At 38.7% G+C, this 288,358-nt stretch overlaps 6 protein-coding genes across 20 annotated transcripts; 3 read left to right on the forward strand and 3 right to left on the reverse strand.

The window, feature by feature from the left end:
• Window positions 1-2,496: 2,496 nt before the first annotated feature.
• MAP3K7CL (MAP3K7 C-terminal like) lies at window positions 2,497-36,896 on the reverse strand. 5 transcript variants are annotated; one of them, XM_052674090.1, is made up of 8 exons: window positions 36,606-36,896; window positions 31,725-31,838; window positions 29,269-29,413; window positions 29,032-29,092; window positions 28,679-28,787; window positions 20,905-20,966; window positions 11,630-11,745; window positions 2,497-3,277 (listed from the first exon to the last, which is right to left on the reverse strand). In XM_052674090.1, exons 2-8 carry the CDS (start codon window positions 31,735-31,737, stop codon window positions 3,097-3,099), a joined length of 687 nt encoding a protein of 228 aa, XP_052530050.1. In that variant the 5' UTR covers window positions 31,738-31,838; window positions 36,606-36,896; the 3' UTR covers window positions 2,497-3,096. The 5 variants fall into 5 exon arrangements, with proteins under 5 accessions (XP_052530050.1, XP_052530049.1, XP_052530052.1 ...); XM_052674089.1 differs by having other exon boundaries at window positions 31,725-31,887; window positions 36,606-36,895; XM_052674092.1 differs by lacking the exon at window positions 36,606-36,896 and adding an exon at window positions 31,553-31,632 and having other exon boundaries at window positions 31,725-32,203.
• A 15,286-nt stretch (window positions 36,897-52,182) lies between these two features.
• Window positions 52,183-63,286, forward strand: CCT8 (chaperonin containing TCP1 subunit 8). 2 transcript variants are annotated; one of them, XM_052674082.1, is made up of 16 exons: window positions 52,183-52,319; window positions 54,269-54,359; window positions 54,937-55,016; window positions 55,864-56,013; window positions 56,275-56,455; window positions 57,073-57,134; window positions 57,893-58,030; window positions 58,403-58,581; window positions 59,438-59,504; window positions 59,588-59,675; window positions 59,800-59,915; window positions 60,974-61,045; window positions 61,213-61,377; window positions 61,759-61,878; window positions 62,316-62,413; window positions 63,057-63,286. In XM_052674082.1, exons 1-15 carry the CDS (start codon window positions 52,260-52,262, stop codon window positions 62,406-62,408), a joined length of 1,662 nt encoding a protein of 553 aa, XP_052530042.1. In that variant the 5' UTR covers window positions 52,183-52,259; the 3' UTR covers window positions 62,409-62,413; window positions 63,057-63,286. The 2 variants fall into 2 exon arrangements, with proteins under 2 accessions (XP_052530042.1, XP_052530043.1); XM_052674083.1 differs by lacking the exon at window positions 62,316-62,413.
• A 1,261-nt stretch (window positions 63,287-64,547) lies between these two features.
• Window positions 64,548-83,959, reverse strand: USP16 (ubiquitin specific peptidase 16). Of its 5 annotated transcripts, none has more exons than XM_052674070.1 (18): window positions 83,848-83,959; window positions 81,356-81,454; window positions 80,127-80,302; window positions 79,342-79,445; window positions 76,896-76,999; window positions 74,998-75,173; window positions 73,959-74,051; window positions 73,260-73,390; window positions 72,812-72,899; window positions 71,855-71,933; window positions 71,125-71,216; window positions 70,266-70,322; window positions 68,950-69,120; window positions 67,437-68,106; window positions 66,738-66,829; window positions 65,422-65,508; window positions 64,999-65,155; window positions 64,548-64,890 (listed from the first exon to the last, which is right to left on the reverse strand). In XM_052674070.1, the coding sequence occupies exons 2-18, from the start codon at window positions 81,414-81,416 to the stop codon at window positions 64,766-64,768; spliced, it is 2,463 nt and encodes an 820-aa protein (XP_052530030.1). In that variant the 5' UTR covers window positions 81,417-81,454; window positions 83,848-83,959; the 3' UTR covers window positions 64,548-64,765. The 5 variants fall into 5 exon arrangements, with proteins under 5 accessions (XP_052530030.1, XP_052530026.1, XP_052530027.1 ...); XM_052674066.1 differs by having other exon boundaries at window positions 74,998-75,176; XM_052674067.1 differs by lacking the exon at window positions 83,848-83,959 and adding an exon at window positions 83,607-83,735 and having other exon boundaries at window positions 74,998-75,176.
• Window positions 83,813-87,369, forward strand: RWDD2B (RWD domain containing 2B). Of its 5 annotated transcripts, XM_052674088.1 has the most exons (6): window positions 83,813-83,931; window positions 84,349-84,567; window positions 84,706-84,773; window positions 85,521-85,597; window positions 85,682-85,886; window positions 86,609-87,369. In XM_052674088.1, exons 2-6 carry the CDS (start codon window positions 84,361-84,363, stop codon window positions 86,844-86,846), a joined length of 795 nt encoding a protein of 264 aa, XP_052530048.1. In that variant the 5' UTR covers window positions 83,813-83,931; window positions 84,349-84,360; the 3' UTR covers window positions 86,847-87,369. The 5 variants fall into 5 exon arrangements, with proteins under 5 accessions (XP_052530048.1, XP_052530044.1, XP_052530045.1 ...); XM_052674084.1 differs by having other exon boundaries at window positions 85,521-85,886; XM_052674085.1 differs by lacking the exon at window positions 83,813-83,931 and adding an exon at window positions 83,958-84,035 and having other exon boundaries at window positions 85,521-85,886.
• A 460-nt stretch (window positions 87,370-87,829) lies between these two features.
• LTN1 (listerin E3 ubiquitin protein ligase 1) lies at window positions 87,830-116,569 on the forward strand. Its single transcript, XM_052673951.1, has 30 exons — window positions 87,830-87,956; window positions 89,858-90,061; window positions 90,396-90,494; window positions 91,261-91,491; window positions 92,250-92,302; window positions 92,634-92,814; window positions 93,216-93,389; window positions 94,306-94,496; window positions 95,921-96,065; window positions 96,361-97,149; window positions 97,574-97,615; window positions 98,824-99,016; window positions 100,581-100,820; window positions 101,159-101,312; window positions 101,561-101,711; window positions 102,407-102,608; window positions 103,509-103,668; window positions 103,878-103,982; window positions 104,256-104,398; window positions 105,448-105,583; window positions 106,478-106,622; window positions 107,222-107,435; window positions 107,730-107,967; window positions 108,844-108,918; window positions 109,834-110,020; window positions 110,450-110,621; window positions 111,862-112,082; window positions 112,580-112,774; window positions 113,590-113,757; window positions 114,511-116,569. The coding sequence occupies exons 1-30, from the start codon at window positions 87,915-87,917 to the stop codon at window positions 114,571-114,573; spliced, it is 5,313 nt and encodes a 1,770-aa protein (XP_052529911.1). The 5' UTR covers window positions 87,830-87,914; the 3' UTR covers window positions 114,574-116,569.
• A 1,437-nt stretch (window positions 116,570-118,006) lies between these two features.
• On the reverse strand, window positions 118,007-121,633 carry N6AMT1 (N-6 adenine-specific DNA methyltransferase 1). 2 transcript variants are annotated; one of them, XM_052673952.1, is made up of 6 exons: window positions 121,459-121,630; window positions 121,239-121,325; window positions 120,558-120,648; window positions 119,740-119,823; window positions 119,421-119,562; window positions 118,007-118,510 (listed from the first exon to the last, which is right to left on the reverse strand). In XM_052673952.1, the coding sequence occupies exons 1-6, from the start codon at window positions 121,599-121,601 to the stop codon at window positions 118,401-118,403; spliced, it is 657 nt and encodes a 218-aa protein (XP_052529912.1). In that variant the 5' UTR covers window positions 121,602-121,630; the 3' UTR covers window positions 118,007-118,400. The 2 variants fall into 2 exon arrangements, with proteins under 2 accessions (XP_052529912.1, XP_052529913.1); XM_052673953.1 differs by lacking the exon at window positions 119,740-119,823 and having other exon boundaries at window positions 121,459-121,633.
• Window positions 121,634-288,358: the final 166,725 nt, after the last annotated feature.

The following is a 288,358-nucleotide window of genomic DNA, read 5'->3' on the forward strand; positions in this document are numbered from 1 at the left end:
TCTCCAGGGGCTGGGCATTCACCACATCTCAGCTCACCGTGTTCACCACTGCATTATCCATGGGTCTCCCACATTACTTTTTCTACACTGAAAGATGCATTAATTTTCTTAGTATGTGCTCCCATCCCTTTTCTCATATAGAACTGAGGCACACAGACTAGAACACAAAATGGCCATTAATACAGCCTGTTTGGAGATACACAGAGTATCGCAGACTGGGGCATTTAGCTTCAGAGAACACTTCAAGAGTTGAAAGTCCAACTTTCGTGAGTATTAATGCTCACTGAGTTGGGAAATTGGAGCCACAGTGCGTTCTGCCAACCTTCCTCATAGTCATGCTGGCCAGAATCAGCACTCCTCCTGCTATGCTTAAGCCTGAAGCAAAATTTCTCTCCCCGAGACCTTCTTCTTTAGTCAGTGCCTATTTTGCATTCTCCTCCACGAGAAGAGTAGCAAGGCTTCTCCCACCAGCAGCCCCCCTGGCCCTTCCGGTGCTGTCATCCTGAGCATCAAGCAAGTGCAGAATGTTAGGTGGGGGAAAATGAGCTCTGTGTCATGGTCACAAGGGCCTCGGTGGCAACAAAGCTTTTTAGACAAGGGAGATGACACATTTCCGAAGATGATTAATCCACAGAAGCCACCAGAATAGAGATAACCTCGGAAAGAGGAACATTAAAATAGAGAAAAAAACATGCTGCCAAACCCAAACCTGCTGCAGGTTCTTATCTTCCAGACTTTTCACATGTGAAAGTACCCTGGGATCTGGCTGCTATGAGTCATATCCTTGCTAACTGGAATACTTAAATTAAGCTTGTTCAGCACTTTTTACGATGGAAGGAAGTTAGTAAAAATAGGAAATGGACAGCATAGGTCTTGTTCCTTTAAACCCATTTACTTCTTTCTTAAGTGGTCTGAAGCAAACCTTTGTCATTGTTTGTCATTGTAGTTGCATGTTTATTTTTGCTAATATTTGCCAAATAATAACAAGGAATACACTTTCCCTGTGTAACAGACTCTATCTGCACAGTTTTATATGTTTAGAAACTCCTGCTGAGCCCTTTTCATGTCTTTCCTTGCCCCTTTCCTTTGAAAATTCCACTCGTCTACTCTCTTTGAATCACATTGTGCGACCTGCTGTAGGGAACCTGCTTTAGCAGGGAATGGGACTCGATAGTCTCCAGACATCCCTTCCAACCCCTATGATTCTGTGATATTGTGATCCCAGATTCCACAGCATCCAGTGCTCAGAACGGAATCCTGAAGCCTGCACAAGGTATGTTAGCCATCAGAATGGCTTTTCCAGCATTCCCAAGTTTGACATCCCAAGTGCTTTTTATTCATTACCGTATTTTTTTTTCTCTCCAGTGTTCACAACGCAGAGTGCAAACTGGGTCCTCAAGTAACAGTGGGCTCAGAAAGAGGAACAGAATCATAGAATCTCTTGGGTTGGAAGGGACCCATAAGGACCATCGAGTCCATCTCCTGACTGTACACAAGGCCACCCAAAATTCAAACTCTGTGTCTGAGTCCTTCTATGAAAACCTATGTATGTCCAAACGTGTCTTGAACTCCAGCAGGCTTGTGGCCTTGACCACTGCACAGTGTTTTACTGCTCATAAAGCAGTCCGACAGCAAACAGGCACATGTGATTGCTTATCACCCTTTACGTCTCCACTGGGGTGGGGTGATAGAACAAGTGCTGTGCACATACACTGCCCTGGCATCCCAGATGGAGAAGTGGGCACAAGGCTGCACCCCGTGATCTCATGCTCTCCTGTTGCAATGTGAGGCACTGGCAGCAAAGCAGGGCCTGCCTCCACTCTTTGCCATGGGGAACGCTGAGGTGAAGAGGCAGCTCATGCTCCAGCCTCTGCTGTCAGAGTCACTGGGGTGCCAAAGGACTTCCCTAGGAAACGTTCAGATGAACCTAAAACCTAAGAACTTACTGATAATAGTCACACTTAAAGGCAAAAATCTGAAGTTTTCAATTACTAAGACATTTTAGAACTGATGACAAATCAAGTTTGTATTGAATTCCAACCTCATGAAGATGTAACAAGACGAATTAACAATTCCAGCTAAAAATACAGGGAGGTTTAATAATGTTCAGAACATTAAATGGTTTTTCCATATTTGGTTTTAATGAAAAAAATACTGTATGAATAGAAATGGAAGTATAACAAAGAATTTCAATTGAATTAGGAAAATACAGGGATAAATAGAGCAAGTAAAACAAGCATTTTAATTCCAGGTTATTTGTGTATCATGGAACTCTTGCCTGTACTTATAGCTACTTACGTTTCCAAACAGACCAGAAGATGAGAACAAAATACCCTCACGATACGCTTACTGACATGTTCTCAGTTACAACTATGATGGTAGCATTCATATATTAACTTTTCATTTCTCAGATGGCAAAGAGCACAATAAAAAAGACTCTCAGGTCATTTACGTTTGGGGAAGGAAAGCCTGATCTCATCTGTTCCTCTGTTACTGTTGTCACTACTCTCACTTCATAATTAGTAACTGGGTTAATTCAATTTTAATGTACAACTTATCTGATTTTATACAACAGTGTGAAGCTGACATGGGGTAATAAAGTCTAGTTTTTACCCATGAGGAGATCCGTTTTAAGATAACTTCCAAACACTTTAGGCATGAGGAATATAATTTTAAAAATCTTCACCAAACTAAAATTAACATACGTGTATTCCATATATTAACATTGTCCCTGCTGTATGCCTTAGTATGGTCCAAATTCCCAACACAGAGACTATTTATATCATTTTCTAGTGTGTCCATATCTTCTTAAATTGGAAGAAATATGTTTAGAAAAGAAACCTGATCTACTAGAACATATAATGGGGATAGATTAACTTCAATTATGTTACTTGAAATAAAATATCCATTATATAATGGATGAAATATCCATTATATTAAGCTACTGGCTGGCAAGCATTAAATCAAATATAGACTTCTACATATTCTGTATCTGTAGTGAAGTATTATAACATATTAAACAGACCTTTATTTTAAAATCTCTTTCCAACACAGGATCAATCCTGTATTAACTGCCTGACATAAGCTAGTTGCGAGTTATGAGGATCCCTGCCTTTTTTGGTACTGTATTCTGAGCTTTTCCAGTTGTTCTACACACTGTGTCTGGGCCAGCTTCAGTGTTCGGTTCTCCTCTGTCAGTTCTGCATACTCCTTGGCCAGCTGAGCAGCATCCATGCTTTCTTTTTCCACTTGTTCCAGTCTGGCAATCAGCTCTTTTCTGGCAATAACATTAAAAAGAAATTCACAAAGATTAAAAATGGCAGCAAGCAAAACACGTATTGTCATGGGTTAGGAGAAAGCTGGAGTACACCTTGTTGATGTGAAATACACAGCTAGAATACATATCTGCTACAGATGCTCTTTTGCCTTTAAAAGATGAATTCTGTGATAGGTTTGTTTTCCTGAGGTCAAACCTGCAAAATGCTGAGGACCTTTAAGTAAATATCTCTACCTTCAGTAAGAGTTCACTGTGCAGCCGTATGGGGAGGACCAACATCCTAGAGACTGAATGCTAATATGCTGCCTGTGTAAGAAGAGCAGCAATTTATTTTTCTCTCCCATACCAAATATATTTGAAAGCCATCAAGGTTTTCTAATGTTGTTGTTGTCCAGTTGCTTATCCAGTTGGTATATTCTGTGAAGCACGCCTGGTTTTGTTTTCTATGCTACCAAGAAAAAGGATTCTAGAGCACACTAGGCACACATCTGAACTAAACAAATTGCTTCTTTTCAGTTTTTATACTCAGACCTTACTTCTGCTGCTGAAGCATGGTCACCAACTGCAAACCTGACCCCTCCTGGCCTTTTTGAGTGCAGACACCCAAGAATTCAAGCTGTTGCTCCATCCCAGTTGGAGTCACCTTGTGCCCTGTGTTCCCAGATTTGGCCAGAAGTCACAGGCTACTGTAGACCATCAGCTGAAATTCCCTCCAGAGGAGTTAAGATAGCGGAGGCCTTAAAACAAAACACGCTGAGCGCATATGGGATATCTAATCGCACTCCACTTAGTTACCCAGCAGACTAGTCTGACCTCTGTTTTATTTCCCTTTGAGTCAAATCATTTTTCATCTCTGCTACAAGAAGTCTCTTTTAAAGGGTTCTTGGCTCTTTTGATCACTCTATCTCAGTGATTAGTTAATCTTTTAACTCTTTGGAGCCCTCTGACTTTCTCAGTCACGTCAAAACAATGGTTGTAGGTCATCTGCTGGAAGACGTAATGCCTTCAAAGCAGATTGCTTTTTCTGCAGTCTTTGAAGGAGTCCCCCGGCAAGCTGAACCAGTGCTTTCATGCAGGAAATTCTTACAGATTAGTGATTCCGCTTCCATAGGTCAGAGCATTCACAAAAAGATAACATTTCAGTATTTGCTGATTGCTTGCATTACTTACACCTGCAAAACCACAGTTTCTAGCAGTGAGATTTTAAGCACCTGGGTTTTCAAACAATTGTCCTATCTGGCCTTCTTTTAAGATTAATTTAATCTTTCTTTACTGCAGCTTTGAGAGATAGCATTGTTTAGCCAAGGATTTGCTGGCTGTTTACAGCCGCAGTTACTGCAGTTCAACGAGTTGTAAGAGAGCCGTGGCAGACCCATTTCTCAAAAAAATGATTCCCATACAAAAAAGAAATAGGGAAGAGATAGCAGGCTTTACAGCACTTTAAATCACCCCCAAGATGCAGTATGTGGAAGCCCTCCTGTAGCTATGTTTCAGCTTTGTTTTAGACCACTGGTGTGATGCACAGGTGCTGCAGTGGCACAGGCTGCCCAGGGAGGTGGTGCAGTCACCGTCCCTGAGGTGTTCAGGAGCCGTGTGGATGTGGCACTGAGGGACGTGGGCAGTGGGCGTGGGGGGGTGGGCTGGTGGTTGGACTGGGGGATCTGAGAGGTCTTTTCCAATCTTTAGTAGAATTCTGTTAACATTTGGCATAATGGAGTTGTAAAAATTTTAAAACCAGCAAAGCCATTAACAGATTAATTTGTCATTGTTTAGGCTGTGCTACATCTACTGCTCTTCGATATAGGCTACATGAACTGATCATGCCAGACAGTTTGATATTCCAGTTCCTGTTAATGGGGCCACTGAACACGCAAAAAAATGCAGGTAAGATTTAGAGAGTAAGAAATGTATTGAATGCAGTGAAATTTTACTAGCTTAATCACTTCAGCCCCTTCAGCTTCCACTGGAAGATTTTTGTCTCTTAGAGCCAAAAGAGAGCTTTAGCAATACTTTCTTGCAATTATTCTACTGGCGCAGTGCTGGGCGGAAGGATTACATGACTCTTTTTCACACTACAGACTGCTGGATGAGGAGTCTTCTAAACCAATTAATTTGGAATAATTATTTTCTCACTCTTTATGAGGTTCTTAAATGCAGGGGCAGTGAACACACTTGTAAGTAATCAGCATAGTAAGAGCAGATAAACCTTTTCCATGGGAAATTTTAGCACTTGTGAAAGAAAGGTACTGCCTACCCTATTTGGACTTGAGCCAGAGGCGGCACAGGCAGACAGCGTACAAACTCAGACAGCTCTATTAATGAATGCCAGTCCTGATTTGATAAGGCTGCTTGCAAGCATGGTTTTCATGCTGCTATCTAATGAAACTCAAGTAGCATAGATTTTTTAATTATTATTATTATTTTTTTTTTTTTCAGAGACTTAGCTTTGCTGTTGAAGAAAGCAAAAATGAGTTAAGATCAAAGTAAACTCATTTCTGCAGTCCAGACTCTAGGACCTCCCTTCCTTGCCCTGAGGTAGTAAAATTGCCCTCTTCTGAGTCAGCAGAACCTACTTATTCCCTTCCCATCAGGATCAACACCTGTTTACAGGGTAGGGTGATGTTTCAGGCAAATACTACCAGCCTGCCACAGAGATCTAAAATTAGAATACCAGGGAATTGCTAAATGTTATGAATGGTGTGGTTTACGAAGCTTACAAAGGATGAGGACAGTAACTAACATTTGCTTCTGATCTAATCCAGAATTTGAACTTAGCCCTCAGAGGTTAAAGAACACCATACTAAGCTCTTGCACCATCTAGCCTTTGTTATGGATGACTAATAAATAGATTTATCATTGTGTAACCAGTCTTTGCTGTTAATGGTTACCCCATGTTTAAATATTAACAGCACTTATAAGGTATTTTCTAAAATGGTGTTGAGGTACTTAAATTTTTGAGACAATCTGTAACATGCACTTTAAGTGCTCTTTTCTGGGGAGGGGTTAAGGTGAGAAAGAAAGACCAGTGTGATTTGCATCATAAACCAATAAACCATAATCAATAACAGAAAAGAAAACGAAAGGAGAAAGAAAAGAAGAAAAGAAAATCAGCAGGATCTTAGGGAAAGTGTTACTTTAGTCCTGATATTAATGACTTTGCCCATGAAAAGATCAGAATTACTTTATAGTAATATTCACAATGAATAAATACCAAAAAAAAGGGACAGATGAAGCAGATATACTTGTCTCCAGATAAATCTATTGGCAGACAGATAAACCAGACTCAAAGAAAACTGCTTCCACAGTGCAAAGACACAGGCTTGTCTCCCTGCAGTTCTGAACAAGGTATTCAGGATCACGCATGTGGTACAATGCACGTCTTCCTAGCTGACGTGTTCTGGTGGCCATAAGGTCATTTACTTTTCCCATATTTGACACAGCTTTCACGTCAGGAGGAATCACGACACCCCCGTATGATAACTGCTGACTGGGAAGACTAACCTTGCATGTTTAAAGTCCAGTAACTAATTTTTAAACTGTGAGACAGCCTGTTTTAATGTTAATAAACAGGCTGTAATAAAGCTATTTCTCCAATACCAGCAGATAAAAGATACGTATTTCTTACTACAACAGGGGAAGTTGTGGTTTCTCTTTGTACTTGAAAAGCTTTAATTTCTACTGATTTGGCAAGTTAACAAGATGTGTGTAAAAAATCAAGTCTGGAATGAAAAAAAATAGTAAGATAAAAGGTTGTTTTTATGCCATAACATCAGTCTTTTTCTGCAATATCTGGAAGTCTGAAGAGGACTTTTCTTAACAGCACAGGGAAAGTCACACCAAAAAGTGTGCCTGGAGGAGGCACTTGAATTTGAGACCTTAGAAATACTCCAAGGTCACAGTAACACATTAAAGCACATAGAAGGCTCGCACAAAATTCAGTGGACATCTCCACTGCGTGTCTAATGTAACGTGCAAAGGAAGGAAAAACCATCATAACCATGGCAAAGAAGAAGAGTGAACCTAAACCAGGTGGTGGTCGAGTGATATTTTCTGGACAGTTATATTAGAATTGTCTGGGAGAGGAAAAAGAGAAAAGCAGCCAGAGCTAAGAATATAAGGTATAGCTAGCAACCATGGCAACTCTAATATTTAACTACATAATCCAGGGTCATTATCTAGTAATAGCAATATAACAAGTGCTCAAAATAACCAGCTATCCCATCCCTTTCACCCAAACTTAGATACCCAAAAACATCTGTTATGGAAATACATGTGTGTTTCTGGAACATAAATTAAATAACATTCTGTGACCTAAATGTGGTGTGTTCTCACTTCCCCACCCTTTTCTTTCTTTTTGATCATGTCTCCCATTCCAGACTGATTTTGTCCCTCCTACTTCGTATTGTTGGCATAAAAGGGAAGAGTCTGAGTCAAGACTGCAAACAGAGCTATGATGAATTATGTTAGCAAAGCAAATCTATTTAATATTCCCTTCAATTATTTCAATTTCTTGCTTCCTTTTGTCTTTTTCCTTACCTCAGTCTACCTTCTCATTGCTTTGCCCTCTGATTTTTCCATTTTTGAACCTGAAACCTCCCTTTCACATTTCCCATTTTCTTATGAAATAATTGTCATCTTCTCTCTCACTACCAGTCTAGTAGATTCCCTTTCCATCTGTACTGCACACAAAATAGAAGGGGCAAATAAGCTCTGTTCTAGCTCTGAAGAAAAGCAACCCCAGTCATTTCACACTACTGCCTTTCAGTACTCCAGCCACACATAACCCACACACTCCAGGGAGAGACAAGCTAAACTAAGAATTGAAAACCATTGAAAAGTTTCAAAAAGAGTAACCATTGTAATTTTATTCATCTTTTTATTTCTTAAAGATGCTTCTTTTATAAGTATAGCTATGCGTTATTTCTCTATGTGAAAGGTTACTCTGAACTTTGGAGGCTGAAAAAAAACCCCCACCAAACCAGCACACCTCCAATAACTGTTAATTTCAGGTTGACTTTCTTTCTCCTAGCCACCAAATTAAAAAGAAAAAATCTTATTTTCTGCTTTGAGCCTGACAACCACCATCAATAGTCTGCATGCACAGTGTTACTAGTAGTAGGCACCATAGGTGCCGACACTGCCAGGTGGGACTCAACATTTGAGTTCTGCAGGTGAATTGACTTGTGAAGAAGAAATTCAGAAGACTAACAGGGCCGTCAGCCAATAGCACTTCTCATTGTCTTTAGTAAAAACGGAAGCTGAAAAACACTGCACAAATTATTTGTTCCCATTACAAGGGATTCTTTGTCCATTTTATCACGTGGATATTTAAAAGAAATAGGCAGGTGTATTAAGCAATTGTGATTCTCCACTTCCATACATTCAAATTCAAATTTAGAAAATTAAGACACCTGTAACATTTCCTCATCTGCTCATGGTTCAGAAAGCTACAGCATCTCCACATTTTCCATTTGATTATAACTGCTCTTTAGTCTAAAATCTCTGCATTACCTTGGACTTCCTTTAGAAAAGACAAAGCATCTTTCTCTTCTGAGAAAGGAATACTGAATATGCATGTCACCCCAGCCGTCATGATCCACTCTTCATGTTGTCACTTCAGCATATGATAAATTTCCTATAACTTTCAAACTGTTACTACTGAGAATAATTTGGGATACAAATCACTGATTGCTAGACCAAAAATTTCATTTATGTCTTGCTTATCTCTACACCCCTACTCCTTTCAACATAGTTTTATCTAAAAAACAAGGTAAATGTGTTCAGGTCCTGCATCCTTACATGTGTGTAGAGGTGTGTATCTCCTAGTAAGATTTTAATCCACCTTCCAACTTCAACCAGACTTTACGGAATAACAATGTCTCCGTTTCTCAAAGGTTTAAAAAACAAACACAGTGCTACAGAAAAGAAAGACACCCCAAAGAGGAAAGACAGTACCATGAACCCTCCTCCAAAGCACTGAAAGATTGAGATTTATATGGAGGAAGGGACTTCAAAAATAGTTCCCTGGAGGAAAAGTTTCAGTTGGTATTTGCAGGTTTTTAAGCCTCAAAATCAAATACCTACAGTGCACCTATCGGTAGGAAATAAGAATCTTTGATCTAATGCTTGTTGGTCCATTTCTTTTGATTAAAAGATTTGAAAGGTGGGGAAAGATGCTGCACTGACATCTTTCACTTCTAGGGACTTCACAGCTACCGAGCATGTGAGCATCTGGGCCACAAATGTGCAATTAGGAGGGTCGTAAGAAGGATAGTAATAGAATTCTATTTGCTGCCTTATTCAGCTGCTCTTCTATTATTGTATTTTCTGGAGCATGAAATCTTCTGTCCACCAAGCAAGTTCAGCAGAGGTAGAAATATGGAAACTTCCTCGCATGCACTGTTTGCATCCTCTAGCGAAATGAAGGAAAATGGCAGCTTGAAGCCCTTTAAGTCATCCAGAATTACAACTGCTGAGAAACTTTCTTCTGGTCTCAGAGGCTGATGAGGATAGTTTTTGAGCTCAAGTAAACAATTCCATGCATGCATCTGCCATTTTCAAGGAGAAAATGTTTATAATGTAGCTAATACCACAGACTGCAAAAATGCACTCAAACAGCATTCTTTTTTTTTCATTCTTGCAAATGCAGAACATACATATTAGTGTAGTTTTCAAGAGTCTCAAGATAACTTTGCAAATGTGTAGAGCTGAATCAGGAATGAGTCAATAACAATAATGAATTTGTATTGGTGGGCTGCAAAATACAATTAATCTAAGGCTGTCATTTGAATTTGTGTCTGAAGCTAAGCACCAACATTCAATATTTTATATTCAGTTGGCATTTGCAGAAAGGATAAGTACATATGGTTCCCTCTGAACCATTAGATGATCAAATTTGACAAATCATTGTAAAATTATTTGAACTGTGTATCTTCTCTCTACACAATTTTTAAAACGTCAGTTACTTTCCACTGGCCAAGTTTAATTAATGATGAATCAAGTGCAGTCACTGAGAGAATGTAGTGTTAAGACTCTTCAGGTTATCGTTTCCTTTTTTTTTAACCTCTGTGCCAATATGGTAGCAATTGAGTGCCATGCAGATCCCACAGCGGAAGAGGATTTGGTACTGGGAAACCTCAACTGTTTCTGATACGTTTGGCGACAACTAAACATATTTTGTCTACAGCCATCGACTCTGATAAAGACAAGCGTCACTTTCTTACTCTACAAAGTTTGGTTTCACAGTGATCTCTCACTATATTACTTACAGTGATCTTATAAGACCACAGAATTTCACCAGTTTCCACCCCTTCAGCTTGCTGCAGACTCCCACAGATGCAAATGTGGCTGAACTGTGTGGTCATCTCGTGCTACTATTGCCATGACACATCTAGAATGGTTCCTCCTCTAATCAAAACCCTCTCTGCTAGAGCTTTTCCGAGCCCCATTGCTATGCTATGAATGTTTCTCTTCCAAACATGTTAAGAGCTATAGTCTTTTTTTTACTACTTTTACTTACAACTTTAACTACAGCAATCAGAAGAACTTCATGCAACATTTGGACGTATGGTTGTGTGGTTTTATTTTCCCAATAAATCTCAGCTATCCACACTGAGGTAACTATCCTTGAGGACGGCAGCACTCCTTGAAGTCACCCTCAATGTGAATGTCAAAATAAAAAAGCACTTGAAGTAGAAAGTCTTCTTTGCAGTAACTGTTATTGCTTGGGGCTCACTGTCACTCACCCTTTTTCCTCCCTCACAGAATTCCTTTTTGCCAGGTTTCTTGTAGAAAGAGTCCCAGAAAACCCACTCTGTCATTTAATAGTCATGTGAAGATGACAGGGCTATGAATAGAGGACACAGACAAAAATTTTAAAAATAATTTAGAAGTCTCCCTCCAGCTTAAGCACTCTGGATGTGAGCACCTGAAATATGAATCTACATAGAGATGACACCCAGAAAAAAATTTACTAACATTGTCAAATAACTGACATCAAACTGATCCATTATGCTTTTCATTAAGACATACAAAGTTACATTGGGAAAAAACCAATCCTAAAACTAATAAGGTAACTGCTCCAGATGATCTAGATTGCTATGTGACAAGGATAAAGTGTCCCGATGCTGTGAGTGAGGGTTTTAAGGGACTCTGAACAACTGAGGGCCCAAAGCTTTGACAGCTCTGTGCTCTTAGTGGTCTCAGTTAATCCTAACCAAGGGCCTGTTGTGCTGTACTGTGACTGTCACGCGGAGGAATAAGGTCACACAGTGTCATCTAAGACCCTTACATTTAGAATGGAGCTTTACAAGGAGAATATACAGCAGTAAATACTGTGGGAAAGTTACTCACTTTCTTTCTTCCAGCAGAGCAATTTCTTTTTTCACCTCATGATACTCTTCTGCTATTTTGCAGTGTTGTTTGTACACCTGCATCGATTCCTTAGAGTCATGACAAGGAGGCAGAGGCTTTATGAACAGAAGAAGAAAAAAATACTGCTTTTGAATGCAATATTAGGAATAAACACATATTTTGAAAGATGCACTTGTCAGTTCATCTCCGTGAGAATACTTAGAGAAAAAGTCAAACACTTTGAGAAAAGCTGCTGTATTGAAAATACAGCAGGGAAAGAACGCTTTCCTGCACATGAATATGCACAACCCTTCAATCTTTGTAAGGATTTTCGGAGCTTTTCACAACAACTTTGCAAAGTATCATGAAAGACTGTTTAAAGAAAGATTTCTCCCTTACCTATTCCTTTTTCAGCTATAGAAAAGTAAGAATGATAAAGCTGACACATCAGTCATATCTACAAAATATGTGAGCATCTTTACACTGCAGAAACTACAGCAGTGAAGAGGAGGGTAATTTGAGTGTAAACCAGCCCTTATTCTCTAATTCTCAAAAGGAGAATAAAAGGTATGGAAAGTTATTGACTAAACACACTTTTTCATAGAAGCACTGCTTCTTCCAGCTTATTATTAAAATGGACAAGACTGTGAATTGAGACTAGGGCTGACTCTGCTGGATTCACAAGGAGCTACACTTCTGACTCTGGTAAAGCCAAGATTTCATACTGTGTGTGACCAAGCAATGCCTCAATCTCTAAGTAGTTTGCTCAAGACTGTCTCCAGTTTCTCTGCACTGCTAGTTCCTGTAGAAGAGGATATACTTAGTTAGCAGAAATGTTATGGGAGCATTGGCAAAGTGTGTCCAATTTCCACCAGAGGAGTGTGTGAGATTCAGAGTAGAAAGATGACAGTCATTAAAAAATCTGATAAAAAACAGTGAAGTGAAAGCATTGTATCCCCTAACCTGTATACCTTATTATTATTAATAATTATACATTATTACAGAAAGATTTGTTGCTGTTGTTGTTCCAGTGCATACTAAGTACAGCAGATTAAATCACCCTGTCCTAAGTCTCTTCATAAGAATTTCAACTACAAACTTGAAAATATAGTGTGGTTAAGTGTCAGTGTATTTCGTTCCTTAAAAGAGTACAACTTAATTTGGGCCTCAAGCTTGGCTGGCACATCGTGACCACAGCACTTTCAGGAAGTGTATTATTTTTAAGTTATTAGCCATGAATCAATTGACTGTACATGAAGTCCAAATAGCATGCTTGAGCCACCTGTTTGAAGCAAAAGGAAGCACTTAAAATAGTTCCTTTACTGTCCAGTTAAAGAAATCCAATTGCCTCTCACAATATAAGCAGACTTTTATTTCTTGTCGTTCTATTTTGACTCTTATTTGTAGCGTAATATTCCTTCAAGTGCATTCTTAGAAAAAGAAAAACACAAGTCTTCAGACATTTCCTATCCATGGTCTTGCAATCTTGTGTTCTTGCTAAACTGGAAATACGTATTTTATCAAACACATTCAGAAACAAACGTGAAAAGTGTTTTTATCCAAGAGGCAGAGTGTGTTGGCTTGAGATGCGCACCAGTGCAAAAATGTAACTAATGAATGGACCTCTGAAAGTATTTGCAGATGGTATGCAGTTCCGCATTGAAAATTTAAAACAGATAGTCATTTTCCATCTTCTAAATGTAAGAAATGCCACAGCAGAATAGTTTTCATGGCACAGTTCTGAGCTCGGAGAATTTGGGACCCCAGAGAAAGGGCTGTTCATTACTGGGTGAATGTGGTCCTAGGAATGGGCTTTTAATTGCATTTCAATGTGGCTGAGCAACAGCACCATTCATATAGTCACCCAAATAATAACCACAAATTTAACAGGACAGAATATAGAAGTCTCGGCGCTCTAATCCAAGAATGCAAGGGTGAGCCAAAGTAGCATCTGTGGTATCTACCAGAGATCAGCAAACAACAAATGCATCATAACAAAACGATCTTTAACAATACCCAGTGAGGGAAAGTCCCCGGAGTGATACTTCAAAGAAGAAGAAACCTGCTTTTGCTTTCAACATAGTTTCCGCAAAACTAGCTGGTTTAAATCAGTTTAAAAATTAAAGCAGCATTCAGTTTCTGTATTCCAGCTTCCCACTCAAAAGATATATTTAGAGAGTTAAAATTATCTAGTCATGCTGAGCCTTAATATCTAATTCCCACTTAGAACCAGTTGCTGGCTTTCGAACTCCTACCATTGTTTCCTCTTCAGCGTCATTTTTTTCTTACATTGATATTTTATCACCAGACAATAAAAGATACGGTTTACTGATATTCTGTTCATACAATTCTGTTTCAACTTTGATGGATGTTCTTACACAATAAATCAATAACTTTATTTCTAATTGTGAAAAGATACCTATTTGGTACATAAAAATCAGGACAGTGCATTTTACTTTAAAATGTAGATTTGATAATGTTTTCGTATGACTGGATATTTTGGTTTGCTCTTTGGTAAAACTGACATTTCTAAGAATGGTTTTGGAGATAATACCTACAGTTCCTATGAGTAATTTCTGGGCTGTGGTACATAATACACAGGCTTATGCATCATTATTTAACAAGCAGCTGTACTGTAATCACAAGAGACGTGAAGGAGCAACACTCTGCTGCTCTTTGCTGCTCACCATAAAAGACCAAGCAACACATAAGCACAGGGAAATTATTTTAGCCATGTCAAACAGCCTACTTTTTGCCATAAAGAAGGGTGCAGAGAATTGATACATCTGTTCCCAATAAAATCAGCATTTTCAGAAGATGGAAGGGCAAACTCCTGAAAAAAAACACCTCAGAAAGATGGGAAGGTTACTTGTTCCAAAGGCGTGCCTCTGAATTGGCACACATTTACAGTGTCAACAAATTTCCTTAGAAAAGAAACAAATAACAGTAATGTAGCAGTTACTGAACTTGTCCATAATAATCTAAATAAGACTGAGAGAAATGTGCTAAAATCTGAATCCAGCCCCATGTTATCAGAAACAAATTCTGCAGTCCACAGGCTTATCATGTTGTTAGAGCAGCTGAAGTCCTCTGCCTCAGCTAAGGGTCTGCCCCAGAGCCTCACCAAGACCAGAAATTATGCTGTTACTTCCAGTCCCATTTTGCCAAAGACAAATTTCCATTTTTTTTTTTTTTATTATGCCAGCATTGGCTTTCATTCAAATGGTGCTCCTTTATCCTGCCTATTCTAGCCCTGTGATATGCTTACAGAGAGTTCTCATGCACTTTCCATCCCTACATCCAAGCTGCACTCCTCTAATCCCTCACAGACAAAGCTTTTTCCTCTAGCTTGTCCTAAGCAGCCTCTGCTCCCTGTTCTACTTCCATTGCCTTTTTGAATATCTGTGACCAGGCCACATGAAGCCTTACAGTGCTTACCCGGAGGGCAGTCCTCTGGCACAGAACTGGCATCCCCATTCTAATCCATGAAGTCTGTATGCTATTTTTTGGTAAGAGCACTCTAGCTTCCATAGGTGACAAACGACAGAAGTCCCAAAAAAGTTCAGTTTACAGTATGGTGGTTTTTTTTTCATTCGGATACTTCAGGAAGTGTCTTGCCAGTCCATAATTAATATATATAAAAGCATACCTGCTACGTAAGCAAAAAAAGCTCCGGCCAAAGAAAGTTATATTTAATGGCAACAGTTGCTACTTTTAATCCTGCTTATTTCAGGCTTCAGTGTCATCCACCCTCATTTTCCTGTGTTGGCAAAATATGTGCACACAGCATCTCTGATTTGGTTCTCAAAGCTATTACAGAAACTATAGTTTTCAGTGGTACCGTTGGTCTATCCTGCCATCCCTAATTTTCAGCAAGGTCTGATTTTCCTTGCACTTTATGGAATGACTCACCTTGACAAACTTTCTCAAGAACCCAGCAAACAGACACTAAGAGATCCTGCTATAGGCTATTCTGTTACTGCACATAGGTACGTACATCTGTACAGGACATCTGCAATGTCGATTTAGGTTTTCATTTCAAATGCAGATATGAAAGACGTTGAAAGACGATACGTAAGGATAGTTCATGAAAAGACAGCTAAGACACTGAGCTTTCTGCCTAAGACAGGCTGTTCTAATTACCTTTGCTGAACAATTTTCAATTTTGTTTTGTGCATTTTTCCTTGATTTGTTCACTTTGCAAACTACATTTTCCCTTGCCACATGAATTCCCAATCCACAGAAGTTCACAGCCAAATCTGTAAGCTCTGTGTAGTCAATAGTGTCACTGCGGTATTCAAAAACTTTAAAAATCAATTTTTTATGTATTAATTTTTGTTTGTAGTGTTGTAGTTATTCTAGGTACTTCAAAAAGAAATCAAGACTTGTTTCTGGGAAGTTTAAAGAAAAAGATTGTGTCATGCATTTTTGCCAGCTGAGCATGCAGACTCAACTAGGAGGTAATCTCCAGCCCAGATCTGGAGTGGCATCCTGTATTTTTTGTAGGTCTGGTAAACTAAATCCAGCTAAACCATTCTGGAAGAACAGAAAGCCCAGTGACAATATTTTGCATGTGGCCTATTTTCATTACATGGCCTTGTGCTTTCATGTGATAGCTGGACATTGCAGCTCGTTTTTGGTAGCAACTGCAAATCTTCAAGCAATTTCAGGCAGCTAGTCTAGGATATATCTAGTCTAGTCTACTTTTACTATGGAAATAAGCAGCTATCTTTCTTTCAAACAATTCAGGTCAGCTGGATGGAAGCAACTGAGAGTTTTGCTTTCATTGCCTGAGAGATTTTCTATACTTTCACAATCATAGTGTGATGCTTTGGCTTTGTCAACACCCATGTCACACAAAATCTAAACGTGCAGTTATTACAGCAGTGTTATGGGAGACTTAATCAGCTCATTGGCAATCAAATCTAATTATAGAGTACCAAGTACTGTAAAAAGTCTCTTGAAATTTAGTGCTTTTAGTACAGAGCAAACTTTTTAGAACTTCTGTGTGCTTTTTAACTTTCTAAAATATTTTTTGTTGTTGTTTGTGTACCAGTAGTCTTGGCAGTGAGCAGAAGCAATGGTTCCACTATTTAAGTTCTGGACAGAATAAACAAGGTTTCTGATAAATGCTTGTGTCACAGTCAAACTGTCCTTACTGCAATGTTTTCCTCACTTCTTTTGTATAGACATTTCCTACTTAAGCCTGAAAAACAACTCCTTGACTTAACAAGCTGATATTATGAACAGTTGGATTCTTTTCTCTGCCAGAGGAAATTTTATGGTCATCCAACTCTACTGATTTCAGGAGATTTATCATTCATACAAAATATGATACAAACACTTGTCTCAGGCTCGCGATTTCATGAAGGATAAGGAGTTACAGAGCACTCCATATATCTGTACGAGATTTGTGTTCTTTCCTAATTAGAATCAAACACCCAGATGGAATAAATTGTTTCTGGGAGATGAACCACAGGAAATGCTGGAGCAGGACAGACAGCCTAGCAATTTAAGTCTTTAATACCAGATACATTCATCTACATTCTGTGTGACCTGTGCAATAAGGCCTTACATGCTGATGTAGATGTCTAAATATAGACAAAATCAGTAGTGAAATGTTTGTCAGAGAGGCCATCAGCACTGTGCAGCTAATCAAGGTCTGGTTTAGCTCTGACACAAGGCAAAACTCTTCCCAACAACAAACTAACAAATGCAGCAAGACTGGCCTCTCTTCACCTCTGACTTTAACTGCTTGTACAATGGAGGGAAGAACACACACCTGAAGCCCAAATAAGCTAGTGCTTTATCCTCAAAGTGTTGCTTTTCAGTGGGAAGATAATGCATTCCAATACTGCGAACAAAGGAAAGTCAAATTAAAAACTTACTAACATGAATTTGGTTTCATTTAAGCATATAAGGAACTTCTTTACATATTTTCTTTTAATAACGAAGCTTCAAAAAAGATGAAGCCTTTCTTGTCCATTAATTGCTGTGTTCTCATATATAGAGCTATTGCATCTGATTGCCATACACGATACTTCTTTTTTTTAAAGGCCAAGAAACAAGAACAAAACTTTTGAATTAGAGAACTGGTATCATTTTCTTACGTATTACTTCTTGAAACATTTTCCTCTCACGAGTGGAAAAAGTAACATTCAGAAAGGTAATTGGAGAAGACAGTATTTTTGTCTGAACATATCTAGTTGATCTGAACACTGGACTGATCATTTCTATTCTTCAGAAAGCAGCTCTGACTTTCAACTAGTTTCCCCTCGAGTAAGAATTCTTACAGAGCATTAAGTATTTGCAGTTGGTCTCCTAGAAATACCCTTCCTCCAGCCAATCCTACCTCCACCTCTGCATAGCTGGCAGCAGTGCTTGGACAGCAGGCACGATCACCCTGCCAGGGATGGCCACACTGATCTCTGCCCTGCCATCGGACACCAGTGCCCAAGCAGGAGGCATGGCAGGACTGTGGGAGGAAAAGTGGGAACACTAGGTAATTCTGCTCAAACAGCCAAGATGACTGCCAGGGACAAAGATAGAAGGGCAAGGGCTTGAAGCCCAAAAGAGAGGTGCAAATTGCTTGGTACTCAGGCTGTGGTCTGACGCCTGCATGCATAAAATACTAAGGCACTGATTTTCCAAGTGGCTCCGTGAACTTACATATCTTTCAAGCTGCTTTCAAAATCTAACCTGAAGATCGGTTAATTTGGGCTCTTCTTTTTAAAGGTTTCAAGGTCTCACCAGTTTTCAAAAATACAGTCTTTTTTTTTTCTTTTTTTAAGTTCCTGGTACTGTACAGACACATACCCTGCATATATCGTTTTTTCTTTAAATAAAATAGTAATGCTTTTAACTGTATTTACAGCACAGTGAAGAAAATCTCACGGCTGTATATGTGATGTTTTTATTATAAAAATATGTACCAAAATTCTTACAAACCCAAGTATTTCAGGCAGCTATGCCATGGTTGATTAAAGGGCTTCTGAGATGTGTGCTGCTTTATACTAGCTAACTCTGGGATACAGAAAAGCATGGATGGGGTGTAAGGGACACTGCTGTTCACTACTATTCAGTACTTCTGCAGGTCCTGGTGCATGTCCATGTTGTTGAAGTTTGCTTCAGCAGTATGAGAGCTACCTGTTCCAATGCTGCCAAGGCTCCATTAACAGAAATTGCAAACATATGCCATACAGGACTGACATACCTTATGCAAACTGAATCACACTAACTGAAAAATGCGAGTAATAAGAAATTGTAACTAGGTACATTCTGACTTTCTTACACTTACTGTTATTTTGGAATTTTAAAGCAATTTAAACCTAATTATATTAAATGTTTATAATTTTGTGATCCACATTGATGAAAGCAAAAAAATTAAAGTAGTTGTTGCTAAAGCTATTACCTCTACATAGCTCAGAACCCTATGCTAACTAACTGCCACCAGTTGAGCATTAAGACATTTAAACATAATATGCACATAAGCTTGGAAAACTAATGGGTGAAGCAGCACCATTAACATTATAATTTTGAGTGCTTGAATCAGATATTATTCATAAGATCCTTCGAATTACCTCAGATTTATCCCTAAAATAGTTAATGAAGGATAATAAGAAGAATACAATCTGAATCAAAGCCTTTGATTGTTCTTTGAACTTGATGTCATCTTGAAATCATGAGGGCAAGGGAAGTTTCTTTTGAAAATATTTTACTTAGCAGACCATTATTTATCCAACACACTTAAGTCTTCCACTCTATTTCAGCCTATCATAAAATTACACATTTAGAGCACATTACTTGCTCCAGAAATGGGCTATAAAAGTCCTAATAAAAAATAATAACTTGGCCTGTAAAATACCTACATCTAACACCAGTAATTTTCTTTTTAGGTACCAACAGTAGTAATGACAATCATACTTTGCTCTTTTAGAGCAGCCTTTGCTTACTCATTTCAGTGCTCTTTGACAAGGAAGGTAGTAATTATTAACCTCATTTCGCAGACCAACAGAGGGATGAGGCAATTTATCCATGAACACACAGTGTGTCGCTGACTGAAAAAAAAATGCAGGTATTGACTTTCTGTTCAATGTGTCTGTCACAAAACAATACAGATTTTCTGAAATGGAGTTCTTCTGAGGGAAGAAAAACTATCAGTTGTCTCTGCTGCTCTTTTCAGCTCAGGCCGTAAGGTGCTATTCATTCCTTTAATCTTTCCTTGTTATGCCCAAGCAGCCTGTCTCTGTTCTCAGGATTAGAGGGACAGAGCAAGAAGAGTCTCTGTCATCCTCCATTCCTTCCTCAGTCATCCTTTTGATGAGAACAGCAGGAGAGAAAATTAAGTCCTTTAAGTCAGCAGCCCTCCAGTGTTGTCTCACTCGTTGATGGGGACAGGAAGGATGACATCATTGAACAACACGCTCTGCTAATGCCTTTCTCAATTTACACTCAGGAAACAACTGCCTTCATATTGAAATATCAGAGGAAGTCTAAATGCTCCTGGGAAACAGATGATCTAAAGTAGCTTACAGAGGCCAACAAACACTCCAGAACTGCCAGAGAGGAAAAGGAAATAATCCCTGGACACAGAGCTGGCTCTGTGCCTGGCAGACTATGGAGTTGCCATCAATTGCTACCTGATTGCCCAGCAGTCAGGGCTCCACTGACATCACAAATCAGAGCAGGCACAAAGGAGTTCACCTTTTCTGTCTTGTACTGCTTGCAGACATCTTCTAGGGCAACTGTGTGGCTTGCTGGCCATGCACTATGAATTCAGTAGTTTTGATGACTGGCCTTTATTATCCAAGAATTGAGATGGGATGGCACTGCAGAATGAACCTTTGTGTTCTCTAGGGATGCTTAAGAGAAGGCTGATCACAGTCTTAGCACACTTTGCATGCATGGCTCATTTCCTTTCCCATCAAATCACAAAAACTCCCTTCATTACTGTGCAGTAGTGCATGCTGTGTTTTGCACAGGAATTGTAAAAAACAAACAAAAAACCAACCAACCAACCAAACAAACAAAAAGCCCATAAAAGCATGTGAGATTATTAAAGTAATTATTTCCCTGCAATTGGATTAAAGATGCTGAAACACTTTTCTCAGATCTTAAAAAGACAATGCTTTCCTCTATGGAAACATACAGTCTTATTAAATGTTCATAGATTAGAGAAGTACCACTGAAAACTTTCATCTTAGTGTAACATCCAGAGGCTTTTAACAAAACAAATCTAGTCAAGTAGAACTGCAGTCAAAAAAGAAAAGGTTTACCTGCAGCTGCTGATCTAGTTCTGGAAATGCCAAAGGGAAGGAGTTTTCAGGAGCATCATCATCTAGAAGGTATAGATGACATTAAAAGCCAGTATGTACCAAGAAGGCAATTTCAAATAATCTGTTCAAAGTAGTTCTAAATTGCATATATTCACAAACATCTTCATGTATATGCTTATTTTTCTACACTTGAGATACCTTAATGAACTCTTTGACAATATCAATGAGTGGGAAATAAGGAAATATTTAGGTTCTAGAAAAGCAGAAATGTATTTTGTATTGCCGTGATTAAGAAACAAAACAAAGCCAGTTACAGAAGAAGAGTTGTGGCAATTTAAAAACAATACAGTGAAACAATCCTACTCCCTGAGATATCCATTACAGTGCAAAACAAGGAACCTTCCACAAACAGCACCCTTACAATGAAAAAGTTGATCACTGGAATGAAAGGGAAAGATAACTTCCCCATCACAGTACAATGTCTTACCAGGGCTAAAACAACAACAATAGAAACCTTTTCTCCCACCATCCAAAGACAACTGCATGAACAAGAAAATTTGACTGGCACACCGGCAACTAGAAGACAGTCACCAACATAGATATGATTAAAGCGAGGACGCACAGCAAGCTTCTCCATACTGTAAGGAAATGCCTTTACTTTAACCTGCGGATTGTAGTCCTTCCCTCCTAGAGTCAGTTCATTCATGACAATGAGCCAAACTTTGTTTTTATTTATTTCTTTATTTTTAGTACAGGCTTCATGCAAAGGTGGGACAGAGTGTGCCAGTTGCGTCAGTGTTGTGGTGTGGACACCTGCCCACTAGTAGCTGGACTGAGATCAGAAATATGAATCATACTACGCAGTGTCACAGCTAGACACCGCAATATTTCTTTCTCAGTGACTTTCACACTATCAGTTTTGCATTGGGTTGTGATGACGGTTTGTGTATCTTACTACAGGTTATGGGAGGTGAAGGGAAGGTTACTATTAGCCAGCTTACAGAGGCGGTTATTTGTAATGTGTCAAAATAAAACAAGGATGGCTCTCACTGGAGAAAATTGCTACCATAGGTCAGATCCTGTAGACTGCTTTTTGCTGACAAAACTGTATGCCACAAATCCCCAAAAGGATTTAAAAAACTAGGTGTCAAAGCAGGTTTAAATTGTTTTTCCAATACAGTTATCTCTTTATCCAGCCATCAGTGGTCATGTACTGGCTAACAGTCAGAATCTTACTTTTAACTAGCTCGGCCTGAGATGGACACCACTAGGAACGAATGCCCAGAGGAGGGCAGGGAGGAAAAATACAGTGATACGAAAGGGCAAAGCAAATATTTATGAACCTCTGCAAGAAACAAAGCAAAGAAGTATGTTTTTATGGGCTATGTGTCTTCCTCATAAAGTCACACCCACACACACAACTTCCATTTGTGCACCATGTCCCATACATGCCTACTGTAGGAAATATTTAAATGGTTTTAATTTCAGAGTTGTATCCTGATGATATGCAAGTGTTTACCTTTAATTTTCTGTGGCTTTCTTGCACGATATTTAAAAATAGACCAATAATCTAAAAGAAGAAAGATGAATCATATGACAGAGCTAAAAGGAAGGACAGAATAGGACTCAGTCAGACGAGGGGTACAGCTGCTCTACAGATATTTGGCCAAATAGCTGTTGAATATTCTGACAGAGATACTGGACCAGAGGAATGGTCCTATTTGTTTTTTCAGCAGTACAACTTCAGTACAGTAGCAGTAAGGAGGGAACTCAAACAATTTTATCTTAAGGAAAATCAAAGAAAAAGTTATCCCAAAGAAGAGACATCAGCCAAAAAATACTTTTTCACTGAATCAGATATTAATAAGGAAAAATAATGTTGCAGAACATTAGAAAATGTTTTGGATTCCCCTCAGGAAAACAAACAAACAAACAGTAAATAAGGTTTTAAAATGTTTTAGAAAGGATGGAATAAGGAGAGAATTTACTGTAGAGGAAATCCTTTCAATAAGCAGATGTTCAGTACTTATTTTCTGAACTCAAGTGACTGAGTCAATGGTACTAAAAATGGAACATATTGGTATCCTAACCATTAAGGCATACCATAGTACATTTTATAATGGGCCTGCCCTAGCATCTATTGAACAGCTGCTAGGGTTTTTTTTAGTTATGCTAGTTTAAGACTTGTTTAAATCATCCTCTCAATGATGCTCACCACATCAGATAAGCTGGGGACTTTGGTGGCTTGAAATTTTTCTGAGTTCCTAATTCTCTTGGGCTCCTATCAAAATTTTCAGCTTAAGTGTTTAGCCCACAAAACCAAAGAGGTATCTGCACAGCTAACTGCAAGCTTGTTTTCCACAAAACCAACAACAAAAATATTTCTCCATAGCTTCCAGTGAAATTAATTACTTCTTCAGGTTGGTCTGTATTGCACCGTTGTCAAAGTAACAGCCACAACAACAAAAATTACTTGGTAAAAATAAAACACATTTAGATTTCACAAAAGAGGAAAGCAAGTGACAACAATTATTCACTTCCTAATATTCTTTTAAGGATACAGGCAGAAAATCAAGAGGCAAGAAACTCTTGCAGTTTCTTCTAAAAGAATTACTACTGCCTTAGTGCACAGAGGAACAGACTAAATCACATTCTTTTTGCTTTCCATTCAGTTGAGCTCAGACAAAGCATCTTTATGTTTCAAAACCAACTCTGATCATTCCTATAGTAAAGCCAGCAACATAACAAATGAAGAAGCTCCCTAAGCTGCCCAGCCAACACACCTTCATGCTGAGATGGCATGATGGGCAGTGGTGTGCATGGGCAGCAAGGATAAGCCATTCAACCTCTGTTGTCCGGGTGAGCTCTTGTCTCTCTGCTGATCACACCTACTCACACAGATGTAATCATGGATTTATTATAAGGAATGGTACAGAGATTCACTCAAGCAATCTGATTTAGAAAGCTGAACTACATTAAGACTGACTTTCTTTGTACAAAAGGCTTATTACTTATTAGTGATGTTATGCATTTGGTCCCCCAACATACACTAACGTGCATTTAAGAACAAATCATGCTTTCTGGGAAGCTCACCATGTTTTGGCCTTCTGGAAATATCAATAGCACAGATTTCCATGATGTAGACAATTAAGTAAAATCCCTCACATTCTACTGTCTGACAAAATGCTTGGCATAGTAGTAAAAGTAACACTCCTGTCTTCCTATATACCTGCTCCACTGGGATGTGAGCAACAGCAGATGATTAAGTACTTGAAGAACAACATCTGATTTGTTTGCAGCATGAACTCACAAATTACAGTATCTCTTGGATCTTCACAAAGATAGCCAGAAATAGAACATAAAAATTTAAATGTGTTAAAAGCACATTAAGGTTGCTAAATCAAGCACTCAAAATTTAGGAAATGCCAATCACAACTCTGCTTCCTCGAGTAACTGAGTTATGATCCAGTCTTTAATTATACAATCAGATGCTAATTTTCTCTCCTACACGCGTGGGCAAGTGTATTCAAATCTCTTCCTCCTAAATTAAAGAATTAAATTGGTAACATAAGCAGGCTGTTATCCTGTAAGCAGATCAGCCCTTGCACAGGAAAAGTGCTCAAACCCGACTGCAACTGACAGTTGGACACCACTGGAAAACTGTGTTACAGGGGGTCCGGCCTTGGCCCTAAGAGGGCAGTGAGGCCCAGTAGCTACAGTGCTGGCTACTGACAGATGAGCACAGACTGATGGAGTTCATCCTGGAAGGCTGTGTGGCTAAGTGACTGGGACTTGGCACCACTGTGTGAAACTCCCTGGGTTCTATTCACGGTCCTGCCCGAAGCGACCTTACGCAACCCCTCAGTTACCTCACGCATAAAATAGTGAGGAATGGTCACTGCCCGACCCAGGAATAGGCTATGAAGGCTTGCTCAATAATAAGAGTTGCAGAGCTCCCCAAAATAGCACAGCCCATAACACAAGAGGTAAGAGCAAAACCCTCCTACTCAGTATACCTTCAACCTAAGCCCGACATGTCCTGGGAGGAATGTACAGCCTCTGTCCCTTTGAGGGTATCTCACGTAGGTTCCTAACTTCCCCAAAATACAACAAGTACTTCCTATCCTAATAAGGTCTTGCACGCAGGATTTATTAAACATTTGGGGCTGCAAAGACATGCACGAGCCCAAACTAAAAAATGAATGGACTGCAGTGTTATGTTGTCCCACTCTTAGAATTTCTTATTTTATGTCACAGAAATGCCCAAAAGACCTCAAAAATGGGCTGATCATGCCAGCCTCTGAACAGACAGCCACACTGGCAGTATGTTTCCCCCCTCAGGAGCATGTTTGTAGATAAGAAACAGAGTGAGATGAGGTGAGTGGTATCTGATGGTTCTCGTCATTTCCAAAGACCCAGCCACTTACTTGTAGGCTGAGTGCAGTTTTGTAAAACCAGCTCTATAAATTTCACCCATATATTTTAGCAATCTCCATTAGTTTTCAATCCATATATTATCAGTTGGAAAGTCTTTGTTGCCATTACAAATGAAAATGGAGATGGAGTAGGGCTTTGAAGCTTGCTATTGACGCAGCCATTACAAAACAGTCTTACCAGATCAAATATAAAAGCAAAAAATTATTTATGGTCACTAGGAAAACAAAGGCTTAAATAGGAATAAAGTCATTTGCTATGCTAGCAAAAATGCCATGTCATTTCACTGTCTGTCAGTTTTATTAAAAGAGGTATATTTTACCTTATCTGTGTTTTTTTGTTATCTGTGATTTTTCCCAGAGAGTGCTATCAGAGGTAGAGCAGTAATTTATCACCACATTGCTACCAGAATTCTTTTGTTAGATTCAAGCTATTATTCTGGAAGGGAAATTCAAGAGATATTTACCTGTACAGTTTTTTTTTAAGAACTACTACACAATACATATCTAGTACTCTACATTTAATAATTAGATATGATGTTTTAATGATATGGTCAGTAAATAAGATTTAATGACATAAATTAGGATATACTGAATTTAATTGGTTTAAATAAATCAGTGTTGATAAATTAAAATGAACTTTCTATTTGGGACCACTTATTTAAATTTTTGAACATCATATTCAGTTTAACTTGTATTGATATAAGATAGACTGATATTATATGTCTCAAATACATCAATTTAAAACAGTACCTTAAGTCAAACTGGTGCAATATGATGTGCAGACATACTCTGGGAAACCTATGTTTGATGCCAGCTTAGTGAACTTGAATAAAAGAGCCAAACATAGATATCTATATATACAGGAATAAGAGATACACAATAAAACTGTCATCTTATATAGCACTCAAATCAGCTGCTGTTCTTGGGACTTTTAAGGAACTGGTTTGCCAACATTCACATTAAAATGCTGTACAAAGCACAAAGCAAAGCATTGACTGACAATTAATGTAACACAATTAAGTTATTTCTTGTACACTCGGGATGGGTGAGCTCCCGTCTTGTAGGTCAGTTAACACAAAGTAATCTCTTCTCATGAGTTGAGAGCAGTTTCTCCTTTCACTGCTTCTCACACCCAGTGCTTGGTTACAATCCTAGCCAGTGAGATAATCACCACCCAGAAGAAACATTCCATTTCCCCTTTTTATATCTAGTTATGCTGCAAGTTCCTCCAAGTAAGCTGTGGTACAACCCCTGGAAGGATAATGCTGCATTACTTGGTGAAACCTATCACTGTGCCTTTCAAATGAGATAAAATTCAAGGAAAAGTTTAAGTCAGAGAGATTCTGTCACCACTTAGCCCTGGTGAAGGACTTCCTGTATGTACCCAACTCATCTTAAAAAATGTGCTATGTAGCTCTTTACGCTATCTTGATCTGACTATGGTTTATTGTAAATTTGGAAACCTTACAAAAGTTTCTTTGCTTTGCCTTCTCTGAATATATTACAAGTAATAATATTAAATAATATTAAATGTAACAATGTTTATAATGTAAAAGGTAATAATATTTACATGTTACTACTAGAAGAAAGAGTAGAAATCTTGTGCTGCAGTAAAACAGGGCGTGAGTTTAGACCTCTTACTAGCCCCTAAGGGCTAGTCGTGCAGTGAAATATATGACAGTCACTTTTACTGGTTGCTATTTAATTTTATCACTACTCAAAGATTGTGGATTGCATATTGCTGGAATTTTGTCTTTATGTAATAAATGACTCAAAACTATGGAAAGGTTTAACAGAATGTAACAGAAAAAGATTACCTTTCTGTAACTGAGATTCTTTCTGTAAATGTTAAGAGAGGCTGAAATTATTAGCAGGATAGAGAAGTAAAAAATAAATATGATGCAACATTAAGGAAGCTAGGCTTCCTGCCTTTCATGTCCCTCTTCTTCCAAGCTATTCACAACCTTGTTATTTCCTATTGCCGTCTCCTGTCACAAACCACTCTACCCTCTTTGATTTTCCCATGGTCTCAGCTTTCCCTGACTTGTTTTCAGTGTCTCCCATAAGCATTCTCTTTCTGTAATTCAAAAGATCACTCCTCTTTCTTTTCAGTCTAAGACCTAGATTTGCCACAATTCTTGTAAGAAACGTACCGTGCCATTATAGCTTCAGAAGTGACAAGGATTGATTATTACTTTCTGTAATAAAAATGTAATTAGCATGTTATTGTAATTTACAAAAAGAGGGCACAGAGACAGCCACATGTATTTCCTAATATTACTTCTCCCAATCTTTGTGGATTACCCATCTTTATAAGCTGCAAGTTATGCACAATAATATAAATGTTTGTTTTGAAATCTCCTTGCATAAGGGATGATACTTTCTTCCAAACTAATAGCTGTAAAATGGTATTATGCAATAATTACCTAGGGCATATAAAGTACATTCTGCAATATTTCTTAAAATGAGAAAATGATATCCAAGTCAAGGCTATTCTCAGAAAGCTCAGGAAGAGACTTCACATATTATCCTGCCCCACAGAGCACTCATCAGCAGTGGGTTGAAGTTATCTTTATCAGAGATCCTCAGATTTCACATCATCAACACATCTCAGACAGTGACTCACCTTTATCAACAGCTCAGTCAACTTTATTTAAGATACTTCCTAGCTTCCATTTTACCTTGTCAAACCCTGATTTTTTATTGCACATCAATGGCTCTCCAGACCTTAATAATATTTAAGATACAAACTAAGAATATTCATTTGTTCCAAAGTCTGAAGGGGCCATGTGCATACAGAGCATATTTGAGCAAATTAAAGCTCAGTCAGCACTAGCTGACAGGATAAACATCAATGAAATTTCTGCTGCTTTCTCAGAGAACATGCCATGTGGGGCATCCGTTTCCTGAAACCTTTCACCAAGCTGGGCACGTGTGGCACTTTCCAACCTTCCTGTTGAAGGGAAAGTCTCTTCCTGTTCTAGCCTCACTGACAGTACAAAATGTCCCTTTTATTCTGTTATTTTAAAATTGCCTGAAAATCAAGTATACTGTAAATACAAATGATTTTGATAGTTAATTAAAACCTGAAGTCTATCTTCCTGAAACCATTGAAAAAAAGTAATCTAAACTGTCAGTCATTTTAGTCTAATGAAATTGCTAATGGAAACATTAGAAGCTACTGGTCAAGAAAATTGATCATACAATACTGCTATCACTTAGGAAGAAAATTTACCTATAACTCTGGACTTCATTTGATATTGTAGACACTAGTAAAAAGCATGTAAAAAATTAAAGCAGTCACTTCCTTGTGGCTTAATCTGTAAATTAAATTGTACCTGGGGATTCATCCAGGCTGAAGGCAATTCGTACTGGCTTATCAGCAGGTACCCTGGCGGTGGTGATCATGTGGGCACTTGAGCCAATGCTTTTACTTGTCTGTTCCAGCTGAAATAATATAAACAAAACATTTATTACAGAGCACGTGATACCATCCAGCAAATGAGTTTTTTAATGCTTCTCATGCATTCATAGCTACCTTTCTCATTCTAACCAAGCAATGTTTAGAATCAAAGCCAAGGGAATGCCATTTCACTTATCCGTTTAAAAAGGATTCAAGTGCAGACTGCCTTTCTTTTGCTATTTGCAGATTAGAAAGTACAATGGCAAAGGAAGCTTCCCCTCTCCTCACCTGCTTGCTCCCCGCCATTGCCCCTTCAGCAAGCCTTGACTCGTGGCAATGCTGCCTGGTTCTGAAGGTGAAGAAGGAAGAAGGGGTGGGGAGTTGAGAGTAACATGACCCCAAGCCTGCCATGTGATTGGAAACGTGCACACCACTCCAGATGGTGTCAATGAGGAGGCACCCAACCTCCCACCTTCCACCCATACTCCCCCACTCAATGGACAGAAAGTTAGTGGCTTGCCAAACCTTGGTGGTGGTTCTTCAGCGGTCCTCTGTGCAGATGTAGGGGTCTTTCTGCATGGGTTTGCCTCCCGGATCAGGACCTTAGGCAGCCCTTGGTATTTCTTCTGAGACCAGCAGCTCCAAAAAGCAGTTTTAATGAGATGAGACCCTGTCCATCAAGAAAACTGCTAATTCACTTCAAGCAGAGCAATAAAGAATCAATGAGTAACAAAGAAGTTTGTTACTACTGATCTGTACTAGTATAATTAAAGTATCTTCATTCAAAAGTTGTACTCACAGATCTAGTGCATGCATTAACCATTTGAATGAATGGTATGATTGAACTCTACTAAGTAGATGAACGCAAACTTGACCTTGTTGTATCCCTAGCTCAAAGCTGCTGAAATTCACAGATATTAACTTTCTAATTAGCTCCATGTGTGAAGAATGTGAAGTCAATGGGACTTCATGCATGCAAGAGATCTGCCCCGAAAAAATTATTTTAGGACTGTAGACTATGCTATCCAGAGTGCATTGTATTCATACCAACAACGTGGACAAATAATGAGAGTAGCTTTTAAATCACTGTAAAAACTCCAGGGTCAATGGGAAACCAATTTTTTCAGGAAAAAGCAACAACAACAACAATAATAATAATAACTGCTAAATGTTGTATCAAATATCACTAAGAACATAGCATTTACCTAGTGAAAAAAAAAACCAAGCCAGTTTCCTAAGCCAATAATCTTGCAGTTTTTCAGTGAAGTAGCAATTGTATTGCACTGAAATCCCAACAACCCATTCAGATTTACACTTACTTATTTGGCACTCAGAAAGTCAATAGAACAGAATAATATTACAGGATTACAGTCTTCCTTGGTGATGCATGAGTGAATCAAATTCTTCCCTGGCATCATTGCATTGCAACCAGTGGAAGAATATTAAATTTGCATTTGGCCCATTAATTTCAGCCTTTATCTGCATTAATATTTAGCTAACAGATACAGTTGCTCTGTGGCAACGTTACACAGTCATTCATTAGAATTAACCCTAATCAAAGAAATTGTAATTTAAAAGTCTTACTTTTTCTGAAAATAACAAATATTCTAATATCATTAAATAAATCTCATTTGGAGGTAAGAACTTCTTTTTCTGTAGACACATGAAAAGTATCAAGGATTATTCCTTATTCTCTCTTGCTATTCATCAAGGCACAAAAATTCAAACTGATATCTATTGGGCAGAGAAGAACAAAGGTCAAATAACTGCCACAGTGTATGATTTTAGTCTCAGAGAAAGATCTCTAGAGTCAATTGAAATATTCTATTATGAAGAGCACTAACATTTACTTTCTCAACATTATTGATCATTTTTTCTTCCTCCGGAAACACTTTATAAGAAATATTTGAGACATTTCATTTTCTTAAAAGACAACTGCTAATGCAAAATTGCTTGATTTTATTTCCCTTCTCTCCTCCCCACTACAAGGTAGAGAGGAAAAACAAAGAGATTTTAAATGATAAGCACATCCTTGAAACAAGGCTACTCATCATTCTGTATCATTCTCCTGACATCTACTATCACAAGTGGTCTTCCACTTCACAATTCATATCATAGCCTAAGAAACTAAAATGATGCAATCTGCTGAAGGATTTAAATTTCTATAGCAATACTGTTTGGAATAATTACCAATTATTAATACCAACCAATTACATGGTCTGTGGTCTTTAGTATCTTTACACTAGATCTCTTAACTCTAGCTGTTTGAGGGCAAGAATCAATACCCTTTCAGTAAGTGATGGCGATTTCTGTCATAACACAAAAGAAAGTTTTCATTTTATTCTAATTCACACACACAAATAACAACAGCAACAACAAAACAGAAAAGAAATCACATCTTTGTACAGAGCAATTACTCTGCTATCCGGTTTCTTATATTACATTTATACCTTCAATCAGTTTTGTGCAGCATCCTCAAGCTCTTCATCACAACAAGCAATGAGAGTACAGAGAGAGGTGGAAGCGTTCTGTGTGCAAACAAGTTTTGATGCAGGAAACACACAGCCTGAAAGCCCCCATCCCACCCACCTTCTCCACACATGATGAACGGTATCGCTGTAGACAGGGATGAATGTGAGTGGGCAACCTGGAATGTAATGTCCTTTAATGAGCAGCCCCCTAGCTCATGACAATTGCCTATAGCGCTGGCTGCCGACGGTTCATAAAAAATCTGTAGCAGAACCCGGATAATCTAAGTGTTGTTACAGCGCTATCAGTTTAGTTCAGTTTTTCACACCTGTTGCCTTACCTCACTTAGTGGAGTGTCTGCACTTGTGTAATCCAGGGCCAGCCACTGCCTTGGCTTGTCGTTGCCTTTATGGAGTAAAGCTTCAATAAAAGAAAAGGCTGCACCTGCTGCATAGCAACAAACTGACAAGGTCTGAGAAGCTGAGACAGCTGTCAGGGCAACATGCTGCTACCTGCACTTCCCATGGGCTTTGCGGTCCCAGAAGATCACCCTTTTCTGCTTTTCTTCACAATTCTGCTTTTCCTTCCTCTCCTTTCCAGTGGCGAGGGATTATGATGCTGTCATGCTTCAGGGAGGAAAAAATCCTTCTGTCACAGGCATTATTAAACAGCAAGCTGTGGCGAGACCAAGATTTTTAATTCATTAGTCCTGGCAAACCTAAAATACAAACAGACTTGCTTCATAGGACAGGAATGTTTTCAGCATGACCCAATCAGTGTCTGTGTCTATTCCAGCAAACTGGCAAAGATAGCATGACTCCAGTCAGCAAAAATGTCTGTGGCTCCAATCAGCTTGGGGTGACATTGCCAACTTGGACCGGCTACAAGCGGACTATCAAATGATAGCAGCAACGATCAGAGCTAACAACAAGGGATGGGCTCGGTGTTTTGGGCTCGGTTCGCGCTGGCTGCGGTGAAGCGAGGCTCGGCTAATAGCAGGCGACAGCACTGCAGCTCCGCAGAGGCAGCGGCACATTTCAGAATGCGTGCGCCGTGAAAGCAGATGTATTTATAGATGAACTGATAATGACGGCGATAACTGAAGCTGACTAAATCAGAGACTTGACTGAACTCAGAGGATTTCCTAGTGTGATTTCTGGTAGCATTTCTCAGCTTTGAAACTGCAGGCAAGTAATTCAGAGAGAAATCTTGAACTATGACAAAAGAGAAAAACTCCTTCTGTTTAAATTTTTACCAGGCACGTGTACTGCCCACATAACGTTATTGGATTGATTGCTACCACTGTAATTAAAGAAATGGAAAACAATTACAAAATGAGTACACAACAATATTAAAAAAGGGGTTCTTTTTTTCTAAAAAAAAAACAAGTTATGTTTTGAAAGTGTATTTACTTCTAAACTCCAGATGGAAAAGCTTTATCTAACCCAAGTGGAGGAACTGCTAGATTCTTCTGTTGGCTCAGCTGAGATATACAGAGGTTGCAGGACAAGTTGAAGTGGTAGTAAAGGCTCTCTGAAGTCAAATCTTCATCCTCAACCTCCCACCTCTCCTCAGTTTCTGGCTTCAGCCCAGGATTGCTGTAATCATTGCAGATCTCAGGAACTCAGCAGCTGCCCTCACAAGACCTTTTTCATACTCTGAAATGACCAAACTACAGAGATATTCTATCCACATCGCCCTTCCGCCAGCAATGATCCAGAAGGGTATCAGAGAGCCATACCATTAGTTAGGTGTTTGGTGAGGCAATCTTCTGAACTGAACTGTGATTTTAGAGCAAGCATTAGGCCCAAATAGTCAGTCAAAAGCAGAAATACATCTCTGACTATGCTCACCCTTTTCTCTTGATGTATTTCTGAAAACAAAAACAAAACAAACAAAAAAAAAATGACGGTGCTTTCCTCTATGTCTCCTTTGGAAGAGGAAGGAAAGAGATTTGTCTCCAATCATAATCACTGCTTCTAACAACTTTCTACGGATCAATGGCATCAGCAGCTAATACTGATCTCCAGCTCTAGGACCAGCTATTGGGAAAGTATTTGGAAATACAGAAAACCCTTGCTTCACTGATGTTACTAAAAATACTTTTTTTTTTTTTCCTGTTTCTACAGAGACAAGATTTAACTGAAATCAGTCTGGGGCTCCTCAGTACAAGAGGCCCTGGAGCGTGTCCAGAGAAGGGCAACAGAGCTGTGAGGGATCTGGAGCACAAATCTGATGGGGAGCTGCTGAGGGAGCTGGGGTTGTTCAGTCTGGAGAAGAGGAGGCTTAGGGGAGACCTCATAGCTCTCTACAGCCACTTGAAAGGAGACTGTGGTGAGGTGGGGGTCGTCCTTTTCTCCTAGGTGACAGCAATAGGATGAGAGGGAATGGCCCCAAATTGCTCCAGGAGAGGTTCAGGTTGGGTATTAGAAAGACTTTCTTTTCAGCAAGAGCAGTGAGGCAGTGGCACAGGGAGGTGGTGCAGTCACCGTCCCTGAGGTGTTCAGGAGCCGTGTGGATGTGGCACTGAGGGATGTGGGCATGGTGAGGGTGGGCTGGTGGCTGGACTGGGGAATCTTAGAGGTCTTTTCCAACCTTAATGATTGGAAACATAGGAATGGTCCTATGTAATCTCTTCTGCCTTTATGTGGACAGATGACATTTAGATGGTACAGGTGGCTTCATTACATGTCATTACGATAAAGCCTAAAAAAGGCTCTCCACATAAAATTATGACATGCAAGATCTTCAGTAGTCATAACAGCAAGGGTCTTGGTCAGAAAATATGGCTGAATAGTTCAGGAGTGGCTTTTCCAGAAAGCTCTGACACTCCACATTTCCAGACTGACACTTCAGTTGTACTCTGTTTAAACAGCATATGTGTTTGAAAACTGAGTTCATAATCATGTTTGGAATCCACTGTATACATATTTTTAAATGTCAGTGTTTCTAGTTAAACCTTGTGTTGTTATCCATGGTTTACAATGGAAGACAGAAACACCTGTGCTGCACTGAACGTGCACACATTTGGGTTCTTCTCCAGAAGACTATTAATCATGAGCTAAGATATCAAAATTGTACAAACAGCCAAGATTTACATCATTTAAATATCAGTTCTATGCTTTACACAATGCTTGGTCATCTGGAATTACTAGTTAATGTAAGGCAGCATATTTTAAGAATCCCACAACATTGTGGCATTCTACATATAGGACATTAAATCTGAAATATCAAGTTGAGTGATTTGACTGTAATCATTTTGTCACATATTTACTACTGAGGTAATACAAGAAATAACAATATATACTTAAATAGCATATTTTTATAAGTTTGTTTTTTTTTTTTTAAATTACTTCACAGCAATAAACTGGAGAAGAAATCCATTTTAAACAATGGGTAAATTGAAGTTCAGGGTGCTTCAATACTGTGATTTGCTGAAACTAGTAGTTGAAGGCATTGTAAATCTGGGAAGGAGATACATCCCACTTCTCCTGTTCTGTAGTCTGATTGAAATCTATGTATCTAAGAAAACTATTCACCCCTTTATTGCAACACAAAGAATACTTCTTCATAACAGTTTGCATATACTCCTCATTGTCATATTTGTGAAAATTACAGGATGCCTATAACTCCATTATTTATTTTATTATATTTCATTTCATTCCATTTCATTTCATTTCATTTTGTGCAGGGCTGTGTCCTGTTTCATTTCCACAATACTCTTAGACATCAGATGCCTGGTACCCAAACATGTTAATGCTTTATCACACTGCAAAGCTGGTGATAAGCAAGAAGAAGATATCATCAAAAACATCTTAAAGAGGCATACACTAAATTAGGAACACTGAAAGTCATTGATGCTCAGTAGCAGAGACATGCAAATCTGTAACAAGTTTAGAATGAAGTATAAGTTATTCTACGGATGTAAAAAAAAAAAAAAAAAAAAAAAAAAAAAGCCAATATCTGCTATCTAATAAAACACCTGTTGCCTTCTCTTTTTTAGCTTTGCTACTCTCAATTCATCTCGGCTTCCCAGTATAAGTAGTATTTTAGTAGCATATGATCTCATTCGTGCTAAAATGGTGTTTCACAGATTGTCAGTCACTATTTAAAAATACACTTTAAATATTCCATGATATGGAAGATGTCCCAAGGAGAAATGAAGAAAAAAAAAATATATATATCCTTTGCTTAAAATTGCTCGTACAGCAAAATCTTCATTTTACAAATTCCTCTGAGCATGAAAAGAATCAGTTTTGAATATTTCTGATTTTGCAGCGCATTATTGCTGTAGCAAAAAAAATTCTTATAAGGAACCTCTGCAGGAGCCGTTTGGTCCTCTTTACTTAGATTGAGGCTGACCAGGTCAAAGCTGCTCCTTGCCAAGGAGAATTGTCTTTAAAAACATAAAAACTAGTGGGTAACACTTTTAGTTCCACATTATGTGTAGAATTAAGGAAAACAACAAAAACAACAAAACCCAAAACACCTTGATTGCAAAGCTCAGCATTTGCCAGACATTAAAAGCTTGATTGTACATTCCATTTTGCCTGTCGTGGTAATTGAAAAAATGCCTTCACATCACCCAGAACAACACCATTTCTTTATTGACTCAATCTCTTCTACAAGGATAACCGTTTCAAATCAGAATGAAATGAGTAGAGAAATAAGTAGAGAAGTGGTTTTTTGTTTTTTATTTTTGTTAAAGAGGAACTTTAAAAATTGGCTTAGTCAAGGTAATACAGAATGACAGGAGCTGACTCAACATTTTTTTCACCTGCCTTGTGATCATCTGGAAATAACTGCAACTTGAATCATTTGAAAGTCTGACTATTGAAAAGCTCCAGCAATCTGTAGACAAAAACTGTGGGAAGCTAATGATGCTGACAGGAAGAAAACATAAACCTCTGAGACAGGAAGCTGCCAAAGGTCCTCGAATATTTATTGGATGAAGAGTAAGATGAAAGCTGAAGTTAGAAATATTACTGGAAAAGGATCGCTGTTGTCAGAAATTAACAGGTGCAAACATACACTCACATCAGCACAGAGATGCAAATAACCTTTAGAAATTAAATACAGGAAGAATACAGCAGGTCATCTGAATAGGGAATGATGAAGAGGGATATGGATAGACAGTATGCAGCAAAGCACTGGGAGATTAATAGACAAATATTCAAAGCTGGCACTGGCTAGAAAGAAACATTAGCACTCTCCTGAAAGTACTAAAACACAAATACATCAAGTTTATTTACTGATTGTGTCACTAAACCATAATAAACTGTCTTAGGACAAAAAAAAAGCTCTCTTACAGTCATGTAAAAGTTGTCACTCCACTTCAATTGGACCTTTCTTGTCCTAAGGAAATGCTTAATTCATTTTGCTAAAGAACTTACCTGGAGGAAATGCTGCAGAACATTACAGACTTATCCGATGATAGCTGAGGTCATCATGCTCCCCTGGGTACAGCCACAAGACTTTCAAACCAATACACTTTTTTATCAAACTTTGTTGCTGTCAGGTAGAAATCAGCCTCCAAAAGAACCTGTGACAGAATCCCGAGCAGCAGCCGATACTCTGTGCCAGTGGTCTTAGCAGTTTAACTAAAATATAGAGGGCTTTTAGCAGTATTTGCAGTAATGACTCTCAAACATACTGAACAGCTTTGAAAACCGTTATTTCTAGATAACAGAGAATAAGTACTGATTTTGGTAGTCTCTTATTTACACTTACGTCAGATTATGAATAGAATGTACATACCTGCTCTTCAATGCTGCCCCTTAGAGGACACAGTCAAGAAATTCATCCATCTCCCGTCGAAGAGCCTTCGGAGACAGTACAAAGAGAATGCATCAGGACAATATAATGTTGTGCCATTTGAAACCTATTAACAATTTTCATTCTGACTGTTCACCATTACGGTATATTAACATGTTAAATTCCTTAATCACTTCTAGGAAATGCCTCTGCTTCAGTGATATTTGTCAAACAAAGCAAAAGATTTCCCATACCGCTTTTGTGTAAGTCCTCTATTGACATCCCAGTTTTAACTTTGTGATTTTCGTCACATAGTCATCCACACTAATCTGAGAATAAAAAGAAATCTACAGACTAAACATGTACTCTTCTTTTTGTTTTAATTCTTTTTCCTTTTTATGTACTCCTTTTTGTTTAGTTCTGTTGTCAGTACCAGCTGATTGTCTTAACTCCGTGGACTGTACCCAGGCTGCCATAGCTCCTGCTTGAGATCTCTTGATCCTGATACTCTTGTGAGAGCAACAAGAATGCCACCTTATCAGGGAGGCAGCACAGAATACTGCTCTCTAGATAATCTGAATTAAGGGATCCTCATAAAAATGTTGAATAATCTCATCTTTCAAGATGCAGAAACTCTATGTTTGAAGTCTGATGATGCTTTGAATTCCAACAGATGTGTGCAGTTAGGTTGTAACATCTGGTAGCCATCTATTTCCGATGAAACGTTGAAATGTTGTGATATTTAAGACTGAAGTCTCAAGTATTCTCCAACGGCATCAAAAGAAAAGCTGAAAGGTAGGTGGGGTAGCACATATTTGGGGACAAATTGCACATTCCAGGTAACAGTTCAGATCATCACCCTGTTTGCCATTTGACTACTGTCTTTAAACACAGATTAAAACTAAAGAAGTTGCTATTCGAATAACTAAAATGAAAATTACTCCTGTCTATTCACACAATTCCTATACTTCTATAGTCATAATAAAATGTCACCCATTTAAAATTAACAAAACCAGCTATCAGTACAGCCCACGCTTCTTGAAATGTTAATTCCAATACCACTAGCACTAAACAGTTTGTATTACCAATGATTTTCTATGAGTCTGTGCAATGTCATGCTAAGGATTCACTCTAATGAATTTAAGGGAGAAATACCAGAAGTATGTATCTGGAATTCTTTAGCACAGACACCTAGACATAAAGCATAAGGATTTATTTTCATTAGTTTTAAAGTAAAAATACCATGGATTACACCCTTAGAAATAGATACTCAGTGTTTTTTTATTTTAGTTTGGTCTGTGATCCCAGTATGTAAAATCAGTTATTAGCTCTCAGCTTCATAATCTCACATGAGTCTCATCAGAACACCACCTTTTGTTTTGTAGTTCTTCCATACCTGCCAGTGGTAACAGAAAGTCAAGACGAACTACCACAGAGGATGGAGGCATAATGAAGTACCTCAGTAGGTGTTGGAGTTCAAGCTTTCAAACTGAAGGCTTGAAAGGCGGACATCAGACCACCTAAGAGAGCAAAAGCTGTTACACTTATTTCTTCAAAACCATCATAAATAGAATCGTATGTTGCTGAATGATTGCTTTGGGTTTTTCATCTTCTCTACAGATTTCTCTCTGAATCCTATTCCACGGTGTTTTTCTGAGTTCATGCACAAAGCAAGTCTAATTGTCAAATGTCTTCTTTTATTTCTAAAGCACGTGAAGTTCAAACGAAGCAAAAAATTTAGCAGTATGGTTCAGAGTTCTATAGACTCTGCCCCCCAACATTTCCTTCTGTGAAAGTGCTGCCTTCGGGGCCAACCTATCCAAAACCTCTGTAAGTGATCAAGCAAGCAATTATTCTGTCAGAGTTTCTGGAAATGTGAGGAACATAGATGACTTCCATGTATATCTGTGGCATGTTGATGTTCAAAGTGGTGGCATGGCTTGTTGCCACACAGTGTTCTACTTCAGGCACTGGTTTAATGTCTTCTGCTTTTGTTGCCAGCTGGCTGAGAAGAGGGACTTCTGCTAATGGACCAGAATAACCAGTGTGAAGTTATATTTTTGGACCATTTTTTACCCAAGGGAATGACTACCAGAAAATTTGCTGTGAATCTCACGTGAGGCATTTCTGGGATTCACAGTATAAAAAGGTTATTGAAGGAATCCAAAGGAAGGCAACAAAGCTGGTAATAGCACTGGAAGGGATGGTCTGTGAGGAGAGGATGCTTGTACTGTCAAGTCTTGTCTGGAAGAGGTCAAGCAGGTCTCATTGCTCCTCACATCTTCCTGAGCAGAGGAAATGGAGAGGAAGGCATTGATCTCTTCTCACTGGAAATCAATGACTGGATGCATGGCAAAGCTGTGCTGGGGAGGCTCAGGCTGATATTTGGAAAAACTTTTTTGCTGTGAGTGTGGTCACACACTGAAATAGGCTTCCTAGAGGGGTAGTTGAAGCCCCATGGCCGTCAGTGTTCAAGAGGTATTTGGATAAAATCTCCAGTAAAATGCTGTAACTTTTGGTTACCCCTAAACCAGTCAGGCAGTTGGCCTAGATGGTCTTTTAAATGTCCCTTCCAAGGGAACTATTCTTTTCTGTTCTATTCTGTTCCATTCTGTTCTTTCACTGCATGCATATTACAACACTGGTACATTCACAACTATCTGTTTTGAAGTTGTTATTAAAAAATGTTTGCTGCTTATTTTTTACATTTAAACCATGTCTTGCTGCTTAAATGATACTTAGTGTATGGGAACTGCTGAATCATGACCCGAATCTCTGATTGACCACCTGAGGCAAGCAATGAGTGAAACATGGGAGCACAGGTGAAGGCAATTCACCTGTGCTACCAGAAGTGGTGGAGCCTGGCTGCACCTCTCCTAGACTCATTTAAGAGCTGGCTAGCAGTGGGGAAGGATCTCTTCTGCAGATCCCTCATCTGGAGTTTTGCAGTAAATCTGGGATGTGGGTAAGTGTTCTATTTATTCTCTTTTTGTTATTGTAATCTGCTTCACCAAACTCTCTTGTTAATTTCATAATCCTAATGTCTTTATATTAATTGAGTATACGTTTAGGCAATTGTCCATTTACAATATTTATATAACTATATAAATATTACTTTTTCCCTACTGTGTAACTTAAATGCCAATAGTGTATTTTTCATCTTAACAGATTTTAAGTAGTAGGTGATCTGACTACTGTTCAGAGATAGGATCACAGTTTAGGGAGTTAACTAATATATTGGAATCAGATCTTATGATATGGTCCCAGACTTTGGCATGGATATATCTAGGGCCTTTGTCGTGATACTAAAGCATGATTTCCTTCTTTATACAGTGTGGTATTATATCTCCTACTTTGCAGAAGTGTATAGCATTTAGTTATTAACATTTCTTTAAATACTTAAGGAATTGTGTGAGGAAGACTATGCATCACTTGGCAAGATGTGATATTTAGTTACACTTAAGAAAGCTTATGCAGGAAAGAAAGGGCTGCAAAGGTGTCCTTTGAACTCTTCTGATTCACAACCAAGTACAGAGTCAGGCCAATTGCCTGGCTGCTGGCAGATACATGGGGCTGAAAGAGAAGCCAGGAAATAATGGGATACACAGAAGTTCCCTAGGTCATGCTGGTGGGTCACAATCTGTGCTGGTAGCAGGATAAAGAGAGCTCTGCAGTCCCTGGGCCTGATGCCTCATCTCTGGAACTGTTCAAGTCTAGGTAGGATGGGGTTTTGAGTAACCTAACCTAGTGGAAGAGACCTCTGCACATGTCAGGGGTGTTGGAACTGTATGAACTTTAAGGTCTCTTCCAAGTCAAACCATTCTATGATTTAGAAGCAGCTGGGCCAGGAGACTCTCACTGACCTAAGTTCGGGAGACTTCATGGGTTTCTCAACAGGTATATTCTGAAGATATACAATTACAAAACCTAAGATTAATCCCCAAATACAAACAGAGGTAATACAAGAAAGAAAATCTTCAGTTACTTGGACAAGGTCTTTAAGATTATTTGGGTAGAGAAATGAGGTATTAAAAAACTGAAAAAAGAAAAAAACTCCACTTTTTTTTTTTTTTCCTAAACATTTATTACTGCTTTAGACTAACCCTTAGAAAATTCTAGATTGGTCCTCTGAGTCAAGGCAGGACACAGTGCAGAAAGGTCTTAGACCTCAATGGCCCAAGTGCCAACCAGCCTAAGGTCTTGAGCTCACAATCCCACTACTTAGCTATATTTGCTTTAATTAGCATCAGCAGAGTGAAATAAATGCAGATCAGATGTGATAGTAGCTTGTTTCTAGGAGTCTGCAAACAGTTGTGATTTCTTTTACTCTTCATGACTTCAACTGAGTGCTATTTCTGCAGAAGTCTTTAGCTATCCAATCCTCAGCCCACCATCCTGTTCCAGTATTTCCTATCTTTTGAAAGTACAGCCTAAAATGACTTTCCCCCACTCCTCAGTTTGATGTTCTCCAAGTTTCCACATCCCATACATGCTGATAAATTCTTCCCACCTCCAGCAAGAGCAGCCAAACAAAATAGCAGCTGGTTTGTATTTCCCAGATACTGTGCAATGCCCTGGAAAAAAAAACTCTCAAATCACCATTTCAAGAACTAAAGAGAGATGACTCCCCAGGCCTTAACTGATGCCTGGATTTGGCTTTCTCATGGAGAACAAAACATAATATCTAGATCTGTTGTTTTTACCCAAAGAATCTTTCTTATGCTATCAAAACCAGAAAGAGCTCAATGATTTTTGCTTTCCCTCATAAAGCAGATGTCCTTGGACTGTGTTTTGGTGTGTAGTGTGTCTACGACTCATCACGATTTTATACCTGAATAGTACCTGCAACATAAAATAGTTCAAACAGCATCACTTCCATTCTGATACTATCAGCCTTTCCAATCTTGTTTGATTAGAAAAACTTCTGATCTCTTGCTACGTATACAGAGAGAATCAAACATTATGGATCTTTAGCTCTTATGTTATTTTAAAATAAGTCAACATTTTCAAAGAATTCCACCCCATGCAAAGCTGATTCCTCTCTAAAATCCCTAGAAGTGGGGACTTCAGGAGTGACTAGCTAATTGGATTAGCTATAGCAGAAAGCTTGTATATTGAGTTAAAAATACACTGATGGTAAACAAGTCTCTTTCCTGTCTTGGTTGTACCAGCAAGTGAGATAAGCCTGGGATGCATGTAGCATTTAACTCAGGAGCTGTGCACCAATGACCTAAGAAGTACTCATAGCTGATTAGAGCACTCCTCGTTTTGTGACAGGTGAGATAATCCCAGTCTGGAAAAAGATTGTGCAATTTACTGCTGCTGTTACCAAGAGAATAATGCTCATCTTGAATGCTCAGTCCTATGTGGTTCACACTTCTGTGTGTCCTGCATAAGTGTGATTCTCTGCAAACTAGGTGTGATCCTCAGGTTTTCATCAACGTGATGCTCACATTTGATCACTGGACAAACATCAGCACTGACTGACAAACAATCAGATATTTTACCCACCATCCCACCAAACACTTTTATGTCCCTTATTTTTCCAATTTGTCAGGTTCCCACTGTGGAATAAGTAAATAGAATCTAAGTCTTTTAGCATTCTGCCCTTTTTATGAACTTCGCAAGATCTTGTTAAATTTTACCATCCCATAATCTGACAAACATATGCTGACAGATAAGTTGGGGATTTCCAAGTGTACAGTAATAGATTTGGGCTGTCAAAAGGGCAGCCAACTGCCAATAGCCAACCCTGTGACCTTTGGATGGTCCTCTAGCATGGTGATGTCTGCACAGAATATAAATGAATAGCTAAAAAAAGATCAAGGCCAAGTCAAAGTCATGATTAGACACTGAGTCCCAAATACCTCCCAATTATAACAGAGTATTTTAGTTCAATATAGATTAATGTATACGTATATATGTTCATAATTATGTATGTACATATACACATGTATATTCCAGAATCAGTAGTATTCTGGTTTTTAAAAAATGTAGCAACATAAACTTAACGAAATATATTGGAGCGAGAGAGCAGTTCAAGAAATAAGAGAAGATAGCGTAAGGCAACATTGCCACAGAGAGACTGTTGAGTGGTTCCCTTCTTCCCTACTTACGAGCAGAAATAAACACCGAGTAAATATAACACACACACACACAAAAAAAAAGCCTAGACTAAAGTGAAATGGACAGCTGAAGTGCTGAAAAATAATAAGATTAAAACCAGAAGCTGCTTAAGTAACTGGAGTTAAATTAACCAGGAGCACCATGCTATGGTCCAACAACTGAGAGCCCATAGAGCTTCTTAGGGATCTCAAAAGAGTTCCAGAGACCCCCCATGGAGCTGCATAGTGTCCCCATAGAGCTGCCTAGTGACACCGTAACAGTTCCATTATGACACCTTAGAGCTCCATAGTGTTGCCCTAGACCTCTACAGAAAACCCATAGAGCTACATGGTGACGCCAAAACAGTTCCATTATGACCCCATGGAAGTCCAAAGTAATCCCAGAGCTGTTCCATTGTGTCCCCATGGAGTTCCCTTGTGACCCCATAGGGCTTCCTAGGGACCTCAGAACAGCTCCATAGACACCCCATGGAGATTCATAGTGACCCCATAGAGCTGCACATTGACCCCATAATAGTTCCCATGTGACCCCCAAGAGCTTCTTAAGGAACTGAGAAAAGTTCCATAGGGACCCCATGGAGTTCCATAGAGACCCGAAAACAGTTTGATTATGACCCCATGTAGCTCCATAGTAATCCCTGAGCTGTTCCCTTGTGACCCCATAGAGCTTCTTAGGGACATCAGAACAGTTCCACAGACACCCCACGGAGTTCCATAAAGACCCCATAGAGCTGCCTAGTGAACCAAAAACAGTTCCACTATGACCCCGTGGAGCCCCAACGTAATGCCTGTGCTGTTTCATTATGTCCCAATCACAGTTCACTTGTGACCTCACAGAGCTCCATAGGGACCTGCTTACAGTTCCATAGACACCCCATGGAGTTCCACAGAAACCCCATAGAGCTGCCTAGTGACCCGAAAACAGTTCCATTATGACCCCATGGAGCTCCATAGTGATCCCATAGATGTTCCATTGTTAACCCAGAACAGTTCCCTTACGACCATAAGAGTTCCATAGTGGCTCCATTGAGCTGCACAGTGACCCCATAACAGTTCCCTTGTGACCCCATAGAGCTCCGTAGGTTCCACATAATAGATGTACTATGACCGCACAGAGTACCATAGTGACCCCATAAAAGTTCGATTTTTACCCCTTAACAGCTTATTTATGACCATATGGAGCTCCATAGTGACCCCATAAGAGCTCCATTGTGACACCCTACAGCTGCACAGTGACCCCAAAACAGTTCCATCCTGAACCCACTGAGCTTCTTAGTCAATTATAATTCTTTGGAGACTCCATGGAGGTCCAAAGACCCCCTATAACAGGAACATTGGGACCACATAGCAGCTCCATGGTAACCCTGTCAAGCTCCATAGTGGCCCCATAATATTTCCATCCTGACCCCCTAGAGCTCGACAGTGACCCCACATCGGATCCCCTATGAGCCCATAGAGCTTCATTTGACCCCTTACCAGTTCCCCTATGAGCCCTTAGAGCTTCTTAGGGAACTCAAAAGAGTTTCAGAGACCCCCCGTGGAGCTGCATAGTGTCACCATAGAGGTGCCTAGTGACCGATCAGAGTTGCCTTGTGATCCCCTAGAGCTTCTTAGGGACCTGAGAAGAGTTCCATAGACACCCCATGGAGTTCCATAGAGACCCCTTTGAGCTGCCTAGTGACCCAAAAACAGTTCCATTATGATCCCATGGAGCTCTATAGAAATCCCTGAGCTGTTCCATTGTGACCCCATAACACTTCCCTTGTGACCCCATACAGCTTCTTAGGGACATCAGAACAGTTCCATAGGCACCCCATGGAGTTCCATAGAGACCCCATAGAGCTGCTTAATGACCCCATAATAGTTCCCTTGTGACCCCATGGAGCTCTGTAGGTTCTACATAACAGATCTATTATGACCTCCAAGAGCTCCTGGTGACCACCAAACAGTTCCATTATGACCCCATGGAGCTCCGTAGTGATCCCATAGAATTTCCATTGTTACCCCATCACAATTCCCTTATGGCCACAAGGGTTGCATAGTGACACCATTGAGCTGCACAGTGACCCCGTAACAGTTCCCTTGTGACCCCACTGAGCTCCATAGGTTCCACATAATAGATGTATTATGACCCCGCAGAGTACCACAGTGACCCCATGAAGCTCCATAGTGACCCCATAAAAGTTCGATTTTTACCCCTTAACAGCTCCATTATGACCATATGGAGCTCCATAGTGACCCCATAAGAGCTCCATTGTGACACCCTACAGCTGCACAGTGACCCCAAAACAGTTCCATCCTGACCCCACTGTGCTTCTTAGTCACCTAATAATAATTCTTTGGAGACTGCATGGAGGTCCAAAGATCCCCTATAACAGGAACATTGGGACCACTTAGCAGCTCCATGGTGACCCCGTCGAGCTCCATAGTGGCCCCATAACATTTCCATCCTGACCCCGTAGAGCTCGACAGTGACCCCACATCTGATCCGCTATGAGCCCATAGAGCTCCATTGTGACCTCTTACCAGTTCTCTTAAGAGCCCATAGAGCTTCTTAGGGAACTCAAAAGAGTTTCAGAGACCCCCCGTGGAGCTGCATAGTGTCGCCATAGAGGTGCCTAGTGACCGATCAGAGTTGCCTTGTGACCCCATAGAGCTTCTTAGGGACCTGAGAAGAGTTCCATAGGCACCCCATGGAGTTCCATAGAGACCCCATAGAGCTGCCTAGTGACCTGAAAACAGTTCCCTTGTGACCCCATAGAGCTTCTTAGGGACCTGAGAAGAGTTCCATAGACACCCCATGGAGTTCCATAGAGACCCCATAGAGCGGACTAGTGACCCCAAAAGCAGTTCCATTATGACCTCATGGAGCTCCATAGAAATCCGTGAGCTATTCCACAGTGAGCCAGTCAGAGTTCCCTTGTGACCCCATAGAGCTTCTTAGGGACATCAGAACAGTTCCATAGACACCCATGGAGTTCCATAGAGACCCCATAGAGCTCCATGGTGACCTCAAACACTTCCATTATGACCCCATGGAGCCCCAAAGTAATTCCTGTGCTGTTCCATTATGTCCCAATCACAGTTCCCTTGTGACCCCACAGAGCTCCATAGGGACCTGCTTACAGTTCTGTAGACCCCCCACGGAGATCCATAGTGAGCCCATAGAGCTGTCTACTGACCCCATAATAGTTCCCTTGTGATCCCATAGAGCTCCGTAGGTTCCACGTAGCAGATCGATTATGACCTCCAAGAGCTGCACACTTACCCCCAATCATTTCCACTATGACCCCATGGAGCTCCTTAGTGATCACATAAAAGTTCCATTGTTGCCCCTTAAAAGCTTCTTTATGACCATATAGAGCTCCATAGTGACCCAACAGAGCTCCATGGTGACCCCATTAATGTTCAATTCTTACCTCAGAATAGCTTCATTTTGACCATAAGAGCTCCATAGTGACGCCATAGAGCTCCATCGTGGCCCCATAACAGTTCCATTCTGACCCCATGGAACTTTATATTGACCCCCTTGGAGCTCCATAGTGACCATATGGAGCTCCATAGTGACCCCATAAGAGCTCCATTGTGACACCCTACAGCTGCACAGTGACCCCAAAACAGTTCCATCCTGACCCCACTGACCTTCTTAGTCACCTAATTATAATTCTTTGGAGACTGCATGGAGGCCCAAAGATCCCCTATAACAGGAACACTGGGACCACATAGCAGCTCCATGGTGACCCCGTCCAGCTCCATAGTGGCTGATAACGTTTCCATTCTGACCCCCTGGAGCTCGATAGTGACCCCACATCTGATTCGCTATGAGCCCATAGAGCTTCATGTGACTCCTTACCAGTTCCCTTATTAGCCCATAGAGCTTCTTTGGGACCTGAGACCAGTTCCATAGACACCCCATGGAGTTCTATAGAGACCCCATAGAGCGGACTAGTGACCCAAAAGCAGTTCCATTATGACCCCATGGAGCTCCATAGAAATCCCTGAGCTCTTCCATTGTGACCCCATAACACTTCCCTTGTGATCCCATACAGCTTCTTTGGGACATCAGAACAGTTCCATAGACATCCCATGGAGATCCATCGTGACCCCATAGAGTTGCCTAATGACCCCATAATAGCTCCCTTGTGACCACATAGAGCTCCATATGTTCCACATAGTGGATCGATTATGACTTCCAAGAGCTCCTGGTCACCACCAAACAGTTCCATTATGACCCCATGGAGTTCCGTAGAATCCCATAGAAGTTCCATTGTTACCCCAACACAGTTCCCTTATGACCATAAGAGTTCCATAGTGACGCCATAGAGCTGCATAGTGACCCCATAACAGTTCCCTTATGACCCCATAGAGCTTCTTAGGGACCTGAGAAGAGTTCCATAGAGACCCCTTAGAGCTCCATGGTGACCCCGAACAGTTCCATTATGACCACATGGTTAGCCCCAAAGCAATCCCTGTGCTGTTCCATTGTGACCCCATAACACTTCCCTTGTGACCCCACAGAGCTCCATAGAGACCTGCTTACCGTTTCGTAGACACCCCATGGAAATATTGAAAGACAACCATCTGCAGCAGGAACCCCTTCTGTCTGCTATCTGGAGTTTTGGGCTGAGTCCTGGGGCTGCCCTTCTGGTGCTCCACCAGGAGCTTGGAACGCTGCCAGGCCACCTGCAGAAGAAGAAATGGACTCACAGCATTCTACCAGTTAGCAGTTAACAAAACGTTCACCTTATAACTTTTGAGGAGAACACTAGCACCACCACTATCTTCACAGCTCTCAGCTTTACAGAGAAACTCTGGGCACTGATTGGAAGTGATTGGTTTGAGAGCACCTGGTGGGGTCACAGTGGGAACTGTGCTTTAATTGATGAAGAACTGTTTCAGGTGGGAAGCACTGGGAAGGAAAAGGCCTTTCAGAGTTTGTGGGACAGAAACAAATAAGGCTTCATTTCTCACTTTAATGTGCATGGATTCACTCCGATACAAAGTGACTGCATAAGATCTCCCTCACTTCCTGCATTTCGGGCAGATGAAGGGGCACTGCTGCTCATAGGAAGGTACATCATTTGCTCCACCAAATCTCACAGCATTCTGGTGGGAGCAACGGAGGGTCCAATAAAGTATGCCTTGGTAATAGAGAGGGTGGGGATGGCACTAAATGTTTGTATCCTGATTTCTTTCTCTGTCTTTGCAGATACTTTAGAGGTAGCACTGCTGAGTAATAGAAGTGTGAATAAAATATATTTGGGTTACAGCCAATGAGTCTGGATCTGTGGAACGGAAAGATAAATAAATGAGGATGTGATGAGTCTATTTCTTTCAATGCATTTGCAACATATCTTAGTCAGCCTAAGCTCTAGGTTTGAACTCATGACAGATACTTTAATACCCATTTCAGCAATTAAAAGCCTTAGTTCCCGTGCATTGCTGTCTTTCAGTCCCAAACTGCTCACAAGTAACTCTTCTCATATATATTTTCAGTTATTCTAGTACAACCTTTGCTTCAAGAGAGATTACCTGCAGCAGCTGAAGCACTGCAAGCACACAGCTATCCTGGCAAGAAGAGATGTGGCTGCTCCTCTCCTGCAGAAAGAGCTGAATGAGAGCCCTCTGAGGAGCAGCTCAGGTGCCCAGCCTGTGCAAGGAGTGGTTGCTGGGCTGGAAAGGAGCCTGCAGCCAGCAGATCCTGCAGCAGGCATGCAGAGAGTGGCACTTCTGCTCCTCCACCTTGCAGTGCTCTGCTCTTCATGGCATACACTTTTACACCTGGCCCAGTACAGCAGGAGCTTCCCCAGCACCCATAGGCACCAGAGTGGCTGGTTCCCTGGTCTGCCCCACCGTGCCCCATTTTGCCATGGCCATGCTGACACTGCCTAACAGGGTGGCCCTGGGCAGCCCTGCAGTGCCCAATATACTCCTGCAGCTCTGGTAGGGTAGATGGACCACAGCATGGGACCCACAGCAGACAGTGGGGACAGCAGCACCTAGTTACAAGTTCATGAGCTGATAGTTCATAGACAGATATTTCTGGAAATAAAATGTTTGAATAATAAACTTTTTCATTTGCTATGACTTTTTTTTAGGTTTTCTTTTTTTTAATATTTGTTCAGTGAAATCTTAGATTGAATTTGTATTTCACCTCTCAAAAGGCAGCTCTAGCATCAATGTACAGGTTTTCCATGACAATCAAGCTCTGGATTCTTAGCTGTTGAGGGTAACAGACTGGTTGGTGTTTTCATGCTGCATGCACTGAGAATGCTCATCCTAATGATGTCTTCTGAGAGAAAATTAGGAGAGACTAATTAAATAACAGCATTTTAATTATTGAAGACTCAGAGAATGTCACCTTCTTAGTAGGATGACTGCTCACAAAGTATCTCTCTACATTCTCAGGCAGTAATAACCCAACTTAATTTCTGAGCTAATGCTTCCCAAGTTTGTAAGAAACCATGTGCCTTGGAGAAGTCGTTCCTTAAAATTCAGACAGTGGTGTTATGGAAAGAAGTTATGAAAAGATAACTATATATAAACATATATCTATTATATATATAAAGATAACTTATTTCTTGTTTTAGAAAGGTTATAATGGATGTCACTTTGAGAAGTATTTTAAATAGTAAAATCCCTTTTCTTTAACACCATAAACACTATTACTTTGAATCTTCTATTGCCTATCTTGGCTTAAAGCAAGCAAGGATAATAACAGCAATGTATATAAATGAGTTCAGAAATATTTTTAGTACAAATCAGTAGTGTTTGGGGATGGACATTTTAAGTCCAGCTTGGCACTCCACCTTGAATGATGTAGTGCTGGAAAGTGATCAGACCCTGCAGGAGAACAGCCACAGGGCTCCTGGCTGAAATCTGCAAAATATTCAGGAAGCATTTCAACATTTAACTATTATGTTTCCTACCTGGGAAAAAAAATGTACTCGTATAAGTCCTGCGATAATGAGGCAGGTCCAGATGATAGCTTAGAACATGTAAAAATTTAAGAGTTGATGAATCAATTGAGACTTGTCTGAAGGTCATGCTGGATGTTACAGAGAACTGAAAATCATTCTGTGAGTTACTGATTAGCAGTCTAACCACCTGATCTCTTCTCAGTCTGTGCAATAAAATGGATATCTCTAAGTAGAAGCATTCAACTGTTAAGACCCCTGATTTCATGCTCATGACTATGAAAAGTCATCTGCATTGACTTAGAAGTGTCTCCTCCAAGGCTATGAAAAGATAACATACGTTGCTTTATAAAATGCAAACTCATCTGTAGTACAAGACCGGAATTTCCTTATTCCTAAGCTGCCCTGTGATGCAAATACATTGGAAGGGAAAAGAGAGAGTTAAGTGGGGTTGCACCCATTATGCCAGGTACGAGGACTTCCTTTCGCAGCACCCACACACCTTGACTGCAATAGACAGGGTGGGATTGGTTCCCTCTACTGGCTTGAAGTTGCACCAGAGGAGTTACAGGTCAGATACTAGGAACAATTTCTTCTGACTAAGAGCAGTGCAGCAGTGGCACAGGCTGCCCGTGGAGGTGGTGCAGTCACCGTCCCTGAGGTGTTCAGGAGCCGTGTGGATGTGGCACTGAGGGACGTGGGCAGTGGGCGTGGGGGGGTGGGCTGGTGGTTGGACTGGGGGATCTGAGAGATCTTTGCCAACCTTCATGATTTTATGATTCTATGATAAATCCCATAATGACTTCTAGCAAAAGTTCACACACACTTCTGAAGCTGATTCATGGAGTGCTTTATTTTTCCTTTCCATTCTCACTCCTTATTGCAATGTCATGATAAGTCAAAACTGATGACATTTTAAGAATTATAGGGTGGTAAAACTAAACCAAGTATGTCCTCTTGAGGATGTTTAAACATGACATCTTAAGTGATTTCATTAACCTGTATATGGTCTACTTACGGTGCAGAGGTGAAGGAACTCAGTCCCTGGCTGGGTTACAGGCTTAATGACTGTGTGCCCTAAATTCAGCAGTATTATTTCCCTTCTTTGACAAGGTGTGTTTTCCACTTTTTCTACTATCTCCTGGAGAAACTGCAATCGCAGCTTGCACGGAAGTACTATTCTTTAGGTAAAGAACTGGCTAGGTGGATGGGTCCAAAGAGTTGTTGTGAAGTTAAATCCATTAGGCAGTGGTCACAGGTGGTGTTCTCCAGGGCTCAGTATTATGGCCAGTTTCCTTTAACATCTTTATCAGTGATATTGGTGAGGGGATGAAGTACACCCTCTGTAAGTTTGGGTAGGAGTGTTGATCTGCTTCCTAGGCTCTGCAGAGGAATCTGGATGGGCTGGATTGATGGGCTATGTCCAATTATATAGTTAAATGCCAAGTGTGGCACCTGTGTCATAAAACTCCATGCAATGGGGTTGACAGCAGAAAAGGACCTGGGAATGCTCATCAGCAGCCAGCTGAACATGAGTCAGCAGCGTGCCCAGGTGGCCAACAAGGCCAATGGCATTCTAGCTTGCATCACAAATAGCGTGGGCAGCAGGACTAAGGAAGCACTGAGCAATGGCGAGACGGCACCTCGAGTGCTGTGCTCAGCTGTGGGCTGTTCTCTACAAAAAGGGTGTCGAGTTGTTTGGCTGTGGTGTGCAGAGAAAATAAGATGGCGCAGAAAACCAGAGTTAACAGGAACAGCTGAGGGAACTGGAGCTGTTTTGTCTGGAGAGGAAAAGGCTGAGGGGAGACTTCATAGCTCTCCACAGCCACCTGAAAAGAGGTTGCAGCAAGGAGGACGGTGTTGTTGACAACGGAGGAAATGGCCTCAAGTTGCACAAGGGAAGGTTTAGATTGGATATGAGGAAAAAGTTCTTCATGGGAACGACGTGAGAACAGGCCGCCCAAGGAAGCAGTAGAGACCCCATCCCTGCAGGTGCGGGCGTAGCGCTTAGAGACACGGTGTAACAGCGGCCTCGGCCGTTACGTAGCCGGTCTGACTCGATGACCTTAAAGCTCTTTCCCATGCCGAGGCCGCAGCCAGAGCGCCGCCCCTCGCCGCGCTGAGGAGAAGCGGAAGCGCGCGCTCGAGCTCCCCGGCAGCGACTGGCTGTGCCTGCGGCCCCGCCTCGCTCATCGCGCATGCGCGCTGCCAATCCCAGCATCCTGAGGCGCGGCGCGAGCGGAGCGGAGCCATGGCGCTGCACGTTCCTAAGGCCCCGGGCTTTGCCCAGATGCTCAAAGAGGGAGCGAAGGTGAGAGCGGTGCCGGGCAGCGCGCGCGCTTCCCGGATTCCTTCCTCCGTCCCCCCCGTCCCGCTGCGCTGTGTGCGGGCTGCGGGGCGTTTCAGCGCGGCGGGCGGGGAAGGTTCTGGAAGGGCCGGCGGCTCCACGCGGCCCGGCGCGGCCTGGGTTCCCGGCTGCTCCGCTCGGACAGTGGGCACCGGGAAGGCGGCCTGGCCCTGTGTGGCTGCGTGCTGGGACGGCCTTCTGGAAGGCTGTGCAGTCGGAGATAGAGCCAGTGCTACCGAAAGATGGGATAGAAAGCAAGCAGCTTTTTTTTCTTGTAGATGAAAGAAAGGAGGGGAGCTTTGCTCGCTGCTATTGAATAGAACGGATAGTGAAGCTAAGCAGCTCAGCCCTATTTTTCTTTTTTTTTTTTTTTCTCCTTTTTTTTTTCTCGGAGGTTTCTTTGAGGGCAAGGAATGGCTTCTTTCAGGTGTGGGGGGGAGCAGAGTGCTATAGATGCTGGTGCTCTAAAAGAAAAAAAGACCAGCCATAGGGAGAGCTGTGTTCTACCGAATGAAGAGGATGCGTTCTGAGGTGCTTGTTTTGCATTTAAAGAGCGATTCTTAGGGAGCTGCATGCTTATAGTGGCCTTCCGGTACCTGAAGGGAGCCTACAGGAAAGCTGGGGAGGGCTTTTTATAAGGGCATGTAGCAACAGGAGGAGTGGAAATGGTTTTAAACTGGAAGAGGGTAGATTTAGACTAGATGTTAGGAAGAAATTCTTTACTGTGATGGTGGTGAGACACTGGAACGGACATTGGTTGCCCAGAGATGTTGTGGATGCTCCCTCCATGGAGGCATGCAAGGCCAGGCTGGATGAGGCTTTGAGCAGCTTGGTCCAGATGGAGATATCCTGCCTATAGGAGGGGGTTGGAACTGGGCGATCTTAAAGGTCCCTTCCAACCAAACTATTCTATGGCTTCTCCTCCTGAGGAGCATAAACTATGGCTTAGCTGGTTCACAAGTAAGGCCCTTTCAGGAGATTCCTTTTTCCAAACTGGAGCCAGGCTGATCAGCTTCTCAAACACCAATATTTTCTGAATCATAAAATCATTTAAACTGGAAGAAGATTGAAGATCATGTAGACCAACCGTCAGCCTGACCCAAGTCTCATGACTAAACCATGTCACTTGGTGCATGAGCATACACGCTCCAGTGTGTTAAATTAAGTCACCGAATTAAATAAATGTGCAGACTGTCTACTCTTAAGTTTTTAAGCCATTCATTTGAATGTAAAACTGAGTTAAATGATTTTGTGATGTAGAGATGTGCGTAAAGAAGCAAAACCCTTTGTTGCATGCCCCTGGTTCTCCATTCTTTATCCAAGCGGCTCTTTTGTTATTTTCTGTGTCCATTTAGTATGCCATTAATATTTTATTTAGTACCCTTTTGACATATAAAGAGGGGCTATAAGAAAAGAAGAGACAGGGGAAATGGTTTTGAACTAAAAGAGGAGAGATTGAGATTGGATGTAACGAAGAAGCTTTTTTTACTATAAGGGTGGTGAAGCACTGCAACAGGTTGCCCAGAAAGGTGGTGGATGCTCCATCCCTGGAGACGTTCAAAGTCAGGCTGGATGGGGCTCTGAGCACTTGATGTACCTGTGTGTGTCCCTGCTTATTGCAGGGGATTTGGATCAGGTGGCCTTTAAAGTTCCCTTCCAACTCAAATGATTCTATGATTTTTTTTTTTTTTTTTTTAGAGGAGTTTAGATATAAAACTATTAAAAAATCACGTCACTGAGTTGAGTAGGAGAACATGCAATCTCTTGTCTCATTGTCTTTGGGTAAATTTTATGTTTTGTTTAAACTTCTTGTGAAGTATCAACTCTATCAGAAAGTTTTGTGAACTTGCTGGATTATTACTGCTTCTTTGAGAAGTGAGTAGTTCTGAGCAGTTTATTTCATTTGTTTTTAGCATTACTCAGGACTAGAGGAAGCTGTCTACAGGAACATCCAGGCATGCAAAGAACTTGCTCAAACCACCCGTACAGCTTATGGACCCAATGGTAAGTAAATCCAGAAGCTGCAGTAGTTATTTTGAGCAAAATTATGTGTCTGAAGGCTAATCTTGCCTTGACGAAGATCCAGTTAATCGTTTCTTGGGGAAAACTCGTTGGACTTGCTGTAGAACTCCAGATACAGTTGTTGTGTCTGGTTAGTTCTTAAGTTATGCAGTATGTACCTGCCTTATGGCTGAGCTTTTTGTGCCTGTTATGCTGCAGTTATTTTGTCCTCTTTGCTGTCTGATTGCCAAATGGAAGTCTTAGGGAACTTAGAGGAGAGGTGGTAACATGGTAGTCATGATTAATGTAACCTTACAATTTTTTGACAGATACGCCACAACAGCAGTGTTCTCCAGTGTTAAATTATGCACCAGTATTTCTGAAAAGAAAACTGCTTGTTCAGAAATGAGATCTGATAATGTAATGCATTCCCAAGTGTTATTTGACAAAAGTGCATAAGAATCTGAAGTTATAAATGTTTTAATGCATCAGATGAACTGGAAAGATATGGAAACTATATTTCTGTACAATGCAATAATTGCCTAATGAATACTTTTTGTTTTGTTTTTTTCCCCCCTAGGAATGAACAAAATGGTAATCAACCATCTGGAGAAGCTTTTTGTTACAAATGATGCTGCTACTATCTTGAGAGAGTTGGAGGTGAGTTCTCTTAGAGTGAGTCAGTTGGAAGAGACCTTCAGAGATGGGAATCCAACTGCTTGACCGCTTCAGGACCAAGTAAAAATGTGATCATGTTGTTGGGGATGTTATCCAAGTGCATCAAAGCCATGGGGCATTGACCACCTGTGCAGGAAGTCTATTGCACTGTGTGACCCTCGTGGTAAATTTCCTCCTGATGTTCAGTCTGAACCTCTTCAGTACAGCTTTGTGTCAGTGGTTGCAACCCAGTGATCCTGTTAGCATGGGTCACTGGTTCTGAGCTCTGATAGGAACTTTATGTCACCCTCCCAGATTATGTATGCCATTTTGTGTCCATTTGTCATTGGATTTGAGTAAAGTAAGTAGGCTATATCCAGCATGAGATAAACTCTTCCGTAAAGCAGCATCAAGCAGTTGCAGAAGATGCTTATAAATGACTACTTCTTTTCCTCCCAAACCACTGTAGATTGAGAGAAGAGTATGTTTAGACAATACGATGTTTGGAAAACTCTGAGTGGAAACAGCCACTGTGTTAATCTGGTAGTGTTGGTGGTTGCCATCTTCTGTTTGCTTGGAACATGGTAATTGGATGTACGAAGCTGGAGATACAACAGCACCCACTTCTAAGTAAAGTAAAAGAAAAAATTATAGAAAGGCTGATGTACAACTTTTTTCTTTTGCTGTCAGATTCGTGATAGAAATGATACTTACACTGAGTTTTTCTCTTAGATAGGAATTCTAGAATAATTAACAAGAAGCTTTGTCAACTTTGTCAACTGTAGAGTAGTTTCTTTGAACCAGTATAGTTACTGGTGTTAGTGACAGTGATGTGCACCTTCTTTTAAAGGTCCAGCATCCTGCTGCAAAAATGCTTGTGATGGCTTCCCACATGCAAGAACAAGAAGTTGGAGATGGAACTAACTTTGTCCTTGTTTTTGCTGGAGTCCTTCTGGAGTTAGCAGAAGACCTTCTGAGGATGGGATTATCAGTCTCAGAGGCAAGTTGCATTGTTAATACAGTTCATGTATCCTGAGATATTCAGATTGCAGCTGCTCAGTGTTCTCGAGTCATAGTGCTGTGAATAGCATGCTTCATCTGAATCGAGTTTTAGTTAGAAGTGTATTGATTGCTGCTGGTGATTCCTTGTTTCCCTGGCAAGCTTTTTAATCTGTACGTTATGGTGGACTTTTGGAAGGAAACATAGGCAGTATGAATGCATAATGAGGTAAAGCAGTAAATATTTGCTGTTGTTGCACAGGTGATTGAAGGATATGAAAAAGCGTGCAAGAAAGCTCTAGAAATTCTTCCAGATCTGGTGTGCTGTTCTGCAAAGAACCTTAGAGATGTTGATGAGGTGGCATCTTTGTTGCATACTTCAGTAATGAGCAAACAGTATGGCAATGAAAGTTTTCTGTCGAAGCTTATTGCTCAGGCCTGTGGTAAGTGCATCTGAAGAATGGAGTGCGTTTCCTTGTGGTTCTTCATGGCCTGTTTGGCTTACTAGGTTAAGTTAATGAAATGCAGTAGCCTCTGAAATGAGTATGTTTCTCATGTTGAACTCTTCCTTGACCTGGTGGCTCAGAAAAGCCCTGTACTTTCTACTAAACTTAGAAATTGCTCACTACTTCTGCCTTTCTATCCATCTTGTGTAGTCTTTCTTGACATTGAGGGAATACGCTACTCTTCAGATAAGCTGTTTCTACTCTCAGCCTCAGAACAATGAAAGGAAGACTGTAGTTGTATTAAGCTGCTGGTTTCTCCTTTTAGACTTCAAAGTAAAACATGTAGTTGAAGTGCTTTCTGAAAATACCCTGGGTCAGGCTTCACTCAAACATAAGTTTCTAAATGGATATTGGACCTCATTCAGAATGTTCAGTTAAAGTAACGTTGCTTTCTGATTACTGCTGCATTTTAAAAAGAGTTTAAAAAGCAGGAAATATAACTGCCTTAAATTAATTAGGCAGTTCAAACCATAGAATTCTAGTATTTTGGGGAAAGCTCTACGTATCGTAATCTTATTCATTAAGCAACACGTTTTTTTTCCTCCTTTAAACAGTTTCTATTCTGCCTGATTCTGGTCATTTCAATGTTGATAATATCAGAGTGTGCAAGATTGTGGTAAGTTGAATATAGATACACTGTAAGCTAAGAAATTTAAGGAAAGGACATAATTTTTAGACCTTTCAGTTTTTGAAAAGTGCCTCTACTGCTCTAATCTCTGTTGTGCTGGGGCATGTGTGAGAAGTTTTGGAAATTGGTCTCCACATTCCTTATTTACTGCCCAGTAGCTAATTCCAGAAATAGAAATAGTAAAATTCGCATTAAATCAGGTATGTTAATTATCTAGAGGGACTGCTGCTTTGGAGTAGAAGTGTAGAATCAAGAAGGTTGGAAAAGGCCTCTAAGATCCTCCAGTCCAGCCACCAGCCCACCCCCCCCACGCCCACTGCCCACGTCCCTCAGTGCCACATCCACACGGCTCCTGAACACCTCAGGGACGGTGACTGCACCACCTCCCTGGGCAGCCTGTGCCACTGCAGCACTGCTCTTGCTGAACAGTAATTGTTCCCAATACCCAACCTGAACCTTCACTGAATTCATGTGGATAGGCTGAGGTGCAGACTGGCAGAAACGTAGTGGTATAATCTTAAGGTTTATTTCTAAGTGGGGCTTTAGGCCTCAGTAGATCATGTAGAATTGGAGCAAAGATTTTCCCCTTTTTATTTTTTTCTTAAGTCTTCTGTTTGTGTGACAGTGGGGATTGGTAGGTTCAAGTAAATGGGGGACTGCTTTTGGAAAGTGTAGTGCAACTTTCTGACAGTAAATGAAATGATGAGTGATGTGACTTTCCTTCCGTTCCATCCCTTTTCTACCAGGGTGCCGGTGTCTCTGCTTCATCAGTGCTACATGGCATGGTTTTTAAAAAGGAAACTGAAGGAGATGTTACTTCTGTCAAAGATGCAAAAATAGCTGTGTATTCCTGCCCTTTTGATGGTATGATAACTGAAACTAAGGTATGTAGAAGCTCAAAATAAATTCTGTATCTACATATACTTATTAGTGGCTCTTAGCCTCTTATTTTTAGACTTATCTATAAATATTTTTGACACTTGGTGATTAAGATATATTTGTTAAGACTGAGTTCATTAGTCTAAAAAAGTTCATAGAAAACTTCTGAACCTAATTTTGTTACGTAGGGTTTTTGGTGCTGTGGGTGGATCTCGTGGTTTTTTTATTATTATTATTTTAATACATTTTGCCTGGGAAGTGTCAGTGTGATTCAATAGACAGATTTGAGGTTTATGGATTGGTTGGGAGACAGTGATTTACCTGAAACTTAGGGTTTTTATTTGACACTGAACTGATGTGTGTATGTGTTTTACTAGGGCACCGTACTCATAAAGAATGCTGAAGAGCTGATGAATTTCAGCAAGGGAGAAGAAAACCTAATGGATTTGCAAGTCAAAGCTATTGCTGATAGCGGCGCAAATGTAGTTGTAACAGGTGGCAAAGTGGCAGACATGGCACTTCATTATGCCAACAAATACAATCTTATGGTAGTCAGGTAAGTGCTAGAAGACATAAATCTGGCAGAGCAAATGTCTTATGAAATGCACTTGGCATATTGTCTCTTGCCTCTCAGATAACTTACAGTGCAGAGTACTGCAGGCAGTTTTTCTAGTAGGTAAAAACCTGAGATGCAGACAGGTGGTTTCCTAGCTTATGTTTCTTGACAGTATTTCACCTCTGTGTAGTAACTAACTGGGTACTAATTAGTGTAGGTATGGTACTGTTACTCTGTCTTAAGGTCTTTTACAAATCAACTGATTTTTTTTTTATTTATTTAGAAAACAGATGTGTCCACAAATGTGTATGAGGGTTCTTGAGGTTCATGAGGGTTCTTCCTGGTCAGTCGTCATGTGAAACCTTAGCAATGGCAAGATGCATCTCTGTGCATCGCTGTTACGTTGGTGAATGGAAAAACTAATTCTTAATACTTCTCAGCTGCTTCTTTGGGTCTTAGATCTGCTTAAAATACATCCTGCAAAACGTAAAGACAAATCTCTTGATAGCACCTGTTATGTCTTACCTAGATAAGTTGCTGAAAACTAACTTCATTGATGGTGTCTCAACATTCTGAACTGCTGGAAGTAGAGCATGATACTGCCATTTCTTGCATGACAGGGGATGTGTTGGAAAAATCAACTGCAGTAGGAGATTAGTAATTTCCATGTATTTGGATTATTTGTTTTCAAACTGTTAAAAGAGCTATTATATAGAATCTCTTTTACTTGATGGAGTAAATTTTGATGGATATCACAGTTGACAAAATGCTGTCAAGTTAAGGGGAGAATTCTTGCTCGTCTGCTTTAGCGTTTGTTCTGGAAGACTGTAAACAAGACTGCTTTTGTTTTTGAAAGGTTGAACTCAAAATGGGATCTGAGAAGACTGTGCAAAACTGTTGGTGCAACAGCCCTACCCAGACTGGTATGGAATTTTCAAAAATGAGGAGCAGATAGGAGAGCGTTGTTGAAAATGTTCATCTCCTGACCTTTGTTTCTTCTTTCCAGACTCCCCCTACTCTAGAAGAAATGGGTCACTGCAATAGTGTGTATTTATCAGAGGTTGGAGATACCCAAGTTGTTGTGTTTAAGCACGGTATGTATCTTCTATAGAAATTCTAATGCTGCTCTTCTACAAGGATGGTAGATGGTTCTACAAGAAAACTCGTGTGTTCTCATCTAAAAACTTAGTTCAGGAATGAGCATCTCTCTCTTAACAGAAAAGGAGGATGGTGCTATTTCTACTATACTCATTCGTGGATCTACAGACAATCTGATGGATGATATCGAGAGAGCAGTGGATGATGGCGTGAATACTTTCAAAGTGCTCACAAGGGTAAATATCCAGAATGTTTCTGTTATCAAAACTGAGCAGTGGATCATTTGAGGCATGGTACCTGTTTGCTTTGGGCTTGTTTCTCATGAAAGCATCAACTGCTCCTTTCACTGTCAATTCAGGAGCGTTTTTTAGATTGAAAACGCTGTGTAGAGAAGACTGCTGCCAGCGTTCTCATGAATATGATGTATTTAAAAGCACTGTTTGTACTGAATTCTCTTTTTCAGTCCTTGAAGATGCTCTTTGACCTCTTTATGTGTGCCCCTTGTAATGTTCCTTCAAAACCAGAGAGGACAAAAGCCAGGTGGCCTTTCTTGTTTCTGAAAAGTGGGAGGAACTGTCTGGTTGCAAAGTAATTTTCTCATTCATGGGTCACAAGATACGTTTTCCCCACATATCACAGATACATTTTATAACTGAATTCTTCAGTGCTTTTTTTGTGATCAGCTTTTGTGGAGTAAATTTCCTTTTGAAGGAGAAAGGAAATGTTCGAAAACTTACTTGGAAGATGGCATGCAGAAAGACTAAAAGTCTGGACACTTAAAGTCCTGCATTCACACATATGGACACTGAGTATGGGAACACCCATAAACTGTAGATTTATGGCTGTCTGTAGTTATGGCTTACGTTGATAACTTTTCTGTTTAGAAGTTCTTGAGTGAACACTGGTTTTCCAGAGGGTTTATTAAATTCTTGACTTTTTCTTTCAAACAAAAAACAAAACTGTTGTGATACCTCTTGACATATTGAACCTAGTTTTAGAGGATTTGTTTTATGCTTATTGTTTCCCAAATACTTAATAGAAAAGGTGGGGGAAAAAAACAAAACAAAACAGAGGAATTCAACCCTCAGCTTATGAATAGTTGAAATAACTTCAAATAAATAAGTTGAAATATGAAGAGAACAAAAAAAACTTCATTATTATTTTTCTTGAAGGATATTTGGAAGGAATGGTTAAATTCTGGTAAATGTCTCTTGATAAAGTGTTCTAAAAAACAAAATAATAAAAGCTAAGAAATGGATGTGATGCTTTCTGTTTTGGTATGGTCTGTTCACAGGACAAACGTCTTGTTCCTGGAGGTGGTGCAACAGAGATTGAATTGGCCAAGCAAATCACATCTTATGGAGAGGTACAACTGTTCTTTTGTTAAATTTTTTTTCTTATATATATATACACGCTATTAAACCAAAAAATACATATATACATGTACCTACATGTAAATCAGTAGAAAAATGTGAAGGAGGTACCTCCCTTATATTACTGTTGCTTAAAATGCCTGTGTGGTGTTCACTTTAGACTTGTCCTGGGCTTGACCAATACGCCATCAAGAAGTTTGCTGAAGCATTTGAAGCCATTCCTCGAGCATTGGCAGAAAATTCTGGAGTAAAGGCAAATGAAGTCATATCCAAACTTTATGCCGTGCATCAGGAAGGCAACAAAAACGTTGGATTTGATATTGAGGTAAGTAGTTTCTCACATTACTTACTGCTGAGCAATACAAGGTTGTGTTTAAAAGTACTTCCTTCAGTAGTACTGAATAGTTAAAGATGAATTGAAATCTTTCAAACTTGGTGTTGCACGTTCTACAGCTAATGGCTTTTTTTAATTCATCAAGCTATTAAACTGGATGTAGCATAGTAACCACCTGTAGGAGGTAAAATGAGATGCTGAACTAACTTGATAGATACAATAAATGTTTAGTGATTACTTTGTCTTCCTGTAATGGATTAGAAATGAAGATTTTCTGAAGAGAGAAGATAAGAAAATTGTAACCTTGCAAACTTAATGACTTACTAAGTAGAAGCCTGTATAAACTTAAAAGATTTTCCTCCTATTTGAAAGGCTGAAGCTGCTGCTGTGAAGGATATGTTAGAAGCTGGCATACTAGACACATACTTGGGAAAATCCTGGGGTATCAAGCTGGCCACAAACGCAGCAGTAACTGTCCTACGAGTGGATCAGGTAAGCTTAACAATACTTTGGGTGCTAAACTGAAACCTCTGCTATAACTCAGTGTTCAGAACACTAATACAATGTGTGAGAGTGTTCTGGGATCACAAGGCATATAAATCTGACATTGGAAAACTTGGTTTATTTAAACTTTCAAAAACTGAGGAATTGGTTTCTTCAGGAGCTCGTATTTTGGAATACGAGTGGAGATGTTTCAGCTACCAAATGTTGCTGTTTCATGTTCCTTTAACATTCAGTTGATGCTCATGCCTACAAGGGAATCTTCTATAGGAAGAAGGATTATCACGAGAAACCTTTTCCCATATACGATTCTTACATTAAAATCTCACTTCAGGAAAATGTTTATAAGCTTAATGGAAAAAAAAAAAAAAGTTTATTTCTTGTGTGGAATTCTAGCAAAAATGTATTTGCATGTAAAATTTCTGTAGATTATTATGGCAAAAACAGCAGGCGGTCCGAAAGTCCCTAAGCAACAAGGACATTGGGATAAGGATGACTGGACAGATGAGCCTGACAAGTAGTATCAGTAAGCTCTGTCAGAGAAGCATCAGAGTGTTAAAGCATGTGTGAACATACTGACAATCACATGATAAATCTGCTTGTTTCTTGAGGGCATGTAACACTGCTGTCTTATGTGTGCTGATTTCTTATTTCCATCTCATTTGTGCCACAGTGAATGGTGAAATCTTACTCTTTCTAACTAAACTTTCATTGCAGAGATGATGAGTATGGTTCTAGTTTTATCTGCCACTGGAACAAGTGCAGAAAATAAGCCTGTAACAAAGCATTGCTAGCAGGACTTGTGCTTTAAAGAGTGTATCTAGGCTGGAGTTCAATAGCTCTGATAGTTTTGCTTTGTGTTGAGGGCAAGCTGTAAAGCAGTCACTGCTTAGTTTATGTAAGCACTCACATTTTACACATTTTATTAGACTAACTTATTTTGCATGCAAAAGTAAGGTAAAAGCACTTTGTATGTGAGGGCTTAGCTTCTGCCATTTTCAAGAAAAAATGTGTTTCAGTAAGATGGATAATAGTGACTGGGAGTTCAAGTTCAGAGCAGGGAAACTGCATAACTTAAGAAATGTTTTCAGTCAGCATCATAAGGCTATAAATATTAAAGGTGGGAGAAAAGTGAGTCTAACTTTTTTTTCTACTTTCTCATCATCAAGATCATAATGGCGAAACCAGCTGGTGGTCCTAAACCTCCATCAGGAAAAAAAGACTGGGATGAAGACCAAAATGATTGAACAATTGTACCACTTAATTACACCATTATGTGAGTTTTGTAATATTCCAGTTGGGACCTGTCATGATGTTTTGGTCTCTTGCCTTTAAGTTATGAACTGTATTCAGTAGAGTGCAGAACTTTGAACACTTCAATAAACTTACTACTACTAAACTGTTTGGTTTGATTTTTATTTGCAATTATCATAACACAGTTCTTCCCTGCTTGGGCCAGGCTGTGTCAGGCAGGGGGCAGCCCTAGCCTTGCCTCCCCCAGGAGCTCAGCCACCTCCTTGCCTCTGCCTGGGCAGCTTAGCTTGGTACAGGAGCTGAGTGAGACTGGCCATATTCCTGCTGTAAGGAATACAACTGAAAGCACAGTCCATAACCTTTGCACCTCATTGCAGTCCTTGCCCTTCTGTGTAAAAAGTTCTCTGAGTTTTGAAATAATACGGTGGTTGTGCTGTGGTCTATGCTTTGTGTTGATACACGCATCTCTCTCATCCTCACGCATTCAGAGGCTCTACATGCTCAAATCTCAGTCACACAGTGGTGAAACGGATCTCCTACTAGCTTTACAAATGAAGAGAAGGTTAGCTGTTGAGAGGTATCAAGCACACACACGCAGAGCACTGGAAATTTTTCACACAGACATAAAATTTGAAGTCCTGTGCTAAGTTTCCTTGGAGAAAGTAAAAAAAACCTGTGTGCCTTAAAGTCCCTTGAAATTCAAACCACTTCAATTTTTTTTTTTTTTTTTTAAATTACTCTTGTCTGTACTTCTTTACAGCCAGAAGGGAGTGGACAGCTAAATCAAGTCTGGAACTACTGCATGCCTAAATAAGGTTGCCATGCAGCAGCTATACCAGAGCTAGCCTTACAGTTGGTAGCTGGCATGGCTGAAAAACTCAGCAAGTTTTTGGAAGGATTGGCATACTGATTTCATCAGCTGCACAAGTGCTACTGCTGATGACTTCAAGGGTAACGAACACATGAGAGCACTCATTTTCTTAGGAAGGGTGTTGTGAAAAATGCACTGAATGTAAGCAGCTGCTGGTCTAGCACAAGGAGCCAGGACTTCATGTGAACCAGTATGAAGCCAAGCCTGGGGAGAAGGACAAGCTTTCTTAACCCTCCAGAACAAAAATACTTAACACTAAGAGCTGCGATCACAGCCTTGTCAATATGCTGCAGTAAGGTGCTTGTATCAAGGACTTCCTAGAGACTTTGCAAATTGAGGGCTCTACTGGAAATAAACCAGCAACACAAAGACAGCCAGTACAGAATCTGTTGGCTCTAACACACCTAGAAAGTTCTGGAATACATACTGAAGTAACAGGTAACTGTAGTCAATGTTATAGCTGGTCTCTGGCGAAATGAAAGAGCAGCAGCTGCTTGTTTGTACCAATGTAAGAACACTCAATAGAAACGTCAGGTTCTAATTTTGAAGAAAAAGAAAAAAAGTTCTTTATTTATAAGTAGTGAAAACACTGGAAAAAGTATAAGTTAACCATGTGCCAGCGTGTCTAAGAAGCACTAAGTATACTCTTGCAGTTGCATACAGTACCTCTACCATGTTAATAGGATTTGCTTGTTCCTGCCTTCTTTTAGGGTGCTGAAGGTGGTTACGGCCCAAGAAGACATCTTGGAGGAGTTACAGCAGTCGCTCGTAGAACAGAAGATAGGCTTGTGAGCTCAGCACTTTTGATGTAGACACAGCTTGTACGTGGGTATCACTGATGTGGAACCACTGTCCTTTTATTGGTTCAGTTTCTAAAGCTACAAAAGTAAGAATTTCAGAGCAGAAGTAGAGCAGGGATTGGAGCACTCAGTCCCGTTACTGTTCGGCAGTAAAACGTAATTTGTAAAATACAGTTAATTATTTACCTTGAGGAGGTTGTCCTTGAAGGACAAGATCACAAAGATGGTTGTTCATATTTCTCATTTTAGCATAAGCAGTGTAGTGCCCAGACCTCATTGTTCCACTGTGTTCAACAACTCCATAGAGAGAGTATAATACTTTGGTATTCCCTTCAGCCACATTCTAAAATAGTGGAAATTGAAGCATGTCAGTGTGGTACTGGCTTTTGAACTACGTTAGAATATAATCTCTTCACTTTGATTTGTTTGCCAATGAAAAGGAAGGTGGTCATCTGTGGTAGTACACTCAAATTAAGATAGCTTTGAAGTGCCACTTGCACTTATCACAAAACATAACCTGATAAGCATTCAACACAGATTTTGCTAAGCAGCAGAACTGTGAAAGCACATTAAAACGTGGGAGAATGCAAATATTATTTCACTACTTACTTTACATTTAACTGTACAGAAAGGAGCCAAGTCTATCACTTCTGGAAACTTGATATGCCTGTTAACCTTCCGTAGGTTAAATCCAGCCTTAAACAGACAAAAAGTAGAAGGAAAATCCATATTTTAAGTGTAGCATATTAAAACTATACTAAATTAATTACTAAATACTTCAGGTTAATTTCTTAGCAATACAAATTAAATGTTACAAATTTAGACAAGATCGTAAGGAAGGAAAATTGTCTCTATTTTTCTCCCGTGCCCAGAGTGTTCTGGCATTACCTCCTTGCCCCTACAGGCTGCACAAGTTAAGATGGCTCTTCAGCTCACTCTTATGGTAACTTAATGGTGGCAGGAGAGAATGAATCAACTCAATGTACACTTCTCTATGAAGACATCTCTTTCTTCTAGATACTGCAGTATACTTGAAGACCTAATTTTAGATTGTCAAAACTGATGGGAATTCTACTCCCACCTTATTCAAATAATCTTCCAGCATCAAACTGGAAAAGCAAGGGAAAAAGTGATAAATGTTATTTCCTTAGTTGTATAATCAGCCTTAATAATATCCTATACATTTGCATTTTCTCTGTGGAATTGCTTGTCATCTACAGTAAGTCACCTCCCTTATTTTATTTTTCTGTCTTGAAATACTTTGACCAAAATTTACATGGTTTTAAATTGAAAAGAGACAATACTGTCTACTATTCCCTCTTTTTTTTTTCCTTTCAAATTTAAAGCCCTACGTGTAAAGCTTTTCTAAGCCTATTCATTAAATTCTTTCAGTGAGGCATCCTGTTCTATCTGTACAGAAACAGAAGAGTTCATCAGCTGCTGCAGTAGCAGGAAGCAGCATCAACAATGCTGCTGAATACAGTTTGCACTAACAATAGTGAAGGAAAAAAATTATTAAGCAAATAAGCTCACAACAAGAAGTTACTTAGACCCCTACTAGAATGTTTTGCTTTTTTTTCCTCCTGACAAAACACACCCACCTCACCACCCCCTGAGAAACAAAACAAGCCAATGAAACAAAAAGCAACCACAACCTTGCGTGTATCTGCCTCCCAAACGCTGGAAGGAAGAACAACAACAATAAAAAAAAAAAACACAAAACAAGTTTAGAGATAAATGGAAACATGCCACCATCAGATTTAAGTTAAGCTAGCACAACAGCACAAAATCATAATGGCTTGCGTTGGAAGGGACCTCAAGTATCATGAAGCTCCAAGTCCTGTGCAGTAAGCAGGGCCACCAATCTAATCTAATACTAGACCAGGCTGCCCAGGGCCCCATTTGAAATATATGCTGTTCATTACCTGCTGGAATCTCTTTAAGTGAAGAGTTAAAATTGGAGGAGCAAGAGAAATCAGCATTTGCTTTTTGGCATTAGTATAAACATGCTTTTCATCTGCAGGAAAGAAAAAACATCAGTGATTAACATGTAAATCCAAGCATTCCGCTTTAACACGATGCAGTGTGAAACAGTTCCCATCGTGCAGCTCTCAGATCACAGAATTACTAACTGCTCATACTATGATCAGAGCTAGCACACACAGGATGAGTTCCTGCATGTTCTCTACAACTCACAATCTGAAGCTGCATGCTGCTTTCACTGGTCTTTTGGGCAAACACCAACATGATCTCCCCATGACTGTTACGGAAATTCCACATTTGAGAGAAGAAATAACAACCACTTCATTCATCCACATTACAAAATTCTAGATTGAAATGAACCTCCTGAATTAAACCCACTCCTCTTTAACCATCTGTTCCTGTCCTCCAGGATTCTGTACCCAAGCTTGTGAGCACGCTACTTTACTTGATTAATAACTTGTATCAGTCTACACAAACAAGGTTCCCACAACCTACACATCAAATACTATTCTACAGATCCAAGTCAGGTTTGAAGCGACACAAGAAATTACACTCTTTTAAGAACACCCCCCTTCAACCCAAGCAGCAGTCAGGACATTTGTTCATTTAAAAGATTAAAAAGTATATATAATCAATCATACTTTTTGCGTTCTTTGGTCCATAACGTCTTCGTGTACATACATCACACAGCAGTCTATTGTTCTCACTAAGTTTTTCATTATGGGTAAATTGATACAAACAGTGATGGATTGAGCCTTCTTCTGGGTTCAGGTCTTCCCTGCTAGCAAGAGTACGAAACGCCATTTCTGCATCTTCGGTCAATATTTCACATGTCTTGGCTGGAACAGTTTGAAGGTCATCTATGACGTTTATATCCGATTCAGTACTGGCACCCAAGTGTAGTTTTGAAAAGTCAGCAGCAAGGCCTTCTTCATCTTCATTTTCTTCATCTTCATCTTTCAAAGATAAGTCGTCAAGGCCATTGACAAACTCTACAGGAGAATCTAAGTCTTCCGTGGGGGGATCCCCTATAGACTCCTTTTCTACACATTCTTGCTCTGGCTTACCTGTGCTTTCATGCATGCTTTGAACATCTGTACTATTTTCCTGTATATTTAAGTCATTTTGAGTTAAGTAGTCATCTTTGCAATCATTTGATGATTCCTCTTCCTGCTTCACATCAGGAATTTCAGAGTTAATTTCTGCCTCTCCTTCCTGGTCACATGCTACATCTTTTTCTGACTCTTCAGTAGCACAGATCTCTGTCAATTGAAGCACCTTTCCCTGGAGTTTTTGCTGGCGGCGCTGGCACTGCAAATTGGTATACATAATATATAAGCATAGAAAAAGCATAGAATCATTTAATTGCTCAGGATGGAAAAGACTTTTAAAGATCATCCACCACAACCTAACCATCCTACCCTAACTCTAACAGCCCTCCGCTAAATTACATCCCTGAGCACCACATCCAAATGGTTTTTAAACACATCCAGGGATGGTGCTCAACCACCTCCCTGGGGAGCCTATTCCAGTGCTTTACAGCCCATTCTGCAAAGAAGTGTTTCCTGATATCCAACCTAACTCTCCAGCAGAGTATGTTTAAATGATACTTAACATTTCTGACCATTTCTTCAGGAAATTCCTTGTTGCACCTCATATCTGGGTCAAAAGGGAGAAAAATACCTACTATTAAGTGATCTGATGTCAGTTTAACTAACTGAATTTATCGTTGCTCAGATGTAACAACCCCCACTGCACCCTGTCGCATAGGATCAAGGAGATGCAAAGGGAATTGCTGTATTTTAAAGACACTTTCTTAAGCCTGTATTCTAAAGTTTTGTGACTATCTTACAACCAAGGAGTGGAGAACCTGACACAAGCACGTTGCCCATCTGAAGCAGCAGTAATTTCACATTCCCCTGGATATTAACTTATTCCTTGTACAGCAGCTCTTAACAGAATGTATCATTTCTTCACAGCAATGCCCTACATACAATTGGTCTTTTTTGTTGTGCATTTGATTGATTCTAAATTGAAATCCTAAATTCTCCCCTCTTCTTCCATGTAAACTGAGGAAGCAAAAAAAAACAAAACTTGTTTTACCCCAAGTTTCAAGTGCTTCTTAGTAAAAATGAAATACTTATCAAAACCAACCTTGGCTTGTTTTTTGGCCTGTTTCTTTGCTTTCTTCTGAAGGTGCTTACTTGTACCAGGGGGCTCATCTCTCTGCTTAATATAATAATCATTGTTTTTACCTTCTTCTTCCTCTTCAGATTCCTTTCCTTTATTTTTTTTTAAGTTCCTCTCATTTGTATTTTTTGTTTTCTGGTGGTAAAAAAAGAGAAAAGCCACAGAAGCAGATATGTTACTGGCCTGAATAACAAAACAGCATTCCAGAGAAAACTACAGGAATGTTATTTGAGTTCTGAGCCCCAGACATAACATTTTAGTGATTAATATACAACCAACTCATTGACGCCAGCCACCCTAATGCTTAGAAGCGATGGATCTCACTCCACGTGAAGCCCATGAGAAATGATGACTTCAAAATGAAACAGTGTGAAGAAAATCGGTATATAAGACCCATATTCTGGACCCATAAAGGAACAACCTTTGCCTCTAACAGATGTAAATCTCATCAAATTCACTAAAGAGTAGCATTTCACACAAGTAGAGACGTTTGCAGTTGAACTGCATGCCACACAGTTTGCAGTATTACCGTTTATTTGCTTCTGCTAAAATGAAATCTGTTCATTTGCACGATTCCTTTGGTTGAGGGGATTTCATTTCAATATATATTCATTAGTTGGGCAGTGCTACATGGCAAATCTGAAATACTGTACATGCTGATTCTTAATTTGAAGCACAAAGCAAATCAAGTATTCCGAGTGTCAATTTTTGAGAGCAGGCAAATCAAATAAGTATTCAGACGCTATTTTAGCGTGCTTCTCAATTTTATTCAATATGCATTTAGATTATGAGAAGTATTATTGCACTGAGCGTAGAAAAATGGATGAAAAGTCAGAAAATAAATTGCTCAAGTAGATCAGTAGGCAATCATCATTGTCATGCCACTTAGTTCATCAGTAACAGTGAAGGCAAACTAGTAAACATTGTTTTTTATAACTCAGTTTTCCACAGTAGTGAGAAAGCATTTGAATTTACCAGATTATTCCCTAAGCCAATGTCTACACCAAAGGCATGAACTAACAATGCAGCAAGATCACCAACATACTATCACTGATTTTACAAAGGCAACTTAAGAGCCATAACTTACTTTCATGGGACTTACATGAGTTAAGTGCACAAGAAAATCTTATTCTCTGCCTTTCTGAGGCAAGATCAGTATTTTAATATGCTAAGAGGCATTTAGAAAGATGCATAATTTAATTCCCAAATGATTATATAATATGTGCTTTCATATAAGCAGACAAAATTAAGCCAGGTGTCAAGCACATACAGGTCCTTACCTGATCATCTAGTACAGGAAGCGACAAATCAAGGAAAGATTCATGGACCAAGGATACCTGTAAATGAACATTTAAGAGTTCAATTTAAGTTTTTGGAGGCGGCTGGCATGCTGTCAATAAGCTTATCTGTATGTATCCTTGTTGCACTCAATGTTGGGTTTTTTTTCCCCACTTATACATACAAATGTAAAACACAGTCCATCTGTATTCACAAAGAGCTATCCACAATCAAATTCTACCAATTCTATTGCTAAAGAAGTAAGAAATACTTTCTCAAGTCTTGGTTTTCTAGAGCATGAGAATACAGCCTAAGGCCTATGAGATTCATTCTGAGATCTGCCAGGATAATCATCTAACCCACTCACTCATATCCATAATGATCCCATTTTTGGGGTGCCTCATCCCCACAGTGCCTTCTTCCTTCACTATTTTACTAGGAACTCCATGGTAATTCCCACATGGGAAAGGGATTAGGAAAGCCCATTAATTGTCTAATGAAAAAGTAAAGAGAGACCTTTGTAGCATACTGCTGCTGGTAACAGAACAGAGCAATTCATTCACTACAGTTTGCATCACTGGAAGGCATTTATCTGGAATCTGATAATAAATTATTTTGATAGGGGCATCTTGCTGCTGCCACCCTCTTTTTTTGGAACTCTTGAAAAGAAATGGAAGATTAGCTTTGTAGGAATAAGGAAGACAGATCTCCAGTCAACCACACGACTCATCAGCTCACAGATGTGTATTAACTGAAGAAAATCTCTCTAATTCCACTTATTTCTACAAAGTTACTTTGGGGTTCTTCTCAAAAGGACATAAAATCATACTCCAAGGCATTCAAAGCAGGGCCTTTACTCACTGTTCTGCATTCCTCACACATAATCGCACTGGTTAGCTCTCCACCAAAGATCCGATCTACGAAACTTTTTATTCCCTTCTTCTTCTCATATTCTGAGAATTGACAAAGTATACATCACAGTTAATAATACTGCATATAATATACTGGCAACCCATTTAATTATGGCATACCAAATCCCAAAAAATCCCACCAACATTATGCAAGAAGTACAATGCATGTGTTAGTCTGTTCCAGTCTACTCAGGAAGCGCAGTAAGACTCTTACAGTAAGATCCTTTCATATCTTAAAGGAGCAGGTGTAAAAATACATCTGCAAAGACACCTTGACTGAACTGAAAACATCACAGCTTTCTAAAGTCAAATGCATTTTTTAATTGCCTCAGAACTACCACACTCCAGGAGTTCCTATTTTCTCTCTGGATTTACCTCAGACAATTGTCTGAAGCTAAAGCTAAATATCAGCTTTCATCACAGTAAGACCTCTATAAACAAAACCAATTTCCTCAAGCTATATTTCCACTGTAGCACATACTGTCTTGTTCCACTACAGAAAAACACCACAAAGGTCAGTAAGACATCATTTAATGTTTTATCATTCAAAGTCTTATGTTCTAGACAGACACATATTCAAGATTTGGCACTCAACATGCATCTTTTAGTGACAGCTGTTGGTGTCAGAATGAAAAAGAAAAATTTATAACTTTATCATAGCATCAGTAACACATTTTTACCTTTAATTTTCCTTCTCAGTTCTTCTTCATTTTGTTTGTCTGAATCAGTCAGAGCCTTCAGTATTCCAACACTTATTCGCTGAAATGTTCAAAACAAGCACACATTTTGCACAATTTCCTAACTGAATTCAGTTAGCTTTATAAAATGCCTCAAAGTGAGAAAAAAAATTATCTTCACTGTTAAAAGAATCCATACAAACAACACAACTGCCTGTAAAGATAAAAGAGACCTCCTGCATTTTGGTGTTAAAAAAAATTAGCCGACCAATCAAGAAACAAACTTGCAATCATAACATCACAATTAGTATATAAGAAAATTAGTCCAAGGATTAAATACTTTATGAAATTAGAACTGGACAAATACAGCATGAAACTGCCACAAACGTTCCCCCAGATTTTTCAGAAAGGAACACAAAAAGGCATTCTTTAGGATGACTGCACATAGTCCAAATGACTATTTTTACAGTAGTTTTGAACAAGTCAATCACCTTTCTGAAGAACAACAGACATTTATATGAAAAGTGTTGAATCTACTCTAGACTTTTAGAGCAAACACAACTGAACATCTCTATTTGATTTTAACAGAACACCATAGAGAATAACAAGTACAATGCTTTAAAAAAAAAAAAAAACACGGAAAATATCATTGCATTTGAAACTTAAACAATGTGTGCAACCTTGAAGAGATACACGATAGGGACAAATGTGTTTCTTTGAATATTCTTTTCTAAATTTAAAATAGCAAGACTCATGATGGTCTCTTCACAACGATCCTACTTAGAGCCTGCTATGTTCTACAGCTCTGTTGTCAATCCTCTGCAAATAAGTGCTTATGGGCAGCACAAACCACTTTACATAGGATTGACCTCTCTGAGAAAGAATGCATTTTCTTCCTTCAGCAGAGATGAAAGTCTTGATCTGAAGAAAGTCATGTGCAACTATGAAACTAACACTCACTTGTATTTCTTCTGCTCTCATTCCATCAAGTAAGTACCGAAGCAATTCCTGACTATCTTGCTGCTGATAACCTTTAAATCGTATTGCTCTGTTAAAGGAAACAATAATTGTGAAGTATAGCTGATCTTAGAGATAAGAGTAAAAACAACATGCTCCAGACACAAAAGTGCACAATCTCAAGCATCCATGCATGTAAGAGCACCGAACATCCGCATACGTTAGCTTCTAAAAATCCAAACATATCACTGCATCACTGAATCTCTTTCATTTTATTTCTCTTCACTTATATTTCACTTTTTACCCTTTCAAAACTTTAAGTACTATGCTAACTTTAAATGCAGTGATGTAAGCTCACGAAAAAGAGGAAGAAAACTCACCTTTTGTTTAAAGAACACTCCCCCCAACTCTCCCCATACTCATTATGCCATGCAATTATATAGATACTCACTTTTTACAAACCTGAGCAAAAAGTTCCTTAGGAGTGACTACCCCTCTCTTTGTCTCTTGCATTTCTGTCAGGAATTGATGCATGGCTAAAGTCAAAGGACCTGGCTGATCTAGTTTTACCAGCTGAGGTTCCTGTTTTAAACAATAACAACAGAATTGGTCCTTAGTTTGGTGACTGATCCTTCGGGATTAGGATTTTCCCTGTCTGATCTCTCGACTTCTTGAAAATACTCTTACAAGACAGAACACACGCAATTTCAAGATGGCATTGTGTTACACTGACAAGAACAAGCAACAAATGGTTTCTCATCACATAATATCAAAACACTGACTTGAAAGTCATTAGCTACTTTTTTTTTTGTTCAGTTGCAAGTCCATATTTCTTGTTTTTATTTAGTGCTTTAACCCCTTTTTTTTCCCAGCCAAATCTCCCACTGGGTTTGTGCTGGAGACATTTTCTAGTTCCCTATGTTGCAGTCAGACGAATGCAAATGTTATACAGTTCCATTTCTTTGAAGATGAAAAGCACTACTGGCTTCGGCAGCAGCTCTGTTAAATTCAGTGGTGAAGTTCACACTGATTTTACATTTTAATCTTGTTGATAGTTAAGCAGTTTTCAAATCTAGAGAAGAGAGTATTGCTTGCTTTTTTTAATCAGACCTGAGGAAAACAAACACAATGAAGATTGAAACATATATACCATGGACAACTCAGGTGACTCAATCTTAACTGTTGTGTCAGGCATTTTAGCTTCTTTAAGCAGCTCCCTCAGGACTGGGGTCTGTGATAAATTCTGCAGAAGACAAAGGAAAGAAAAATAACCAGGGAACTGGTAGCCAGGGAACAATAGGAAGGGAAGTTCCACTTGCCACGTGTTAGCAACAAGATTAACAGTAAGTTATATTTGCCAACCACAACTAGAGAGTTAAATATGACCTTGGACACAAATCTGGAAATTCTATAAATGTTTAACTGCTCAAAGTAAATCCCACAGAATTAAAGGGACTTGCAAATATCTTCTCTCTATATTCTCATTGGTCATAGAAGCCCTAGACGTATTCTACAGACTGACCTTTTGATGGTCTACTTACTAGAGTCTGTTTTAAATCAAAAGGTTAATCTAGTGCACATATTTATTCCCTTGCTTTTAGATGTATTACAACATAAAATCAAGCTGTTCATTAAAATCTACAAGTGCAATGGGAATTTTGCTCAAGAAAAGCCAGCAGCCAAAGAGTACAAGGTAACACACAAGTTTTAAAACATTCAGAAGAGGAAGCTTACTTAATCTATGCATTTCTTAGCTAAGAAAAATGGCAATGGAATGTGCTGATCCAGCTAATATTTTCCTCTATTTGATTTCCTGCTGCTTACAGCGAGTATTTTGTTTCAGTAAACATCCATGGTCTTTGGGTATTAATGTCATATTCTAAGAGGTCAGGAAGGGTAACATTCCAGGCTACTTTACAATGTATTTTTACATTATTACTAAATTTGGATGTTGGCATGCTTAATCTCTATCAGTAAAAGATGCTGTCCCTCAAAGGCAAGGCAATTGCTTAGATCTCCACTTAGTGCAAGTCTGAACCTGTAGTGCCATTCCTTCATATTGCTCTGGGCCAATGCACTATTTTTAAAATGAACCTGTCATTCTTGGCAGATAAAAATCATATTTTACTGGTGCCATTTCTTTGCTTGATTTATTCTTTACTTTCTAAGAACAGCAGTAACTACTGTACCTGCATCACTGCGTTAAAGAAACATGTATTCCCCAAGTTACTAAGTCCTTTCACAGTCACTTCAGAGTTGGTACTGGAATGAGAACTCTCTTTCAGCAAGACTTCTTTTTCTTGCTCATTTCTGCTGTCTTTTTCTACTTTTTCAATTCCAACATCTTTGTTCTCTTGTTGCTTTTCTGCTGAAACAAAGAAATCTATTAATCCAATAACAACGAAGGGGCAAGGATAAAGTAGTGATATGCAGGAGCAAACTATGATGTTTGAAACATAAACATATGATAATTAATTCCATAATCCTACAGATGCAAGGTTCTTAACTCCTATCACTTAGACAGTCTAAAACAAACAAGAAACTTTCGAAACACCATTTCATATCAGCTTAGCACTTAAACATGACACTCAGCCCATAAGCCATTCATGCCAACAATCTCTGCAACTCAGCACGTGTTATCTGAAATGTCATTCCCGTTGCAACATCCTCTATGATAGGGGTTTCTACAGCATCCAACAAGATGGCATCTGGCCCTCTTGATATGGCATTATTATCTGAAATTAAACTCAAAAGGATTCCCACTGTGAAAGAATCCTCATGTTTTCCTTATTAATATAAATAGATGAAACAGAGAAGAACATATTCTTCAAGAGACATTAAAGATATTTTCCCCAAAATTACCTTGGTGTATAGCTCAAAATTCCAATGACTTGTTCAACAAACCTATCAGGTAGTTTTCAGAATAACACCTGCACCAGTTCTACCAGTTTGGTGGTCTACCCTTGATAAGGTTTCTGACAAATAGGGCTGGGAGCCAAGGTAAATTTTAGACAATGTAAAACAGCTCTGAGAAAGCAAAGAAATGGACAACATCATATTTACTGATGAACAAGGAAAGAATAACTGCTGGAATTTCTGAAACAGGCAACCAGAGGCAGGTATGAAATCAGCAGTGTACTTCAAATCTGAGAACAAATATTCCAGCAAGCAATCTAAGTCCAGATACTACATGCAATGAAACTACTTATCTGGCAAAGACGGAGCAAACACACCCAAAGATTCTGATCCCCTTTGGGAAAAGCTCAGCTGATTCCTGCACAAAATATTCAGAGACAACTACTTGGCGTTGCTGGTTTGGGTGTGATCTGTTTCCAAAAGGGGCTATGAGGTGACTCAAGCATAGGACAATGTTGGAAATCTTGGTAGGAGTTAGAGCATTTATTTTGCTATGAAAACTCCCCCAAGTGGAAATGCCTTGCAGAGAAACAGTTTTGCATAACACAACATCCATAGCATAGCAAACTGGAGGAGCAGGTTGGGCTTTTTGCTTTTAAACATCCACATTTTGAAGGTAGACTGCAGAGTTCTCAATGCTTTGCAGCAACATGTACGCCCTCAGAAAACAAATCTTATATCCTAATGGAAGGAGTGTACAAGCTGCAACAGCTGAAGACCTAGCCATTCCAGCTGATACTTGCAAATGTCTACATAAATACATAAAAAATAGACCTCAAATTACCTTTCAGCAATAACAATTCATTTTTTCCCCCTCAAATCTTAAGAGAGACTGGGCAATACTGATGAATTAACAGGACCCTTCTTAGTACTGAAAGTAGATTATTTAATCACAGTACATCATAATAACATGCTTAATTTCCTGCTCCTCTTTCATTTTTCAGTCTGTAAAAGTTCACGAGAGATTAAGAAAAATCTGGTCCAATTAAGTCTATGGGCTAGAATGTTTTGTTTTCAGAACTAAGAAAAATCAATGAAAAAATTAGCCGTTTAAATTATCATAAGATACTCTTTAGTAAGCAAAGAATTAATGAACATTCTTAATTTACAAAATTATCTGCTGTATTTAAGAGTCTTTCTGATCTACTCTATGGATACTACAGTTACTTACCTAAACGTGATGAGCTGACACAAACTTGTTTTTTAATATAATCCACAGTCTGGCCCAAACGCGTTGAAGTGCTGTATGGAACTTCATTATCACATATGTAGCACCTGTGGTGGCCCACCCACACCCCCCCAAAAAAAAAAGATAACAAAAATTATTCCTTTTTTTTTTTTTTTTCCCATTACAATTCCTGAACTACTTACTCATTTCATGCAATTAATTACACAAACACATAAAATTACAAGTTACGGGGGTTTGGTTTTTTGTTTTTGAAGATTTTGAAGTCTGACAGAAGAGTGCTCAATGTATTTCTGATTAAAAAGTAAGTACAGTGACCTACAAACAAAAATGAGACCTTGAGACCTGTAAGAGAAGTGCTTTACAAACCTAGACTGCATGCAGAGGAAGCATTAGGCAAATTTTGGCCAAATAAAGGAAGTCAGATAATAGGCCTTATAGGAAATGGCCTTCCAATCTCATAGCACTGAAAAAAATACCTGATTATTTTTGTGCTCCATTAGTTCTGCATGCTTTTTTCCCCCTCTTTTATTACTGAAATAAATCTATTTGTCTCTTCACAGGCAAAGAAGTAACTAACCACAAGCACATAGTTACACCACTGATCTGATTTCAACAAAGTTTTGATAGAAATTACAGTGATAAAGGCTTGAGTAAGGGTTAATTTTTGCTGGAACACATAAAGCATATGGAGAGTTGTGTGTATCAATATTGTAGTCCCATTCAATCAACTATTTGAAGAGGTCTTAAAAGCTACTGAAGGGAATACAAACACTTCTGCACTTAGAAACATGGCAATTACAGTTATTAGGCACAAATGCATTTAGCAGATCTCAGGATTATCTATAACTTTCTGATGTGAAAAGCAGCAGAAGCCTGCAGTAAATTGCTTCCCTGAATCTCTAGCATCTTCAGTAGTAGCTATGATTTTTCTATTTTTTCTTCTTTCCAATGTTTCATTAAAAAACAAACAACAACAACAACAAACCCTGGCTCTACCTGTGGAATCCTTGAGTATGTATTTATTGTCATTTTGTTTAATTGTAAAAATTGGCATTCTCACTCCTAGAATAACAGATGACAGTTACTTCCATGGGCAACTTTTAACACAATAACCTTTCAACAACTACTTTTATAGGAAGTCTTGAAGAAATCAGGAGATTAAAATTAAGTTTCTTCAGTGTTGCCAGTTTGACTAATGTGTGAAAACCATCATTAGATCCAACTGTTAGGTCCTACTGCAAATGCATACAATGACATTTCTTGTAAACCCCAAAGAGTAGAAGATAACGAATCGCTAGAGCTCTCCTCTTTCTCTCCATATTCAAAACTGCTTACAGGTATTATTCGAGTCCAATTTCAATCGTGTATGCATATGCACTCTGTACATTAATTGATAAATTCATAGCATTAACAGATGCTGATTAAAATTGCTTTTGACTTTTTGGTTTTATGTACTAAAGTCACAGTGAAATACAGTTCTGGATTGTTCTGATTCATGACAATACTTTAAGCCCGATATCCAGTTCTCTGGTTATAACATCTTATACAAGTTCATACAAGAGAAGAAAGCAAATATTTTGTTTAGACAACTTTCTCTCATTCATTAGTACTTTCATTTAAAAACTATGGATATTTTCCAACAAAATACCTCAATTAATTAAAATCACAACTACTTAATTAAAATCACAAATAAATTCATTAGTTCATAAGTAATATACACGTATTACTAAAAGTGTTTGCATCCAACCAAGAATAGTATAAAAATATTAATCACCACATGTATGTGCTAAATACGATCACATAAAGAGACAGTCTAATATAAAAATCAACATAATGATGAATAATAAGCTTAGAAGAAGGTGACTTTAAGCCAAATCAAAACTATGCCAGATACCATACTTCTATACAGCACAGTTGAGGATGCTACCATTCTCCATTACACACTAATGTACTGCTCCTTTAAAGAGAAGAGAATATTACCAGGAAGACAGAATTCATATTAACTGACTCAATAGCATCATTTAATCCTGCAGCTGTGCCTCTTAAACAATGCATCTTGTATTAAGAGGTCATAATTACTTTTATTTTCTCAGTAAGTAAGGCTTTCATTAAGTTTGCACCAGAAAGGAGCTTCTACCAAGGATCAAAGTTAAGATTTAAAGCTATATAACATGTTTCTGCAAAAGCAGTAAAATAAGAAATCAACAGCATTTACTGATTGGTCACTTCTAAGCTCAATTATAAAAACATTCTATTTAGGAGTTTTACAAGAGAGTAATATTTACTCAGCAGATCTTAACAAACACTACTGTGTGTGGAAACACTTCACATATTCCTAAAGCACTCTCAGAAATCACAAAGAAAACACAAGATATCCCAGCCTCTGTTTCCCTCTAGCTACATCTTAACTGTTTCCTGACAAACTCACCACACACTCCAGTTGTCCAAACTGAGAACCAAACAATGGGAATCTGATCTTGGCGTTGTGTAATGCGTTAAAGCATGCTGCTCTTGAGAATTTCTGCCACAGCCCTATAATGTTGATAACCAGAAGCGTCACAAAATCCAGTTTTGACTATCAATGAAACATAAAAAGAGTCAGAGTATAAAGAAAGTATTTAAACAAAAACCATTCAATTATGTTCAACCAATTAGGATTAATAGATGGCTCTTTATTTCAAGACATTTGTTCTGCAGACAGAAAAGTACCTTTCTGAATGCAGAATAAACACAGAGTCTTTTGGGGACTGAAAATCTAATTTACAAATTCTAGTTTGAACGGCTTGAAGAACTCAACAGGAAAAGAACAAACAAGCAAACAAAACCAAAAGCAACCAATTGTTTGGCATGCAGAGTTCTAACTTCAACAAACTAATGTTAGCACAAGATATTATGATGAAAATAAAAAATTTAGAGCATTAACATAAATTTATACTTTCTTAGAAAAATAATTTGGACTTTCATTGAAAGCAAACCCTCAAGATTGTGTTTTAGCCTTAAGTCTGCTAAATGCCTTTGTGCCAAGCTTTGAAGTACTTCATGTGCAATTCAGAGCAGACCTTTCCCATAAGACTAACGTATATCAAATCACTCACGTAGCACATTTAAAATGATAATGAAAAGGTGTAACCATTTAATTAAAGCTCTATTGTTCCACTCTATTATGAGGCACTGCAAGATGTTAACAGAAATTAACAAGAAAACAAGAGATACCCTATGGCCACATTTTAGACATAACCATATTGGAGGGCTTTCATCAGTCTCTTCCTCATTCTCTTGTGTCTTGTTGTCTGCCTTGCAGTCCTGACAAACATGCCATTCCACATTCAGCAGTGCCTTTTTCAGATGACTTTGTTCCAGTCCTTTACGAATATGCTTGCATACAGGCTCTACAAAACATAAAGCACAAGAATCTTGTAGGTATCGTAACAAATGTGGAATGTCTATGGGTTTCAAAGACGCACAATATAATCCAGAAACAGTGATGATCTCTCCAAACTCAAAGGAGAACTGAATGACAACTTAGTAGACATACCAGAAAACCCATTCAGAAGCCCATACTTTGTTACCTCCACTCACAATCTGAGCACATTTTTGATAAATTCTAAACTCCTGCATTACTACGAAAAAAATACTAATTCAAATATCACTCATATCTACATTGTCAGAGCTTTTGGTTACAAACCTACCTAATGAGCCAGGCTGTGGGCTTCTACTACTGTGGTGTTACGATTCCCACACCTCTCAAGGAGCAGCCACAGCCCACTGCCACAGTTCCCAGTCACCAGGGCAGCACCTGGCTGGCCTATAAAAGTGGAGATTGTGGAGGTTATGCTTCCAGCTGAGCTGCTCAGTGAAATTATGCAGCAGATCGTGGTTAAAAAAAAAATAATAATAATGGCAGAACTTAATACCATCATCATTTTGCACTATAATACTACATTCCACATATAGCTACATCTTCTGGGCCAGGTTTGAACTTCATCTACTCAGACTCTATTTACACTGAGAAAAAGTGTTTGCTGTTAGAAGGTTTGTTTTGTTGGTGGTGGTGACATTGTCACTTGAGAGTGAAGATAAGCTACCTGTATGCTTAAGTCATATACAGAGAAATTGGGCTAGAAACGTACATAGTTCAGCCATTTTATTATCATCACCCTACAATTCCTCACTATTTGCAATTACAAATGTTTAAATTTGCAAATAGAAGGTCAAATACCTGACAGTATCAAGAGGTAGCTCAGAAAAACAACACAGAGTAAAGAAACTCATGCTGAAAGAAAAATGTTCTCTGTATTCCATATCTTAAACTAACATGTTTTAGTGAAACTTCTATTGAAAACAGTTACCTTGTCGTTTACATAATTCAACCCTTATTAACTTCTTGCTACAGAATTACTGTTTTCCTCTTCAGAACCAGAGACTTCTCAGAAGAAACCTACCCACTATATCCAGAGACTCATCAGCCTGTGCAGTTTTGCCTTTGGTGCGTTTCTTTCCCATATTTGTAGTCTATGATTTTCTTCACACACAACAGTGACCTAGCAATGAAAAAATCAGAAATTAGGTTTAGGTTTTATTTGTTAGTTGCTAGACAATACACTGTTTCTGTAGCCAAGATACTCCTTCAGGAAAAATTAACTTGTAGATTGACATTTGCAAAAGAAATTAATTCTAATTTAACAGTAGCAACTGTGACTGTGGTAGAAACAAGAAGCCAGCACGAATTATTAAAAATGGGTTAAAACCTAAAGCAAAAGCAACGCAAAGGAGAACAAAGTGAATTAGTTATGTACCAAAAATCCTACAGATTTTCAGAACTTGGACTTTAAGTAGCTAGTAAAACAGCAATTCCAGGAAATGAAACTGACTTTTTCCATACTAAGTCTTCAAGACTTGCACAATAACAGTCTTTCACTTTTGTTTTCTGTAAATCCCTTGCATCGTTGATAAGACCTGACATGTGCGAATACTCGAACATATGTAAAAATATACAAACAATGGGATTCCATCTTTTAAATTACTTTGTTGGAGGAAATTTATCGTTGCTTCCCAACATTACAAGAAAATACAGGGGCTGGTATTTGGCATACCCATAAACCCTTCTACAAAAACCAATCTACCACTACAGAGCCCCATGCCAAGAGGTCCCTTCAAAACGTTTGTTGCTTGTCTCACCTTTAGCCTGGAGTTCCTGCAAGGCTCTGAGACTTATCTCACAGATGTCAGAACTGACATTTGCAAAAATGCAAACTGAAAGGATGGAACACCTCCTCTGCAAGAACAGGCTGTGAGGGCTAGAGCTTTTCAGCCTGGAGAAGAAAAGGTTCTGGGGAGAACTGAGAGTGGCCTTTCAGTATCTACAGGGGAGCTGTAAGAAAGAAGAGGACAAAGTCTTTAGCAGGGTCTGCTGTGATAGGGCAAGGGAGAATGGTTCCAAGCTAAAAGAGGAATACATTCGATTGGATAGAAAGAAAAGGGTGGTTGTTTTTTGTTTGTTTGTTTGTTTTTTGCAATAATGATGGAGAGGCAGTGGAACAGGCTGCCCAAAGATGGTGGATGCATCATCCCTGGAAACACCCAAGGTCAGGCTAGACAGGGCTCTGTACAACCTGATCTAGCTCTAAGTGTTCCATTTGCCACAGAGAGTTGAACCAGATAGCCTTCAAAGGCCCCTTCCAACTCAAATGATTCTACAATACTATGAAAAAAGTTCCTAATTGAGTCCCTGCAGATTCATGCACGCTTTGCAAGCTGGCCTGGTTCTGCTCTCCACCCTTCAAGTCAGCTGTGGGTAAATGCGTAAGCACAGAACTCAGTCTGACTCATAGCATCCATCCTTTCGAAACCAGTTCTAAGCTTGGAATCAGCACCACACCAAGAAAACAGCTGCCTGCTTGGTGCTGCCACAGCCAGAAAACAAAACCAGCATAAACGAATCAGCATAACTGAGCTTGGGACAGCTCAGACACACTACATACAAAGGACTTTTTTGTATGAAAAACCTTTTAAGAAGCATGCTTGTAGAGCTGATGACCCAGATGTTAAATGAGAAGTAGCAGAATGGTTAAATGATTTCAAGAGAAGTTCCTGGGGCTGCTCAAGGCCAGGTTGGATGGAGCCCTGGGCAGCCTGAGCTGGTGGGGGGCAGCCCTGCCCATGGCGGGGGGTTGGGACTGGCTGGGCTTTGAGCTCTCATCCAGCCCAAATTTTCCAAATTCCCTCCACAGCACATTTTTTTTCCTCAGAAAATCACAATGCTTGGTCTTTAACAGTCAGTCCTAAGCCATTACAGCCCTTTCCAAGCTGATTTAGCCCCAGCCAGGCTGATAGGTCAACACCAAGCTGTTCACATAACCTGCTGCAGTCAGCCAGACGCGTCTGACAGAATCTCCACCAGCAACCTACGCTGGGAAGAGGGCCACAGAACCCAATACCTAACCCAAGGAAACTCTGGGTTTTGTTTCAATTCACGACGGCTTTATTTTTTAGCAAAGAGCTCTCCGAAAAGCACTAAAAGCGCAGGGTAATGCCCCCAGGCCGGCCAAACCCAGCGGTCCCACCGGTCACCTGCTGCCAACAGGAAGCTGACACCCCCATCCCGCGGCAGGAGCCGGACAGGGCCGGAGGACCTCGGGATTGGGATTGGGGCTGGGGTTGGGGCTGGGGTCGCGGCCACGCCACCTCACTCACCGCGTCCCGCGCCGCTCACGTGTCGCCCGCACGGCCCCACTCCGGCCTCTCCACGAACCAGCATGCGACTCCGCCCTACTCGCTTCCAATTGGCCAAAAACGCCTTCGTGTCTTTACTGACAGACGGCGCAGCCAATAGGAAAAGACGAGAGCCGCGGCTGGAGGAGAGACAGCGGGCAGCCGGCAAAGCAGGTGTCGGGATTGAGGTAGCCGGAAATCCCGGCGCGCCGCCGACCCTCACCTGCTCTGATCGCAGCACGGACGGCATGGCGACGCATGGCTCAGCCCCAGGCAGCCGGCAGCTTCACCTCAACCCTTAGCAACGGTCAGCCGCTGCTGCGCGTACTTCCGGGCGCGCTGCATTGTGGGCCGTGAGGGCATAGGGTGGGCCGTGGAGGGGAAAGGGTGGCGGCGGCGCATGCGCGTTAGGTGGGTCGCGGTGGCGGAGCGACGGCCGGGCGCTTGGAACGGGTGCGGGTGGGGGCGCGGGCATGGTCACGGCAGTGCGTTGGAGCTGAGTGAGCTTTGGGCTCCTTTCCAACCCAAAGCATTCTGTGATTCGATCGTGTACCATTACAAATTAATGGAGCTGTCGCATGAACTTCACGCTTCCCCCAACATCTACGAATTAGTTTTGATGGAGTTGGTTTTAAAGACTAATTTGGCTTACGTGGGGGTATATGATTGACTTCTTCACATATTCATACAACATACATGTATGTTTTTCTTTTCCCTCACTTAGGAAGCTGCAGAAATGACTAACCGAGAAGAAGCCGAGATACAAATATCAGAATTAGATTTACTCTCTAGCATGTTTCCGTATGAGGAAGAGTTCACTGTGACCGACCAGCTGGCAGTGGCAGAACTAAAGCACTTCGTTGACAATGAGTCTGCAGAGATGCCATCTTCTAAAATTCAGTTCATACTGAATGTGAAGCCAGAGGACTCTAATGCCTCTATGGTATTATAATAATGTTTTGGAGAGAGTGATTTTGTTATTTTATGATTTATTATTATTTTTTTTTCCTAAGACTATATTGAGAGACACCGAGGTTTCCTCAAACTTAACATGTGCTTATTATTTTTTTTTTTTTTTTAGGTAAAATTTTCTATGGTCTGTGCTTTACCATTTAAATATCCATCTGTTCTACCAGAAATTACCGTGAGGTATGTTATTAAAATATTGCTAGTAAAAATAATTAGAAGCTGTTGTAATGTATAAATAAAGATCTAATAGCAAACTACAGTTTGGGTGTTTTTTTGTTTTTTGGTAATTTACCATCAAATTATGCAAATTTGTTCGCTAGTCAGATTTGGCCAGGTGGACAGTGGTGCTGAAGAAAGTCATACCTACAAGAATTTGATTTCATCAGTCACCTTGGCAGATAAGACAAAAAATGGGAATAGTGAGGAGGAGTTCCATCTTCCGTACAAAGGGGTTATGTGTACATAGTGTTCATTGGTCTGATGCTCAGCAGAGTACATTTTCCATTTTGACAAGGTTTAACTCTCTTGAGAGGAGTGAGAAGTTACTCACTGGTATTACTCTTTCTTGGCCAAATACTGTTACTGGCAGACCTCAAGTTTCTGATTTATTTTTTTTCTTGGACATTTCTCTTTAAATGTCATTTTCTGTATTTTCTGTCATTGTGTGTTACAGAAAATTAGTTCAGTCACCTTGACTCTTCCTCATGTGCTTTTTCCTTCGTTCTGATTTTTAGTACTGTACCTGTATTCAGGAGTTAGTACAATAATTGAAAGCTTTTTATGACATTTATATTTCACATGACTTAAGTGTCAATAACAAGTGCATATGGCCTGATTTGTTTGGTAGCCTAAGTAAACTGTCTGAAAAAATGTGGTAGTCTGTAAGCATATTACAACTCCTTTTTTCTTTTCTTTTTTTTCCTGTAGATCACCGTTATTGAGCCGCTCTCAACAAGCCCAGCTGAACTCAGATCTAAAAACATATTTGATGCAGAACTGCAGTGGTGAGCCTTGCATGTTGAGTGCCAGAGAATGGGTTAAAGACCAGGCAGCTGCTTACATTGACAGAGAACTTTCACCTTCCTCAGTGACGACATCTAATGCTGTTCAGTCAGAGGACGTCGTTTTCACTAGATTGTGGATCTATAGTCACCATATTTACAACAAGCAAAAAAGGAAAAATATTATAGAATGGTCCAAGGAACTCTCTCTGTCAGGATTTTGCATGCCTGGGAAACCAGGTGTTGTTTGTGTAGAAGGTCTGCAAAGTAGCTGTGAAGAGTTCTGGTCAAGGTTAGCTTTTCTTCGTACTTAAACGCTGTTAATATTAAGAGTAATTTGTTTTTTTGTGTTGTGTATATGAGCAGATGTGACACCCAACCACCTTCCAGCTTATAAGTCTTTGCAAAGGCTGTGATTTTTTTGTTCTTGTTGTTGCTTTTTTTTTTCCCCATAATGTGCTTGCAACTCTGAGTATCCACTGTAATGGCGGTTATAGCAGTCAAAGCTACTAATACTGCACAGTGCACATACATTTCTGTTTTTATCTTGCTCTGTATTACAGAGGTATAGCAATGGACAGCAGTCCTCCATTCTTGTTAGATATGTATATAGTTGTATTGCTTTATGTTCATACTTTATTTTGCTCCCATCACTCGTATTGGTAGTAGAGACTAAATGAACATAATTATTTGATTAAAAGGATTTGATAACACGTGGCAAGAATGTTAAAGTTCTTAGCACAACAAGGCAGAAGTGAGTACTGAAGTTGAATTCATCAATTATTTTGTGAGGAGACACATAAGGGTTTTTGAAGGAGATTAAACAAGCTGCTGCTTGTGGGAGTTTTTTGCATGTGAGCAGTATTCCTATAACCAACTAAGGAACCATTAGTTCTGTCCCGATGTACGTAGGAAATAAATTTGTTGACTTTTGCGATAATTGCTAGTTCATCCTATTTTCTAAAAGAGTCTGTATCTTAATAGGTAGGTTGACATTTCTCCATTTGCTTTCAGAATAAGAAGACTAACATGGAAAAGAATACTAATTCGGCACAGAGAAGATATTTCTTTGGAAGGTGGATGTCTTGCTGAGATTCAGAAACAAAGAAAGTTCTCCGCTTTGGAAGAAAAATGTTTCGATGCGCATGGTGCTAGAGGAAATCATATGGATTTGGGGCAGCTATATCAATTTTTAGAAGAAAAAGGATGTGCTGACATTTTTCAAATGTACTTTGGGGTTGAAGGGCATTAAATCATCACAGGTCCAAATGCCTGCATTTCTAAGTTAATCCTCGTAACAGATTCCTTAGATTTTCTGCAACAGTTGATCAGAGAGGAAATTTGTAATTCTTTCTTAATGTGATTTCCAGTTTTCTAAGAAAACAAGTATTCAATGACAGCTGAATAATGAAAATGACTTAATGAATGGACACCTGGATGCTTTCCTGTGCGTCCTGCTCTAGGTAACTGCTTTAGCAGGGGGCTGGACTCAATGATCTGCAGACATCCCTTCCATCCCCAGTGATTCTGTGAAGGTGTTATTACAGCTGCTGATTTTAAGGTCCTTTGCATACACACCGAATTACAAAAACTGTTTGGTAACCTAATGGGTAGAATTACAGAATGTGGGATTGTAGTGAGTGAATATGTGAATAGGAAGAAGAGGAAAAAAAAGTGTGTGCATTGGAGAAGAAATAGAATGTTTACATGATTTATTACTGTTTATGTATGCTCAGACTTCTCTAACAATGTTTTCTATTGATTTCTATATGAAAGCTTATGAAGCTGTGAGATCAATTTTCATTTTTCAGGGGAAATGGTTTTAAGTTGAGGGAGGGAAGATTTAGGTCGGATGTCAGGGGGAAGTTCTTTACAGATTGGTGAGGTACTGGAACAGGCTGCCCACAAAGGTTGGATGCCCCATCCCTGGAGGTGTTCAAGGCCAGGTTGGATGGGGCCCTGAGCAGCTTGGGCTAGTATTAAATGTGGAGGTTGGTGGCCCTGCATGTGGCTGTGGAGTTGGAGATTCGTGATCCTTGAGGTCCCTTGGTGATTTTGTTTGATACGTAGGGATTTCCCCGGCTGAGAGTACGCAAACCGCCAAGCACTTGTAATTTTACACAGAACACAGCGCCTTAATAAAAGCGCCGCGCCCTCCTCCAGGTGCGCGTACGTTCAGGCGTGAGGTGGAGGGGCGGGGCCAGCGAGCGGGCGGGCTCACGAGGGAGGCGGGACTTCCGCTGGCTCCGCCCCTCTCGCGCGTCGCTGCTGCTCGTCTTTCCGGAAGCGCCGCTCCTCGGCCCGTAGCGCAGCCGCAGCCATGGGGGGCAAGAACAAGCAGCGCACCAAGGGTAACGTGCGGGTGAGTGAGCGCTGCCGCCTTTCTGTGCTAGTCCCCTCTGTGAGGCCGTCTTACCCAGCCTGGGTGGGCGGCTGAGCTCGGCTTCGCGGTTCGTGGCCTCCGCCGCTGGCGGGCAGTTGAGGCCGTCCTGCTCCGTCCGTTCCCTTTGTAGGGGCCGCGGCATGGCTCTTCGCTGAACTGGGGTTTGTGTGGCCTGAGTGAAACTTGACCGAGTGCCGGTGAGGGCTGTTTTTGGGTACCTCCGACCCAGCTCGCCGTCGTCTTCAGAAGGGGTACCGTAGGGAATGTCACTGGTGCTGAGGTTTCATGCACAAGAAGAGTATTTTACTACTGTGGGTAGTGTTTCCGTGTGTTTTGTGAGGGGAATTAGGAAAGTAGGGTGAACCTCAGCAAGTTGTCATTAGCCCAGATCAAAGCTAGTGACAATTAGGAGTTAAAAGGTATTCACTGTATATTAAGGTAGGAAGGTTCTACAGAGGGATCTGGGTAGACTGGACCAGTGGGCTGAAGGCAACCCTTTGAGGTCCAGCAAGACTGAGTGCTGGGTCTTACGCTTTGGCCACAGTAAACTCATGCAGTGCTACAGGCTTAGGGCAGAGTGGCTGGTAGGCTGTGTAAAGAAAAAGAATGGATGTTGGTCATTAGCCTGCTGAACATGAGCCAGCAGTGTGCTAAGGTGGCTAAGAGAGTCAACTGCATCTTGGTTTGTGTCGGAAGTAGTGCAGTCAGCAGTACCAGGGAGATAGTCATCCCCTATACTCCAGACTGCACCTGGAGCATTCAGTTTTGCACCCCTCACTATGGGAAAGGTGTTGAGACCTTTGCCTGAAGTCCAAAGAAGGACAGCAAAGCTGGTAAAGGATCTGGAGCACAAGTCTTAGGAGAAGTGACTGAGAAAAGAGTAATTCAGTCTGGAGACCTCATTGCTCTCTACAGCCACCTGAAGAGAGGTTGTAGCAGAGTGCGGGTCAGCCTCTTCTCTCAGGTATCCGTGATAAGATGAGAGATAATGACATCATTTTGTTCTGGGGAGGTTCAGGTTGGATATTAGGAATGATTTCAGAAAGAGCGGTGAAGCACTGGCACAGGATGCCCAGGCAGTGGTGGAGTCGCTGTCCCTGGAGATGCTCAAGAATTGTGTGAATGTGAAGGATGTGGTTAGTGAGGGTGGGCTGACATTTGGACTGGATGACCTTAGTGATTCTATTGTTGGATTCTATGATACAGTATTACAGATGACTTTAAATCATCATGCAGTTTCAGGACTGCCTCTTCAGAAGAGCATTCTTGAAATAAACATGAGGCCATAGTGTGATCAAGGTGTTGATTTAACTGGGGCGGGCAAGATTAAATGCTGAACTCCAAACCACCCACTGCAGTCTGATGGGATAGTATTACATTGTCTTACATATGTATCCTTTTGATTCATTTTTCTAAATTGTTCTTGACCTTTTACTTTGTTGCTGGTAGGGCACCTTTCCTCCCAATCCTCTGAGCGTGCCATGGAAGCTGTGTTGGTTCGTAGACAATAACGTGAGAAGAACTTGGGAAAACAGTAGTGAAGAAAGAGAAATAGTTTTTTAATAAATTGTTAACTTACGAAAGGAATTCTCTATTAAACTTTTTTTTTTTTTTTTTTTGTATGTGTAAAAATAATATAAATTTCCATCAGTGTTCATGGATTGTAGTCATAGTAAGGAAATGGAGTGTTGAGTATAAAGAGGAAAATAATTTTCTAGGTCAGATTTCAACGTTTAAATTGTGGATGTCCCATTTTGGAAGGCTTTGTTTTAAATAGAAGGTTAATTATAAATCGTATCATTATTTTGAATGCCTGATGGATGCAAAATTAAATAAGTGATCGATGTATACAACTGACTGATGTCTCTGTCCTTTGTTAGCCTTCCAGCAGCGGCCGGGCTGCAGAGCTCCTCGCCAAAGAACGCGGAACAGTGCCTGGGTTTATCGGCTTTGGAACATCGCAGAGTGATCTAGGTTATGTTCCTGCAGTTCAGGGTGCAGAGGAAATAGACAGCCTCGTGGATGCTGATTTTCGAATGGTCTTGCGAAAACTCTCTAAAAGGGATATCATAACAAAATTAAAAGTAAGTGTATACTTTTTACCCAATTACAAAAAATTATACTGGAAGAGTTGTCCTGATTTTCTGAGGGTTTGGAGAGGAATTTATCAAGGTATCCAGTGCTATGTTCCTGCAGTATATTTATTAGAGCTCCAGAACAGAAGATAATTTGAAAGACTTCTAAAGCTGCCCATCAGTCACTGCTGACAGAACATTCATAAAATTAACTCTATGGATGCTGAATTTCAAGAAATAAATTAATTTTTGAAAGCGAGTTGCAGTATCTCGAAGAAGCTAATAAACTGGAAAATGTGGCCATGTCTCAGTTCTTAAATCGTGCTTATATCTTTTTTTTTAGGCTATGCAAGAGTTTGGTGCGATGTGCAAAGAAAGAGAGGCGGAAGTTGTTAAAGGTGTTCTTCCTTACTGGCCAAGAATTTATTGTAAAATCTCACTAGTAAGTACAAAAGTATATAGATTAGAAATTTCTCTGAATGTTTTCTGTGAAAATGTGTAAGGTGGTCTTATTGATCTATCTTTTTTTGTTGGAATTTGTTGGCTTGATCTAGGAAGAAGACAATGAGGGAAAGTAGCATTCTTTGTTAGTGAGATGTTTCTGTATTGGCAGTGGGGTAAACTTCAGCTGTTGATGCCTGGGCTTTTTCTGTTGTTTGGACCTTGTTCTTTAATCATGATACCTCCATCTGGAATGGCTACTGTTGAAAACATGATATTGATCAAAATGAATCGTTAGGATACATTGAAATCATTCCTGATGTTTCTTTTAGATGCCAAGAGCATAGAAAATATATAAATTGATATACAAATAACCATATATGCACAGACAAACTGTAGATAAGTGCACAATTTGTGTAGGCTTATGGTAGTTTCAATTCACGTCTTCAAGGCTTTCTGTTTTTGTTTCCTCCTGTCTTTTTGTTAAGTGTTTGTATAAAATAGAGATGATGACTGTAGTTATATCTGGGAAAGGTTATGGTTCTGGATGTGTAATGTATCAGGAACATGTTGGTGTGGAGTTAGCACTCTTCTTTATTGGGGAGTGTTTGAATATTCAAATCTACATAGCTTGATTCATTGCAAAAAATGGCTGAAGTGAGAATAAGCTGCTTTTGTTTCTCTGTGTGTGTGTGTGTGTGTGTGTGTGTGATTTCTTTGCTCTGAAATGCTTGGCATCAGAAGTATACTTCTTTTTGCTTCAACAGGATCACGATCGCCGTGTTCGAGAAGCAACTCAGCAATCTTTTGAGCAACTGATTCTTAAAGTGAAAAAACACTTGGCGCCTTACTTAAAAAGTATCATGGGATACTGGCTGATTGCACAATGTGACACTTACTCCCCTGCCGCTTCTGCTGCAAAAGAGGCTTTTGAAAAAGCTTTTCCTTCAAGCAAACAACCTGAAGCCTTAGCGTTCTGTAAAGATGAAGTTCTTAATGTGAGTTGGTATTTCTTTAAGGCTTTGTGTGCACGTGTCAACTTCTATTCAAAGTTCAAAACTCAGCTTATCTCCACCTATTCATTGTTAAATTTCAGTAGGATGAATTTAGTTTTCACCTGAAGCTGTGCTCCTACTAATGTGAAGAAAAGGCTGATACAAAGATAACTCTTGTTTTTTGACATGTTGTTTCAATGGAACCATACAACCAGAAGAATTAATGGGATGAATGTTACTGTGTGCATTTCTCTGTAGTGTTGCTTGACATCAAATAACGTTTCTGACAGCTAGAATAATGATGCAGATTAGCTGCAGTAGTGGATGATTAAAGAACGCTGAACACTCTCAGAAAGCCCCAACAGCTGGTATTGTTACCAAGTTTAATACTATTCTGCTATTCAATATGTAAAACTGAATTTAAGAAGATAAAGTTTGCATTGCTAGCCATCGTATGCCAACTTAACCATTTTGTTTTGCCTCAGTTTATCATCTTTTTCGCCAGAAAAATGTCAGTGTAGGACTGCAGCTTAAGTATTAGAAAGTCTGGATTCAAAAATAGCCATTGTGGGGTCAGTAACACTGTTCTTACTCACTAGCATGTCTGTAATACATTTAAGAAACTGAGCTCAGGGATTTGCAAGTTTTATTGTGGAGCTGTTTCTGAATAATATATGGGCTATACTACTCACATAAGTATTATATTCTTGTGCGTGTGTATGTGCATAGACATATTATTATTTTTTTTTTTTCCTCCCTAGGTTCTTCAAGATCACCTTCTGAAAGAAACACCTGACACACTCAGTGATCCTCAGTATGCTAACCTAAATAGGTTTAAGTCTTGGTCTAAGTTGGGTTTTACTCTTCTTGCTGATGTAGTGGATCTAGCTCTGTTAAAGAGAGAGAATAGTTATGTGACTCTAGATCCCAGGAACTTTCCTTGGGATTTGTGAAAGTATTTATGCTTATCAGTTGCCTAATTCCTCTTTCGGATCTTTTAAATTCGTATTTACGAATAGCTGTGGAAGATAGCAGGACTTGAAACTCTAGTATTTTATAGAGTAATTTGATAGCAGTGGAGCATATGGAAAGCCTGTTCATTAATTTGGGGTTCACTTTAATTTTGTTTTCTTTTTTTTTCTGAGAACTGTACCAGAGGAAGAAAGAGAAGCCAAATTTTTCCGGATTTTGACCTGTTCCCTGTTAGCTTTAAAAAAGTTGCTTAGCATGCTGCCAAAGAAAGAGATGCATTCATTGGAGGAAAAATTAATGTCGCTTCTGTCTCAAAACAAATTTTGGAAATATGGTAAACACAGCACACCACAGGTAATTTTATTTTAATTATTTTGGTGAGTTTTCATTCAAGATAATGCATTGGATCTAAGCAGATAGGAATGTCTTGTGTCCTTCAACAATTAACTCTGTATTTTGTTGCATTATGTTTGAAACAGTTTCCAGATTTCTAGACCATAAATGGATAATACTGTTCTAAATTTCACCTAACAGGAGATGTGTTAGGAAGTGAAATGTAACGTTAGTAAAATGCATGTTATCAAGGACCGAATTATTTTAAAATATTTAAAGTTATTTTAATAGTATTTAAGCCTTTGCTGTTGTGCCAAAATATGGAGCCTGCCTTTTGTCTTTAGAACTAATGTTACATAACAATGTGTAGCAACACTGCTTTGCCATTTGCCTAATGACTTTGTTCTTCTGTGGTCCGTCAGGTTCGTTCAGCTTTCTTTGAGCTGGCTTCTGCTTTTTGCCAGTACTTGCCTGAGCTGGTGAAAGCTGAAGCGCCAAGAGTTTGTCCTGCTGTTCTTCTCAGTATTGATGACAGTGATGCAGTGGTGTGTCCTGCTCTTTGGGAAGCTGTTCTTCATGCTATTGCCACTATTGAGGTAACATAATAGACCTAAGGGCAGATGTTTCACTGGAATGTCGCATTTAATTTTTCACCAGGTACCAGAGTTTTTGTGTGGAATAAACAACAGCTTATCTGGGTTTTCTTCTTAATTAATAACATGAACTTATTAATGCTTCACAGTCCTTCCTGCTGCTTAGGGTATCAGTGAAACTTTCAAATCTGTTGTATCCAGCAGGGCTAGTTTTATAAGTTTAATTAAGTTAACTTGAACCTGTTGGGTTAAAAGTAGATAGAACGTTTTCCTTGGTTGAAGAAGGTTACAAAAATGACCTTCAGTGCTTTTTTGCTTTCTTTGTTTTCTCTTCTAACTTAATGCTTAGTTCCGAACTGTTTTAATTGTTTTTGTTTTTTTTGAATGAAATATCAGATTCACTGAATTTAATAGCAGGGCTAGCAGTGCTCCCCATAAACATACATTGTACATGTTAAACAGCTTTGTTGTAGATACCTTGAATGACGATAGGTCAGAGGACAATAATCTTTAAGGTGTGAGAAGGAAGTGCTAAGGTATTTTGCAATCGTGAGAAGGTTTTTTTTTTCATGAAGTTTTGAAGTTAGTGATGCTTCTGAAGTTAGGATTTTAAAATCAATGCTTGTCCTTAATGATAAGAACAGAATTAAATAACGAAGCAGTTATTCTAGTAATTTTTAATGAAATATTCTTAAGTGCAGCATCATTAAAGAAAAGTGTTTAACTGCAGTTTTATCACAATTACTTGTAAAAATTCACAGCTAAAATAAAGATTTTTAAAAATAGGGGAAATCAATTTAAATTTAAAATAAATTGCTTCAGCTACAAGTCAACCAGATAGATTAAATGTCTATCTGAGGAGTTCCTCCAAAGTAACACATTCTCTTTTAATTTACGTTAAGTATATTTCTTTCTCTAGGACTGTTGGAGTCACGTAAATGCCAGAAAAGGAGTTCTACCGAAACTGTGGACGGTACTTCGAGAAGGTGGACGAGGACTAGCTACTGTTATATACCCAAATATTTTGCCATTCATTAGCAAGGTACCTCCTGGCATCACAGAACCAAAGCTGGAATATTTCAGAACTTTTTTCAGCTCAATGATTCAAGGGTATGAACCACAAACTGCACTTATTTGTTATCAATCTCTTATATTTGGAAACAGGACTAATCTTTAAGTATTTAAACATAGGTAACTGTATCTCTTGGCTTGAGGATATTTAAATATGCATGTATCGTTAATTTTGAGGGGAGGAAAAACCACTCTCTTTGCTATTGTATCTGAAAATAACATTCTCAAATTACTTTTGCAAATCTAGTGCTAAAGTCAATCCTTCGCAGCTGTCCTGCTGAACCTCCTGTGTGATTTTTATTGCATATTCCTTGCCAAAAAGCATTCTTATCTTTCTTTGTCAAAGTTTTGTGTTCATTCTATGATAAGTTTTGAAAGGAAAAATGGGAAATGAATATCAAGTTGAGCTACTTCAGAGAGATCAGGTTCTTATTTCCAGTGTAGAGGTCTCACTTTATTATAGATTATTGAGGGTTAGTGCTGTGATTGTGAAATCTACTATGTGTGTATATAATCTACCTTTAATTCTTATTACATTGATTTTAAAGGATTTCAACTGCTACCTTATTTTTTCCTTTAAAATGTCAATAGCAGCTGTCTGTCAAATGTAACTTACATACTTTGTATGCGTTATATACTCACAATATGTATCTTTCTCTGAAATACTGAAATTATTTAAACCAATCTTATTTAAACTGAGTTCTTGACTGATGGTGAGATGATCATTAGCAGAGTTCTTTGAGGACATGTTGTACAGTTGTGCAGTAATTTCATATGGTCTTTAAATGGTGATTTAAGCATCAGCATCACTCTGAATCAAATTGATTGTGGTGAAACCTTCTTTTGATGGCTTTCTGTGTATTTTTTTTTTTTTTTATTTCTTGTGATGATTAGTTCCTTTCTTTTTGTATTATAACATAAGCTACAGGCTTAAAATAATAATAGTATGTCATAGAATAGTAAAATCATGGAATCACCAAGATTGGAAAGGACCTCTGAGACTGTCCAGTCCAACCATCCACCAACCAGCAGTATTTCCCCACAAATCCATGTCCCTTAGTACAGCAGCTAAATGTTTCATGAGGCCTTAAACCTGTTCAGTGTGTATAGAAAACTGCAGGTGAGCTTTTGTGACCTTTTACAAGTAGCTGAATCAGTAGATTGTATTCTTGATTGGAGAAGTTTCCTCAACTTACATAGTTGTTGTTATTTTTTTCCTTTCTACTTAATATTGAAACAAGAGGAAAAAGATATTTTAATATCATTTGTATTACATGCCTAGTTTTAATGTTTTGACTCTTTGAGCATGTCCTCTTGAATTCATTTCTGTCTGACAACAAAATGGGTTTTGTTTGGATAAAAGCAACGTAATCAGGATTACATCGAAGCATTACGCTGGGTTTCTCTGAGGCTTAGACAACTGCCTGTTCCTACTCTCACCTCCCAGTGTTACCTTTCAACAGGTTGTCAAATGAGCGGGCACTAGCCAGTCCTTCAGAAAGTTCAGCAATTATAACTGCTTTTATGGAATGTCTGCGCTTTGCTGTGCTACAGAAAATAGATGAAGATGAACGAAGACAAATACATCAGATGTTAATATATGACCAGGTATTTGTTAAAACTACCTCGTGTTCTTTCAACGTGCACGTAATAGTTCAAAGTTAAAGCCATCAACTTCTGTCAGGATTTATTTCTCTGTTCAAAGTCTCACTAGATTTTATGGAGAAAAAATAATGTTATTGAAGTTGTTCAATATTTTCCTTGCTATAAAATCAGCCTGAATAGTTCTGAGGTTTTTGGTCTTGGTTTCCAGAATGTTTTTCAAAATGAATAGAATTTCCTGGTATTAAGAACAACAAAAAGCATTTCTGGTTGGATCAACTTATTTTTTTTTCCTTCATAGCTAATTCCTCTAATTGATGCTGTACTTCAGGAGCCCAGGTTACAAAATGGACCATTATTTTATCAAATAGCAGAAACAATAAGCTCCTGGGAAGCGAAAGCTGAAGTCTCTAGTGATGATAATACAAATGAAGTCTTCCAGAAACTGTTGTCAAATTTTTGGGACCATCTTTTAAAAATGTGTATACTTCATGTTGATAAGTTGGAGGCTGATGAGAAGACACTGTTTGCCATATCTGATATGCTGGAAGTTCTTCAAAATCCGAAGACTGCTACGAAACCAAACAATAGGAAATCCCTAAAAGTAAAATTTTCAGATGAGGATGAATCTGAAAGGAACACGGAGAACGGAAAGATCACGGAAGTGAGGAATAATAGTGACTCTGAAATACAAGCTGACCTACAGCATAGTTCAATTCTAAGGAAAGAACCTTTAGAAAACTTAGTCTGCCACCTTTCTGAGCTGAGTATTGTGTATGTCAATGAACAGAAGTCAGAGCAGCATTTGAAATTCCTTTCTGCCCTCCTCAACTCTTTTTCTTCAAACAGAGTTTTTCAAGTACTTTTAGAGCAGGGAAGCAATACAAGCTGTCCTCCAGCTGAATCCCAAGAAGGCATAAAAGTTCATAATGAAAATCCATCTGTACAATTTCTGTATATGAATTTAATAACTTGGCTTAAAGAAGACTGGAGGAAAGACATGCATTTTCTGGTTGATATTTTGTACAGTGTGCTTAAGTGTTGCAACAGTAATAATGAAAGGAAAGTCATTCTTGATGATTTAATGAAGGTATGTCTTGAGTATTTTTTTTTAATAGATTTTACTATTTTTTATGGTATGTGGTTGTTTAATCTTTTTACTTTGCAGACATAGATTTAGAAAAGGTTGACATTACAGTGTTGGAGTTATTTTACATATATTTATTTACATATATATATTTACATCTCTCTTCTTCTTCTTCATACAGTGTGTTTTTATGCTTAGTAATGGGAGGCCTTTCTTTTAATTACACACCTTTATTGCTCTAGATGCTAGAGAGAGACTTGGGAGGCAAAATAACTGATAAATAACTTTGTTACTTTGAAACTTAGCAACTTGTGCTTATTACTTGCAGAAAATAAAATTTTACAACTAAGAGTTAAAAAGTTATTAAATACTTCCAATTCAGTAAATACTTTCTTTTAAATTTTCTGGAATTTTATTTTTCTTCTAGATGGACCTGAAATGGATTGTTTTTCTCCAGATAATTCAGAAGGTACATCTTTAGACTTTTTTGTTGTTGTTGTTTTGCTTAGTTTTTAATGTTTCTCTGGTTTTGAGATTTAGGTGTATTAAACCCCTTTTTCTTTTTTTTCTTTTTTTTCTTTTTTTTTCCAAACTGATAGTAAAGTAATGCAGCAGTACTTTCAAAGTGTTTGTTTTAACCCCATTTAGAGCTAGGGTTAGTCCTAGAAATGAACACAAGAAATCCCACATGCATGCACACCATACATCCGTGCATCTTTGTCCCTTCTATTTTTGATCAACTTGCTCTTTGAGCCAGAGGGATTCCTGATTAATTTCTGGGGATCCCTTTAAAACTAGAGAAAATGGAGCTGGGTGTTGGACTGATAATTCTGACTAATCTGATAGACTGATCATCACCAATACTCGTGTTATCTTTCTCTGTTTATTACGGAGTTCATATTTGCTTCAAAAATAGGTGTGTAAGCTCCTGTATTGTTTTTGAAGGCTATGAAATAGTGATGGATTAGGGATCTAGACATCATGCTGAGAAATGATTATCACTCATAAATTGTGTGTACAAGAAAAAAGCTAGTATCCCATTATTTCTGCACAAGGATATTGAAAAATTGGTATGCAAGTGAATGCCTGGAATGAAATATGGAGTGTATTACAAATTTTTTAGACAAGAACTTGCATCATTTGGCTGATTATCTACTAGATTTACATTTCCTTACAGATACTATGGGTTTTTTTTTTGTTGTTGTTGTTTTTTTTTTTTTGTTTTTTTTTTAAGCTTTTATCCCATTATTATTCAGTATGCTTTTCTGATTGTGACCTGTCATCTGTTTTTAGAGAAATTCAGATGCTGTAAATAAAGTTTATTTCAGCAAAAATTTTTAGTTACCAGAAAGCTAGCTTTTTTTCACCCTGATTTAGGTATTTTCTGGCCTCTGTAGTTGGAGAAGAGAGAAAAAGGAGAGCTCTTAGAAGGTGTCTGGCTTCACCTTGAAGTAGAAGTCTGACCTAGCAGTAAATTGCTGTGTTTAGCCAAAAAGGAAACTAAGGGAATGATCACTGACATATTTACCTAGAGACTTATTGTTTCTGACACAGTAGGATTCCTGCTTGTGTAGGTTTGATTTGTGGTTTCTGAGGACTGCATATTAATATTATACCTCATAATAGAAGTTAGTAGCTTTAAAAGATTATAACAACTATTTTCTTTTTGTCATTCAGGCATGCTCTAGCACAACAAAACTTTCGTTAATCTCTGAGTGGCTGAAAGGAGATATGCTTGGAGAAAGACTTGTAATGCTGGCAGATGATCTGTGTCACCTGGGTTTAAAACCAATAGCAACCTCATCAGAATCATCCTCTTCAGAAAAATGGACCATCCTGAGCTTGGTGTTGTCACAACACATTAAAAATGGTAAACATATTTCATCTTTGGAGTTTGTGAATTGTAAATACTGCACTTAAACTTGGTTTTTGTTATCAGAATTCTGGAGTTTCAGTGTAGAGGAGCATCAGAACTTCCTTCTCTCTCCAGACAGAAACTTCAACTAACTTGATTCCTTATGGTTCATGGTGTCCTGGGACTGATTTCTCAGTGACTTGGCTGTTTATCAACTTGTAGAACTTGAATATACTGCTAAGCTCAAGGCATTCATTTAATGTTGGGTGCTTTGTGATGTGTTTTACTGCACATTGGATGAAGTCTAAGAGACCTTCAGGGTTCTTCTTGACTTACTTATGTAAGTCAAAGTACAGTATATGACTTTCAAAAAGATTTTTGATGTGTTCTCTATTCCGAATTTCTCAAGGTAAGCTGGCATGAAGTAAAAGGAAAGGCTTTTCATGGCTCAGTAACCTATTAAGTGATAGGAATTAAAGGGAAATAAGGATGAATTGTAAAAGGGTGGTAATTATTTCTGATGTATTATTCAGATTAATCAAAACTAAAATGCAGGGATTTGTGGCAGTGTTAGGATACTGAATGATTAACTGACAAAAATAAAACTGAAATTTGAGACTAATAAATATAAAAAGTATGTCCAGGGAGGACTTAATGTGATTTTCTCTCATCAGTGGACTGTTAAAATTCAGAATTAGTTTTTAGGAACTGCTGTAAGAAAAACTGAGGAATATCATTGTTAGCGCTAGGATGTCAATATCTTGATTATAGTCTGTAGTTTTGGTCACTTCAATATTCTTGTTCACTTAAATGTTTTGGTTTTTTTGTTTTGTTTCTGTTATTTTAAAAAAGCTACAATAAAATCAGAAAATATCCAAAGAATTTGTTAGACAAAAGTGATGGTTTCTGTTTAGAATCAAAAGAATGAGAACTCTTCAGCTTACTGAGGAAGTTTACAAAGGAGTTTGTTTTTGATAAAGAGCCATGAACTCCGTAATTCATATGGAAAGTGCAAATAGGAAGGATCTTCTCACTGCTTTTTAGAAGAGAAGAACCCAATGATTCTATGTTTAAAGCCTGAGGAAAGACATAGGTGTGCTGCTTCATACAGTTCCACATTAGTGAAACTCAATGCAACAGTATGCTGTGGAGTTTGAGTATAAGTGGAAGTAGCCCACATAGATTCACTCCCAGAAAGAGAGTGATATTCATAGGAGATAGATCTGGCTGGGTTAATTATATCCAATGCCCGTGTGGGATCTCTGGCTCACAATGGGTTGCCAGAAATTATGTAGTCAGAGAAGGGTTAAAGGTATCACTCTGCATTTGCTCTGTTCATATGTCTTTTATCAAAGCTGGTTTTGATAAAGATATTTGACTGTATGGATACTTGGCTACCTGATCCAAGATGGTTGTTGAATAAGGATGAGAATTTAGGTATCCATAAGAATGCAGCTAGTTGGCACTTCATTTTTGCACGCTGTATTAATTAATAAAAAGCACGTAGGTACATGTTATGTCTTTGAGGTATCGTTTGTCAATTCATTAAAGCTTGTTGTTCTTTTCCTATTCCTAATAGAATCTTTGATTGGTGAAACTTATGTCAAAAGGATTATTGATAAACTTCAAGCAGCACTGTCTAAAGCTAAGGATCTTTCAGAAGCTGGAAATACTGAACCATCTGTATCTTTTATCTGTGATGTAGCCTCAAGCTTTTTCAGTTCAGTTAAAGGGTGTTTACTGATGCCATCCTCAGAAGACTTGCTGCTTACCATCTTCCAACTGTGTGCTCAGAGGCAGGATGCTACACATTTAACAGGTGATCTGGAAAAAAGAGTGTTTCTCACCATGTCTGGTTTTGTACTGTTATTTTTTTTGTCAGTTGTTTTATTTACCTCTTAGGTCTTGTTGTGAGATGGATAATCAGCTAGGGGGTAAAAATAATCACTCTTAATCTCAGGTAAAATATAACTTATGTATAAAAATTAATTTAAAATTGTTCTGCAGCCAGAAATTTACATATTTGCCCATGACAGTGATCATGTGTAATAATGTAGAAAAAAGAATTCTTTACTTGCTCTAGCACCATTAGTCACGCTATCATTGCTCTAAGATGCAGCTTTTTTATTTTTTATTTTATTTTTTTTTTTCCAATAGATTTGCTTGTAAGCAAGTTAAAGCACACTTGGATATCTGGGGTAAATTCACTCGTCCGTCATCTTCGGAGTATGCAGAATCAGAGCACCTTTTTGCATAAATCTGCACTATGGATCAAGAATCAAATTCAGTCTTCCTCTTTGGATGTCAAAAGGTAATTGTGATGTGCATGTCTGTGTCATAGTATGTTGTTCCCTAAAACAAATGAAGATCAAACCTATACAATTCCAAATTTACTTGGCATCTGTGTTATTTAGAGTTTTTTAAACCTGTCAGAGGTGGGAACTATGGCTTATAAAAGCATAATTAAAACATAGCATGAAAATAGCATTGTCATTTACAACAAGATTTTGCTTGATAGTGCCGAACTTGTTTGCAGCAGTTTTTATTTGTTTTTCTCAGCCTTCAGGTTTTGATCTCTGCAGTTAGTGATTTATTGTCTACGCTTCTGGAAGCTGACAGACAGTCTGGATGTCTTGTGGGAGCTTATGTTGAGCATGTTATGCCCAACAGAACTGAATGGGAAAAATTACGTGAGTCTCTTTCTGCTGAGGTATGAAAATGATAATTGATTTTCACTTCGTAGTTAACCTCACCTGTCTGCAATTGCATGACATTTCAGGTTTGATTATACATATCAGCACGTGTCCTGTGGTTCTTTTTGGCCTCTATCCCTGTTGGACAAAATCTGTACGGTTATGGCCCTACCGGTACTGCTGGAGGCAAGCAAAATCAGTGAAATTATACTTTTTGGCATGAAACATTGGCAACTTACTTTACAACTCTGAAATTTTGTCTGTCAGAATATATCTCCTGAAGATATTCTATAAGTAAACTAATCTAGAAGGTTATTTTCTTTGTAACACTAATACCTGCAGGGTAACTTGATGTGCTGATTGTAAACTAAATGCTGGTATGACTAGATTGAGAGAGAGAGAAATAATTTTCTGTCCAACTATTAATCTTCAGTAACCCCACTATTTTTTCTTTTTTTTTTAAGCTGTGTAGCGTTCTAAATGTATGTGTTTATTTCTGAGGCAATAATGCAGTCTCAAGTAACTGCTGTGGATTTATTTCTTATGTACACATGGGGGTGATCCTCATTATTATGCTCTTGGTGTAAACTTGTATCTTCCGTGGTTATTTTTTAATCGTTGTGAATTTTTAACATTAAATACATCATTCATCTTCTGTGTATCATTAAGATCTCAATCATTTGTTCATAAACTTTTTATGCACGTATTACAGTGGATGCACAAACCTCTTTTGGAAGGAAGGCTGAGTATGAATTGTGAACATTTGGGATCGTGTGTTAAGCTATGTAGCACAACTAAACTTCCAGGACATCTGTGTACTTCAGCCTTATTAAGTAAAATGGTGCTACTTGTCCTGGAAAATGATATGGTGAAGGGAAATGAGGATGCTGAAAGAAAGAAAAATGACAATATAAGTAAGTTACAGTGGTAAAATTTAAAGGAATTTGATTTTGTAGTAGTTCTAATTGTCGATTTTGTTGATTTAGAATTGAATAATGAAATTTTGGCACGTATCAGAAATATATATGCATATAGTTTTGCTTTAGGTGTCCTTTTTAAGTATGAGTGTGTGCTTACACTTTTAGGGCCTTTTGCTTCATATGCATGCTATCTCAACAGGAGTTTGATTTTAGGGAAGTTTGAATTTACAGTGAATCTCAAAGTTGTTCCTCGCCTAAGCATGGATATTGCACTGGTGTGAGTGGATAATAGTAGATGTATCCATGGCATCAAATAAAAGCCTTTAGCATTGAGATGCAACTTTTCTGAATTCTGCTGGATGAAATTTAATTTCCTTTGGTTTATAAAAATGTAAGATCGGAGACAGCATAGTCAAATTAACAGTTCTACCTCTAATATCCCACTGTGAAGAAAAGTGTAATTGTTCAGTGTGGGTCTTTGTAAGCCAATTTGAGGAGAAAAAAACCACAAACCTAGCACATGCCAGCTATCTATTTAGTTGTGTTTTTGTTTGTTTGTGCTCTGGATTTAGATCTTGTTTGCCTTGTCTGCAGAAATGTATATTAAAAAAAAAAAATGTTACTGAGAGGATGTAAACTTCTTGTGCTTCATTTCCTTTAAAACTTTTTGTACATCTATGGTAGTTTATTCTTGCTTTTTTTTCTTTTGTGTTTAATGATGTGATGTCAGATAACCCAGTTTGTGCTCTAAGTATCTGAGCTTGTGTATAGATGTTGTTTTCTTAATTACAAATTACATTACAAATACATTAAAACAACAACAACTATAACAGAAACCAGACTTCTTACCTATCAATTGAATCTACTCAACAGTTGCTTTTGTTATTTAATTAGTTGCAGAACTGTTGTATTCGTTACAATGGATTGAAGAATTGGAGAATCCTCCTTATCTGCTTCTGGAATATCTTCATATGTTAGAAGAAATGCACATCACATATGAGAGGTTCAGTGCACTCAGTAATACAACTACCCTTCAGCAAACAATATTTGATAGGTATGTAAGAACAAGTAAAAACTGAACCACAGTACAGCCCTTAGCTCTTTCTTTATACTTTGCAGTGTGTAGAGTATTGACTGTTAAGCACTTTCTAAATGCTGTAGTTTTTCCTTATGTATATTGATTCATATTTCATCCAAATGCTTGTGTAGTGAACTGTTTCTGTATGGTATTTATTAACCAAGATCTGTTTTCTTCTTTTGAAGATCAGAGGAACACGGAAGACTCTGGTCCTTAACCATGGCCAAAGTGATTCATGGAGAAGGCTCTGTATCCTGTGAGATGAAAAAGCTTTTTAAGACAAGCGAAGGGTATCTGAATACTGTTGCCTATCAGCTCTTAAGCAAAATTGACATTGCAAATATTGCTGATGTTAAGTAATACTGATTCTGATGATCAACATATGAAGAGTGAAAATTTGGTCGTATATGTATGTGACATGTAAAAATGAAACATTGTATAGTGTGTGGGATTAGTTACATTGCAGGATATTAGGTGGCCTCTAGATCAATATGAACCAGTTATCATTTTGTTTACTAGTTAAAGCGTTGAGTTTATTTTTGATGTTCTGCTTGTTTGAATAGGTTTCTGCCATTAACAGAGGGCAGACTGCATACACTTCAGTGCCTATCACACTTTTTAATCGAGGAAGAGAAGAGAGAACTTGTTTTCCACTGCGTGGCCAAACTTATGACATGTCCACAAACAGAGCTCTCCAGTACTGATGGTCAGTATGGTTTTCTACCTCAGCACGCTTCAGTATAATTTAAGAACATTGTTTTGTATTAATGTTTGCTTTTATGTGAATTAACTATAATCATATCCATTTTACTAGAAATCAATGTGTCTGCAGTTTGCATATTTCTTCTAGACTGTTTGGCATTGTGGTTTTCTGTCTTTTTAAGGAAGTACATCTATACATGCCTGGTCTAAAATTAGAACTTAGAGATTAGAAGTATCAGTTAAAAGAATTTTGATACAACCTTCTTGTTTGGTCTATCTGATTTGGACACATTTGCAAACACTGGATTTTTCAATTCATCATTTAAGCTTTTTATAGCATGCAGAATATTTCTGTATGTTGTTATGATTGCTTTGAATGTCCTGTAGAAAGAATGACAATAAGATTGTGAAAACTTTTTTTACAGAAATGTTCAGAAATAAACAAAGTAAAATCCTTCTACATATTTGAATTACATGTGATCTTAAACAAACAAAAAACCCTTCTATTCTCTCTTGGTACTGTTTTTTTATGATTTCTTGCACATCGTCTTATTGACTGGTGTACATTTAAAAAAAAATAAAAAAAAATAAAAAAAAAATTATTTCCATGTTTTCTTCTTTAACAGGACCACACTTAAATTGAAAGAAAACCTCTATGGCCATTTTAAACTGTTGGCATCTATTCCTTGGTAGTGTTCTCATGTTTTCAGATGAGCTCTTTCAAATGAATGTCCTTTAAGTATGGATATCTTCAGTGTTAGTTTCATGTAGCAATTGAAGATAATGTTTCTACTGTTATTTTCTATAATGCTTGTTCTTCAGGCTTAGTTTGTTGTGAATCTTACAGGAGCTTTTTGGTTATTGGTTTGAGTGTTTGTGTTGGTTATAGTGTTTCTAATGTAATAATGGCACCTATGTATTAGATGTTAAAAGAAAATACCTTAGCTGCTGTCCAAACTGTTATGATATTAAGTGTTCAATCTATGCACGTTCTAATGTTTGTCTTACCTTGATAATCAATGCCTCCTGAGGGATAATATTTTTGTGTCATAGGAGCTTTTGGGTGTCTCTCCATTTTGAATTCCTGCTTGAATGACAAAAGTGTTGGTTGTGATCACCTCTTACCCGGAGTACTAAAAATCATAATGTCTTGGAAAAGTGATAATGAGGACAGCTTCCTCTTTAGCTGGTGGGTGCAACTTTGAGATATTTTGACTTCCCCCCCAGTTTCTGAAGAGTTTAAAAATATAGGGTGGTTGTGAAGTCAAACAAGACCAAGAAAATAATAACTTAATGCTGTCATCTACCATTTTAGTACTATATTTTTAAGTTTCTGTTGAACTGCATCTTGCAGTTTAAGATTGCTTTGTGTAAGTATCTAATAAGTCATACTGAAAGGAATTACCTGAAGGTAAGCATATGTAAGAAAGTCAACCTGACAGTAATTCTGTCTGTAAGCAAAGCTGTAAGCAAAGCGCTTTCAGGTTGTTTTCAAAGCATGCAGAACTGAACAGATTTGCAGGTGTAGCTGAAGATTCAGTTCAAAACTGTGATTGCTTAAGATAGGAGAAAGACACTTAAGTTTGGTATCAAGGTTTTCTAAAATTCTGGACCTGTCATTGTAGTTTGGAAAGCTAAACTTCCAGCAGAGAGTTAAAACGTGCAAGTATTTGTTTGGGTAGTGAGAAAAATCCAGGTAACACCTTTTGTAAATAAATTATAATATTGGGACTACTGAGGGCTTATGTTTTCAGTAAGTTATTAATTAAAAAAGAAAACTATTTTTCTTGCTCTTATTTTGTTAAAATTGCTACATTTCGCACTTCAAAGTTTTAGGAATCTGTTAAAATAACATACAAATGACAAGTATCTCTGATAATCCATTTTGTGCCAGTTGACTGACTTGTTTTGAATTGGTAGTTAATGTAGGATTCTCATTTTGAAAGACAAAGTGTCTGAAGCATGGGTGGTAGTAGTCTGGAACAAAACTAATGTGTCCTAAGTGGAGAAGCAAAGGTAATGAAACTAATACTTTCAGTTATAACATGACAATGTGTAAGCTTTAGTTGTATTTTTATTTCAGCAATCTGAAAGAAACAAGTGCCCAGTTGCTTGGTTTCAACATAGAGATGATCCGCTACCTTCCCTTACTGCTGAGGTATTCTACAGCTCCTTTGGCTGATAATGAATGGGACTTTATCATGTGCTCCATGCTGGCTTGGTTGGAGGTAATATCAAAGAGACTATTAGTAATCATTACATTGCAGTTTATAATGCAATCCTTTTAGTGCTCTTGGAACAAAACAGGCTAATTTAGGCTGGGGATGGGGAGCAAGGAAGGAGGAATTTCAAAATTAGACTGGGAAGCAGCTACATTTTTGTAGTGTTTTTTTTTTTTTTTTTCCTGCAATTTGGAAATGTAGGCATGGTCTGGGTACAGTTTTATGTTTAGAAAAGTGAGATGATTTCACATTGCATTTTTGGCTCACTTGGCTGCACAAATGCAGTGGAAAAGCTGCAGATGCATACATTTCTTTTTGAATCCACTTGGTGGCAGTTTTAGACTATCATTATAAAGAAGGTCATGTAAGAGAAGTAGTCTACAATTATAAACATTGGTGAGACTTAGAATTTCATTTCAGCATGTCTTATTAAAATACAGATTACATTTTCAAACTTTTAAAGTAGTTATAATATAGTCTTTGCAGTTGAGTCTTTGAATTAGTACTTTGAGCTATAGGGAAGGAATTTAAAACATTTACTTTAAACCAAATATTATTATGAAATCTTCCTTTTTTTTTTTTTTTTTTTTTTTTTTTCTTTCTAGACAACATCAGAAAACCATTCACTCTATCATATCCCATTTGTGCAGATTTTTGCCTGTGTCAGTTGTGACCTGGCATCTGCCCTCAGTGCTTACTTTGAACTTGCAGCTTCTAAGACTACTGAAAACCTTCCTGTGAATTTGGTCAGTGAATGGAAAGAATTCTTTTCTGAAGGAATTCACAATTTGCTGTTACCTCTGTTTGTGAAAGTCACAGGTGGGTATATGGTAGCTGGCAAGGAGGCCATTGGCAGTATGTAATCAGGCTATTCTGAAGTAGAACTTGATGGGCCACATTTTTTTTTTTTGGTTCATAGGAATATGATGTTAACATAATATTATGTTTATAAAAGTAAAATGGTATGTTTCAACGTATGCTAGTTAGTAAAGTAATTGTATTGCATTTGAGGTAGATTCTTCTAATTGTAGTCTGAATTGTTACTAGTTATGCTTGTTTATCATAGTATCCATATACTGTGCACCACAGCTTGCCTGTCTCCTTTTTGTACAGGAGAAACAAAAACTGCAGCTGAAGGCTCTTTTCAGAACTCTGTATTAACGTCTTTGGGTGAAGCTCTAACTTACATCTCGAAGGACCAGTTGTTAAACCATAAGCTACCAGCAAAGTTTGTTGCAGGCCAGAAAACAAATCTTCCAGATAATCTGCAGACTCTGTTAAATACATTATCTCCACTGCTGCTTTTCCGGGCTAGATCTGTTCAGGTTTCAGTCTACCACATGTTGTACAAGTAAGATCAACAAAAGTCTCACTCTCTTCACTTCCTTCCCCCTTATTTATTGATTTTTAAAATATGCTCTAGAACAGGCACTTAAATGTTTAGCAAAGTGATATGGCACTATGGAGAAAAAAATGCTTAACTGGGCAACTTGTGTTCTGGATTAGAACACGTGATGTAGAGCCATGAATGCTAAATTTAATTGTCAAAATGAACTAAATAGATACAAAGAAGTTTTACTGCAGTACATGAAAATACAATTTTATTTTCTATGCCACAGTTAAATATGTATTGTTTTAACTGTAAAGTCATTTATTTTTAACACTTGTTTTAATACTCTTAAAATCCTGAAATGTAAACTGCAACATTCCAGGTTTGATTTGGTAACCACAGCATCATTAAATAGTCTGACCTTATTTTCACTAAATTAGAGAAGAAAATTAAGAAAGTAAAGAAAAATATGTTCTTATGAACTTTTTTGATATCTCTAATACATAAAGAGTGAACGTAGAATTTAAAGATTGCTATGTGCTTTTGACTGTTTGAAATGCAGGCAGCAAAGCAGCTGACTGGAGCATAAGAAACTACTGTTATACTGAGGCATTATGTTGTAAGAGCTTTGTTCTGAGATGGAGATGTTTCTTTCAGTATGAATTCAGGTGTTTGGGAGGTTTGGAGAACTGAGCAAGGCTTACATGCTCTTTGGCTATTGCCATTCAGGAACCAATTTGGATGACGTGACTTAAAGATTTCATGATGTTATTAAAAAGTAATTGCTTGCCTTTACTCATTGTCAATAGTATTGGCATTGATAATTAGAAAGCTATGCATTGAATACATTAAAAATGACTAAAAATTGAATCTAATTTCTTTTCTGTTTTTCTACAGGTTAATGCCTGAGTTGCCTAAATTTGATGATGAAGATCTCAAGTCCTATGGTGATGAAGAGGAGGAATTAGCATTGTATGTATTTTCTCCTCATCGTTCTTTCTTTTTTTTAATATTGTTTTCCCTGTTTGTTATTTGTTAAAGAGTTGAGAATTGCAGCACAGTAGTCGTCTTTCAGAAGCCATTAAAGTGCTTAAAAATGACATGCTTATGACAATAAGAGGTATGAATATTGAAAATCTACAATGTAGTTGATTATATCTGTATTGTTACTAAAACTGGAAACAATATTTGCCATTGTTTTCTGGATCCAGTTACTTTAGTAATTAGACTGTATATGTTCTATTGTAAAATCTCAAGAGATGTTTAAACTGCATTGCTGTATTGAGAGTATTTCTAGCTGCACCAGTAGCTTCAACTTCTTCGATTATTCCTTTTATCCACATAGCAAATTAAGGATGTCCAAAATTTGAGACGTTTTATATAGATTAAATCTGAAGAAGTCAACAATTAAAACAGGGGATAGGATAATCATTTTTATTTATTTAGCACAGTTCAATGATTAATAACTTGTTTTAAAACAGAGCTGCACAGGGTGTTATAATCTATTGCCAAAACCCAGCCCATCACATTAGTTTGCCCCATTGTTGGTGTGACTTGACTACAGAAAAAATTTAAGCATTCCATGGTGGAGTTTAAATCAGCTCAGCCATAGACCAAATTCATCCTTTCAGAATGTGGAAAGAATTCAGTTTATATCCTCCTTCTGAGAAGGAGAGAGACCAACTATTATTTACAGGAGAAAGGACTATTAAGATGTAGCAGTGGTGTGTGAATCTGAAAATAAGTTTTTTTCTGTAGTGAAAGACCCCTTCTGTGTTCTGCATACAATGCTTTATTTAAAGGATGCTGGGAAGGTTGTGGATATAAATTCAGATAATGCTCTGCTAAAGATTCCAGTTCACTATGCCAGATAACATTTTTCCATAGATCACCTCCAGCAGCTCTTATGTCTGTCCTTGCCACTCAAGAGCTCTTGCTAGAAAACATCCTAGAATGCATTCCAGTTGGGGAGTTTGCAGTTATTCAGCCCCTGAGCGATGAGTTCTGCCTTGTTCTAGGATATCTTCTCACTTGGAAGTTGACATTAACTTTCTTCAAAGCAGCTTCTTCTCAGGTATATGCTCAGTTTCTTTCTTTTCAATCTTCTTTTTTTTTTTTTTTAATAGCATGTTTACTTGATTTGGGTATTGAGATTTTATTTGGCCTCTTTCTTTTAATTGTATATTGTCCTACTTCCTTTGGACTTACTGGGACTCCGTTCCAAAAACATCAGTAGATGTCTGTTGAGGATGGCAATATTAGAGGAATAAATTTTTAAATTCATTAATACGGGGTTTTTTTTGCTGGTTTTAAACAAGCTTGTGACATTTTATGATCTTCAAGTCATTCAAAAGGTTACTGAGAACTAAATCACTCTTCTAAACACTCACTCTGAATCTCAGAATAACTTTTCCTCCATGTAGAAGGAATAAGCTTTTTATTCTCAACTTTGTTTTTGTTGTTTTTCTTATTTTTGTTGTTTGTTCCTTTGTTCAAACATCAGCTGCGAGTCCTCTATTCACAATACCTTAGAAGAACTAAAAGCTTGAACAAACTGCTTTATCACTTGTTCAGGCTTATGCCTGAAAACCCTGTCTTTTCTGGGCTGACTTCAGAAGTTCCAAATAAGGATACAAAAACCTTCTTTACCGAAGAGCTTCATTTAGATGTCAAAGGTTAGTAAAAACTGTATTTGTGTATTTGAGAGAGGTTTTGATACCTTTCAGGCTTTAAAATAAATAAATAAATAAAAATAAAGAAAAAAGAAAATTGTACCTGTAAAATAGATATACATGTGTACATAAACACAAAAAAAGTAAAAATGTATTTCCCAATAATTCCCCATTTGAAGCTCAAGGGAAGCTGAAATATTTAACAGAAAAAGAATTGAAACTAAACTGGAAAATGCTACTTAGCAGTGGTGTATTTTTTCTCTATGCACACAAATATTCCAAAATATGAAAATATCTGATAATAGGATTTCTTCATTGTTTCTATTTTTTTATGTTAAATTGATTTTTTTTTTCTCTATTTGAATTTGTAAAAACAAGAATGGATTTTAATATATATTTTTTAATGTTTAAAATTTTTGAAACATTAAATTCAGTCTTGCTTTTACCACTGTGTTTAGAAGAATCTTGGTTATTGTAATTACCACTTCTAGCTGCGAAACATGGAACAGAGAAATGGTTTGAAAGTTGCTTCAGTGAAAGTTTTTTTCAGTGTACCTGTATAGATGTTGATACATCTATTGATGTACCTACAAAGATACTGAGATATCATTTCTTAGTCTTGTGCTTGAACATCACTGTATGTTGCAAAGCCGTTTATCTGGATGACAGAAAAGCAGAAATAGGGTAGTTTGGGGAATTAACAACACAACATTTGAGAGAAAGATTTCCTTCATCGCAGAATCGCAGCATGACTTGGTTTGGAAGGGACCTGAAGTATCATCAAGTCCCAATTCCCCTGCCACAGGCAGGTTGTCGGACTCTAGATCAAGTACTGGATCATCTCTTTGTACACTTCTGTAGAGCATTGCAAACTTCCAGTGTACTTCAAAAATCACTCCAAAGTAAGCAGTTTGTAATTTCCAGAATGTAAAATTATTCTTGATTTTTGGATTTTGAGTATTCTACCTACTGTTCATCCTCTAAAATCAGAAAATGCTTTTCTAGCCATTAAGCGTTACTCCAAGAAACAAAGAAACAAGACAGATGGAGAAAGGTGTATTGAAACAAGCAATTATAGAAAGAAATAGAGAACTAAACAGAATTTCAGTTTCCACACTTACATTTATATCAGGTTGTTTTGCTTTTTGTTTGTTTGTTTGTTTGTTTTGTACATGGTGCAGAAGAACCAACATTTGTGAATAATATGTTAGAGTATTTTAATGTCCTTTCTTTTCTTTCACAGGGGCGGGAGCCCTGTCATCCCAGATCCCGCATTTAGCTTGTTCTGTGTATCATATAACACTGAAAGACTTACCAGCCATGGTTAGGCTTTGGTGGAATAGCTGTGAGAAACGTGTCTTCAATGTTGTGGATAAATTTACAAGCAAGTATGTCAGCAGCGTGCTTTCTTCACAGGAAATATCTTCTGTTCAGACTAGCACACAGCTATTTAATGGCATGACGGTTAGTAAGACTTCTTGTTCCTTTTTTATTTTGCTTTTTGTAGAACATGAAAAGAAACACTGTTTCTTAACTATTACAGTATTTTACATGATTGCATCTTAATATTCTACATGGTTGATGAGAAAATAATTTAGCTTGCTATTGATATAAGAAGTGTCTGTTTATGAGTGTTCTGTTTTGAATGAGTTCAAAAAGAATGGGTTTTATGAATGTTGGAAAAGTAGAAGAGGTAAATGAAAGATTTTGCTATCAGTATACTACTTTTTGGTTCATTTAAAAAAAATATATATAATCAGCCATTAGATTGAGAAATGGCTGTTAATTTCTTAAATTGCCAAGATATGAGTGAATTTTTTCTTTTTTGAGAAAAATGTTTTCGTAGCCTAAGAAAATTATTTAATGTTTGTAGGACTTACAGGTCTTATATCTTAAAAAGGCTAGAGAAGGATGTGTGTCTCTGATTGTAGAGATTTTTAATATTTGCATTTTTTGCATAGGTAAAAGCTCGGTCTGCTGCACGGGAAGTCATTGCTACTTATTCAGTTGATGATATATTTATTGAACTAATAATACAGCTTCCATCAAATTACCCACTGGGGTCTATAACAGTTGAGAGTGGAAAGAGAGTTGGTGTGGCTGTTCAGCAATGGCGCAACTGGATGCTGCAGTTAAGCACGTATCTTACACATCAGGTGAGTTTAGAGAAAGCCTCTAGTTTTGAAAGCATATGACAATATTCCTAGCAGTATACTATTTAGACTTATATAATGCATCTCTTCAGATCACAAACTTCTTGAAGGAGGAAAGATTTAGGTTGGATGTTAGGGGGAAGTTCTTCACAAGGAGAGTAGTTAGGCCCTGGAAAGGGCTGCCCAGGGAGGTTGTGGATGCCCCGTCCTTGGACGTGTTCAAGGCCAGGTTGGACGGGGTCCTGGGCAACCTGATCTGAATGTGGATGTTTGGTGGCCCTGCTAGGCAGGGGGGTTGGAACTACATGACCCTTGAGGTCCCTTCCAACCCAGGTGATTCTGTGATTCTGTGATTCTGTGATTCTTTATAGAATTGGTTACTCTTATCATCTGCTTTTCTCCAGATGTTAAAACAAAAAAGGGAGGTAAAATTATCTGCGTAGTTAGTCCTGAAAAATCCATAGCCAAAATTGAGAATTATAAGATCTCATAAGGCATGGGCCAGTAGTCACAGCATGTGGCATTGCCATCTCAACTGCAGTTTGAAAAAAATACATACCTGAGAATGGTGATTGCTGAAGTTGCATCATCCGAGTTTAGAACAAAGGATTTTTTTTTTTTTTTTGTGAGGCTTGTTTGCAATTCTAAAGATTAAAATTCTATAAAAATGTATAGTTCATATGTTGGTGTTGTAAATTACTTAACTACACGTTGCCAAAAACTTGATTTTACAGTCTTCAGGTTTCATTTCCTTTATGTATAACGGTAAGAATATTCTGAAGGAATTCTGTGATAGTAATAACTTTTTCTTCTGTTAGAATGGAAGTATTATGGAAGGCCTATCTCTGTGGAAAAATAATGTGGATAAACGTTTTGAGGGCATCGAAGATTGCATGATCTGTTTCTCAGTCATTCATGGTTCCAACTATTCTCTGCCCAAAAAAGCTTGCAGAACATGCAAGAAAAAGTTTCATTCAGCTTGTTTGGTGAGTACCTACACTAAATCCTTCTAATAGGTAAAGTATCCTTTAATAGTTTGAGGAAGGTAGTTCTACTGCAGTGCCATCAAATCTCCATTGTGTTGCTGGAATATCTGGGATTAAGTGAATTCAAAATAATTTGCAGGAATTCTATGGTAAGATGCACTGAGAGAGGAATTCTACTCCAAAGAGTTTTTGTGTTGGCTAAAATGTAAGCCATTACGTCTGGCTATGGTGTAGCAAGAACATCTTGATGTTAGCAGCTTGGATAAGGGAGGAGAAAAAGTTAAAAATTAATTTACACAGCATGCTCCTCTTCTGACCCGCTAATCTGGATAATAAACTATATCCAAGATGTCATAGGCATTTTTGTATGGTTACTGAGTATGCCGGAGCATATTGACAACTGTATTGCCATACAAGAGAGGAATTCCTGCTGCTTTGAAAACACAACTTTTGGCTAAAATTAGACTGGACAGGAATTACTTTGTGCATGTATTTGGTTTTTGTTTGTCTTTAGAATAAAACTTCTGCACACACAGTGTATGTGTATGCACACACATTCAAATGTGCATATATACACACACAGATGCATATATGTATAAGGGGAAAGGGCTTTTTAGCTGTTTTTTGTGTTAAGTAAAATGAATGTTTTGATAGTTTTCTTCATTCACTAGTAAGGCTTATTACCAGTGACAAAACAGTGCTCTTGGTACTTAGCTTGCACTTGTCTATTAAGCTGTCCTATTTCTTTTTCAGTACAAATGGTTCACGTCCAGCAACAAATCCACCTGTCCACTTTGTCGAGAGACATTTTTCTGAATAAAGCGGTCTGTCTTCTTTCTGTGAGCTAAGTAATACATGAAGAAGAGGCAATAAACTGTGTGTTGAACAAAGCAAACTACTTGGAAATGATTTCTATTACTTAGAATTCTTGACTGTTGGGATATGACACATATTTACCTCTGGACTGTTTTTTGTAAGAGATTGAAGAGTCGTCTTTGATATAAAGAAATATATAAGAATAATTTATTTTGATTTGTATATTTTTAAAGTATTAAGATATGTTAAAAATTCCTAAGTGATGTAGAGTTATGTCTGAAAATTGGTGTTTAAGCCACAGCATAGTTGATTAAAACCTCTTATTTTCAGTGTCATGGTGGCATGCACTTAAGGCCAGATCATGCCTATTAATATAACAGGTGAATTTAACATTGGTGGCATAAAGACTTGATTTTTTGATTATAATATATGTGGGTTCACAATAGTTCCTCTTATGGGGAAGGTAAAACAAAAATTAAAAATAATAATAAAAAAAAATACTGCAGTTAAACATTGAGGCATGGACTTAGGGCGATAATTTTCTGTTGAAATATGAAATTTAAACATAGCATGCTCTAAATTAACATTTATAAATTGAGTTTTCACCTTTGTCTTATTTTCTGAAAAAAACCTCAGCCAACCAGCACTCAAAAACCTTGAAAACCCTGAAGTTTAAGGTAGTACAGAGGGCACTGTCATTCCTGCATGACAATGAGAAACACTGCCCATTGATGGCAGATTGGCTTTTAAGAAGACATGCGCACCAATCAGTTCATCTATGGTCATTATTTCAGTTAATGTCTTCGTTAGCTGAGGCATAAACTATGACTGAATTTATCATGTAATTCCAGTCAAAAAGTCCCATAATAATAAGGGCTCTGAATGAAAATGATAGATGTATCAGAATTTAACATCGTCTTCATTCCACTAGTCTTTTTTCATATTGTTGTTTTGTTAATAGCAGTAGCATACTAATATACTCCAACTTGGATGGTGTTGTTCCATGGCAGATTTCTTGGAAAACTCAATAAAAGAAGAGGAATGAATGAATGTTGTTAGTCTGTGTAGTTTCTGGATTGCTTTCTCTTCCTCCTTGTGTTAAACTTCCAGAAATTAATAGTATAATTTTTCAGATAGTTTCTGGCATACTTAATTGACTGTATATCAACAGCTGGTTGCTTCAGATGCTCTGTTCACTCAATGCTGGTCCTTTTAGAAGTAATTTTTAACCGTTAAGTCTTTAGCAGATACCACTGTGCTTTCAGAAGAGAATTTCAATTTTTTTTGAGAGAGAAGGGGAATCGTTCATAGTTGGTACTGAAAAATCCTAACTGGAAACACAGGCTAAAGGAGTAAGCTGTGTTATTTTCTTAATTACTGAAACTCTGGTTGTTGTGTCTGTTGTATCACTGTTTCAGATATGACTACTTTATCTGACTTAATTGCAGGTTTGATAACTGTTTTGAAGGCCAACTGATGTTAACCAGGTATTGCTTGAAAAGCGCCACATTAATTTACTTAGGCTCGAACTTGCAAATTGTCTATGAGTCTAATTGGTTTAATTGTTTAGTTTGTCTAACAGAACCAAGTGCAAGTGCTGGTGAGTCCTCTGATATGCCACTGTCTGTATCTGAATAACAGCTTTCTGTTTCTTACAGAACAATGCTTAGGAATACTGAGGAACAGAATTCTTGCATTCCTCTTGCTAAGTCTGGCACTATATACATAATCTGCATCTGCCATGCAGCTTATTCTCATGCAGTGAATGCAGGGGTGCTCCTTCCAAACTTTTCAGAAATAGTATTGAATTCTCTAGTCTTCTAGAAGGCAATAGTTGTACCCTGGCAAATGCTAAGTGTCTCTGCAATCATCGCTGTAGCTGCAGCAAACTTCAAAGTTCAGGGGAAAAAGTAGTTTTTGCCTGTCACTAGTTTCCAGTCTACAGCAGGATGATGATAGTAGCATTAAAAAAAAAAAAAAAAGTCTTAAAAAAAAACCTCACCCACGTTCTTCCTTGGACTGCATTTTGAAAAATTGTTCCACAAAAATTGCAGCTGACATCAGTACACCTTGGCCAGGAGAACTGATTCATTATTTATTAAAGTGGACACATGTATTTCCTTGTTTAGAAATCCAGCTGCCAGATAGTCCATTGTCATCTGTTTTTGTTGAAAGCATGTTATGTTTTATTACATGTTGTACTCTGATCCATTATTGTCATTTTTAACTTGTATTAAAACCACGTGCTCGAGGGCTAACTGCATTTTTTGTCCTTTGAGTACCTGTTTTTAAGCTAATTCTTTAATTACAGCTCAGAGTCAGATGAATTTAAAAATTCCCTTTGTTAAACTTGCAGTTTGATTCCATTATATATTTTAACTCCATCATAAAATTGTTTTTTCATGTCATGATCTTTGCACAGCAAACTTTGGTCAAAATGATTAACAACAGAAAGCCTACAGAGCAATCTTAAGGATGAACAGCACTACAGCTGTAACACCAAAACCATAACTCTGCATAAAAGCAATATCAATGAGTAGAGAACCTCCCCTCCTTACACTAAAGGAGGTAAATTGCAAGAACATGAATTGCTTAAATTCATCACTAGAAAGAGACTATGGAATTGTTATTTCACAGGTGGTCACAAAGTTTCATCTCAGTTCCTCACCTTTGGCATTTCTTAGACAAGGTATTCTGAAGTTAAGAATCAAAGATAACTAGTCTCATTTTGGTCAGTGAGACTCACTTTGTTATTTATGGATTCTTGTACTTAAACATCAAGTAATATCCTTTGCATAATCGAATCTTCTGTCTAAATTCTCCTTCTGAATGTTTGTGCTCACATTCATATTAATACATATAAAAACATATTGACAAAAAAGAAAACCTATGTTATCTGAAAGTAATGCATTAGCTGTGCTTGAATTAATTGCAGTGCTTGTTTTTCCATAGTCTTCTGAGTTGGGGAATAGTGATCTTGGAATGCAGAACAATCACCACTGTGTACTGCCTGCTCTCTAGTACTGTATGCTCTTCAGCATAGAACAAGGAACAAGGAATAATCTCTGCCTGAGAAACATCAACTGCTGACCTGTATCAGCCAAAAAGTAGTCTCTCACATTATGTTGCAATACAATGTTTCATCCTCAGATGGTTGGTCCAGCTAGGTTTATAGTGGTGTGTTTCTGCTGGTGTGAAAAGATGAAAAACCTTCAAGTTTTTGCCACCTAGATTTGTAGCTAGTTATACACTCATAGTCAGATAGAATAATTATTGTAAAGCCTCAGTAACTGACAAAACAAATGAGCAAAAAATTGTGATTTTAGTCCCCATGAAAAGAGCTAACCAATCATTTAAAGTTTCTGTTAACACAGCACCTTAAAGATCAGTTTCTATGAAAGCCGTGCCTTGTATTACATCAAAATGAGTAACATGATTTCAAATTTTCGTTTAAACCAAACAGAGGAACAGACTAACTGTTAAAACAGTACAAGTTACATCAAATACATACGTTCTTTCAATAAGCCAAAAAAATAAATACACAAACTCCTACTTGTAAAAGTAGCGAAGTGCAGAAGATGATGCGTTATGGTATCTTCCAGTTCACTTACAACTCTCCTGCAGCTAGCCAGAGAACAGCTGTACCTGACAACCAGATAAAAGCTGGTTGACATCCAGAATAAAAGTAAGGACAGTCTTGATCAGTTTCATTGCAATGATGAGGAAGTAAGGATGCACTCTGTCCAAATATGACTTAGAAAATGATTTGACAACTTCAGTACTCTGTATCCAACCTTTGGCATGCCTAGTATATATAACAAAAGCAGTTATCCAGGCTTCCTAAATTTGAGGATGGTCAGCATCTCTTGTCCTGCTTGTCTGGAAAGCAGTCGTGTGCCTTCTAAGCCATGTTTCTTCATTGTTTCCAGAATTTCATCTATAATGAAAAGTACAGCGTTACAGTAAGTTTGTAGAGAAGTCACCTATAATAAGCAATACTAAACTGCTGCTAAACATAAGCTACAGCTGTCATTTTAGACAGTAATTTTTAGACAAAGTAGTCTTCCACCCTGAACAAATAAAGTTTACATTTTGCTGAACAAAATTCAGTATTTTGGTATAACAATCAATAATTCCAAATTGAATTATTGTTCTTCTCAAAACCCCTTCATAATGTACAACCCCTTGAGCATTAGGTCAGAAGGAGCAACTCTTGACCTGTGTAGAGAAATGATTCAGAAATAAAAACATCTTATTTCCAACTGTCAGATTTTACCTTTGAGTTTACAGCACCAGTCTCTTTTGTAAGAAGGGGCTGGCCTGGATTCATTACCTAGTTCAGAAGATTTCAGACTTGGAATTGCAGCCTTAAGAGCTGCTGGGCTTGGGACATGCATACTACAGTTTCTTCATACTACTGTTTTCTGAAGTAGCTTAGAGAGTTCTTAGTGTTGGTAAAACATGTTCTGGTTTAGTTCACCATATGCTGAGTGTGCAAGCCACAAATTCAGAAAATGGACAGTAAGAGGCATCAGGTTATATAAAAGTCACTCTGCTGTTCAGTCACCCACACAAATGTGTGGAAACACGAATCCACATAAATGACATGCTTTGTATGTAGCATGCAAATATGCCACTGCATTTCTAACAAATGGCCTCGCATACCTATCTGAATTGCAGTCCACACTGTCAAAATAATGTGCTAGTTCTAAAACAGATTAGACTTCTGTACTACTTTGTTCTTGTTTACCGAGTTCTGATAGCCTCCAGAGCATTGTCGTAATCAACAATTTGATTAATGGTGTTAAATATGGTTTGGAACAAAGGGGTCCAAAGAAACTGATCACCTGGGTTATTTTCTTTAATTGTGACCAAGTAAAATAATCCTCCTGTTGAAAGCAAGTCTGCTACTAATGGAAAAACTCTGTCCATTACTTCTCTGCCCTTTTTGCCACCAGCCCAGGATGCTTCTATTCCATGGCTTTGCACCTAGGAAGAAGGAAAACAAAAACCATCTTCCTCAATACAGAATAACAAAGATGTCAGAGGTAATTGAACAATTACAGTCTGAGTTCTCATACCTCAGCTGATTTGATCTGCCAACTCTCCTGACAGCAAAAAAAAAAAAGCACATTTATTGTGGATTTTGCATCTATTTTTTCCTACCTCTTCAGAGGGTGTTACCACATACGGTGGATTAAAGAGCAGTAGATCAACCATCCCATTTAATCTTGGTGACAGTCCTTTGACCTAGAGATGAAATTATCAATTCCTTTGTTAGTATTATTTTATTTATTTTTACTATTACTTATTTCCATTCTGTAAGCATACAGTTACATAGTGCTGGCTATTTTCCTATCAATTTAAACTGCCACACAGACAAAATTGAAATAAATTAATAAATAGCAGAGGGTGTGCTATTAAGGTGCAAATGTGTTAATTGATGAGAATTCAGACCCACAGGTGACCTAAGAATAACCAGGAAGTATTTAACAAGTTTGCTGCATTTCCGAATAGTTACAGGTTGTTTGCTAAGAGATGACAAACTAAATTTGATGTCTGCCAAACCTGTGTAATACCACCTCTATCACTGTTCTAGAAAACAAGCTACTTATCCTTCTGTCTTGTATGAGGCCAGTAAAACTGCATTAGTATATGTAAATCCTTATCTACTTTGCTTTCTTCTGAGTGTAGCATGCTGTCAACTTTGGCTTGGTTACAACCACTTCAGCCTGACTCAGGAACACCAAACTTTCTATGAGCAAGAGAAGCAGAACAGTATTCTTAAGACAATGTTACAGTGAAATGTAGAACAGCAAGAGATACACATACAGATACAAAGGTAATATTTTATTCTTGCAGTCTAGTATTTTCATCATTTTTTTTTACTGTGCTTATCAAGAGTGTTCTTCTAGAATTCGTGGTTATAAACTGTAAAGAAAATTACAAAAACTATCAAGAAGCTGATATTGAAGCTATCTTACCAAGTCAGTAATGACTGGCTGAAGGTGAACATTGTTCAGCTGAGCTGTCTCCAGTGTACAGTAAGCTGCCATAGGATTGATATCTGTACATCTTAAAGCAAAACACTGTAAGTTACTGGTTCCTGTATCTGCAAGATTAATGCTGCAAACTGCATGTTGACTAAGGCAATCTCAAGAATAGCCTTTACAAGAAATAGTGACAGATAGCTAGGAAAACATATGCAGTGTATCAGCAGCTACAACACTCAGTTCTATACTGGAAGCTGGATTTGGGAAGTTGAACCAGATAACCTTTAAAGGTCCCTTCCAATTCAATTCTGTGAGTTCTTAATGACTGTTTGAAAGCTGAAATATGTGAAAATAAGCATTTCAAATAGTTATACTTTCAATGCCAGCTCTGTACGTAAACATATATGCACACACTCCCTAGTAAATCTCAGTTAACCACCAACAACCTAATGTGTCAATACCGTCTAAGGAGTGGGAAAACTGAATTCAAGCCATATTTCTGCCTAATAGGTACACAATTTAAGGTAAGCAGATAAGGCTCCCTTCAGTCTGAATATCGTCTCTTTAGAACTGACCTGCTATTTCTCTACGGAATGGGGAATCTTTAAAGCGAGATGCAAACACGGCGAGGTCTAGGTAACCTTCATACAGCAGCCTTGCTGTTATACTCACAGATAGAGCGCACTGGCTCCAATGATGGAAGCTAGGAATGTTGAAACCACGCCAGACCCAGACCCTATTTCAAGGCAGACGTCGATCCTAAAGACAGAAAACTGCGGGTGAGTTTTTTTGGTGACGTACCCGAGCCCCTCCAGCAGCCACAGAATCACTCAGGGCAGTGTTACGACACGTGCCCCGCCCCGCTTTCCCCGTAGCTGCCTGCCGCGTGTACCCCGCCTGCCGGAGCTGGGCCGCATCCCGCTCTAGGGCGTCCAGCAGCAGGAAGGTATCCTCGGCCGGTTCGTACACGTCCCGGTAGGGGCCGCGCGGCCCCATATGCTCGTATCGCGGCGTGGGGACTGCGGTCGCCGCCATCGGCGCTCGGGCGGTCGCGCATGCGCACACTCGCCTCCTACGTCCCGGCCATCAGCGGAAGGGAAGGGAGGCGGGGCCAAGGCCTGCGCCACCAATGGGAGAGCGTAGGTTTCGCCCCGCCCCCAGGTCAGCTCTGTCGAACTTCGCTTGGTCAGTAGCGCTGCTGAAGCAGCGGGCGAAGCGTATTGGGGTGCTCGCAGGCTCCGCAGAGCAGTGATCAGTGAGACTGACTGGTTTCACCATCCTGATCCGCTTTCAGAATCTTCACGAGTCAGGGACTTGCACCAGCTTAGAATCATAGAGTTCTTAGAGTTCGAAGGTGCCTCTGTAGGCCACCTAGTCCAGCTTTCCTGCAATGAGCAGGGACACCGCTGCCCAGGGTCAGATCCAGCCTAGCCTTGAAAGTTTCTAGCTTCTCAAAGCTCTTCCAGAGAAATAGCTCTGCACCACAGTTAGCAGGAAGCCAAGCTAGAGAGGCACTGGTGAAGAACGTGGGTGTTAGTTCACAGCGAAGATCACAGCAGAAGGATTGACATTGCCACTCAGTGTTTGCATGAGTATGTCTCTGGATCTGCCCATGATTCTTGACAGCAGCCTCATGTCCGGCTGTATGAACGCTCAATTTCAGGCAGAAATCACGCCCTACAAAACTGGGAATAGAGGGCAGCTTAAGGGCAGAGATCAGGAAAAGAGCAATTTGCTTTTGATAGCAAATAGAGGAAGGAGGGTCAGTGTTCTGGTCACCATGAAATGTGTCCCTTTGTGTGCCAAACCCTCTTGTTCTGAAAGTGGAACAGGTACCCAGATGAAGGAGATGTGAGGAGCTAACAAAGGGGCTAGAATCTTAAAGCATTTTTATAATCATCTCAAAATACACTGATTCTTGGAAAATTAGCAAAATAGTGCAATCTGGAGGATTAATCTGTGATGAATTAAGGACCTTTAAGTATTGAGATGTGTCTCTTCCAATGGTTTAACACCTGCCAGTGAGGTATCTGGAAGACTTGGCTATTATTTTCAGTATTAGTGCTGCCTGCCTTATATCTGCCTTTTTCTGTGGCCCACCTTCAACATTTCCAGTAAAACCAGCTCCCTACTTTACTCACAAAACCAATGGTTTTTCAAGTAATCAACAGAAATTAGATGACATAATTAATATACCAGAAACACATGCAGGCCAATATGATCAGCTGGTAAACTCTTTTACCCCACACTTTTGAGCTAAGTCAAAGCAAGCAGATGTCCAGAAATCAATAACCACAGATCCAAAGATGAGTTTATGACTCAAGGATCATTTTTGTCCCATCACAGAAATGAAACCATCAAGCTCTGTCTTACAAGAGTTTAGGTTCCTTATGCCACCGTGTAGCATGTAAAACAGTTCTAGATATTGGATAATTTCAATTTCCAGAGTAAATTTATTGCTGGACTCAATCTTATACAAATATTACCTTTTAATTTAAAAAGTTGTTTTCCCTTAATTTATTCCTTCAAGTATATTTAGAAGTATTGTCATAACTGATCTCAACCTTTATTTTGCCAACAAAATTAACAGTTTTTTCCTTTTAATTTACCTCCTAACCCTGCTCTGTCCTGAATTCACAGTGGTAAATTACTCAGTCTTTCAACATGTTGTCTGCATAGAGTGTAAATGAGATCTCAGTCTGTGAGAAGGTACTAAAAGTTTGCTTTTCTGGAAGTTCCTTGACTGATGCCTAGAAAAATTGTTACAGTTGATAAATGTGATAATTCTGCTAGAAACTCTTCCTATATTTTCTTCGTCAATTGAGAAAGAGAGGCTGCTTCAAGGAGCAGCAGTGAGTGGAGCCTGACTGGAGATGGCCCCGGGGTTTTTAATGCAAAAAGGCATTCATTGGATACTTCTTCATTTTACCCATCTTCCTAGCAATTTGCTTCTGCACCAGAGAAACAAGTACTTATAAAACATGTTAAGTTTGCATAAAATTCCATTACTTTGTTAAAATGAAATTGTGTTAAGAGAGAGAGTTTTCCTTTCTGTCCATATTAGGAAAATTAATTCTTGGGATATATTTTTAAAATCTCCACAGGTGGTCAGGCTTTGGACTGCAGTAGAAGAAATGACTTCACCATCCTCAGCTGTACAAGTTGTTGGTTTTGGCTGTTCAATAGTTCATGAAATCTGGTTAATTATTATTGTTTGTTTTAATACTTATAAGTCCTTCTGGGTGAATTTTATAAAACATTTATTTTTATTGCTTATATAACTACCTAAAATGTTTTTCTTGGTAGACAGCTGTACTGTTTTTGCCAAAACAGATTCTATTTCAATTTGGGGAAATTGTTGGAAAGTTAATATTCTCGTTTTCAATGGTGCCTGTGCCATGCTATTAAACTGAGCTTGAGATGAAAAATGGTTCTTGACAAGGATCATAACCATTTGTTTACCCTAACTGAGCTGTGTGGCCCTGTCCCATTTGGAATTGGGTGGCGGTTCTCTCTCATACACAGCAATGCTTAACCCATACCTTCCTAGCTGCCTGTCAGCCCTCAGTGGTCTCAGTCATAACATTCTCAAACATTCCATGGCTTCTGGCCTTCCGTGTCCCGGATGAGATGTAGGACTGTGCTGGACCTGTGAGTGTCCCTGTTTCTATGCATGTGAAGAAGCAGAGCCAGCAAGAAAACTGCAAGGCCAGTACTGTTAAGAGCAGGCTGGAAGAAATCTCTCTATCAGTAGAATCCAGCAGGCAACTACATTTTTCAGTATCTTTCTTAAAGTGAACAAATATGTTCATGAAAGGAGCTAGGTTTCTTAATAGTCAGTATTCCTAATGAAAGGCACTTCATTCCAAACACTTCTGTGCTCTAACGGTAACCTTTGTAATTCAGTGTTAAGGTGGTGGTGACAGGCTTTATACTCACTTATTCTTCTGGCAGCTGTATCAGCTTAAACAGTTCACAGTTTTTGTTTGATAGATTTGTAGACAAAGGAAGGCTCTCATCAGCCTTTGTTCTGCTTGACTAAATAAGAAGTTTCCTCTTCTCTTACTTTCCCTTACCATGTTTTCATACTTTGTGTAAGGATTCAAGTCTGACTTAACCCTGAATGTTACTTGTACAAAATATTCCACTAATGGTAATCCCTTAGTGGTGCTTGACGAAGCACAGTGGCTACTTCATCTCTTCTGGGATACCTCAGTATCATATTTGCATTTTCCTTGCAAAAGTGTTTTTGTTTTTACATTTTGTGCTCATCTGTTTTTCTAAGCTTTTCCTCAATAGTTTCCAGATAACTGATTATGAAGTGAAAATTCTATAGGGTTTTATTGTTTTACTAGTCCACTTTGAGAGTCTGTTGTTCATGTCCTGGTCTCTAGACTACATATTGTCATCAGAGTGGTGGCAATGACATCAAGTAATTTCAGCCCCAAGAACAATCTTTAAGGAAGTCAGCATTAGTGACTTACTTTTAACTTGATACTATTCCTTTTCAATATGATGTATGGCTGTATCATCTGTATTCAGATCCTTGTTCACCTCATGTTTCCTTTGCCAATGCCATCATCCCCAGCTTAGTATATACTTTTCCACATAACACCACATCAAAAGCTTCATGGGAGTCTAAGTAAATTCACTATGTTTCATTTTTCTATTTTAGAAATGGAGACAGACACTGCAGTAACGTAAGATGTACTGCTGTTACCATCATGGCCAAAATCATCATCTGTCTGTTTTTAATCACTAAGCCAGCTTAGTGGTACAGAGGTCCTGCTTCTTTCCTTCTTGTGGAGTCTCAACACGTGTACAAAACATTTTGCTTTGTATTTTAGCATCTTCATTGAGAATGGTTCAAGTGATTTTAACAATTCTCACTTTACATTGTATTTTCATCCTTCTGAGGCATAGCTTTCTTACTGATCAATCTTTTTTCTCTTACTTTTTGACACTTTGTGTTATATCTAGAAATATCTTTCATAATCTGAAGCATTCTCCTGCTTGCATTCATTCCCGTGCTTCCCCCTTTAACCACCATCAAATATTTTCAGCCCTTTTGACTTGAAGCAATTCAGACCCTTTCACATTCACATGCTGAAATTCCGTCCATGGTTTATTTCAATCAATTACTCTTGTAATTATTAAAGCTTGTCATTTCAGAGTTGTGAGGTTTAGTTATAGACCTGCTTTTGTTTCTTCTTTGTTTCTGCTAAATTATTCCCTGGTCAGTCATGAAAGCTTATTTTCCTTGATGTGTCCGAAGCAACATAATCAAAAGTCACAAAGCAGTAACATCTTTGATGATACAGGTACTATAACATTTTTACTGCTTCCTTGAATATCGAGTAAAGAACTTTGACTAAAGATCTGTTCATGTGAAGAATACTTGGATGTTTCACATTTCTACTCATTAGGTATTTCTTTTTTTCCAAATGCCAGGTTTCCCAATTACATTTACCTCTCTAATTGTGCATAGGTCACTCTGAAACTAATGCCCCCTATTTATTTCCACGGAGACTACAACTGATATGAACAGCACAATAACACTTTTGACAGAGCAAAGTCTTGGCTACAAAACACTGTTTTTCAACATAATCACCACCATTAGTTGTGCATTTTCACCAGCAGTGAATAGGAGCCTGCATGCTGCGCTTGTAAAAATCTGCACCAACAAATCTTTCCCACTCCACATTCTCCACAGATACTGTCACATGAGTGAGTGCTATTTTTTACACATTTCTCTTTCTTTTACATGTCTACAGTGAATAGTTTGAATCTTTGTTCACTTCCCTACTTCCCTACTGACTGATGAAAATTCTTGCCCTTACATCATGACATTGCTTCAATACACTGTGGCATGATAATGTTTAATCACAGCTGTGGAATTTCTGAACCTGCTAAGAAGAGGTCCAGAGATGACATACTGTAGAATAAGTGATGGATACTTGTTTGTATCCCTCCTTGGAAAGATCCCAGAGCGCATACTAAACTTTGCAAACCAATTACAAACTATTATATTGAGGGAATTACTTCACTCATCATTGAAATGCAGCTACCTCAGGGAAAAGGAAAGAAACATTTTAATAGTGTACAGAAGTATTTCAACACTTCAGGAAAGAAAATGAGTAATACCATATTCAGCTAAGCAGAAACAGAAGATTTAGTTAAGTAGTCATATATAATTATTTTACCTGGATTTGAGCCAGAAACCAAGGAAAAACGTACTCCTAATGCAAAAAAAAAAAAAAAAAAAAAAAAAAGAGACTTGGGATTTTTAAGTCACAAATGATCAAGTGATCAACTTTGACATTACATCTTAAAATATAGCGCCTCAAGACGCAGAGTTATAGTGAAGCTTTTATAACTGAGTTACCAAGATTGCCTCCTTTAGAGGTTAGGAATGATGTTTGTTCTCCACAAGAAACTACAACAATGCACCTGGAGGCAGATTGGCTCCTTCAACTATTTTAAGGGCATTTCCTCATTTTCTTGCCATTTTAGAGTGTTAGTTTTGAAAGGAAAATAAGATTAAAACTGTTTTGTATCACTGGTTTCTAACAAACAAACCATCAAGATTCTCTTCCTGCCTGACAAATAGTGAGGTGCTTGACCACGACTGCTAGAGTTGACATTGCTTTCTTACTTTGTCTCCAAGATCTCTGGAGAACTGAGAAAAAGCATGAAAATAATATGCAGTCACATAGCAGTATACTCATATTCCTTCTTGACTGTAGAAGAATGGAAGTCCTTTTAAAAAAAAGGTTAAAAATAGCACGAGTTAGCCTCCAGATTAGTCTGTCGGTAGTAGTCATGGTAGGCTAAAAAGCACATTCTGAAGAATAGATTAGGATGCTAGAAAAGGAAAGAGTAAGAATAAAATGTGATTGAAGCTTATAAAACTGAACGTTGAAAATGCATTACAGGAACTGAAGAAATCGAAACATTAAACAAGTTCTCAGGAATCCATAAAACTCATGAGTTTTAATTCCAGTGCTGTTATTCTACATTAACAGTGATTGCTGAGAAATGTTAGTAGCAAAAAAATGTAATATTCTGTTGACTCACTGAAGCATATTACACCAGAAATATAGGGAGAAATTCACTAATTAAAGTGATAGACTTTTACCTGAGTTACCTTCTTTATTCTTGTTCTCCTAGGAACGTCCAAGAATTGTGAGAAGGATTGAGTTGGTATTTTTTTATCTTGATATTTCTTTTGATCTAACTACAGGATGAAAGAGTGACCCAGATGGAAAGGGCCACAGGAAGTCTCTTGCTCCTTCTCTTGCCCCAGACAAGCCCAGCTCTGGCATCAGATCAGGCTTCTCAGTGTGTTTGCCAGGCAGTTTTGAAGCTCTATGAAGATGGAGCCTGGACAGCCTCACTGGTAACCTATTCCACTGCCTGACTCCCCTCAGGATGAAATTGTTTTTCTTTATAAGAAGCACATATTTCAATCTGTGTCCATTGCATCTCAAGAGCTGATCTTCCCAGTTTGCTGTCATCCCAAAACTTACTTGGGAATTGCTTCTTATACAGCATACTTGCAAAAATGGCAATGAAGATACCCACCGTGTAGAAGATTCTGTGTACCTTTTCCTGGCTGACACTGCTGAAAATGATTACAGTGATGCTGATCTTAGATTAACAGGCAGTGGTTCTTGCACTTCTAAATATTATGTCTCTTTTTATCTTTTTGTTTGGATACATTATGAACATTTTGCCAGCACAGTCTTATCTGTATTATTTCCTGGATAATGCTAATGTGTTCAGATAACCGGTATGACTGTTATGAAACTAAACATAATCTGCATGTAATTACATTTTGGGTGGCAGTTTTCCCCGTGTGTATTTTAATATGAAAATCTAATAAAGAAATATTAAAAAGGATTTTTGTTTCATAACAGTCTTGACATGTCTTTCATAATGACTCCATTACTAATACCCATAGTTCAAAAGGGGGGATGTTAGGCAGCTGTCTACCAACGTGTTGGGTGTTGATACAGCAAGCTTGGTACATCTCATAAGGCACATCAGAAGAAAGATCTTCTTGAGTGTTATGGAAATAAAGCATCTTGACAGACTATAGGAAAAGGACACCAATGTGAAAATATGAGGGCTGCTCTGAAAATGATGCCTCCTATTTTATTTTGTTGGCCCACGAGCATCTGAGGTGAATGCCGAAGGTATGGCAGTAGAAGTTAAAACTTCCTACCAATATTCTGTTGCTGTGCATCAGATGGCAGCAGAGGAGCTGTGTACAGAGCTGAATATCAGCTTGATTGCACTGGAAGTGATGGTGGCAATGTTGAAATATCGCAAAGCTTGTGCCAGGTAGGTCCTGCAGATGCTTACACAGGAACACAAAGAACACTGTATACAAATTTACCAGGACCTATTGAGCCAATATGAAGCTAAACGTGACAGTTTCCTGGATTATATCATTACTAGTGATGAGATATGGTGTGTGACCACTATAAGCCCAATTCAAAACAACTGTAAATGAAGTGGCAACATGTTAATTCCTTACTGAAGAAAAAGTTCAGGACACAGCCCTCAGTGGGTGAACTGATGGGCACTGTCTTGTGATAGGAAAGATTGATCAAACAAGCAAAGACCGGACAAACCAACTCTGACTCCTGTATCATGATGCTGACTAAGCTGAAGAATCAAAATTCCAAAATCATGCCAGAGAAGAAGGCAGCCTTTCTCATGCAATATGGTAACACCAGTCTGAAGACCACGGAGCACATCACCAATCTTCAGTGAACTGTCCTGCTATGCACACTGTATAATCCAGATTTTGCCCCTTCTGATGGCCATCTGTTTGAGATAACAAAAGATGAACTGCTTGGGCAACATTTTCTTAGCAATGACACCATCATAGCTGAATAGCATCATAGCAGCTAAAAAACAGTTTGTCACCTCCACTAGTGAAGTTTTTTGTGAGTGCAGCATGCAGTTTTTGTTAATCAGTGGCAAAAATAGATAGTTAATGGTAGTGACTATGTTGAAAAAGAGTATTTTGCATCTGAAAATTTTCTCCATCAAATAGTGTTATTGTGATCTTTGTTGCTGTTTCCATGGAAATAAAGAGACATTTCTTTTGGAGAAACCTATTTCTATATTGACTCTATAGATATCCATATTGTAGATGAGTGATAAGTATACATTGTAAAAATGAGTCATAGTTACTCATGTAAGGCTATTTTAGTAGAATCATTTGTGAAGCCACACATTGTTTAGTAAAAGAAATAACAGCAGTTTGGCCCACACTGAAGAAATTCATCATAGTACAAGACAGTCAATACAATATCTCCATCAAAATATTCTAACACAGCACTAAGGACTGTGGATCGATCTCCACATTTGCAGCAACTTTCTCTAGCAACAAACATCTGCTAGCGCTTCATAAATTATGACATGATCCTGTATTTCATAGGTTTTTCAGGCTTTTATTTAACTTTACATTTATTTAAATGCATCTCTTGGATTTTTAAAGGAAAAAATAAAAGGAGAATATACTAAAAAGCATGTCAGAAAGAAAAAAAAGCCTAAATATTTTGTGGAAAGGAGCCTGCAGATTAGCTTCTTTCTGTTTGAGTGGCATGATCTGCAATCTAAACGAGAGATTTGTTTATTTTTGTTGTTGTTGTTGTTGTTGTTGTGGTTTCTCTTTGTTCTTTTTTTTTTTTTTTTTTCTTTCTTTTTTTTTGGCTTGTAAGGCTACATAGTTAACATTTTCATTGGACTACACTCAAACTGAGGCTTCGTCCAGCAACAACAATCTCCTTAAGCTGTCCATTTTTTTTCTCACATGCACACCTGTTAATATATTTTAAAGGAAATGCTAAAAATATGTTACAAGTAGAGACATAACATATGTCAGTATGAATAAATGAGGTGATTTAGAATTGTATTAAAATCTTCAAGGTGCTTGGTTGGTGAGCCATGCTCTAAAGCACTGCTCATTGACCTCATCTAGAAACAGGATCTAGCCAGACAAGAAAAATGGTTGCAGCTGATCCTTGTTACTCCTGCTGTCTTTGCATAGCTCATTTCATGTAGACTTTTGTCTTTCATTGTGGAGTTAGCATTTGTAAGAAATGTTGGAAAACATTTTGTGGTCTGTTCTGAATTGAGTCAAAGCTCTGCAGATCTGAATCTTTTCAGTTTTTCTCGTAAACTTGGGGAACAGAACGCAAAAGGCCCATTTTGTTTCTTTCAGCAGATAAGAGGGAAATAAGAGTGAGGACTTAAAACTGTAAAGGTTGAGAAGTTGAAAAGGTGCTCATGGGACAGAAGGTCTAGCATTAGGAAACATTTTAAAGCACAGGGAAAGCTTGATTTTGAAACAGGGAAAAAGTTATTTGCTTTAGAAAGATCAAAATATTTTTGTATCTGAGTCTTTACCTGCTTTCCTCAACACTCACCTACCTCAGTAGTAAATTGGAATGTGCCAGGAGAGCAGATTTTGTGGACTTTCAGTCTCCGAGGGTATCTGTGGAGCCTGGAGACAAGGATTGGCAGTATTTGCTTTTTGGAGAGTTATTTCCAGCAAGCCTGGGGAAGTCTGCCCTCTTGAAGCATGCCACTAAGTACATCACTGGAGCTGATGGCTGCATCCTTCCCAAGCAGGGAGAATTTAAAGTCTTTGAAGCCCACCCATGCGTACAGACATAAAAATTGGATGAGTATCTGCAAAAATGATTAATGGCTGCGTTAATGTAAATGTTAGACTACCATAAATACAAACGTGAAGAATAGAAATAAAAATTACTGTTACATTTTTCATTTAAGGAGAGTACTACACATCTTGAAGTAAATGTTCCCTAAATTACTGACACCCTCTATAATAACCTCACTTCGAAATGGTTTTTGGAAACATCACTTTCAAAACTCTAATAAACAGATGTTCTATCAAACAAATATTTTACGAGAGATGTTAATAAGATCTAGGAGATAAAATAGATATACAAACATGCTCACTATTTAACAGATCTACAACCACTGTACATGGAAAAAATGTTACATATCATTTCTGCCTGTCATAGTCCTGTGTATGTTAAATAAAGCAAGGGTGATCAAATATTGAAGGATGGGATGGTGGTCTGATTAGCTAATATAATTCTCCTGGATATAATTAATTTTTCTAAAATATGCTAGACGTTACAGTTAAAACTATCAAATAAAAGTCCATGTGGCCATGTTTTTTTCATTTGCAGCTTAAAATAACAATACTGACCTTGGCATGAGGTATATTTTAGAGATTAATGACCAGCTTGGGTTAATGATCCTTGGCTGTGCTGCTGACCTTCATCTCCTCCCAGCCAGTCATTAATCCTCAGGAAATTCACTATACCTTGATTGTTTTTATTAATATAGCCCATGTTTAAACCTCAGGAACTGTGGCAAATATGTAAGTGGTACTTCACTTACAGAACTCCTTCAACAGAAAACAAAGCAAAAACAACTTCCAAACTTTTAAAAAGCAGAAGAGCAAATCATATGATTTTGGTCAAAAGTATTAATAACAACCTCACTTTGATTGTGTGCTATTTTCTCTGTATGAATCTTACAGTAATTAAGGAGGAATATTGCAGAATTTGAGAAACATAGTATTTGACATTGACTGTCTAGTTCAGGCATATCTGAAACAGCTATCAGCTTTGTATTTAAAAGCCAAATGCTTTGATGTAATTCTTCAAAGTACCGCTCATTCTTCTTTCACTGGCAGCGGTGGAGATCAGAACAATGCATTTATAAATGTGTAAAATGAGTGAGGAGAAACTCGGGTTTTTGCTCCTTAATTATTTTTCCCTGTCTACCTTTCAGATATTTAACTCCTGTAATGAGCTGCAGGTGGGGATTTTGAGGCAGAGAGATTTGCCGAAGTCCTTACAAATAGCCGCATGTGGAGTTATGATTAGAAGATGAGATCCTTTTCTAGTTACTGCTGATAATAGTGTACATTTCTGAAGACCATTTTTTTTCTCCCCATGCTGAGGATCTCTTCCTGAAGATAGTGTGAAAAACTGAATTACCCTTCCTAGTACTAGGAGCATCATCAAAGTTACAGGCTTAGTAACAAATAGTAAGAAAGATAAGCAATACAAATACTCCTTTCTAGAGCTTCTTGAATGGGCAGTTCAGGAAAAAACAAAACCAAAAATCTCTATTTTTGCTGAAATTTAAGAAATTAATACTTAAAACTCTCCCCATTAGATTTTGATCTAGCCATGGTTCCTTTTCTTTCACAGAATGAACCAGCTATTCTTATGGTGGGGGTGAGAAGCCTGATGTGAGCACACTGCCTGTAGGCTCCATTGTTTGCTAGACCCACTGGTGAGCTGCTTCTGGCATGATGAAGTAAGTTGGGTAAGTAGCCTGGTAGCTTTAAGCTGTGTGGTTGGACAATCTTAGGGGTCTTTTCCAACTGTAACGATTCTATGAATACCAACCTAGTAGCCTTCTATGATGTCATCACCAGCTGAGTAGATGGAAGGACAGCAGTGCATATCAAGTGCCTTGTTTTCAGCAAGGTGTTTGACACTATTTCCCACACCATCCTTGTATTGAAGCTGAGAAAGTGTGGGATAGATGAGTGGACAGTGATGTGGATTGAGGGTTGTGATCAGCAGCAGAGTCCGGTTGGAGGCGTGCAAATAGCAGTGTTCCCCAGGGATCAGTGATGGGTCTGGTCTTGTTCAACATCTTCGTTAGTGACCTGGATGAAAGGACAGAGTGCATCCTCAGCAAGTTTGCTAATGGTACAAAGCTGGGAGGAGTGGTTGACAAACTAGAAGACTGTGCTGACATTCAATGAGATGTGGACAGACTGGAGAGCTGGGCAGAGAGTGGTTCAACAAAAGAAAGCGCAGATTCCTACACCTGGGAAAGAATAATTCCACCAGTACAGGTTAGGGGCTTACCTGCTGGGGAGGAGCTCTATGGAGAAGGACCTGGGGGTCCTGGTGCACAGCAGGTTGGCCATAACACAGCGGTATGTCTTGGTGGTCCAGAAGGCCAGTGGTATCCTGAGGTGGCCAGCAGGTCTAGGAAGCTGATCCTCCTTCTCTTCTTTGCACTGGAGAGGCCACTTCTGGAACGCTGTGTCCAGTTCTGGGCTCCCCACTTCAAAAAAGACAGGGATCTTTTGCAAAGACTCCAGAGAAGGGCTGCAAAGATGATTAGGGGCCAGGAGCATTTCCCTAATAAGGAGAGGCTGAGAGACCTGGGAACTGTTCACTCTGGAGAAGAGAAGGCAGAGAAAGGATCTCGTAACAGTTTATGAACAATCTGAAGTGTGGGAGTCAAGTCATTGGGAGGTGGGCTCTATATGGTAGCAAGCAACTGTAGAAACAAGGCAGTGGGCAGAAACTGAACAAAGGAGGTTCCATACTAATATAAGGAGGAACTTTACTGTCAGAGTGATGGGCACTGGAACAGCCTACCCAGAGAGTCTCCTTCTCTGCAGATATTGAAGACCTACATGGATGCCTACCTGTGCAATCTGCTGTGTAAGAATGCTTTAGCAGTTAATTGAACTCAGTGATCTCCAGAGGTCTCTTCCAACACCTACAATTCTGTGTTTCCATGATTCTGTGATATCTTAGTAAATGGCTTCATGAAGGAGACAGGATCTTTTTCGGTTTGGAGCTGGAAAACTTATATTGTCTTCCATTCTTTTTTATGTTCTCAGTTTGGTTTTCTGTCTTACTAGGCTCTGCAGTGCCTTCCAGCAGTGTTTCAGCTATAGAAATGTGGATGAGAGGCTGTGGAATAGAGCCGTATTTTAACCAAGTAGGAAGACTTTTATTTTTTCTTCCATAAACAACTGATTTCAGTGTATTCCCAGCATTTGCAGGTCTGCCAGTCTGAGAAGCAAAAAAAAAAAAAAAAAAAAAAAAAGCCACCCAAAAAAGTAATGACCCCCACAAACCAAACAACAGGAATAGAAATAAACCAGCTAGTAAATCTTTCATTTCTGCTGTAATTTCTGGCTCTGTGCAGATGCAAACTGACCAAGCAAAGGAATGATTTTCCTAAAAGAAACTCACACATCAAAATACAGTTACTTTATAAGGAGTGTTGTTATGGCAAAAGCATATTTTAATGCGAAGGAGAAGAGGCGTGTTTATTCACACACTGTATATAACTTTATACTATTTGCATGCATACTTAGGCCATATAAAAAAAAACAAAACAAAACAAAACAAAAAACCCAAAGTGAAACAAAAGAACCCAAAACCAACACAAGGAAAACTCTGAAAACTCTTAAAAGGTCAACATTTTATTGAGTTTCCCTTCTATGTTTTTGTAATACACAACTGAAAACCATTTAACTTTTTTCCAGATCTAGGAAGATTTTGCTGAGATAAAGGACTTCAGGAGTGAGTCAAAAGCCTGGTTTTAGTGCAAATGTAGCATCTTGCAGTGGAGGGGAAGAAGAAAGTGAACTGACAGAGTTTATTTCTGCAAACTCTGTGACCAGATGATGTAAAGATAAAAATTTTCAGTTAGTAGTAAGATGCTTAGAAAAAACAAGGTGAATTCTGCTAAGAATTTGTTTTTTGAGGCCAGTGGTGGATGCTGGTGAGTGAACAAGGTGGCAGGTGGTTGCCATAAACAAGAAACAGAAAGGTGAAGGTTTCTAGGAGTCTTGGCTGCAAAAAAGGAGTGAATAGGTGAGTAAAAGAAGGCAGGAATAGGCACACTCCTGCTCAAATAAACTGCAACACCATTGCAATCTATCAAGCACCTTGATGCACATATTGGATTACGAACTAAGATGCGGAAGTTTTTTTTGTTGTTTTTTTTTTTTTTTCAGGGAGACTGTTTACTAAGAAAATGTGCATGTAGCAGTGCTAAGTGCATAAAACACGCGTCTGTTTAGTGCTAAAGGAAGTAGCTTGGTGTCAAATGAGATTTTTCAAGGCTCTTGCAAAATCCTGATTATCACATAATCGTGGAATGGTTTGTGATGGAAAGGACCTTTAAGATCTCCTTGTTCCAACCCTCTGCTATAGGCAGGAACACCTCCCTCTAGACGATGCTGCTCAAAGCCCCACTTAAAGAACTGTTTTGTACAATTATGTATTTTTGGCAACAATTTGGTGATTTTCATTAAAAAATACATTTAAAGAAGAAGATGCAGAAGATAGTATAAGCATCTTTTTAGTAGATTAAAAAGACACGATTTCCCATGAGAAATACACTAAATTTTCCTGCAATGAAAATACAATGCATAGGGTGAGGGCATCAAATTTATATTGCCTAGATGAATTTAAATGTTACATTTCTAAACCTTTGAATGTCTTGCTTTACAACCTTAATTTTGTCTTATTGTAGTTAAATTGAACAATGCAAATTATACTGAGAGGATAAATTTAAATGAAGAAGAAAATGTGTGTATATAAATAAATGTGTATATATCTATATATAGCTACATATATATCTATACATATCTATATATTTAGATATATATATAAATTGCCCCAAACCACCCATAAAAGTAATGGATATTCTTCTACTAAGAGTAGTTTGTCTAAAGATCTTCATGTTAATATTTTTCTTCATTTTGAGTGGTGACATTTTACTGCTTCTTAGAGCCTGCACCAAACAGTGTAGATAATTTCATATTATCCTCATTATCATCTTGTTGAATGTGTTTTGCTGTGAGGAATTGACATAAAGAAAAAGCAAAAATATGTCAGGAAGCAAGGCTCAAAGGAATGCAAGCACGTCACCTGACATCGTATGTCAAGGCTGCTTCTACAATAGCAATTTATTTTGAAACTGTAGTGTGTTCTCAATGTTCTGATTGCCTCCAGTTTACCATACATTGATCCAGCTTATGAAGTGGCTTTAGTTTGTGGGCATCACTTTAGGGGAAACTGAGGTGGAAGCTCCTTTTCAGCAGTGTGACAGTCTTCGATGGGGTACCATGAGTACAAAAATGAACTGCTTTTTGTACACTTTGTACTCATCTGCTGTTGAAGTGATGGAGTGGGTGGGAAAGGATTGCTTGAGGATTATGGAGGAGTTTTGACCTTTGGCTTATTGTTCTGGGGAAGTGCTGCACATGTCAAGTCTGGCTGCAAGAATGGGTCATGTCTTCCCTTGCCTTTTTGGGATGCTGGGCTACAGGACACTGGATCTTTCCATGCTGTCTTGTCTCCTCTACTGCTGTGGTGGGATGGGGGAGAATACCTAAACCAGCCTTTCTCTTCTTCTGGCTGGAGAGGAAAACCATTGTAGCTCTGATACAGGGAAAGATAGATGTGATCTTTCTCTGGACAGCTGGACAGCATATGCTCTTGCAGCCTGGAAGACCAACAGTATCCTGGGCTGTATCACAAGATGTGAGCAGGATGAGGCAGATGATTGTTCCCCACTGCTCTGTCATTGTGAGGCCACATCTGGAGTACTGTGTCCGGAGCAAGGGCCCTCAGCACAGGAAAGTCTTGGAGCTGTCAGAGTGGGTCCAGAGGAGGGCATGAAGTTTATCAAAGAGCTTTTACACCTCTCTTATAAAGAAAGGCTGAGGGAGCTGGGCTTGTCCAGTTTGGAGAAGAGAAGACTCTGGGGAGACCTTGTCATGGCCTTTCAGTACTTGAAGGGAGCTTACAAGCTGGAGGGGAACCACCATTTTGTATGCTCTGATAGTGGTAGGACTAGAGGGAGTAGCTTTAAATTAAAAGAAGGGAGATTAGGTCAGATGTTAGGAGGAAATCCTTTCCTCAGAAGGCGGTGAAGCGCTGGCACAGCTGCCCAAAGAAGCTGTGGTGCCCCATCCCTGGAGGTGCTCAAGGCCAGGCTGGATGCGGCCCTGGGCAGCCCGATTGGTAAGGGGCAGCCCTGCCAAGGACGCGGTTGAGGTTGGGTGGATTTTGAGGCCCCTTCCAGCCCATTTTATGATTCTATGTTTCTGTGATTCTACAATTCTATGATTCTTTGATTTGAGCCTGCAAATGCTAGTGCACAGGAGCCAAGAAGGGTGCAGGGAGAAGTAAGCAGAGGGCTGCATAAAATGCTGAGGGCATCCAGAGCTGGAGGACTTGATACAGTCTTGGACAGGTCTATAGCATTAAGGCCTGTCCAGGGGGCTTCTCAGATTCATTTTTCTTGTGAAAAAATAGAAAATATACTTAAATCTATCATTACTTTCACTTCCATCCAAGAGAATTAAGTAGCTGATTCCATGTACCACAAGATCAACAACATCAGGTTCATTCTTGACAGATACCTTTGTGGTGCATAATTGATATATATTATTGATATTATTGATTATTATTGATATACATTGATGATGTAGACTCTGTAATTTTGTAAGCAATCTATTACACTTCCACATTTTCCTTAAAATTAAACTTCACTTTACAAAATGCCTACCCTAAATAGCTTTCATTTCAGATTAAGCCTGTATCTCCTTGTTGTCTCCATCGAAGTTGCTGAATAAGAATATTATTCCTTGCAATGAAAGATTGTCCTTGTGTCTATCACTAGGTTTTCCTACCTTTCTGTTGTCTGTTAAGGATTTCAAATATGTATATTTAATCATAGATTCCTTTAAATTGAAAGGGATCTTTAAAGATCATCTAGTCCCACTCCTCTGCAATGAACAGGAACATCCCTGGCTGGATCAGGTTGCTCAGAGTCTGGTCCAGCCTAGCCTTGAATGTCTCCAGGAACCAGTCTTCCACCACATCTCTGGGCAGCCTGTTCTAGCATCTCACTACTCTTGCCATAGAACACTTTTTCTTATATCTAAATGAAATCGTTCCTCTTTAAGCATGAGACCATTTCCCCTTGTCCTGTCATCACAGGCCCTGCTGAAGAGTCTGTCCCCTTCTTTCCTGCAGCTCCCCTATAGATACCTTGGAGCCTTCTTTTTTCCAGGCCAAACAGGCCCAGCTCTCTCAGCCTGTCCTCATAGGAGAAGTGTTCCATCCTTTGGATCATTTTTGTGGCCCTCCTCTGGAAGTGCTCCAACAGGTCCATGTCTCTCCTGTACCGAGTACGCCACATCTGGATGCAGCACACCAGGCAAATTCTCACCAGAACAGAGCAGAGGGGCAGAATCACCTCCCTCGACCTGCTGGTCATGCTTCTTTTGGTGCAGCCCAGGATATATTTAGCTTTCTGGGCTGTGAGAGCACCTTGCTGGCTCATATCCATCTTCCCATCCACCAGTACCCCCAGGTCCTTTTTGGCAGAGCTGTGCTCCATCTTTTTGCCCTCAAGCTTGTATTGGTAGTGGGTGTTGCTATGACCCAGATGTAAGACCTTGTGCTTGGTTCTCCTGGGGCCACTGCTTGAGTCTGTCTTGGTCTCTCTGGATGGCATCCCATGCCTTAGGCACCTCGACCATACCACACAGCTTAGTGTCATCTGCAAACTTACTGAGGCTGCCCTCAATCTCACTGTTGATATTACTGATGAAGACCGTAAGTATTACTCCCAGCACTGACCCATGGGGAGCACCACTCATCACTGATCTCCATCTAGACATTGAGCCATTGTCCACCATTCTCTGGACTCAGTTCTGCAGTCGGTTCCTTGTCCATCACACAATCTATTCATCAAACCTTTCTCTTTTCAATTTGGAGATAAAGATGATTTGGGGTATCTTTTAATAAATAATCACTGAACACCGTTTTACTCAAGGAGTATGTGTTAAAAGCTACAGAAAAGGCTATACAAAAATTCCTTCCCAAATAAAATATTAGTGCTTAATTTCTTGCTACCAATTTGAATAGATGCTGCAGTTAAGTATGGTCACACCCAATTCACAACATATGCGCCAGAATGAGAGAAAAACAATTAGTCCTTCTGTTCTATTTAAATTGCATTCATTGTGAAGGAAAAAAGTTTCTTTCTTTACGCAGGAAGATTTTTAAAAGGGATTCTTTTTCTCTCTAGCTATGCCAACATTCTTTTCACATTAGGAAACTTGAACAGATTTAAGCCCTCATTCAAAGTACAGTTTGTAGTACAAACATGCTACAGTTGTCAACACACAATGCACAAACACACAGGGGCAAAAATAGAGTGGAGCAGACAAGAGCTCTTATTACTAAACTGCTGGTGGGAGGAGGAGTGAAACTATTTTTATAAACAGCCAGCCAAACTCATCGAAGTCTCAAAAAGTCTATATTTGGAGTAATTATACTCCAGCTCTGTGTTACATCTTGGCTAATTGCAGCAGACATTAAATAATTAAATTATTCAGCCATTTCCCTTTGTGTGAGAAATGGCCTCAGATGGTCACTCTCATCCATTTCATACCAACGCAGCATAGCGGCACTGCTTATTAAGAGCATATGGAGGAAATATTTTAAGTGTAGTGTAAGTAGTTTTATACTGTCGTCTGTTTTAAAGAAATAAGCAAACTGCAATAATTCCTTGAATTTTTTATTCCAAAAAGAGTATTGCAAAATTCTTGTTATATCCAGACACTCACAAAATAATTTGACAAGGTGGCATAAAATTAGGTGTTACAAAGACTAATCACTGTTCTGTATGATTCCCAACCCAAAAAGTGGGAAAACTAATGTTGCCTATAATATTTAAGGTACATAATAAAAAAGAAGTTCAGTCTCTATAAAATACAATTTACCTCCACACACTTTTGCTTAATCTTCTTGGATTCTACAGGTTGGATTTACAACAACCAAGGAGACAAGACTTATTATTGAAATTCCACCTGCCCCCATTGGTATGTACCCAAAAATGATGCCAAGTCTATCAGGATGTCAAAATGAATTCCCTCACACAAGAGCAGAATTAGCCTAACTGCAATCATTTGACATTATGCAGACACTCTTAGGAAAGGGAGAAAAGCTGAGCTGGGATGAATTTTGATCAGGGAAAGTATTATGTAAAAATGAGGTGCTAAGATTTCTGCTGAATATTCATCACTGAAAAATACCTCATCAGTCTTCTCATTTAGTGCTTAGAAACTCTGGGTCAAAGTTGTGTGGCAACAGCAGTAATATATACACAAGGCTATCTTATTGCATCCTAATTGAATGCTTCAATATTTTCTAAATGGTTATACACATCACTAAACACAGTATTAGTGGAACAGCTCCTGAGAGTCTTAACCTCAAAGATGACAGAATAAAACTAGAGTCATGCAATATTTCTGCATTGTCAACCCCAAGTTGGTACTAAGGAGATCAAAAATCTCTTTTCTTTGTATTTGCTGGTGGCCATGTGTGCTGGTGTTAAGCTTTTCATGTATGCTGTTTTTTGTGAAGCAAGTTTGAATTAGGAACCGTTTGGGACCTGGATGAGGTTCTGGAGATGGAGCTGCGAGGGAGGTTCTGGATGAGGTTTTTCAATATTCCTTAAGGTTATCCTTAAAAGAAGCATAAGTTGTCTAAAGTGGGGACTTCTGAAATTTAGTTCAAATTGAGAAATATTTTGAATTCAGTGTCTCAAATAGTATTATTATTTCCTATATCTGTCACCGGGTGATTTAATGGGTGATTTCTGGACAATATTATTTTGCATGAAATTGCAAAATAATCATTGCTTTTAGTCTCCATGAGGCTTATAAGGATCTGCTTTTCTTTCTGGTGCCATAGTGCAAATCAGTTGTTTAGTGTAGTAGTTAACATACAGTTTTTGAAAGGTTATTTTCCCCTGGAAAAGGCATTTAGTTGAGGCTTCTGACTATTAACTTGGGAAGATTTATCAAGAGGACCGAAAAAAAAAAAAGGAAATAAGCTCCAGTATTCCCTGGCTGATGAATCTGTAATGGCAAATTTTATCCTATGGTTATAAACAACATTTAGTGTGCAGTTTGACAAGACATTGTTGTTCCTTGAGAACATAAAATACATATGTGTAAATATTAGAAACATATTGTAATTAAAAATGCTGCTTTATTAGTAGGTGGTTTAAGAACTATGCAATTCTCCATCCCAGCAAGTTGGAAATAGGACAGCCACACTTCATGAGCTGAAACTGTACCAAGAAATTCAATGTAAGTATTCAAACTGGGAAAAGGCATCCATATAGACCAGACTATAGTGTGAAAACCTGAGATTTTCAATTAAAGTTCTAAGAATCTTTATTTCTAAAAGAGCAAATTTTAGTCTGAAATGTGCATAATTTCCTTTGTCACACAGTACATGAGACATTCCTCAAAATGTCTTAGGAAGTACTAAGACTTATGTTCTAATAGACTGGTCTACGTAAGATTGAGCATTCCTTACACAGTGCCATTACCCAGGCTGTAGAAGGTGCTCTTGTAACAGTAAAAGATGTCCCTTGATTTGACGTGTGCTTAAAATAATTCTGCCCATCGTGTACTTCAGCATCTTGTATTTCAAAAGCAATCAAGCCAAATGATTGCACAATCTAATTGTTTTTAATCAAGCAAGGCCAGTTTTGGATGTTGAAACTATGTATATATAGCTATACTTTTCAAACAGTTTCATTTGGTCTCTTGGGTGTCTTCACGCAAAGATTTCTAAATTGTATAAATAGATCCTTTTGTTGTCAATGAGGGATTTGGCTAAGAGCAAGTAAATAAATGTCAGTATCACACGTACTACATGCAATGCTAGAGTTGACACAGACTCTCTGTACATAAGAGAGGGAAATTTTGCAGGATTTCCTCACTGTTCCCTGGGACAACAAGTAATTGGATAATAGTTTTCTACACATTTCTTCCAGATCCTAATCTTACATGGATCTTTCTGTAGGGCTAACCACAGACCTAGTCCTTTTCCTTAAACACTACACAATATCCTGGTATGATCTGGCTCTAAAACACAACCACTGCCAGCACATCCACCACCCCAAGGCTCTCCTGAATTTACAAATGTCCAGTGAAATTTTCAACAGAATAGCTGCGTCGATTTACCCCATTGCTTTTTCTCCCTTAATCAAGTCTTTTGTCTTCAGTAGCTGGCATGTCCCACATGCTGGTAAGTTCTGACAATTCTGATGGTGAGGAATATTTCCCTTTTAAAAAGATAAGAAAAGGTCACTTTACTGTGTTTAGTTCAGCTGTGTATCCATTAGGAGTGATAAGTATGAAATAATTTTTACTGTTTCACTGTGTCTTTACTGAAGAAGACTTCACTATCATTTTTCAGTTGTTTAAACTACTTATCTGGTAGCTGAGAGCATATATAGAATCATAGAATCCTTAGAGTTGGAAGGCACCTCTGAGGGCCATCTAGTCCAACTCCTCTGCAATGAATGGGGACACCACAGCTAGATGAGGTTGCCCAGGGCTTTATCCAGTCTCACCTTGAAAATCTCCAAAGATGAGGCATAAACCATCACATCACAGCCTTTTATTCTCCAGGCTGAGGACCACACACAGGAAACATTCATATATTTTCACATGCTCCTTAGAATCAGTATACCAACTACCACTATTCTCTAAGTTGCATTTTAGGATTTTTATAGATAACGATCTTTCCCTGTTTGAAGATATTTTGTACCAGTAAGAAAATGCTGTGACCTGCAATATTATGAATTTAGAAGGTAATGAAAGAACCATGAGTACTTAAACTGAAGTGCACCAGCATCTGAGTAGATTCATATTCACCTATGTAGATAAATGCAGCCTCATTTTCAGGGGTGTCTGGGCACCTGTGAAGAGATGGAGCAGCAGGAGGTCAGTAAGTGTGAAAGCCCAAGTGTTTTATGGTGAGTGCAGATGCCTATGAAAACTTTGGCAGCTGTATTTCGTTTTTGGCCTGAGGGGCTTAAGGGCTCTTTTGACTGCAATTAATTAGGGACAGAGTTTATTTAAAATATTTTTACACAACTTTTTAAGTAATACCAATATCTACCTGTAAAATAGAGTTAGTTTTTCAGTTTACTTGTGGCCTTTTCTACTAAATGTATTTTAGAAGGAAGAGTAACCTGCCTACCATGTTTATACAATCTAGAATAAAGTCTCTTAAATTTCTTGTAATATGAGCAAGTGCTAGTGAGACTAAATTAACTGCATGATCCTACATTGGCTTGTTATCTTGTTCCATTGCAAATTAAGGCATTTTAATGCAGTAGATTTGGAAATGAGCCACCAAAGAGAGTCATGCAATTAGCAGCACAGATGTGACAAGGCAGTTCAGAAAAAAACTGATCAGCAATAGGTGAATTTTATCATATACACTCAAAAACCACACTCTGAGCTGGTAGCCACTGCCAGTGAACTGCAGTGTTGGCGGAGTGTTGTACTAGGGACTTGCATCGTATATGCTACATGTCTAAGCTGTCCATGTCTATTACTGTCTGTATTTCCATCTACCTTGCTTTCTTTTGTTTTTGTTTCTCAGTGAGTCAGCAATTTTGGTATTGCAGTTTCTGCATATAATTGCGTATAAAATATTCTGTCTGCATACAGAATATTTTCAGGGAGTGCTTGATAAACACTCTCAAAAGTATCAGAGGTTGTCGTCTCAAAATTGACAGCACCGCATGATTCAGATTCACTGATACATGTCTGCATGAAATGAAAAGGCATCAACATACTTCTGTAACTCATTTTTCTGAGGGATTCAATTTTAAATACTGAATGTAACTATCAACATGTAAGTGGAAAATATTAACTTAATGCTATTTCATTGGGGAAGTGGCTTTTCAGTATAGAACTATTTTAGACAATGAAAAAATTATCCTGAGGGGTATCAGCCATTTGAACTGCAGGGTAAAGCATTCAAGACGTACTTTCTTTTTATTAAGGGGAAATGGGGCAGTAATTCTAAACATACAACGTACTGTGATTTTCTTAAGCACTTGCGTGGTCATTGATATAGCACTTGACCTCTGCATTCTGCAGCATGTAAATATTATCAGTGCGCTTGTAGGGCAAGGAAGGACTGTTGCCCAATTGTAATGATAGGGAAATTCAGGTTCAAAGAGATGAATGGTCTTTGTTCAGGTTGCTGAAGATATAAATGATAGAGCAGGGAACAGAAAACTCTTCAGATCAGAGATTTTTGGTATAGATGTGCTTACTCTATAAGTGATCTTCTTTTGCTGTTTTAGGCTTCCTATGCACTCCTACTGTACATCTATTACATACAGAAAGCAAAAATCAGAAGAAAACACACAAAAAATTGCTCTGGCTTTTAATTTATTCTGATGAAAGAACCTTTTTACAGTGGAGAAAGCTTTACCTACCGTTTCAGTGTTGTACTATAACTGAATTTAATCAGACTTAGAAATAAAGAAAAAGGAAAATACGTGGAAAAGATACCTAAAATCTTCTCTCATAAAAGTAAAAACTACAGGAAGTTCTGATGCAAAATATGTGGATCATTGCCAATGACAAATGCCACATCATTTACTATTTTTACTTTTGTTATTACTTATTTTTTACTTTATTATTACTTTTAAAATTAAAAAGTAATTCACAATGATTTTACATTGTAACTACTCAGAAAATACATAGTATTTCCTAAGCAAGTTGGAGCTTTTGGATAGAGCATCTGTCGCTATGGATGGCCATAGCAATTTACTGGGCATGGTGGTAATGGGTTGATAACTGGAGAGATGATCTTAGTGGTCTTTTCCAACCTTAATGATTCTATGATTCTATCAAATAGGAAGCAAAATTTTTTCCAGTTTTACATTTTTAAGGAAATATTGACAACTATAGCTGTCAAAGGACTGAATAGTGCCTTGCCAAAAAAACACCTAATTAAGTACACAAAAGGATCGATTATAGCTCATTGAAACCATTACTCCTTCACATCTGAGACCACTTCTCTTTGCATTAACAGGAAGAATAGAAGGGCCTGGTATCAGGCAAGGTCTACCTAACTTTCTGTCCAAGGACCCTCAGTCTGAAATCTATTCTCTATCCTTTTACTTGTACTGTTGTCTTCTAAAGGCAATTTGCAGAAGGATCCATGTAGTCCATAACTCCTCTTTGGTAGTGATATATTACAATGCTGATTCTCTACTCAATTTTCTTATTGAACTCTGCCTGTAAACAAAGCATCAGCTCTGTTCTCAGCTTGGGATGGCAACAGAACTGCATGTCTGGGATCACGAGAGAATTCTGCAGTGCTAGGAAAGGTGTGGCCCCATTGCCACAGCGAAAGGGAGGTCACTGACATGGCAGGTAGACATGAAAAACTACCTGAAGGAGTTTAATGCACCTTGGGAGTAAAGCCAGCAGCCCAAAGTGAGCCCACCGTGCCCTGTGAGGAGCTGGGAGCAGCCACTTTGTTTAAAACGGATGTTTCCTTCCCCATCCACCGCTGTCCTGTTTATTACCAGCCATGCAAAAGCCACTTGGAGATGAACCAACGGAAGCGGCAGTGTTTCTGGGGTCCAGTCCTGCTTTGTGGTTTTGAGGGAGGATGAGTGAGTCTGTCTGCATTTATGTTCTAAATGTGAAGTTTTATTTACAGCCTACCGCAGTTGTCCTCATTAGCATTGGTATGCGCTACAGACTGGAAAGATGTGCCAACAAGTTTCCATACGAGATTTTTCATTAAAAAGAAGAAAAAAGGAAATTTAAAATGACATGATCATGTCTAGTCAGTCGTTTCTTAACTACAGCATGGATTCCTACATGGCAAGACACAGAATTATGAACAGATATTGTCTCAGATGAACTGCTACATTGCTCTACTTGATATTCAGACATTATTACTGCAATAACTTTGATCTTCAAGAAGGCAGGGCAACTCACACATCCTCAAACAGCAGCACCAGACCCCTCTTATCTTTTGCTAGGCAGAATGTTCAAGAAGAGAAAATACAACAGATTAAGTAATGAATACATCTGAAGAATCATTCCTGTCTCCCTAAAGGGAGCTCTGCCCATTATAGCTAGATCCATTGCCCTGACATCTTACCATGCTTGAACATGTATTTGTGCTCAATTTAACACGAGTTTATGCAAATGATGCATTTCTGTATGCACAGCGTCCTGGTCTCTGCTGCTTTTGACTGAGGATTGGCAGGGACCAGCTCATCCCCAGGCTCAAAGTGCAGTTTCCATTTGTCCATTCCCATGTGTATTCTCTGCGAGATTCGCTCCTTAAATGGATCTCACATTCCACCAACCATCCCTATCCCCACAACAGATACCCGTCAGAGGACAGATCATCATGAGTGGAAAGGAGCCAGAGTGGTCTTATTTCTTAGATGGATTTTTGGCAAATGAGCAGACAGTTTGGAGCATGCATGAAGTTATGAAGTGCAACTGCCAAGTCACAAGGCATTTTCCTTCTCTTGATCAGCTCCTCTCATCCTGCTCTGATACAGAGGTTTCACCACAGCTGCCTCATGATGTCTGTGATTTTTCACCACCCAAGTATTGGAGTGAGTTCTGGTGCTTCCCCTCCTGCAGCCATTTCTAGCAGCAGTGAGAGGGAGAGAGCGACTACCAGGCAGAGAGGCTAAAGGAGGATTCATTAGCCTTTGTGAACCAAGCATGGTGCTTTATATGAAAAGATGTAATGAATATCACTGCTCAGAGGCAGATAGAGCCAGGAATGATGCAGCCATTCTATAAGCTCCACACACACTTATAGTACAGCCGCATCCCCTCTGACCTCATATTCATCCTCCTTTTCAAAACAACCCGCCAATCATGCACCACTGAGCACTGCTTTTGCAGTGTGCAGGATGACCTCTGAGGACACCATTTAGATATCTCAAAAACTGGGCTTCAAACCTTTCCATCTGGAAGTGCTGGATATCTGCTTGAAAGCTCTCTGACATCTTGCAGAAGTCCAGGCTCCTTGTGCCCCCGCTCTCCTTTCCAAACTTTGCTTTATATTGAACAGAGCAGGAGGAAGTTTATCTTGTGCTGAACATGAGTTTAGTTCAGGACTTTGTAATTAGTTAGCTTGTTTCAAAGAATGCTGCATGTGGCATGCAGCAAATGACTGCAAAATGAATAATAAATTAACTGTAAAAAATGCGAAGCTTTTGCTTGTGACAGACTTCCAAACAAAAGTGTTGGAAGTAAGATGTTATTTTGATTCCTAACACCTGCAAGTGCATGAAGATTTATTTCCCCACCACACGCACATGCTACAGAGAGGTTTTGCCCACGCTGCAAACCTGCTCAACTGGACTGCAACTTCTGATTAAACTTTCAGGTACCAAAGCAATAGCAACGATTAAGATGCACAGTTGTGCCTGCTGTAGTTACTCTGTGCTTTTTCAGCAGGTTTTGAATTTTCATATATGCATTTATTCTTCAGTTTATCCTGGCAGTGCAAGAAACATTCTTCACAGAATCATAGAATCACAGAATCATGGAATGGCCTGGGTTGAAAAGGACCTCAAAGATCTTTAGTTTCAACCTTCCTGCATGTGCAAGGTTGTCAACCACCAGACCAGGCTGTCTAGAGCTATGATTTGCTGAATTGATGTGTATCCTTTGTATACATTCATACAGGAATGAGTTTCTGACAGCCTGTTAAGAAGTATTGGAAATTATTTCTAATCCAAATGCTAGCATTTGTCTAAGTGTACTATGAGACACTTCCTTATTTTCCTATTCTTTCTCATCCAAACAATTGGCTCCACCAACTTGTGGAAAAAATTGTGTAATTACCACATAACATCTGAATCTAAGACTCTCATGATAAGCACAGAGAAGTGAATTAGTAGATGGGTCTCCCTACAGGGACACAACACATTTTTTTATTTGTAATATATTAAAATATGCTTTACATTTTAACATATTTTTGTTGTCCTCTTGCATTCCCTGAAATTAGAAAAAAACACTGTAAATTCACTAAATAATTTTCTTCAGTGGGACTTATCCTGCTGGTCAACATATGTTAAATACTTGCTCTATAAAAACATTATTAAGCTCACTAAATTCAGATAAAAAAAAACAAGAATAGAAAAGAAGTCAAAGAAATAATCTAAGTTTAAAATAAAGTGAGTCCTTCTCTTTTTCTTAAATATGTATTGTTAAAACAAAATGAATAGCTTGTAAAAATACTTTTTGGTATATTCTACTTTAGTTTTTTAAGACTTATATATGAAAACCTATAATGCTTACATGCATTTGACTAAAGATGACAATGCCTTTGGAATCATTCTGTGGTGAGTGTGCAGACTCAGAAAGGATGCTCTCTTATGGAAATGGCTTCCCTGTTGAAATCTTCACCTGGAAAGCAGATACGGGGATGATTCCCCTCTTCCTCTACTAACGGCTGTCTGAAGGGTAATTCTGGGCTGTGGTGGGCTCTAGCCAACTTTTAGGAGTTTGTCTTTGGCACAGTGGGACCCAATATGGACTGCAAATCAATGCCTAGGGGCTGTCCTGTGAGCTGACAGCATGCCGTACTGCATCCTTCCAGGAGTCAGCTTACTGTGCATCTCCTTATTCTGCCTTATTTTTGCCAGTAAAGTATGAACTGAAGTCCTGCCCTTTGAGATTAAGTTTGGATAAAGGAAGAAAGTCTTTTGCGATAAGGGTGATGAAACACTGGAACAGACATGCTTCAGACATAAATAAGACACCATACTTGAGTCATTAACATACATTTTTACATACATTTTTCTTGTAAATTGCTTGTGGGAGCCACAAAATTTTCATCCACCATCTTTGCTATCACATTTAATATATTTTTGCTGTGAAAACTGTTAGGTTTGATATTTCCTTAAGTTTAACGCTTCTTCCTAGGTCTCAAAGTAGTGAACATTGAACAGCAGCTGTAGTTTCTGAAAGCTGTCAGCCATTTATGTGAAAGAGATTGATAGCATTACTTTAGTTCTTGGGGGCACACATCATTACTTACATCAATATCTTCTGCCTTCTAGTTCTCCCCTGCAAAATAGAGGCAGAGTTGTGTTACTTTGCCTGCTTCAGAGGAGACTGGGAAATGTTTTCCTTCTTTTTTGTACTAACAGCCATGTTGCCAGGATTTGTGCTTGCTATTTTAAATTCTGTATTTAGTTAAAGTGGAGACTTTCCTCTCTATGTTCAGGCTATTTTATTTTCTTTTTTTCAAACCCTCAGTTTATTTTCTCATCTTAAATTCTGTTTAAAAATGCCATTCAGATTTGTTAACAGTTGATTGCTTATGTTGGAAAACAAGCTTCAAGAAGATATCCAAAGCAAATGTTTTTTGTGCAGTTCTTTAGACTGTGGATACAAAGTGAGTGACTTGTGTCTTTTAATTAATATACAAAAATCACTATTTATTGAATTACAAATTTAATTGGCAGTACGTTAAGAATTCCAGAAATAACTGAAGATTTAAATTCCTATACAGATATGTTACTGAATTGTTCTGCCACAAATCATCAGGAAGAATGCTTTTGTTTATACAGCCTGTACAGTGATTAATCCACATATTTCCAAATAAAGCTGATCTGGGTCTCTGCTAAGAGAGAAGGTTCTCTTCAGACTTTGTCAAAGGCTGAACCTCATCCATCCGTCTCTGTACAAATGCATAGAAGGTAAATTACGGTCTCTCAGAGCAAGTCAGGAAGAACAGCTAGTGCTGTTCTATTCAATGGACTGTGAACTCAACTTCATGAATAGATACCAGGGTGACCAAGCACTGGCCTTGCTCTAAGAAGGTTTCACATCATATTAGGGAGAGTGTACCTCAGTGTACATACAGTTCAGCCAGCCAGACTGAAAAGTCAGAAATGAGCCTCGTCTGAGCTGCACTGAACATGAAGTTCTTTGATTTGTTTTCCAGCCTAAAAGAACTCTGAAAGAGTTTTTATTGTGATATTCAACAAAATTGGAGTGGTGCATTCCTGTCTGACATGCCTCTAGTGGGAAGTGAGGAAACAAAGGAGCTGGCTTGCAGACCTTGTGCAGATGGGCTCGATGGCAGTGCTATCCATGCATCCAATTGACCAGGGAGGTTTGATCCCCCCTGTGTCTGTAGGGTTTTGAATTTACACCCTCTGCATGGGTAAATTGATGGATATCACAGACTTTACTCTGGGCCATGCTGTTTAAGAAATGCCTACCCTGGTTAACAAAGCTCAGCTCATCCTTCTAAGTCCTTAGTATTAATGATAGCCTCATCACCAACTGCTCTGATCTGCTGATCTGCTCCTCCTGTGCTGCTCTGCTTGCTGAAACCTGTGGTCTCACATGCCTTTTCTTTAGGCTGGCCTATCCTTTCTTCTGGTTATTTTTCCTCCTGAGTACTTCTGCTCTGCTTCTGCATGGTTTAATCTTTTGCATTTGTCATTCCACCAAAAAAGGGGAATGTCATTTTGTGAACAGCAGATCATGAAGTCACAACAGAAATTGCACAGACAGGGATTTTTCCAGCAGAAAATACTTTGCCTCCACACATGCTCATTTAAAAGCTGTTTGTTTTCTTGTTTCAGCTGTTTCTTCTGGTAAATACTGTATTTCATTTGGGTTTTTCAGTTATTCTTTGTATTTTTTAAATAAGCTGGTTCATCTCAGCTTTTGGACACTGGATGCTCTATTCTTCCTTTTTACCTGCACATTGCTGTTTTATAAGAACTGTGTGTTTGGTGTGGTAGGGTGCAGTGGGCTAGTGCATAACAAAAGAAGAAGTACAAGTGGGGATGTGGTGAGAAGATTTCCAACGGTTTATTGAATGTGCATCAGAGAGCATTTTTGTTCTGGAGCTTCCCAGTTCCAGTGCAAGGTTCAGTGCAAAGAGACGCTGACGGAAGGCCCAGGCGAGTGCGTATTCAAGTGATAATAAGTGATTCAAGTAAATAATTTATGCATTTTGATACATTGGCTAAACACAGTCCTGTGAACAGGGCAAAATATGCAGCTGTGTTTTCTGTTTTGGTACAGGAATTTGAGAATAGGAATCAAGATATATATAGCAAATAAAATGCTTTATTACTGATATATTAACTACAGCATATATTTTACTGGGGCTGCTCCAAAAGTAATGCCTTCTATTTTATGATGTTGACAACATCAGAGGTGGATGTTGGTGGTATAACAGTAGAACTTGAATCTTCCTGCCAATATCCTGTTGCATTTTGTTACTGTGTGACAGATGGCAGCAGAGGGGCAGTCTGACAAAGTGGCGTCTGATATGGAAGTGTGGATGAAGCAAAAGTGTAACTGAATTCCTCCATGAAAAGAAAAATTGAGCTTATTGACATTCATCGATGGTTGCTGAAAACTGACAGAGACCAAAGAGTGGATGTGAGCACAGTGAGGGGTGGATGGTTCATTTCAGAAGTGGTAACAGTGACATTGGGTCATCTCTGCTGGCACAGGTTTTGGCAATTGTAGCATGCAGGCTCTAGTTAATCACTGATGACAATGCATAGCTAACAGTGGTGACTGTGTTGAAAAATATTGTTCTGTAGCTGAGAATTTTCTTTATCAAACAGAATTACTGTGTTCTTTGTATCTGTAGTAGGTCCCATGGAAATAAATAGGAGGCATTACTTTTGGAGGGAAATATGAGGCTTAAGACAATTCCTCTTCACTGAGTGTGGCCCAGGTAAGCCAAAAGGTTGGACAACCAAGTCCTAAGTCATCAAGTTGCAGAATTAAGCACCTGACAGGAAGTGCCAGTAATAGGAGTTTCTAGCCAACTTCTATGCCTCAGAGTTATGATTCAGTTCTAAAAATATGTCGATCCCTGTCTCACTTACAGTGCATGGCAGACTGCAAAGCACTTCTTTATTTGATTTATATGTATGAAAGAGGAATTTATTTTTGGAAATTAGGTGTTCATCTGCAATAGGTTAAATAAAAACCACGCAGTCTTGCAGATGTAATAGTGTCTTGGAGAGACTTTACCTGCAGTTTATCAGTGTCTCCTGTTGAAGAGACAGTTTATCTCCCATCCCAGTCTAGCGACTTTTCCTTGTGTTGCACGAAGGATCCAGTTCAGCAAATGCATATTAACCACAGGCATAAGCTCTTATGCTGAAGTGGGGCCCTAGCAAATGATGCCTACCACAGTATGTTTTCTTTTAAAAGTAACTTCCAATTATGATTTTGATTTGGAGAGGCCTGAGATTCTCTTTAAACAGAAGACACCTATAAATTTGATTAATCTCTTTCCATACTGCATTGCCAATTTTTAATATTTCTTCACAACCCCTTTTCCATTGCATTTAAACTGCACATTTTAAGGCAAAGTATGCTATCCTAAATATTCCCATGACAGCTGCAGCTTAGCAGCTCTCAGACATTGGAACAGAGATACCCAGCACTGTGCTTGGGAAGTGTGTTTGCACTGATGTACTGATGATGTGCAAGGAACACATGCTGTTTATACACATGCTGTATACTTACAAATCTTTCACTGTGATTTTCCATCCTGTGTGTTTGCTGTGTCTACCCAGTGGCTCAAGCAAAAATTTAGTATTCACAGCATTCTGCAAAAATCATGTACATGCCATGAGAAAACATGTAATTTGTTTTGTCTAGATCTTGGCTCCTGTAAAGTTCATTTAATGCCCAGTATTTCTTACAGGAGTAGGAAGCAAACCCTCCATGTCCTGATGTGATTCCACAGATTTCCATCACATTCACTTTCAGATGTCTCTTTTCCTGACTGGAACAGAAGCTGCCCCATACCTTTAGTCATGCTTACTGTGCTTTTCTGGTCAAGGATGGCCACACATAACTCTAGCCCTATCGTAGAATCATAGATGACATCAGTGTCGCCTCCCTTGTCTGTTGATGCAGTCATGCCATCATAGAAGGCCACTAGATTGTCAGGACTTGCCCTTGGTGAAGTTATGCTGGTCATCCTCTATCACTTCCCTCTCTTCCATGTGCTTTAGCATGGTTTCCAGCAGGATTTTCTCCAGGATCTTCTCTGGCACAAAGGCGAGGCTGATGGGGCAGTAGTTCCCTGGGTCATCCTATCTACCTTTCTAAAAATGGGTGTGACATTGCCTTTTTTCCAATCACCAGAGGCTCAACCTCACTGCCATGACTTTTCAAATATTACTGAAAGTGGCTTGGTGACTATATCAGCTAATTCCCTCAGGATGCTGTGATGCATCTCTTAAGGACCCAAAGACTTGTAGATGTTCAGGTTCTTCAGGCTGTCATCAATATGATCTTTGCTTACAGTGAGAGGAGCATTGCACTCTCAGTCCCCACTTTCCAGCACCTCTGCTTGAGGGCTGTTTATAGAGCAGTCACTAGTGAAGACTGAGGCAAAATAAAGTGGTGGAGTACCTCAGCCTTTTCCTTGTCTGTTGTTACCAGCCTGCCTCTATTGGTCACTAGAGAGGGTATGCTCTCCTGGACTTTTCCTTTTCCACTTAATCTATCTGTAGAAGTCTTTCTTATCCTTTTCCAAGCACCTTGCCAGTTTCAGTTCCAGTAGGGCCTTAGTCTTCCTAACCCCATCCCTGTACAGCCTAACAGTGTCCCTGTGTTCCTCCCAAGCTACCTGTTCCTGCTTCCACTGCCTGTGTCTTTTCTTCTTGCTCTTAATTTTGACCAGCAGTTCCAGATTCAACCATGCTGGACTCTTGCCTTCCTTTCCAGACTTCCCACATCTGGGAATGGAAAGCTTTTGTGCCCTAACGAAAGCTTAGCTAGCATTTCCAGCTCTGCTCCACTCCCTTGTTCTTGAGGACAGATTTCCAGGAGGCTTTGTTGACTCACTCTCTGAAGATCTGGAAATTGACTCTCCTAACAATTATCATTCTGATTTTACTCCTTGTCAGCTTTTGCCATGTCTGTCTATTGCTCAGCTAGTGAAGATATCCTTGATACATTCCAGGAGCCTCTTGGATCACCTGGATCACCATGCTACTTGTGTACTACTCCAGCACATGTCAAGGTGGTTTAAGTTCTCAAGCAGGACAAGAGACTATGAACTCCTGTAGCTGGTGGAAGAAGGCTTTATCAACAGGCTCCACTTGATTGAGTAGCCTGTAATAGACATCAGCCATGAGACTCCTTTTGTTGTCTCAGTCTCTAACTCTGACCCGTGGGCTTTTGACTTACTCACGGCCATTCTTCAGGGACAGCTCTTCAGCACAAGAAACAAGGAGTATAGTCATATACACTTAATTCCTATAGATCACTTAAGCAGACATAAATCATACAGAGCTGGTGATTGTCCAAGACAACAGACTTCATCAGGTTCTGTTTCACAACAGCAACAAAAGATACCGTAAGAATCTTTACTGACCTTGAAGACTCAAAATCCTATAACTTCGCTGTCCCATGTATTGGCACAGTGCATCCTAAGAGTAAGCCAAGGCACTGAACTTATCCTGGGTGAGTCACTGACACCTAGGAACAGACTGAGGACTCCAAACAAAATGTTGACAGTGCTTGACCCTGTGTGATTTGTACTAGATGAAATCTTGATTTCGTGTGGCTAGGATGGATCAGTAACATTATTCATTAGTTTACTGGCGCCTCCTTGAATTTGGAATCGTGCCCAGATGTATCAAATCCCTAGAACTATTTGTTCATATTGGCAAAGGTTTTGTCTCTTTTAACCATTAATCACTAAATTGTGGAAAATGTGGGAGAAAGAGCTAGACCAGTGTATGGTCACAGACATAATAAATGTCGTACCCAAACTATTAGATGAAGTCACATGTATTATTTGCTGTTTATTTATCTTTAATACATATCAGCTATAAATGAATTAGAGAACATTTGGTGTCAAGATTTGTCTGCCATAAGGAAAACATTTTATAGAGCCTCGACAACACTCAATGACAGTGTTAATGTAGTACCTGGAAGAACTTCTCTCAGTCACAGGGTGATTTTAGGTCTGTGGAAAAGACAAAAAATTTGTTTCATCAGAAAAAATTTGAAAGCCAGTTAAAACATTTCACTTTCACAAGTAGTGTGATTTGGTGGTTATTTTGTAAACATTCCTTAACTCAAGCAAAAATGTTTTCCATTAAAAAAAAACATTATTCTTTTCTCTTTTGTTGCATAAGACAAGTCTGAGACATCCATTTTATTGCTGAAATCTCTTTAAATCTTGTGAATAACTGAGCTTTGACTAAAGTACAATCAAATAGCTTCTGTGGGATGAGTTCTATGTTTGCTCTTTCTCAAAAGATGTATTTTGAGCCCATATGATCCAGTATTTCAGGATTTCTTATTCTGAGGAAGTACTGATCCTGTATGTACTTGCAAAAATTGCTTTCAGTGTGTAACATTTTGTGATTATTTGCAGAAAAAATACACTATAGAATACAACATATTGCTTTGCTATCTTTATAAAAATTACCATGGTTTGATTAGCTTGTAAAAACAGCGAATGTTAACTCTCAGGATGGGAGCTAGGAATTCCATGTCTCCAATAGCATTTGTGAAGTATTCAAAATATCTCTTGCTCTGAGCATCTGCCATAAAATCTTGTCCACCTGCCAACTCTGCAGGCTTCTGATCTTCTTCTGAAATCCAAGATGTGTTCTCTTTGAATTCTTCAATATCACCATAAATTTCCACCAGCCAAACCATGCGTTGTGTTGCATTTATGCAAGCGCATGTTCTTCAGATCCTGGTTCTAGTTAATCTTTCTCACTCCCTGTCTTCCAGAGGATGTTTGGAGAGACAAGGGATTACAGCCTTGCATTTGGGATATATTGATATATGATGAGGAGCAGAAAATACAATGAAGAACAGAAAAAATGTTGATACATGATGCAAAACAGAATGTAACTCATTCTTTCTTAATGGATATGGCTTTGCAGTACTTAGAAGGAATACAAATCAGAATAAATATCTACTTCAGGGAAATTAATATTATTATGACTCCAAATATCAGCAGGAATACATTTGTTTTACAGATCAACATTCTAACTTTTGCTATGTGTTAGAGTTGACACCACATATATTTTTGAGGGTATGATAGCATGGTCCAGTGTTTAATACAGGATTCAAGAGGATTCAAGTCTCTTTCTTGCTGTAATTTCACTTAAGTAAGTTACCTAGACTCTTGTGATTCACTTCCCTACTTAGAAATGTTATGAAAGCAAATGCAAAAATATTTGCAGTAAACACATCTAAAACAGACTGCAATAACTAGTTAGCTTATCTTTCTGTACAGTGATATAATGGCAAATAATCTTTATTTTGTTTAGTTTTCCAGAAGGGCCTATTAAACACATGATGATGATCATGCACAAATTGCTGAATTCATTAGCAGAATGTTTTGAAGCTTTTTGTCCTGAAAGTGTTTTCTTACAGTTTGTTGGGCAGCTAAAGTGGTTAATTTCATTTTTTCTTGAGCTATTCAGAAAATGCAGATTGTTCTGTGGCCATGTGTGCAGAAAGCTTCTCTTGATGGTTCACTTAAAATGTATTCCTAACACCAAGGCAGATTACAAACTATTTCAGGAGATGTGCTTCCTGAAAATCTGGTATTTTTGAAAATTCCTCAGAGTGAAAAATTTATGCTCTTCATTTTTGTTGGATGTTGCATGGTTATTTCAGATGAGCTGCTTCATGGAAATAAGACAGGAAGTTATAAAGAGTCATCTACCTGGACTCAAGAAACACCAACTTGCATTAATGGTGCCATTAAATCTGTCAACATTGTCAGAAGTTTTTGTAGTGCCTATGAAGGTGGATCCTGCAGCTCCACCTTCAGGGATGTGAGTCGTGGTGAATGGTGGTAGTCTTGCCAGGAAGATAGAGAATGGGATGCGCAGACCAAGTACTTTGCTAACTGTCCTCTGCACTTTGCACTCCCTGAGTTTGAACACAATGAGTTTGACATGATCCTCATCCTCTTCAACCAGCAATTTGAAATCTCTTGATGCAACCAATGCTTTTGTAGACTCATTTAATTGCAGAAGTTATCCCTTGAAGGGCTGTGGTGAAACACAGATCCATGTACCACCTGAGGTAAGTTCTGAGATAACACTGTGCAAAATTAACTCAATCTTCCTTTTTCCTCGCCCTACTGCTTGACCCCTTGGCTGATTCATGGGTAGATCCCAGACATTTCAAAAATTTAAAAAGATAATAAGGAAGAGAGGATAAGAGATCATGAATCAAACAAAACTCCAACAGTAAAAGAGTATCAAATAACATCTAAATAACAACATTTCTTGCAACTCGAACACCTCTGTACTTTTCTCATTTAGTATACTTGTTTCCCTCCCCCCATTTACATCCTGGCTTACACTGTTTTATGGACAACTTCCTTTGGATAGCAACCAAGACTTGTTCTCTGGGCAATATCTAACCTAATGGTGTGTTGTTCCATGGTTGAATTTCCTGGGCACTGTGGTGAGGTGAAAAACAAATCAGTTCTTCTTTCACCAGAGAGGGAAGCCTACATAATTCATTGTTCTTCAAGTTTACTTCGTCATCCACTGAACTTATCCTACGTGTATCTTGTCACCTGCCTATCCTGGCTTCTAACCTCTTTCTGAGAAGACATCCAGAATTTGACAGAATCACAGGAAAATCTAGATTGTAAGGGAACCAGGGACCAACCCTCTATTGAAAGCAGGGCCTTAGGTTTGGTTATCCAGGACCCTGTCAAGCCATATCTGTAGCAGTGAAGAATGATTCTGCCACTGTAGTGAGTGATTCTACCACTTCTCTGAGCAACCATTTTCAAAGTGTAGTTCTCACGGTGATTTGGGTACCAAAATGGATATTGATAAGATCAGACTCTCACGGGGGGAAGAGAGAGGGTTGTGACATTTTTCCTGTGGTAACTTGTATCTGTTGCACTTTACCTTGTTGCTGTGCATCCCTGTGAGGAGAGTACTTCTCTGCACATCTACCTACCTCTCTAAAACTACCTTTTAGAATCATACAGTTGGAATTTTGGTTGGAAAAGACTTAAGACTGTCAAGGAGAACCCTCAACCTGAACTAACAAGTCCCATCACTAAATAGTGTCCCTTAGAGCTCATGTCTCTAAGTGCTCTCGGGTGATAGAATACTGCGATTAAATTCTTTATGGCTTTTTCTAGGCTGAAAAGCTCAATTCCTTCCAATTTTCTTTTTAAATCAAGTTCTCCAGCACTCTATTCATTGGTGGTTTTCATCTACCAGTCTGTCTCTGATTTTTCAATGTCTCTTTTGAGCAGGGAGAAAGCAAAGCTATCAAGCCATGTGTGGCTTGACAAGTGCCACGTGCTAAGGAATAATCACATCCCTTAGTTAACTGGCTGTACTCTTGCTGATGCAGCCTAGAATACCATTTGCCTTCTTCTCTGCCAGGGCAGGCTGTTGGCCTATGTTCAGCTTGAAGTCTACCCACACCTCCAGGGCTCCTTCTACCGAGCGGCTCCCCAGCCAACCAGTCTCCAGTTTGGATTGCTGCTTGGGATTATTCTATCCCAGCTGCAGGACTTCACATTTGTCTTCATTAAATCTCAAGTATTTATTGTTTTAACCTCATGTTAAATAACTGTCTTGTTGGCTCAGTATTTCAGCCTATTGAGACCTCTCTGTGTGGTGGTTCATCTCCTTCCAGCATATTTACCTCTTTTTTTTTTTTTTTATTTTGATGTCATCCATTGGTGTGGGAATTCAGTCCCCTCATCCAGACCATTTTTAACTAGGGTGAATAGTATTGGATCTCACGCAAACCCCCAAGGGATTCCAGACATGAATGGCTGTCGGTCCAATTTTGAACCATTAATTAACCATTACACTTTGAATTTGGAATTTTAGCTGGGTGCCATCCAGCTTGGTTTGATGTATTCTTTGGATTTCAAAGAGATCAATGGTGTCACTGCAGATCTGTGGGCTACAGAGTCTTCTAGAAAAGGACACATTGAACTTCCATATCAGAAAAGGCAACAGAAGAGCAGTAAACTTAGGAGTAACATTTTAAAGTGCTAAGAAAGAGGGCAAAAAAATTGGAATTAAAAAAAAAAATTGAAGGAGAAGGAGGAGTGATGAAAATGGGACATAGAAGCGGCATGCGTATTTTGATCTCAGAGAATGACAGCAGCTGGCAACTGAGATAAAAAGTTTTGCAGGTGTGACAGTTTGACTGGTAGTTCAGCAGCTAAAAAAAGAGTCTTTGAGAGGCATCAAACAGGGAAGGGAAGTGGTGAGCACACAGTCTGAAAATGAAGGAAAAGAATGGGAAAGGCAAAGGAAAAGAAGGAATGAAATGAGCACTAAAGAAGAAGAGGTCCATTGGGTGAAACTGAACATGATAGGGCAGCACTGACAGGCCATCAGATGAATAGAACAGGTGAAATGGAAAACATAGTATACCCAACTGTAAACATATGGGGTAATTTGAATATTGTATAGCTTTACCACAGTGCAGCATTACCAACTGATTCTTGAAGTTTAAAACTGTCATATAAACCCACAGAGTGCCCCTAAGCTATTTTAACTAAAGTTAGAGATTTGTAATTTTCTTGGTATTTCTGAAGATTTTTTTAACTCACTGTTACCACATTCCAATGACAAACAGAGCATCTTGTTTTGTAAACATGCCTATTTATTATCAAAACTTCTGTAAGAGTCGCCTGTTTCCTATACTGTAATAAATGCTAAAATGTTCAGCTGGAACCCACAGTATTGTTGGTGTAAAACATAACAGGGTGTGGTCATAGATTTTTGGCTTAATCTAGCTCCCACTGAAGTTATTGGAAGAATTGCCATTGACGTCAATGGGAAGAGAATAGGGCCCATGATAGGAACTACAGTAGTAACAACAATGTATTTGACTTATATAGCTCTCTCTGCCTGCCAGAGGCCTTTGAGCACTGCATGTAAATGAATACAAAACAATAAAAAAGATTAAAATGTCTCTGATTCCCGCAGGATTAGAACAGACAGTGAAAATCAAAGTATGCCTATATAAGGGCCATTTCTTATGCAATGGTTCTGACTGTGTCATCACACAGTTTATGGCAGGTCACTGTGTACTTGATCTCCACAGAGCTGTTGTGGATGAATTCATGAAACTATTGGTCGCTTAGAATTGTCTTAGCATGCAAGGAAGCACAAAAAATGGATATTGATAAAAGAAAATATTTTTAGGCTTGCAAATCAGCCAGAATCAGTCAAATTCTTGGCCCCAACCATGTGCTGCTGAGTAGTGTCAGATGCTCACACATACACAAATTGACATTTACAAGGCATGCTGTGCCTAGTGCCAAGTTCAGAAATAAATTGCTTCTTTTGATAGGTTCACCAGAGCCTCCTAAGTACACCAGAGCCTCCTAAGATTCATTTATTGTTTGCTACTGGAGGGACTGGAATGCTCCTGGACACAGAACGAAAATCCATTCAGCTCAGCATAAGGGAAACTGCATAAACCAAAGTACAATAACTGTGAAACTGCAATTTCATAGGGTAATGTATTCAGCGTGCTGCATATGGTGGATTAGGTGCTTGGCTGTCATTAACAGCAGTGTGGGCTGCATTAATTAACTCCATGTGTATGCTGCTGAAAACCTACTCCAATAAATACCAATGCCACTTACCTGGGGAGCATAAAGAAGGACAGATCTGACCTCTGGAACATTGCTTGTAAAGGATACAGCCTGGAAAGTGCTGCATGGGGGTGTTGCTGATTGCTGGTGAATCTCCCCAAGAATGCTAAGTACTCTGGTGCTGATGGAAGCTGAAGGTCTTCATTTTGTCTCTTCCCTTATCTGGGACCCATCTGTGATTAACTTCTGCAAATCAGTGCGAGGGAGTCTGTACATATCTATATTTCAAGAAATAGGATATCCTTACTTGATCAGAAAAACAGCACGCTGTCCTTTAGCCTGACCAATACTGTTCATGGTAACTCAAAGGAAACATATAATTCCCATATGCAATTCTGCAATACTCTATGCAATAATTAGATATGACACATGCTAGACACCACAGCCATGAGCTTAATTCTCAGAGCCTGCAAAGCCTATCTGAAAATCTTCATGAGGCTCTGAGAGTCAGCATTTGCCAAACTCAGATTTCTCAGGCTTTGTTCTCTTTCTTGGACAGTATTGCCTCCTGGAGAAAGTACAAGCGCTGACTTTGCTGACAGGACCAGATCTCAGTAGCACTGTTTTTTTTCATAAATAATTACAATATGAGTCTGGAAATTTGAAAATGTTGACCTGTGCCACATGATGCTGTGATATTTATCAAAGGAACTGAAGAAAAAAAAGTTTACCGCAGAGTGGCAAAGATTGTGGCGATGGTCAGAGTTCTGTTCTCTGTTACAGTAATGGAACACACTGTGAGAAGCAGATGAGGCAGAAAACTTTTTCATAGTAATTGTTGCGAGAAAAAGAACTTGTGTGTCTTCCAGCTTCTCTGTTGTTTCAGACCCAAAGAAGGTCTTGAGTTGCTGTGGTGCTGCCACTAGCACTGATCATGTTGCTGTGATGGTCTCTCATAAATGAGAACATGTTTCTAGGGAGGAGTATGGTGCTCTAGCTTGTACAGATAGGAAAAACTGAACAAGTTCAGAGCATGTGAGCCTCTTTTGGCTCAGAAGAGCACCTCCCAGTTCACTTGTTTGTTCCAGTTTTATCAGTATGTCTAATGAAAGGCATTGCTTCATCCTGAAAACCTTGCTGTTCTTACATCCACATTTCCTAGTAGCTTCAGTAATATTTCAGATGGATTTGTTCCATTTAAAACTGGCCTCTGCATCTTCAGGCACTACTATGAAAAAGTGTTGAGCATGTGACCTGGCCTGGACTTCAGCAGTGACAGTGTTGGCAGCCGTGGCTGGGATGTCTGCTCAGATTCTGAGAAGGTTAGAGATCTCAAGATGTACTAGTTGCTTAATGTCTCAAGAATTTCTTGCTGCCACCTGCTATTGTTTGACGCCTCTGTCTAGGGCCAGGCCAGAACTGTGAAGGCTTGCAGGAAGGATTTCTGTAGTCACACACTTGCATGTCAGTTGCCACTCTTGGAACAAAGTGGTCCTCAAATTAGTTATTAATTTCATTGTCACTGCTCAGAATTCCTTTCTGTGGTTGTTACCAGCTGTGAAATGTGTTGACCTGACAGATTGGAAGACAGCACACGTTGCATCCACGCAGGCGTCTGTGTTGCAAACACTGCCCGCTGCCTAGCAATAAATTCCAGTGAATCTTTGTCTTTAGATAATGCTTATATTTTAAGGAACTATCGAGACAAATGAAATTTAAGACATAGAATGGTGTTGTCTTCCTCTCTTTATTATACTTGGTTTTAAAGGTGGTGGGAACTAGAAGGAACTTGAGGTATTGAGGTGGCTATGGAAACTCCAGGGGCAAAACTGGGAAACCTCATATAGGTAGTGTATCTATCCCCTCACTCCCACAAGCACACACCACTGCTTTTAAATATGCTACTTTTAAATATTTCCACTCTTTCATGGCTGGAAGGTGGAATCACCTTGTGGGAGGAAGAAGGAAATATGCTGAGTGAATACCTTTCCCACCCTTTGTCTTTCTTGCAAGAAAGAGGGCTTGGAGACATTTTAGAGGCAGGCTGTTGAAAGTATGTTTAAACAGCAAGGAAGCCTGCAGGAGAAGTGACCTGAAAGCAGCAGGCTGGGGAGGATGGAACACCACGAGGCTCAGAGAAGTGAACTCCCACTCTTGCCCATTGGTGCCTTAGTAACTGTAACCAAATAGTTCCCGTCCGTTTTTATTAGCGGGCTTTATGTGTTTAGGGATAAATGTTAAACGCTACAGTTTGGTGTGAATGTCAGCCACGGATGAAAAGCAGATCCCAGCTGGGACAGCAAGGACATTACATCCAGACTGTATTTGAGGTACATGAGTGGAGCTGTGTGGGAGAGATCTGACTGAGTTTATTGCTCAAGTCCCACTCGGGCCACTTCTTTGTAACTTCAGCTGAAGCCATTTGATCTACTTTGGTGTGCAGCTCCATTCTGCCCTCAGAAACACCTCTCAGCACAGTGACATTAATTCCTCCCTTTCTGTTATATCATACTAAAAATAAATGACAAAGAAACAGCTTCTATTATCAGAGACTGCTGCTTGTGCTAGTGCCACTTGTTATCAAGGATAACACCCACACTCCAGCTCCCTCTGCAGTGTGGGGGATGCCTGAATGCATATTGTGGGCATGCTTGCCATTAGATTAAACCAGAAAGGTCTTGCAAGTACTATTAGAATTTCTGCCCCTAACTTCTTTGGACTCTACCCAAACAGCCCAGGTTAGGAGATAGATCTTTCTCAACTCCTTTCTCAGGCCAGATCTGAAGCAGTCCATTCTTACCTCTGCTCCATCACAGAATCATAGAATCACCACAGAATTATTTGAGTTGGAAGGGACCATTAAAGGTCATCTGGTCCAAGTTCCCTGCAATGAGCGGGGACACCTACAGCTAGATCACGTGCTCAGAGCCCCATCCAGCCTGACCTTGACTGTCTCCAGGGATGGGGCATCCATCGCATCATCTTCGGTCTCATTCTCTTTGCCCTACATCCTGAAAAAGGGAGAACTCTCAGGCTCTTGGCACTCGGAGTTGGATTCAAATGTATGTGAGAATGGATACCATCATTATTAAGACTGTTGAAGTTTATATTTTCAAATCTTCCAATTTCATTTGGGCAACACCATATTCTTCTGTAAGAACTTACTGCTGGTCACTGGAGACTGATGGAAGGCCAAGATGTCAGCTGACCAAAAAGGGCTGTTTTTTGTGCTTCATAAGCCATAACACTGACATTAAAGGTGGAGAAAAGTAGCAAGGATCCATGGTTAGAAGTAATCTTTAAAATGTCATGAGTGTGTAGCCAATTTTAGAATTTTTGCTGCTAGATACATCCTTTGAAAGATTGGCTTTATGTGCAGCTGTACCATTAGACTGGGACATGCAAACAGAGATGGGACTAGCAAACACATCCAAAAGCAGAAAATGAAGCGAGAGTTAGTTTATCTAAATTCTTAGTGATTGCAACCTCTAACACACTGGGGGAGCCACATACCATTCTGATGAAAAAAGGGTGTATCTCACCATGCTGTAATAACATAGAAGTTAATTCTTCCCAGGTGCATATTTAAATGTTCTGCACAAGCCACAAGATGTCAGTCTGGCTACATGAAAATTCAGCCTCAGCACTGCATGCTGATTCATTCAATGATTTTTAACTCTAATATCTCTAGTAATATAATCTTTTCTTTACTTCTACGATTTGTCTTGCATTTTTTTCATTTTTGACTTCTTCAGATAGGACAAATATATTGAAGATAAAATTATGTCAGGGAATGTAATTTCCTTTTTTTAGAATAATTTTTAATATTGATATGTCCTTGGTCTTTACATTTTGGTTACTGATTTGCTATGCTAACACTTGCAAGTACACATACTGGCAGCAGGGATTAGATGTACTACTGTGTACCATTTCTGTGAAGCTGTTTGTGCAGTAGAAGCATTCTGTATTACACAAGTTTCAGGTCACTTTCTGTCCTCATTTCCCTATTTGATCCCTAGGACAGAGTTCAAATTTGAACATAAATTTCCTGAGATGTTTTCTCTGACAACTAAATGTATAGGTTTTGGGGGCCTTCAAGTGCTCAGGTCAGGGTGTCTGACCTCATCAGCTACAGAGCTGGAAGCCAGTTTGGAGTCCTTATTTTAACTTTCTTGATGTGATGATTTTTCTGGCCATGTACCTGTGTCAGATGTGCCTGAAGGTCAACTCACTGTCTCCTGAGAGGTTCCTGAGGCTACTGATTTGACTGGACACTGGAAGAAGCATTTGGCTCTTAATACAAAGCTGACCAACAACTGTACCCCAGCAGCATCAAGGGGGCTGTAGCTGGAAGTGTCTGGAAGGAAGAATCTGGACCGTTAGCTTCAAGTGAGACAGCATTAAGTGTTTCAGAAAATGTTAATAATCCTGAATTAGTGTCTTGAGATTATGGATCATTTCAGGCTAATTCTTCATTTCAGACCAAAGCCTACCAAATCCTTATATTACACTAGCAATATTGAAACAGTTTGAATATTTGCCGTAGAGCAGGTGTTAGTGCCAGAAGCAGGAGTTCCCAAGAGGAGATGTGGGTGGGTTTTAAGTATCAAGCAGCAGGACAGAGGCAGGTGCTTGGTGCTTCAGCAGCTCAAGTAATGCATCTGAATAGGACAGCAGCCACAGCTCCTCACCCTGCTGTCTTTTGAACACAGTGAGAGCCAAGAGCTTCTGCCTTACAGCTGCACTGTACCCATTAGCTTGGTGTTCCCAGCTATGCTCACTCACTTTTCAAGAGCAACAACCTATCTTGCAGCAGGAATGTACAGTGAATTCCATATCTTCAGATTGATGTGTCGCTTCTGAACAACAGAGGGACAAGAAGTGCAGAAGAAACGCTAAGCTGCCGCTCAGTCACCCAGCTGCTGGCAGGTCAGATTTGCACTTGATCTACATTAGGGTTTAGAGGGATTATGGTAAATGGTGCAGCTGAGCTTGAGCTACTCCCTTCAAGGCAGTACTTGATGTTCCCAGTTGCCTTATTTGCTCTTTGACAGCCAGCAAATATTCTCAGTTTAGCTTACAGCTATAAAACAGTCTATTCTTTCTAAACCATGTTTTCATGTTTATTTTCTCCCTCTTTTTTTTTTTTTTTTTTTGGCTAGAAAGGTCATTATGATTGTCCTGTAGCATTCCTCCTCTAGCAATGGCTATAACCCTACAAACAGTGCTAATTCTCTGCTTTACAATCATCAAGCGAAATAAAGCCATTCCAAAAGAGAGGAGGGGATTGGCCACATTAACTGGTTACCACAGCTTATTACATTACCACCTCTCACATGATGTACCTGTGGCACACCTAGGTGACTCATCTGTTTCAACAACCCATAGTGGCTATTTTACCTCACAGACTGGGGGAACTCTCATGGAAAATCGTGGTCCACTGTGGTTGCTTACTGTTGATACATGGTACCCTGTTAAGCCACCGTACCTCTGTGCACTGTCATGGGCCCTGCTCCCTGATAGAATATGGCCCAGTCCTGTTCGTGCTGATCCATTTCCATAACTCAGAACAGAACAGAGCTAGAGACAGTCATCTCCACTGAAAAAGCATATTATAGCATGTTTTTCACATCCAAGAAACTTTTGCATACAAGGAAAGAAGCTGACATTTCTCCAGCTGTAGGTATTAAGGGATATTTTTTATTAAAACTCAGGTCAAATTCTGTAATAATAATGACACAAATTAAAAAAGAAGTCAGTATGTAATAAAGGCATTCTGTGTGACTTCTGAAACGCTTTATATAATATGTATCACTCTGGGTCTGACATATATCGTCAATTAACAAAAACATCAGAAAGGTGAGAAAGAAAGCAAAGAAGGCTGGAAAAAAGAGCAAACATGCAATTGAAAAAAAAAAAGTAAAATTTTGATGTTTTCTTTTTTTCCTTCTTATAACCGTAGAAAAAAATCATCTGTTGGCCATGGAACACTCATGCTTTGGATCATGCCATTGTTAAGTCTACACATGCCTTCTGTTTAGAAATCCTGCTGCTATCAGAGGCTGTAGATGGCACTAAAGGACTGTGAAAAGCTCCTCAGAGGCAAAATATGAAATAATTCATCTTTGAAATTGTTTGGTTTTGACACAGTTTGCTGTTTTGCAGATAAGTTATTCAATTACTCTTCATTATTTATGTTGAAATTCAGTTCTATAATCAAGCTTGCTACTGCTGTGCTCACTCTGTTTGAATTTCAGTTAATTTGCTATCAGATGGCCATCTTCCTTCTAAGGATATTCCAGCAAATATAACAAGTAATAACAGCTGAAAAGAGTGACATAGTTCAGCAACAGATGTAAATGGAAATTCATCTTTTTTTAATTAGATATTTGAAATATCTCTGGTCCATACGTTTGTGTTTCTGATGATGTTCACCTGTTTTCTATGGATCTAATGCACCATTGCTTTGGTAGGGCTTAGGCTCTGGCAAACCTTTAGATTTCCTCCTAGCACCTTCCAAGATCCACTTAGCTGTGCTACAGCTGAATCGTACCTTGCAAGAATGACTGAAAACAAATCCAGGCCCTGATCTTGCAGACGTGTTTTAGTAGTCTGACACTGCATAAGATTAGTTACATGCAGGAAGTATTTATGGAACTGATGCTGATGACGAAAGACAAAAACCAGAAGGCCATACTTCCAAATAATAAAATAAGACGCAAAATGTTTTTGCTACATAGAAGAAATTAATTAAGAATTATAGTTAGTTTGGGATCTGAGAGACCTGGATATGAATTCCAGCTCATTTATAGACATTCCCCTGTGACCTTTAAACAAGGCAATTTTCTTTTCTGTAACACAAAACAAAGCTCTTTGAGAAGAGCTACAAAAGCCTTGGAATATGTATTATTTGTTTCTAATGAGACTAGCTCCAGAGATAAATTCACTCTCTGCAAGAATGTGTGTGTGACTTCTGATATTCTGCCAGTGCGAGCAGGGACAGATACTATAGCTGCTACACTTGAAATAAAAGCCTAAGAAACTACAAAGGAGAACCTGCAAACTCTGTAAAAGTTTTGGTGTCTGTGTGCATGTATGTTTCTCTCTGCCAGTGCTGTTGCATCATTAGTATCGGGTGCTCTCCATTTCCTGAGGTTCTTACTGCAAATGTTTTGGAAGAGCAGAAACACCATGTGCCGAGCCAACCATTGACTGTGCCTCCACCTACAAGAAACCACAGTTTGTGACTGCAAATGGTGCTTACAGAATATTCACTTTTGCACGGATGGAAGGTTTTTGTGAAGTGAAAGCCAGTATTGTGTGGTTTGGATGAAGCTCTTTTGAGATTAACAGCAGATCAATAGGTTTCTCCATGGTCTCTTGCTATTATGAGGAGAGGAATGGAGATCAGCCTGAGATGTGGACAGCCAAATTTATGCTCATCCATGTTCTCCTTGGTGACTTTGTGTCAGACAAATAGAGCCCAGAACTATGAACTGGGGCACCATGGGAGGAGGGCAGGGGAGGAAGAAGAAGCCCTCACCCAGCCAGATTTGTTGCAGCTGTTGCAGTGGTGGTTTCATCCACACCTCAGTAGGCCTCTATGTAGGTAGCTAGAGGTAGCAGGGCTTCTTGACCCCACCATCACTCTGCTCTGCCAGGTAAATCTGCTCTCCATTGATATCCTTGATCTTCAACACTGTAAGTAGCAAGTCTGTGCTGCTCCATGCTTTTTCCCTTTAGCTGTGTGAGGGAGAAACTGCACAGGAAGTTATTCCAGCAGACCTGAGTGGATGTGAGCCGTTGGCAAGGGAAGAAAGTAGGAAGAGCAGCTGGGGACAAGGATACCTTCACCTCGTACAACTAGAGCCAGGATGGGAGATGTGGGAAAAAAAGCTCCAGCTAGCTTACCAAAAAGAGAAGGTAACTAACAGCCATTTATTTTGGAGTCCCTGTAGTTCTAGGCCTTAATTTCTTCCTCTTGATAAAGTAGAGATAATGGAGTGTCCTTGCCTTACCCATAGGAGATGAGAATGTTGATGTAAACATTATCAAGGCAGTCAAATGGGATGTGTATGTGTCCTTGGATTGGTAACAGGCTGAAATGCATGTCTGTGTGGTTATTTCAGTCTAATTCAGAAGCTAAGTCAGAGTTTGAGTTACACTCAGCTCTGGGATGGAGCTGGGAAGCCAATGCTGTGGGTGGGTCACAGGTGTGCCGTTAAACTCACTCTGATCCACCTGGTAGATAACAGAGAGAAGTGAAATATTTAGACAGACATGGTAAAAATGCAAATACTGACATTGACTACTACATCTGAAAAAGTGCCTGCTGGTGAGGAAATCCAAACTTGTAGCCTGTGAGTGTGTACTTGTCTGTTTACCCAAAAAGCTGGTCCAGCAAGGGGAGCAACTGAACAAGCTTCTCAGGTTTCCTCATCAATATGCCATCACTTTGTCCTTCAGGGACCACGGGTTTGCAGTGCCTGATCAGTGCCTGGAACATGGCCACTAATTCATGACACACAGATTTCTATAGCTACTAGATGGCCTTGGACTACTGCTCGCCATACCTGGACTCAGACCAGTGACTGGGCTGGAGAAAAAGATCATATTTTCCCTCCCACTATTCATGCTACTCAATGTGTCCCCTTCTCCCAGGGCTGTAATTTTGAAAGGTGGAAAAAGAAGCAAGTGAGCACTGCATCTTTCCGTAGCGTCAGCTTTCCAGTATGAGGAAAGGACACCTTCTTAATTATATCTGTAACAGTAATGTGCTGTTTTCAGATTTTTACAGGTTGGGAAACACACATACAGCAACGTTCACACACTTACACAAGATAAAAAGGTGTTTTGTTTTATTTTCCTTAAGAAACAGCCCAAGAAATTGTGGTTGTTAAGGTACAGATAGCCTATATGTAGACAGAGCTTACAGTAAAAAGTACATATGGGATTAGGAAGGTAATCTGTATATGTAGAACAGAAAAGAAACAGACAAAATACAAGTAGATTTTCCAAGTGATGAAGAACATCAAGAAAAGACAGTGGCATTAGTTACAGTGAGTTCATCTCAGTACCGTGGGATGGTACCTCATTCAGCTGAGATTTTTGAAAAGTTCAGACTGATTTACCATATTTTAGAAAAGAGAGTCTAATTGATTAGCTTGACTTGAGTCAAACCTGTTGTCCCACCTCCTTAAGACAATGGATACAAGCTAGCTGTAGAGTCTGGTAGCTAGTGGAAGAAACCAGGTAGAGTTTGCTGGGAATTTGAGTTGGAACAGTTCTACTCAGTCAGCATATGCTAAAGTTTTAAGTAAAACATCAAAATTTTAAATTACAAGCAGTTGGGGGACCTTGAATTCTCTAATACCAATACTGTCATTGCTCTATCTATTCAATTAAAAATAGTGAAGTGACTTTCCAGTGGTGGTAACTTCGTTATGCTTGTATCCTAAATTACTTTTAAATAGGGACAACTGGTTATGCTTTTCTTCTGGAGTACTCTGAAACATTTATAACAATTAAAATATCATTAGAAGCAATTCATAAAATTATAATGTTGAATCTGAACATCTGTAAATGTCCTAAGTGTCAGAATATTTCATGACTCTAAAAAGCTACCGGAGTGACCTCACCATATGATTGAGATCAAGGTACTTCTATTGGGATGCTTGTATTTTTCCACAGAGAATTTAATTATGATATATTAGGAGTTACCAATGTTAAACTCCTGTGTGAGTTTCAGTCATAGAAGAGCATTATGCTTGCACAGTCGTGTAACATTTCATAATCTTAATTTTCTTAATTGTCTTTTTAAATTCTTGAGCTGCTCAGCTAATAGTATTAAAGAGATGTCCTCAGACAATTAGAAAACCACTAGAAAACAGTAACTTCTGCAAGTACCTAATTACATTAAACTGAAAAGTGATCTGCCTCTCATACAGCCTAACTAGCACAAATAGCTACATAACAACTGCCATCCTCTTGGACTCAGTACTTACATACTTAGTTATGCTTTCCTTTTGCCCTTCTTCATTCACTTCATCTCTTGCTCTAGTCACAAAGTTCCTAGAATATGGACATCCACAGAGAGGCACAGGCTCCCTTTTGGCATAGATATTGAGGTATTTAATGGTATAGGTATATATGTGGGGTGAGAAGTGTGTACACAAAGATGAAAAAAAAAAGAATATAAAACTACTTGCTTCAGATTTGAATTTCCACGTTTCTGTCTATCTGAATCATAGTGTGAAATACTTTGTAACTTATGTTGAGATGGGGTGAGAAAAACAATCAACTGCACTTCATAATGATATGAGACCAATGGTTTAGTATTATCCACTGTGAACCAAATTCTCCAAAATTATACTGAATTCACCTTCCAGTTAAATTTCATACTAAAATTTGAATAGATTTTTTAGCTAACAGTATAACATTGGAACACAAATTATTTCTGAAGCTGTAATTAAAAATCTTCTCTGAGAACCTAATAAGGAAAAACAAAGTGGAAATGATGATGAAAATTCTTCACTCTTAGAAGCTAATACTGTGCGAAATTTCCCAGATAATGACCACTTACTTATGGCTATTTCTTAATCCATTTTTAATGCACCATCAACTTTGAAGTCCTTTCTATCTAGTATCATTCAAAATTATCTTGCTACATGGGCTGTCACCATATATACAGCTTTGCTATCTGCATTCCAAACTAGAGTGCCAAGAAGAACTGTTGGGTTCATATTGTCATAGAGAGTGATAGAATGGCTTAGGTTGGAAGGAACCTTAAAGATCATGAGTTCCAACCTCTGTGCCATTGGCAAGGACACCTCCCACTGGATCAGACTGCTCAGGGCAGAGAATGACCATGAAGGAACAGCAGTTATGAAGCATTATGGGCTGACCATAGCCCCCATTCTTCCCTGTTGGTTTGTCCTTCATGCGGACTTACCACCATGTGCTGCCACCAAAAGCAGTGTTTTCTTCTGAACAGGGAATGTCCATCATTTTATTAAGCACTGATGCTGTTATTCGAACATTATTGCATTCTTGTATAATTGTGCTGTTTTTCATTTTTTAACAAGTTATCGTCAATTGTGTATACATGTATGATTTTGGCTTTGCAACATAAGCATTTTTAATGGTACTAACATAGGAGTACAACATCCTTTTGTTTTTCTTTTTCTTAGGCTGTTCAATTGTTTCAGTGACATTATATGACTTTCGTCATAGCTTATTTATCTGACTGCAAGCATTTTCTTGCAGCAGCTCACAGGTATCAGTAACTTGACAATAATAAGCAGTCAGTAATGAGCAGGAAGCAGCTTATCGCTGTGTTGGAGCAGTTTACCTCTATGATTTCAAGGACCTTTCAGGTTTGATGAAAATTCTTCTTTCGCTTCAATACACAGCAATGCTTCTTGTGACACATTGTATCATCAGTGTCAAAGGTTGATTATTTTTGCTTTTTCATTTGTAATCCTGGAATATGCTCAAAAATGAAATTCATTGTCCTGATACACTAATTTTGACAAAGACTCTACCGGAAAATTTTTGGATCCTGGGATGAAATTCCTTTTTTATTTGATGGAGAAATAAACAGGACAAGAACTTTTGTCCTCTGTGCCTGGAAAACAGTCCCTATTTGTTTTGTTTTATTTTGTTTTGTTTTTCTTTTTTTTTTTTCTACATACTATCTTAGAAATCCTAATTTTTTTCCTTTTGTAGGCTATGAGTATCCTGGGCCTGTTCAGCCTGAAGAAAAGAAGACTGAGATGGGATCTGATAAATGTTTATAAGTATCTAAAGGGAGATGGGAGACGAATGGATGAGGCCAGACTCTTCTTAGTGGTGTGTAGCAATAGGACAAAGATTAATGGCCAAAAACTTAAACATAGGAAGTTCTGTATTTTAACATGCAGAACTTTGCATTAAGGGTAACAGAGCACTGGAACAGGTTACCCAGAAAGGTTGTGGAGTCTTCTTCTACGGAAATATTCAAGACCTGTTTGGATGCCTGCTTGTGCAACCTGCTGTAAGGTACCTGTTTTACCAGGGGAGTTGGCTCAATGATCTCTTGAAATCCCTTCTAACCCCTGCAATTCTGTGATTCTGTGACTTTTTTTCTTCTAAATCAAACAAGGGGAACTACTGTGGTGAAGTAGAACTGCTATGCATTCCTCCTCATTTTCTCCTAAAAATTAACAGAACAAAATATAGTGTTAGAAAGACTGCTATGCTTCTGTCAGACAGGCTCCAGCAGATCAGGTTGCGTGCTTCCATTTAAAGCCTGGAACACAGCTATGCAGGAGAAAATAAGGCATCTTGCATGATTTGGGAGCTCAAATAAGCAATTAGCAGCTCATAGCTTGATTTTTGTGGCTAGTCAGCGCAGTTACTATCCAGATCTAAATCAAAATAACACTTCCTCTGAACTTGTCATCATGAAGTCCTTGCGCCAGCAGCTGCCTGGCAAGACCAAATGAAAGGGCAAAAAATGCATGATTGAGAGTTGTACATGAAATCAGACTTCTCAACAGCCTCATGTCCTGTGTGGTTGTGTATCAGCTATGGAAGGGCTAGCAGGATTTTAGAGGCAGAGTGTGTCCAGGCTGCTTGCTGCTCCTTTTGCAAGAGGCACGTGGCAGCAGAGGGAAGAAAGGATTGCAGCTAGAAATAGGCCCAGAGGATAGTAAAAAGAAAATCAACAATGTTTAGGTCCACATTCTGGTAGGAGAACATGCCTCCTCATACCTTGAGGAGCCCTGGAGAAGATTATTTTCTTCTGCCCCCTTACCCCACATCTATGGCTGCCTGCATCAACGCCCCAATTTCTTAAATCTTCTACTTGTTTCCCAGAGAACAGCCATGGCTGCAGGCTGAACCCTGCTGGATCATCTAATTTCAAGTCACTATCTTATACAGGTGCAGGCGCTGACTGTCACAGAAAGCAGTAAGCCCCCAAATCCTGTAGCCTTTAAGCTGTGCTTTTAGCAACATTGCAAGATGTAAAAGATCTGTTTCAAGAGCATAGTGTTACTTAGAACTGTGGTCTTCATGGAAAAAAAAAGTTGCTCCAGATTTAATCTGATAAGGTAAAAAGAGATTCTGATAAGCCTGAGAGATTTTTTGGGTTAAGAAATCAGACGACATCTGATCATTAAATGCATTGCAGCAAAAATCTTAACAAAAGCAGCTTCTGTTAGCTTAGCAGATCAACAACAACTACAGATAGAAATAATCCCAGAAATCTGTATATGGTTTAAATACAGTTGAGAATGTAATGGTTGAATGACTGAATTAGCAAGTAAAAAGGAAAATCTCATGTTGCCTTAAAGATGATAAAATAGATTTAGTGGTGTTCATTTCTTGCTCTCAGAACTGCGCACCCAACAATTTAATGCATTGTGCCTTTCCATGTATTTTCTAGGCAGAAAGTTGGTTGGTTGAATTGCTGTGCATCTAAGAGTTTCTTTCATGTTTTCTCCCATTCTTCTCTAATGTTAACTTCAAGTAAATAAATACAAGGTAAAAGCAGAGATATAAAGTATGAGAGCTAGTGACTGCACTTAGTAGTTGTTTTTATCTGGAAGTGCTCCCAGCTAGCAGGACTTGCAGAGGGAATTCTCAGCTGTGCTGCCTGGCTCTTATCAATAGTAGCACAGGATTTCTTTGCTGTCCCACACTGCTGGGTGATATGGACACATTAATCTGTACTTCTTAGCATTTGCTCCAGCATGGGCACTCTCCAGAGCTGAAAAGCAGAGCAGGAGCCACTAAGAGCTGCTGAAGCAAGGCCAGACCATCTTGGCTAACCTATGAGGTGTTCCCAGCTATTTTTCCCTCCATAAGCAGCTGCGGATGGTGATCTTCTTTGATTTCAAGAGCTTAGACTTGGAAGGAGCTGAATAAATCATGCATGCCACTATCACATATGTAATTATATATGTTGTATCATCTCTTCCATTCACTTCCTGCAGAATGGAGAGCACTTATGGATGTTCATGGTGTGCCCTGAGGGGTGAAGAGGGGTATCAGCTCCTTTTGGAACTCTGCCAGATGGATATGGTCAGATCTTGGATGTACAACCCCTGGGGCCGTGAGCACTTAAAAAAGCAGCATCACCCTTGAAGATTAGGGAAATTGTGGAAAAGGATCTACTTTATACTGTCCTTTCTTTTGATTTTGCATCCACGCCAGCATGCAAAGAGCCAGCCTTAGAGGAGCATAAAAGGGCAAATTGGATCAGGAGGAGATGGCATTTACCCCCCTGGGGACTCATGGACACGTGATGGCACAGAGTCCTGTTTCCAGCAGGATGACTGGACTAGCTGTCCACAGAAATTAGTGGAGAGTCCTTTGGTTTGCCAAAACAATCCAAGAGCAGCTTTAAAGAATGGAGACAAATACTTGGCATGGGAAGGAAAATGTATTATTTGTGACATGTGCTCAGCTGGTTCTTTCTGTGGGCCTTTAGAGAGGCTGTTCTTGTTAAGGGTAGGAAAGTAGCATTTGCTGTGGATGAAACTGTATGCAATAGGGAACCTCCTGAAGCTATTTTTATTTTAAATGCATGAGTTGTAGGTAGCTCATTTGAAAGTCTAATCACTGGACAAAGGGATTATTAACAAGACAGTTAATTACATGAAAGTTCCCTCAATTCTAAAATGCCCAATTCAGTCTAACTCTCTGATAGCTGAATGTGCAAACTTGGTAAGATCCTGGCTTGGGAGTGCATTCACTGCTTTTTCAGTTGATACAGTGATTCAGTTCAGCGAGAACAGGTTTTATTTTATTTTATTTTTTGGTGTGTTTTTTTTTTTTTTTTAATTTGTTTTATTTTTATGGTTATTTTTCACATAAGTGGCAGAAAAAGATACTTCTGATAAGACATGAAGCATGATACACTCAATCATGCTGACTTTCAGCCTTTTTTGGTTAAAAAACTGACACATGCTGACATCTAGCACTGCCATATGACTATTCTCAATGTTTTCCATGACTTTTTTCCTGGATCTCGTATGTTTTTAAGTGATGTATTTCCTAGCCAGGAATTTTAACTGTGCTCTCCATCCAGTTGAGCAGCGCATTGTGAGATTCCATCAGAGCTGCTTCAGTTTTCAGAGAGCTTCTTGGCCAGTTGGCAATTCAGACACATATGGAGAAGATATCAGCTGAAGAGATTGCACAGGCCTTCATTTTTTTCACTCAAGACCTGTTTGAAAAATCCCGTCAATTTTGTTTTTAAGTATATTTATGGAAATAGTCTAAAGCCTCTACATGTTGATTCAGTTTGCTTTCTGAGACCGCAGCAGATCATTTTCTGGTTAGTTACACTTGTTCAGATTGAAAAACCCGTAAAGAGTCAGTAAGACCTGGAAATCTAATTATTAGTTGCTTGCAGCTTCCAAGGGTAAAACCTTGCTCTCAGGTCCTCACCCCTCGCTACTGATTTTAATAATAATAATACTAATTCATGTGTAAATATATATATGTATTTTGGTCAAAAATTCACATTGCTTGATTTGAACAATTTTAGCTTAACGATTTAGGGGACGGATATTGTCAAGTGCTTCTGTGCTTCAATATGGTTTCAGGGATCTGTGCACCCAAGATGTGAAAGCATTAGAGATGGCCTGTTTGTGGATGATTTTGCAGTGTTTCAGTTACACATCAGCAGGGGACCCTCTGGAACACGGTAGTACTGTCATGGTGATTTCTGTTATGAGATCTAGGGAGGCAAAGGAAATGGCACATTTTTCATGTTGGTGATCATATCTTTTGACTCAATGTATGAGGGCTGCTCCAAAAGTACTGCCTCTTATTTTATCATGTTGGCCCATGACATCGGGGTGGATGTTGGTGGTATGGCAGTCGAGAGCGAACCTTACCACCAATACCCCATTACATTTTGTTGCCCTGTGACAGATAGCAGCAGAATGGCAGTATAATAAAATTACATCTGACAGAGAAGTGCACGTGAAGAAAAAGTGTGTCACCAAATTCCCCCATGCAGAAAAAAATGGCACCCATTGACATTCATCAGTGCTTGCTGAACGCTGATGGAGACCAAGCAGTGGATGTGAGAGCAGTGAGGCAGTAGGTGGTGCATCTCAGCAGTGGTGATAGCGACAGTGGTCACCTCCACTGGTGCAGATTTTTGTGAGCACGGAGTGCAGGATCTTGTTCATCATTGGTGAAAATGCATAGTGGTGACTGTGTTGAAAAATAGTGTTTTGTAGCTGAGAATTTGCTCTGTCAAGCAGTGTTATTATGCTATTTGTATCTGTTGCAGTTTCCATGGAAACAAATAGGAGACATTACTTACGGAACAACCTTCATACAAACCCTATCAAAATTAGATATAAATTTCTGCTAAGTACAAGCTCTAAAACTGCGTGCTTAACAATATAGCTTTTGGATATATTCTGGGGTCAGCAGGAAACATAGCAGCAAAATGTCTGAGTAACTGGCTCTCAGCAAATAATTAACACAAGTTGGTATAGTAAAGGCAGCTTTCAGTCGGTCTCCAGCTACTTTCACACTTTACTATCTGTTGCTGCACAATTCAATAGCAGACAGTTCTGAGATTTTGCCAGAAAATTCTTACAAATAAATGATTTTCTGGATATGCACTAGTAACTGGATCAGATGCTGTTAGTGTTTTGTCCAGGGAGCCAACATCATGTTTGTAAAGAATTTTCACAGATGTAATGCAGTGGTATCTTGCTTTTTTAATTTGAACTGCTCAGAACCAAGGTAAATGGAGGAATTACTCATTAAAAATAAATTGGTCTTCTTTCTGCTAATTGTATTCATCGAAAGAAATACTCAAAATATTCATTTCCTGAACATGGCAGATGATAATGGTAGTGCAAGTATTGAGTGGGATGCTGGAACTCTCTTTTAAACTACTTGAAGTTGTTCAAATAGATTTTTAAATTGAGTCATGAAGAATTTAAGAGACAATGTAAGAAGATTGTTTAACTTGTTACACATTTTATGTCCATTTGGGGAATGTTTTAATTCCAGTCCAAGATATAGAAAATGTCTTGCTCATCGGTTACCAGTTCTTTGTATTAAAAAATTCAATACCAGTATTAACTGAACAGTGGACCAAGATGCAAGAAGATTTATGGGTGAAACCTCCCCCTTGCAAGAATCCAGAGGTACTTCAATTTTGCTATACGTCTGCTTAGCAAATTCCAGTGAATTTAAATGTTGAGTAGGCCTCAGAATGGCCCTCACCATATGGAAAAGTTTCATGGTGGGTGAAAGGAAAGGGACAACTCTCACTGGAACTGGATTCCAGCTTAGTGCACAAAAATCTCATCACCAGAGAAAGGACTTAATCAAGAAAGAATTAAAACTAAGAAGATAGTGCCCACTCAAACAATAAAATTCAAGCCATGTTCAGGAACTGTGAAATCAGCATTTCTTTTTTACTTATCTGTATTCATAATCATTTACTGCCTAGAAATTGAAATATTCAACTATTCCTGTTTAAAATGAAATGAATACCTGTTGACAGCAAAAATTCTATGAGCATTCTTATTCCTTTCTGAGATTTCAGAAATAACTTAAATGTATGTGGTGCTTCCTTGTCATTGGCATAGTTTCTGTCTCTGGAATTACTTTAGTGTAGGGAACCTGCTTTGGCAGGGGGGTTGGACTCGATGATCTCTGGAGGCCCCTTCCAACCCCTACAATTCTGTGATACTTGATTAAAGGATAGAATAAAAGCTGAAGCAAAGCAATCGCATACTTCATGAAGGAGTCAGGCATACATACATATATGTTTCTTTCATATACAAATGTGTTCAGACACATAACCCTCATTTTATCCTTTAAGGCTGAATTGTATTTTCTGTTAGGAGTAGATTTAAAGCCTCTGGTTGTTGCAATCAGCAGACGTGTATAGTGAGACCCTACCCTACAGAAGTAGAAAAATTGCCTAAGAACCTGACTTGAAGTTGATAACACATAAACATTAATTCTAATTCGTTCATATTCTATTGTGTACATGAACACATGCACCTCTAAACTGCAGTAGTGCCTCATTGTCCAAAATCTCATTGATGTTGGTCATGTAAAATGAAATAATAATTTATAAGATAAAGATAATAGGCAGTTGAATCAGCACCTTATGTGGCTTGTTTCTTTTAATATTTTACAAGCACGACAAAGTTCAGTTTTAGAAAAGATTTGAAGAATAATAGCAAGATGGTTCATCACGTATTTTCACAGATTTTCAGATTTGAGTCCATATGCTTTTCCCAAGCAGACATGAAAGTGCGAAGTGCTACCTCTAAACAATTTATTCTTATGTTTCAACTCTTCTGGTTCTTTCATTTGTGACTGTGTCTGTGTTCACTCTTCAGACATGCAGGTGAGTTTCTTGGTTTTATACTACAGAAGGCCAAATACACTTAAAAAGAAAAAAAAAATCTGCAGTGAAATATAAGTAGTGTTTCTGTACTGCAGGATGTGCATAACTTCTCTTTAAGTAAATGGGAACTATTTATGCTCAAGGCCTTGGGAAGTTTGCATAAGTAACAGATAAAATTAGATACAATTATAGAGAATTAATGAACAAAGATTACAGAGCACTATATTCAATATATGCAGGGAGCTCAATTTACTGTAATTAGTGCACTATGTATACTTTAATCATGTTCTGGAGGCATCTCTAGAAGTGTTATTTCTGAAGTGAAATGCAATTACAGGTAGAGAGTGTGAGAAATTAATATTTATATTCCTATGCATTATGGAGAAAGACAGTTGAAAAAAGCTCTTTCATTAAACAAGCCAGGACTGAAAACGAAGGGGAGGATTGCACAATGCACGACTGCACGCAATCGCTGAGAGATGAGATCATCAGCGCAGTTAGGAGTTCAGACATGTGGTTTGAATTAGGGATACCTACTTTCCAGGCGCTTAATGTATTTGGTAGAAGATGTCTCACAAGCACATGCCAACTGCTCTATGCAGAGTAACACCTCTAGAGATCTTGGAGTACCAGTGCACTACAAATAACTGTTTTTTTCCATAGCAGCATCTTTCCTATCATTAAAAAAAAATATATATATATAAATCCTCTAGCTTGTAAGATAAGATAAGAATCCAAGCTGGATCTTCATGCATCACATGGGGTGTTTAGGAGAATTTCATTTCTTCATATAGACACTTAGTGAAAAAAAATAAATAGGTAAGTTTTGAAACTCAACAGTTTAGCTATTCAATACTATTTAAGTTAGACAGATTGTTAGACAGTTGAGTGGCTGAAAGAGAATAGAAAATGCTGTGTTCCTGTGCTAAAAAGCATAATATAATTCCATGAAAGTTTAGAATAGTATTTTTGTAACTGCATAATCTACTGGAAAAGATACCATTTATAACACTGATATTTTTTAGTCCTCTGTATATTTGCACTTCAGAAATACACAGCAAGGAGACTCTTCAAGTGCCAAGAAGAGTAATTTAGACAGCTGCGAGGTGAATACAGAAGGATGGAGTATTCTTTTTTGACTACATTCAGTAATTTGTTTGGACCAGTAAAACATCAGTTCATGCTAATGTGAGGTCAAGACACAAGCACTGCAGAGAACAAGATTCGGTGGTACAAGACCCCTAGCACATTCAGCAGGGCACTTTTCTGTACCCTCAGCGGTCTGCCTGTTGGTGCGTGCATGATTATGCATCTGCACTGTGCTCAAGGATGTGGAAAATCTTCTAATGCTGGGTGTGATATTGCAGGAAAGCATCAGTGTGGAGTAGTGCTGTGACACATCTATGCTGAGAAGCCTTCCTAGACCTGGAAACAACGTAAGGTTCAACACAAATGTCTAAACAAGGGCTGCAAAATCCACTCTGGGTCTGCAAGCTAGTATTTTCATTATTTGAGACATTTCTGGCCCCTGTTTGTTGTGTAATGGCAAAAATTCTGTAATGATAAAATTGCATAAACTCAAGTATTTTCCTTGGAACTGCTGAAAAGTTCATGAGAAATTTCCAAATGTATGGATTTGGTTTTAATATGCATATCTCTTGAGGCTCTGTTTCTTCAGGGGAACTTTTTGTGAGTGAGCTCCTCTGCAGTGTGGCCTAAGAAAAATTCTCCAATTCCACCCACCTGAGGGAGCTTTTTTCTTTGTACACAACACTTGGTGTCAACTGGGATTTGGATTATTCCACAAAGGCATTCACTAGCTGGCCACATTTGAGCTTTTTCTGCTTCTGTTAATGTTGATGACACAAACCCAACCAATTTCAGTTAAGGAAAGGTGTGTCTGTGCAAGCCTGCTCTTATCCTTATGCATAGACTGAAAAATTTGTCTGATTTCCATCATAAGATGATAAGAAAGTGCACTATAATTGTGGCTCTGGAGATGTTCCCCAAAACGATATCACTGTCCTTTTTTCTCCAATGTTAAAAAACAACACTGTGATTTAGTGTTGCTTCTTATGGTGTAAGAGCTTATAGGAATTATTATAGCACAAAACAACTTTCTGAATCTATAATCCGAGAAATTCAACACCACTTGAAAAACATAATGCCATTATTTAGATTTAGACCAGTTATTAGGAAGAAATTCTTTACTGTGAGGGTGGTGAAACACTGGAATAGGCACTGGTTGCCCTGCGATTGTGGATGCTCCTTCCCTGGAGGCATGCAAGGCCAGGCTGGATGGGGCTAAGAGCAAGCTAGTCTACAGGGAGGGGTCCTTGCCTATTGCAGGATTTTGGAACTAGAGGATCTTAAAGGTCTTCCTTCTAACCCAAACCATTCCGTGATTCTATGATTATTTATTTATTGATTTTTCAGAAGAACACAAACATCCACCGGATATTGAAAGGCTGTGAAGGATTTTCAAAAAGAAGCGAAAACAGCTTCCAGTGATAAGACGATGTAACATACTGAGACATCTGTGGTTGTCATAAAATATCTGGTTCTTCTAGGGAATATTTTGACAGCTTTAACAGTGATCTGATTCTTGATTTTAGCAGTATTACACTTATTACATCTCCAAATGGAAAGAAAGTAGAGCAAGACACCATGTGCACAGGAAAGGTATACAGGCCTTTTGCATGCAGGTCCTGCGGAACACAGGTTACTAAACCAAAAGGGGAGATTTGCCAGCTGTCTTTGTCAGGCCAGTGGTGCAATAAATCCTGGGCTGCTGACTCTTTGTGCTAAGAAAGAGTTGCTTAATAGGATATATTGTGCCATCAGGGAATGAAAGCTCTGAGGTGAGAAAATAAATGAGTGTTTAGTTCTTTCCAGGCTACAGTGGAACAGATACATGAGTACTGAGTCTACCCAAAAAAGCTGGAGTCAATCAGAAACATCTTTTTGCTAAGCTTTTGCTTTATGTGTTCTGTTTAGAAAAGGGTTTTCATTGTGGTGTCCAAGGCAAGAGGCAATGGGCAGAAATTGCAACACAGGAGGTTTCATCTGAACACCAGGAAGCGCTTTTCTACTTTGAAGGTGCTGGAGCACTGGCACAATATGTGCAGGGGCACTGGCACAGACTTTGCAAAGGCTGAGGAATCCCCTCCTTGGAGAGGACTGAAAGCTGTCTGGCCGTGGCCCTGGGCACCTTGCTGGAATGAATATCCATTGTAGACCAAACACATGCTCTTCTCATGTAGTGAGTGTGCATGCATGTACATATAAGAGGAAAGGTCTCTATATGATTGTAATTCTGTAATAGGAATGAGTAGAAAAGACGAACTCAGGGGGGAGAGAGGTCATGAAATGTACTGTTTTTCACTGCTTCCTGGGATGGCTGTCCATGGGCTCTGACACCACTCATCTTGTGTGGTTCAAAAATATTCTATTGCAGAGCTATTGTGTGTGCCCTGGAAATGCAACGACACTGTACACCTCACAGGGTTTATATTGCTTGGCTCTTCAGCAATAACTCTGTGTACTGTGAAGGGGTGCTCAAATTCTAAGTGAAACCTACGTAGTTTAGATTCAAAACTGCCTTTACAACAGTAATGAAATGAAGCTAATAACTGACCTCCCTCACCCAGAGTCTTTCACGTTTATTTAAAGGATTGGGTTGAAAAGAGAAAAAGAGTGAAAAAGAAAATGAAATAACAGGAAGGAAGGAAAGAAAAGCAAGAAAGCAAGAAAGACAGTAAGAAGAAGAAAAAGGACAATTCTCCCCACATCCTCACAGATTAGTGAAGGACTCACAAAAGGGTTTTTCAGTGCTGTGCTGTAATATCTTATTTTAGTTTCTGATCTGAAATCCTTTGACGTCAGCTAACTTCCATTGATTTTAATGTGCTCTGGATCGAGCCTGTCATGTGGATCTCAGACTTACTGTCTGTGGATTAGCATGAAACTGTGGATTAGCTTTCCAGAACAAACAAGTAACTTTAAAAATGAATTAGGCTAGTGTTTTAACATGAACATGTTTCAATATATATACCCCTGAGTAGATGGGTAGCACAGTGTTTTTGAAAGGTGTGTGATCAAGTCATTTTAACAGTGTGTTTTCTGTTAGGATTAACAGTATTTAGGTTAATGGAAAAGATGCCTGTCTTGTGAAGCTAGAAATATTGGAGTCTAAACAAAAATCTTCTCCTATTCTGACAAACATGTGGAGCTGCAGAATTTTGCTACTTTCCCTTTTATATACCTACCTATGTATCTACTTTATGTACCTAGAGAGTATACCCATTATATATGCATTATATATATATATAAAATGTATATATATAATATATGTATAATCTTCATCAGTTTATAATATGCATCATCTCTGTTAGATCACAGAAGACTGTATACCTATTAAAATAGAGACATACCTACTTTATGCTTGTATAACATTAAATATCTTTAAAGCTCTAATGCCATATATTATTCCAGAATCATGATTTCTTGACATCTTGGATATTCCATGTATTATAAAAAAATAAAAAATCACAACTTTCTCAGGTTTGACATCAACCAGTCTTTCAGTTCTACCTCATGGTTCTGTTCCAGTTTGATATCTGTGCGTGCACCTGTTGGTTGGTAACACACAAGCAATACAGAAATCCTTAAATAAGATACAATACTCAGCCCTTAGATGTCCTCAGCCAGAAAATAGCCCTTGGGCTCTTTGGCAGTGCCTGTGGGGCAGTGTCATCTTCATGCTCTGGGACTGCTGATTGTACTGTGAAGGAGACCCATAAAAGAAAGGTCTCATGGGTGCAGGATCCTTGCTCTCATGCTGGAGAAGGGAGGGGTATGGTCCAGAAGATCCCATGCCTTATCCATGTGAAACCCCAGGGAGAAACCTCAGAAACACCTGATAGCCTGGTAGCAGACAAAAAAAAAAGAAGACTTTGCTTCTGGAACACTGCCTTATGAAGCGTGACAGTAATGAGAACTAGGTGACATGGGAAATGGTTCAGACTGCATCAGCATGCAGTAACATGACTTAACTGAGTTACGTAGCAGAGACATCAGAATAGCACACCAAAATAATTGGTATGAACAAAACCTGCTAATGAATTTAAGCTTCTGTTTGTCACCAATATGAAACTAAATTATCCAATACGATCTGAAAATGCTATGCAGTCCTCAAGCAGAAAGACTGGAGTGCTTCTAAATAAGCTGGCATGCATTTTATGCATAGCTTTTCCTGCTCACTTGCTTCTCTCTGTATATTTTGGCACATTCATGCGATCTTTTATTAGAAATGATTTACAGTTTATTATTAAACTACTATTTCAATTAAAATATGTCCTATCCCTCAAACAATCAGTTTAAATAATAAAATGAAAACTGTGTTTTCTGTTTGCTTGTTTTACAGATTTATGTCTATATGTTGTTTTTGCTTTAGGTGGAAATTTTCTGATTCAGCAAAGTCAATTCAAACTTTTAAAAATCCCAACGCCACTTAATGAGGCCTTTTGTATAGTGCTATTTTATGGAGACTGCAAAGGATGCCTGTGTTTGTGTGCAAACTAAGAAGATAAAGAATTTTCTTCTTAGCTTACTAATGCTAGTTTTATATGTATGATATTTTGTATTATATTTAAATATGGAACTGCCTATTTTAAACCATTTACTAAATTTGTCTAATCATTGTTTCGAGTAGTGGCATTTCGTGTGGCCACATCATATGATATTGCAATCTCTAAATTGTACACACTTGAAGATTCTGCCAAAGTATACAATTTAGCACACAGAAACCAATGGTTGTGGAAAAAAAATATATGTAGAAGTTAGCATATTCAATATAATTTCTATGGATTTTATAGTTGAATATGTTGGCAGAAGCAATTAGAGGGAGACCAAAATAACACTTATTGAGAAGAAATGAATTCCAGAGTCTCTTGTGTCGTTATTACATATGTTATTTATAAAACTCAACAAAACACATTATATAGCCCTTTGGAAGGGAGGCTGGAAAAATCAGGGAACAATAGAACAGTGGTTCTGTGAAAGGTATGCCTCGCAAATCAGGTTTGCAGCTTCAGGAAAGGACATGAATACACATAGGGATCTGTTTATTATTTTCTTTTTGAGAGTGACTCCCAAAAGCAGAAAAGAGTATGATACAGCATACATCATAAATACATAGATACAGCATGCAAATTGCGCTGTACCTGCTGTATTTTTCCTGTCAAAGACCAGGCCATTCTAACAGCCTCCTGTTTGCATCAGTAAGCACAGCAACCCACTCTTCCTCCAGAAAGATGAGGTGTTCAGCAAGCCAATTCTGCTTACCCATGTGCCAGATGAGAGCCAAAGCCAGTGGAAGGGAAATGGAGCTGTGTGAGGAGAGATCAGGGCTGGGACACAGCAGGCTCTGCCTTGCTGGGACCTTGCACCTCTACTGTCCTTCCCCATCTTCCCAGCTGAAATCTTGTTGCTCTTTACAGAGATGTATTGCCAAGCAAAGACTAAAAATTCAGCTTGTTCAGAAGTTTTTCTTTTTCTAAGTTAATAGGTTCTTTCCCTTCGAGTATTTATGCTTCTCAGAGCAACTGTGTGCAGAAAATCTATATATTGACTTAGAATTAAATTAGCCCCATTAAAAGAGTGGAGCAAGATAGAGCAAAACTTTGGAGACAAAAAGTCTCTATCTGGTTCAGATTAGAAACAAGGCTTGTCTATATATTGGACATTGTTACTTTTCTTGCATTCTTTTTTGTTATACTGTTCACAGAAAAAATGCTGAAAGCCATTAAGACTCTGCTATGATCCACATTCTTCTTTCTACATATGCATGCAGTTTGTGGTGTGTAATTAAAACACATTTTTATACTTTATTTGAATAGAAGCATAACACTGACCCATCAGAAAGAACTCGTGTTCTGAGGTTGTAAGGGGACAAATGGTTAGTGTAAGGGGACAAATGGTTAGTGTGCTTAAAACAAAGACACATTTTGTCATTGCATACTGGTGCACAGCTGCCAGTAACCACAATTGAAAACTCCTTTCTTCAATGATGAAATAACATTGATTTTACCACATTATTCTGATAATTTCTCCTTACAGATGTCAATCATAATCCTCTGTTTTCTGTGGCTTTTCTTCAGGAGACCTTGACTCCTTGCTAAGGTTTACTGACCAGTGTTGCTTGTGACAATCTTCTAAGGATTTAACAGATTGTCATCTCTGTAGCAGGAAAGTTCACCTTTGTGCCAGGGAAGATCACAGAACAGGTTCTCCTGGAAACTATGCTGAGGTATATGAAAGAGAGGGAGGTGACATGAGATAACTTGCACGGCTTCACCAAGAGCCACAAGGATGATCACAGGGCTGGAGCACCTCTCCCATGAAGACAAGTTGAGGAAGCTGGGCTTGTTCAGCTTGGAGAGGAGAAAGCTTCAAGAAGACCTTTTTGTAACCTTCCAGTACTTGAAGAGGGCTTATAAGCAGGAGAGGTATTAACTTTCTACATGGTCTGACAGTGAGAGAACTAGGGGGAATGGCTTTAAACAAAAAGAGGGGAGATTTGGATTAGATGTTAGGAAGAAATTCTGTCCTTAGGGGTTAGTGAGGCGCTGGCACAGCTGCCCAGAGAAGCTGTGTTGCCCCATCCCAGGAGATGATCAAGGCCAGGTTGGATGAGGCCCTGGGCAGCCTGAGCTGGTGGGGGACAGTGCTGCTTGTGTCAGAGGGCTTAGAAGTAGATGATCTTTAAGGTCCCCTCCAACCTAAGCCATTCTGAGTCTATGATTCTGTCTGACATACCTAGTGGGCTATGATGGCATAACTGCATCAATGGACAGGGGAAGAGCCACTCATATCATCTATCTGGACTTCAGTAAGGCCTTTGACACGGTCCCCCGTAACATCCTTCTGTCCAAATTGGAAAGATATGGATTTGATGAATGGACTGTTTGATGAAGAAGGAACTAGTTGTGAGATTGCACCCAGAAAGTGGTAGACAATGACTCTATGTCCAGATGGAGATCAGTGATGAGTTGTGTCTGTCAGGGGTCAGTACTGGGACCAGTGTTTTTAAGTATCTTCATCAATGACATCAGCAGTGGAACTGATCTAAACAAGTTTGTGGATGACACCAAGCTGTGTTGTACTGTTGATATGCCCGAAGGACAGGATGCCAACTATAGAGACCTAGACAGGCTGAAAAGTGGGCCCAGGAGAATCTCATGAGGTTCAGAAAAACCAAGTACAGTGTCTTGCACTTGGTTTGTAGCAACTTCCGCTAATAATACAGGCTAGAGGATGTAAGGATAGAGCAGAGCCCTGCCAAAAAGGAACTGGGGATACTGGTAAATGGCAAGCTGGGCAAGAGCCAGCAATGTGCTCTTGCAGCCCAGAAAGCCAACCATATCCCTGGCTGCATCCAAAGAAGTGTGGCCAGTGGGGTGAGGGAGGTGATCTTGCCCCTCTGCTCTCCATTGGTGAGACCTCACCTGGAGTACTGCATCCAGATGTGGTGTCCTCAGTACAGGATGGACATGGACCTGTCGGAGCACATCCAGAGGAGGGCCAGAAAAATGATCCAAGTGATGGAACACTTCCCATACAAGGACAGATTGAGTGCTGGATCTGTTCAGTCTGGAGAAAAGAAGGCCCTGGAGAGACCTGAGAGTGACCTTCCAGTATCTAAAGGGGGTTTATGAGAATGAATGGGACAGACTCATGCAGTCACCTCCACTGATGCAAACTGTTATGAACACAGCATTTAGGCTCTTGTTCATCTCTGGCAAAAATGCATAACTAATGGTGGTGACTATACTGAAAATGAGTGTTCTGTAGCTGAGAATTTGCTCTGTGAAAGAGTGTTATTGTGCTCCTTGTATCTGTTGCAGTTTCCAGGAAAAGAAATAGGAGGAATTACTTGTGGAGCAGCTTACGTAGTTCTAGTTATATGAAGAGATGAGTGAGGAACTTAAAACAAATGCCTGCTTCTGGTGAATTTTACTTGTCCCATGGAGTTTTGTTCCTTTTGTGCAAAGCTTTTCCTTGTTTTGCATGCTATGAGCTTTTACTCCCCTTTGCACAGTTACTGGTAATGATTTCAGTTACTGCTAAATAAAGCACCACCTCACCACCTACTTTCAGTTCAAGATCTATAAGAAAAATGTTTAGAAGGGGAAAAGGAACTCCAGAGAGTAAATACTGTAGTTAGAAAAATATTCATAAAATTAAATTTGGAAAAATGGGAATTTCTTAATACACCTAAAAAATACAAAATGTCTTGGAAATTACTATAATAATCTTTTGCTTATTAGAGGAGAACAAGGTGTAATGATATACTTCACCTTTCTCTGTAGCCCTTATCACCACAGTAGCTATGTTTAGGTGACAGACCATACAGCTGTATCTCCAAAAGTGGATTCTCTGTCACAATAAGTGAATGCCTGCTTAACCTAAAAGTTTTTTGGCTCATAGACTCTGCTACAATGAGATACTAGTATTAGTCAGGGAGCTGAGAGAGATAATAAATGAAACTATACTGCCAGAGTAACTTTGAGACAACTGAAGCTTTACAGATGGTCAGTTATGCAGTAGGAATTCCTATATAAATGCTTTACTTAAAGGAGCTATGAGCATTTAAAGGAGAATTTACCTGACATGAAAGGATTGCAAAATTGTTGGTTATGGAGTCAACTAATACTAGTGTAATTTTTCAAGTCACATTCAAATAATCAATTTCTATAGTTAAAAGGTACATTGAAGTCAACAAATTTTTATCCAAAAGGGAGAGATAGTTTCTTAAAGTAAGGTTAAAATTTCCTTTTGATTTCTATTGCCTTATATCTTTAGTGACAAACATTTTAAAAACAAAAACATGATTTGACTGGGAACTTAGAAATATTGAAAATAAATTATTTTAGATTCTCTAAATAAAACATCTACATGCCATACTGGGAAAATCACATTAAATATCAATAATCACTATTGAAATGCAAACATGATTTCCAACATAAAGTTGTAACAGTACATGTTCTAAACCCAGAAGACCAGTAATTCCCCAGGCAAATCTGATAAGATCTGACAAATTCTGATAAGCTCTTATCATTGTACTTGAGATTTCAGATTGAGTTTCACTCCACAAAATCTGAGTAAAAACCTTTCAGTAATTACAGCCACGTTCAAAATTATCTGCAGTTCTGTAATGTATCATAATTTAACTAATTTATTATTAACATTCTCGTTCAGGCAATGTAGACAATAATAATGCCTAATCTTTTGTTCTGAAACCAAGACCTTCTGGCGGAAAAACTGGAATAAAATCTTCCTTTCTTGGCTCACTAAGTGAACAGTCAATTAGGACTATGACTATTGTGCATTTTGTTGAGCAACGTGATAATATTCTGGTAGCTAATTTGGAAGAAATCTCTAGAAAATTTGGCTAAAAAATTTGATTGCAAAATCTATACACAAGCAAACAGCAGTGAAGAAGATTATTTCACAAAGAAAAATGATAATGTCATTGGACGCATTTTCTGGGGCATAGAATAAAATAAAAAATACATCAAACTAAATTATCTCCAGTAACATCTAAAAAAATCAGATTATACAGTACATTCAAAACAAAACCAAAAACAACAACAACAACAAAAACAAAAACAAAGAAACCTGTCTGTTTTCATTTTCACTAGAGCATTTTCACTAGAGAATGAGCCTTTTTTTTGTACATTTTTCTGGGCCAGCCCATGAAACATGCATTTAAATTTTGAGCATTCTGGAAACTCCTTTTAACTGAAGATCTCATCTGCACTGTCCTTAGTATCATACAAGAAATAGGACAGGACTGCAAGATCAGGTTGCTCAGAACCCCTTCCAACTTGACCTTGAATGTCTCCAAGGGTGGGACATCCACCACATCTCTTGATAATTTTTTCCAGTGCCTTACCGCCGTCACTATAAAAGACTTTTTCCTTATATTCAATGAAAATCTACCCTCTTTAATCTTGAAGCCATTTCCCTTCTTTCTATCACCACAAATTCTGCTAAAGAGACTGTTCCCTTCTTTCCTGTAGCTTCCCTTTGTATATTGAAAAGCTGCTATCAGATGATTGCCAGCTATGATGTTCTAATCAGTGGAAAACTTTGGGAATGATTAGTTTGGTTAGTACCTGTTGCAGGCGTCAGTAATGCTGTGGCTCTCAGTTATTCAAGGATTTGTTTTCCCTTTCAGTTGCTCAAAGCCCCAGTATCACGGTGGCCCATACAGCACCTAGTAATGTGGCACAGGGTATTCGTAATATTATCAGCATTATTGTCACAAGTTATAAAAAACTTTTGGGTAAGATTTACCATCAGAGAAAAAGATGAGGAAGGGTCTGAAGACAGTTTCAGCCTATTTTGGATTGGGATCATTTAATCTTCTGTAGGTTAATCGAGATATATTCATACAAAGTGCCTCACCAGAAGAATTACATGCGCTTATACTGGGCATGAATTTGGCCTACCTGGCACCAATCATTTTCTTGGCGCTATTGGGAGGCACTTCTGCAAATTCACTTACAGCAGCAGAATGTCAGAGCTCCTAAAACTGAGACAGCATCTTTCAGAAGCCAGGGCAATAATCTGAGCCCAAAGTCCCAGGCTTATCTGTGTAATTCATCATGCAGTGAGAACAGCTTTAGCTTTAGGATGTGTTTATCATTTCTTGCAAAACTTTTCATATGTTTCAAAAAAGGCCTACTGCAAAAAGTTCAGTGTCTCACCTAGATAAACTCATCTCACACTGTGAATATCTTCAACAGCATGAGAAGGTGGTGCTAGTGCTCATCCATTATGCACCAGCCTTCTCCTGAGGAGACTGACCTCTCTTGGAAGTGGCCAGCTCTCTGTCTGCTAAGGCTGCAGCTTGGGCAGTAGTTGGAGATGATAAATCCTGCTTCACAGGAATGGGCCAAAGATTGCAACTGGACCATTACAAATCTGATTGGGACTAAAATCTGCCAGGATGTATTCCAGGCTCTGCTGGAGTGATGGAGAGAGGGATAGAATTTCTGTGGGGTTCAGTGAATCTGGGATTTCCTCTTCAGCCATCATCTTCACATTTGTAATGTAATAATAGCTGGAAGCTACAGACAGAGGCACTATATGAGACGAAAGACTTTGTAATGTCTTCTAGATGGAGAACACTGATACACTGGGCCAGGAGAAGATCTGGGAGGAACAGAATAGGAAAAATAGCAACTCTGTTAAACAGGGGCTTTCCCTTTTCTGCAGAGGGCAGCTGGCTCATAACTTGACTAAATTACCCTGGAAAATGGGAAAGCACTGCTTTCTTCTTTCATCCCTCTAGAAATTCAAAACCAGCTTTCTTCGCTGTTCGAGCAATATAAACAATGAAGTGATAGATAATGGTTTGACTCCTAGTCCTTCTCTGCTTTCCTTGACTTTTCATTTGGGCAGTCACAAAGTCCCTCTGTTTTGACATGAACAGATTGTTTCCTTTTCTGCTGTGGTTCTTCTAGTCTGCAGTGAAAATGTGTCCTCCTGAAAATAGAAGCTTTTGCCTGCATGTTGGCTGTGCTCTTTGTGTTTTGTTTTGCTCATCCTTCAGCTTCTCCCTTCTTGGGGCTACTGGAGATGCAATCAACAAATCACATTATTTCCAGTCATTTTTCTTGCTGAGGTAATCTGAGAATAGTTCTTTCCAAACATAATGTCTGGGACCTGGTACTGGATTATTTCCTCTACGCTTATCATGATGAAAAAATGATAAGGGTAGGAACAGAAAAGTCCCACACCAAATTTAGCTAAAAAATTAGCCTTAATGCTCTCTGCTGTCAGACTGTGCAGAGCTGCACCATATGTGCAGAGCTTCCTATGGCATATGGTATTTGAATAGAAACAAGAACCCTTAGAAAACAGCAAATGCAATCATCAGGACCACTTATAGGAAACATACTGAACGTCATTTCTCTGCAGAATAACTAAAACTGATAGGCAAGTGTTTTCCTGTGCTTTCTTCGTGTGTGCATGTGTTGGTTACATTCAGAATTTGAAATAGATATTGTTGTTCTTCTCCAGTACCTGTTAATTTATCAAAAACAGTCTCATTCAATCTCTTTTAGTCACCAGTTCTAAAACTGCATAGAAGTATAATTTATTAGAGCACTGACAGGAATTTGTGTTAGATGGAGTTGGGAAGGATAATAAAGACTGTATCTATGGAAAAAAAAAGAGCCATTCTGGGCAAAATTGCCAAACTTGACTCATTCTATGCACAAAAGATTGGAAAAGATATGAAAATTTGAGTGTGGAAAACAAAGAGAGGAAATGACTTTGCAGGACAGTAGCCAGTGAGTTATTTAGTTCTTTTTAAGACTGAAATACAAAGCAGCTTTAGTTATGTGACTTGGAGAAGTCTGAGGCTTTATTTTCAGACATAAGTACCTAAATACATCAAATGTACTTCCACTTTTAATGCTTTTTTTTTTTTTTTTTGCTTTTTTTTTTTTTGTAACTCTACTGCCTTTTTCAGATATCTCTGGATCTTTACTTGAGAGCTACAAAAGTACGAGGAAAAGCTATATTCTGACTAATATTATGTTGTTTACTTTCATATTCAGATTTTATAATCTGTAGTGAATAATTTTTTCATTATCCAAGCAGATTCACTGAAAAGTGTGACATTTTTACCTGCAGGATTTGAAAGGGACTAACAGTATCCTTACCATTTAGTGAAAGGGGAAAGAAGAAAAGCGAGGATATTCTGAGACTCTCATTAACAATGTTATCTCAAACTGAAATTGACAGGGAAGAACTATATTCTAAGGACTAGATCCATAAAAATAACAATAAAGGAAACAGAGGGCATTATCGCATTGTCTGACCCAGGATAATTCTACATGTTTGCCACTGAGCTAACTTAGCAGGGATGATGGCAGAAGGCGATGTCCAACATCTTCTATTAGATACCTTGGGGCAGAAGCTCAGAGAAGGACAGCAAGACTAAATCCCAGATGAAGCTTTAGTTGGGAAAATGTACAAGAAGTCAAGAGAGAGCGGTTAGGTCCTTGTTTCATATATAGCCATGGTTTAATTAGAAGATTTTGATCTTGTTGACTTATCTCCTTACTTTTCTCTGCATGCATCAATCTCCCATGAAAAATGAAAAAATTAAAATTAAAATGAAAAATTAGGTTAGATTGCTCATGGCACTATTTGACACAATTTGGATGTAAGTATAGTATCTCCGCTTTCTCTCTTCCACTAGACAGTTCAAAGCCATGAAAATTTTCTTACTAAAAGTTATGTGCTCATACATATGTGTGTATAAACAGCTGTTTCCTTCAGAAGCAGTTAGCTCACTGGCAGCAGGTGGCATGGCTTCTGGGTAACCTGTAGCTTCAGGAAACTTGGGTTGGTTTTGGTCAAGCATGAAAGAGAAAAGTAGGAAAAGCCTCATGGATTGCAATGTCAATGTCTGAATGCTCAGCCTTCTCAGTGGACTGCAAGGCATGGTCAGAAGTATAAATGCTCTATACTTCTCAGTGAAATATAGGTGTTTCCAGACAAAAACAGACTGTGGTATGTTTAGATCCACCTAGAATTGCAATAGAGAACACTCAGCTGTTATGTGTGCAATCATTCCTGTCTGATTTGGCAAGTAATGCAGGGAGACAGATGAGCAGGCAGTGTGATCAGTTAGGATCTAAAGCTGAAAGGTACCCCTCTGGGCAGGAGTCTGCTCCAGTTATTGAAAGAAAATCTCAATTTTCTTTATGGAGGTGGTTGTGGAGTCACCAAGGCTTGCAGTATTCTTTATGAAAGTGTTTCCTTAATGGGATGCTGCTCTATGGGAGGCCTGGGAATTTCCCCACCTTAGTCTCCAGTGTGCCTTGTCCAAACTGTGCCACTGTGCAGAAGGAGGCAAAAGAGCCATGGACCCCAGAAAAAAAGCTTTTTTTTCATTGGGAAGTGGGGAAAGAATGTTAACAGCAATACTGTTGCCTTTTAAACTAAGATGTTTCTGAAGGAGATGCTCTGCCCCTCGCTGATCAACTCATAAATTGTTGAGGATTACCTTCTTTTTTTTCTACAGGATGGAAATACTCTCTTTGGAAGTCAACTGAATATTTTGCCACAAAAATGAGATATGAAGATGTTATGCTCTTGATAAACCTCAGACCAGAGAAATGAGGAGGAGAAACCTGTTGGCCTCCATACTCTAGCACAGAATGGGAAAAAATTCATTGATCTTGGAGGGAGTAACTCCCATCAGACAAAGCAGAACTTTGGCGTTCAGGAAAAAAGCCCGCAGTCTTCACTGAAATATTACACTGGTGTCCAGTGTCTTTCTAGAACAATGAATCACTTATGGTGACTGAATTAACAGTTACCCTCTTACGCTGACACTCGTATAAGAACTTACACTTATTTATACTTAACTTGGTTAAGTGCAAGGAATAGTTTCAGTTTGCACATAATAATGCATTTCTGGACATCTTTTCTTCCCTGACCACATGAATGATGACTTGTACGGAATTACAGGACGTGTGGAGAGAAAGATTTGGACAAAACCGACTAGTTCTGTTTACAAGACAGAAACATTTTATTTACCTGGCTGTGCAGAAATATAAGCTTTTTCTTTCTTTTTTTTTTTTTTTTTTCATACTAAGCTTTATATTTGCTTCCTATTGTAGTTTCAGCTTATTCCTTCAGATTTGCATCTTTATTCTGAGTGATTTTTCAATTGATTATGAAAGGACAAAAGGACAAGTCTCTGCCCATCCCTCAAAGTTCTGCTGCATGTTCCAAAACAAAGCAGCAGACTGAGTCAGAGGATGTGACATTTTCATTTATGTAAGTCAGGGTTTCTTGACGCCACAGGTAATTATTAATTAGATGTTTCCAAAGCAAAACATGGAAATACTGAACAAACCTCTAGTGCTAGGACTGGCACATAGAAAATTTTGATTGGGAGTTCAGGATATTTAACAAAAATACAGAGGAAGTTCAGACATACTCTGGACCAAGAACAGATTAGAATCTAAACATATGTAGCAATAACTGAATGAACTAATAATGATTATCCAATAACACAGGAATATTTCTCTTCTAACCTGGCAGCATAGCAGTTAGAGGATATGAACTGAGTTCTACAATAATGTGTAGTCATCCAAAGATTTTTGAATGGTAACAGAAAATGCAAAATGAGTTGTGTACAAATTATACAGGTTGAAGCAACGTATATATACGAATCTTATGAGCCCTTGAAACCCTTGATATTATGATGAACTTCTTTCAACAAGGTCTTTATTACCCTATTCAGCTGGAGATTTTGAGCAGGGTAGATCTATAATCTTATGAGTATTAATGCTTGCCAGGCTCTTTACGAGTATAGGAGTGAGTAGTAGTACTTACCAAATGGGAACTGTATCTATGATTGTCACTATAACTTTCCCTTAGCTCTTGACAAGTTTGCAGGCTGCTGATTAATGTGATGTGCATTTAATTATGAGTGACTATTTCTAATCCTTGCAATAACTAGTACTAACTGCAGTCCTTGTTGACAAGGAGAGTGATTTACAGGCGGAGAGTGATGTGTTCACTGGTTTGGCTGAGCGGCTATGGCAGCTGGAGGAAACCTGAATTTTCTTCTTCTCCGTGAATCTTTTGGTCTTAGGCTCTGTTGGCCGTTTAACTCATTTCTTAAAATAAAATTACCAGCTTTGTGAGTGCAGCTTTTACTGGCAGTGATCACTGCAGAGGAGGACCTCTTCAAGAGGGTGGTCTCTTCATTTGCCATCCCCACAGCAAAGGGCCTCTTCACTTATGTCAAGCAGTCTCTGTGCATTTCAGAAAAGACAGAGAATTCTTCCAGTAAACTTCCATGAGTGAGGGAATCGTTAGATCATTCAGTGAAGGGGCTACTGACTTGAAGAGCCCTTTTGTTTCTCTCAAGCACAAATCTTCTCTGGGCAAAATGCATAGGAGAACACAGCTTCTGGAAGAATTCAGAGCAGTACACTATTCTCACGCTTACTATAATTTTCCAATACACTACTTACTAATCCAATTTGTTTGGGAAAGGCTGTGGCTAACTGAGAACTGGGAGAGAATACGTGAAAGAACAATATCTTTGGTATTTTTTTGCCCATTTGTGTCCATCTGTAAGAAGCTAAATACCACTCACTTCCACAAACGTGACTTTGTAAGTATTGGATGAACAAGTAGGTGGATCAGTTCTCACGTTTCTGGCTGATAGCTTCAAGTTCTCCTCAGGTTTCTCTGGCCAAGACACAACCTACCCCCCAAGTCAGTGGTGAGTGCCCTGGCTGTCTTCTGGTTTCCTGCCAGCAGCCTGATCTGTAGCATGTATAAATCAACTCAGCCAGACACTTCAGTGATGATTCACCTCAGTTAAGGATCTGCCTCATCTTTTTCAGATTATTTCTTCCTTCCCACATTTTCAATTCATTTTAATTGAGTTTTCCCTTAGGTCATCTTCTGTGTTGGCTTCTGCTGTTCTCGTTAACGTTGCGTTTGCTCAGATGAAGAAATTCAACCCTCACATATTTACAACTCAAACTTTCTATAGGACTTTTTTTTTAATTTAACTTATGAAACCTGCTTATTGAAACCTGTGTCCTAATAGGACTCTTTCTCCTTTACCTTTCTCTTATTGGCATGTCACATTTATCCAGATTAGGTCATAAACTCTTGGCCAGAATTCGATGACAGCACACAAAAGCTTAAATTGGCAAATAGTTACTTCCAATTGATTAACATATCTATTTGAGGAAGAGTTTTCTTCTTGTGAAGTCTCTGACAGTATTCTGTGCCCTTAGAGGACATCGTTTCAGTATGATTCAATTTCACATTACAGTGTTTCCAACCTAATTACAAAGCTATGCTGGTTACCCTACGGGAGGACAGCTATTCTTTACAATCTGCTTAATTTTTTATTGTCAATTATACCTGGTTATACCTGGTTACCTGGTACTTTGTACCATCTCTACAAGGGTGATTAGTGTAGTTGCTAACTGAGAAAAAAGTTTTTCGTTACTTCTTCCACTGCTGCACTTAACAAAATCCTACAGTTTTCTCTAGATTTATACCCCACAACCAGGAAGAAAAGGTGTAATTATTCACCTGGCACCTGCTGAGATATAGCAGAAAGGTCAGTGGAATGACTAAGTGACGTATAACCTTACTGTAAGATCTTAAAATAGAGTGTTAAATAATACTTTCACAGTGAGAGAATCATAGTTCTGCATAGCGATGACTCAGGGATTCAAGCAAAGAAAATAAAGAGAATAATGGTTTCACTGTTTTATGTGGTCACAACATAATTATTGCCAGTTTGTTCCTACACTAATTCGTTTCATTCAAAATGTACCAACCCCCTAAGATTCTCTCCTTTGGGCATAGATACAGATACATACTGTCTAGCTGTTCCTCTGTGGGTGTAAAACACTCAACATTTTCTGAATCTGACACTACCTGTCTGATTTATAACTGCATGAGAACTAAATTAGTTCAGTCTAATCACCGTAATAAAACAATATTTTTATTAAAAACAACCCTGAAAACTGTATTATATAAAACTTGTCAATGAATCTGTATTTATATAGATAATATATCTCTTTCTCTCTGGTGTGAATAAATGAAATTTATTCAATGAATTTGATGAAGTTGTAGAGAAAGGCTGACAATATTAAAACTCTGCCAGAAGCATAACATTAGACAGCATTCAATGTATCCATTTTACTAAAATACAACTCCAGAGAAAAACATTTACATGACAAAAAAGAAGAAACATGGCAACAACACAACAGGGTTCTGATAGCTGGTTAAATCATTAACTGTTTTCCAACTGTTAAGATAATGGTGACGTTAATAAAATGGTTTTTGATATGTTCATTTGGTTACTATTTTTCTTTTTGTTAAAGGGAATTTAGCAATGTGAGAAATAAATAAGTCCAGATGAAAAGAAAATCTTCATTAAAAAAATTAGTTTTATTATTTGTCTCTTGAAGTTTCTGAGCCATTAGCTCACTTGTTGATGCTGCTGTACTATGTAATGTCTTTCATTACGGACTATTATCTCAGAGGCTGCTTCACTGGATTATTTCCGATGTGATATGGCAATACGTGATATATTATCCAAAAGCCAGGTGATGCATTTCAACTGGCATAGAAAATAAAGTATACAAAACATATCCATTACAGGTATAATTGGAAGAACATTGACAGGATAAAATAGTGGTAACCTTAACAGAGCGGAGCAGGTTTTGAATAGAATTGAAATGAAGCATTAATTTGAGAGCGGGTTGTGTTTTGGTAAAAGATTTATTGTGTGAGATGTGGTACATTTTTGGACCTATCAGATAGGTGATCACCCTTGTTTTCATATTGGCTCTCAGTCTCAAAACAGCCCTTCTTCAGCCTAAGCTCAGTAATCTGAGCTTGAAACTTCATCAACTGTAAGTTGCTTCTATCCATGAATTTAGTCCTAGTTCACAGACCATCTAGCAAGATTTTTGCATTTGTGTGCATGGATGAAAATAGGAAGGTCTTGCTAAAGATAAAATGAAAATACAAAGCTCACTCTGCATGAAAGATACACTCAAATGACGTGTATTTAATTCATACTCTGACAAGTGTTGCATTGGGTCTTTAAGTGATAGCAAGTCAGGCATGTTTTCATTAGTTTTTCCAAGTCAGTCACATCTTTAACATCAGCTATGAACTTGACAATTTCCAGGAGGTAAAGATGACTGATTGTCTGGAAACAGTGAGATGGATGGGGCAAGAGGAGTGCCAAATGGAGAAAACTTGTCTGAGCTCCAGTGGTTATTAGAAAGAGAGACCTGTTATGAAAGTGTTGTGTGGAAGTGAAACAAAATAATTGCTGTTAAGGGAAAGATGAGCTACTGCCACTGCCATAGTGTCTTGGTGTGAGTTTGGACTGTTTGAAAACTGCAAGTCCATAGCCTGTGAAAAGTTTTAACTGATTTCATTTCAGTTTTCTTCAGCTCTAGAAGGGACTGCTAAGTGTTCTGGCTGGTTTAAGATGCTTATAATTTCCAAAATGTGGTGAAATTAATGCTTTATTTGGTTGATTGATTGATTGATTGATTGATTTTCTGTGTGTGTTCTACAGCCAAAAATGTAGTTCCTGAAAGTTTGATGAAATTCTACTTGGTTAGCTTTGAATTGAGTGTTCATGGGGGCAAAAAAAGATAAACTTCATTCTTTTCAAGCATTTTCCAACACATCTATTTGCTATTTGAGAATTCAAATTTTGATTTACCTTATTGTGCCAGCCCTGATATGAAAACACCAAGGTCAGTTTTTCCTTTGATGAGGCAAAAAAAGAGTGACTTAGAGAAAGTCTATGTGTTATATCTATATACATACACAAAAGCTAGCTCAGAAAATGCAGCTTGACCACCAGCAGCAACAGAGCCATGCTGGTATAAGGGGCTGATAAGCCAGGCTGTGCATCTACATTCTGAACTGAGTACACTGTAATAAGACAAACAAGAGCTTCAACTGATTCACCTGGAAACAATATCATGCATTTGCAGGGTTGTCTTAGAGTGATACTCAGCTTCTCTGTAATTTCATCTGATCAGCTAGGAACTCCAGTAGTCCCTCTTGTATCCCAAATAGTTTTGCATCACTGATCGCTTCCCTTTACTTCAGTGATGGTAAGAAGGAACTTTTTGCCTTAAGAAAATCCCTGGTAGCAATTTAAGGCATTTCAACATCTCACAAGATGTGAGAAAGCAAATTCAACTCTCTCACCCGCACCTCCCTAAATTGGAACTCAGTGTACTGGAGAAATCAAAGCAGGACTTTTTGCTAGACACAGTATTCATCATACAGCTTGGGCATGAATTTAATCATCCTGGAAATTACTCTTAAGCAGATCTAAAACTTCATCAGTTAGCTGTTACAGACTGCACAATAAAGGTGGAAAGCCTGAACTCATGATTGGTTTGATCAGTGCTGCTGCTGTCATTTCTAGCAACTCTATTTGAGCTTCTTGTACATCTCAGCCACATGGCATTACTTCTGGATTCCTGGCTACACAGCTATTTAATACGCAGAGAACTTTTCAAACAGATGGTCATTTAACAGTTCAACTCAACAAATCTACCATGCTTGCACATCTAGGCACACATACTCATGAGCTTTTTGACATTGCCTCTGTGAAAACTACTGAGAGGAAGAAAGTCTATGTTAACAAATATAAGTTGCATATTCCATCTTACTGATGGCAAGTCAGCTTGTCTTCCTGCTGTCAGTGTGCTGGGCCTTATGACTCAAAATACACTCATTCAACCTCCTGTGAAGGAAATATTGAAATCCAAGTTCTCATGCCACTAGCAGAAATACATTTTGAAATAAAAAAGCCCATCCAAAGCCAAGTCACCACAGAGTGATCTCATTCCGTGGTCTTCTTAAGGATTTTGGGAAGGAAATGCACCACAGTAGTAATTAATAGCATAACATTTCAGCTGTAGTTGTCTGACTTAGAAGCTGTCTGTCTTCTTGGACTACTAGTTGGGCTTATCATAGAGTGTTATGCAGAACAGTGCAAACACTGAATGCCACATTAATCCACCTATCACCAGTGACAAGCCTGAAGTCAAGTGGAATAGAAAAAGACAATATTGGATGTGAGATTAGGCAGTTCATGTGCTATTACTGAAGTGATGTATCTGTTGACAACTCACTAAATTATTATTGTACCAAATTGTGCCTGGCTGCTCCACTCATGTGCAGAAGAGGCAGTGTGCACTCCTAGTATGAGTGGCAATTTACAGAGCCTCCCCTTCTATCACAGGGGCTAAAGGAATAAGGAATTGGAAGGAAGGCAGGAACAATGTAGAACTTATCTAAACACAACACTCAAATTAATCAGCTGCTGTGGCACTTTAAAAACTTAATGTTATGGAGATTGACCCTTGCTGGGGGTATAAAAAGGGCAATTCCATAAACAAAGGCAGCATTGTAATGCTTGGAATGCCATTACACAACCTTAATAGATACTGTCAAAATCTCAGTCTTGCAGTGGTTGCAGTAGCTGATAATAAAGAACTTTGCTAATACTGCACTTTTAATATATTGAAAACCTACAGAGATCTGATTTTTCTCACCATTATCCCCTGAAATAGTGAAAGGCTAACTCAGTGATGAGTTAATAAGAAATAAAATATTCCAAATGCTCTTTTATAACTTATAAATTATATACTTAGCAATCATCAACGCCTATAAAAAGCCCACCTTTAAAAAAATATATATCATTAATCCTGCTTTGGTTTTCACAGTATATTTGGCATCAATTTCCCCTGCAGTTCATAAATACTAGTGGCCTCTGTGTTTGTTATTGCAGTGAGAAATATTTATTGCCTTCAATACTGGAAACTGCAATGAGGTCAACACTTAAATATATTCATAGTATCTCAATTCTCTGATGCAATAAAGTCGCAGCATGTGAAAGCCAAAGTCAACAGCCTGGTCTTTTCCTAACTTTTCTCTAAGAATTTTTTGAATCCTTTGATACTGCATTTTTCAAAATTTAATCCAAGAATAATCAAGAGGCAATCGGGGGAAAATGGTCAAATGGTGATTCTTGCCCCATACACCATATCTGAGCAGTTCAGCTGCATTTCCCATTTGCAGCCTGTAACCTGTGCTGGCAGAGGAGCTCCCGTGTAGTATAAATGCTGAACAGAGTAGGCTGAAGTGGCTGACAGTGATCTGGATAATCCATGGAGGTTTAAGATGGGCTCACTATTCCTGGATCTACCGTGTGCCTAGGTTTCATATGGCTTGTGCTTGGCAGATTTTGTTTGTATTGGGATTTAGCAAGGCAAAAAAAAAAAACAAAAACCAACTATCAGAAGAGGTGTCCAGCCTGAACAAGTGAGGGAATGATTGGCCCATTGCTTTCTTCCTTTTCTTTTTTTTTTTTTTTTTGTGATTCCTGACTATGTGGACTATGCGGGATTATCCTGTTGAATTTTTTTTATATTTCTACTCACAACTTTCAGGGAGGTTTGATTTAGTGTGCACTAGTCACACGCGTCCAGGAGCTATCAGGTGCTCAGGAGATGCATTATAAAGGTGACCAGTGAAGGCATTCAGGGCTTGAGTGCCATTTTTGGAGAAGGCTGCAAGACATCTGGAAATCTTAAGCAAACGTGCAAAATTCTTTAGCTTTGCCAGGGTAAGATCTCGAGTGAAAAACAAGGATGTGTTTGGAAAAAGCAAGATTTATGATAGCATTAAATATAATAATAAAATCTCATAGGTGAATAAAATAACAATACTCTCATTTTCTTATTAAATAATCTATATTTTTTCCTTCCTGCCTTTTTATTTGTGGTCTTTAAAGATAATGAGATTATGGAGGTGGTGCAAATGAAGTCCTTAGGCACCTCATCTGTTATGAAGTGAGATTGTCAAGAGAATCTCAGCACAGGGCAGGGGCCATGTAGCTTGAGGAGGGAAGGACCTGATGGAGAGAGAAGCTGCCAACTAATTTTCAAGTAACATATAAACCTCCTTGGGAACAGAGAAGAGAGGGTTTTTGATGAAAATCAGAAATCCACTGAATTTACTGTATTGAATTTACTGTAGAAGCAAAAGAATACCTGCAAGGATACAGTAGCTGGGTAAGGTTGTGTATAAATCCTTTTAATTTATATTCCATCTCTTCTAGTCACATCAAATTTCCTGCATTCAAAAAAAGTTAAATATTCCTGTCTTCCATACTACTTTGAGTTTCAAAGTGATTTGGTTTTCTTTGGGGGAGCTTGTTATGAATACAAGGTCTAAGCACTTCCACCTCAAAGTCCTGGTTAACTCATGGTCAATACTCTCCTTACCCTTAAGTAGTCATCCAGAGGGAGATCTTAGAAAGTACAGACTTCCTTTAAGATTCTGGCTCTCAACAATGTGCAGTGGATTGAAAATCTGCTTCATATCAGGAGTAACATACAAAATGACTGCTTCAGTCATACTGCCTTGTGCTAAACCAAGTGCACTTCAGTGGCATTTTGTGCAGTGCTCACTTAACAAATTATTATAATCATGACTTCAATGACAATGGTTGGAGAATGTCTGCAACTGAAAACCTAATGAGTTTCCTGGCTTTGGAGATGATAAACGCTTACATATCACACAGATGGGATGCAGTAACAATCTTTTGACAGATGATGTTTATCCAATCTTACTATTTCAGCATTTCCCAACATTGAAATACTGTTGCTCTGCAGCAATTTAAGCAAATTTCTGACATGGCTGTGAGACCGAGGCTGTAGTCTCATTTTACAGTGGAGGAGCTGAGGCACTGGAAGACGTACTCAAATTTCTATGATGTCTACTGCCAAAATGCAATTAAATCTAAGTTTCCCAGTTTCATGTCTCAATTAAGACAATTTTCTCTTCTATATATTTGTCTGCTTGGTTAACAAAGGTGGGATTTGTTGCTAACAGAGTTTTGAAGGATAATAGATTTATTCCAAAACCTGACAGGTTATGTTTTTATGATTTCACCACTTTATGTTATGTATTAATTGATATCAATATAAATATAGGCATCAGTTCTGTAAAAATACAGCAGACACAAGCACAGACAAATATGTGAGTGACAAGTTATGGAGTACTCCACCCTTTCCTGTACTTAGCATATAACATGTTCACACAATACCAGTTGTGTTCTAACACCCAAAGTCTGTCTCCATGCCCTTAAAGAACTTTGCAATTCATGTGGAGAATCTGTGGGATGTGTCCTTATGTCTGACAAAAAAATCTGTTTGGAGAACTGACTTGGAAGGTCATAAACAAAGCCAATGGTGAATATTGGTAAAGAACCCAATAAGGCTATCACTATTAGTTAATCACTAAAAGCATTTGGCAATTTTTGCTTGTTTTACAAGCCAATCTCTAGTGATTTGAAGGAGAAAGTAATACATTTCAATATCTTTTCCTAATCCAGCTAGCTGGAAGTAGAACTTACACTTTTGTCAAATAGGGCTTCAAGAGCATGGCCCACTTATTGTCACAATTTAAAATAAAATAGCTTGAGAAACCACGTCATCTGACTTGGATTGCTGTAAAATACCTTGAGAACAGTAGGAAGGAAATATAAATAGCGTAATATGTGTGTTTTCACTTACATCCAATAAGTACCAGATCAGATGAGCAGCCATTCTGGGAGTACAAACAAGCTCGTATAGCAGCTACAAAGAGTAAACTTCACTTCCTCCTTGAGAATGAGATTATCTCAAGGCCATATCCTCTTTGACCAGATTTATTTTAGCTAGGTAAAGGCGCAAAAAAGAAAACTGTGTACTTCAGCTGAAGAAGTATTGAATTGCAGGAAATGTTTTAACAGTTAAAGAAGAGGTAGTTGGAGTCTTGGTGAAAAAGTGACATGGAAATAAAGGAAAGAGTTGAAGAGTTGACTCACTGACTACACGCTGTTTGTAAAAGTGGTTTTACTTGTATCAAGTGTATCTGTCAAGGCATCCCCTTCATTAAAGGAAGGGTATGCATCCATGTCTGAAATAAATCCTTAATAGTGAAAGACTAAAAATTATTATTGTCATCTTTTTTTATGCTGAGCATGGGTCAATACTACATGGACACTTGAAGGAGTTGCAGCCACAAATCTGTAAAATAAACTCACTTCATGGATCCAGCCTCTGGGCTGGATGTATTCTCCCATGTAGCCTCTGCAGAGTGGCCCTTTGCTGGTGAACCTTCACATGCACAGCAGTAATATCTACTTTTACCCTTGTTTTGTTTCACTCTGGTGTGGTTTGTTTTTGTAAGTGAAGTCAAACATGGTGGGCCTTCACACTGTCTCTTGCTCTCTGTACTGGAGGAAGCAAACTTTTTTTCTTGAATTTTTGTTCTGAGGTTGGAACCTATGAGATTTTATCCCAAACTTTCTTGATTTGACCCAGACACCCCAGCCGAGAATGAGGAAACTGGAGGCACTCTGTGAGGCAGCTCCAGTGCCAGGCACTGGGCATTTCCTTGAGGATGGTGTCGTGACATGGCTTGGTCAAGCTGTGAGCTTGCACATGGGTCTGGCCAAATGAATGCCATGGCTAGGAAGGGCAGGACAGTGGGAGCTGGAGCCAGGTCCTGCTGGGGCCTTTCTGAGGATGACAAGGCTAAGGCTGAGGAATCTGAAGCTTACTGGTGTTCTAGCCATGGGTAGGTGAGGGGGAGAAGCCCCAAGAGGTTGGCAGGGAGAGTCAAAATCATAAGTACCATCTGTGTCCAAACAGTGAGCTGTAAGAAAATGGTAAATACATTTACAGTGTTTACTCATCTACTCCAGTGACACTGTGCTCAGAGGAAAAAGGAAGATGGCAACACGGATGAAGGGACTGAGTCCACACAGCAAGTTTGCTGATATTACAAAACTGGGAAGACTGGCTAACACACGAGAAGGCTGTGCTGCAGCTCAGAGAGATCTGGGCAGGACAGAGAGTTGGGCTGTTAGAATCCTGATGAGGTTCAACAAGAGCTAGTGTAGGGTCCTACACCTGGGGAGGAATAACCATATGCATCAGTACAGGCTAGGGCAGGCATGTCCAACCCAAGGACTGTGGGCTGCATGCGACCCAACACAACGCACAGTGAGGACCACTCCCTGGTGACAGCTTTTCTCCACTGAGTGTCTGGGTGCATACACAACAACAACAACCAAACATTGGCACGTTTGATCAGCACTGTCTGGGCTAAAAGCAGGACATGGGAAGGGCACAGGGCAGTGATGTCTGAAGTGATTTCAAATAATTGTAGGCAGTTTGATATACCGGCTAAACACAGTCCTGTGAACAGAGAAAAATAGATTGTTATGCTTTTTGAGATAGAACTCTCCTGCCAGTATCCCACTGTATTTTGTTGCCATTTGACAGATGGCGGCAGAGGGTTAGTCTGAGAAAACAGCATCTGACGTGGAAGTGCACTGAAGCAAAGGTATGTCACTGAATTCCTCCATGCAATAAATAAATACATACATACATAAATTGCACCCATTGACATTCATTGACTCTGCTGAGCATTTATGAAGACCCAACAGTGAATGTAAGTACAGTGCTGAGTTTCAGCAGTAGTGACAGCAACAGCAGGTCACCTCTACTGGTGCAGGTTTTGATGGGCATGGTATGTAGCTATTTGTTCATTGCTGGTGACCTAATGGTCATGACTGTGTTGAAAAGGAGTACTTTGTAGCTGAGAATTTTTTCGATCATGAAGAGTGACTGTGTTCATTGTACCAGTTGTAGGTTTCATGGAAATAAATAGGTGGCATTACATTCAGAGCAACCTGTGTATATGTGGCCTGCAGTGGAGAGGAACTCCATAGAGAAGACCCTAGATGTCCTGGTGGATAGCAGGTGGGCCATGACTCAGAAATGTGTTTCTGTGGCCAAGAAGACCAATGGTATCCTGAAGTGCATTAAAAAGAGTATGGCCAGCAGGTCAAGAGACATGATCCTCCTCCTCTACTCTGCCCTGGTGAGGCCACTGCCAGAACACTGTCCAGTTCTGGGCTCCCCACTTCAGAAAATACAGGGATACCCTACAAAGGGTCCAGTGGAGGGCTACAAAGACAATTAAGGAGCGTGTCCCCTATGAGGAGAGGCTGAGAGACATGGGACTAAGTCTGGAGAAGAAAAGGCTGAGAAGGGATCTCATAACTGTTTTACAAACATCTGAAGTGTGTGAGTCAACTAGTTGGGGGTGGATTCTCTTTGGTGGCAAACAACTATAGAACAAGGGGAAATGGGCAGAAATTGGAGCACAGGGAATTCCATAGTAACACAAGGAAGGGCACTTTCAGAACGATGGAGGACTGGAAGAGGCTGTCCAGAGAGGTTATCTCTACAGTGTCTCCTTCTTTGCAGATATTCAAGACCCATCTGTACACCTACCTGTGTGACTTGCTGTAGGGAACCTGCTTTAGTGGGAATTTGGACTCGATCTCCAGAGATCTCTTCCAATCTCTATAATTTTGTGACTGTGAACAGTGGCACTCCAGACCCTGACATCTTTCTCTATGATTTATTTAGGCATGAAGCTGTCTGTCATCAGCTTTCTTAGCAATTAAGATCTTATTTGTATGTAACATTAGATATGAGACAGTCTTTTCATTATGTCATCAGTTGCTGAACATTTCCTTGCCTTGTTGTTTTACTACCTAGAACCTGCCAAACCTGTATTTTATTTGATAGTCCTAGCTGTTTGGCTCTAGTTTCTGTAGTGGACAAACAGGTGCATCTTGCCTTGCAGTGCTTATTCCTTATGTGAACTCCTACCTTCTGGTGCTGGGTTTCTCTGTGTTTCAACTTGAAATAAGTGTAAACTGCGATCTGATTTATTTCTTTGAAATGGTGACTTACTACTTTCTTGGCCCTAGCCTAGCTGTAACATGTGGCAGCTGAATCTGTCACTGTCCCCTTCACATGCATGTTCTTGAAGATTCATTCCACTTTGGTACCTGCAGAATTAGGCCAAAAGGTGGCTCTCTGGGTGTAGCTCACTTACTCACTCATGGCCATTCTGGAGTGAGGCAGCTCATCTACTGGTTCTGTTCATCCCTTGGCTCTGTTCATTCCATCTGTTGGCCTTGCTCATTTGTGTGTTCTTGGATGAGTCACGCTGAGGAAGAGTTTATGCTTAGAAATGTGTTGCAGAAGGGCAGAATTACTGAGCATACTGCTAAAAATAAATAGCTGCCTAATAAAGATATGACTGTCTTTGTAAAGCTTCCTATGAAAGCCCCTTTATGCTCCATTTTTCAGTCATTTTAGATGAATCCCTTTATAGTTTCTGCTATATATTTTTTTCCCCTCTCATGAGACATTACTATTATACATGCCCAGATATTTATTATGAGTAGATTATAGGAAAGCATACTTTTGTTTGGATAAACTGCACTGAAAACTTCAAAGGCTTTCAAAGGTACATGCTGCCCCACTCCAGCCTGATTGAGAAAATATCTAGATCTCAGTTAAATGAGAGGTAAAATGCAGAGCTGGCAGCACTTACCTGATTTATACATTTGACTTTGGTCAAGGCTATCTACTTTTTTTTCAGTTGAAGTCTGATTTATTCAGATTTCCTTTGTTAACTGACTTCCACAAACTTAATTGAAGTCATCTTTGAACTTTAAGTTCTCTCCTTTCTAGGGCTGGCATGAAGGCCCCTGCCGAGGAGTATATTGAGGAGTGTAAGTAGTTTGTCCTGCTCACGTGTACAGCCTCAGGTAGGCTTTGCTACAATCTCTATGGACAACGTTCCAAGCATTTGCTACGCTGGGTATGCAGGCAGTATTTAACTAATTTCAATATTTTTAGCATGGATTTCAGACCTCATAATACAAAACAGCAACATGGAGCATATTGTAAGAAATGCCATGCTAAATCATACCAGTGTTCCTCTAATTCACTGTTTGTTTGAGATGAGGCAAGAGGAGATCCAATTTAGGAGTGTATGTGAACATATATATACTATTTCCTTGCAGCGCATCTCAAACTTGTGCATTGTGAGGAGGGTTCCCCAAGGAAGTAGTCATGGCACTGAGCTTGCCTGTATTCAAGAAGATTCTGGACAATGCACTCAGTTACATGGTCTGATTTTTGGGTGATCCTGCATGGAACATACAGTTGGACTTGGTGATTCTTGTGAATCCCTTCCAACTTGTGATGTTCTATGATTCTGTGATTCTACAAGAGATTGATGATGCACTGAGATTCTCTGTGGCCTTATCATTCTTGTGTGGCTCTTTAGCTGACAAACTGGCATGGCATTTGATAGTTGACACAAATAGAGTTGGTGAAGTTCTACAGTTTTAAAGGTAGTAGAAACTTCTTGGATTAGCAAGAGTAATTTTCTGGTTGCAGAATTCCACAACAGCTTGGAATTCTTCCCTTTGAGATTTGCTTTAGAAAGTGATTTTTCTCCCTCATAAAATCATCTGCATAATATGCATGAGAACCCTAAAGGAGAATTTTCTTATAACCATGATAAAAAAATTAACTTCCGGCCTATTGTACAATCAATGAATTTACAGATATTATAGTTATGAAATATACCAGAGAGTTTGATACACAGTAATTATACCCAAACAGAATAAATAGAATGCTTACCCATATCCTGGGCTCATTATAAAACTTCAGTGGAGGGAATATAAAAAAAAAATATCCTTCCCTACTGGCAGTCAGCTCTTAAATGGGTCTAGGAGAGGTGAAGCCAGGCTCCACCCCTTCTGGCATCACAGCTGAATTGCCTTCACCTGTGCTCCCATGACTGACTCATTGCTTGCCTCAGGTGATCAATCAGGAATTCAGGCTGTGATTCAGCAGTTCCCATACAGCCTATCTTTGTTGTTGTCAACTTAGACAGTTTTGTGCCTAGGTTGCCATTTTCCTTTGACATAAAGGACTGTTTTTTCACTGTAGTGTTTATCCACCAGTTGAATTTGCGTAAATACAATAACTGCCCTTTTAACTGTCATGTTAATACACTGGACAAGCCCAGCTCTTCTAGTATGCTTTAATAAGGCAGGTTTTATGAGGTAACTCATCATCCTAGCCACCTTTGTTGTGTATGTTACTTCTGAGATTTTCTTAAGGATTTTGTCTAGAAGTTCAATTAGTGTTGGACCTTTTCTTGTCTTAAATAATCCAAAATAAACTGTTATGGGGATAAAATAATACATGACATAACTGTTTATATTTGAAAGGATATAGCAGACAATCACTCTTCCTCCTTCCCTCCCAAGTGATGTCTCAAAATATCCACTGTATATTGCAGTGCCTAATAAGCAGTGAAAAGAAACAGAAGCATATTTAGGAGACGGATCTCTCTGTTTCTTTTTTGCTTGGCAAATATCATAGTCTGAAAGCACAGGAGGAAACGTAATTTTACTCTGGAAACCATCCAGGCAGATTGTGATGTAAACAAGTGAGAGATTGAGAAAACGGAAGTAAATACTGTAAGCTTTTCCTCTCTCTCCTTGCTTTCAGCACTTATACCCCTTTCTGGGAAGACAAAAATTGACAGGACTACGTTTCCTCTATTTCATTTTTTTGTGTTTGTCTTTATGTGTGTGTGAGTGCATTTGTCTGTTGCAGTTGGTTTCCTGCACTTCTTATGTTTTCAACTGCCTACGCGTCCACAAGTCTGCAATATCTATATTGACAAAATACCTTCTCAGTAAAAACAGCCTCGCTGTTTGCAACCCAGTAGGAGTTGAAAGTTCATGTATGAAGGAGAGGCTCCAAAAGTAATGCCTCCTATTTTATTATGTTGGCCCAGAATGTCAGAGGCAGATGTTGGTGGTATGACAGTAGAGGATAAACTATCCACACCAATATTCCATTAATGTTGTTGCTGTGAGACAGATGGCAGCAGCAGAGGGGCAGTTTGACAAAATGGCATCTGACATAGAAGTTAATATAAAGCAAATGTGTGTCATTGAATTTCTCCATGAAAAAATTAAAAAAATTACTCATTGATATCATAGTCATTTCCTGAATGTTGTTGGAGACCAAACAGTGAATGTAAGCACAGTAAGGCAGTGGGTTGTGTATTTCAGCAGTGGTGACAGGACCAGCGACAGCGACAACCTCCACTGATGCAGTTTTTGATGAGAGCAGCATACAGCCTCTTGTTCAATGCTAGTGAAAATGCACAGGTAGCGGTGGTGATTGTGTTGAAAAACAGTGTTTTCTAGCTGAGAATTTGCTTTAACAAATGTTATCATGCTTTTTGTACATGTCACAATTTCCATGGAAATATATAGGAGGCAGTACTTTTGGAGTGAACTAGTATTTTTGTGTTAATGGAGTGTAGACATATCATTTCTCGATATTGTTTTCCCTTGGTTCCTTAACTTGTATATATTGGCTTTAGTGTACTGAGATAGGATTTCTACCTCTCATTGAAATATAAGTGAAGAAAATTGTTTTAAATGTCAATTTTAGTCTGGTTTATACCAAATATTGTCTCAAATATGAATAACATTCACTTTTTCAGGTTTTAGTTTGCTTCACAGTAAACTCTGCAAAATAATATTAGAAGTGCTTGAATGGTTTTAGGTGTTGTTGGGTTTGGGCTTCTTATGGTAGCTTAACTCTTTTACTTAAAGAATATAAACTTATAATACTAGAATAAGACTGAAGAAAAATAGCCATACATATTTTAAATGTCTCAGAGCTATTAATGGTTTTTCTTTTCTGGTATCATAATTCATCCATGACCTATATAGATACTGCCAAGAATTCTGGAAACATTCTCGTGTGCTGTTTAAAGCTTTTTTATATTCCTTTAAGATCCAAATATACGTAGGTCACTCTGAAAGTAATGCCTTCTATTTATTTCAATGGAAACTACAACAGATAAAAAGAGCACAATAACATTATTTGATAAAGCAAATTCTCAGCTAGAAAACACTATTTTTGAACATAATCACTACCATTAACCTATGATGAGTATACGCAGATGAGCTCATAGAGATGCTCTTTATTTCATGGTTTGGCAGCTATGCATGGCCATTCGTAGTGTGGCTTATCTTTCATGACACTGTTACTAATGCTGAAATGCACTGCCCACTGCCTCGCTGACCTCCTATTCACTGCCTGGTCCCCATCGATGTTCAGTAAGTGTTGATGAATGTCAGTGGGTGCCACTTTTTCCACCTAGAAGAATTCAACTGGCTGTTGACAAATACCCCCAAATTCTTTTCTTCCATGGAGCTTTCAAATAGAATGTGATGGAAGACTGGCAGGAAGGTTCAATCTCAGTGTGCCTCTGGTGTTGTAGGCTAATGTAATAAAGCAGGAGGCATTACTTATAGAGCAGCATTCATATCTCAAAACATGAAGTAAAGAATCAAGTTATTAAGTGCCTGGTCCTGCTCTTTGGCCACAACCCCAAGCAATGCTACAGGTGTGGGGCAGAGTCACCATCCCTGGAGGTGTTCAAGAAACATGTAGACGTTGTACTGAGGGACATGGTTTAGTGGCATATTGGTGATAGGTAGACGGCTGGACTGGATGATCTGAGGTCTTTTCCAACCTTGGTGATTCTATGATTCTATGATTCTGCTTAGCTACAATGAGAGTATCCTATGTAAATATGAAACTTAAAATAATTGACTTTCATTGTTTTGTGAGCTTAACATTCAGACAGAAAAATTTAAAAAGCTAAACCTTTTATTTACATAGGTTACATTTCAGAATTGATGACTTTCATTTTCAGCTGTGCAAATTACATTTTTCATTGCGTCTCTTGCTTTTTAAAATAATTTGGGCTCTTGTCTTTCGGAGCTTCAGAACTGCAATCCAGCAGCTGCGTTGTTTTTGCAAGAAAACTGCATACAGCGAATGGCCCACATAGTGTCAATCAAATTGATGCAAAGTTTAAACACTGTGGCTCTTGGATTGAAGTTGGAGGTGATCTGTTCAGATGAAATTGTAGCAACATAGCCTCAAGAATGAAGCAAGCAGCCAGGCTGTCTGAGTGTGGGTGAAATCTGATGAATTATATTCTTCTTGGGCTCCCTCCAGAATCTCAGTCAGTGTCAGTGTAATTTGTAAGGGCTGTGAATTCTAGAAGGAAAAACACATCATGTGCAACACGTGTACATCGTATTTAAAAAAGTGAGGAATGTGTGAGCATTTTCTGTGGATGAAATAAATGGTATTTAGTTTCTAAAGAAATGAAGTTCTCTAAGCACTTTGCTTTTTTATTTATTTATCTTTTATTACAGTAAATAAGCTTATTGCGCTTAAAGTAAGCAGGTTGATACTTGTGTCAAACTTTTAGCAAATTATAGCAGTATCCAATAAAAATTGGAAACTGGTCTCTAAGAACCGTTTTTGCAGTGCTTGTGGAGTTATCAAGAATATTAGCTGGCATAAATACTGACTGTGCTGGCATGTAAACCAGATATAGATCCATGCTTTTGGAAATGTGGGCTACATCCTTGCACTGTCATAGATGCTGTCTGTGGGTGGCCTCCCTCTGTGCTGCTGGGTATCAAAATGCTCCCACAGGGTTTGGAAGCTGTGTAATTAGGGGAAAAGATTTGACAAATGTGTCCCGGAAAGCAGTGAAACAGATACAGCTATAGGAATTCTACTTTTCCTCTGCACTTTTGGTTGAAGAGCATTTGGAGTGTGGTAGCAGCATGTAGTCAATATGAATGCTAAAGTAATAAGCTGGTAATACTACAAGAAGCTGGACTTCTATGGGGATGGCTTTTCTCTAAAATCTGCCTTCTCAGGAATGGGGCTTGCTGCTGTAAGGTCTTGGATTGCTGACAAACAGCAGCAGAGCATGCAAACAAATAACAAGAAGTACATAGAATTATAGAATCGCAAAATCATAGAGGGCCCTCCTCTGGACCCATTCAAAAAGTTCCACATCTTTCATGAGTTGACTATAAACAGTCATGAGACATGCAGAATTTTTTGCTTCAGTACTGCAATCATACTGTGTTAATCTGATTTTGTTGTGTCACAATTTGGCCTGATTTGGCCTACTTTCATGGACACACAGTCCCATGCCCCAGGAAGAGAGAAAGAGGGGAGAAAGAAAAAAGGTAGGGAGATGGGCCTAGACAAGAGCAGAAAATGAAACGGAATAATTCTGAGAGCTGTAGTTCATTCTTCTCTTCTGATACCTGATAACCGGAACTCTTTAACTTCCACTGCACTACAAGATGTTACGATGTGCAATACTGATGAGAGATCATAAAACCACGATGTGTAGTCACAGCAACAGACAATGCATTTGAATGTTACTAACATGATCAATAGAGACATTTTGTGGTACTGTCTAGAGTGCTGTTTTTCCACGTACCAGTAGGAGCTCATATTAGACAACTGTTATGTTTACATAGTTACGCTGATTTATCAACCAAAACTCATAGAAATGAAAATACTAGCTAAGCCTCAATCAGTGATGAAAGTTGGCACCTAGCTGTATGATTAAGTACAGCACCAAGAGAAAGAATGACAACTGGAAGAAACACTTTATCTAGAGTCATAATTTACTACGTGAATAGCTTTGTTTTGTGTATTTCACCAGTGACAATATAGTCTTGTAACAGCGAGGACTGAGAAACAATGTGAAAACTACTACACAGGTATTTCGAAGGGAGAGGAGGCCTCCATTTCTGAAAAAATTGCTGATCAGACAAATGATCTATACTTCTTTCACGGGAGGTAACTAGTTTTCTATTATGGTAAAACTTCGAAATTTGACTTACAGAGTGGGAAAAATAAGTAAAAATTACTCATCTAGCATTTTCTCTGCTTTTGCATGCTTTTCAGAGAATGCTGAGTTTTGGATTTCTGGAGAAATGACAGAAAAACAGAACTCGAGGTCCTCAGTCTTTCCATTGTCTTTTCCTGTTACATTCACAAAGCTTTTTGTCTTATATAACAAGAGGCTACTCCATGTGGCTTAAAGGCTACCCTCTTTATTGACAGATTATGGATATTCTTAGACACTTACTTTTGAATAAAGTAGCAGGATATAAAAGTATGCTTTTTGGTCTCAATTTTCAAAAATGTATATGTTGCAATGTGCTATGGCGGCATACTGCAGTGTTAATTTATGATGCCTATATAACGTCAGTTGTGCCTTATAGAGTATTAGTGCTTGACTTCACACTCACTACATTGTTTAAACTTGTTTAATAGTTAGTGTTAATGAAAATTGGTATAGTGGAAATTGCGTTCTGTGTGATATTATCTTTACATCTGGTTCCACCACATGCGGGTGTGTATCAGTGGCCAAAAGTCCTCACGTACAGCGCAGAACCAATAGGTCTTATCTTCTTCCTTCCCACTACCTCAGCTGCAGTGTGACTTTCTGAAAAATGATTTCCTGCTTCTCTTTGTTTCTCTGTTCTCTGTCTCCTCTAGACTGGCTACTCTTGAGACTATTTGTTCCAGCCCCAAGGTACAGCAGTTTATCTGAGAACTAACAAATCACCCTTCACATTCCTCTTATTAACACACGGTTTGTATTATCCAATTGTCCTAGGGGTGTTTCGTTTCAATATCAGACAAAGTTTAGCTGATGCATGTAATTACTTTTCCTGCATGTAAAAGCAAGAACTAAATTTAAACACAAGTTTTGTATCCATTTTCTAAAAGCTTTTTTAATCAACAGTTAATGAAACAACCTGTCATCAGACAGCTGTACTGCTGAAATGACATGAAAAGCAAATCCATGGAGTCAGTTTGTTTGTAGACTTTCACCTAAGTTTGGAGCTAGTGATGATTTGTTGTTTTTTTCTGCAGTTTAACTTTGTTTGGTCTAGCTGGAAATGTGACAGTAGTGATGTCAGTATTTGCCAAAAGCTATACTTTTACAGGAAACCGTAATAGACATCATTCAAGGTTTTGACAAGATTTCACACAGCATAACAGGGCAATGCAGCTCAAATTCATCATAATAAAAGCCTTCGATGCCCATTTTGGGTGATGTGCTCATAACCTTACAGATGGGGTCCATGTGTAGTTGAATGCAACTATTCAATTGCTTTGTGCAAAATGCTTGAACAGTGTGACAAATGTCTGCTAAAATGGTTTGCTAACATTGACTTAGAGGTATTAAAATATCAACACCATGTAATACAAATGTTGCTTCAGGTCACAAGACATCAGAAAGCACAGAATCATGTACCCCAGCCTTTGCAAGATTTTTTTCCAGAAACATATTAGGGACTATGTCCTGTAGAAGAGAGAAGGAAAGAGAAGTAAGGGTTTCTTAACTACTCAAAAATGGAAAGAACTGAGCTGGCTCTGTTTTCCTTGCAGAATTTCCAGTGTGCATTTATTTTCACTGGGCAGGTGGAAAGAGGTGTGGGCTTAAGCTATCAAGAGGACCCGGGCATTTATTGGGGCCCTTGTTTCCTGGGGTTTCCCTTAGAACTTCATGGCTGTCTGATGGGAATTGTATTCATGTGATATAGTGATTACCATGTGCATTAAATACTCCTCATATCACTTCCTTATTAATAATGATATTGTTTTCCTCTGATCTGCAATGCTATGTACTCTCCAAGCTTTCTCACTGTTTCTTCCTTTCAGATATTTTCTTAGCAAGCCACTATCAGTTTTGAAAGAAGATGCTTCATATTTCCCTGCCTGAAAGGAAGCATTTAGCCTTATAATTCCCTTCCACCCTTTCACGATTTTCACATTTTGTTTTTCCCCATCAAATGGCAGCTGGACTTGAACTACTGGGATCAAAAGCCTGTGTGTGGTCTTCCTTTTAAGACTGCTAGGACTTTTAGTCTGCAGTAGGTACCATTAGATGATCAAAATCTTAAAATCTATCACATTAATTTTTGCATAGAACATAATTATTCCGTTGATTTAATTAGAAAATACACTTTACGCGACGAACACACATTTCTTTGAATAGAAATTAGCTGACGATGTAGTCTTTTTTATTTTCCCCAGAAACGACAACTAGAACAAAGAAAAAGGAAATAATCTGAGTAAGCAATCAAAGTTGCCAGCTCAAAGAATCTTCCTGTGCTTCAAATAAAGGACATTAATTACAACAAGGCTAAAAATAAATTTCTTTGCAGACTCTGGTCCTCACTGAGGGTGTAATATATGTTCACTGTAAGAAGCTAAATGGCTTCCAGAAACATTCTAAGAAATGTGAATACCAGTGTATACCCAGTAGGTCATTTATTAAACACATTCTTCCCCTTTCTCTTCTTGTCCATCTACTTCAGTATTTGCAAGGTATGTGGATTTGAAAAGGTCTACACCAAAGTCACTCTTACTAACTCTGAGTCTGCTGATTCCGAGTTATTACAGCCTACACTCTATTTCAGCAATATTTTAACTTCGGATTACTGCTGTTTTATATTTGTTATCTGCTTTGCAAATTTTATGAAATAATGAACACTTTTTTTTTTCTGTTGTTTTTTGTTTTGTTTTGTTTTGTTTTCACATAGAAATAAACATATGGAAAGAAATGTTTGTTTTTAGGAGGCTTGCCAGTTGATTCCATGTCTATGTTATTACATTTGTGTTAGTAAACGCTAGTGCCTGTACCTTTAATGGAAAAGGGGAAGATCTGTGAGTATGGTTTACTCCTGTGGGAATCTTGTTTTGAAGTTTGAATAGTTCCCTCAAAGTTCAGTTTTTTCCAAAAAGCATCTTACTACTTTAGAAGAGGTTGACTGTCATGTCAGTGTCCTTGTACATCATATTGGAGCTTCAGATATGTATTTAGCTTTCCTGGGTGTGATCCTTGATGCTGAAGGTTTAGTGATGCTGAAGGTGAAGTGAGGTTTATCTTGGAAAGCTGCATAAGTCCAATGTGTCATCTTATTTAAATTAAAGTCTGTCTGAGGATAGGTCAAGCTGATGATGTTCTGAAGGAACCACTAGGGGGGTGAAGGATGAAATCCTTAGCTTTATAGAGAAGCTTATCAGTGGCATAATATCAAATCCTTATAAGACAATTGTGTTACTATGTACTTCACATCCTCAAGAATACATTTACTTTATCTTCTGTTTTTTTTGTACTCAGCAAATATCCTTTGGGAAATGGGCCTGTACCTGGCTCTTCTTTTTGCTGCATAGTCTTAAGCCAGTCCACTGCTTCAGTGCAAGACAGTAGTGATTGCCAGAAGAATATTCAACCTGTGAAGTTGGTGGAATTTGCTATTAAGTCTTGACAGTACTAAAGACATTTAAATTCTGACATTAAATTTTATTGTTGACTGTTTTTATGCTAAAGTGCATGAGCTGAAGCTTTGTCATTGTCATGGTTTTATGATTTTTGGTTATCAGAATTCCACACCATAACATCATGTAATGCACTGGGGGGTTTGACTTCTGATGCTCGAGTTCCGAATGTTTGTCCGACGGAGAAGAACTACATTTCCCCAGGAGGCTTTGCTGTCAGCGAGGAGATATGACTCTGTGCAAGGTCACCTGATTTCTTCTTCTTCGCCTGCGCTTCGCCATCTGCGCTTCGCTGTTGCGCTTCACTCTCTGCACTTCACCGTCTGCTTTTCTTCATTCACTCAACTGGACTGCACTTCTCACCTCAGCATTGTGGTGAGGCCTATCTGCCATTCAGAGAAACTCTCTCTCTCATTGTACTTTGCTAATACTATATTTAGTAAATCATTTGTTCCACCTCAGATTATTGCCCTTGTTTTCAATTATTTTGGGGTCCCCTGTTTCCCTTTTCCGGAAGCACGGATCCACAGATCCCTCCGCCCTGCTGGTCACGGAACCAGGCCGAACCAGCCCAGAAACTGTTGACAGTCATTTACTAATTCTCAGGATCCTGAGGTTGTCATGAAGTCAAAAATTTACTCTTGGATAATAAGCGTAGGCACTAACAAAAATGATAATGTACACTGCATGGTTGTGCAAGACAGCTTTAACATCAGTTGTGCTAGAAATTCTAGGGACTGATCAAGCTCACACTTTCCTTCACGTTCTTTTACTTGCTAAATGATACCACTACAGAAAAGTGATACCAAAAACCCTGCTATGAATCAGAACTATTTTTTTGATATGATAAAAGGGCAGCAATCCACTACAGCTGCATTATAACTGAATTGCTGCAACTTTGCAAAGATGACCATGCAATCAGAACATTTTGCTGACGGTGATTTTTCAGGCAACCAAATTTGCTAAATGTACAAAATGCAGACCAATCACTCTTCAAATGTTTTGACCTACTTTCTCCTTGAACTCATCCCAAAATAACAATAATAAAAAATAACTATGGAGAGAGCAGATTACACTGCTCTACAATTTCACTGATGGGAATGTGAATGCCATTAAAGTAAAAGTGCTTCCTGCTGGCAGACCAAGTATGTATTTGTGTGGTTGTAACTCCTCAATGCTCATTCAGTTTTTGGGAGAGATACAAGGCCAGGGAAGGACACTTATGCTGACTTAAACATGCTCCTCTTAATTTCGTATGTCATGCTATTGTGTTTCTTTTAATTCATCTGTGTAAAAATGTGTGCTATGGAATCAAGAGTGGTTTATAAAGTTAAGCCCAGTTTTCATATAGCTTAAGTTAAATTCCAGAAGTCTTTTTCTCTTAACAGTTTGTAGTTTCATTTGTTTGATGAGCTATTACTGATTCCTCTCTATATTTTTTGACAGTGGTCTTCCTGTCAAAAAAAATCTTCTAATTTTTGATTCTTTAAAAAAAAGTCACGTAATTCTTTTGGACTTCTGCCTTTGTTCTTTCCTTTCCCTTTTAAAATATGTCCTTATCTTTGTGGGAGTAGGCGGAAGGTGCATGATTGCTCAGAGGTATGTTTTAAAAGCAGATCTGCAGATTCTGCTTTGTAAAGGTCTGCTCTGAAAATCCTTAACATCTCTGCTTTACTGGCAAACGTATTAATGAACTTTAAAAAGAGAGGGAGTTGACAGGAAGAACTAATCCCTCCCAATCCAAAACAAAAACCCAGATCTGCTGCATTTCCTTCCTTTCAGCATCATACAAATTGTACACTTTCAGTGTTCCTCCCTACGTTTATCTTCCCAGCCCCTCAGGAGAGTTACTCTGTCATTTCCAGTAGGAAGATGATTTGCATAAACCAGTTCCTTTTCATGATTAGATTCAGGAAATCAGAATTATAATCTGATGGCGTTTTTCTTTTGTCCTAGAAGTTGTTAAAATGAGTCATCGGGCAACCTCTAATCCCATTTCTAACCATATACGGACATGTATGAGACTGAAAATGAAGGCAGTTTTGTATTGGAGGAATTCAACCTAGTTAAGTGCTTTCTAGGATTTTAAATTTGAAAAGCGTTTACATGCTGAAAGGTAATTTCATTATTTGTTTAATCAAGTTTGTGTAAGCTAGGAAATTGTCCTGTGAGCATGATACACATTTTGAACAGCACAATCTGTGTAAGCTAGGAAATTGTCCTGTGAGCATGATACACATTTTGAACATCAGAACTGCAAAACGTCTTAAGAGTAAATGATTGAAGGAAGACATAAATATGCATATGCAGTAGTGTTGTAGGTCTCCCACTAAACTAGCTTTCTGCAGACTGTGTGAGTCCCTGTGCCCCCTTTCTGTCAACAAGTAGTTCTACTGACCTTAGTCCGAAGGAATTCTCTGTTCAGCACAAATACTCTTTTTTCTGCCTCTTGGTATCATAAATCCCGGGTGTTGGACTGCTTGACTAAAAAAGAAAGTACCTCCTACCAGCATCAGAGGGCAGTATCTTCAAAGCAAGCACACACTACTACTTTCTTTTCCTGGTCTAAGGTGACTGATCTGAGTGATAACCTTCTTGTTTGAATCAAATTTGAGAGCTTCAACTCACTTCTGAGGATGATGCACACAATTTATTAGGTAGTATTTCCCCTTCTTTCATTGGTAGGAAACAAATGGCAAACTGAAAGATCATCTTTTTAAAACTAGCAATTTCCTTTCTATAAGCAGCGATGGATAAAAGGCAGCAATTTTAGCTGATAAATGAAAGTTCCTAACAGGAATAAACATGAGGAGAATTGAGGAATGCAACTTGGTCCATTGTGCTTTACTTTTTAGAACACCGCTATATAGGAAAATGATATTTAGATTAGAATCTCAAGACCAGAGTCTTCTTTTGGTTGCCAGCAAGTAAAGTTACTATGAGAATGGTGAGGTGCTGGAACAGGCTGCCCAGAGAGTTGTGGAGGCCCCATCCGTAGAGGTGTTCAAGGCCAGGTTGGATGGGATCACAATCTCCAGTTGTTGCTGAGCTGATAAATTGTGTAAAGCTGGCTTATGGAACACAGTTGGCTGTGAAGTCCAGCAACTTGATGGGCTTTGATTCCCTAGCCTGCCTGCCTTTAATGTATTCCTTGGAAGTGATGGTGGACTTTGCCTACAAGAAGGAGGAAACATAGTCTGGGATGATGGAAATGTTTCTGGAAGCACAGGGCTTTCACAGAGCTCCATTGCTTGTCAATAGCTTTTTAGTACAGCTCTCATAGCTGCAGATGAATAATTTTGAATAGCATTTATTTTATGTCTATGTTCACGTTCTTCCACTTTTGCAATAACCTTCACCTTACACATATAGTATAAAATTTATGTGATGTGTATGGACTGAGAAAATGAACCTCTCATTCCTCTTCAGGTGTTTTGTAGGGATGAGCTGTGCAATAGGAACTTATGGTGCAGATTCAGGGGAAATATTAGGATTGTCTTTTATAGTTTTTTTAGTGTTTATAATAGGAGCTTCTGTATAATCAAGTAGTGGTAAGCATCTGTCATAGAAGAAGTACGATTTTTGGCCAAACAGTGCAGATTCGAACATCTCTATAGAAGCCATAAATGTCAAAGCTACTCCCCCTTCAGAGCCTTTGGCTTTATCTTAAAGAAACAATGACATTTCATGTGAGAGTAGAGTTAATATACTATTTCTGTTTCTTCTGCAGCTCTGTGTAGCACCATAATGATACTGGCATGCAGTGCTCACTTTTCCCAGTTTGGTAGGTGTTTCATACCTAAGGCAATGAGACCTGACAACTCAAGGAAACACAGCACGTAGGCAAAACTAAATTAAGTTTTAACTCAATGACAAAAAGTCACTAAGCAGAGTTAGGAGTGGATGGGCTGTTATCTTTCATTGCTCCAAGTTCTTTAAACAAAGTTTGTAGTAGAAATCTTTTTACGATAAGCAGCTGTTGCACCAGGTTGTTAAACCTAAGATAAATCTCCTTGCTGAACAGAATCAAAACCAAAACCAAACTATTGATATCTGGATGGCTCTTCTGTCCCAGGAGTCTGCAGCTTGCTATGTAGAGCTACATTTTAGACATGCATATAGTCTCTGGAGAAAGGGAATGTCAGTGCTTCATAGGTTGGCATGAGACATCTGCATCTTAATCTCTTAAGCCCTTGTTTAACATGCAGAAGTTAGACAAATTGCTCATTCCCATGCAGAGCACTGAAGTTCCCTTCATGCTTTTGGCATTCTGCTCATCTCTGAACACCACGGAGCTGGGTATGAGCAGACACTATGCAGAAAGGGGTGCTCTGGCTTTTCTTTTACCCCTTATTTTTCTTTTCTTTTTGGCAGATTTTTCTGCTTCTGCTCCATTTATACTGACACGTAAGCCAGCAGTCATGGTCTGTGCCTCACCTCAAGCCCCCAGCTTGTGCTACTTTCTTCTCACTACGGTTGTTTTTCGATTAACAGCAAGGATTAACAGCAAGCTTTAAAGCAGCATGCCTTTCTGGAATGATTCTCTTCCTTAACAAATTTAATGACTTATTGAATTAGAATCCTAGAAAATGTAAAGGATATGTTCATGGAAGATCTTTCCTTGATTGTATTCAGCATGTTCATCCATTTTTAAAAGTGACAGAATGGAAGGAATAAATAGTGACTATGGTTCTGCATGTTTCAGTTGATTTCCCCATAACGCTCAGCTCTGTCATTGGAAGACATGATACAATTAACAAGCTCACGTCTTTCTCCTTCATCCTCTGCAACTAGTTTGGTATTTCCAAGTCATCACACTGGCAGTAGAAAGTGGAACAATGACACCTATTTGATGAGGAGGAGGCAAGTGAGTAGTATGTTGATGAGAACTAGTCTTTATAAACCCAATTTCCTTCCATATAACTGGATATCTTGTATTATATTTTCATGGCATTTCTTTTGCTTTTTGGTTACACCAGAAGTGTTTGACCATTGTGGATAAAAGGTGATTTGTGGTGCATCCATCTTCTCTGGTTGGCTCGATACATTTTCTACACTATTTTAACAGTATAACAGGGTTTACACTGTGTTAAGGTTTTCTGCTCAGAGGCACTGAAGGGTACAAGATAGTACTTTAAAACCCACAAAAAATGAACACAGAAAACCTCCCTTCTATGTGGAATTCTTCCGCACCTTTATCTAGATTCCCAAATAATGTGGATAAACCAATGCAAAATTTGAATGTCCTATAATTTCAAGAAATAATCCTGATAATTTGCAACTGGTAAGACAGATTTTTTAGGTTTTTAAAATTTAAGTAAAGGAATTCTCATGAGAAAAAAGTTCTCTACCTGTGAGCTGCTACAATTCCCATGTCTCATTTTTCACGTTCTAAATGTCACTTTCTTTTTGTAATGAATTGGGCAGGAAACTCTGCCCTTTCCTTTGAATGACTCATGATGTAATGTACTTACAGATTAGAAGTACAATTTGAGTAATGTGCTATATGGCATTAGGTGAGGCTTTGCCCATTCCATCACATTTATCCTAATGAAAACTCAGCACTACATCACTTGTGCTAATATTACTGTTTTTAGATCATTAGTACAGCAAACTTTGTTGAAGTTCATATATGGGTGTACTTTTCTTTCAGGGTAGGATTGCACTTTTCTTGTGTTAAAATTTTAAACTCGTTTACCTACAAATGTAATTAATTACTAATTACATTTTAATAATCGATTAATACATTGTAATAATTGATTGCAATTAACCATAAAAGTACTAATTAATGTTTCATTTGTAGCTGTCAAAGAATTCCAGGTGGCATGCAAATGCATATCGATTTTAATACAAAGTAAATTCTAATCTTGCTGATCTGGATTTCAGCACTCATAAAAACTACAGAATAGAGCAAGACTCTTCGATAGACTGGTGAATAAAGGAGCTCTTCCTCTGGAAAAAAAACAGAACGTCCTATTCATTGCAAATTTACGTATTTCATTGTTTCTTAAGCCATTAATACACAGAACAAAAGTGACCATTTCAGTAGTATTTTATTTTAGAGAGATGTTTCATATGTGGCAAAAAATGAAGTGACAGTTCTGATGCCTATTAAAAATGATAGTCTATCTGCACGTGAAGTCTTCATTTTTACGTATCAATTCTGTTTGCTCATGCCAAGGATATGGGATATGTATAGGAGATAGGAGCATTGGAGGAGTGTGGGCAGCAGCTCACTCTGGTTAAGTTATGTGACTGGTTTTCTTTTATAATAAGTGGTAAGAGAAGATCTCCGACAGACCAGAAAGAATTCAGAAGAGCAGTCTTACCAAATTCCTTGAATTGTCCTATTGAATTACAAACTGAGCCTCAGGAGAGCTTTTGGTCATTGGACTTTTCAAGCTCTTCTCAAGATTCTATCCATGTTGGCTTCTCTCCTCTTTCATATGGAGAAATATGTGTCCTTTGAAATGAATTCCAGCAGAAGCCATTATTTTGAGGAAAGGAGAAGAAAAGAAAGCAAAAAAAGTAATGGAAACATACGGCAGCCTTTAGCAGGGTCAGAATTGAGTGGCAGGTTCCCTGTCCTTAGGAACCTTCTGCATTCCCTTTCAGTGGAAAGCCTGGTTCATTCTTTTCCTTTCTTTGCATGAAGTTCATCTTTCAGTTCTCCAGCTGGGAGTCATGTTCTCCCACCAAGCCTAGTGCCTTCATGTCCTCTGCCAATTAGGTGAAGCTATTGTACGTTCTGCAACAAATGCTGATATATCTCAAAAGAGCTCTTGAAGAAGCAAAGGGTTGATTTACCAAGACTTAAATGAGAGCAACATTAGCTCCCAGGGTTAAAAATGGATCTGTGGCAATACCATACCAGTGTTCTCTAAGGAGTGAACTTCAAACAAAACTTTGATCTGTACTTTAATTGACAGACACATTTTTTTCCCTACTCTAGCAATACCCAATGAGGGAACATTATCTTTCCTATAATCTTTATCTAAGTGAAATGTTAGAGTTCCTGGGCACAATTCAGTTTGCGAATGTCTGATGCCATTTGAGACACTCTAGGGACCCACCTGGCTCCAACTGCCAGTTCAAAAGTGCACAGGTCTTCTGGAGGTCTTGTCTCGCATTTAAGACCTTTCTGACATTTCAGATGACATCTGATGTATGTTTAGGCAGTTGAACCAAGCTAGTGCTGTGCATTCATAAATACCAATCTCAATTAACATTGTCCCTAATTCCGCATAGAATAATTTAAGTTTCATTTTGAGCTTTTACAATAAAACTAGCTTCAGAACTTATACACCTGTTTTCTCCTGAAAACTGAACTTGTATGCAAGTATGTAAGTAAGTATACACTTGTATGTAACTGAATTTGTATGCATTCTAAATCTGAATCTCTTATCGGTATCTATTTTTTTAATGATTTGCCACAAGTTATGTGTTGTTTATATGATCTATTTTCAGTTTTGAAATACATAACAACATAAAAAACAGCCAAAGTTTGTTTTGGCTCACTCTGCTGCATTCATTAGTGTCCTTGTCAAAAGTTAACCTGGAGTATCTTCACTGGGACACTGCCAATAGCTTTAATGTGCAATGGTGGAATGTGAACTTAACCTGAAGGGCTGTGATACATGATTAATATAATGAAGTTGAAAAGTGTCTGGAAATTAAACTTTATTTTCTGGAAAAAACAGAATGGAAGCTGAGTCCTACAGCAATAATCTTCTGTTTAATTAAGCATAATAAACTGTAAATAAAGGTGTTTATAACTTGCTACTGAGGACTGAGCAAACGATGATGTTATGGTTAAAATTATTGGTCTTCACATCATAAATTACTTGGTTTAAATTAAAAGTTACTGCAGCCTCCTCTGTCACAGTAATGTTAAAACAACTGCCATACTTAATACTTCTGCATATGGAGGGGTTGAACCCTGAAAGGACAATATGTTCACTATTTTTTCTGAAGTGCTTATCAACTTGCTTCAGATTTTTTCCACAGACGGCTTGTCTCTTGTCTGACAGGGTCAAATGCCTTTATGGCTAGGAAAGCTGCTCAGGGAATGAGAACACCATTTTAGTGCAATTTGGTTGACCACAGCTGAAGAAAACCATACATTATTTGGAGCACGTGACAGATGACTCCGCAGCATCCTCTTCTGTCTGGGAAGCAGCTTGTTGAAGGGAAGGAAGAAAGCTGTGCCTGAGCTTATACTCACAGCAATAAATGATAAACGACCTCTGCAGGTATGAGGGACTGCTCTTGCACCCTTGTCCTAATGGGAAGCTTTACTGAAGCAACGCTTCTGCTTTAAAGAATCTTCTGACATTGACCGACATATTGTCTTGAACATGGAAATCACCATGCCATTAACAGTATATTTCTCACACTTCGAATAATAGTTCTCCTAAGAGAGTTTCTTCTGTAGCCAGCCACCAAGAGTTCTGCTCTGTCATAAGCTAATGAGGCAATGTACACTTACATGTAAGCAGCTCCTCTTTTCAAAGATAGTTTGTTTTTTTTTTTTTAATTGTAAAAGACAATTGCTTCTGGTACTCATAATATGTTTTCCTCTTCTCATTGGGTGACATGCAGCAGGAGAAAGGTAAACTTAGAAATTCTCTTACAACTTCATCTCTCTCATCTCTCGAGATATTACCTAGGATCCAACACTTGAAGTATAAATTCTGTCATTAAAATCTTTTCCACTTAAAACAAGAAGCCCAGCCTATTCCTCTCAATAATTTCCATAATTTAACACAAATCTATGAGATTGTTGCCTTCTACAAAACTCTACTTTATTGTACACTTTCTACCCAATAAAAATGCTGTATGACACTTACTGGGACTGTTCATTTCAACATGACAGCCAATAAACTTGACTTACTATCTGTATCAGTATTGTTTCTGGATCTATTTCTCTTCAGTCCAGTGATTTTGTGAAAACTGGGCTCTGTGGTGGATCCAGTCCTTCTAATCAACTTTAGCCTGTATATGTGAAAACCCAACTGACAAAGTAAAAGGGAGGCACTTCTTAGACCAGAAATTACGTTGATGTGGATGGAGTATTTTAAGATAATATGTACATCTTTAGCCTGAATACAGCACAGAGTTAAGCAACTGGAAGTAGTTCTGATTAATTAAAAAAATTTAAGTGTTATAAGAGAGTTGTTTAAAAAAGGACTTATTTAGAGTGAATGAGGCTAAAATAATGACACAAAAAGGCTTGTATTTACATATTACATATTACATCCAGTTCAAGTACTGACTGGAGAACTATAGTCAACAGAAGCACAAATACACTACCTATGCCGAATTAATGATTGTAAATACATGTTTTTAAGTACTTTTTTTTTTAAGAAAAAAAATCCAAAGCCATCTGGTTATGATAGTCCTCCTTTTGTTTTAGAAAAAAGGGGAAGAAAATAAATTTTGGAAATAATGATTAATTTCTGTCAGTCAATTACCTTTATCATGTCATACATCAAAGATACCTTAATCATGTTATATATCATATATTCATCAGATGGGGCACCTCCTAGTGATGTTACAGCTTGGCCTTACAGTTCTTGTTTCTTTCTTTTTAAACACGGAGTAGACAGTTGATTGTCCTTTACAGTTTGTTCCCCAAAAAATACATGGATGGATTTGATTAATATGGCTGTATACAATGAAAGATTTCTGTGAAATCTGTTTGATATGTCAATCTATTTTAAATAGTTTTCAGTCATAAATACAGGTTGAACACCTGTTTCTATGCTCATCAAGCAAGGCTGAAGAAATAAAGGGGGAATCTGCAGCACCACTATCTCTTTGAAGTCTGCTTTTTAGATGCATCCACTATCAACAAACCAGCAATAATTGCTACAGCGGTTCCCTGACAAAAAGCACCCCTTTTTTTGGAAAATAGTTTCCCACAGAAGATGAGTGAATTACTGATAATGTTGAGATACTGCAAAGTTAATAACAAAAGATCAAGGAGAATCCTGTCAAGCTGAGAAAGTCTTTGAAAGCACACAGGAACATTTCTGTGCTTATCTTATGTATGGAGAACCAAAATATATGAAATCATATTCCAAGCAAATTAGCTTCAGTCCAGGTAAGTATATCTACTTGTATCTTTAACCATATTAAATGTTCTACTATGGGAAAGAGAGGTTTGACTTTCTTCACTAAAGCAACAACAAAATAAGATTTACTGTTAGAAGAGTTAAACAACTTAAATGTGGATGGAAATCTGTCTTGAGAATTATCTTATGGATTGTATGGTCAAATATTCAATGTGTGTGGAAATGAAGCAAGAATTTGGATGGGTGTTCATGCTTAGATTCTTAATATTGAAACATGAATAAAAATAACATCATAAAATATTTTACAGTTTAAAACCAGTGTAGATGATCTGTGAGTTTAAAATAATCAGTGTATTGAAACATTAATATTGAGGATTAGTACCACTAAAATCATCTCATACTTTCACTTTACTCCAAATTCCTGTATTTAAAGCTAGGAGACTTAAATCTTGTGAAGAATTTTTTTTTTCCTCCTCCAGCAAAACTAATTTTACTTGGATCAAAAATGAAGCCTAAGATTATATGCCTCAGGCTTGTTGAAAGCCTTTGTTTTGAGGAGTAAATCTCGAAAGAATTTTTGATGAAGTGAGAATGTTTGTATTTTTATTTGCTTAAATTTGATACAAAAGCATGAGTGATTTAATTCTCAAGAAATAAAATACTTGACCTGAAAGTATTTTCCCCTTATTTCTAAAGTTAAGACATCTTCCCCTCCTTGAAATATGTTTTGTGTCATACAAAGTTTAAAAATAGCAATACTAACTTCAGTTAAAACTCAGTTAATCAGTTTACTTGCTTACCTCATTTTAAGAAGCATGTTACTTCCAGTGGGGAAAAAAAGAAAGGGTAATCTTACCTGATGGGTTTTCTTCTTTGAAATTAGAGATTTCTTAGCAGTCAGTTTTCTTAAACTAGTAAGCTTTTTGTTTATGGCTTGTTACTTTGCTTAGCTAAGTTTTTTGGATTGAATTTCATATTTAGATATTATGATTGCTCTTTAGTTAGAACTCAGGCAAAGTAAACACACACCACGTCTTTACCTTGACCAGCCTTTTGGGAGAAACAGACCTCTTAGGTACATTATACTGTTTTCATAGATATGTAAGTATCAGAAATTAAAGTTGTGCACTACTTTGATTTTGTAGGAAGTGCACGGATGGGGAGAAACCCATCTTCTCATTGCTGAGCTGTGGGTTTTCTTCAGAGTACAGAGCACTGAGGCCTGGGTGAGAGACAGGAATGTGTATTTCTGATGCTACATAGAATGCTTTACACAAAAACATATGCAGACATGTTTTAACACAAAAAGCAGCTCTGTTACATTTAATGTCTGTGGATTCACTTCACTGCTATGGATGCACTTTGGTTGAGTGGTTTACCTTGGTTGATAGAATGTGAAGACTGCAGTATATGAGAATATCTGATGTATGTCTGTCAAGGATGACAGGCAAATGATGCCTTTTCTGCTATCATGTTCTGCCTGGTATAGGGAGCTGAGCTTTCTGTCACTATCTACTCTCGTGTTCTCCAGATGGTGCTGGCCATATTATACTTTGTCTGAATGCACATTTATTACAAAACCTGTATACTACTAGAGGACTGTTTCTGTGAAATATAATCTCCAAAATCAAGAGCATGAAGGCCACACTCGTTGCCAACATAAAGCTGCTGTGTTCCGTGGATTTTTGCCCCTATTTCAAGTGTGGCCTTATGAATTATCATAAACTCTGCTAAACATAGAAAAACAAAATAGCATTGACAGCTTGGTCAAAAACTGGAGACATATATTATTATTCAGTTTGGTGGTGTTCAGACCTGCTACAGACTTTTGGTATCTAGATTGGAGCCAGTATGTGCAAAAATACTTCTTTGTGTATAACATTAGAATTGAACATACCATATACTTTAAATTATGAGGCATTGGAATGTGATCCCAGACCTAATCCAAACATTTCCCCGTCCAGCCATCCTGACTTGGAAAAGTTAATCACAAGGAAACAACTCACAGAAAGGACTCAGCCAGTAGCTGTCCTCTCAGTAGGTTATACTGATGTTGTGAGACGTGATGTTGGCAGAACTGGCTTTATATGTCTTACCAATCTGACTATCTGACTGAAAATAAATAACTCCCTCCTTTTTTTTTTTTTTGGTCTGGGTGGAACAGGAGAAAATGAGACAGAGTGCTAAAAGCCACACTGTATTTCAGATAAACACATGCAGCAACCAAAAGCTTTTTGGTTAAGAAAATCAGCATCAAGGTATTATCTTCCACCATCAACTACTTTAAAAGAAATGTGCTTTTTTCTTCGTATTCTCCTTGTCCTTCAGATTTTTTTTCCCTATCTTCCGCCATTCTGTGGTACAGATATGTTCTTTGCTTCACACGTATCTTGACTTCCTTTTTATTTCTTCACTGGTAACTCTGATTCTTCTGTCAGCCTCCTTGCTTTTTTTCCTCATTAATGCAGTGCATCTCAACCTCATTTTTTGTCAAAGCACTCAGGCAGACCCAGCTCTAAATGCACCTTTTCCTTCTGCTGAAAGCACGGAAGATTCCTAGGAATCGATTTGACTTCCCAGTTTCTTCAGATAACATCCAAGTCCAAGCTGTTCCCAAACCTTTTGAAACCACACCAAGGGAGTGGTTTGTGGCATATTCTTTACTCTGTGTTCATTTCAGATCATAATCTTACAGTTCCCATGTTTTTTGCTTTTACCTAGTTTCTTTGAACATAGCAGTCCAGCACCTTGCATCCAGGCCATATTCCTGTAGAAGCAGCTGTAGGAGTAAAAACTGAGCTGTGCCAGCTCTGATAGGCTTAGTTGTGATGAATGGACTACCAAGAAATACATGGGAAGTATTTGTGAAATTAACTTTTTTCCTTCATCATTGCTTAAGAATTCAGTTTTTACTACCAAGCAAATGGAAACTGAACCTAAAGCAGGTCTTTCAAGATCTGGCATCAACTGTTTTTTGAGTCCTCTAAGTAACAGCCTTAATAATCACAGAATCAAAGGGATTGGAAGGGACCTCTGGAGGTATCGAATCCAACTCCCTACTAAAGCAGGCTCCCTACAATAGGTCGCAATGGAAAGTGTCCAGGTGTGTGGGTTCTGAGTATCTCCAGAGGAGACTCCACTGCCTCTCTGGTCAGCCTGTCCCAGTGCTCTGTCACCCTCACAGTAAGGAAGTTCTTCCTCATGTTCAAATGGATCTTCTCACGTTCCATTTTGTGCTCATTGCCCCTTGTCCTGTTGCTGGGCATCACCAAAAAGAGCCTGGCCCCATCCTCTTGATTCCCATCCTTTAGACATTAATAAGTATTGATAAGATCTCTTCTCAGTCTTGTCTTCTCCAGGATGAGCACCACAGGGAAGTTACCCAGTTTGAACCAGTGAGATTAACTCCTCATGGAATTCATTAGGGATCTGCAAAGAAACAGTGTCCATTTCACATTAACTCCACAGTGTTTGAAAATTATCTATGTATCTAAATGAAAATGGGAGGAAGATAGGGTTTCACTAGTGGGTTTTTTTTCTTTTTTTTTTTTTTTTCCATCCACGTCTGTGTTATAGTTATTAAACTCTAATAAGCTGATCTCATTGTACTGAATTAGGTTCTCTTGAAACTCTCACTTAAACAGTTAACCAGATTTTATTTTGGCAGCAGCAACTACAATTCCCAGAAAGAAGGATCCCAAGCAAAGCCCAGGGTGTAGTATTTTAAAGCAACTGTTTTAAGAAATCCCAATCTCCTTTCTAATCTATAAAACAGATTCCTTGTGACATTTTCATACAACGGAAGTTTCCCTTTTCACTTTGAAACAGAAATAACAGAGAATAACAAGAAAGGTGGGAATCTTGTTTACAGCCAAAGTCAAATTTTTGTTTTCTTGTTTCATCTTTTGTCTAAAAATGCAAAAATGAAATAGTAGAAGTCTCTTTTCAACTTTGAGGTTTAGGTGCCCATCTCCATCTCCATCGCACATTTGTACTGTCTTATAGGCAAGTGTTTGTTTATGTAATATGCAATTTCCTGCTCTGTTCGGAAGGCTAACCTAAGAGATGTCATACTGTCTATATTTACATTGTGCAAAAGGGCTTCCCTCAACAGACTTTTCATCTGCCTACTGAATTTTACTTTGAATTGATAATGTATTCCCATGACTGCAGTTTGCTAAAGCGTAAGGTAGATTAAAATCAATATATATAAGATACTCTATGCACTACTTGCAGCTTTTTTGCTTCCTGAAAAATGAGGAGAATCAAGAAAAATCAAAATTATTTCGGTACTTCTCAGCTGCTAATCTGAGTGTGTACAAAGATGTATCAGAAATAATTCTGGGGAGTAATTCTGTGCAAGTGCTCATGGTGACTTTTTAAAATATTTGGGAGTTGAGTGTATCATATATAAAGAAGCTTGTTTATTTATTTTTTGTGTAATTTAGGCTTAATGATACACACTGAATTATATCATTCTGATTTTAATGCTAGCTGCAGCATAGTTAGTCATCATCTAGAGACAGAAATAACACTTTCATTTTGTATCTCAAATTTACCTGCTAGTCAGATGCTGTTACACAGCCAGTTATTTGAACAGGTGCTTCAGAATACTATGATTACAGCATACACTGACAAAGGTATGTACCCATAGTTGAAGAAAACGTTACAAATACAAAATCATAAATGCCACAAAATCCAGGTGAAGTCAATAAAAAGTTTCACATAAATTTTTGGATGTTTCAAATAATAACAATAACACTACAGTGGATGGATTTTAAATTAAATTATGAGCAAAGCTATGCCAAATTATTGTTATAAACTGATTTTTAAAATCCAAACATCATCTTGCAATTTGAGGACTGCTTTATGCTTTATGCTCATTGTGACACAGTGCATTCATTATTTGAATAGCAAATTCTGAGCAGAAATTAATTGTTGCAAGATTTTCTACAGTTTGCAGAGCGTAATACCATTGTTTGAAATTTGCAATCTGTTTAGCAAACTGATTGACTTCACAAGAAAATGAATGATTGTACAGCATAAGAACTTTACTGGACATGTGTTCTCCCTCATAGTTTATAAAATTAAAAGTTTAGTAACTTTGCATGCTTACCAAATGGTTAATATAATTTATATATGGAACAAAACACTGAGAGAAATTGGTATTCCAAGTTCCCTAAGATAAGAACTAAACTGAAACACTGGAGCATACTGCTGGTGGCCTTCATGTTGTTATTGTTGCTGCCTTCATTTTAAATCACATTATACTGATTTTTTGTTCTCATTTTGGGAACTCCTCATGTTATACCTTTTTTTATCCCAGATGCATGAGAAAATTAAGGTTTTTGTTATTATGCTGTGTATGTGTACATTTAGAATCAGTGTGTGCATCTGTGTGTGATTCCTTCCCTTCTGACTCCAGATTCTGTCGATTGTATTCTAAAGGATTTGATAGAGATGTTTGAAAAATGCTAACAGCTTCCAGGAAAACGTAGACTTAAGATAATGAAAGGACTTACAATTGCAACCCACAGCAAGAGAAAGCTAAAACTTGTATCTTCCATAATGCTGCCAAGGAATCTGCACAAGATAACATTTGCTGCTCCCACAACAACTTTTCATTATAATAGTGATAGAAAAGCTTGTAAAATACAGTTGCTTAAAAAAAAATATATATATATATATATATATAATTATTTTTATTTCCAGAATAAGAGACACCAGAAAGTATCAGGGAGCCAAGTGTGGCTCCTTCATATGCTAAAATGCTCTTGATTTAGTGTGATGAAATGGTTTGTGTTTAGCAGGTGTTGCCATGATAACACATACTGCAGTTTCATATGATTGAGTTGTTCTAGTCAAGGGGAATCTTAGGCAGGCTGCTTGAACCCTTTGTTTCATGATCCAAAACTCATGTGATATAGTATGAATCTTTTCATTGACTTTATCAGCATTTAATTCAGGCCACATTTATATTCTATGTTCATAGATTAAATTCATATGATAGCAAGAACAAATAATCTGTTTATATTCCAGGAACTAGAGTGCTATTATGCCATCAAAAAGATTGTCAAAATAGATGTACTATGTACAGAGAATGTTGTTAGCTCACTGTTTTTGTTTCCAGTTAATTTATTTTTAAAGGTCACATGGGTTTATTTTAAAGGTTACCCAAACAGAGTTTAAAGCAAGCCAATGCCATGCATACCTTCTGCAGAGGCATTGGTTGTAATGTCTGAGAAGTGTGGGGATCCATTCCCTGTTCTGGGAGAGAATTATCTATTTAAAATTTGGAAAAAAAATTATATGTCAGATGGAATAAGCAATCATAAAGATAATATTAAAGATAAAGACTAGGAGGAAAACAAAACCATGGTACAGGTCTTTCTGCTCTGTGACAAGTGGTACTCATATCTAGACTGAGATTTTGGAAAAGTGGAATTGTCTGTGTGTAGACTGTAACTCAAACCACGTTGAATAACATAGCATATAACAGAAAGGTTTCATGTAGACCACGCATAGACATTTTACTGATTTTTCTTAATGTGGCCTTGAACAACACAGTCCCTTATCTGACAGTTACTGATGATATAAATGCACCAATCATACCAAATTCTGCAAAGTGTAGCATGTGTAACTATGCCAATAGTTATGAACCCAAGCCCAGAATTGCCTGAAGTCCTGAATATATACGGAGCCAGGACTGAACTGCTTGTGGTCTGCCTTCATGCTCTGCTCTTTCCATGCTGGCACACAGCTATGTGTGCTGTGCCATTGGCACAACAATACAGACTTTCCCACTATTGGGATGTGTCACGTGTTATCAATTTAAGGATTTAGGTACATCGTATATGATCATGCAGTTAAGACACATTTAATTGTCCCTTTTAAGAGGGGATAAGTTATTAAGGATATGTTTCACAAGGTAATATGATATGTTTGATGGACACTGTCTAGAGAGAAGGACTGAGCTGATCAAGCATATATCTCAGACAATTTAGTTAAAAGGCAAGGAATTGCCTCTTTAACATTCTGAAATTGGCTTTCAGCCACTGGATGCACTGACATAAAGTATTTGTTAAAGCTCTGTAAAAATGAAGGTTATTTCCAAGTGGCTAAACTACATTTGTACAGAAGAGTGTCTGACTGTCCCTGCAAAAATGCTTAAGAAATATACATACACTGCTCAGTATCAACACACAGTATGTAACTGGTGCAGACTTTGTTCCACGTCTGCTGATCTTCTCTCAAACTTGTCAGTAAATAACTGAAAAGATCTCATCAAAATTGTGGAACCTATGGAAACAGCTTTGAATTCACTTCAAAAAATGAGAATTAAGGAGTCCCATTCATTTTTTTTTTTTTTTTTTTTTTAAATAAAGGACTCATTATTGTCAGGGACAGGATTCAATTTTCCTTATAATTTAAGAAGATATTACAGACATAAAGTAACTGTACAGTAAAAAAAGTATGTATTTAGATTTAAACTGATATGAATATATGCAGATATCTATTTGAATCTTTCATCAATTCTGTATTGGTGTAACTTTTAATACTCTGTTTTATTAATACTGCTTTCTCTGAGGACTCACAAAATACTGTTTTTAAACTCATACATTTGATATATGTGTTCCCATATTCCTGAAGTTACTTGGGAATGCTGGTGTTTTTTGTTTCTCAGCAGAATATAGTTTGTCCATCTTTGCTATTCTTTTCTGATTTTGACCCATTGGTAGAAAAATCAGTAGTTTATGATTTCTATTTCCCAAATAGGATTTTTCCCCACTAATACTTATCTTTCAGATATTAGCTGAATTCCTGCAAATCTTTGACCATAAAAGCTATTTTATACATAAATGTCAACACGTTGCCATTCTTTAAATCTTAGTTTGAAACTTAGTTTAGATTTCCTTGGAAACTGATCAGATAAATGATAAAAAATCATATTAGGTAATATTAGATTCTGCAGCCATACATTGCAAGAATATATTTATAATATTTTCTATTTAGGTGCCCTGCTGTAGTGTAATCTTTTGCTTTTTCAGAAGACAACTAGGTCAAATTTATTTTTGTTTCTTTTCCTTTGCTGGAAGATTTAACATTGAAATACGTGAAGTGGGTTTGCTTTGCTATTCTGAATAAGAATATATTTTTTCCATAAATGATGGAATGATTAAATGATTAAATAGAGTTTCTTGTGATTGAAGTGATAATGAGCATTTGCAAAGCCCATAGATATTTTTGTCTAATTAAAAGTGGTAATGAGCACTTGATACTGTACACAGTCTATGCGAACACAGCAGAGGATGAATACATTATATCAATTTGATTGAAAACCTGTTCTGTTGATACACCTTGTAGGTTCCTTGGTTCATGCTATTGATTGCTTGATATTAGTATCAAAGTCCTTAAGTCTTACAAACAGTGAGGTTGCAGACAAAAATCAGAATTCATATATTGTGCTATGGAAGCGTATGTGTCCCATCCTAAGTCTTACGCAGTGATTGCTTCTTCTGTTCAAGGACTGAGAACCTTTGTATAGATTTTACAATCCAAGAGCAACAGTGTCACAGTAAAATGACAATTTCCAGTCACTGCATTTTTGCTGTTTTCTTGGCTACTGGAAATAGATCTGGATTCACATTCCATGGGAAGGACTTGTTAACAGAGGCAGCAACAATTATACCTATTTAAAAACAAAGTGAAAAAAATACATTTCCAACATTTTCAAGAAATTTGGAAAAGTCAACATGACCTTCAGTTTTTTTTGGTGAAACATTTCCAAGGCTGACCAAGTAAGGAGCTGGACAGTAGGAAAAGCAGGAGGTCCCAGGGGTGCTGGGGACATGGGCTCCAAGCTGCCAGCCTGGTAGCCCTCCTGCAGTCTTCATGTCTGCCTGGTGAGCCTGAGATCCCAAATGTTTAGGAGCCTGGAGCCTGGGATCTAGGCCTCCTAGGATGAAGCATGTTGAAAGACCAAACTAGGCCTCCTCATGTACCTGTAAGCTGTAAATTATGGGATGCTGGAAGATTTGAGCCCAGGACAGCCCCATGCTACTTGAAAGGTCAAATGAAATGTCACCATGTCCAGACTCCCACATTCTGAAGTAGACAGGAAAAACGCATCTGGAAGGCAGCCTGCCGGGGGAGTGATGAGAATCGAAAGAATGTTCTGTCTCTAGTGAATCTAGTGAAAAGTATTCCCTGGAAAATTTCAGGACAGCTGCAACTGTTTTACTGATGCTCTCTTTTGATAAAACTTTATTTTGAGGTATATGAACAAAAAGGTGATCCTGTATTGATTTTGGTCCTGGGTCCAGAAACTAAGAAAAAGACTGGGAACTTTCCCCAAAGGATGCATTTCTGCTCTGACCTTGTGCATACTCTTCTACAAAAATCAGTTATTAGTTTGCCATAATAATCAATTACATTGACATTGAATTGTGAATAGGAAATAAATATCCTATTTACCTTTCCCAGGACCTACTTGTAGGTATCTCATGAGCTAGAATACTTGAAAGTTAGGGGGCTTATGAGAACTGGGCAACATTTAAACAGCACTTCTTCCTCAAGATCAGTGCATCCCTAAAAATAGGAAACTGGGGAGGTTAAGCAGAATGCCTGCATGGATGAGCAAGGAGCTTGTGGATAAGATCAAAGGGAAGAAAGAGGTTTATGAAATGTGGAAAAAGGGTTGTTTTCCTGGGAGGAGTATAGGAGCGCTGTCAGGGCCTGCAGGGAAGTGACGAAGAAGGTTAAAGCTCACCTGAAGCTAAAGATGTCGAAGGAGACAAAGGATAATAAGAAGGGTTTTTTTAAAGTTAGCAATAAAAGGAAGACTGGAGATAATATGGGTCCCCTGCAGAATGTGGGAACTGGCCTGGTAACAGGGGATGCTGAGAAGGCAGAGATGCTGAAGACCTTCTTTGCTTTGGTCTTCATTTCGAAATTCCCACATGGGACTCTTGGACACTGGAGAGAAGAGAGAGAGTATGAGAAACAGTGAGCTTCCCTCTGATTGAGGAGGAGGAGGTCTGGGAACATCTGCGTGGGGATGAGTGTGCACAAATCCATGGGCCCTTATGGGATGCATACATGTGTACTGGGGAACTGGCAGAGGTGATTGCCAAACAGCTATCATCTTTGACAGGTCTTGGAGAACAGGAGAAATGCCTCATGACTGGAGTATAGCCAGAGTCGCTCTGGTCTTCAAAAAGGGCAAGAAGGAGGATCTGGGAAACTACAAGCCAGTCAGCCTCACCTCTGTCCGTGGAAAGGTAATGGAATAACTTGTTCTAGATGCCATCACCAAGCAATTGGAAGAGAAGAAGATCATCAGGAATAGAAAGCATGGATTCACCAAGGGAAAATCGTGCTTGATCAACCTTGTAACCTTCTATGATGGCATTACCAGCTGGGTAGATGGGGGGAGAGCAGTGGATGTCACCTACCTTGACTTCAGCAAGGCTTTTGATTCTGTCTACCACAGCATCCTGACAGTGAAGCTGAGAAAGTGTGTGGTAGATGAGTGGATGGTGAAGTGGATTGAGAACTAGTTGACTGGCTGAGCTCAGAGAATTGTGATAAGTGGTGCAGAGTGTGGTTGGGGATTTGTGACTAGCAGTGATCCCCAGGGGTTGGTGCTGCGTCCGGTCTTGTTCAATATCAGATCAGATTGATGAGGGGATAGTGTTCACTCTCAGTAAGTACGCCGATCATACAAAGCTCGGAGGAGTGGGTGACACTCCTGAAGGTTGTTCTGCCATTCAGCAAGAGCTAGAAAGACTGGAGAGCTGGGCAAGGATAAACCAGATGAGATTTAACAAAAGCAAGTGTGGAGTCTTGCACCTGGGAAGGAATGACCGCAAGTATCAGTACAGGTTGGGTCATGATCTGCTGGAGAGGAGCTCTGTGGAGAAGGATCTGGGGGTCCTGATGGATGATAGGCTGGCAAAGTGCTAGCAGTGTGCCTTGGTGGCCAAGGAAGTCAGTATTTTCCTGGGATTTGCATTAAAAGGAGCATGGCCAACAGGTCAAGGGAGGTGATCCTCCCCCTTTACTCTACCCTTGTCAGTCTTCACCTAGTCTACTGTATCCAATTCTGGGCTCCCCAGCACAAGAAAGACAAGGATCTCCTGGAGAGAGTCCAGAGGAGGGCCACAATGATTATAAAGAGCCTGGAGCATCTCCTCTGTGAGGAAAGGGTAAGCAAAGTGGGTCACTTCAGCCTTGAGAGAAGACGACTCAGAGGGGATCTAATTAATGTTTAGAAGTATCTAAAGTGTGAGAGTCAGGGAGACATAGCCAACTTTTCAGAGGTCTGTGGGGACAAGGCAAGTGGAAATGGACACAAAATGGAGCATAGGAAGTTCTGCACCAATATGTGAAGGAACTTCTTCACAGTAAGGGTGACAGAGCACTGGAACAGTCTGCCCAGGGAGGTTGTGGATTTTCTTTCTCTGGAGATGTTCAAGACCAGGCTGGATGTCTACTTGTGCAGCCTGCTTTGCAGGGGGGTTGGACTTGATGATGTCTGGAGGTCCCTTCCAACCCCTATAATTCTGTGATTCTGTGATCCTGTTTATCACTGGAAGTGCAACTGGGGAAACAAGATCTGGATTCTCTTGCAAGAGATTTGAAAACGATTGCTCATAGTCTACTGCTGCAATTATACTTTTCAATAGCCACAGGTCCAACTGTAAATAAGCAACGTACTAACAAGATCACTCATCTTAGATTTGAGCAAGTGTACAGTGTTTTCAGGTTTAATGCTTAAAGTGGTTTCTGCATGTATGGGATGGAAATGTTAATTAACAAGTGTATTTCTTGCAAAAGAAACAGATCATGTTCCTGAAATGTCTTAATGGGACATTACTGTCTATTTTGTAGTTGCATATTCTTGAACAGAAAGCGTAGTGAAATAATTTTAGCCACAATCTTGCATTTGTAATGAGAAGTGGAGGGCACTACTTGGACCATTTACCTCTAGTGGTCATTCATTTTTATGCTAGACTGTGGAGTCACTTTGTTTTATTTATTCTTTTGGCCTCTGGTATTTTTGCTGTTCCAGCTTATTTTTTATTTTTATTATTTTTAAGTCTCCAGTGGACTGGAATACAAACTCTGCAAATTTATCAGGTTATAATGGATGGCCAGGAATGATTAATGTCATGTGTTAGTTTTGGAGTGGTTTTGGATGTAGATATGCTGCAGACTGCGGTGTTTTATGGAATTTTAGATTTAAGTGCAGCCTGTCTGTATCCTTCACATATTGTTTGCTGGTTGTTGCTGATTAATCACATCTATTGCAGCTGTTGTACTGGAGGGATTTGAACAAACCATGGACTTTTACATTTTTCCCCTTTTTGTAGTGCCACAGTACAAAAAATGTTTGAACAAAATGTTCATTCTATCCTTTAAACTTGTTTGAAAGGTAAGATTAATTGACTGTGTTTTCTATTAATACATTTCAAGTTGGATAAGTCTAATAACTAAGCTTATTCAGTAGCCTTTACATATTCTATTAAGACGAAAACCTGGAATACTTATTTCCTTCAGTATCCCTATCCCTATTGATGCTTATGGAGCTACTCAAGTAACTGGAGGAGTTCTATCAAATTTTTAGGCAGAACTGAGGATAGAAATGATGCCTATGTTTTTATGAAAGTACTGAGTGCAAGTTGAAGATTCCCTTTTTTGTATTTCCTTGTTTTCTCTTCTTATTAGAATTGCTTGCGGGATAAATGGTAAATCAGGGGCCACAAGAGAGTCCTCTCCAGTATAATTAGACCCTAATGTCTTTGATGCAGGCAGGCATTCATTGTTACTCTACACAACACTTATCAAGGCAGAACTCACTTTTGTAGAAAAACGAAAAGATAAAGGTCGACATTTCGAGATGTCTGCTCTTTCTGGAAAGTTCCTATTTCCATATTTTAACACTAGTGATATTTTTTTTCAGGGATACTTGTCTATTCTGCTCCTGTTGTTGCCTATGTTACTGTGGGGAGCTTAGAAACTTCCCAGGTTATTCTCATTTTATGTATTGAGTAGGAACCAAGTTTTAGACACACTTTTCAAAGAAAGTATATCAAGTTGTATTTTTTTTTGTTTGATTTTCCATATATACTCACCATTTCTGACAGTGTGTTGCTTTCTAGCACAACCCAGTCCATTCCCATGGTCTGTTCTTCTTACTCACTATAGGCAGCACAGAGCTTTTGATGAATTCTCTAGTGGTCCAACATGACATTTTAAAATCCTGGAAGTGAATATACTGTAAAAGAACTTAAAGGGAATTTATACTAAGGCAGATCATGTGTTTTTTTTCTTGGGATCAGTGGCATTCCACAACTCTAGGGTAAGATACTGCTTGAAGTTCACATGGGTGTGAGTGAGAAAATATACATGAGGAAGTGAAAAATAAACATTATCTATGAAAGAAGGAAATGCTTTAAATTCAGTGAAGATTTTAAAGATTAATATCATTTTTTTTTTCATCTATTAAATATTCACCAAGTGTAACTAACTGAAAAGATCTATTCTGGAGTAAGAATAAATATAGCTTTCCAGTATAGCCTTGCAGTACTAAATATTGTTGAATGTAAGTATTTAAGTCACATACGTTATTGTTAATCTTCAGAAGAAAACAGAAAAATACATATTTTTAATTTGATTTATTTTATTTGTTTTTGTGAATCTTCTGGGAAGTGGGACCTCTGTCCGTGTGGGAGGCACCTGACTTTACCAGGTGCTTTTTAATAAACACCTCAAGTTCCTGGTAGGTTACTTAAAAATCTCCTTTAAATCCACATATGTAATCACTTCTTGACCAAGACCCTGCATTTTTATATTGCTCTGAGAATGGTCTGCTTTTGCACTGACATCTCTTGTCTTGAATCCTCATTGCCCCATGAGCATGGTATGAGAATAAACTGCACAAAGAACAGATTAATTTTGTTTCCTACCCTCAGGTCATCTGCATTCCTAGTCTGTTTCTTGAATAATATATTAAAATCCTTTTGATGTATCTTGTTACTCCCATAATCCTATTCTATTTCTGGACCTCAGAGTTGCTACAGTTTAAACAGAGTCATCACAACTAATCACATCAGCAGGATATGGCATATATCATACCAAATACAAGTAAAATCATATTTTAAAAATATTTTCATTTGGTATTTAAAGTATCTCTATTTTACAAACAAGAAGTGATGGATTATGTTATAACTGGACATGAAATATCCTCTTGATTTTGAAATCAATCTCTTTGAAAAGAAATGCTGAATGGTAAAGGTTGCATTACTGGTATACTAGAGATTTTTAGTAAAGTTTGGCTTCAGATATTATGTGTGAAATTAAATGTTGAAGTCTTTTTAGAAAGTAATATTGAATGAAAACAGATAATTTGTACACTAAGTTCTTTACTTCTTCTTTCTGGGAAACACCACCTCACCAATCCTCTCCAGCTTTGGATATATCCATTATTTTTCTCGTCTGCTTTATGAACTACCTCCCACACATACAATGCCTAGCACTTTCTACAACCCAAGTGTTATATAAAGGCACAGGTTTCTATAGATTATATGCTGCCTTAAGACTTAACATTTTTTTAAGGGAAGTGTTAGATTCCCACATCTAAATGTAGGAAGATTTTTAAGAAATTATCAGTTTGCATTGGATGCTCAGCCTTTTAGTTGGCTATTGTTAAGCATCCAGAGTTGAGCATACAGACTAGAATATATGACGGATGATAGGAAAACATAGCCACAAGCAATTTTTGGAAATGGACTGGTTGGAATGACTTTGATTTTGAATTCCCAGTTTGACAAAGAGTAGAATTTCTTGATTTCAGTAATTGCATTCTCTAAAAAACAGGCTTAATTTAAAGTGTTCCAAAAGGGTACACAACGTCACCTAACAGCACTGAAATTACTGGCTATTGTTTATGGCTGAGAACTGTTTCAAACTACTGAAATTATAAGTGCTGAACAATGCCATGATACTTGTGAAGACAATATTTCTTTCCATAAAGACAAAAGAAAGATTATGCATCTGCTGTTACAAGTGAAATCTGTCACTCCTCCTATCTTTACCATGAAAACTGTATTTTCTCTAACTATATATATATATATATGAAATATTTTTAATCAAGATAGAATCCAAAGAGAATATAATCCATCAGGCTATGAAGATCAAGTTATTTTCAAAGAAAGATGCTAAATGATTTGCTTTCTTCATGTCTTGCACGTTCTATCAAAAATCATTGAGAATTTCAATAAGTCAGAATTGACTAATTGAACTAATAGCTGATGAGTCTTTTTTGATGTATGTGCACATGCTCTTTGAAACAAAGGAAGGAGGGAACCAGTTTCTTGCCATGTTACTATTAAACATTGTTTTGCTTTTTTTTAATATTTGAAGATTACATGATCAACAGTTTAACAATAATTTAATAATGGTTAAATTAAGATCCCAAGGGTTAGCAGTGAGAAATGTTGAGTTACATTTTTTGTTTTCTGCACAGTATTGTTGCAATTAATTGCTAGTGGCCTGGCCTCATCCCTTTGGGATTTTTGGTTTATTTCCAAACCCGCTGCATAGCCTTGCAGTCTTTGAACTATACCAGGCCTCAGACAATATTAAATCTTACTTCTGTGTAGTAAAGTTTGTACTATATGAGAACATCTTGCAGTCTCCTGATAATATCTGGTAATCCCGAAAGAGAGGGATACGTCATAATGACTAAGTTTAGGAAAAGTACAATAAAACTTTAAATAAAACTGACTAAAACTGAAAAGCAATTACTGAAAACTCCGTATGTGGGTAAATTCTGAAACACATTGTACCTTACAAAAATGATAGCATGCCTTGGAATTAGCATCTGTAAACTGAAGACTCTTGTTTATCCTGTAAATGCAACCAGAGTGACTGAAAGAGGATTAAACATGTCTTCCTTGTGTTACTCATTCAGATATTTTGGGCCAAGATATCTTTTTGGCAACACTAAGATTTCTTAGAGCTCTATGGTCTCATTTTCTTGATTTGCTTAGTACATACCTTTGTTCTTTATTTTCTCAGTGTACTTCTTACTAAATTGTCAGCAAAAAAACTCTGGTATCTGTTATATGAAGACCAGGATTGTTTTTTTTTTTTTTTTTTTTTAAACATATTATTTTTGAAAAAAAAAAAAAAAAAAAAAAAAAAGGCTGTACCTTTGTTTATGATTCATCTTTGTTTTCCCATGATCAGCATTAAAATCCCCTGCAATTTCAGGAAGAAAAAATGAATAAAGTTTAGGTTTTGTGTTGTTATTCAATACCAAAATTACTGGGGTTAAAATTAATGCATGAGCATCTTTAAGCTGGAAATGGTTGGCAAGTTATGGTGAAATATTTTTCAGTGGAAAATGTAATTTTAGAAATTTCTTGTTAAAACACCAAAGCTCTTAATGGATATATATAATTCATGTAGATACAATTTTGTGGACAAGCTTTCTAGAACAAATGGGAAATAGAAGGATGACACAAGCTGTCATTGTAGTATATTCAATAGGCTAATTAACTGAAAGATGTAAAATGGATGTCTCTTCTTCCCTTTCTAGAAACAAATAGGCACTCTCATTTCTTGATTTCTTCTTCTTATTATTATTATTATTAATGCTAAATTTGGAATTTTCTTAATACATATCTCAGTAATGGTTATCATTATATTATTATGATTTTTCCTCTCATGATTTTTCCTGCTCAGCATGCCTAATTACTCTGAATGAAATATTCTTCTAACAGGGATACACGGCTTCCTTTAATCAATCCTACTTCTTCATAGTCACCTGGAATACCCTATATGTCACAGTCATAACCTCGGTGTCTGGTGCATTATCCAGTGCTGGACATCTCCTAACCCTTTCCTGTTGTGTCAACAAGGCAGATTCTTGTCACTGTGTCAAGGTATTTCAAAGGCATTTGAATGTTCATTTATTGCTGTTGACTGTGTAGCTGGCATAGCTGAGATCCCTTTGGCACAGAGGCAAAGGGCAGTGCAATTTGAAGAGATGAGTTAAACGGCCCCCTCTTCCCCACCTCCTCCATCTCATACTCCATGACTCAGGACACTTCTCTGTTGCAGCGTCTGGTGCACGGACTCAGAAGCAAATGATCTAAACCGTTTATTGCAAGTTCTCACATCACCTATATACCCTCACAAGTTTTCTTTTTCTAGTTTTCCCATCCACCTTTACATGCCAGCAGAGCATTCTACAAAACACTCTTCAACCATTCACACAGGTGCTTATCCAGTCAGAGCCGTGATACGTTTCTTCTTCTAGAGATGCTCTTGGTTCTTATGCTGTTTATGTTGCTCCACAGCTTCTGCTCTGAACAGTTTTTCTTGTAATCCCATACTCCATCGCTCCCAAAATACCATTACTGATATTTAAAGCTGAAAACTCTAGTTAGTCTCAGAAGTAAAAGGATGACAATGCATCAAATATGGCCGTGGGTGAAAACTTCCTTCTGACAGCCACTTGCTCTTTGACCTGATCTCACAATTAGCAGATCATTCTCCCTGAGATGCACATGACTTCATCAACTGTTTCCAGATTGCCATCCCTTGTGCTCTGTCAGTTTGTTCTGGGCTTTGACTTCCTATCACATTTTTCTCCCATTGATAGTTTTTTCTAACCTATTTCAGGATATGATAAGATTACATTAGACAGAAATTCCTTATTGCAGACATTTAATACTAGAAATACACATCTCAGCAAATCCCTAATAGAACTGAATCCAGTGCAGTACTTCAGGATTTTCATAATGATTTAGTTTTTAAAATGTCTTTTTAATTTCTTAATACTTCAGGCCTGACTGCAATTCTTTTCATATGAGATGATGTTGCACTTAATTGACCAATTAGTAGGCCTTACGCACCATACATGGTCTGCCCTACTCAGTAAGACAGCCTGTACTGTAAATATTCCTTCACAGACAATGTCATGAATTGCTGTCTTCCACTGCATTTCTTATGCACTACTGTGTCTTGTTTTGCTGTCTGAATAATAAGTTAGAGACAAAGTTCCATCTTCTTCACTCTCAATTCCTTTGTAATTAGAAACAAAGTAAAGATTCTGTAATGCCACTATTTGAGCAAATCCGAAACCCCAAAGAAAGGTAAGTTCTGTTTAGTTTTCCTCATTTTTACCTACCTGTTGCTTCTAAAATAGGAATTGAACCGTAATAAAATAAAAGGATGGTGCAACACATGATTAGTTATGTTTATGCCTAAACAGTGAGAGAGCTAGTCAGATGTGAGCTGACTCTGGAAGGACACCAGGAGACAAGCGCTGTTGACTTTTCTGTTGACTCCAAAATGCAACCATCCCTGCATTCCTGGTAACTCATTTGAACCAGCTGTCTGTGTTCCCCTTGGTTTTAGGCTGTTTTTCAGCAGTGCTGTGATGGCTTATGCAACGAATGTTTGGGAAGCAGAAGAAATCAGAACTGCATAGTTTTTATTTTTCATTGGAAAAAATCAAGCTATTTTCTGTAGTAGTAACCAGGGAATTTGATTTCACACTATCTCCTTGTGTTTGAAATGAAAAATAAACTAATACTAAGATGTCACTGGAAACTTAGCCATAAAGAACATACTGCCTGTGCTGTAGGATATGAAAAGCACAAATTCGAAGAGCACTGTAATGGTGGACACATTACACCTGCACATTGGAGCTGTATCTTTTACATGTCCCACTGATCTCAGTGGCGGCTGAACAGAATATGCACTTGTTCCCTAGGAAAAAAAAATGCAGAGAGCTTAGACTTATGTTACAGTATCTAAGGAGTAAATTCTTGTGTGCCTCAGCACACTCTGTTACCTAAGAAGAACAGAGACACTGGATCTGAAACTGGAGTTCAGAATAGACATTCAGGGTAGCCTCTTACTTTGGGGAAGAAAAGGGGATGTATCTTAGCCAACTAGGTCTAATGTTTGAATGAGGTTAATGCATCCTGCTTGATCAGGAAAATCAGGGAACATCCAATTTTGTAGCCAGTGTTGAAAAAATTATATTACTATCTTATGGAGATATGAAGTTAAACACAGAAAGAAAAAGAATAGATGATGCAGAGAGACCATGTCATCTTACATCACAAGGTAAAGATGTACATCAAAATCATATCATATAAATGCAATATTTCCCTTTCCCTTTCTGTTTCTCTGTAAACTGAGTACTGGCAAGTGCGTATTTGTTGCTGTCTGAATATCAGCAGTGTTCTGTTTTTTAAAGCCAAACGCAAATTTGTCTTTTTTCATTGCTCTCTTGTTCCCTGTCATGACACTGTCATGTGTCATGAACTATACTTTTCAAAAAGATGTAGGGCACACAGGGGACACTATAAAGAAGTATACAAGGAAGCAGGTCATTTTACATGACCTCTAATGACAGAAGTTTGGTAGGGGCTACATGTAGTGGGTCTATTTACTCCAGGAATTAGTTACTCTTATGCAAACAGCGTAATGTTGAGAAGCTGAGTCACTGAGGAAATGGAGCAGGTTTTGAAAAGTGATCTCTTGCCATTGACGTACATGTGAGAGTATAAATGTTTTTGTTTTACGGGAATAGAACATCTTAATGAAAGGAGCTGGAAGGAAATCCAGCATAATCAGTAGTACACATCACATTCATTTTTTTGGCGTGGCTTTTTCAGGAATTCAACATGTATCAGTTATTTTCATTATAGTTTAAACGCACCATTCAGACCATAGTCTGTTACCTATTAAAAATGGTACGATCTGAGATGCATCCCTCCCACTCTTATTCAACCAGGCAAATTCGGTCACTGGGTAGCAAAGACCACAACCACAGCTCCTGATGTGCTTTCCTGTGAGAAACGCAGAGTTCTGTGAGACTGCACTTCTACCAGCTGAGGGTTTCACATTTGCAAGCAGGCTGAGGGTATAAACAGACATTTTCTGGGAGGAGATAGTAGTACACACAGCACAGTTAATGGACTGTTTTCTGAATGGAACAGCCAAAGTCAGCTTAAAATATTTATATGTCACTACAAATACAAATTCCCCTTTCTCCAAAAAAAAAAAAAAAAAAGGAAAGGGAAACAGAATAGGAAATGGCACTTAAAAAGGTTACTGGGAGGACGCAACTGCTTTGAGTTGTAGCCTCAGATCAACAGAGAACTCAAATATATGCATGAAGTCCATTTTGTTGAAAGAGGCAACTAGAAAACATTGCATTCCTTTGCCCACTTCTGTGGGGACTTGAGTTCCTCCCAAAAGTCTACTCTCTCAGTTGCAGGGTATGTTGCAAGAATTTTCAGCTTTCCCAGCTATCCTATTCTCTTCTGGATGTGCTGCCCAAGAAATCTGCGCCAGCACTTACATCAGCAGAAGTGTTTATGTGCTGAATTGCCACTGGATGAAAGATAGAGAAGACTGGCGAAGGCCTACCATCAATAAGCAAGTTAAGATAAAATACGATTTACAAGAACAGTGAGGCAAAAAATAGGAGAGGAGTCAAATTCTCTGCATTGGTTTGTTCAGTGACCTTAAACAATGGACATCCTGTAAATCTTTTTATTTTCCAGTGGTTTCATTTTCAAGCTTTTAAAAAGACTGAAGAGCATTCAAAGATTTTTATTTTTTGTTTATCTTTCATATAATGGTGGGAAAACCATCCCAAAAATCCCAGTGGTTCTATAGAATGAGACACAGCTGAAAATGCTTTCCAGAAGAAAAGATTATTTTTTACTGCAGTGCTTTGCAGTCCTTATTTCGTCAAACAAAATGGAGTTTTTCCATTCTTTTTCAATTTCAACATTTTTTTTTCATGTTCTCTGACTTATCCTACAGTGTGCAACATCAAATTTTGATGACTTTGTACTAACTCTCATGAAAATAGTTTATCGACTTCTGATTCTTTTGACCATATTTGTGCAAAGGAAAAAAATATCTACTTTAACTGCTCCAAAATATGATTTGGCCACTAAGTGAAGAGGATAGGGAAACAGTCCCAGTTTGCTTTGAGTACTTTGATGTGGTATAATCATGACCAGTGGAAAACTGAGATTGTGATTGTGGCTTCATAGGGCTGGAGGTTTTCATGTGGGTTTCGAATCCTTTTCAGACAGGCTGTAGCCTTTAAGCCAGAAGGGCAGTGCCAGGCCACATCTCTCCTTGCACAAGAATCATCCTAGCCCTTTGCCTCCAGGAGAGGGTCTGGCAGGGCTGGCAGAGCTGCATTCTAGATTTCTGTGTTTGGAATAGCAAGGTGTGAGAAAAAGGAGGACCTCTTGCAAGCAATAAAGTAGGGCAGAATTAAAGCAATCGTGGAACACAGGCAGTGGTGCTGATATGTTAGAACAGTAGTGATTTCTAGGCTTTTAACCATGGTCACACTGACATTTACAGCTGTAAAATCAGGCTGAAACAGTGATCTCTGATACTGATACTCAGAAGGAACTTTTTCAGAGCAGTCCAGACTGATGTTGGCTTTACTCACAACAGTTTAGGAAAAGCTGGACTCTCTATTAAGCACTGAAAACCTCAGTGCATAAGTCTATTGAAACTGAAGACTACTGAAATCCCTTCTTTCCAGAGAAGGCCATTAAAAAGTCTATTCCCTTAGTTTCACCTTATCCTCACTGTTGTAAATGAGATCACTTTCTTATTAGGTCCATTCTACTCTTGAGTACTACACTTGAAAAGCACACAAGAATGCATTTAGTGGCTTAAATAGCTGTATTAGTTGTTATTCTGTATATGACAAAAGCAATAGCTGGTAGTTCTCCTGAAATATCTGGTCATATGAGATTGCTCTGCACAGCTAGATGTAGTGTCTTCAAGGAAGATAAAATAAACTCTGAATTCCTACCAAAGCTTATAGAATTGTAGAATCATAAGGTAAGACCTCTACGATCATCTATTCCCACCGTCCACTTTCCATCAATATTTCCTACTAAATCATGTTCCTCAGTGCCACATCCACATGGTTCTTGAAGACCTCCAGGGATTATGAGTCCACTATCCCCCTGGGCAGCCTGTGCCACTGCTTCACCACTCTTTCAGAGAAGAGATTTTTCCAAAAATTCAACCTGAATCTCCCCTGACACAACTTAAGACCGGTACCTCTCATCCTATTGCTGTTACTTGCAAGTGGCCAAACCCAACTTGCCACAGCCTTCTTTCAGGTCATTGTAGAGAGTGATGAGGTCTCCCAGACTGAACAACCCCAGTTCCCTCAGCTGCTCCTTATCAGACTTGTGCTCTAGACTCTTCACAGCTTTGCTGCCTTTCCTTGGACTTGCTCCAGGGACTTAAAGCCTTTCACAATGGGGGTCCAGCTCTTGTGGTGCGGTCTCACCAGGGCTGAGTACAGAGGGAAATCACCTCCCTGGTCCTGTTGGCTACATTACTTGGTATGAATTTGGTATGAAGTCATTGCATCCTGCAGTAGACCTTTCACAATGTGTGACAGTTGCATAATGTATATAGGATCAGGCAAACCTGGCCGCTGTTGTGCTAACAGGACAATGCATTTCCTGCTAACAGTGAAACACTGAGAATTGCTACTGAATGTAGCAGCCTTTTCTTCAATTTGGAGTGGCTGTAGAAATATGGGTGAAATATATATCTACAACCTAAATGCCCCTTGAAAAGTGCATTTCCTCTTGAGACAGCTGTGTTAATGTTTTTTTCACTTCTCCACTCCAGTGACATCTCATAAAAAAAGAGTTCTGCATTACCATGTTATTTAAAAACACTACACTATGTTTTACCAGTAAAATCAAGCCCCTTTCTGTCTGACCAAGTGGAGGAGATGCTACCTGTTTTTCCAGCCAAGATAATTGAGCTTTCAGCAGATGTTACTGCTGCGGTCACTTTTGCAAAGCCTGTGCTGACTGGATGCCCAGGAGGGACTGGGGCTGTGCTGAGGTTAATTCAGGCAGCCATCAGCCAGGCCGCTGTGCTGTTTGCAGCCCAGGCAGGAGCCAAGGCCACCACTGCTGTTTTGGCCCCTGTATGCAGGCAGGGCACTCACCGCTGGCATGGCTGCAGGCTCAGCTAACGCTGTCTTGTGGGTACAGAAAGGAATTGATTGTTTCATTTGTTTTGGCATCCTGGAATGCAGAAGAATTAATTAATTGTGGTTTAAAAGTGCTGAGCTCTCTCGAGACTTAGAGAATGTGCCTTTTCATCTGAATACTTTCCCCTTTAAAACCTCTTTTCCTGATAGCATACACATTTTTCAGCAACTACTATTTTCCTTTACATAGCTATATATACACTCGCTCTCCACGTGCTGAAGGAACACGTGTCTGAATGAAACCACACATACCATTAAGCCAAAATAATACTCTCCTGGGTACATCTGCTTCTCATTAGTTTTTCCCTCTGTTATATACATAGGCTTTGCTTTAAGTGTCATTACATTAGTTTGTATTACAGTATTATTTTCTCTCGATTGTGTACAAACATTGTGGCCAGATACTGCCCTTGGAGTTGCACGTATTTTTTGCAGGGCAGCATTTGGCCATTACATTTGTATACAGCATGCACACCTGTGTATATTCACATATTAAAAAGAATATCATTTTTAATATCTGTTTTATGCAAGTTTAGGGAATAAAATATTGTGTATATAAAAAAAAAAGGATACATGACATGTGAGATTGTGAATGCCCTCTCCCTGGAAGCATTCAAGGCCAGGCCTTGAATGGGGCTTTGAGCAACCTGGTCTAGAGGGAAGAGTCCCTGCCTACAGCGATTGGGTTGGAACTAGATGATCTTAAAGGTCCCTTCCAACCCAAACCATTCTATGATTCCATGATTCTATGTTTTGTACCTGTGTTCTTTCAGCATGCAGAAGATTCTCTCTGCATATGGACATGAGAGACAACTACAGTACTTTCAGGGTGATGGAATATCTGTTCCTGCCTGAGCTCTACATCTGCTCTCATATTTCTCCTCATTAAAATTTATTTAAGCACTGCTTCTCTCTAAACACCTGCGCAGCTGTAGCTGCAAAAGAAACAAACTACAGGAGAAGTATTTCCACACTGTTCCCTGTACAATAATTTTCTGAAATCCAAAATGACTCACATAGAATAGGAAAAAAAGGAGGATTTTCCCACACTGCTCTGCCCTGGGAGCCCTCACTTGGAGTACTGTGTACAGGACTGGGGTTCCCAGCACAAGAAAGACATGGAATTGTTGGAGCGGGTGCAGATGAGGGGACGAAGATGATCAGAGACCAGAACCCCCACTCCTACAAAGAAAGGTTCAGGGAGTTGGACTTGTTCAGCCTGGAGAAGAGAAGGTTCTGGGGAGATCTCATTGTGGCCTTCTAGAACTTGAAGGGAGCTTATAAACAGGAGAAGGACTAACTTTTACATGGTCAGATAATGGTAGGACAATGGGGATAGGCTTTAAGCTAACAGAGGAGAGATGATGGTGGCAAATTTTTCACTGAGAGGGCACAGCTGCCCAGAGAAGCTGTGGTGTCCCATCCCTGGAGATGCTCAAGACCAGGTTGAATGGGTCCCTGGCAACCTGAGCTGGCAGGGTGCAGCCCTGCTCATGGCAGGGATTGGGGCTGGGTGGGTTTTGAGGTCCTCTCCAATCCAAATCATTCTGTGCTTCTGTAACTGCCTGACCTTGCCTTCAGGAGGGCTCTGACCATCGGGTGACTCAGCCTTTCACAGTCACAAGGAAACAGCCCAAGGGTGACAGGGGAAAAAAGGAAGCTGATCCCCATTTTCTGTGTCACTGGCCCAGATGTGAGCAGTGGTGAGGCACATGTGCAGGTTAAGGATGCACATTTAACACACAGAAAGCTAATTTTCCCACAGTTGACAAGCATTTGATGTCAAGAGACAGGAAAAAAGTTGCAGAACACAACTGTGCTTGCCCTCCAATCTCTTGGGACACACTCAGGGAAGTGACGCTGCCTGAGTAATACAGAAGAATGGAAGGAGGGAAAAATATGCCCCAAGAATGACTGTTCAAAAAGCCCTGACCTTTGTGGACAGGTTGCCCTTTAAGTCAGAAAGTCAGCATAACCCTGATTTAAAGCCTTGTTAACAACATTAGTGTGGTAAGTAACAGTGTCAGAACGCATTATATTGTTATGTGATTAAATTAACTGATGATTGAATTATCTCAAAATTCATGATAGCATTGTTGCTCATAAGTAAAATGGAGAGTATTCTTTAAAGAAAGCACCTTCAGAAATGTAGCCTTTAAGACAGTTATTGGGGCTTGTCTACTTATCAAAGTTTGGATATGTATTTTCACGAAATCAGAAAGAACACTTTTATAAGCAGTGCAGCACTTATTTCGAATGTAGTTCATTTCAAGAGCTCATTGCTAACTAGGAATTAATGTGAATAAAATTACTTCAGGTCACTCAAGAAAATAAAACCCTTTTCAAAAAATGTATAGTAAACTAGGGGTGCATTTGCCAACATTTTCAGGGTGATTCATAACTTCTACTTTGTGTTTACAAATAATGCCTGCATATAAAAATTCAAATCAGGATGATTTTCTCTTTTTGAAGCCAGAATAGTTAATCCTTTAGTCGAATTATGTTTTTATAACTGCTGGACAGAACAAACTGTTTCAGTTCCAAAGGACAGTTTAAGTATAAAATTTGTTCGGGTCTGTGCTTTCAAATACATTGTACACTGGAAGCAGGAAGTAATTTCATACTATTTGTTAAACTCTTTTATATCAGTTTAATTTTCAGTAGGTGGTGCCATAAAACAGTGTACAAATTGTGCTATGGAATAATTCCACAAATAGTGCTATGGAAAAATTTCATAAAGTAAAAGCGAATTGTTTCTAATCTCATTAATAACAACATTGCATCCAAATTTATTGTGATTTATGATACAGAAATGCTGCAATTCAACTATGAAAAATGAAGTTCACAGAATTCATTTTCAGAGTTCTAGGTAGCCTTTTGCTATGCAGAAACTGCATAACCTTTTAGGGAATTAGTAATTAGCCTAATGCAGAGGTCTAATGCAATTTTACAGAAAAATTTAACTATTTTGCTGACTGTGCATGTAAAATCACACTTATCTTGCTGAGTAAAGACAGGAGATGTTAGCAGACTCAGCACTTGCTTAAAACATGTTGACTCAGAAGTCTGAAAGGTTTAAAACAAAGAGCATTCTACATATGTCATGAAAGCATAGAATAGGGAGAGGGAAATGGTTGATAGCACTATCATTGGCACTATCAAGCTGCACTTAAAAGGCTCTGATAGTCAATACTAGAACAGACTAAACCTGGGTACTCAGAAACCATAGGGATAGCAAGATAAATGAATTACATAGATTTTCTTTGGCAAATTGCTGGGCACCTTATGGAAAACTCTGGACTATGCTTCAGTAGCATCAAAATTTTGTTGGGTTCTGGATGTCCTTGAAAACGCTGCTTTAGATGCAAAAAAGATGGTACATCTGTGTCTTGTTTAATCTTGGATTCTATTCTCTGGCATCCTATGTATCTCCCGATCTTCACTGATAGCTGTATGCATTAGATGTGTGTATGTATATACACATAAATATCTGTTGGGCTGCAAAGCACATCTCTGATCCTCGTGGCAGCCACTTCAGCTTCATGCTGAGTGCACACCAGAAAGGAGGGCCTGGATGCTAGCAGAGGACGATGTGAGCCAAGCTCTGGAAGGAGTTCTTAGCACATAATGATTTGAGGGTCAGCTTACTTTGTTGAATTTCTGCATGTGGTCCAAGTCAGTGGCTGAGTGAGAGTACCAAATGAAGATAGTCAGGGTTTCTACTCTAGAATTAGGCCTCCTAAATTGACTTACTTGTTCGTGAAGCAAATCTGTGTTCTTCATTAGGACTTTTACTGATTCATAGAGATGCAGGCTGCTGTGAATTAGTTCAGTACCCTGAGTGTGCGGTAGAAATTGTGCTAATAGCTAGGTTACTTTCCAGCTTCAGGATCACAACAACTGGTCCTCCTACAGATCAGTTCTCATCCTCTTTAGAGTCTAAATCTGCTGGGAAAAGTCTGAAGCCCATTTTCCCACGTATTTTTCTAAGTCCTTGGGGCACAACATACCCTCAGCATGGCCCAGAAGCAGAGCTCCCTTGTGTTCCTGTGTATATTTTTTGGGGGGGTGGGAGATGGAATGGTGTGCGTGGACAAATAAATGTAGTAGTAATGCAAAGCTGTGTACTCAAACACTGCCTATCAGGCCAAGAGACTTGGCAAATCAAAGCTGCCTTGAGCACGCAACTCTCCCTCTTCCTCTCTCAAAGGGAAGAATTCCTTCTCAAAGAGCTTCCCCAGCCCCTGCATTTCCAAGATCACAAAGCAGGTGAGTTGCTGAAACAAAATTAGTTCCACCTCATGTAGCAAATACTGCAGGGATACTAGAAAAAAGGATTATAATGAACAGGGGCAATGCAGAGTTTTAGGCATCGAGAGAGATACTTGTTTTTTTCAAAATGCCTTTTAATTTGATTTAAAGGGAAAGTCAGTTTTCAATCTATCGACAAGATAACGAAACAGTTTGTTCAATCCAAATGTATTCAGAAAGTCTTTTCTTTAGTAATGTTTAATTTTGTTTCTGGTCCAACTGAAAGCAATTTTTTTTTTAATTTTTTCATAACTGCCAGCAAATCAGAAATATATAGATATGCCAGAGCTTTGGACTCAAAATAGTGGATAAAAAACTGAAAGAGAAAAACAAAATTGGCAGCCAATAAGATTATAAGGAAATAAATACAGCTAAATTGTAAAATTTGGTGGACACCTGAGTGCTTCACGGAATATTTAAGTAGTTGTGCATATGTGTGCAAGAACAAACAGCAGAACTGTGGGTCCTTTCAGTGACTTCTGTGAAAAAGGAAAATGGCATGCTTTCTATTGTTCAGAGCTTTTTTACATTCTTTATACCGCCTTGTATCCCTCTCTCTCATTGCATTGTCTATGGAAAATAAATAAAAAGTAAACCCACAAAAAACAAAACACAGCTAGGATGAGCATGAATACACAATGTTCCCTCAATTAGAAAATATTGTTTTCACTAACCACTTGCAGACGTGAATCTAAATAGCACATTTTCAACTTAAGTCAGATTCAGAAGTGGTGTAAATGCAGGAGTTCATTACACTTTGTGCACATACACTTTGTGCACAGCTGGATGTCAATATCACAGACTGCTTGCAGTATTTCCTATGCCATCATTGTTTATTTTCCTATTTTTCTTATTTTTTTTCTTTGTTACAATGTTTCTCTTACATGTAACCTTCTTTAAGGTGACAAGAGATTTTCTTCAAAGAAATGAAATGAGGTCTATCTGCTTGTTCTATGTTGTGAATTCACTATAGATACCACAAATGCCTTCTTTATTGAGTCTCAAGGTGAGATGTGCTGGCATCTCCATTACTACAACAAACAAGTGGAGTTCTCCAGCATTAATCTGTATGTAACTTTTATTTTAAAACCTACTGTCCTTTATTCTTAGCATCCTCACACAGAGCTTCACTTTTACCTAATCCCAAACATAATTTAACATGCAACTTCTTTCACAGACATCAATATATGGATGTGTATGAGAGGCTGCAGTTTTAACATAGCCTTAGGCATTCACAATTCCTCCCCAAAGAAATGTGAGAACAGATTAGTATGTGAAATTCATCTCAGACATGGTATTATTTCTTCCACTTCAGCAGTAGATTCTCTACATACCTATTTTTAAACAGGTTGTAGAAGGATTTTAAAGATATTACTAATTTTGAACATTAATAGATTTTTTAAAATGAAAAATTTAGCCAATTATGCTAAATATTTGATGCTTTTTTCTAGTGGCTGGAAAATCATAGAATGGGTTGGGTTGGAGTAGTCCTTTAAGATCATCACCCCTGTTACAGGCAGGGGATCACCATTATGTTAAGAAATTATTCATCAAATTCCACGCTTCCAAAACTTCCTATAGCACCTTAAATTGTGTATTGGTTTTACCAGTCTCCAATCCAACTATCATGGATATCTGAGCTGCCCATTTACTCACCACAGCTATCTCCCTTTTGTCTAACTCTGGTGTTTTCTGAGAGTCACCTTCTGTTATAGCCATTTGGGTGGTCCTGTTAGGACTATTTTTTGCTATGCATGCCTGAATCAAAGATTTTTGACATTATTTTTTTCCCCTTTTGCAATAAATGGGAAATTTCTTTCTGACACTTGTGAGGAAAGTTAAGTTTTTTTAAGTAACACCTAATTGGCTCACTGGTTACCAGTGATACTCAACAACCATCATTTTTTGGACAAGAAACAATAAATTTGAGGTTAAGGACAGCTATGAGGATGGATTTGCAGTTAGGGTGCTAGAGATGTGTTTTTAGTTCTTCTGTCCATCGTATATTTCAGGTATGATTTTGCCCAAATGATTTTCTGTGTAATTCATCAGCACATTATGCCATGCCAGAAACACTATAAATTACTCACTCTGAATCTCCAGCTGAGTAAATTATCCCACTGAGTATATCTATTCTGGACTATATTTTGCAATGTAAGCACATTCTTTGTAAGTATAGGGAAATCACTACTGCTCTGCTTCACACTAGCTCATACTGTGCCTACGGAAGTGAGAAGATGATGAGCGTTATGACACAAGGGATCAGGGAGTATGCAAACTGACAGCAGTCTGCTGCTGAGGGTTGGAACCATGAACACCGGAACCATGAACACCTTTTGAGTTAGGTACTAATAAGAGAATTTTCCTGATCCTCCACCATCCCTCCATTCATCCAACCAAGAATGCAAGCTTGCCAATTCACAGACACTGCTTCTGGCAACAGAGCTTAGAAAACAAGATCCTGGAGCAGGCTCAGAGAAAATTCCTTCTAATGGCTAATGGAAGATTAATGTCAAATTAAGAGAAATATTTCTCTAATGGCTTTCTTTTTGTATTGTGTTTCCTCTTACCTTGGAGTAAGAGAAACACCAGATTTCTGTGACTTTCAGGATACTAAGGGTGGTTCTTGGCATGACTGCAACCAAATTTGTCTATACTGGCACTCACTAACTACATGTGAGCATGATGCCAGCATTTTATTCTTTCTGCAGTGTGGTCTGTATATAGCCATTTTATTATATATGGTAAAAACGTGTGTTGTTCTGTCCTAGCAGGAGCTCAGACAACATCATCAGAATGCTAAGAGAAAATTGGTCAGATTGCCTAAGCATGTATTTCTGACTCAGCTCAGATTCTGACACTGACAAAGCTGTAATAATTTTCAAGCTTGAGATCTGAGCTGAGGGAATCCCATTCTTTTGACTGTGAATGACTTTTTTGACTCTTTTGTGACTCCATTGGACCCCAGGGCACATGGAAAAAATGTGTTATGCCCAGTCCTGACGTTGTACAGTTGAAAGAACCTGTATTCACATGCTGAAGCTGAAGTGGATGTATTTTCACATCCACCACTCATATTTATGTATCCTCATTAACCACTACAATATCCTGGGCAGCTGGGAGGGGAGCTGCCATAGAAGTACCATTCAGCACAAGGAGCAAACAGCAGCCTAACTGTCAACATGCTCTGGGAGACAGGGCATTGCTGTGACGTGCTCTGCATATATCCATATTATTGTGCAACCTGCTTTTGCAGTTGCTTACAGTCAAGTGCCTGGTACCCAATTATGAAATATTTTCAGAGTTGTCTGTGTGTGCAGAAATATGACGGTGTAAGATCTTGATTTTTAACAGCAAGAAATGGATGAGTGAAAGCTGCAATAGCTAGGGTGTATAGGAACTGTTGACTGTGGCCTGAACCTCTGATTGACCACCTGAGGCAAGCACTGAGTCAGCCATGGGAGCACAGGTGAAGGCAACTCACTTGTGTGATCGGAAGGGGTGGAGCCTAGCTCTACCTCTCCTAGGTCCCATTAAAGTACTGACTACAACTAAGAAAGGATCTCTTTCTGGAGACTGCTCCTTGTGGAGTTTACTGCGAGCCTATGACATCAGTGAACACTTCCATTTATTTTCGTTATCTTTCCATCACGATAATCTTACTAAGCCTAACCTTTGTACACCTATTGATTGTACACTAGAGATTAAAGCATTATTGGCATTCTGTATCTAACTTACACTAACAAGTGATCTAACCATCCAGCCAATTCTAACATGAAGAATTACTGCACTAAATAAACAAAAACATAAAAAGTGTATATTAGAAACCATCTTTGAGCCATATATTATGGAGAGACATAAGCTGTTTCCAGAGTACCTGACACCTTGGCTACTTTGAATACAACTCTCTCATTTAATCCTCTGCGAAATTCTGATCAGAATTAATTGAGACATTATGTCTTTAAGTAATTTACTAATAATTCTCTGTCTTATAGACTAGGATTTAAAAAGAGATTTGAGAAACACTGATTGTCAAGGCCGGTTCAGGAGCTGAAATCAGGCAACCAATTAGGTTGTTCTCATAGGAAAACTAATGTAATACTGTATACGTAATAATGTAATAATGTAATGTAAAATAATAATACTCATGTTCAAATATCTCTGAGTCACTATTCTCCCATCTATGCTCAATCATAATATAAAACACCATGTCAGTATTCTTCCTGGCTCAGTAGGCTTCCTGGAAAACTTGGTTAAATTTTCTCCCTTCTGTTCCCTTCCCATTGGATTGTTCACCCAGGAGCTTTCCTTTCTTCTTTCTTTCTATTTAATTTATAAATAGTAACTTTATGAGAAGGGAAGGGATGGCATGGTTGGTTTTTTTTTTTTTTTTTCCCCGAAGCTAGATTTTATGGGAACTTTGTCAAGTGGTAGAGAAACTGTGACTAAAATTGCCAAAATTTCTCAGGTATGGGCCACATGGATGACTGTGAGTGGGACTGCAAGGAGTGTGACGATAGTTCTGTATCCATAAAATTCTTTTAAAATACACAAATTCATGTTATTCATTAAAAAATTTTGTTAGAAGTAGTATGAGAGACATTTCAGCTGCATAATGCATGCTACAAGAGAGAAACAAGGTGATAGGAAGATGTACTGTGAATACAAATTGTGAGTGTTAGAATTAGCAAAGCCTAAACAGAAGAGCTTTAAAGATTTCAGGTTGATTTCTTCTTCCTCTTCTTCCCTATACATTGAAGGTTATTTTATTAAAAGTCAGAATTAACAAGCAACGGTACTTCAACACCTATTATTAAAAGAAATATTTTTTTTGCAAATGTCTTAGCAAATGTGAACGAGGTTAGTTGGAGTCCTGCAACTCCAGAGCTTATTCACTGTATACAACAGTGCATGGATTAGTATGTTTCCTTACACATCTGAGTTGATCCTACAGCCTTTTAGGCTGTTCTACGTCAGTCGCCTTTTTTTTTCCTCCTTCATAAGAATTTAATGAGAAAAACTTTAAATCAGTTCACAGAATTCATGGAAATGACTGAGTTTTCCTGATTCCAGGAAGGCAAGACTCATCTCATTTGGCCTTGGGTGTTTACAAGCAAGGAGAGAAAAGGACAAATTTTGGATTTGTTTGACTTATGCTAGTTAGATATTTATTAGACATTTATTGCAGGGTAAGATGACCCATGGACTACACTCTTTTGAGTATATTAAGTCCTTGTTATTTATAAAGAGGTCCTCGGTTGTTTATTCAATTAATCAGATGAATTATCCTGGATAATGTCTAATGATTTTCCAATGAGTACAGAAGATTTGTCTCTAAACCTCAGTACAGAATTGCCTGGAGTAATGACTAACCTTGTTAAGATTTCAGTTTTGAACATTTTTTTTGCAAATCTACTCAGATTTGGTAAGTAATAAAGCAACAGTATCAATTTCACTAGATGCTTTCATCAGTTATAACCCGAGGGGGGAAAAAAACCATCAATAAATAATAATTTGTCCATGTACAGAACTTTACACCTGATTCCATATTGAAAACAATAATGATATTCATCTCTTTGGGGAAGAGAGAGAAATTTCTGTAAATATAAAAGAAAATTATTTGCTGAATCCACTGATGCTTTTGATTTCATTCATATTTAATTTAATATGGTACAAGAAATCTGGCAGTAGTGCTCCTGAGAACTAAGTGTAGTTAGTCTCTTTTTGTGTCAGACACTGAAGATATATGCAGTGCAAGTGACTGTCTACGCACAGGGTTTCACCCTCAATCTTTAACCTTTTCAGCAGATGAAACACTGACTAACTTGTGATAACTGTGAAGCAGCTGTTACTGACTGAGACACCGCCTGGTTGTTTTGTGGTAGACAGACAGAACCTCACAGAGTGATAAAGGTTGGTGGGCAGGCACAGTTTTGAAAGTGTCCACTATTGGCTCTATCACTTCAAAAGAGAAGGAGCTGAAAGAAAGCAGTATGTTTTGTAAACACTATGATTTTTGATGTTCCCATCTAAGTGACAGTGCTGTTCCCTGGTTTCACACTTATTTTATCTAGTATATTTTAGAATGAATGTGCTTCAAATGTGTGTGGTATAAAAGTAGTACAACGAACATTGTTTCTCAGTTGTGTTTCAGGGAAGTCTTACTTTTCACTTCATAATGAACAAGAATGCTGGAAATTCATATGAACTGGCAAACGTAAGCTGCCCATGCAATTCAATTAGGTAAAAGACTGATAAAAGATCTGATCAAATTTTCTAAGCAAATATATGATATGCATGCTTCTTAGCTAACTGAAAAAGGTGAGTAGTACTTCTGAATGTCCACAATCAGTTCAAAAACACTACTGGAATGAAGAGACACAGCTTGGAATAATCTTCCCTTTGTGAAGAACATTATACAATTTAGTAGAAAAAGTAAACTAATTTCAACTCATCTGATAATGTTTCAAAGAGAATGAATTATATTCAAGAAAGAAATGCTGACAATTTCTTAAGGAAAATTTCCCGAGGGAAATGTTTTATGTCAAATGCTATAGGCTTCTGGAATAACTTCCCTCTACAGTATTATATTTCTATATACTCCTCCATATTCCTTCCTTCTTAAATTTTTCAGGTTTTTTTCCATTTGAACTGCCACTTATGTGTTGAACTAAGCTGCAAATTGCAATTAGTTTAACTTTACTAATTAGATCATTCTTTAGTTTTTCTTTCCTTTGTTCTTACAGCTGATGCATCCATTTAATGGAATGGTGTACATAAGAAAAAAGCCAAACAATAATGGAATCCCTACAGAATGGAAGAAAAACAAAAATCAAAACAAAGAAAACTAAACCAAACTAGACAGAGGGTAATGTGTTTCAAATGAATCAGGAAGACCAGTCTGTACTCTGACAAACTTTCATCACACTGCTCCCTGAATAGTAGGCCTTTCAGCTTGATGAGCAGCTCATTGTACAGGCAGATGCTTAGAGTGGTTACACGGCATAGCTCACACTGAAAGGCTCTTTCCAGTAGAAAGAAAAGCTTACATTTTGGTGTAAAAGGAGGGTTATTGCCACTTTGTCCCCTTTCTCAATAACATTGCTGCTACAGTAGGTAAGAAAGTAAGATAAAAACGTTTCTCATAATTCTTTTGTATTGTTTCTCCCTTTTGCTTCTCATATCACTTCTGTTCCCTTTATCGCCCTGGTTTCCCAACTATTCTGCAAGTGATTATGCATATATGTGTATGTGTGTGTATATATATGTATATAAGCAAGGTATTAAAGATGACTGTGAGGGCAGTACACAAATCAAGATGGTTTAATACTGTAAAAAAAAAAGCATTGCAAATTCATTCATTTCATTAATAGCACTACTTTTGCTATGGTGGAGTCTTGCACATCATTAATCATCATTGCTACACAGATAAAAAGCTTAGACTTCAACACTCATCTTTCAAATTGGTTGTAAGCCTACAGTACCATGGATTTGATGTAGCAGTTAGTGTGGGCAGCTTCTGTCTCTGCAATTTCTTATTCATGGATGTTCAGGTGATCGGCCTTCGGGAGCTCTTTGATGAGCACCAAAACGGTTGATCCTCTCTCTTCATTGTTTTTCCTCTTTGAGCTTCAAGTTTTTAATGCTCCTTCATCTTCCTTCCAAAAGGGGTGGTTTTCTGTGTCCTGCTACTTATTTATTCATCATGCCAATCATTCTTTTGTATCTGTCAGGATGTCCTGCGTATTTCCAGTCCCTTGCATTTACTGTGTCCTTTGGCAGTGTTTTGTCTGTCCTACAAGCAGCTACTCTCATTGTTTTTCCCTTTGGAAGTGAAAGTACCAACAGGTTTATATGCCATCACGTTATTAAAAGGAGTTCGTATGCTGTGTTGGTTGCACAATTTACTACACTTATTCAGATTGAAGGACAATTAATATTAACTATATCCTGACTTATAATTTCTAAGTGTTACATGCATTCTGTTTCAGGAAACAGACCATCATTTCAGGGGTGGAGATGGAGCGATCTACCTCCTCGCTGAAGCAAATGAAACGGACTCTGGTACCTGAGTCTGCTCAGGTCTGTCTTATCACATTGCTTTGGGCAGTCCAAAATGCACAGGTTTGAATTCAGATATTTTGTCTCTGGTCTTTTACGCTTCTCAAATTATAGCAAATACCCACAGCAAAATGAGGAGCTGGACTATTTCACTCCTGTGGAGGGAAGGATGTGATGTGGGGTGGAAAACAAGGATTTTTATCACCACTATTATATTCACAGCTCCTTCCTCTGTCCATGACTTTTTACAGCCTCCTCTCAGGAAGGCAAATATTCTCATCACTAATGAACAGAGATGTTGCATCTATCGTCCACCCCTGGACAGAAAGAAAACATGGTAGAGTCAGGAGTGGGAACCACCATATCTCCTGCATCACTGGAGTATCATCACACTTCCCTCCCCTGCCCACGCCTGATGGGCTGTAAATGCCTTCTCAGGCTGATGCCTCTTGCTGATTAGCAGGGAAACTCTTCACAGAAGGTATCCAAGTGCTGTCAAGATTCGGACAGCCTTCTCTGCAGATTGCCAAAGAGTCCAGCATTTCCTGTTTACATTCTGTACATACGCATGAGGACATCCTGAAGTCACTCTGCACTTACAGTGTTGCAACTAAAGTAGATGTATTCTGGGAGGGCTTGCACTAAGTCTGTGGTATTTTTCCAGGCATTTTCATGATCTTTCTTTCATGGCTACTGAAATAACTGACAAGATCAGGCAAAATAAGCCAATCTGATGTATGAATGGCAGTGTTTATTTAACATAATTGAAGGTAACATTGCCAGAAGTTGTACGCTTTTGAAAACAGTGATGTAGAAGAAGTTTTCTTCCATTTTGCTAGAGGTAACCCAGATGAGCACCTCAGACCTTTCCAGCAAATAAGACCAACCTGATGCAAGCAGCTGAGTTGGGTTCAAATACACAGCCGGTGGACCTGAGTGCACAAACGTGCCTAGTTTGTAAAAATGAAGCGGAAGGATGTCACCCTAAAGGATGTTATGTATCATTTGTGTGCTGAAGATTCAATTTCCAGCTAATGTGCAATATCTGCAGTAATCAAAGATTTTTCCAGAGGTAAAATTGACTGGCAACTTAGCTTTGTTATCCCGATAAGGAGATACCATGTTGTATTTTTGCCTTCAGAAGGAAAAAGAACACAAGACTTATCCAGTGCTTGCTTATGCTGACAAAGTGACTGAAAAACCAGTGCAAGAAATAAATTGAAGTGTTGCAATAGTGGCCTACAGGGAAAAGTGCTAGAATAATGGAGGCTGGGCTGCCCAGCATTGCTCTGAAACAAGGAGGAGAATGTGGCCAGCTGCTCAGACAGAAGCCAACACAGTTGTGATGCATCTGCTCATTGAAGTGAGGCTGGGTGAGAGCCTCAGTTATTCTCTGGCTGTGCGTCTGTTCCTCTCTAGTGGGAAGATCCCATGACTGTTTGCTTCTCAGGCTTTGGCTTGTTATGTGGTTGCAAACAGGAATATTTCTTTGCATCCATTGATTTGTTCTTTGGAGGTTGCAGGCATCACATGAAGCAGATGAGCAACAACAGAGTCATGAGCAAAGGCAAGAGGGAAAACATTAGAGTCCTGCAAGACCTTTCTTTGCTTTTGGGAGACAGCTTATCTCCAAATAGTTGTATTTATGTATAAATAATAAAAACGACACTAGATCCTTTGCAGGCTCTTCTGCATCTGAAAGGAAAAACTAATAGATAGTAATGGATATAAACTGCTTACTCATGCACTGCTTATGTTTTTTACATTAATAAGATATTACAGTATTAACATTCCTCTTTACCCACATATATATATCTATCCTGCTATTCTCCCTGAAATAGAAGGCTTCTTAAATTATTCTCAAGAACCAAGTGCACTTGATGTGCAAAAATGTTGTATGAGACACAGGATATGCACTACCACAAAACTTTAAGGAGGGTTTTCCACTTAACTTATGTTTGAAAATAATCAAAGGGCTGGTGAAAAAAAAATACTTTCTTGCCTTAAAGAGCAACAATGAGCAATGTGGATCCCCAGGACTCTGCTGCACCGTTTCCTTCAGGTCTGCTTTGGAGACCTTCACTCTGAGTTTATTCTGCATTTTCTAGGCATAAAGTAATAGCAGAACTTCACTGTTTGGCTTCCCTTGAAAGAACGTGTGAAGGCACATGATGTATTATAATTAAAAGCGGAAGGAGAAATCACTGTCACAGGCTTCGTTAATTAATTCAGCATCTAGATTTGACCTGTGCCAATTTGAAAATATAAAATTAATTTGTTTAATATGGGAAAGTCATTCAACAGTTTGATTGCACTAATAGAAGGAACAGATGCTCACCCCTTTTCTGCACTTCCTTCTCTGAAATCTGATCTCTTGAAAGTTACCTTCATATGGATTAAGGTTGGACATTTTAATGCCTTGTCCAGGGATTGTGTATATAATGATTTCAGAGAGATGCTCCTTCTGCCAAGAAGAGTGCATGATCTGAGGAAATCAGAGATTACTGCATGGAGAGATGGTGTGAAGGGAGTGTGTTCAAAGAAGAAGAGGCTAAAGAGCAAAGACTTCTTAGTGCTACACCTAAACTTCTCAAGATAAAACAGTCATAGAACAGATGTAAGTCACATTGTGCCCTCCTATTACTCATGTAATTTGAAAGGAATTTCAAGGCTAAATTGTTTATGTACAATCAGTTCCTTTTGATCTTAAGCAGCAATACGTTATATAGCAGAGTCCTTATGAAATGTGAGCACGTGGCAGCCCAGCTCAGAACCATCAGAGCTTGCTAACTCCTCCTATAGCCACAGCAGAAGCAGCCACTAGGGCCTGCACTCTAACAGAAGGGAATCCTTCTCCACTGCATGCAGGAGGATTACAAATCATCTTACCTTCCTAGGTCCAAGTCAGCTAACAAAGTAGCTAGGCACAGAGGTGTCGAGCCCAGCAACACCTCGATGTATTTTAGAGTGAAGAACAGTATGTCAGACAGAGGGGGAGTTTTCCAATACTTATTTTATGGCAGTTTATGATAATTACTCCCTCTGAGAGGCTCCCAGATAATAAGAAATATATATTATTTATTGAGCATTCTATGTAGAGACAAAGGAAACAAACCTAATCTATGACTTTATATTTTAGCAAAAGAAATGTCTTATTCTCTCTGGTTGATATTCATATTTATGTCCTCTGGCAGCCAAAGGCAGTGAAAGGAGATGTCACAGTGGGAGAAGTTGCAGGTGCATCCATGTCACACCTGGTACTACTGATATTGAAGCTTTTATTTTTTCTGTCAATTTGTTTGCATTCACCAGGTGATCACATAACCTTTCACAATCACTGTTTTTTTTTACAGAGGAAAGGAGGAAACCTTTGCCTGAGAAAATCTGTGTGATGAACAACAGCTAATTTTGGCACCTCCAATGAGAGAGCTTACCATTTCCCTCAAGCCATCATCTCAATTAGAGGGGCTTAGCAAAGGTTTAAAGGACATTTGAGCTCTCTTCTTCAGGTGCAGCCAAGCACAGGAAGCCAAGCTTCACTGGAAGAAAAACATCTCTAAGTACCCAGTAGAGCCCTGTATTCAGCAGCCAAGAAGCTCAGAGATCACAGACATATGTTGAAACTTTGAACATCTGCAGTTAATGGGGAGTTCACATGGGTTCAGTTTGAAAGAACAGCTTGCATTTTTCTTTCCTAGTCTGATAACTGATCAAACACCTACTTGCAGTTATTGCTTCCAGCAGTGGCAAATTTGCACAGATTTGAAAGGAAGATGAGCAGCTTTCTGACTGTGATAGTCCTGAGTCAAATCTCAGAAGCACAAATACATATTGCTTCATTAGCAACAGCGGGCTTTGGATCAGACCCACTGTCTATGTACCAAATTATACAGTGTTATTAAGAGAAAAATTTCTTCCTGGCCTCCCGAGTAGGTAAAATTTAAGCCCTGCAGCATGAGGTTTTAGTCTCCCATTTTATTGTAGTTTGCATAGCTTGCCAGAGCTTGCATTATGTTTAATGTTTCCCGGGCATTCCAATCCAGTTCTTCAAAACCCTGCTTAAATAGAGTCCCTGCAACAGTGGCTTCCAGGTTATACAGAGCAAAAAGTAATCTTTGTTTCGGATATAGACTAAGATGAATTCACTAAGTTCTCATTCTGGGACTAGGAAAAGGAAGAAAGTTTGTAATATTTCCACTGTTGTACAAAATTCAAAATTAAAAAAAGAATGCTTAACATTAATTCACTTTCTTAACCTTTAATGGCTTAAATCCAGCCAGTGACTGCTTGATCAAGTAAATCATATGGCAGTGTTTACTCCTTAAATGACATTGGTGCATGCGTGAATGTACAGAATTTTTAAGTGATGTCATTGCAAGTCACTTGGTTGAAAATGCTAAACAATAAAAGTATGTGGGAGGATTTGGTGATCCTCTTAAGTCTTTTATCTTAAAATAATCAGTTCTTTCTTTTCCCTCCCATTACCATTTGCCCATAGTCAGTTCAAATTCTTTCTTAGAATACAATTTAATTCCAGAACTTGTACTGATGATCTACATGTTGTTCTGATCAATTCCTTTAACAAGATGCTTTGTATAATGGGATTCCCATTTTTCCTCTTTTTTTAAGTCTCTGCATATGTTTCAGTAGCATTATGGAAAATAGTTACATAAGAGGGAAGCTTATCCCTAGCTAGAAAAGCTAGCATGAAACTGGCTTTCTCAGTTTTGTCCATTGCACAGCGGAAAAGACAGACTGCTGGTGTGAGAATAAAGATTTTAAGGAAGAGATTAATTATAGTTACAGATTTGTATATCTCTGCCTCCTTATCATGCACCCACTGACTACTGCAATGTCTACTCTTCTTGAGTAGAAAGGAGAATTGTGTGGCGCTCACAAGGATGAGATGGACACAGCCTTGGGGATTTGCCTGAGGATCACAGAAGACCTTAGGCAGATCTTGGAAAGAAGACGTCCCAGAAGGATATCTCATGTAGTAACCACCCGCTCACCCATCTTTTCTGCCAGCTGCATGACTGTATAGCAAAGCAAACAGGAACAATGTGGAGGAGGAAGGTGGGAGCAAGCAGGAAAAACTTTTTCCTCCTTCAGCTCATCTTTATTTTTTATTGATAGCTAGCTGTTCTGGAAAAATAATTTTGGAACATGCAAAGCAGCGGGAACCACAGAGGTAACATGTCCCCACTCAGGACTGATGCACTGATGACATTTCTTTGGCAAAACAGAGGACCCCACAGAAGCCTGCACTGGCAGTTCACATTTCGTGTTACTACCATGTCTCAATTTTCTGCGGTTTACAAGTCCTTCTAATAACTCTTAGCAGAATATCACTACACTGTGATGTATCAGAATATGAAGATCACATGTATAAAACCAAGAATTAAAAAGTTCAATCCATAAGCACTTTGTACTATTTCCTGAAAATATGTGAATATCAATCATATTGCTTCTATGAATCTGTGGTGTTAATGGGTATCTCTTCAAAGAGAGCAAGGGAGTGCTGCCCACGTCCTTCTGGCCTCTCTCACTGTGGGTTTTGATGTGTTTACATTACTCCATGCACACACGGAAAAGTATTTTCCGAGACAGCATGGATTGCTGTCAGATACAACATGGTAGCTAAACAAAAACAAAAAAGAAAGGAAAATAAATCTAAAGTAGCAGGAGGGCAAAAGGCTGAATGTTGTACAATGACAGTGATGGCATTTTGGTTGATGTGACTATGGCCATACAAATATTCTTTTGCCTTAGAGATGGGAGTGAGAATTGATGTTCATGTGTAGCTCACAGAACTCAAGAAATGGAGGAAGGAACGGTAATCCAAACAGTAATAAGAAGAGGGAATTGCAAATCATTCTAAGGACAGCATATAAATCAAATTAATTTAGGACATTTGAATTTTTCTGCAACTATATACCCTGAGTATACTTATAAAACTCAGAGTAAAAAAAATGTTGGGCCTGATTTTTGTCAAAATAAGATCATATTGGGACATTTTACTGAGGTAAAAGATTCTTAAACTGGAAATGATTTATAATTATGTCCACCTTCTATGGCTAGAAAGGACTTATACACTGAGAAATAAAGGTTGTATTTTTGAGGCAGTCTTCACCAGCTTTGAATAAAATTGCAGAGAACTCAGTGTGATTTGCCCTGAGGGATCTGAAAAGCCTGTCAGGAACAAATTTGTAGTAAGCTCACATGTGTATTGGCAGGCTTGTTGTCAATAAAATTATAAATGTCAGTTGCTGTTCCAGAACAGGTGGCACTATAAAAAAATTGGCTATGGGAAATGTATGCAGCTTACAAGGAAAATATCCACTTTTGCAGATTGGGAATAAGAAACTTTGCACAGCTGATTTGTGAACTAGTGGTATTTTTTAATGTGTTTTCCTTAAAGCTGCTTTGAGAAGTTCATGCCTACAGATTTCCCCATTACTGTTTGGTTTTGTTTCTTTTATTCCATAGTTCAGTGTACCAAAGCCTAGAAAGTGAGATCTGAACCATATAAGAGTCTCTCCATGTGCCATCTTAGATGCTTGGATCAGCAATGGGAACAGTTTTGTATTGCTGTTACTCCATTAATCACTAAGCAGTTGCTCAGAGTCACTCTTGCTTCAGTCTGAAGCAAACAAGGACAGGATGAAGTCTGTGGTCATACGGTACCTGTGACAAATGATTTACTGGTTGGTTTACAACACATATCTCCTTAGGGCTTATTCTTCCTGTGTTTTATTTTTCTAAAGCAGTAATAGGCTGATTACTGAGCTTTATTCAGCCTCTTCTCCATCAACAATGGCTTTTATTTGGACTGGAGAAGGTGAATAACAAACTGAAGCCTTGTACTCAAGGTTATGGAAAGCCTCTCTTCCAGGATGTCTTCAGATCTCACCACTGGGTATTTTTAGAGACAATTTGCAAATATGGCACTCATGGAGGTCAAAGAAATGGTGCATATCCAATGTGCTGCAGCTGAAGTTACTGCAGCCCTTCTATTGCATGCTGTATTGCAAAATGTATTTCAGAGGACTTACAGATGAATGAAATAGAAATAAACATATAGACACAATGAATGAGAAAATAATTAATGCATTTTCACCATTTTGCATTGTTGTATTTGAATAACTTCTGCCTCTCTTGATCTTCTCAGAGCAAGGCACAGTTGCTCCGTCAAAATCAGGCTGCCTTCATACCACTGAAAAATACTCTTAATTTTAAAAGTTTACAAGACTCCTTGGAGTACTCAGATCTGAAAAACTGGCCACAGTCTTCCCTGGCAAAACAGGCGTGTTATATTATACCTTCCCAACTCTGAATTACTCCCTTGGCATCTGGGGGCCATCTCTTTGCTGCAGGCACAAATAAGTACTCATTCTGACACTGCTGACTGATTTGTTTGTTTGTTTGCTTTTAAGTATCCTGACAGTTCATAGCATTTCCTTTATGAAACAGAGGTGCCTTTCAGAGACTGTGCCTAACCGGGCAAGTGAGGTTAATTAATATATTAGTTTCTGTGTACCACCACTACATTCCTGTACGGATATTACTTCAGGACTGAAGGATATTACCCCACGCACCTGCACAGTGCAACACAAATCCACTTGTGAGATAATTAGTTACATTTTTAGGATGAAAAGAAGAACCACTAGAAATCTGGATCTTTACATAGTTTACTGCCCTCTCTTCCAGTGATAAATAAATAAATAAGTTGGCAATTCAGACTTATTCACAGAAAGCTGCTTGAAGTTATAAAAGAAAGCTACTCCTTGTGCTTTGCCTGTTTCAGTTATGCATGGCTGGCAAGGACTCTTGCTAATTGAAACATTCATTTAGGTCATTTGGCACCCTTCCTTCCCTTCCTGCCTCCACATCCTCTGAGTGTGAAATGACATCTGGGGTGTGGGTTCCGTGTCACTGGTGCCAGTGCACTCCAACCTGCAAGCAAAATGTAACCTTTATCAGGTGCCCCATTAGAGGTTAGTAACAATAAAAAATAGTCCCTGCAGGAGCACTGGGGAAGCATGCATATAATAGACCACAAAACACCCACAGTGGGCAAAGCTCAGGAAATTCCTGACCTTAAAAATGTCCTGTTCAGTTTCATGTAAAGAAAGAGAGAAAAAAATTAATTCTCTCCCAGGCATTAAAATCAAGACTATTAAATTTAAGAGTAGGTCGAGTTCTTTCCTTGCATTCAATTGCTTTTGTTGAGTAGCGATATATTCTGGTTCCTAGGAGCACTCCACTGTTTACTCTGGTTACTAAAGGAATAAATTGTTCTAAGGATGCAGATGTCCAAGTAGTTAATGTTACAGCCTACAGCCATTGCCAAGGAAATAGGAAAACCTGAGTTTCTCTTCTGCAGAACTACTTTGTTAAGCCATATTTCTTACTTATGTCATCCTTAGTTTTCTCCTTTTACACAACATCCCTATGTGATGTTGATGGGTGCTGAAGCCTGTGTGCAGATGTCATGGTTCAGCAGCCACGTGTTTGTATGGCATAACAGAAAGTTGTATGGTAAGCAGAAATTTCTGGCTAAGGGCTTCAGAAGTAACCGCACTTGGAATGGGGCTTCCAATTCTGTTTTCCCAGCTTCGGCACCTTAAAGACAACTAGATTCTAAGTCCAGATATAAGTTCTGAAAGTGAAACATGTCCAGCTGGGCACTCAAATCAGTACTTCAGTTGAAAACCACTGATAACACTGGCCCCTAGACACAGCCTAGTGGAGAGCCACAAAGACAATTAAGGGCCTGGAGCGTCTCCTGTATGAGAAAAGGCTGAGAGACCTGGGGCTTTTCACCCTGGAGAAAGGTGAAAAAGGAGAGACCGCATAACTGTTTATAAGTATCTAAAGGGCAGGAGTCAAGTCGATTTCAGTAGCAAGCAACAATAGAACAAGGGGTGAAGGACAGAAACTGGTGCACAGGAAGTTCCATACTAATAAAAGGAAGAACTATTTTTACTGTGACAGTGATGGTGCACTGTAACAGGATGGCCAGACAGGCAGTGGAGTCTCCTTCTCTCAAGATACTGAAGGCCACTCTGGCTGTCTACCTGTGCGACTTGCTGTAGGGAACTGCTTTATCAGTGGATTGGACCAGATGATCTCCAGAGGTCCCTTCCACTACCTACAATTCTGCAATTCTGCAATGCTATGATAGCCAAATAAAAATACCTGTAAAATTACACCATACAAAGATGTCCTTTGTATTCCACTGATTAATTTTTTTTGAGATTATACTTATTTATTAATATACATTTTAAAGATACTAACATCTATTATTTCTGTTCCATGTATATTTTTCAAGTATGTGAATACACACTTGTTAAAATGTACAACATATTGAAAACATCAGTAGATAATTAAATGCATTTGTGATGACTTTTTTGTTGTTTTTTTGTCTTTTCACTTGAATTGTTAGCAGCAGCCTTTGTATTTTAAATTGTATACAAGAAATACATAACAAGGTGTTTTAGCTGATCTTTCATTCATCACTTATTTCACACTGGCACTGGTTAGTCAGATTTCACTGTGCACCAGGAAAGATTCATTTCCTCTCATGGTCACTGCGAGTAACACAGTGTCAAGCAGAAAAGCAGCCACAGGTAGAATGAAAAAGAAGAGGAATTCTATCTACTGTGTCAGGTAATGAAAAGACAGGAAATTTGAAGTTGAATCCAAACCTAAAATATAAACAATCAGAAAGTTAATACATTTTTGGATCCCTGCTGAAACATGTACAGTTAGAACTGAGGTATAAAAGGAGATTGACTCTTCTCATTTTTATAGCAGCTACTATAAATGATCAGGATATAACACTGGCAGCGTAAAAGGAAAATGGGACCTATGTTACAAAAATCGATTGTTAAAAACCCTGACCTCTGTTCCTTGGAGTGAATCTCTTGAGGGTGGATCAAAACAGGGGATACAACACTAAGTGTGCTCAGTACCTTCTCTGCCTTGGTGTGGTTCCAGGCTCTCAAGGCACACATTCTCTCCTGATGGAAAGCAGATGTACCTCTGTGTGATCCTTTTGATGCGTCTAAGGTCTGCCTAGGAGATCAAGCAGGATGAAAGCAAAGATGTGCTGACAGTCATGTTCTGATGAGTGAACTTTGCACTCTGTCCATTCAAACAATCACACCAGTGTCTACCTGTCTTTGTCTACCATCATCTGTGACCTTTGATAACCTGGACTCTGACAGTGGTTTCTATTTAGGAGTCCAATATTTCAATTGGAGAGCTAGAAATTTTCCCCAAGTAATCTTTGCGGTGTCACAAAGAAAACACTTCTTTGGACCAGGCAAGAGATACTGATCTTTGACACTGTGTCTATTTTAACCATGGCCACCCATTTAATATCAAGGAGTATTTTGTGTAGCTCAGCTGTTCAGGTGCAAATCTTGTCATTCAGCATCAATAGCAGACTGTGCTGAGGTCTCCAGGCCCAATGACAAGAAACTTAAAAAGCTTGACTTGGCTGGAAGTTCACAGAATCACAGTCTGGAGGGGACTTCTGGAAGTCATCATGTTCAACCCATCTACTTCAGCAGGACCATCAAGAGCAGGTTCCACAGGACTGTGTCCAGTTGGCTTTTGAAGATCTCAAGGATGAGATTCCACAACTTCTCTGGGCAATCTGAGCCAGTGTTCCATCAACTGCACAGCACAGAAGTGTTTCCTATGTTCAGATGGAATCTCCCATGCTCCAGTTTGTGCACACTGTTTCTTGTCCTGCCACTCAACACCTCTGAAAAGAGTCTAGTTCCATTCTCTTTGCACCCTCCCTTCAGGTACTTATATACGTTGATATGATTCCCTTGGGAGTCTCTTGAGACTTTTTTCTCTAGGCTGAGCAGTCTCAGCTCTCACAGTCTTTCCTCATATGAGAGATGCTCCAGTTCCTTCATCATTTTTCTGTCCCTTCCCTGGACTCTTTCTAGTAGCTCCATGCCTGTCTTGTACTGGAGGGCCCAGGACTGGATGCAGCACTCCAGATATGGCCTTACCAGTGCTTAGCAGAGAAGAAGGATCACCCCTCTTTGACCCACTGCCATTACTTTGCCTAATGCAGCCAAGAATATCGTTGGCATTCCTAGCACCAAAGGCAAACTGTTGTCTAATGATCAAGGGGTTTACGTCCAAGATAAAATTTAGGAAATAGATTAACTGAGTTGGCTTTAGAAATATTTTCAGAGGGTTTTGTCTGCTTTCACTCATAACAACAATCTGTGGGAGAAGTCTCAGCTGACTGAATAGTCTCAAGACAGGCCTGCATATCTGTCCAACTGACCAGTTCATTTGTATACGTGGTGCCACTGGTGTCAATAACTCACGGTTTCCACTGAAATTTTTCTTCCAGTTCATCAAAAGTTTCTCTCAAATTCTACTTCTAAGAAGGGAATGCCGAATGGTTTTGATTGCAAAATAGCCTTTGCTGCTACTCACAGGGCAAAACAATTTCTGAAAATAATTGTTTACAAGATTGCTTGTAAAGCTTGATGCCTTGCCAGATGATTTATCTGTGCCTGTCCTGAGCCTGCTCAAATGAATTGTGCAACCCTTCTGCAAGAGAATAAGAGTGGTTTAGTGTTTTTTTACTGGACTCTACTGTCCAGACAGTTTCCAGGTCACACATCTAGTAGATGTAAGCGGACAACCATTTTAACAACCACACTTGCAGTACCCATGGAACTGCTGTTAAAATGTTGCAACTCAATATCCTATTATTTTTTTAGCATTGACTCAGCTCAAAGTTGTCGTTTTCTTGTTGTTTTCCTTATTTTTTTTACTCTATAATTACTTTTAACTCAGACCCCATGCTAAGACCACTAACTTCAAGGGCTTTTTCTCTTGTGAGTAGCTGAAACATGAAGATCCAAGGCTTCAAGCCAGGTCTAGTTTTCTATTGTTCTGCTATGAATGGAGTCACTCCAATTTTAATCAATGTAAGTAGAGGAAGCATTTGGGCCTTCTCAGTGCAAATTTCTGAGCGTCAGACTGGAAAGCAAATAAAAGACAGCTACGCTACTCTGTAGTCTCTTTAAGATTTGATTCTCAATTGGAATTTTGAAAAATGTTCATTGGTGGTTTTGAAACTGAACAAAAAATTCTAGACTTGGTAAATATGAGAGAAATGTACTGCAGGGAAAAACTGCAGGTATAGCAGCTTCATTTAGGGTGCTCGGATAGGATAACGAAGGAAATAATTCAATACACCTATTGGGGATATAACCTTACTTCACAGGCTAATTTTCACAGCTAACTTTTGATGTACCTTTTGAATAAGTTAACTGTTTTGGACTTTTTAATCATTAAGTAGAAGACTAGATTTAGGGAGATGACATAAGGAATATCAACACATAGTTTCGTGGCATAATGTATACACTGTTGAGAAACCTGACAGAATAGAGCTGGGAACATTCATAGATCATTTACCCTCAGAGGGAAATGGTTTTGGAGCTATGAATGTTATTTCAGATCCCTTCTTCCCGGTCATGTGGTTTTGCTCAACACATAGCTCATTTGTTTGGGTAGTGCTTTGGTTGGCAGAATATATCTTTGAGCAAATGTTTTTCCCAAAGTGGGGGTCATGATCTTGGAAGTGCAAGTGGAAATGGGGTCATGGGAAAAGCAGAGAATTGTAGGAATGTGGGGAAGTTAAAGTAATCTATATATGTTTATGTTGACAGCAACCACAAAAATGGTTCCCTGAGGAACTCAAATGAAGTTATCACAGGGAATAGCAAGGTAGAATTAGAAAATTTTAGGCTTGCTGTTCTTAAATAAAAAATCTTTAGGTTGTTCAACTCTCTTAAATCTAGACTACGAGACGTGATACTATCAGTCTTTGTGGAGAAGATTCCTCTCAGTACATGGAATATACCTTCATTCTGGCTATCAAGAAATTTCCGTTCCTAATGGTCTTAAAAATATCACATATAATGTTCCGCAGGTATTCAATAACTTTTTTATCTTAATCTTTTTTAGTAAAACAAATATTTCCATGCATATGTTTGTTTATTTTTCAACAGAGTGCTCTGTCAGTCCTTAAAGTTTACAGGTGGAAAAACTAAAGCTAGAAGGGAAATTTATTATCAGAGAAGAATGGGTTTGCTGACTACGTACAAACACTTAATCCAACATAATTGGCATAGTTCTACATTCTAAGAGCTTACAGCAGTACAAAGCTGTGTCTAAGTTGATGCAGAAATGAAGTTGAGCCATGTGATTGCCTCAAAAAACCTGGCTGCTATAGGCAATGTGGCAACTGGCTTAAACACCTGGGTGCCAGGTACACTGGAAAGCAACTGCTGTGTTCATCCTTCCTCATTGTATGACACATGGCAATTAGTATCAGGAAGAGCTGTTGGAGATCTGAAGACAAATGCACTGCATTCTTATAGTTCTGTTTATCCCTGTTCAGTTTAATGGTCCCTTTTCCACATATGGCAGTGATTGTGCTGACTGCATCATAACAGAATCCTCAAGTATTCAGCAGTTGATTTTCTGGTTGTTGATGAAGGTCCTAAACACTTGATCGGTATTTCGGTCATTTGGGTTGCCTGCTTGATGTAAGTTTACTATTACTATTTAATTTTCCTGGTGAGATGTGTCCTCAGCCTATTTACCTGAATGGTACAAAACACTTCCAACAGCGTGTGCCTTCAGTCCACTCAGTAATTGGCTCCCTGTTCAACAGATATTTAATGAATATCACAACTGAACATGAATAGTAGTAAACAAGTAGTAAAGTCAGAATTTCTGATGCAGACTCCAGTCCTGAGAACAAGCCTGGGCTTGCCTAATGATGGTGTGAGTCCTTAAGTGAGATACCTTTAGCAAGATAATTGCACACTTCTATTAAAATGACTGCTTTGCTGCTAAAATGATATCATTTACAGAAAGCATGTGTCTCATGTAAGCTAGATAGGAGGAAGTTCTATATAATAAACAGCATTACAGCTAGAATATTTTCCTCTTAAGAAACTTCCAGCCTCACTTTTTAAGTGCAATGCACATTCAGCAGAAATTAATTAAAATTCTGAAACATTTGGAGGTCCAGAAACTTACAGAGTTCTTATGTGAGCAGATTTTAGTGTGTAAAAGTGAGAGCCACTTTTCTGTCCCCTTACCTTTACGCATTGCTGAGATGCCAAGGGAGTGATAAACATGGATAGGAATTGGGAAACCACGGGTAAATTCATGGGTATCCTCCTTCCAATTTTCAGGGAAAGCAAGCTGAAAAGGCATGCAGACTTAATCAACAATACCATATACTTCCTTACAGCTCTGTTCATTTTCCTTTGTGCTATAGGAAGAAAAGGAATGACCTTAAAATGACATGGTTCAGTGCAAAGGAAGACCTGACCCAGACAAGGTCTTGTGATACTTTTCCAGTACTTATCTTCCCCACTCCTCCCCTCCTTCCCGTTCTTGTCCAGATATACTTGGTGGGAAGGTTTGGGTTTCACTGACAACTGAGAGATGACTGGAGGTGAGCAGAAGGGAAAAGAAGGCAGCAAAATGGTAGTAGTTGGGGTTTCTGAGAGAAACATTCAAGGATCAGTACAATGTTTCTGATGAAGTGAGAGGCTGATTATTGAGCTATTAAACTGGCATTACTAGACTAACAAGTTAACATTAGTAGGCTTTTGGACATCTTCCTCTTTCCTTCAGATCACTTTTTTTTTTCAAGTTACCTCACAGCCCTGTGAAGTAGAAATGGTATTTCAAAATGAAAACTTATTTAACGGAGCAACTAGTAATCAGCGATAAGTGGATTGCATGATAGTCCAAATATATAGACTTTCATAAAAACTACACTGTTTTTAAAAACTTCCAGCTATGAGAAAATAAACATCTATTGAAAAGATGCAATCTTTTTGAAAATAAAGACACAGCTCTCAGTTTTGCAGTTTTACAAATATTCTTGTTTTACTTTTGACTTGTATTTCCACTTGGACATAATGATACACAGAAGAGATGAAAAATCCTGTATTTCCTTTAAAAAAAATAAAAAAAAAAATCTGGAATTCTGGTGTGCCAGACTGAAAAATCATCAGTACGTCAAGACTGCCTGCATTAAACAAGTTACCTTCTGCTTTGTGTGACTGGCAAATGATACATAGGGCACTTTCTAAAGTGTAACCTTTTCTGCAGATTTAGTCTTGCAGCCCCAACAGGGATTAAACAGCTGAAACCCAAGCCCCAACGCCCACAGGGCCCAGGAAGTCACGTCAGGGATGTAAGCATCTGAGTGACCTTCACGGATAATGCTTCCCTTGCCAGGACAGAGGTTGTATTTCATTTTAAAGCTGGGTAGCATGTGCAGTAGTCTGGAAACGCTGTGAGCTTCCAGTATTACGCAGAATGTAAATGGCGAAACTCTGGTACTAGATGAGGAAATTTAGTCAGTACTGATATGAGTTATCAGCAGTCCCTCAAACTGGCTTGCTGATCTGTGTCTATACTAGCCATCTCCCTGTGTCATATTATTCAGGGTCTAAACATGACTGTTTTTTGCATTGAAAGAAGCTAAGGTACAAGCAGTTACTTCCCCCAACATCATGTAACACTGTCCATGCTTGTATTAAAGACAGAATATATTTGCCTTCTCTGTATACTGGTCAGGAGTAGAAGTTACTGTTCCTTTTGAAGACTAAACACTGCTGCTTACTATTTCCAAAAATGTCATGTTAATGTACTCCTTAAGTTGTAGTTAGCATAAATAGACTGAGGATTTTTTTGCCCTCCTATAGTCTTGATACTGATTCTGAAAATTAAGTTGTACTTAGATAATTGTTTCTGCTCAGTCTTATCCCAGTTGTACCAAACCAAGCAAGGGTAGTTTCATCAAAAGCACAAGAATGCTAAAGCTGACAAAGACATTTGTATTTCAAAGACAGACGCAGCAGCAATGTGACCATTCTTGAGCGTTGTATGTAATTCAATTCACATGACATGAAAGGTGACCAACTCACTCTATTTCAAGCTTACAGAGACACTCGGAGTGGAATATGTGCAGGCTGGTGTATTGCAGTGTCTGAAATGAGGTTGTGACCGAGTCCCGAAAGCCTCCCATCTGTTCCAAAGTCAAGAAGCAGATAAATTACCCCAGATGAAAAAAAACCACACCAAGTGAAAGGGAACTGGTTTAAAAGCAGCCCTAAACACCGTGGACTTCTGCTTATACAGAGAAGCAAGCTCTGGAGGCTGGCTAGAGGAGAGTTCTCCACTTAGCACTTTGGATCCAGGCCCATGTCACCAAGACATGTATTCTCGGAAAACTCTTATTTTTAAAGGGCAAAAAATATCTGAACACTTTTTGTTCCTGAAATTTGTACTCTCTCTTTTTATTAGTAAGTATTTTAAGGCTTATCTTTGTGTTTGGCTTACATCGACCATTCAATTACTAATGACATAATTTGTCTTTGAACTTTTATATCACTTCACAGCTTCTCGCTTTCCCACAAAGGCACTGGTGCTCAGTGGTATTTCCACCTCTTCCTACTTTTGTATCTGCATTTGTGCCTCCTCAATATAGAACAAATTCAGCCAACACAAGTGTACTCGATACCAGCTGATTAGCCTTCAAGCTCAGGCTGAAGAAGTGCTTTGGTACAAAGTTCTGATTATCACCATTTTGAAAATGTTTTGTGGGAAATAAAATTCTTCTGGTTTTCCAGTTATGTTTTGCAAACAAAGTATTCAATATAAACTGCTATTCAGAATAGGAAAACTTTAAACATGTACACATGCCTAGTTGAAAGGGGCCATGTGATAAAGGGAAGCTAATGAGTTTCTTTGAAGTGCTTTCAGATCTTGCCTAATCATAGTCTACAGGATAAGGACTTTTGTTGTCTAGCTATTTTGTGGCTCTCTGTTTTGTATGCCCTGACAGAACATCATTTAGAAATCACACAGTGTTGGTTTGGGTTTCTAAGACAAGAAAGGCATTTTGTTGAATTTCAGAGTTACTCCATCACATCTTTGTGGTTTATTTTGGGGTTGCTTACCTTTCATTTTGTTTTGTTGTAGAAGGGAGAACGTAAATGACTAGTACACAGAATGTCACAAGTATTGATTACATACTAACAAGATGGATGACATGGAGATGACAGCCACGACATTTTACAGCAGAAACTCTTCTAAGACTATCCTGAACAGTGCTATCTTTAGGAATCTCTCAGTTGGCTCAACAGTATTGGTCTGAGCTATGATCTGTAGCTACATGAACAGGACAGGAAATGATTCACAAGGGGAACCTTGTATTTAGTTTTTGTACAGCAGATACTGACCAGGTCAATGAACACAATGAACACAATGAACACAGTGTAATTCTGAAACTGCTCCATGACATTACCAAAAACATTATGAGAGAAAAAGAGAAGATAATTTCTGAGTCATTAACAGTATCTAATTTACTGTATTACTATTTATTCACTTTCAGGAAGAGGAAAAACTGCTGGGTCTGGTATTATTTTCAGAATTAGTCGTACCTAAGGGACAAAGATTTGAACAATTGTTTGTTTAAACAATTGTTTGTTTGAACAAATAAATTTGAACAATTTATTGTTTTGAACAATAAATCACACAGGCACAGTGTGATTTATATTGCAGGTTGTTGAGGTTAGCATCTCCTTCCTCTTTGTTTAATAAGAAAAGTGTATCTATTTCTATGGAAAGTTGTAACACTAATGACGTGTGCTGGACTCCTGACCAAACACAAATAGCACTTTGCATGTTTGAACACAAGCAAATGAAAATTCTTTGACACTGGGAGCCAAAGGGATATTCAGAGTATAAATAGTCTGTTTCTGTGACAGAGAACAGTTTCTAATTTAGGCCTTTTTTTTTTTTTTTTTTTTTTTTTTTTTTGAGTTTTAATTACTCCCATATAAATATGTTTACTTAAATAAATCAAATCTTTTCTATCTAATTTAGATAGAAAAATTCTAGATTTAATTAACATAATCCACACTTTCAAACATGGGCCTAAAATAGCTGCTTATACATCAATTTTAATTTGTGATGTGCTGACCCAACAGACATTTTGATTGAGGAAGTTCCTTCCATCTTTTATTACCTTTGAAAATAAACCCACTTAATAAAGTCCTAAATTACAGAATGAGAATTTAATTTTAGCATGAAGGCTCTTATATTCAAGGGATTTGGCACAGAAGCTGATTCAGAATCACAGAATCATAGAATGAATTAGATTAGAGGGGACTATAGAGATCATCTAATGCCAACACCTGCCATGAGCAGGGCAGGGCTGCCCCCCACCAGCTCAGGCTGCCCAGGGCCCCATCCAACCTGGCCTTGAGAGCCTCCAGGGATGGGGCACCACAGGTTTGCCGGGCAGCTTGTGCCAGTGCCTCACTGCCCTCTGAGTGAAAAGTTTCTTTCTAACATCTAACCTATTTTTTTTCTCTTTTTGTTAAAGCCATTCCACCTTGTCAGACTGTAAAAGCTCAGTTCTTCTCCTGTTTATACAGTCCCTTCAAGTACTGGAATGATGCAGTGAGGTCTCCCTGGAGCCTTCTCTTCTCTAAGCTAGAGAAGACCAACTCTCTTCATAGGAGAGATGCTCTAGCCTTCTGATCATCTTCATGCTCTCCTCTGTACCCTCTCTGCATCTTTCTGGTGCCACTGGCCCCAGGCCTGGACTCAGTATACTCCAGATGGGTCCTCGTGAGGGCAGAGCAGAGGGGGACAATTACTTCTCACATCCTGCTGGCCATCCCTCTTGTGCAGCCCAGGATACAGTTGGCCTTCTGGTTTGCAAGAGCACACTGCTGGCTTGTGACAAGGTTTTCATCCATCAGGATCCCCAAGTCCTCCTCTGAAAGACTACTCTCAGTGAGCTCTTCTCTCAGTCTTTACTTGTATCTGGAATTGTCTGAATGCAATATCTGCACTTGGACTTGCTAAACCTCATAGAACCTTATGTTCCCACTTTTCAACCACGTCCAGTGCCCTCTGGATGTTGTCCCTCCCTTCTGTTGTATCAACTATACCACTCAATTTGGTGTCATCAGCAAACTTGCTGAAGGTACAGTCAGTCCCACTATGTCATTGATAAAGATGTTGAAGAGCACTGGTCCCAAGATGGACCCCTGAGAGGCATCACTTGTGACCAGCCTTCACCTGGTCCTAGAGCCATTGTCAGCAACACTTTGGCTATGATCATCCAACTTATTTTTTATCCACGTAATAGTTCACCCTTCAAGTCCATATATCTCCAATTTAGAGATAAGAATGTGGTGCAGGACCATGTTGAATGCCTTGCAGAAGTACAGGTAGATGACACTGTCCTTCTTTGTTCATTGATGCCACCACTTCATGGTGTGGCTCAAATGTAAGTGATGATAATCTCAAAATAACTTTTAATTTAATTTTGTTTTATTTTTATGTAAGCTGGCCTTTGAGCCAATTTTTGCCTGTGTTATTTTAGAGACTTCATTTGCTATAACTTTTTAAATTTTTTTGTTCCGTAAATAAGTTTTTAAGGGGTTAGTATATCACAATCCAGGAATAAAACACATTTGTGAAAAATAATAGAAGTCAAATGCACCTGCAGAATGACTGCTGTAACTGTATGCTTATGTATAGCATACTGCTTAACCATCCCATATTTCCATGCCTTGTGGGATGTCATGATATACGGAAACCTGTCTGCGACCACAGATGTTTTTTTATTACTGTTTCCTGTTTATTATTCTATATTTAGAACATTATTGCATGAACACTTCCTGTTCTGCTAACAGTTCCTACTAATTTAGCATTTTTTTATGAGCATCCATTTTACAAACCAGAGCTGCAGTGTAGCAAGGTATTTGAATATGTGTCTCAGTTTAAGAATGCAAGTAGGCCCTGTACTGAAGAGCCTTAATTAATCAAGGCAAATATATAAAGCACAAAAAAAGTCAGAAATTTAGTAACATTCTTCAAGCAAAAGATAAATTAGGTTTTTTTGGAAACTACTGTACACCATGACAATTTCTGTAGACTGTTGGCAGTCATTCAAAGTTTCTAAAGCCCAGTAGATTTTCAGTAATGGAATTTTTCTTTAGAGCACTTTATTTTAAATTAGCCATATCCCTATCAATAACAGTAAGCAATCTACACTCTTGATTCCAGCTTCTTTGTTTTATTTCAGAGGTTTATACAATGCCTTCTTACTTGCTGTTACTTTCTTGTGGTTGTTTAAATTGTGCATTGAATAAAAGAGGTGAAACGGAATACACTTATTTTGTTAGCAGTAAATGTTCAGTAGGCAAAGTTCAAGTTGTAATGTTTACTGAATGTACATAAATGTCAATATTCATGTACATGTTCAAAAGCTCTAAATCTAAAGTGTCCCAGTTCTCCTTTGGGACATTTTGTTGATTATAAATTAAGAAATACATCTCTTCATCCAAGTATAAAATGAAACAGATAACTACATATGCAAATTTAAAATTTATATTTGTTATATTATTTATGGTATAGAATGTATACAGTGTATCACATATATTCTACATAGCATTATATAAGTGTGTGCAAAGACATATGCTTCATCTAACTTGATCACAAAAGTGAATGTGCGAGATAGACAAAAAAAAAAAAAAAAAATAGAAAAGGTGATATGGCATCTTTAAGAAAACAGCATCTTCCATTTCCAACACTAGATCATTCCTTTTGTTGGGTTATAAGTATAAGATATACAAAACCAGAAAAACTGTTAGTGGGTTTTATTCTGCTGCTTTTTTGCCTTAACTCTTGTCAGGAAATAAGTTCCAAGGAGACATTTAAAAGAGTTTACATATCGGCTATTATCAACATTCCCACATTGTCAGGAGAGACAGTGAAAGTAAAGTTTGCTGTCTTCTCAGCTGTCTGGACAGCCTCTGAAAATATTTATGTGAAAAGTAAGGAGTATCCTTTCTCAGTGCATTACATCTTGCACGGTTTTCTGAAGCTTTTGATAAGGTGATTACATCATCTGCCAAATGTGACTCCTATCGAAACTCTCAGCCTTCTTCACACATCTCAACAGTATCACCATGGACTGCAGCATAAACCAGTGCTTCATAGTCTTCCCTGCCTTTGCTGAAGCAGAGGTTTCACCTACCTGCACTGCAATCCACTGCGCTGAAACAGCACAAATGAATTAGCCAAAAAAATGCTTCCATTGTTATTAGTTTCCCAAATATTATTTGCTACACATTCATTTTATTCTTTGTAAAGTAAGTAGCCCAGTCTGGGGATGCATTTTGCATTTTTCCATGCTCTGGAATGCACATGGACTGAACCTCTATCTTCCTTCTCCCTTTGGTGCCCTAGAAATAGGTTGGAGTAGGACAGCGCATGTTAAACATGTGCGGACAACAGATGTATGTTAAATATGTCAGGGCTTGTTGATGTAGCACAATAGTTGGGTAAACTGCCACTGTGCACCAAACCAAGCACAGAAACTGGCTCTTGGCTAAAAAGAGGGAGGCTACTTAGACTGGTTTTCCAGCAAAGACTCACTGTATGTGAATGTGCAAACAACCCTTTCCTTGTTTTCACTTGAAACTAAAGACTGTACTGCATGATGCTACTGTGGAAGGCACTACATAATATTCTAGGGTTTGATGTTTACTGTGATGATTAATGACGCGTTCTGCTAGGAGAGCTCGGTGTCGTAGCAGTGCTGCCAATTTGTGTAATTATCTGCAATAACTTCCCTTGAATCCTCAGCAGCATTTTCATGAATGGAGAAAACTTATTCAGTCATTAAATAGGTCTATATTTATACTGCAATTTTCAGTAGAGATGTGAGATAAGTTTTCCATGACTATTTTCTTTAACAGTATTAATTACTTCTCTTAATTACTCTGTCTTGCTGAGAACAGAAACAAATTGTTGGTCTTTTCTGATTCATATACTGTGAGTAGTTGGGTAGATTGAGATTACTAGAAGCAGCGGCCACACAGTAGTGCCTCAAATCCTGAAAATCTGTTCCTGGAAAAAGAAGAATTACTCTTTCTTAACCCGTGGGACTGGAGTTTCAATTTGGTGGTGATATCTAGCAAGCATTGGATATCAGCAGTATCATGCTAAAATGACTCCCAATTTTTTCAGTAGTGGCAAATTTGTTACTATGCAAACTAATTTTTCAAATAAAAATGAAGTTTACTAACTCAGTGGATATCTCATTTTGAGAATAAAAATTCTATTGCAAGACAGCACATAGTTCATGCAACGTTATCTCTTTGTGTATGTTTTTATGTGTTTTAAAATGTGTATATAATTGTAAATATTTCAGTAGGTGTAGTCACTACTTATTTGGCCTCCTCCCTTCACTTAACACTAATTTGAATGTACAGACTGTATATATATGTACATATCAATATACTGACTAGAAAATGTACTGTCCTCAAGGATATGCATCAATTTTTTTGTGATTAGTCTCTCAGCTTGTTATTTGCTCTTTTTCTATACAGGAGTTGATAGAATCTTTTTAAGCAATTATTAATTTTAATCTGGAATTAATGGAAGTTAAAACCTACCACTACATTCAGATTTGTCCAAAAAAAAAAAAAAAAAAAAAAAAAAAAAAAAGGAGAGAGACACAGTGAGAAAGAAGAGAAGGGGGGAAAGAGAAGAACGAGAAAGAGAGGAAAAGAGAAAAAGCTGCTAAGTATTACATTCAAAAATGAGATGACTAGAAGTAATAAAGTGGCTGAGAACACAGGAGTAATGAAGTTAAACTATAAAATACTAGAACATGCATAACTATTCCAGCAATAAGAGAAAATGAGAAAGGAAATGTTGTTTACTCTTTCTTTCTGCATTCTTTCAGTCATTTACAGCTAAGTTTAATTTTAAACCTATGTGTAGAACTATAAAAGCTGTTAGGACATCATAATGCTTTCAGCTAAGCATATATCTGCTTTTACGTTTTACATCTAATACTGACATTTTCAGAGAAGCATCTGTCCTACCAGTGAGACAAAAAAAACAGTTCACCTCAGTCATGGAAAGCTTTCCTTTAATATACATATTCTTTGCTCTTAACAGCACTTGAAATCCACTTCATCAAGGTTAGTGTCACAGCAGGAAGCAGCTTTCTAAGGAAAACACTGTTCCTTTATTTCCTTTAGGCGGGCTCAGTCAATATTAGAACTTACATTAATAAAACATTTATTTATGTACCTTATTTTTAGCAAATAAAAATGACACCATTTAAAAATCCTTACAAACTGCCTACACTGGTAAACTCTCTTTTTGTGAATCTCTTGGAAGACACGACTCTTTACCCAGTCCAATTCTTTCTTGTCATACTGTTAAAAAACCCACAAAAACAAACAAACAACAGCAACAACAAAAACAGCCCAAAACAACCAAAACTCAAAACCAACGAAGATGCTAAAATGAATACTGTCTGTTTTTATCTCAGGTTTGCACATGCTAAATAATATTATGACCAATTATTATTTCACTTTCAGGGTGATCGGTGGAAAAGCCAACAGGGTTGATTTTGACATAGGCTTTTTTCTTGTCAGGGAACATTTTGTCACTGACAAATTTAATTACTGTTTCACTGTATCATATTCTCTGAAAGACAAATAGCAAGTAAGATGCTTCTTACAGCTCCCAAAAACAGACCGTCATTGTGCTTTGGTCTCAGTTAATTGCCTCTGAAGCATAACTCCCATTAATAAGTTTTCCCTTGAAGTCAAAGATTTTATAGGATCATCTTTTCTAATGATCTGCTAAAATCCTGGTCAGCAATATCAGCAGATGAAATTGTTGTGGTTGGTATTTTATAATTAAAAATCTCCATCCAAAACTGTTCATATTTATAGGTTCTATGGCAGCTATGCAAACTTAAGTCCCAGTTCATGCATTTTTTCTTCTGTTTGAAAGGGCAACTTTTTAAAGAGAAATGTGTGTTGTGCTCAGTCATTTCTGTTTATCTGTAGATTTCCTTTCATGATTCTGTAGCATTCTGAACATGGCCAGTAAGAGGGAATGAACTGCAGTGGCCTAAGCCTGCTCTTCATTACGTTGGTGAAGATTAACAAGAGTGTTTTAAAAGTAGCTTAAGCCACTCCTGCATACATCATGGTTTCTGTGAAGGTGAAACTAAAACTCTGTTCCAAAAATTTGTGTGACTTTCCAAAATGGTTCATAAATCCAGAAGCTGCCCATTATTTCACCTCAAGTGGCCTGCTAATATGAGCATGTACTAAAAAACTCTCAGTAAGCAAACCAAAACCTCTCTTCCTCTGTCTCTGCTTTTCTCCTCATTACTGAATCTGGAGTTTATTTTTAACCATATCTAAAAAATAAATTAATCTTCCATATTAACCTATCCTCCTCGCCTACTGCAGGAGTGTGGGGCTGTCCATTCCCAGAAGATAGGGGGCTGCTGTTGCACCATATGGATAAAATCTCATTTATGTCTCTGCCTTCCTTGCATAAATCAGTAAGCCAATCTACCCCTCCACATCAAAAGGTCACTGCCAAAAAGAATAGCAAGGAAACTCCTCCAGGCTTGCTGAAAAGCATCCAGAAATAAAGCATGTCAAAAGAAGTGACAGTGATTAAATTAGCAGCCTAGAGACTGGGGTTATTTTTCTTAATATCACATTATTCTTTTTAATGAAATGTTCTCACTTTCTGCTCACTTACACTCATTCTTTCACTGTTTCTCTTTCTGTTTTCTCCCACATGGGAAGCAATGCACAGATG

The sequence above is a fragment of the Tympanuchus pallidicinctus genome, unplaced genomic scaffold (genome assembly GCF_026119805.1).
Source record: "Tympanuchus pallidicinctus isolate F22 unplaced genomic scaffold, pur_lepc_1.0 scaffold14, whole genome shotgun sequence".
In the NCBI taxonomy this organism is placed as follows: domain Eukaryota; kingdom Metazoa; phylum Chordata; class Aves; order Galliformes; family Phasianidae; genus Tympanuchus; species Tympanuchus pallidicinctus.

Coding starts and splice junctions, on each gene's coding strand:
- N6AMT1 (XM_052673952.1), bottom strand. CDS start 121,601: ATGGCGGCGACCGCAGTCCCCACGCCGCGATACGAGCATATGGGGCCG. Junction 121,326..121,458: donor GCCCAGCTCCGGCAGGCGGG/GTACACGCGGCA, acceptor TTCTGTCTTTAG/GATCGACGTCTGCCTTGAAA. Junction 119,563..119,739: donor TGGTAACACCCTCTGAAGAG/GTAGGAAAAAAT, acceptor CCTTCTTCCTAG/GTGCAAAGCCATGGAATAGA.
- CCT8 (XM_052674082.1), top strand. CDS start 52,260: ATGGCGCTGCACGTTCCTAAGGCCCCGGGCTTTGCCCAGATGCTCAAA. Junction 58,582..59,437: donor TACAATCTTATGGTAGTCAG/GTAAGTGCTAGA, acceptor TGTTTTTGAAAG/GTTGAACTCAAAATGGGATC. Junction 61,378..61,758: donor ACGTTGGATTTGATATTGAG/GTAAGTAGTTTC, acceptor CCTATTTGAAAG/GCTGAAGCTGCTGCTGTGAA.
- LTN1 (XM_052673951.1), top strand. CDS start 87,915: ATGGGGGGCAAGAACAAGCAGCGCACCAAGGGTAACGTGCGG. Junction 87,957..89,857: donor GCACCAAGGGTAACGTGCGG/GTGAGTGAGCGC, acceptor GTCCTTTGTTAG/CCTTCCAGCAGCGGCCGGGC. Junction 92,303..92,633: donor GACACACTCAGTGATCCTCA/GTATGCTAACCT, acceptor TTTTTTTCTGAG/AACTGTACCAGAGGAAGAAA.
- RWDD2B (XM_052674084.1), top strand. CDS start 84,361: ATGACTAACCGAGAAGAAGCCGAGATACAAATATCAGAATTAGATTTA. Junction 84,774..85,520: donor CTACCAGAAATTACCGTGAG/GTATGTTATTAA, acceptor TTTTTCCTGTAG/ATCACCGTTATTGAGCCGCT. Junction 85,887..86,608: donor TGTGAAGAGTTCTGGTCAAG/GTTAGCTTTTCT, acceptor ATTTGCTTTCAG/AATAAGAAGACTAACATGGA.
- USP16 (XM_052674066.1), bottom strand. CDS start 81,416: ATGGGAAAGAAACGCACCAAAGGCAAAACTGCACAGGCTGATGAGTCT. Junction 75,177..76,895: donor TGTCAGCTCATCACGTTTAG/GTAAGTAACTGT, acceptor TCTTTGTTTCAG/CAGAAAAGCAACAAGAGAAC. Junction 74,052..74,997: donor TCTTTAACGCAGTGATGCAG/GTACAGTAGTTA, acceptor TGTCTTCTGCAG/AATTTATCACAGACCCCAGT.
- MAP3K7CL (XM_052674090.1), bottom strand. Junction 20,967..28,678: donor CAGCCTGGATGAATCCCCAG/GTACAATTTAAT, acceptor TATACCTTCTAG/ATGATGATGCTCCTGAAAAC. Junction 3,278..11,629: donor GCTCTGCTGGAAGAAAGAAA/GTGAGTAACTTT, acceptor TGTTATTGCCAG/AAAAGAGCTGATTGCCAGAC.